Source organism: Rhinolophus ferrumequinum, chromosome 25 (genome assembly GCF_004115265.2).
Source record: "Rhinolophus ferrumequinum isolate MPI-CBG mRhiFer1 chromosome 25, mRhiFer1_v1.p, whole genome shotgun sequence".
NCBI classification, from domain to species: domain Eukaryota; kingdom Metazoa; phylum Chordata; class Mammalia; order Chiroptera; family Rhinolophidae; genus Rhinolophus; species Rhinolophus ferrumequinum.
The window spans coordinates 11539929-11828286 of NC_046308.1; the positions used below are offsets into that span (position 1 = coordinate 11539929).

The window sequence follows — 288358 nt, forward strand, 5'->3', positions numbered from 1 at the left end:
GACTCCAGCAGTTTTATAGACGCTGGGGCTTGGGAGTGGGGAGGGCTACAGAGGACAATGGAGAAAGTCTTGGAGTGGAGAAGTACTGGGTACTGAGTCAGAGTGGGGAAAAGTGTCTTCAAGTGTTTCCCCTCCTCCCCACATAAGGAAGCCTTGGCTGTGGCGCCTGGAGAGACCTCTGCCCAAGGCCTCAGATACACAGACCCAGGAATGAAGGAACCAGGGCCAGCAATGCAAACATGCAACAGAGCAGCACTGGTCAGAGGGGCTGAGTACTTGACTGCAACTTCCTCAGAGACCACCATGCACCGGTGTGGGGAGGGCAGCTCTCCCGGGAGGCCTCCCAGGTGAAGCCTTGCTCATCGCCTACGGTCAGGCCTGAGAAATCATACACAGGTTTTTAACCAGATGCCGAACAGCTCACTCACCTGAAGGCTTGACTGGGGAATGATCCGCTTCCAACCTCACTGGGTGGGGGTTGGCCGGTTTCAGTTCCTTGCAGAATACTGGACCAAGGACCTCAGATCCTCACTGGCTGTCGGCCAGAGGCCGCCCTCCGTTCCTTGCCACCTGGGCCTCTCCACGGGGCAGCTTCCTTCCTGAAAGCCTGCAAGCTAAGAAAGCAGTAGAGAGTGTGTGCCAGCAAGACACAATTCACAATCGTATGCGACCTAATCACAGCAGTGACGGCCCGTTACCATTGCCTTATGTTATTGGTTAGAAGTGTTTACTCCAGGGAAAGGGATTGCACCAGGCCATGAATACCAGGGCATGGGCATCCCTTGGGCCTCCTTAGAAGCTGCTGAGCACAATGGCTATCTGGCAACATAAGGGGATTGAAATCAGCCTAGAAGCAAACAAAGCTGAGAAACAAGAGAGAGAGAGATACACTGCTTACCCCCCTGGAACCAGACACTCCTGAAGCCAACATCCCAAGGCCCAAACTATAATTTTCTTCTCTAGAAATTCCAGTTTGCATTGGTTTTAGTCACTTGTAACTGAAAGTCCTGATTAATGTTAAATTAAAAAAAAATGGCTAGATTCTTTGGGTTTCAGGGGACCAAGATGTACTGAGGTCACCTGAAGAACAATATGCTTGCTGAAAGGATGCTGGTGGCCTGGCACCCACCTGGAGCCCTGCTGTGGAGCGGGTCAGAGGCTCTGTCTCTCCAGGTACCCGTTTCTCTCTGTGGATCTACTCTGTTTTCTCACTGCTAATGGGCCATTTCTCTTCCGTATTATATATCCTTTTACCCATACTCTTTGCCGTCTCTGATTTCCAGCCTGCACGAGACTCTTAATGGTCCCTCTGCCTCTTCTCCTTTCTGCATTAGCTCCTACCACTTACACCTGCCTTTTATAAATTAGTGCAGTTTCAAGAGGTCGAATCTGATTGGTCCCAGGCATCCTGTTGACGTAGGTCATTCAATAGGTGGTTTGACAAACTTGTGGACTAGCTGGCAGGTGGATCGGGGCTAGACCCATGAGGGCTTCCTAGGGGCTGTGGGCATGGCAGGCATTCTGCAGCTTGTCTTGCCTAAGACACAAGGCAAGCCGTAAAGATGGTAAACATTCTGATTCGAATAATCACTAATTTGATAGCAGTGATGTCTGAATGAATGAGGCTTCACTGAGTTTTAGCATGATTTGGGAGACCTGATTTCTATTTCCAGTTCCTTTTTAATAAGCAGGTCACCTGTATGAACCAAGGACTCTTTCTGTCACAAGTGAAGAACATCCAACTTAAACAGGCACAGGTCCAAAATGGAATTTGCTGGCTCAGGTATGTGAGAAGTCCAGGGGTAAAGCTTGCTTCATGCTTGGCTCCATCCAGAGGTCAAGTGGTGTCGATGGCATCATGTCATAAAGCCTCTCTCTCTCGCTTTCTCTCAGAGCTACTTTTCTCTGTTGGCTCCATTCTCAGGCAGCCTCTTCTCTTCTGGTACCAAGATGCTTACCAGCCGCTCCAGGCTGACTTCCTTTCTCCACGGCAACACTGGCTGGAAGTGAGATTGTCTCTTCCTGGTGGTTCCAACCAAGGTCCCAGAACTGACTCTCATTGGCCTGGCTTGGTTCCGCTGTGCATCCCTGAACCAATGGCTCGGCCAAAGGGAGGCAATGCATTGATTGGCCAGCCTTGGCTCACGTGATCATCCCTGGAGTCCCTACCTAAACAACATGAACGGAGGTCACATATAAACCACAGAGGGTGGTTCCCCAAAGAAAAAGTGGGGAGCTATTTATTGAAGAAAGAGAAATGCGACGCTGGGGTCTACCACCCATTAATCTGTCCATTTCTGTTTCCCAGTCTCTAAAAAGAATAATCCTGCAAATAACCTCTGAGCCTACACATACATCTGCCAGTGACTTCTAGAATTTGCTTTTTTTAAAAATTGAAGTGAAATTCACATAACATAAAATTAACCATTTTAAAGGGAAGAACCAACCATTTTAAAGGGAACAGTTCACTAGCAGCACTTAGTACATTCACAGTGTTGTGCAACCACCACCTCGGTCTAGTTCCAGAGAATCTTCATCACCTCAAAAGAAAACCCCGTGCCCGTTAAGCAGTTGCTCCTCGTTCCTTCCTCCTTTCGCTTCTGGTGATTACCAATCTGCATTCTGTACGATTTACTTCGGACATTTCATAGATATGGAGTCATAAAATATATGGCCTTTTGTGTCTGGCTTCTTTCACTTAGCATAATGTTTTCAAGGTTCATCTACGATGTAGCATGTGTCAGAACTTCATTCCTTTCGACAGGCTGAATAATATTCCATTGTGTGGATATACTAGAATATGCTTGGTTTTTTTTTTTTTTTAATGTTCAGTTGTGGTAGGACATACATAACATCACACTTACCATCTTAACCACTTTTAAGCGTATAGAGCTATGGCAATAAGTACATTCATATTGTACAACCTTCAGATCATTTTCATCTTGCAAAACTGAAACCCTATACCCATTAAACAATTCCCCATCCTTTCCTTTGCCCAGCCCCTGGCAACCACCATTCTACTTTCGGTCTTTAGAAATTGGACTACTTTAGATATCTCACCTATAAGTGGAATCATATGGTATTTGTCTTCTGATGACTGACGTATTCATGACCATAATGTCCTCAAGGTTCATCCATGTTACAGCATGTGACAGGATTTCCTTCTTTTTAAAGGCTGAAGAATGAATGCTCCATTATATGGATTTACCACATGTTATTTATTCATTCATCGCATTCATCCTTTGATGGACATTTGGGTTGTGTCCACCTCTTGGCTCTTGCGAATACTGCTGCTGTGACGTGCAAAGTCTCTTCAAGACTCAGTGTTAAATTCTTCTGGGGAGAAGTGGGATTGCTGGATCCTATTGCTACTTCTATTTTAAATTTTTGAGAAACTAGAATTTGCTTGTTTTTAAACTTAGTTTTCTAACTTTTTCCTAAAAATAGTTGATTCAAGACACCAATGAGAATGTAAAGGGTGTTTTAAAATGCTTTGAAATTCTCATAGAGGAAAAGCAAAAATCTCAAAGTGAAAAACCTGACAGTTGGAATCCTGGAGACCAGTTGGAGGTCCATCTCCAGAACTAGGTCTCAGTCCGACCCTTGGCCAACGGTAAGCACCTGTGTCCCCTGGAGGCACAATGACAAGTCACTGGCCTGGCCTCAACAACCGTTTCTGAACTGTGGCCACAGGACGGAGCTTTATTTTTGTGCAGCCCTCCCCTGTGAAACACTTTCTCTAGCAGAAGCACGAAGAGTAAAAGTGGAATGAAGCCATTCCACCGAATAACCACATCAGTGAATTTCCTCCCCTCAACAAACAAAAACATCCTGTGGTTTTACAGGCTCATTCATTCGAATCTACCCACTGCAGCACCTACAGAAGCTCCCCGCCTAGACGCACACATAAATTACATTCCAGAAGAGCAACTATTTAGTGGATGTGTATCAACAAATACAACATTTCTTTTCTTTCTTTTTAAAAATTGCTTTCCCACCTCCTTTAATACATGAGCGATGTTCTGAGTAATCAGTGAGCATTTGCTATATGCCAGGAGTCCCCTATGTTCCCCCCAGCGCTGGTTCTTTACCTGGATTTTTAGGGCACTTCTCGGTTTCTGGATAAAAATGAGGCTTTCCGTAGACATTTGGAGGAGCGTCTGGCTCCTTTGCTGTGGCTGGCAGAAGATCTCTCTCAGGCGCCCTGCCTCTGCCCAGACCTGCTCCCGACTCTGCAGAGAGCTTTCACCACAGACCAAACAGGTTCACTTCTCAGCTGGATGTCGGCCTTCCGGCAGGTAGGTCCCTAAGACTTCTCTGAACTTCAGTTTCCTCGACTATCAAATGAGAGGGTAAATGAGAAACAGTCTCAACTCTAACATCAAAGGCATGATTAAATAATTCATGATGCCATCGTATTGGGCAGTCATTTTTAAAAACCATTTTTTGGAACTGCACGTAATATCAGAAAATGTTCAAAATGGAATATTACATGAGAGATAATACAAAAGTATATATGTATTCTTGTGTGGCTCACATATTCTGTATCTATTGTCAGAAACATGAAAATAAAACTTTGTGGAGATAGAAATGTTTGAAAACAATTGAGAGGGGAAACCTGGTTGATCACTATGTTCCCTTTTGGCTTAAAAATTGATCAGCACAGAGGCCCCACCCAATGTGGAACTTGGTACCCCAACCTCGAAATGCAAATGTTCTTCCACCCAGTAACACCACCTATAGGATTCTATCCTAAAGAGAAAACAACCAACCAAGTAAGTGTATGAAGCTACATGAAAAAAGATATATATTACAGAGATATTTCTAGAGCATAATAGTGAAAACACCTTCAAAACACCTTAAATGTTCCCAAATGGGGGATTGTGTTTATAAACAAGTGACAATCCGTACACCAGAATCCTGTGACGCCATTAAGAATGTTTCTGTAGTAATTTATAGATATGACAGGAGGAAGTGAAGAAAGGCAAATTACACAACAGCAAGAAAAGACAATTTGACCCAATTTATATTGAAAACACACTTTCATATACGCATATTCACATTTACATGCATAGAAGGAAGTCTGGAAGGAAATACAGCAAGATGTTCATTGCTTATGGGTGGTAGGATTACTAAAGGTTTTTACTTGTTTTACTAATTTGATATTTGTTTGCTTATTTATGAGTTTTTATATAATGAACATATAATAACAGTAATAGCTCCCACTTGGGGGTGCCAGGCTGTGTATGAAGCACATCATATGTGCTTCCCAATGATCATCTCAGGGGTGTGGGTAAACCCATTTTAGAGAGGATGAAACTGAGGCTTAGGATAAGTCACGTGCTTTAATAAATTACCACAAATGTAGTGGCCTAAAACAACACAAATTTATTATCTTACAGTTCTGGAGCCCGAAGTTCTGAAGTAAGTCTCCACTGGGCTAAAATTAAGGTGTCAGAAGGCTTGTGAAAGCATGGCCTTGGCCTAAAAGCAGAGTACAGCAGCTGGGGCCCTGGCCAGTTGCTCTACCACGAGTCAGACCTGAAAGGCACATTCTCAGGGTTGCTATGTGGGGTTTTCCTGGTGACTAACCATAGGGGAAAGCTTTCTGGAGGGCAGAGACCATGCCTGCCGCACCTCTATTCCAAGCACTCCTGCCGGGGTGTGCTTAAGGACTTTGCATCTGGCCTTGGGAGCCAGCTGGGCTTTCATCCTCCTTTGCCACTTATACTTTTCTGAGCCTCAGTTTATTTATCTATAAAATGGGGATAATATGTAGCAATACCTCCCACATTGGGTTGGTGTGAGGATGAAACGAAACGCTGTGTCAAGGCCTTTGGTCAGGGCTTGGCACATGGCAGTGGTAATGGTCAGTAAATGCCAGCCTTCCTCATTGGAACACTCAATAGGTGCTCAGTATATGGTAATTGTTCTCATTGGAGCATATCTAGAGTAGGCGCTTGGTAGATGGTATGGTCTTTATTGGAATGCACGGAGCTGCATATAGCACGCACCTGGTAGTGGTTGTTATTGGAGTACTGTGGTCTGCACTCAGTAGGCACCCAGCAAATATGGTTTGGTTGGTTCCAACCATTGTTTTAGTGGAAGTGGATCCAGTTCTGTCTCCTCAGTGAAGACAGCAACCAATGGCTAATAGAGAGAGAGAAAGGTGGGGGAGATCCAGGTGGTCTCTCCCAATAACTCCGAGCCTCTATTACCTTGTCTGTAAAACAAGATTGCCACCACCTTGCCAGGACAGTTGAAGGAACTAAATAAAGCACATTAAGCACTTTGTATCCAATAGGCTCTGCATAAAGTCGTTCTACCTCTTAAACATCCAATGAGCTTCTGAGCTTAGTCCCAGAGAATAGCTTAAAGCAAGTTCTGAAAATCTCTTCTTCAGCATTTTCTATAAAGGTCCAACCATCTCTTCAGACCAAATAGTTGATTTCTTTTTTAACACATGGCTTGTGGGATGCCATCTATTATCTCATGAGCATTTAATGAGAGCTGTTTAATATAAACAGTGAGAGGAAAGGTACTCTACTTTCTCTACTTACTGCTAATGTCGGGTGCTATTGATGTCAGAATTATAGGTGCAATGGCCTGTCTTTCCTGAATGTGATATTTTATCAGAAAGTGAAAATTTAGTGATCTGAACCTAAAACCAATCAAATGGTTTTTTAAAAATTCACTGATTTTCTTACAATAATAATGATAATAATACTATCACGTACCAAGTGTGTCAGGTATTACTTTAAGTACTGGGGATAAGACCAGTAAACAAGAGAGATAATCCTCATGGAGTTTATATTCAAGTGGGTGGTGGTGTGGTTCAGATGATAAACTTGTAATCCTAAACGCTCTGAATATTAGGAAAGAGAAAATACAGAATAGACATGGGCACAGAGAGCGGAGCATTTTCCCAGACTTGATGAATGGGAGAACATGGAAGTGATCTTTGAGATGAGTAAAAGTGAGCTGGGATGATTACAATGAGGGTTGGGGGCAGGGGGCAGTGTCCCAGGAAAAGGGAACAACATGTGCAAAGGCCCGGAGGTAGAAAGGCAGGTTGGAACTGAAACAAATTAAGAGCGTTTGGAGAGAAGAATGCAAGGGAGGGGGGAGAAGTCTACAAGGCCCTATTAAGGGTCTGGATTTCATCCTGAGACAATGGGAAAACATAGAAGGCTTTAGGGAAAGTGGAGAGGTGAGCTATGGATTGACCTGATTGACATCTGAGAAAGATGAATGGGCTAGAAGGGAACCCTGGAGGCAGAGGTCAAGGAGAGCAGCACCAAAGTTGTTACTGGGAAAGGAGGCTGGCATGGAGAAGTGGACCCACTGGAGGGGCATTTAAGTAGAATTTATAGGCCGGATGATCGTTTGCTTGTTGGGGTTGGGAAGGGGCAAGAATGGTAGCCAGGAGCAGAAATATCTAGAATTTCTTTCCACCTTGCCCAAGAGGTTTTGCATCCATCACCTATCTTCTCAGGGCATTGTCCTTGCCCTGAGCCTGAGGGTGACTCCTGAGGTCACATGGGCCTGTCTTCTCTCTCCAGCACTTACCTCAGTTTGTAATTTTACTTTCACTAAATGTCATTTGATTAATGTCTCTCTCCACTGCTAGAATATATACTCCCACGAGGGTCGGGTTTGTTTATCCTTTTGCTCATGAGATTCTCAAAATGTGTTTATAGAATGAATGATGGAAAGAACCAATAATCATATCAGTGCTTTGTCTTGAAGGGGTTGCTTCCTATCCGTAAACTAGCTGTGATTCATCCCTATAAAGTACATATCCTTTAACCTAGCTAGCCCCCATCTAATAAAATTTTCCTAAACCTATCCACCAGACGTTTAAATGTCTATATATAAGGATGTTCATTTCAGTGATATTGGTAAAAGGAAAAATAACAGCACAGCATCAATGTCCAAATCAAGAAGTTTGTTGAATAAATTGTGGTGCATCCAGAGTAGAATAAGCCATTGAAATAATGAAAATCTATTTTTAATTTCAGTTTTGTGGAGATATAATTGACATATAAAATTGTAAGATTTAAAGTGTGCACAATGTAATTTATAGATGATGTGATACAGAATTGCACACCTGAAATCTATGTAATTTTACTAACAATTGTCACCCCAATAAATTTAAAAAATAATAATAAAAAAAATAAAGTGTGCATCGGTGATTTAATATTACGTATACGTTGTGAAAGGATTCTCCCCATTTTGATATTCTAAAATGGTAGAGTATAATGCAATCATTTTTGTGCATAAACAGAACAAAATTATCTATACTCATAGTTTCATAATTGGAAATATATACCTCAAATTGTTACTGATGTTTATATCCAAGTAGTGGAATACAAGTAATTTTTATTTACTTCTTCGGGCTTTTTCTCTGCATTTTCTACAATGAACTTGTATTACTTCCTAATAAGAAATGAAAACAACAGACAACTTTTTAATTCCTGGAGGTAGTTATCAATGTCAAAGGCTGTCCTAGGATCAAATCAGATAAGAACTATTAAATAGTACTCTTTATATTTAGCAAAAAGAAGGCATTTTGTGGCCACAGTGCGTTTTAGTAGAGGAAGAGCCTCGTGTTAGCAAAATAGGAATAATTATGGTTTAAAAAAAAATCACTTCTCAGGAATCTTGTTTGGACCACGAGGGTATGAGGGGGATCAATTATAGGTGCAAATATTTTCATCCGTTGAGAAAAATGCTGAAAAGTTCGCTCAGGCCCTCACCGGGCAATTACGAAAACAAGTGAGCATGCGCGAAATTACAGAGAGGCGGGGTTAATTGGGCTTGTTTTAGGAAGAGCAATAGAAAAGTGAGGCCTTACCATTTCTGAGTTTATAAAGTGGAGGTAAGAATCATGCAAAAAGGTTTTGAAAATCAAGGGTAGCTCAACTGCATTTCTTTAAACAACGGTTCTGCAAGCCGAGCCAGAGCTCCGGGGAACTCGGCGACGGCGGATTGCAGATTACCTCCCAGAAAAAAGAAAGGCAGAGCGGGCCGCAATGACCCCGCAGCGCGAGGCTCCGCGCGCTACCTGGTTTGACCAATCAGTGAGCAGAGGGGCCTGGGCGGTGGTTCCTGCGCGTGCGTTGCCCCTGCTGGTGGGTTTGTGGTGCCTTGGGCCTGTTTGCGGACTGCTCGCAGTCTGTGCTGCTGACCTGGGCCCGGTCTCCCCGGCTCTCCCGACTGTCCTGCCGCTTGGCCCCGCGAAGCCGATGGACCTCAGCAAGTGGTCTGGGCCCTTGAGCCTGCAGGAAGTGGACGAGCAGCCGCAGCACCCGCTGCAGGTCAAATACGCCGGGGCGGAGGTCGACGAACTGGGCAAAGTGCTGACACCCACCCAGGTACCCGAGGACCGAGGGGATGCGGCTGCTCGAGGCGGGCGGCCTGCAGGCTGGAGGCCCGGGGGGGGGTGGGGAGGACGTTGCAGCTTGTCTGCGCCCGACCCACCAATAGTAGGGGGTCGCGGTACCCACGCTGCAGGCCTGCGGTTACCATGGGGCACCCAGAATCCACCTGGCGGGTGAGCCGCGGCCCGCGGGAGAAATTAAGCCACTTTTCCGAGAATTCAAGGCACAGGCAGGGGTCTAGGCCCGGAGATAGCTCGGACCGCCCGGGGCAGGGGCGGGGAGGGGGCGGTGCCCAGGATGGAGTGGCCTTGGCCGGATCAGAGCCTCCCTGCCCCCTACCCCGGGTCTCGGATTTTAGGCCTCATTTTGGGGAGCAAGAGCCTCACCCGAGGACATATGACGCATTATGTAACCGGTGATCAGCAGTGCCCAGCGAGGCCTCCTTTGTTTTAGCGGTCAAGAGCGTGGTGTAGTGACTTCTGCAGCTGGAAGGCTCTAGGGCAACGGGCCTTGTTTTACCCTTTGGCCTCTGATACCCATGGTTGAGGCAGGAGCAGGTCCTGGCTGCTGAAAATGGAGAAACTAGAGTGCCCAACACTGTTGCGAGTTGTTGCTCTCGAAGTTCCAGGGCAGTGGTGTGAATAAACTGCTCTGACGAGAGTTTTTGGTTTTGGATGTTTAAATATGAGGTGCCTTGCAGCCAGCCTCCCTTTTCCGAGATTCATTGTCCACGTCTGGCCACCTCGGTGTTCTCATTTTCTGTGCACTTTTAAATGTCCAGTTAATTTAGATTTCAGTTTAGCGGGCCCTAGGTAACTGGTCACCAAATCGGGAGACCCTGTCCTTCCAGACAAGGGTAAGGTTGTAGTTAAGAGGACTCAGTCAGCACCAGGGTTGAAATCCTGACGCCACCTCTTTCTGTTAATAACATGCTCTGATACTAGTGTAGCTGGGACTAAAATAAATAGAGTATATAAAACTTCAGCTTCTGGCTCTTGGTAGAGTCAATACACTTTAGCTTTAATTAATAATCTGTTTTGCCTTTGAGGAACCTAAGGTCAATGAGTATTGGTTTCTTGAGCATTTCTGACATTTTAACTCTGACTTTTGAATTCTAAACTCTAAATTGGTTCCTTCCTTCAGGTTAAGAACCGGCCCACTAGTATTACATGGGATGGCCTTGATGCAGGTAAACTCTACACCTTGGTCTTGACAGACCCGGATGCTCCCAGCAGGAAAGACCCCAAATATAGGCAAGTTGGGGAGAGCTGGGGAACAGCAAGTCATTCAGATATGACTGGTGCTTCTTGCACTGTGTGAAGTCCCCCACTGAACATGCTCTGCTACTGGACTAGTTTGGAATGTTCACCTACGTTAACATTAAGTTAAGCCAGAGTGTGCTTTTCTGGCCTCTTTACTCCCTAGACCAGGAGACTAGAAACTGCATCTGAGAGCCAGATTTGCCTGAGGCCTGTTTTTTTGCAGTCCCAGGAGCTAAGAATGGTTTTTTACATTTCTAAATAATTGGGGGAAAATTGGAAGACGAATAATAATTATTTTTTGACATCTGAAAATTACGTGATATTCAAATTTCAGTGTCCAGAAAGTTTTATTGGGACACAGCCATGATAACTTATTTAAATCCCGTCTATGGCTGCTTTCATGCTACAGCCAGAAAGTTGAGTTATTGTGACAGAGAGGCTATGAACTTCAAAGCCTAAAACATTTACTGTCTGGCTCCTTACAAAACGTTTGCTGACCATTGCTCTAGACAATCTCGGAGGGAGGTACAGTCCTCTCTTCTGCAGACACATGAGGTTTGCAGTGGCCAAGAAAGCAGGCCTACTTCATTGCTGCACCCTGGCACGGAACGTCTACTTCATGCTTGTTTGTGGAGTGTGTACTAATTTCCAGTCGTGCTGATGGTCCTGTATTCTTTGTAGGGAATGGCATCATTTTCTGGTGGTCAATATGAAGGGCAACGACATCAGCAGTGGCACAGTCCTCTCCGATTACGTGGGCTCTGGGCCTCCCAAGGGCACAGGTCAGTAAAGGCTGCTGTTAGGGGGATGTGCAGGGGAGCCTGGGTGGACAATAGGATTGGCCTAAAATGCTGCAAATTTTAGTTTGGTTCTTAGAGCTTTCTTCTTTTATTTATGAGAGTCCTTCAGGCAGTGTAGTTCACCTCCAAGGCAGCAGTCCGGGGGCCAGCACCTTGGGTTCTGGGTAGGCGGACTTCTGTTAGCGTTAGGCCTTCGCTGCTAGGCTTTAGTAAGCAGGAAATTTGTGAGAAGATATTATACCAGGAAGCAATGTTGTAGAATGCTTGGAATGGCTTCTTGCACGGCTGTATTCAGCTTTTGCTCTGTGTGTTCGCTGAGCTCCTAGTTCCCATAAAAGCTCTCAGAAATGATCATAGTTTCCAAATTAATTATTAAAAATTAGATTCTTTATCACTTTATAGCTTCCCTTTTCTCTCAAATCAAGTGTGGTATGTTGAAAAGATTTGGAAAACTGAGAACTAAATTGAAGATACAAACGAACACGTATTTTATTAACATTTTATGTATATATACATATATATATGAGAGAGAGAGAGAGACAATGCGGTATCGAAACCCCAAGTTGGATAAGTGCTGCCTGAGCTAATGGTGGGAGATGCACTGTTACTGCCGGTTGTGCACTGCGGGATGTTTCCATTTTCTGCCACAAGGAAGTAGTGGTGGGTGGAGCCTGGCAACATACGAGCTCTTTACACACTGTCCAGCCATGAGTTAGTCTGAAGAGGTACAAGAACCGTTGGCTCTAGACTCATATGTTTTATCTGTAGACGCAGAAGTTTCAGATGGCTTCAGCCCTCTCACACATCCATAAAAGGAAGGTAAAGGTACATCTTTCCCAGGAATCTATTACGTTCTCTAGGGCAGTTATAAAATTAGGCAGTTCAATTACGAAAAGTACACACATGAGAATAAAGCAATTCTCTCAAGTAGGAGCTGTGTTCTCAACAACAAAAGCCTCAGTAGCTCACTTTTTAAAATATTTTTTTTAGTAAGGTGTAACTTACAAAATGCACGGATTGTAAGGGTTCAGTGAATGAATATTTACCGAGCACACACCCTTTAAGTAAAATTTTCCTGAGTTAACCATTTTCTGATACCTGTCTTCATAGATTACTTTTGCATTCATGCATATGACATGCAGTATGCATTTGTTTTTGGTGATTGGTCTCTTTCAGTCAAGGTAATGTCTGAGATTCATCCATGTTATTCTTTATATCAGTAATTCATTCCTTTTTATTGCCCAGTAGTTTTCCATTGTATGAATATACCTCAGTTCACAAAGCCATTCTCCTGGTCATGGCCATTTGGGTTTTTTCCAGTGTTTGGATATTATGAATATAGCTACTATACACATTTCTGTCATTTTGGGGGCATTTTTCTTGGGGAAATACCTAAGAGGAGGATTGTTGGGTCAGAAATTGCCCAAGACTTCTCCAAAATGGTTGAAAATGTTTACACTCTGGTCAGCAGTATGTGAAAATTTCATTAGATCCAGGTAAAGCACCCTTCCATGTAGGAGCACCCTACTAGTTGCTAGATGAGATGCTGCCGAATTCATGAATAGCTTAATAAAGCCAATTAGATCTTCAAATTAAAATGAAAAAAAATCCATGTAGATTCATACCAAAATTCATCCTTGTAGCAAGCGACAGCATTTCCTTCTTTTTTAATACTGAGTAATATATTTAATGCTGAATAATAGTATTACACACAAACATACACCACAGTTTGTTTATCCATTCATTTGTCAATGGATATTTGGGTGGCTTCCACCTCTTGGCTATTACAAATAATGCTGCAGTGAACATGGGTGTGCAAATATTTGACTAACTTTTCTTTAAATAACCTAAAAAAGACTCATGGCATCTATTTGTATCCAGTACTTAATTGCAACTTGTAGAAAGCTTGCTGGCTCGTTTTAAACATTCTTTGCTACTGCTTAGTTGGTTAAAATGAGTTGGGGTCATTTCTTTCCAAGCAGGTCTCTCTAGGGAAGTAAGTGTTGGAGGTAGAAAGATAATGTTCTTTAGTCTGTGTAGGCTTGATTGTGGTATGATGAGCACCTGGTCAGTGATTTGCCGTGTCCTTCATCCACTTCTCATATTTTTAGCACTTCCTATGTGCCAGGCACTAAGGTAGGTTCTAGAGTGATAATGGTCAACAAGACAAAAGCCATGGCTTTATGGATCTCTCTAGCAGGGAGATTAAATTGAAAAGTAAGAGTTTTAGATAGCATTGTGACTGTGACAGCAGTAAAATGGGCATTCTGATGGGAGTGGTGGGAAGTGACTGGAGAGGGGCAGGGCCTGGGGTCGGATGAATGAGGAGCAGAGCGGTAGGAGGGGTGAGCAGGCCAGATCCCGCAGGTCCTTAGAGGCTGTAATGCAGGGCGAGGACTTTATACCGTGTTTCCCCGAAAATAAGACCGGGTCTTATATTAATTTTTGCTCCAAAAAACGCATTAGGGCTTATGTTCAGGGGATGTCATCCTGAAAAATCATGCTAGGGCTTATTTTCCAGTTAAGTCTGATTTTTTGGGGGGAAACACGGTACCAGTTAACAGTGGAGAGACATTGGGTGATTTTCAGCAGGTGAGTGACCTGAGTCATTCTACCTCTCTGGGTTCTCGTGTCCTCCTCTGAAAAATGGGGTGCTCTGGGTCCCTCCGTGTTGGCAAAGCCTATGAAAATGGGTGATTTCTCCATCAGACGCCCAGCTGTGTATACATCTTCCCTCCTGCCTCTCCCTCCAGGCCTTCACCGCTATGTCTGGCTGGTTTATGAGCAGGACAAGCCGCTGAAGTGTGATGAGCCCATTCTCAGCAACCGATCTGGAGACCACCGTGGCAAATTCAAGGTGGCAGCTTTCCGCAAGAAGTACGAGCTTGGGACCCCCGTGGCCGGCACGTGTTACCAGGCGGAATGGGATGACTATGTGCCCAAACTCTATGAGCAGCTGTCTGGAAAGTAGAGGAAAACCAGGAGACAGAAGTCGCCCTGGAGGCCCCAAGCAGTGTTTTCAAGTTCAGTGATGCATGTAGATTTCTCTTCTACCCCGTTCCCATTCTCAGGCGAGACCTGAGCCGATAGTGGTTTAGGGTGACTTTTCTTTCTGCCTGTCCTTTATAATTGTACAGGGTCACAGACCCTGGTTTATGTTTTGGTCAAATTTGAACTCCATTTTGGGGGATATTTTGGTACTATGATGGGGTCATCAGTTTGTTAGTGTAAGATTAGCAACCCAGAATTTAAAGAAGAAAAAATTTAGGTAAGAAGAACGGTTTATAATAATAGAGCAGAGCATCGAAAAATCTTTAAGGGAGGTTATTAAAAAAAACAGATTGCCTCTCTTTGTGACCCTGAGAATTGTGCCTGATGGCATCTTCTGAGATGTGTTTTCCCAGCCCTGTTTCTCACTAGACAACCAGAGGCTGACATGTCTGCTAACCCCGGATATGGTTCGTCTTGCATTGGTTACTAGGTGTCGGTATCCTACTTTGGGTCCTTTAAAGAGCAGTACTGGAAAAAGCAATGGGGACAGTTGCTTTCCTGTTGAGGCATAGCTGTCTAGACGAGCTACAGGGCTGGGTGAGGTAATCAGAAATCTAAGTCTGTGCTTATTAAATTGGTCCTTCTTCACTGGTGTAAGAAAAAGCCGGTCTGGAGTTGCTGAATGTGTTCTGCTATTTGCTTAGAGTTGAATAAAATTAAAAACCTTGTGTGGACAAACTGGGCCTCCAGATACTTTGTACTTTTGTGTATGGGGTTTCATAAATGTGGGAAGTCAAGAGACAACCTCTAAGGGTGAATACCCCTTTCCCTGACACCAGCAGTAATGACTGGGACTTGATTCAGGGACCATACAGAGGGTCCACACTTACACACATGTCATTCAACTCGAACAGGAGCAGCTATGAATTTAAACTTGAGGTTTTTTAAAAAACATCACAAAGCCTTAGCCAAGTCTTGCCCCAAAAGCACCTTTGCTTTTTGTAAGTGATCCCTATGGTGTAGTTGTGTGCAGACACCATAGCAACGGCTCAGAAATAGCCTACACCTCTCCTTGTTCTGACTTATAATCCATATCGAATCAGTACCAAAGGGTGGGGGTGGGGACAGATCACTCACAACACTTGAACCAAAAGAAAGGAAAGGAGGTGCTTGAAGGTCTGAATCACTGACCTGGTCTGTGATGCAGACAGGATCCTGAATTAGGCCTGGCAGGTGCTAAGCAAGGCTGGGCCTTGCCCCCACCTTTCACTGCTGCCCTCTGAAAAGCTGCTGGAAATGTTGCCTCATGTCATCTCTGGGGGCAGATAAGGTAGAGTAATTGTAACTTTAGAGTTTTATGATTCATTTAAATATAAAACAAAGTTGTAAAGAAAACAACCACCCTGTTGCCCTTAAAAATAAATGAAAATTAATACATGCACATGGTTAGGGCAAACAGTACAGGAAGAAGATGTCTTTAATCTTCCCATCTCAATGGCAGTTACCAGTTTTCTTTCAGAAGAAAATGTAAATATCCGTATCCGTGTGTATCTACATATTTATCCTTAAGAAGTTATAATCTTGTTACACACACTGGTATATATTGTTCTGCTCTCTCTTTCCCTACTTAATATACTTTCGTACACTATTATCTTTGGTTACCAGGTCACCACAATTCACGTCAATATTTTGAAATATTCTCTTTTATGCATATTCCATAATTTAACCAGTCTAATTCCCTACTGCGGTAAGATTATTTCTGGTTATTTGCTATTATAAACTGCTTCAGCAAACTATATGTATAAAATGCTTTTGCAAGTAATTTAGTGGGATAAATTTCTAGGATTGAAATAATCAGTTGATATATGCATTTTCAATGCTGATACTGACAAACCACCCTCCAAAAAGATCACACTGATTATATTCATGTCAGTGGTATATGAAAGTAACTTTTTCCATACCCTTACCAGTTTTCTCAGACTTTTAAAGTATTTGACCATTTGTTATTTATATTTAAAATCATTTACTCTTTCTAAACTGTTCTTTGAGACTTTTATCTTGCTAACCATGGTACTTTTTAAATCAACTCTCAAGATTTATAAGGAATCATAGTAATCTGTTTCCTTGTTTAAAACAGGTGTAGACTCATAAATCATTCCAAAAAAGGTCAAAATAACCCAACCCAAAAAACTATTCACGGTTCACAAAAGAACAATACATACGAAAAAATAGTAACCTTAAAAACAATGGGATACCATGTTTCACCTATTAAATTGGAAGGTGAAGTGATCTTGTCCAGGGGCACCGCATTAGGAAGTGGGGACTCCAGGTTCTGAACCCAGCTCTGGCCTCAGCCCACTTCATCACCACCATGCCCGTTTACACACAGATTCCCTTAGAGGCTCAGCCTTGTGCCATGAAAAATGAGTGGGGGAATCATTAGTCTGCATTTACCTCACAGGGTTGTTGGAGAAGAAAATGATTTTTTGTTGAGATTAAATGAATTCATATATGTAAATGATTCACTTGATCTGATTGATATAGGAACAAAGTCTACAAACAGCCACTTTCCTCAAGGCAGTTTCCTGCCTGGCTACATGGTTACCAAAGTGTGTTTTTAAAAAGGTTTAGAATGAAGAGACACAGGAGTCTATACTCACCACGGTACAGCTTTAGCAGCCTTTCCAGAGCGCAGTGTTTCTAACACGACCCTGGGATGTTGGGAACTGCTCAGCATTCTGATTTCATGGGGGAACACAGGTCAAACAAGGCAATTTCTCTGGAACCCCTAAATTAAACCCTGATTTAGAGACAGGACCTCATCTCAGAAACAGGGTTGGTAGCTCTCTAATACTTTCACATCATAATACATGGCCTAAATCCTCTTCTGGATCAGGGAGCCAGGGACTTCTGTCCTTAAATTGTCTGCTTAAAGCTCTTCAGCAGTTTGCAGTTGCTCTGGGATACAGACCTGATCCTGAACTTGGCCTGTCGGACCCTATGTGATCTGACCCCCATTTGCCTCTCTAGCTTCTCACCATTTGTCTTACTGAACTTCAAATTTTTTGCCTGCCTCTCAGTTTCTTGAACATACCAGGCTGCAACCCTGTTTCCCCGAAAATAAGACCTAGCCGGACCATCAGCTCGAATGCATCTTTTGGAGCATAAATTAATATAAGACCCGGTATTATATATTATATTTATTATATTATAAAGACCAAGTCTTATATTAATTTTGCTCCAAAAGATTCATTAGAGCTGATGGTCTGGCGAGGTCTTATTTTGGGGGAAACACGGTAACAGATTTGGTTCTTTACTGATGCGGCCCGGAATCCTCTTCCCCTCGCACTTTCTTTGACAGCATCTCATTCACTCTTTTCTTGTCTCTTAACTGACCAGGGAATCCTTCCCAAACTGGGCTAGTATCCTGTACTATGCTATTGCAACATCACAATTGTCATTTAAAAATATGTATATGTAATTGTTAATGTTTATCTCCTCTATTAGACGCGACCCTTCATGAAGTCAAGGTCAACCAATCTCTGCCTTTAAACTGGACTGTTGACTTAATATTTAATGTAATTATTAATTGGTGGGATTTAGGTCTACCATTTTATATGTTTTCTGTTTGCCCCTCTGTTCTCTCTTTCCTGCCTTCTTTGGGATTATTTGAATATTTTGATCTGTTGGATTTTTAAGCTGTTACCTCTTTGGGTTTTCTTTTTTGTTTTTTAAGTAGTTACTCTAAGAGTTCAATATCCATAACTAATTTTTTAGTCTGCTTAAACTAAAAATTGTACCACTTTGTTTGAAATGTAGAAGCATGGCAACCAATAGGTCCTTTAACCCAACCTCTATGTTATAGTTGTCATATGGATTACAGTTTACATATATTGAAACCCTCACCAGACAATGTTATAATTTTTGCTTTCAACAACAAAACTATATACATATCTTTCAAAATAGTTCAAGACTATGAGGGAGAAGTCTTTTCTATTTATCTAGATATTTACCATTTGTTGCTTTTCCTTCATCCTTAGAGACCCAAGTTTCCTTCTGGTGTCATTTCCCTTCAGTATGAGCAATTCCTTTCTCATTTCTGGTAGAGTTAAGCCTGCTGACCATGAATTCTCAATTTTTCTTCATCTGAAAACGGTTTTCTTTTGCCTTCATTCCTCTGTCTAGGTTGCTTTTCCACAATCCATCTGCTTTTATTTTCCAGTGTCCTCTGATAGTTGCTTTTGCATTTTGTCTAGTTTTTCATTGTAATCAGCAGGAAAGATTTACACCGCTCTGCCAAACTGGGACAATAAAAATGTACTTTTTGTAGCTTACCATTTCTAGGGCAAAATATATTACGAAATTAAAATCAGAGCGGTATATGGAGTTCTTACATAAGCATGTTTCCAGTTGCCCAGGAATACCCTTCTTGAATAGATATATAAACAAATAAAAATGACAGATGATGGTAAATTCAAGAAATGCTTTAACTCAGACATCACTGGCACCCTGTGACTCTCATCGTCGGCAGTTCCTTCAAACTCCTGGTAGCACCCCGTTCTTGCACTGTCATGGCTCGTCTTAGCCCACCGTTGGTTAACCTAGTCTACTGCTGATTTACTTTTCAGTGGAGATTTAAACCATGTGGAGCTCCAGCAGAGTACTGACTCCATACATCTGATTTACTGTTACCCCCCCCAAGCACACAGTAGATGCTCAATAAATACTTCTTGAATGAATGAGTGAATGTATGCTGATCCTGGCACTTCTGATCCCCCTTCCCTACTCTTCCCTTGATCTATAGCACTTATTACCATGTAAGATAATTTATTATCATTTTTGTATTATCAGTTTCCTCCCACCCCTAGTGTACTCTCCATTAGGGCAAGGATCTTTACCTGTTTGAGATACACTGATGTATCTCGAGCCTCTGACATATAAGGTACTCAGTCAATATTCACTGAAGGAATAATTGCAAATCAAAGGTAACAGCCCTTACTAATATGTATAACAAACCTGTAATAATTCTTTTTAACTCAGGGAAGTGGAGTGTATGCTGGAATACAGGACACTGGCTCTCTGCTGCTGTCCCAGCACTTCTTTCCAGCTGTTCTCTGGCTGCCATTCTGGTCTTTGTCTATATTCTCACTGCCTCGTCGTGAAGGTATTAGGAGTTGGAAGTCTCAGTGTATACCAGGTGTTAGAAGCAGGGACCGCATTCCTTCTGGTCTTCCTTCTGGTAACACATCACTGACAAACTTGTGGAGAAGGACATTTCATAAAGATCAGCACCTATAATCTCACAGACATAAGGCTTTTTCACAGGCTAGCTAGACATTTTTCACTACAGAGAAATGGATATAATAGACCACATGAAGTTTTTCTGCCTTACTGATTTAATGTTCTGATTGGCAGTATGACCTACGCAGTATGAAATCAGATAGGTCTCGATACGGTCTCCACCACCACCACCCACCCTGATCTGAGCTTATTTCCTTATCTGAAAAATGTTTGGCGTGGAGTCCCATCACATGGTAAGCGTAAGCATGAAATACAGGTTATCTATTGTTTGGGGGGTAAGTATGAGTCTTCTTTCCAATATGATTTTCTGATGTACCTAACAGAGAAACTTCAATGAATTAAGGTGCTTAGGAAATCCGGTGATAATTATTAAAGGCTTTAAGGTTGGGGTTAACCCACGTTGATAATTATAATTTTTTGAGTATACCGCTCTGCTTTAGTTGATCATAGTGATCACGACTGGTCACATTTGTCTGTGATGACTGAATGTCCTGTAGGATATAGGAGTGACCTTCACGCTATCATGCTAAAGATTCAGGACTTAGAACTCTAAGAACATGAGATCTTACTGAGATGGTCTTGTTACATATTCTTACAAGTTACATATTTTGCCACCTCATTCTCATGCACATAAAATTATTCTCATACAAGAAGACCATGGGGGGTGGGGATCTATGACAGTGGGATCATTTCAAATATTTGGCTATAATGTCTTCTTCATAGCCTGCCTTTCTTTAAAGGTGCCCAAATTCTCTCCTCAGCAATACATACTCCTACACGCGAATGGTACACTGGGAGTCTGTGTGTGTGAGTGTATCCACACGATCCTTTTCTTAAGGGCAAAAAGGTGCAGTTGACCACTTCAGACAGTGTAACACTATCTTCAATCCTGTAGAACTTGGAAGACACAGCTTTACCTGAAAATCCTGAATGGCTCTTCTTGGAGCAACCGGGGCTCCGGAGAACGGTTTCTGGAGGGTGGTGGCTCTCCTCCCTCTGAATTATGAACTGGTAAACCTAGAAGGGAAACTTCCTGCTACAATAACACAGCAAGGCGATGTGATGAACACTTTTATTTACAAATATAATTAAAAGCTCTGACAGTTATCATGCTCTTCCTTGGAACCTGAAAAATGTTTTGTTTTGTTGTTTTTTAAAGTGCATGCAAAAGAAGTAAAGCCTTTTTTTTTTCATCATTTTTTATTGTAAGAAAATACACAGTTTGAAAGTGTGAATAATGCAATATTTATGACCAAGATATGGGACTTAGGGAGGGGAAGGGGACTAAAGAAAAAGATCAAGATGATCTGATTGAGAGACAGTGTTGAACTCCAAATACTGAATTGGAAGAGGAGGCAGGTGGGGAGGAATAGGAGGAGGAAGTAAAAAAATTTGATCAGAGAAACAGTTAAAATACAATATGAAAATAAGTAATACCTCTCCTTAAATTCCTTCTATACACAAAATACACGATTTGCCAAAGCCCAATTTGTGCTACTGGGATTCTGTGAGCTCCTTAAGTGTATTCACATTCTCTGCAACAGCAGAAAATGATTATGATACAATCAGAATATGCTGAAGACAAGTTAAACTCTTGCCAGCAGGTTCTTAAAAATCACAAGATCTCTTCACCCCACCCACCCACCCCATCCCCAAAAAAGTAATAATATGTCACCACTGATATGTACATCACAATTAGTTTCTGTAAAATGTATCAAATTTTCAATCTTTAATAAAACTTTGTTTTTTTTTTAATTCCTGATGAATAAATACCAAAAAAATAAAATAAAATAAAATAATGCAGCAGCTAGTTAAGGTGTAAGGCTGCGGATATTGTGTCTCTCTCCCCCTTGGCATTTATTATTATTTTTTTTTGCTTTACTTTCACAGATTGGTGGTAATGAGTGATTGCTTAAAGCAATATACATCCACTTTTTTGTTGTTGGTTTATTGGTTTTGTTAAAACTGTCTCCAAAGTTTTCACTGAAACATTTTGAATCACATCAATACTGTGACGTGTACTATGAATAGAAGAGATGGCCAGGTTTCGGCCAGCACTGAAAGTTGACACGGGGGGAGGAAGGGGGCCCCTGATGGAGTAAGAATAAACAGGCACTAGTCCGACACGATGTCAGTAAGAGTAAGAGAGAGAGAGAGTGAGAGCAACGCCCGTTAAAATGGGGAATGTGGTTTTGCGGGGTCTGAATTTTTTTCTGTTTTCTTTTTTTTTTGTAAATGGCAAAAAAATTTAATCTCATCTATAGTCCTCCTTAGGAAAATCTAATGTAACCAAATTCCCAAATCCCATTCTGAGGCTCTCCATGTCAAAAGTTTCAATCTCTCGCTCTTGCCTTTCCAATAGATACTTGATTCTCTCGCTGCGTTCCTTCTGAAGGGCAGCCAGCTCTTCTTCAATCTGAAATAAGCACAATGAGCACTTGTTAATGAAAGGATCTCCCAACAGGCATGCACACATGACACACGGGAAGTGAGAGGAAACTAGACTGGCGGGGGCGGGGGGCGCTGGGAGAGTCCTGTGATAAATGTCTTGTATCTAATCCATTATATTTAAAACTTGCTCACAAGAATAAAAATGTTTGCGGCCCACCTGGGGTTAGTGCTACCATTCTAGCAAGCCAAGCAGCTGGGCTGATCTAGGTCAGTGTCCTGTCTCAGCAAGAGATGGCTCAAGAGAAGCTAAAAGACACTCAAGCACAATTAGATTGTGCCACTGTCCCATAGAGAGCCAAACGCCCCCTGGGTCATTAGCAATTTAGCTCTAGAACAGGAGCTGGGAAAACAGTCTTCTACATTGGTCTCAGGGAACTACCGGAAGGAAGCACAAATTACTGGTTAAGCAAATAAATGCTTAACAGCTTTGAGATGCTTTATGAAATCTTTTCTACTTCATATTCCTCAGCAATACCTAAAGCAATGAATATTTCAATTCAGAGGACATTTATTATGCGTGGCAATACCAGCCTCTCTTCATTTTAATTTTTTAAAAGAGCCCTGCTGGTGATTTCTTTTCATTTAGAACTAGCTGAAAATAAAAGCCAGTACTGCATGTGGCTTCCTCGTGCCGTTCAGCAGCCATACTGTCAGCTCATCGAACCTTCCATGTCCCAACTACCCAGGAACCCATGTACTCCTCTGGCTGTGAAGGTGGAGGGTTTCCTAGCAGAGTGAGAGAGAGTTTAGGCTGTGGGATCAGACTTATGCAAGTAACGGAACCGTGTTGAGCCTTAGGGTCCTGCCTGTGGAACGAGATTACGCCCCCCTCTAGGAGTATAAAGGCCAATGATAAGTGAGCGGTGCCCGGTACACAGGCAGGGCTCACAGGTGGGGCTCGGTGAGGGGCAGTTCCTCAGGCTGTGCCCCTCCCCCACCCAGCTGTACGCGGCCCGTGGGAATACTGCCTTACCTTCTGCTCAAGATGTGCTCTGCGCAGAGACACCCTCTGCTCTAGCTTCTGGAGCTCACGTTCATGTTGTGCCTCTGTTTGCATCTTGATTTTGCTCTGGTAGGCGTTGAGAAGCTCCATTTCCTGCTGGAGCTGTAGCCTCAAGGCCTGGCATTCTGCTTCTTGAGCCTCATCTAGCCGTAACTGCGGGCACAGAAGACACACACTGTAATTCACTCCTGGCTTACAGCACTTGGGGATGACTGGAGGCTGTTTTGTTGTTTGGAGTGAAACAGGTCCCCACAGAAAAACAGACAGACGCCCTGGGTACATCCAGAGTTAGGAATCAAAAATAGTACACTCTGCCCAGTGGGCTACAAACTTCTCAAAACACATTCTCTTCTGAAAACATTCCTTCTTAAGAAAACAAAAACATTCTTAAGGAAACCACACTTAGCAGGAGTCAGGAACGCTACACAACCCAGTGACTGAACCTGTGTCTTTCGCAGGCAGACTCGTAAGCTTGAATTCAATCTCCACCATCCACTTAGGGGTGTCACCTGGCAAGTAACTTAACCTCTCCCAGTCGCATGTATTTTTTTTTTTTTTCATTTCAGGAAAATAACCAGGTCCTACTGTCTAAGATTGGTGTGAGGATTAAATAAAAGAATTCATATAAAATCCTAGGCACAGTTCTTGATATATACCAAGTGTTCAATAAACAGTAGCTGTTAACATTATTTTGGGTTTGACAAACCATTTCCATAGTTAGATATCTTTTAGCCCCACACCACCATACATCTAGATATCCTTAGCTCTATACAAAAACAAACAAACAAACAAATGAGTCCAATCTCCATAACACTTGAGGAATATACCACAATACTGTTGCTCTCCTAGCAGGTTGGTCCCTGCTGTTGGCTACAGAAGTTATCCTGCTGCCAGTCAATCTAAAACTGAAGCGGCTCAAAATCTCTCCCCCACAGACAGAAGGTAAGCTTGATAGTTGTAACGGGCATATTGTGGTTTGAAGCACAGAAGCCCGGATTATAAACCGGCCTGAGAGACTGCCTCTTGCTCCCTGAACTGGGCCAAGCCAGCAAGCAAAAGTGCCAACCTTGAAAGTGAGCAGAGTTGAAGATTTGGGGCCACAGGCAGGAAAAGGATGTTTAAGGGATGATGACCCTTCTGCCTAAGGCTTGGTTTTATCTAGATTTATGAGGCCCTCGATTTGGCTGGGAACGATGACATCAGAACCCTCGAACTAGACAGTTCTGTTTACCTTGAGTTTATCTGCGTGTTTTCATACAGACCTTTTTGTCAAGGTATTTAATCCTCGGCCTATGCTTCCTCCCCTATCTGTACAATTTGTGACAACTAATAATACATCTCAATACCTTGATTGAGAAATGACTTTTTGAAATGTCGTTGGAATAGTTTTAAAAGTTATTTACATAATGTCTTCTTTAGTTCTTTTGGAGATATATACTATATCAAATGAATACAAAACAATGTAATTATAGTATTTCCAAGGTCCTTTCCAATAATTAATCTTAACCAGCTTTCACTGAAACCCATTAAAGAGGACATCTCTGTTTTCATTTCCTCAATGAGTTATGAAGGGAGAAGAAATAGTAGACACAATCAACAGTCAATCTGCAGCAGGAACAGCCTAACAGATAAATACCAAAGTGTTTACTGGCTCCCAATGAGATTGTTATCGATTCCCTCTTGATACGGGAGATTCCTTACCAAGAAAGGGAATGAAAATCTGTTCTTTTCTAAGCATCTGCGTTAATTGCTGTAAGCCCTGGCCAAGGGGGTGAGTGGCTGAACCTATGGGCAGTTTAGACCACTCAAATACCTCCATCTCCTCTTATTTCTGGCATTCTACTATTAATGTCAGTAACTTTGTTATTCTGTACCAACTCTGACTCTACAACAAAGTGCCAGGTTAGAAATCAGAGGATATTCCAGTATTGGGTATTCATCACCCCAAAACTGAACATATGAAATCCATTAGAAACTTTTATAAAGTAAACATCATGTCTGTTTTCTCAAATGGATGAAACTGAAGATGAGGATGTGACAGAAGCAGCCTAATGCAGGAGTGGCCAAGCATACAGGCTTATAGGCTCCCCTGAAAACAGGTTCGAATCCTAGCTCCACCACTAATTAGCTAGGTGACACCGTAAGTAAGGAGTTGGCACAAATCTGGCCTGCTGCCTATTTTTGTAAGTTAAGTTTCACTGGAGCACAGACATGCTCGTTCATTTATGTATCGCCTATGGCTGCTTTTGTACTCCAAAAGCAGTTGTGACAGAGACCCCGTGGTCCACATGGCCTGAACTATGTACTACTATCTGCCCCTTTACAGAAAAAGCTTGCCAACTCCTGCCCAAAGCAAGTGGCTTTACCGCAATAAATCTTAGTTTCCTCACAGGTAAATTAGGGTTAAAACAGTAACTACTTCATATACTTAAAACAGTGCCAGGCACGTGGTGAGCAGTCAATTGAGGACAGCTGAAATTATCACACACACTTTTATCTCCTCCCTGCCTCAGAGCAAAGGGTGTTTGACTTTATTCGAGGGCAGTCATGAGCCTATATTCCTGACCAGCTCTCTCCCGTCTTATGTAACATGAGCCTATATTCCTGACCAGCTCTCTCCCATCTGCAAGCATTACTGAGCACTTGCTGCACGCCACTCATGGATGCAGATGCTGAGAATACAAAGTGAACGAGACAGAAATCCTGTCACCCATCATGTCCCTATCAACTCTCCCTCCCCTTCTCCTCACTTCCACCCCATCCTGCACCATGGTGATCCTGCCCCTCTACTCACTGGCTCACATCGAGGTCACTGAGGCCACCCAGAAGGGGTCAGCATCTCACCTGACCTCCCAAGCAGCACTGGGTATCATGGATTGCCCCTTCCTTCCTGGAATCTTTCTCCTGTCTTCTGAAATATCACACACTCTCTTGGTGTTTTCCTCCCTCACCTTTTCCAGCTACCGAGTTTCCCCGAAAATAAGACTGGGTCTTATATTAATTTTTGCTCCAAAAGACTCATTAGGGTTTATGTTCAGGGGACGTCATCCTGAAAAACCATGCTAGGGCTTATTTTCTGGTTAGGTCTTATTTTCAGGGAATCATGGTACTCTCTACCTCACTGGGCCATTAAACGTGGGTGTTCCTCAGGGCTTCGTCAACAGGGCTTTGTCGTGGGCAATCTCCTTCCTCTAATCCCTCTTCCAATGGCTTTCTAAAGGCCTTAATTACCACCTCTATGCAAATAAGCCCCCACATCTACACCTCTACATCAGATTGCTCTTCTGAGGTCCAGGCGAGCTTGTCCAGTCTACTGGAAACATCTGCAACTGGAAGTTTCCCAGGCCCTCAAGCTGAATATGACTAATATTAACTAATATCTATATCTATATAGTACATCTCTAATAACCATTCATCTTTCCCGTCTCACTTCCCCAATTGGCTACTTCCTTTCTCACCATGTAGGGATATGGCTCATCGCCTATCATTTTGTTCAAACTAGAGACTGGAAGTCCTTAACACCTCACTCTCCACATTCAAGCTGTTACTAAATGCTTTCGACTCTACCTCCTGCCTCTCTCTCCAATTCAGTCACTTTTCCGTCATCTCGACTGCCCCTGCTCCCTCACGGCCAAGTAAAAGCAGCAACTGTCTAAATGGCCTCCTTGTATCTGTTCTTGCCATCTCTCAGGAGATTTTCCACATGCCACCAGAGCGATTGCTCAAAAAGGCCAACCTGATGTCAGTCCCCTCCTTCATGATACTCTTCAATAGCTTCCCACTGCTTTTAGGATAAAGATCAAAATTCTTAAGAAAGTGTACGAGCCTCTGCATGATCTAGGACCTGTTTACCCTCCAGTCTTATTCTCATGTCAGTCTCCTCCTCGTTTTCTCTATTCCAAACATAATGGACGTCCACTGTCTTTCCCATCTTTCCAAATGCAGTTCCTCTTGCCTAGGACGTACTCCCCACACCTCAGCTTCAATACTCAGGGTGTCTGAGTGGCCTTTCCCGATCCTCCCGACCAGCCTGGCCCTCCTGGTTTACACTCTGTTAACACTGCACTTGCTCTGCCATTACACTGAGTCGACTTTTTCAATGTCTGTTTCTTCCATTCTATAAATTCCATGCAGATATGACTGATGACCGTCTTAGGCACCACAGTATCCCAGGATGCCCGGGACACAGTATAGACACTCAACAAATACGTACTTGGTGGACGAACAAATGAATGAACACTGGCTCCTATCCTCAGCCCAGGGCCATGTTTAAGGCTTTCCCAATTAGCATAAGTCCTCCTTTAACTGTCCCTATCTCTAGCTATAGTTCTCTTTCTTCCTTCACTGATGAGGCTCTGGAAGAAGCAATCTCACTTAATGATCACCTCGTCTGCACTACCACGCCTTCCATTCCCACTACTCCACTGACTGTCTGGGACACTCAGTGGACAAATCTACTGCTCGGTCCAGTTGGTCTCTGCAACATTTGAAGTCATCCACTAGAACATTAGTTCTGGCTTCTGAGATGTGCTCTCTGATCCCCCCCTCCCCTGGATTGCTGATTATTCTTTGGTCCTACTTCTACTCAGCCCTCTCACAATGGTGTCCACAAATCTGTCTTTGTCCACTCCCTGTCTAATGCTATCTCCTGTCCCTAGAGGATCTCGGGTATTCCCAACAGCTTCAAGTGCTGCCATATAACAATGAGGCCTAAAATTTTGTCTTTAATCTTGACTCCCTCTTGAACCACAGATTCCCATTTCTGTACCTCTGTACTTGGATACCCACATGGCTCGAATAACATGTCCACAGCTTAGCCAATTATCTTCCAGGCATCCACACTCACCCTTCCTTCTATTTTTCTGTCTTGGTAAAATGACGAGTCATTCCACTCTTATCAAGCCTACTTCTCACATCGGTCACTAAATTCTACCTATTCTACCTCCTAAATATTTCTCCCTCTTCACCATTCCATTGGCATGTTCTCTCTTAGTTCAGGTCCTCATTTCCTTTTTTCTCAGACTATTACAATAGCTTCCTAACTGGTCGCTTTACCTATATTTGCCATATTCCTGCCAGTATCTTTCTATAACTCAAATCTGATCCTGTCACTTTCCTTCTTAAAATAGGCACCAGCAGCTCTGCATTGTTTATACAATAACGTTGAAACTCCTGGCTTCTGAGGATCTGACCCGACTATCTACTGACTTCCTTCTGTTTACACTCCTGCTATATCTACTCATTGTTTCTCAGATGTGCCATCCTCTTTCAGGGTTTTGAGTCTTTGCAAAGCAATAGCCTCTGCCAGGAGTAACTTTTCCTCTTCTGCCTGTTTGGAATTATTGTCCTTTAAGACTCATTGTTTGAAACCTTCGCTGAATTACCAGGTGATTTCCCATCCCTGGCTTACCAAAACCTTTATGACCTCTCCCTGCTGGGCTCCCACAATGCTCCTCCTTGACCTTTGGGCTCAAGAACCAAAGTTCTTTCAATCCCCAAATGCACACTTTCTATCATTTGGACCTTTGCCTATGTAGGTCCCGTTTACTTCCATCAATTCCTTAAAGCTTCTCGGTTTTTGCTGGGAAGCTTTCCCTAGACCAGCTTAGTTGTTCCTACTTATCCTCCCACAGTCGGATACCTCCCACTTCAAAGCATTTATTATACTTTATTCTTATTGCTTAATTATCTGACCTCCTTACTTGACGGACATGTGTGAGAACAGGGACCCACTGCTGTCTCTCTAGCCTATCAGTCTATCTCTGAGCCCAGCAGAGTGCTGGACACAGATACTCGGTAAAGGTTTATTGAATGAATGTGTCTGTGTGTCTTATTTATGCCTGACATTAATTGAGCATCTCTGATGAATAAAAGTGGTATTATATGCGGTATCTATTGCATCTTGCCCTCAAAGTCCCTATGTGCCACAGGTCTGATGTAGCATGTTATTCCTTGAGTTCCAACTTATAAGATACACTCCAGCAAGTATCCACATTGGCTTGGCTTTCAGCGTCGTCCTTTCCTCATTTCCTCAGTTCTTTGGGCAGAAAAACACCAATATCCTAAATTTGTGCAAGAATCATCTTGGGAACAAAAGGCTGGATCTTGAGTTTTCTTGATTCCCAAAGCTCTTGAAGCCGTGGCACCAAACCTGACCACTTACCGCTTGAGAGGCCATCATTTCATTTATACTCTGTTCATACTGCTCTGCCAAAATGGCAAGTTTTCTCGTCTGCTCGTCTTTCAGTGTCTTTAAGATTGTTTTGTGCTCATTCTTTGGAGTAACTTCCAACTGGTGATTCTTGAGTGCTTTATACTGTTTGGTCTGTACTTTGCAAGTGTCCTGAAACTGTTTTTTAATTTGCATTTCCATGGCCTGTGTGGGAAAGTGATAAAAGGAAAATAAAAACACATCAGTAAATATAGAAAGTCTCCCATTCTAATGATACAATACAGGTCTGGGACCATCTGTCTTTTGCTGCAGTGACCCACACAACTAGTCAGTAATAATGAAAATACTACATATGGCACAGACAAGAGTCAACTCTACCAACACTTTTGGTTTTTATATTAAATAAATAGAAGTAATTTTGAATTTGTGAGTGAATTAAAAAAAATGAATTGTTACCGGGGATCACAACTCTAGGCAGATTGTGGAATACTACGAAGCTTAGTTTGTTAAAAGTTTGTTCATTATTGTAATTGTTTCCTGGTCAAAATCTTCAGTGTCTTCTATTGTTAGTTGTTTATCCCCATTTTTTATCACCTAGCCCTGCCCCTCATTTCCAAGTGAGAAAGGGGATGACAAGGTACAAGCCAGCTCTCACTGCTCTGTGCTTCCTTGACAATTCCACTAAGTTTCAGCATAAATAAAAGTGATTTTAGTTATTTTCCCCCATTAAGAGGTGACACGTGCATGTAGTAATATCAAGTATGCATTTTGGCAAGGAGAAGGTGTTCTGTAAGTCCGAAAGGCATTCCTTTATCTTGCCTCATGTGTGCATTTCACAAACACCGCGAGGGGCTGTGATTACAGGACCACTATTTAGACAGGTGAGGATTTGGCTAGAGAGGGGCATGGCCGGAGGGGTCGAGGTCGGACTCATACCTGTATCAACACTGACAACATCTCAACAACATTGATATATGGCAATCGCTTAATCCATAAAACTTGTCAATTAGCTAGAATTCTCTGAGGCAGGGAGGGCCAAAGGAGTTCCATATCTCTAGTGCAGGAGTAAAAAGTGCCTGGCACATGGAGATTCCCTCCTGAGTCCCATGCCATGACAGATATCACTAATACATCCTACTCTCTCCTAAAAGCTCAGATGTGGTTTTAGAGTCTTTCTCAGCACTGCAGCACTGAAGGTAGTGACTGCTCCCACCAATGATGTGACTGGTGTGATGGATGCGATTTATCTGCCCTGTACCTGCCAGGTAACTTTCTCATTTCCTGGTTTTAGAACCATGGGCTGCTTTGAGTCCATACGTTACAATTTTTAAAAGGGCAGATCATGAAGGGGTCAGAGAAATTACAAAGAAAAAGGGAGACATCATCCAGTACAATGGTTTCCAAACCAGCGTGCCCGGCGGCATCTCTTCAGGGGTTTGTTATATGCAGATTCTTGTGCTTCACATCTGGAGATTCTGATTCAGTAGGTGCGGGGCCCAGAAATTTGTAATTTGAGTTTTCTTGATTCCCAAAGCTCTTCCCACCATGCCCAGGTGACTCTGACAATCATCCAGGTTGTAGGAACCACTGATCCAGTCCAACTCTGTCCTGGAGCCCAAACGGGGAAATGCTGCAGTTTCCTCTCACCTTTAAGTTTTTTGGCTGTTGCCGAAGTTCCATGACATGCTTTCTGTGCAGTTCCCTTTCCCGCCTCTTATTGTACTCCAGCTGGTTTTCCAGTTCAGTCTGGTGCTGTAGCCGGATCAGATCCATGCGTAGCTTCTGTAACGTGTGCAGCTGCCTGTACTCTAGTTCTCGGGTGGACTCGTCGTGCCGGATTAGCATGGCATGCTCCATCTCCTTCTGGGTCCTCTTTTTATTTAGTTCCTGCATTTAAGAACAAAAGATAAATGGAGAGAGGTGAATGGAGAAGAACTGGAAGGGATGCAAGTAAGTGAGGGATGGCAAGGAAGGCACCAGCCTCTTTATTAAACCCACTAGTGTCTGGCAGCACGACCTAATGAGATTAGATTAACAATCCGTGGAGATTTAGGTTCTGGATGTGGGTCCACCCTTTACAAGATGGGCAACTTTGCAGCCATCACAACTATACTATTTGTAAAATGGGATTAATTCTATTTGAGCCCTTTTTACCTCACAGACCTGCTGAAACCCTCAATTAGGTAATGTTTATACACAGGTCTAAATAAACGTTTCTTCAGCTAAACCAGTGGTTCTCAACCGTGGCTACTCATTAAAATCATGGGAGGAAGCTTTTAAAACATAAGAAGCCTTAATCCCACAACCTGAAATTCTGAGAACTGTTTGGGGTGGGGTTGTGACATCAATATTTTTCAGAGTTCCGCAGGTGATTCTAACATGCAGACAATCACTGAATTAAACTGATAATGTCTACAATGTTCTTATGGGAAAGTACCCTACTTTTTGCATATGTCAGAAGTATGCCAATTACCTATTTTTTTAAAATCTCAGATTTCACAGCATGCTGGGGAAAAGCAGAAATCTCTCCCCTTTCATCTTTTCCATTATAGTCTGTTTGATCATTTCTAGTTCTAATCATTTTGTTCTTTCCAGTTCTACTCATGTCTTTCTTTTTTGTTGAAGGGGGCAAGAAAGGAAACTAGAGAAACAGTGGGGAGGGAGAAGTTGAGTGAAATTTTTTCATTCACCAGTTCAAGAATATTTCTGGAATGGAACTATGTCACAGATTTGCACCTCGTGCTCTGGGTACATAAAAATGTTTACTAGGCTGCGATTCTGTGTCCTCAACATGCTGACACTCTAGTAGGAAGCTGTAATAGATACGCACTGAAGTGTAAGCTCAGCGTCCAGCTGACTGAATCAATGTTTTCCCTCTGGGAAAACTGGATTTGGGGTTCAGAGACAGTTAATCTTTACGTGTGGCTAGAATTGAGGGGCCTTTAAAACTACATATGTGGTAGCCACCTGCTGCTATGAGTGCTAAGGATTAGAGAAAGCTGGGCTTCAGAGCGAGAAGAATGAAAAAGAGAGAAGAAAGAAGTATAGGGAATATATGCCCAAGTTCCTGACTGCTTCTACGCTGTCCTGTGGGTCCAGCTGTATTATTGCTATTGGGTTTTATGAAACACTCCTATATTTCTGTAGTAACTTCGCTGCTTTGGGCTTCAGCTACATCAAATAAATTTCAACAACATGCAAAGAAAGAAGCTTAATTAATACAGAGAAATGAGTTTTTTATTCCCTCCCCCCACCCCCGCCCCCCCCAACTCCAAGTCAAGCCATTGTTCTCAGTCTAGTTGTGAAGGACGCAGCTCACTGGCTCATGTTTTTTTATGTATACATTTTAAAAAGAGAGAGAGCAAGGTTGGAAGTGATTAGTGTTATAAAAGAAGTAAAGATTTAATGCTTTAAGATTTCTGAAAAGGGTGGTATTACGACTAGTTTAAAAGGCCAAATAAAGGGGAAAGCTTTGGAGCTGGACTTTAAATTAGAACAACAGGGTGCCTCTCTTCTCTAATGGCATCCACCATAGAAGAAAATTTTGTTTTCATAGGATGATCAATAACATTTATATTTTGGTGTGGATGAGAATATCCTGCAAACCTGGGACTTCTGTCTATGGAAGACAAGTCCTTTATACAGCACAGCATCTATTACCGGAGCAAAGTTGCTAATCATTCATTCATTTATTCAACGAGTATTTATTGATTGAGCACTCACTCTGTACCAGGCACTGTTGGGAGCCAGTAGGGACAGCAGTGAACAAGTACAACCTCCTTATGGAGTTTATTTTCTAGTGAGGAAATATCAGACGTGCAACTGACATTTGTTTTAAGGAATAAAAGATACTATCCCAGGGCATCTCCCCCCATCTCCTCTTGTATTTTTCTTTTCCTTGTTTTATTTTTCCTCTTTACCTGGGCCATCAAATGTCTTCTTTTAAAAATGACTTAACTCGCCCCTAGGTGGCACTAGCTGACAGTGAGCCCTTCCCAGAGACTAAAGCTGTTCTAGTCCAGTGACCCAAGAGAAAGCCAAGGAAAGACCTTGAAGTGGGTAAATATCCTGTTCCTAGGTCACTAAATCATTTTAAACCTTTGAGTACCAGGATTCCCAATATTGGGCATTTCCTCATTTTACCAATCGGAGAAGTCTAAACTGAGTCTGAGCTGCCCAGAGCCCTGAAACTCGGGGAAAAAAATAGAGGACACAAAGCAAACAACACTTTCAGAACAAATCAAATGCTTCGCTTTATGTTTAATGGAATGCTTCAGGATGTTGTCCACAGAATACCTGCACTGGAATTACCTGGGTTACAAGCCATCAGTCTTCAGAACAAACCACCCAGCTAATTCTGATATATACTTAAGTTTGAGAATCAATGGAAAAGTATTCAGGGTGTGCGTCAGTTTCAGCAATTCCACTGACTCATTATGTACGGCTTTGGGCATGTCTCTTCATCTGTTTTAGTTTCCACAGGTGTAAAGTGAGGATAACTTTTCCACCATGAACTACCATTCTTGTGAAGATGAAAGACCGGAAGAAAACACTTCAGAATAGATAAACACGTCATTGTTATTTTTCTGTATTCAGAAATGAGTATCTTAAAACTAGTTTTTATAAACTATTAGAAAGGTGAGAAAAACATGATACTGAAATGGCTTTTCTATTACAATTGTAAGTTGTTCCCTTTCCTTTCAATTCATATATCTAAATTGCTCAGATGTAAGTTAGTAAACTGCCCATAAGATTTTAAACCATGGGGGGTAAAAACATTATTCAGCTTATTATGAGCCCACTGTTGTGCCTACATAATAATGTGTAATGTGCTTTCAAGTTTTAAAAATGATTTCATATATTTTAACCCTAATTGCAACCCTCTGAGGTGGTAAGATTGTAAGGATTTAACCCTTTTATATATGACAGTAAGAAATTTGGAGATTGAGAGACTAATATAAGATCATACTGCTGCTATAAAGCAGAACTGAGGCTAAAACTCGGGTCTTTTGATTTTCGACATTTTCCATTAAAAGATTTCCCAATGAAGGCTTATATTTCCTGTTTTATGCTTTTTCAGTCTGTGATACAATACTCTGAAGAATTCCTCTCCTCTATCTGGACAAGGCGATGGTCGCGTCATCTGTACAAATGATACAATGTACAGTAGAGCCTCATCATGTGCACCTGTAGCTTATACAAATTCAACAAAATGAGCTGAGCAAAAGTACAAAACAAATGCAATGGTACAGGTGGTTCTGCCCGCCAGTGTACTCAGTGTACATGCGCCCCAAAGGCGTGTGAGATAGGACGCATGCAGCTCCCGCCGCCTCCCTCACATCACATACTGTGAGCATCTTGCCACGCTGAGTGTGAGCTGAGTACAGAAACACAGGTACTGACTGTTCATAGACCATGACGGCACCCGCGCTCATCACCAAACTTTGTGTGAACCTACCTCCTGCATAAGATGTGGATCCAGGGCGTGTCCCCCGAATAAGCCCATCCCAACGGTGACCCAACCATTCTATTTAAGTTTCAAAGGAAGTGTTGTTGACTTCTTTAAAAGCAGCTGATCTCACTCAAGTCAAAATTTTTTGTGCTCATGCCCACTGAGGTTGAGTAAGAACTAGAATTCAAACTTTTCAATAGAGATGTTGTTAGCCTGAGACATTTAATGCTTTTGTAGTTTCAGTTCTTACTTTTAAAAATCTGCTTAGAGAACAGTGAGCATCTGTGCAGTGATGATTGTTGAAGAGGCTCAACCTAGTCTGTGGTGATCTTTTAAAATGTTTTCATTAATTAAAAGGATTGCTAACACTCAGTTTTGGCAAAGATATAGGAAAACAGGTACTCTTTGTTGGTGAGTATATAAACCCTTTTAGAGGGCAATTTGGCAATATCTATTAAAAATTTAGATGTATACACTCTGACCCAGAAATTTCATTTGTGAGAATATATCCTACAAAATACTTGTATATGTGTAAAGAGATCTACATTCAAAGATGTCCTCTGTAGTATTGTTAGTGATATTGTAAAACTTCAACAAAATCTCCACTAAGAAGTACCTTGTTAAATACATAATCTTATAGCCATACTAAAAAATAAAAAATAAAAATAATAACAACATTATTATTAATGGTTAAAACAAGGCAGAGCTGTATGTCCTAGATAGTAAATGAAAAAGAAAAAGAGTTACAAAACAGTACAGTGGACATCTGGGGGTTTTTGTAGGTCCAGTATCCATTTCCCCTTCTTCTATGAACAGGCTCTTTTTTTTGCTTAAGAAACTACTCCACCCTATCTGGAATCAGAGAGTAAGAGAGTAAGCACATTACCCAATCAAGTGCTAAATCTCCTAGGAATTTGAATCTTAAGCAGCAGTGAAACAAAAATTAAATGCGGTTGGAAGAGATACGTTCAAATGCTGGTGCCTTGAGGAATAGCCATTATTAGCTCTTGCTGTCTAGGTCATGGAAGTTGCTTTTCCAGCTTGATTCTTCATCTTTTCCAGAGTGATTCTTCAGCTCTGTCATCTACCCCGTATCCTTCCAATAAATTCCTTTCCATGCTAAGTCAGCCAGAGTTTGTTTCTATTGCTTGCAAATCAAATAAACCCACTGATACTAATGTAATCTTCTTTTTCTAAAGTAAAAGTTATGTACAATATATAAACTGTATGTATGTATACAAATGTACAGAAAAAAATATCTGGAAATTATGTGCCAAATTAATGGTGACTGTCTCAGGGTAGAGATTGGGTGGGATGGGAATATCAAGAACTTTCCCTACTCAACTTTGCATTTTTCTATATTTGTCTCCTTTCAATGTTCTTTGATGACTTTTGTAAACAGAAAGAAAAACTTTGAACATTTTCATAAAGAAGGTTCTGGAATAAGACTAAACAAAAGAAAATCTAGACTCATAAAAAAATACCCTCATGGGGCTATTCTTTACTCGATTGGTTAGAACCTGATACTAATGGAGTCACAAATACAGTTTCTATCATTTTGGGGGGATAATTGTCTTCTATATCTCAGACTTCTAATTATCCCCTTAATCTCAGACTTCTTTGAAATATGTGCGATTAGAATAATAACAATTGCCAGATGAAAACAGTCCTATATATGTTATTTGCAACTGGCTATTGGACTTTTTTGACTTCTAATAAATTCAACATGTCTAGAATGAATCAATCAGTTTCTTACTAGCAACCCCTCTCTAAGCTTCTATTTCCATCCAAATGCATTTCCCCAAGTCTTAAACCCTAGAAATAACTTTGATCTTACCTTCATCTTTTCTCTCATATCCTATTGTATGCAAGTCCTGTTTATTTTATAGTTCAAACTATGTTTCAATCTGACCTCTCTTTTGACAGCTACCGTCACCACCTTTGTCTGTACCCCATTTCCTACCACCTATCCCTTTGCTTGTAGTTTCTTCCACCTAATCCATTGTTTCTCAACGTTTGTTTTTTTCATTATTGTCCCCATCGGGAGCTTTTTTAGACTCTGCCCACTCCCAACCATCCCCACTCCTGAAATGTTAATACCACAGATATACTGTATATCTATTAATGTACAGTGTTCAGAGGGCCACAAGCCATTGCAATAGCTAAGACCCCAACCCCACAGGAACCTACTCCTCTGGGGGCAACATCACCCCCAACGAGAATGCGTGCTCTAATCAATCTGCGTGTTGCCACCTAACTGGGCTGATCTCTCCAAAGTATAATTCGAGCCACATCACTCATTGCCTGGCTCAAAAATGTTCAGCATTTTCTCCCTCTTCCAATAAGATGAGATAACAGAAAAAGAGCCTGAGCCTGGCCCATAATTATATGTGGTCAATCAATTTGAGTTTTCTCCGCCCTTTTTTCTTCCTATTTGAATACTGCTCTCCAAAACGTTAGAGCAACTCACATTCCCATTAAATGTACCTGAAGTGCTCGTTGCCTTCGCACAGGTGAACACTGGGTTTTTATTAAACTTCGGTAGTTTTACAAATGTGCTAGCTCGTTTGTGAGGCTTTCTCTTTCTCTGATTATTCCAGGTCACAGTGATTTCCTATTGAACTTTGTATCTGTAACTGATTCATACTCTTCCCCTAATCTTACAGAATAACATCGTATTTATCCAATTTCCCAAATTAGCAACTTTGAAGTCACTTTTGACTCTTCCCTCTCCTGGAATCCTCACATCATTTAGTCCGAATTATTTTCAGTTCTGTCAGAAATGTCACTCAGATCTCATTTCCAAAAGCACATGTGAATCTTACAGCATTGGGCTAAAGAAGATGCTATTTGAAAAAAAAAGAAAGATCTAACCTCTCTTGATCCCCATTGCCTCTTCCAGGCAGAACTAGAGAAAGGGGGTCCTAGCTGAGCTCACTGTGTTTTGCTTCTCACCACTCTAGCCTACCCTCAGTCTGATGCACTCATTCTTCAAAATAGAGAAAACTCATCCCTCACTTCCCTGCTTAAAACCCTCTCGTGGCTGCGCAGCTGCCTTGAGGCTAAAGTCGAGCCGCCTTGGCTTAACAAACAAGGCCTTCTGTGTTCTGCCTCCAGCTACTCTTATTCTGACACTCCACTCCACACGCAGGGTACTCACGCCTCATCAATCACTGAATCCTCCAAGCCCTTTCATGACTGTATGTCCATGATACTTATTTATGTGTCTATTAATGTACCTAACATGTTATATTGTACTTAGTCTGTTACGCGTCTGTTTTTCCTCTTAGAGTTGGAACTACTTGAAGGCAAGTAGTACAGCTTCTCTAAAGTCCTGGCGTTACGAGCCCAGAGCCTGGCACAAAGAGGCACTTGGTGAGTGCTGGATGACTGACTGAATGAACTTAATTAGAGAGCAGCATGCTGTTATTTACATGTTTCATGTAGAGTCTCAGAAACACAAGTCTATGACAAGAGCTGAGAGCAAAAATTCTCTATTCTGTTTCTTTTGATTCTCCACTGCATGATATGGCTTCTCATAGCTGTTCAATACAGTTCCATTACATTTATTTGGGAAAAGTCGATTTCTTGTTCTGTAAATGGGCTTTCTTTCCTCCGTGGTAAATTCACTCCCTGCCTTTTTGTATACCTACTTTGTCTCAGGCATTGCGCTAAAGACTATAAAGGCTAAGGGTATAGGAATGGACAGAACAGTCATGATCCTCACCAAGGTCAATGTCTCACAAGTTAGTGACAATAGTTAGGAACATAATCCATACCTCCCGAATGTTCTGTTGCTCCACCTCGTGCCGCTTGATCATTATTTTCCGCTTGAAGAAGCGACAGTTTTTGTCGTAGTACAGTCTCTGCTGAGTGAGAAGGTGGGCTTCCTCTTCGGCCTGTGTGTGCTGCAGATTCTCTTTATGCTTGGATATCCGCTCTTGCTTTTCTTTCTTGGGTGTGCTATGGTCCTCATTCATTTCCTTCACACAAAAAGGAAAAAAACAAAACACAACCATGCCGGTCTCGTTAGTCAAAGGAACTATAATCGTTTATTGCAACGGTAGATTAAAACATTTGGAAAGCAAATGAGAATGTTTGGGGTTGCACACACTCCTCAACAATTCTTTTTTTTTTAATTGATTAATTGAATATTAAGTGAGAGGGAGACTTGTTAGTTTTCATGTGGCTTCTTGCTCTCAGAAATGATTTGTTCACTCATTTAGTCCATACACATTTACTGAGTTCCTATCATGTGACAGGCATTGTGCAAGACACCGATACAACAGTGAACAAAAGAACATGATATTTCCCATCATGGGGGTTTACAGTCCAGAATAAAGAATTAATCAAAGAATCACAGAACTGAACTGAAAATTACTGTGATAACTACTGTGAAGGTGAGAACTTGGATGTTTAATAGAAAATATTGGACTTTGGTAACAACTAAGCTGAAATTTGAAATATTGTAGGCGTTAACCAGTCAAAAAGGAGCGGGAAGAATATTCTGGGGAGAGGAATACTCTGGTGCAGTGTCACATGAGGTGAGGCCGGACAGACAGACAGGACCCTCTGTGGCCTTCTAGGCCAAGTTCAGGACACTGATCTTTAGGCAAAATGGATTTTATATGGGGTGGGGGAGAAGGTTAAAACAAGATGCATTTCAAAAAGATGACTCTGGCCTCCATGGGTAGAACGGAATGAAGAAGGCAAGAGTTTGTCCATGGAGACAGCTAGGCTAGTTGCAAAGGTTCAGGTGAGAGAAGGTAGTAGCTTAGACAAAGGAGGTGGTGAAAAGATTTCAAAGGTAGGAAGTAACTCTGCAAATGTTACTCATTTGAATTTCAGGAAAAACCATTCTTCAATTGGGATTAGAGGATAAATAAATCACCTAGATTTTCAAAAGGACAAAAGTCATAATTTTTCTAGCCCATGTGGGTAAAGGGAAGACAGCAGTGCATCAGAACAGTTAAGAAGATATTAGCCTATAGGGAAAGTACGGTGACCCCTTTTAGAGAAAGTACAGTATACTCTTCTTCATACTGTTGCCATGGACAAGCTTGACCTATCATGTTTGGTTAACTACTCATTCGGTTGAAATCTCCGTTAATTGCTAACGCCTATTTTATTTAATGTTTTGTGATGCAGCCATCACACACCATTTAGATTATTTTTGCACTTAGTTAAGAAGTCCTTGTAAATCAAATTTCAACTTTCTTGTTCCAGTGAAGTCTTAAGTGAAATACTGAACTCTACAAGAGCAAGAGCTGTTTCCAGCCTGGTGTAAGCTGGGATCACACCAGGAAGGCTGGGTGACTCATTTCTTGATGCTATGACTTCACTACTAGGTTTGACATTAACCACTACATTGCACACCCACGTTCAAATAGGATCACAAAAATTCACTCCAAAATGAAGACTAAATCATTTCTGGGCCATCCATCATTCGGTATTACCCTGTTGTTTATCAACAGTGGGGATGATGGAGACTGTTCTGTCATCCCAAAGACAACACCTTCAGGGATACCAGTATCTAAATATAGAAGCCACTTGAAACAGTCTGAACTAAGCTTTACTTCAGTAATGAGGAGTAATATTAGCTCTCCACGGAAAGACTTACTGAGGCTATTTCAAATTGGGTTTAGGCTTGTTTTTCCTCATGAGCTTATTGAAAGGTTAGGCCTGTGGTCTCTTGGACTCATAAATCTGAGTATGGTGAACCAAAAATAGCCTTATGCCTGAAGGCTGAGTGGGGACTCTTGGATGCTGTTCTGTGGTAGAATTTTCTAAAGGTGGAGTTCATGCAATCTCCAGTACCTTAGCTCAAAATGGTGGCTGCAGTCATAAAGTATGGCCTCCAGAGCATGAGTAAGCACATGGAGTTAGAAATAAGAATGTATCTGCAGCTGAGAAAATTTCAGAATTTCTTATGGGAAGAGCAAAGGTATCTCCGTGATCTAGCAACATCTTTCTATTGTGATATAATAATTAGGCTCAAGCAATAACTAAGAGAAAATGGAGAGAATGTGAACCTTCTTAGTTGGGCCATTGCTCTATACAGCCTGGTTTTCTAGATCTTATGGTGTTAGAGATTCTTCCCATTCAGGCAGTATGGATCAAATACAAATGTCTGTTAGGCCCAGCAATGACCAGTGGCTCTTCCGGGCAGGGCAAAAGATCCCACGGCCCACCCCAAAGCACTTGCTTTCACTTCTTAGTGAAAAAAAGAACTGGAGAGGAATCTTGCTAAGTCTCATATTATTAACTTAGAATATGGACTCAAATGAATGATTTCACATACTAGAACAATGCCCCATATTCAATTTTATTAAACCTTAATAAACTAGTAGTCTTATGGGAAGGAAATGCTGTGGAAATGTAGGCAATTCACCTGGAAGGACTGATAAAAGGAGAACTGAAGAAATCTGAGCTTTCAGATCAACTTGCAGTTCTGCAGGAGGACTTTCCAAGGCCACTAGTGGTCTTCAACCAAACATTCAAAAATCGATCATTCATTTATCAAATATTCGCATGTACCAGATACAAGAATACAGTCATGGGCAAAAAAAAAATAATAATAATGGTTTCTGCTTATGTCACTTACTTGGTAGTAGGGAAAGTAGCTCAAAGAATCCCTAAAGGATGTAAAATTGAAAACTAGTGTTATGAAACCAGAGGCTCCAGCCTTGGTTGAGGCAGTCAGGAAAGGCTTCCCTGGGGAAGTGACATTTAAGATAAAGTACTGATAAACAATCCTAAGTCTTACAAGGAGGAGGAGAAGGAATTAACAGCAGAATTGTGGCAGGGGAGGGGTTGGGGGAAGGGTGGGAAGAGCATCCTGGAGGAAGAATCTATATGAGCAAAGACCCTAGAAGGGCAGAGCTTGATACATTTGAGGAACCAAAAGGTGACCATTGTGGCAGGAGCAGCAAAGAGTTGGGGGTGACGGGTGGGGGGTAAGCAGGTGAGGGGAACACTGGTGTGAGGTGAGGCTGGCAGCAGACCATGTAGGGACTTCTACTCTGTTTCCCCGAAAATAAGACCTAACCAGACAATCAGCTCTCATGCATCTTTTGGAGCAAAATTAATATAAGACCCAGTCTTATATTATGTAAGACCCGGTCTTATATTACAGTAAAATAAGACCGGGTCTTATATTAATTTTTGCTCTAAAAGATGCATGAGAGCTGACTGTCTGGCTAGGTCTTATTTTGGGGGAAACGTGGTATTTTGATCTATCTTAAGCCACGGGAAGTCAACAAATGTTAAAAACATGAGGTGATAATATCAGACTTATAGTTTGAAAAGATCACTCTGGCTGAAGTGGAGAATAAACCAGAAATAGGCAAGAATGGTTTAGAATGTGACCAAATGGTTCCTGCAGTGTGGTACCTGGACCAGCAGCATCAGCATCACCTGGGAACTTGTTAGAAATGCATATTTCAAACTCCACCCCAGACCCATTGCATCAGAAAAGCTAGGGGTGGGTTAGCAATCTGTTTTAATAAGCATTTCAGGTGATTCTAATGTAAAGTTTGAGAGTCAATGGTTTACACTACGAATAGATTACTATGTAAGATGAATCAGTTTTAAGTTCCAACCATTCTAATGGCAACTTGGTGACTACAAATATTGGTGCTCTTACCTCTTTTATTTTTTCCTTACAAATCTTATACTGCTTCTTCTGACTTTCTAAGAAAGTTGTCAAATCTTTCTTCTGCTGGGCCAAGATCTGTTGTTGAAACTTCTTCTCATCTGCTGCAGCTACCTTTGCCTTATAAAACAAATATGATCTTGGATGAATTGTGCGTCACACAGAATTCAGCTATTTATATTCTCCAATGCATTAGAAAAATACATACATGCTGAATAATGTAATTTTTTGAACAAATAATTAATTAAAAACAAAATAAGGAAATGCTTGCTCTGATTTTCCTGTATCTTAAACAAACAAACAAATTAACAAACAAACTTACTATTGAAAAACATATTCCCAATTGTGGGAAAAATATGAAGATAAACCATAAACATGTTTTATTGAACACCCACACACACACAAATACATGGGATGAAAGGTAAACCGAGGATTATAATAAAGTATTTTTTATCATATTATTAGCAGCCCAAGGATTGTATTATAAAAATGGATAAACATAATTGGCCAGTTTTATTCCAAGAATCTAACTCTAATCCATTAATTATTCCAACTATCAGATTTCCTAGCGGGGTCATCTCCAGTATAATAGGCAAAGCTAATGACGGTTGATTTCTTAGTACCTGCTACAATCCACAACAGTCAGACACCAAGACATTTTGGGGACTCCTAAGTGGACAGAACATAGACCAAATAAAAGATAACCTAATAAATATTGGCTCCTGAAAGTGACCCAATCTAAGTTTCAGGGAACCATTAGATGAAGCCCATATGTAAGATGAGGTGCTTAGGGGATAGAGAGGGAATTATGCTTCATGGGTCTTTTTATATATCTTTTCACCTTTAGCTTCCACTGTCAACAATTTTCTTCTCATTATGAACAATTCTCTCCACATATTTACCATGTCAAATCCCCAAGAAAGAATCTGACTGGTTTATTTAATCAACATCCTCCCTGTTTGGGCAGAGGTTTTCATGCCACACTGCCTCATAGATTGATGGCTGTTGGGGAAATGCTTCTTCTACAATTCTGAGTTTTTTTTCCATGTGGAGAGAGAGCTTAATTACTGAAACACCCCTGGCACCCTGTCACTAGTCACTCCATCCCCAGGGAGCACATATTCACCCTGGCTTTTTCATACTATGAAAGTCTTATGGGGCGAGGGGGTGGCAGGAAAGGCAACTGGTTTAGCACTACTAGTGCCTGGGTAGGCAGGTCTGTTTAATTTTGTTCAATATTATTAGGCCCATTTTCCTTCAGACATAAATCACTTCTCCCATCTAACATTTATCAGTAATAAAGGTGATATTTTGACTCTCTACCTTACCCTCTTGTCTGTTTTTAAATTAGTTTAGAACCTGGGTGAGGAAGAGAGATGTTCCCTAGAAGACTCAAGCAATAGCCAGATGAATTACTTGCAGCCATTGGTCAGAAGGCCATCCCTAGGTCAATCAGCTGTGGGCAGGGATTATCACCACTAGAAGGGACGGTGTGTGGAGCCGTTTTCCTTGGAGGAGGACTGTGGGTGTGGCAGGTACAGGAACAGACCTGAACTGTGCACGTTTCCACAGGATAAGGGCATCTTGTTTCTTTTTATTTTACCTGGACCCCCACCAAGGGACCGATGCTCAGACTACATTTGAACGGACAAGAATGTGATCTATACCTTTAGTTACTATTTTAACTTTTAACGACAATTTTAAGTAGTCCCATAGCCCCCCACCCCCACCAAAGCAATACTATTCCTTTATCGCCCCCAATCACACCCCTCCTGCGTCCTGCTAACAGGATACCACTGATGGGCCAGCCTGGCTTGGCTGCGGCACGGAGGCCGGTGTGCACTTACTGACCTCCTTTTCTATGATAGCCACTTGCTTCTTGGCCAGCTTCTCCAGCTCGATGGACGAGTTGTTGGCATGTGTCTCCACCTCCTTCTGGAGCTTGAGGCGGTGCTCGTCCATCTCAGCCTTCAGCTTGTTCTCCAGGGCGATCAGCTGCTTCTGGTGCTGGCGCCGCATCCGCTTATAACCTGACATCTGTTCCCGCAACTCGTTCTCCTGCTCATGCTCATGGATCTGCCGTGTAACCTGATTGGGGTTGGGGAACAGAACTCAGGTAACCAGGTTCATGGAAGACAAACTTTCCGGTAAAGTGGGAGAACCCTCTGGCACCATTTTATTTGTCATTGTCACCATGACTTCACCTACTATGAGGTCTGACAATTAAGTTCGCAAACTTGTTGCAATGCTGTTGCTAACCTTTTTAGATATCAGAGGGATTATTCATTATGAATTTGTACCAACTGGACAAACAGTTAACCAAGTTTACTATTCGGCAGTGCTTAAAAGGCTGCGTGAAAAAGTTACACGACCTGAACTTTTCACCAACAATTCATGGCTTTTGCGTCATGACAATGAACCAGCTCACACGGCACTGTCTGTGAGGGAGTTTTTAGCCAGTGAACAAATAACTGTATTGGAACACCCTCCCTACTCACCTGATTTGGCCCCCAGTGACTTCTTTCTTTACCCAAAGGTAAAGGAAATATTGAAAGGAAGACATTTTTATGACATTCAGGACATCAAGGGTAATATGACGAGAGCTCTGCTGGCCATTCCAGAAACAGAGTTCCAAAATTGCTTTGAAAGGTGGACTAGGCGCTGGAGTCAGTGCATAGCTTCCCAAGGGGAGTACTTGGAAGGTGACCATAGTGACATTCAGCCATGAGGTATGTAGCACTTTTTCTAGGATGAGTTCGCGACCTTAACTGTCTGATCTCGTATTTCCTGAACACTCACCTGTACCAGGCACTGTGCTGGATGCTCTTTATATACTTTATCTCTAACCCTAAAAACCCCTGTCTCATTCAGTCATGTATTTATTCATTCATGAAGCAGGCGTTACCATTCCTATTTTATAGATGTAGAAATTGAGACTTGAGGGAATTAATTTATTAATTCAGCCAAAATGTATTTACATATTTTTGATACATCATTATATATATGCTCAAGGTCACGTAGCTAATAAGGGGTGGAGACAGGATTCAGACCCATTTCTGTCTGATTCCAGAGCCATGATATTCCCACTATACCAGGGTTTCTCAACCTTGGCACTATGACAATGAACCGGATAATTCTTTGTTTTGAAGGGCTGTGCTGTGCATTGTAGGATATTTGGCAGCATCCCTGACCTACCCACTAGATGCCAGTAGCACCTCCCAAGTCAAAACAATAAAAAATGTCTCCAGACATTACCAAATGTCCCCTGGGGGGCACAATCCCTCTGAGAACCACTGTGCTATATCATATTGCTTGTTTGTGTGTTAGGGATCGTTTTCTGTCACAGGAATTTTGAGTATCCTTTCAAAATAGTTTGAACAAGATTTATTTCCTATTCTTAATATGAATCGAGAGAAAGAAATTTCTCCTTTTAAATCATCTGTCTCTTCCTCCCTTCCTCTGCCAAAGAGATGTTAACAAATTATAATACATTTACTTCCTCTCAAATTATAATACATTTATTTCCTCTAAAGAGGAGAAAGCATTTCTATGATTTTTGGACAGCTACTTTTCTTAGTCATTTTTCTTTAACCCATTCTCAAGTGAGTAACCAACAAACTGAAGACTGCAAATGTAAATTATGCTATCTCGTTTCTACCTTTTCTGATTTTTCAGTGCTTCCTTCAATTTATCACCCCTCTTTATTTTCCTGTCAGGTTCTCTGGTCACTTCCTTTTCATCCTTCCTATCTTAGAAAAAAAAATTTAAGCACAAAATTATAACGTTGGTTTTGTTTTAAATAATTTAGTCACTCCTATAAGCCACTTCTCCTCAATCTAAACCTCAAAAAAGTTTTACTCGAAATCTTCATGCTGCTATTCATTCTCTCTACTATTTTCAGTTTATGGGTCAAAGTGCATTTTGTACAAAGAACTGTTTGTTTCTCTACTCTTTTTAGAAGGTGTCCCTGAATATTAGATTGAGTCCTTACTATCAAGAGAGTGCTGTTCTGTAACTGGATAGTATTATCAAAGTACACCATTAAACATTAGCCGAACTTTGAAACCTTTCCAGCTGAAACTAACGCTGGGTTTCATATTCATTTCTCTTTTCTAAAAGACAATCCTCCTTAAAGTATGAGGAATAAGAGCGGACAATATTTCCAGACCAAAAAAGGGATATCACCACCAAAGAGGCACCTAACATTCTAAAGAAAATAATCTATTTTGCCATCACAATAAATATATTTTAATGGACTTATTTCATGATAAAAAGAAGGAAAGAAAGAAGTAGCTTGAAGTATATGTGTATATTTCACTTCTTCGTGCTTGTGCCTTCCTGAAGTTCAACTGTACGGAAAAAAACACTCCAATTAACAGAAAGGATACCATTTATTCCTTTCTGAACTCAGAGAAATATGGGAGTGAAGTATCTGTTCAAGTGTAAAGTTTGCGGTATGTTTTATCTATGTACTTATTTTTTCTTATTTTAGCATTCCTTCTTTAATCATATTTCCAAAGCTGAAGCATGGAATACTCTAAAGCTATCGTGATACATTTAAAACTTGCCAGCAGAATGTTTGACTGATTTGTGGTCAATAAAATAAAGTACGGCTATTTCCCTAAACCAGGCAGCCTAAAGATAAAACAGAACCGAGTTGTGTTGGGAACATTTTCTATCCTAATTGGTGAGTCCCTGTGAAAAGGGTGATCCTACTGCATACCAGATCATACAAAAATGTGGCAAAAACAAATGACAAAGCTCAACATGCTATCATTGTAATAAATAAATTCCAGGAAAGACACTTTGCTTTTAAATGCTTCCTATAATTTGGATAATCACCTTCTTAACTTCCTAATATTAACTTCCATTTATACAGCTAAACTTTCTAAGTTTGAAAGTAATTGTCTTTTTAGATATGTATTGTGACAGTGAGTTTTTAAATTCCATGCTCAAGCTAGATAGATGAATTTAAATAAAAGTATAAACAGATGTTTCATTTGAAAGTTTAACATGAAACTTATAAAAAATATGTTACCTATAGTTATGTATGCCTATTTTAAGTTTAAACTTTGTGTCTTATGAATACACTCTTTGGTCAATAAAATTTAAAAAATAGCTCATAATTTTATTATGTTTTATGGTTTACATTATACTTTCACATGTAATTTACCTCTTCAATTTTTATAAAGCCTGGGATTTGAACTAAGGTCCTATGGTTCTTGAATTGTCTGAGGAAATTCATATCACTAAGGCAGAAAAAAATGAAACTTTCTGTTAAGAAGTAAAGGAGGGGTTCAACACCCAAACAGCCAAAACTGGAGAGAATGGTAAGTCTAAGTTACAAACTGAGTGAGTCAGAGAAAGTTATAGAAATGTAGGGACTGTAGCTTTCACAGTGGTAGTCTCAGAAATGTGATCAACTAAAAGTGAGCAGTTTTATCTTGCCACAACCAGTAGGTTCTTGGAGACATATCTCATCTCATCCCTGACCATATAACTGACCTTGGGCAAATTACTGAACCTCATGAAGTCTCTCCATTTTCTTCATATGTAAAAAGGAAGCACCACTAGGATGAGATTGCTGATAAGATAACACTTGTGCCTACCAAGGTGTCTGACACATAAGAAATGTTCAATACTGTTGGTTTCCTTCCTTTTCTGCCAGGCTCTGAGTAATATGTCTCTTTTTCCTTCCACTAAGCATTTCTGGTGATAGGGACATGGATCAGAAGAAGTGGACCTAAGAGAAAGGTCAAGTTTAACAATAAAACCGTACTTGTATCCAGGTTGTAGATTATCAGTATGTATAATTTCTGAATTTGAATTATTAACTATTTCATATACCTGGACTAATATATATATATATAAATAAAAAACCATAAAGGAAGACTGAGCTTTTTTCAGGAAGTTTTTATAGACATTCCATTCTACTGGATTTAATTCCAGCAAAATTTGGCCCTAAAACACATCACTTCACCCAAAGTGTACTATTTGCCTATCAAGAACAGAACACTGAGCTAGAAGACTAATAAGCAACTTACTGAACATAAAAGAGAAGCAAGGTGGCTGATAATGTTACCCTCTTACAAGATCAAAGCCAATTTACAAGATTAATTATATGTAAGAATCAAAATAATGCTTATGATAAAACTGGCCACCCTCAGCACTTAGAACAAATGAAATTTATAGCAAGTTCTTAAAAAGAATACAGTGACTCACACTTTGGCATTAGAAATTTGACATTCCACTCTTTAGAACACATAGGGAAAAAAACATTTTAAGTTTGTACTAAAAGTAATGACTGATAACAGGCAATTCTGCTTTATACAGAAAAACCGACATGAAGAACTTTGAAATACGTACTTATAAATCCAAATTCTCATGCGGTACCAGGGCTGGAATAGACGTCATTCATTCATTTGTTCATTCATTCAACACACATTTATTGAGTTTGGTCATGTGGGCGGGCATATAGATTGGCAACACAAGTGAAAAACAGCATCAGCAGTGCTCTTAGTGAGAAGAAGAGGTCAACAAAAAGGAAAGAGGAGATATGAAATATTTTGATAAGCATCCTCCGAAAACACCATCCAGGAAGAGAACACATTTTCAAGCATTTAGAAACAGAACAGTGGGGCTCCTGAGAGGTGAAACAGTAGCATTTACTGCTGAATCTCTAATTTTTTTTTTTTGAATCTCTAATATTTTTATGCCTGTCTATCAAACTCACTCAGGTACCCAATTTCACAATTAGCTGAATAATTAACTTGCATTTTTTAAAAATCCAAATGAAGATTCCATTTTCTATGAGCTTTTCTACTGAATCTGTAAAATCAAAATAAAAGAATCTATGTTTGCATAGATAGGACAATAATCATTTTCTCCTACATCCTTTCCTGGAGAGTTTTATGCCCCTCTCCCTAATGCATATTCTAATGTATATTCACCTATGTGAATGCAGTAAGACCACTGCATTCCAGTGAGAATTCCTTCATAAGACCCCAAAGTGAATTATCTGATAGATAGGTCTTGGTCTTTATATTAACTACTATGGGCAAATTACTTAACCTCTTGAAGTTTCTCAATTTTCTTTATACGTGATACCGGACATTATGAAATTTGGAGAAGAAATGACATCAGATGTAACATCAGCTGAAAACATTCTCGTGGGTCATTAATCTAACTAAAATATCAGTATCTCCATTCACCAACAATAAAAACTCAAAAGACACATCTCAAGGGCCCAAGAAATCAGATGAGCAATTCTGAAAAACATATAAACAACTCTTTTTTCCAGGTGACAAATCAGCCCAATGTGAACTTTTCTTACAGAAAAAGAAAAAGAAAGGATAAAATTAAAAAGGTTCCATGAAATTCCCTTTTCCTAATTTTTCAAAATAAGGTCAGTAATCTTGCCCTTAAATGATTACAATTTTAAAAATATATAATTCTAAAGTTTCCTCAGGGCTTCCTCTGGTATCACGGTTCGTTCCCAGTCCATGCTTTTCCTTTGTTACAAATGCATTGTGGGGCGATGCATAATAACCTGAAAATCTGAGTTTTAAGGTGCCACAACAATAAAAACACCTAACAGTAAAAGCCTATAGCCCATGGGCTTCATATACTTGTCAGTAACCCCATTCAAAAGTATAATGCAGAAAGAAATGCTAAGGGGAAAAGCCACAGAACTAGGCCTAATCTTTTAGGCTGTGTAGAAGAGGTAGACCGATAAAGCAAAAATGAGAAACCATTATATATATATATTTTCAGTTTGCAAGTCTATTTAAAACATATACTCATCACTTATTTATCTAGTAATTGAAAAACTATTTCTAAATTCCTCTTTTTCTTTTTGCTGTTCACGTTCGGATCACTCTGTGGCTTCGACGAGAAGATTATAGAGAAAGAGTAAAACCAAAATAAATAAATCAATATGTATTGCTACCAACTATGAGAAGTGACGAGAGGTTTCAACATGGATTTGATTATTTGTTATACTGGACCTTCACTTTGTCATGATCTTGCTCTTACTTTTGTGTCATTTAAGTAACTTTACTCCTTTTTCATTTGAGTCGGGATCCATGAAAAACAATAAGATTCATGATATATTTTTAAAAATTAGATACTTCTTTTTGATATCCCAGTGTCCTGACTTAAATATTCCTATTGAAATTAGCCTTTAAAATAATATAATAGGTAGTAGAACTGTAGTCGTTGGTAATATACATTAAAACATCCATACCAATAGTTAGACTGTCCAAAATAGGACGTGGAATCCTAAGACATCATACCACTTTTCCCTTCCATTATTTTTTTTTTCTCCCTAAAACCACTAGATACACATACTACTGATCTCTGATAAACTTCCATCAACCCCACCATGATTCCCAAAGCATTACGTTTGGAGAGGGTTTTCCAAAAAAAACAACTGATTTTGTGGCTACAGCAACAGCCTATCAGCTACTCTGTTTTTAACTTACTAGAGAGTCAGGGGCCTTTTAGCAAATAAAGAGTCCATCAGAGAGACCGATCCCCGCTGGGCACTATAAAGACTTAGGATTCAGAGGGGTTCCTGAGGACTTTGCCCAGAGCCCTGAGGGGGCCCAGTGGGGAAGCGGCTTTCATTATCCACAGAGAAGAAGACGGTGATGGGTGATGTGCACACAGAGGAGCTCTGGGTGAGTCCCCAAATATGAGCGTGAGATCACTCTGGCATGGCAGTAATATTATTATCTTACTGGGAGGAGGTTATGAATATATGATATGGGAATGAGGGTGTGGCAAGTGAGAAAAGAGGAGAACCTGTCCCAGAGGGAAAAACCCACTGGGTATAATGTCTGCTTCACATGCAAAATCTGCTTATGGTGCTCTGATTCTCAGTTGGTTGTTCATCATTTCTCCTCTCATTCCAACATGAACAGGTCTGGATAAAGGTTACAAGTCTCACAAGAGTCGGTGGTGAGTAGTAATATTCCATAAATACCATACTTCTTCTTTTGTCAGATATCATGGCATGAAGATAGTTATTTAATATTTCATGCTTTATTTAGATTCAAAAGCATGTTTTTTATAGGTGCCTAACAATCACTACCAAATACATAGTGGACATTTTAAGATCTCCATTACACAGCATTGTATTTGTTTAAAATGAAAAAATTGTCCATGAACGAGATGACAAGAAACTTCTATACAAAGGAACTTAAAGGCAGGCTTATTATTTATAAGCAGTCTACGTTAAATTGCTTGCTTTTAGACAGTAGCAGGCATAGAAATATGGAGGTGCTTTAACTTCCATTTTCCCTATATTTGGGTTTTTAAAGATTATCATCCATCATCAATTTCAAAGATAATCGAAGCCTTTAAAAGACCTGAGAAATAAAAGTGGAAATCAGGTTTAAAAAATAGGACAAGAAAAAAAGAATCATTTCTGGGTCGGCCTTGGATGATGTCATCACAGGTTCTAAATGGAATAGCCAAGCAGCGTACACTAACTCTTCCTGCACATGTAACCTCTAACATCAATTTGGGCAAAACAACTGATATTTCAATCATTTTCTGTCTGAGAAGTGAGATTGAGACGCAAAAGATTAAAGAGAGTTTAGAGTGCCAAGGATGAAACGATACGAGTGTGTGTGAGTGAGTGTGTGAGTGAGTGTGTGAGTGTGTGAGCGCGCACGCGCACGCGCTGGGGACCAAGGGGAGGAGGCATGAAAACTAACTCTTCCAGCACACACCCCTTTTGCTACTACAAGGGCATCCAGCAATCACATTTGCAATAGTAAAAATGCTGAAGGATCCTACAGTATCTTTTCTTCCACGACCATCCCTATCCTCTCCTACAAAGCCCTCCTTGCTTTACTGGTGCCAGGAAATTCTTCAGGGGTTAAACGGGGAAGTGCAGCCACTACCATTGTTGCAATAAATAAATGAATGAACCAGAACGAACCAGCAATCCATCGCTGGGAAGCAAGTATTCTGATTTTCTACAATTATATACAGTAGCCAGCAACCACATATTTTTTAAAAATTGTTTTATCTTTTGATGTGTGTGTATACATTATAGACACACATGAATCTATACAAAAAGAAGCATAGTGCCCTGCATACACACACAGCAAATACCTTTAAAATATTTTTAGCATTATTATTTTAATGAAAAGACAAACAGCTTTTAAAAACTGAACATGTTAGCAACTTCATTTTAAAGCCCTTTTTATCTTGCATATACAGCATATATAAATACACACCACACACACACACACACACACACACACACACACACACACACACAAACACACAAAGGCGTTTTTTTCCCCATGCCGTAGACAATGCTAAAATATCTGAGATCAGGTTGCTATGCCAACAGATTTTTTTCTAAAATGAATAAAATTATTAGGAGGGAGAAAACATTCTTGACTCCTTTCCTCCCATCCATGAAGCCGAGAGAGGCTCAGGGAGGTCGAGAGGCTGCCAGATGGGGAGGAGGGGAAGGAAGGGAAGGTGAGTAGAGGGGTGTTTGCTTACCAAAGATGCTGATTTGATCGTGGCAAAGCGCTCTCTGTTCCGGTAGTGGAGGGCCTGGCTCTGAACTGACTGGGTAGGCCGCGGCTCAGGCCTGGGATCGCCGTGGCCCGCCTCATCCCTTATGAATACATGATCCTGCAGAAATGGATAAAAACAAGGAGAAAGTCCAGCTGTGCTCTTTCCTCGCCGGCTGCCTCTCTCTCACCCCTCTTTCTGCACAAGCACTGCTGTTTGAAATGCATAGTTTAGCTCTCTGCTAGTCCCCGCAGCTCCCACGGTACAAAATGAATAAGCAACACATTGCAGCCTTCAGTTAGGAATGTCAGCTGATCGCTAGTGGGATGCCTTCTGAATCCCTGGCAGGCTTTTTCTTTACCTCCAGAATTACATATATGCAAAAGAAAAAAAGAATAGAAAAAACAATGCAATGTACAGACTCCTTAGAACAGTTTGTTTAAAACGCTGCAACCAAATAATTCCTTTAAAAATGTCATGTCCATGTCTAGCAAGGAGGATGCTGGTTGCTTTTAACATAAAAGCGAGCCTCCGCCTCATTCCCTTGAAAGATCTGCTTTCTCAATTTAATTTTATTTGAGATCTGTTCGGTAGGATCATCGTTCTGCCTAGAATCAGTGTACGCTTGTGCTGAACTGCCTCTCTATCTTGTGCTGGGAAGATTCGGCAGTCACTGAGGGATCCTGCTTTCCAGTCATGATCGTACACAGTTCTAGCACCTTCTCTCTACAGCTTCTGAAAGGATTTTTTTTTTTTTTTAGATTTAAAGAGACAGGCATACAATTTTAACCAAATGATACTTTCACAAATTCTTCCTCAACTCAGTCTCGGTATGGTCACCAGTGTGCGTAAAGCTGGAATTTAATGCCCTTGACTGATTTAATCAAGTCTTATGCTTCTTGATAGGCAAAGATGATTAATCTTATTGCAACGCCCAGTGAAAAATAACATTCCCTGGAAGGTAGTAATGGATGTTTCTTAAAAGCAACTGAAATGACTTTTAAAGGGGAAAATGCTTTCAAAGGGTGATGCGTCTCTCTATAAAAGATGAAGTGGTCAGTCAGTAAGTAGTCCTAACCCATCAGAAAAGATACTATAATAATTAATAGCTCAAAAACATGTACAACCATGGGGGATTTTAAAATAGTACATGTTCAGGACAGTGAAGGAGAAATTAATTCTCTTACTGCCCTAGTGTTTTAGGAGAAACCATTTGTGAGAAGTCAGTTTTGTATTTTGTCCATGACTATTCAAAATTTTTAAATAATTTCCTTCATCAGCCAACAAAATTAAAGGTTTAGAAAACACAAAATTTTACTATATAGACTGAAATTTTGAAAAGTCAAAACACCTATCTGCCTGGAGGGACATTAAATTTTACATCCAGGTTTTTACGTAAAAGCCAAGAGCAAAAATAAAATTTATCATCGGGCTGATTTTCTTTCTTCTTTCATAAATTTCGAATGCTTCAGTATGTTGGGAAGATATCTTACCATTACATCTATATTTAGAGATTTTTCCCCCCAATATATTGTATTGTGGTTTATTTTGTTTTCAAATAATGAAGGGACTTTAAATGCCATTGAGGGCACACATATCAAATGTAAGGGATGTTCTACCACTGTACTGTCCAATAAGATAGCCACTAGTCACATAGATATTTAAATTAAATAAAATGTAAAATTCAGTTCTTAAGTCCCATCAGCTATGTTTCAAGGTAGACACTAATTATGGCTACCTTACTGAACAGTGTAGATAGAGATAATTTTCATCACTGCAGAAAGTTCTATTTGAAAGTGCCACAGGTTAAAAATGTACCTCAACCCATATTTTTGAAATTTATTAAAAAAAAAAATAGTACTTGATAGGTCAATTAAAATTTTCTATACTATTTTCTGGGAAATCTAAACTCTTATTTCCCACGGCAGAAAAAGATTAGGTGTGGGGCTGAGATTTATGCACTAGGTTTAGGTTTTAGAGAGAAAGGCTCTGGGATCTGCTACCATTCACATTGCTGAATATTTGTTAATAAATTACATTTATCTCCAAATTTGATCTTACTTAATATTACAGTCCCCGGAAATCAAGAAGCTTTTAAATGCCAGCAATCAGAACAGAAGACTAGGAAGAGGCCTGTGGTTTTACAGGAGGCCTTGCTAAGTCAGTTTTGGTGAGGGTTAATTAGCTAACATTAAGTGCGTTGACTGAGAAGACCTGAAATGATGGCAGCCGCTAAGCTTCAAATTGTTATAATTTGATTTACAAAGATGACCCGTGACACTAGCATCCACATTGTTCACATAATAGAATAAAACAAAATATGTGCAAATACGCCTAATTTTAATATTCCTTTGTTTTCTGTCAGATAAAAATGAACACTTTTGGGTTAGGATCCTGATTATCAAATTAAAAGTCACATTATATTAGCTAAGTTTTTTAACTCAAGGATATTGCAGTACACTGGAAAAGTTAAAACTTGAAATTATAGCGATTTTAGTTGACACATAGCTAATAACCCAGTAAGGTTTATATGAAAAATAATGCTATATTAGTAGTCTAAAGAATAGGTCCAAAATTTTAATCTTCTTTAAGTATAATATAATGCTAACAGTATAATCTTTGCTTTATACGCTAAAAATATTTTTCCTTTTAGAAAAGAATTCTTGTTTTCCACAGCATCTTCATAACAGAGATCACCAATATTTGAGTGTCTTCAAATATTATGCAAGAGACCAGAAAACGGGGCAAAATTTTAGGCTAACAGTCAATATACATTTCAAGTACATAGGAAAATGATTTTTAAAACATTCAGCTCCTTTGCATCAAACAAATTCAAAACTCTGAAGACAACTTAAATAATGAAGCCATTTTAAAATGGGGGGATGTGACTTGAGAAGCAAGTACAAAAAAATTAAACTATTTACTTTACTGGATATATTGTCTGTTGGTTATATCACCCCTTCAAGTAGCAGTACCTTTGAAAATGATTAAACCTGGCTCCCGAAGTTTCTGATCTGAACACATTTTAAAATTAAGTGTTGAAAAGGTCAAATTGCTATTTTATGCAATTAGGGACCAATGCAGATTATTCACAAATGATGATGAGAGGGCCAACATCTTCTTTGATGTTGAAGAATGATTTTAGAATATTAAGAACAATTATTGTGTTCTACTTTACCAAGACAAAGTATACCACTTGGTTATAATTTATCTTTAAAACATTATTACCCAAGAATAAACAAACCAGTTTTTGCAATACCAATATGATCGGGGACCAGTTTTAAGTAAATTTATGTTAACCTGGTAAATTTATAACACTTTCATCATAAAAAATAAAACTTCTGCAGATTAAAAAAAAAAAGCTGTCACAACATTTGTTCAAAATCTTTAGTAAGAATTGAAATTTTAAAAAATATAGTGAAATATGTGAAGTATGAGGCACAAACTTTACTTTTATTCATTGGACAATGTATAATTATTTAGAAGTTTCTCCTTACGTGTCTGAATAGTTATGCTTCTAAAATGAAGACTTACGGTGTAGTCACTTGTTTGGAGTTTCTAGCTTAACTTGAAATTAACCATGGAAATCATTCATCTAGGCTTTGTCAAGTTTTGGGTATATCTTTATCACATTAATCATACTTGCCTGTCTGTGCATGAGATTATGGGCTTTTTGAAGGCAGAGTAAATGTGGTTTGAAAAATCTCAGTCACTCCAGCACCTAGCATAGTGCTTGATACTTAGTGGGCATTCAGTAAATGTTTGCTAAATAAATAAGCTCAAGAATATAGGTCTGACATGCTGGGGAAATGACATTTTCTCTTATATTATTTATCAGAATTCAAATCTGTATTTCACAAACACCTGCCACTCTGTACTCTAAGGAAGTTGTAAAATAGTGACACACACACACAGAGGAGCACACCTTGACATTGGGGTAAGGGCGGTGGGGAGAAGGGAATCTAAAAATGGCTTTTATCTGGTGATGAAAAATCTTCTAATAGATTCCAATACTACTCATGCTGTGGAGAAAGGATCAGCAAACCCATCGTTTCTCTTTTGTTTTATTTTGGAATTACTAAATTATTGCCCAAGCAGGTGTAGCTAGCAAAAGCGAAGGCTACAGGAAGGGGAGAAGATGGAAAAGGATACCTTAACCTGGAAGGATAGCTGTTGGGGAGAAAAAATGACTAGCAGGATCCTGATAAAGATGTTACTACAGGGAGGTGGCTTATATGGCTGCTCTGGTTAAGAAACATTACCTTCATATGTTCATTTACTTTTACTTTGCCAAATGTGAGTTGAAGAGTCAAAAAACCGGTCCTGCTCTTCAGCAAAAATAATCGGAATGGCCACTGAAGCAAGTGAAAATTAAACTAGACGTCCCCTCAAGGACGTCTTTTTTTTCTCCCACAAAAATGGTGAGAGCTGTTCTTTTTTAAAAGAAGAAATTGACTAAGAGGAAGGGCCAAGTAAAAGCTTTAGGAGTTAGGACAGAATGATTTTTAAAAAAATAATCTCTAAAAGGGGGCCATGATGACTCGAGTTCTTTAGGGATATGTAACAAATGAACGGACTAATACTTTTAATCTATTCGAGTCTAAGGATCTATATTAATAGAAGGCAGCAGCAGGCAAAGATAACGAATTTTACCCTTTAACAAAATAAATATACCTTTTAGTTGACAAATTAAGAAAATAGACTTTGTTATTTAGGAGGACATTAAGATCTGTTTGTACTGCTATATAGGCAATAATGTTAAAAGAGGAGGGTGGAGGCTCAGAAGCAGGCTCGGTGACAGCCAAAAACTAATCTGGATTAAAAGTTTGCACTGGAATCATTTGTGAATAAATAATCAACAATATGGGTGCAGCGTTGTTTCCTATAAAAGTTCACAAAACATTTATTGAGTGCTTCCTACGTGACTGACACTGTGCTTGGTGGTAGGTAAAGAGAGAGGTCCTTGAGGAACCACCAGTCCAGAGAGATCGTGAGATTCTTATTATTGGAAAAAGCAGTGTGGCAACACTAGCAAAGGGGAAATAAATAAGTCCCTCAAGTTTATTTTGTCAGAATATACTTTTACACTTAGTAAAGCATTCTTGTTTAAAAGGAAGATGAGATTAGGATCCCTTCTGGGCCCAGCAAAGACCAGAGTTGAGGCAAAGACTGGAGAGAAAAAAGTAACATGAAATTCTGATGTCAAAGGACATTTGTCAGTGGCCCACTTTATATTTTGGGGGCTTGATTGGTGATCGATCTGTTCTGCTAAAATCAGGGCATCTTTATCCTGGATGCAGAGCAGTTCATTGCAAGTCACGCTCTTACTAGTTACACATGGCCTTTAAAATTAAGTTTACTTCCTATATAAAATGGTAATGTTTCATATGCATGATTTGACTATTTCAGGGATGTCTGCTTGATTGTAACAATCTAGGGGACAAAAAAATTCCCCACCTTTATTCTTACATGTTGATATTTATTAAGAATGTTTTTCATTGTTTAGAGGGCTATTATTGGAGGAATGCTTCATTTAAGTCTTTCCAACCATAAAGATGATACCTAAAATTATTTAACCCTTTTAATCCACTATGTTCAATGAATCAACATAGCATGATGTTTAATATCTGGTAATTGATTCATTCCCCGTGTTTTGTCATGTTGTTGTTGTTGTTCATTCATTCATTCCACGATTATTTCCTGAGTGTCTACGCCATGCCAGGCATGTTATAGGCGTTGAGATACAGTGAAGAACAAAGCAGCCATAGTCTTTGCCCTAACGAAATATACATTCTACTCCTAAAATAATAAACAAGTTAATATATAATGTACTTTTAGATAGTGACAAATATTAAATAGAAAATAAAATAGGATAATGAGATAATGGGTAGAATATTGTTTATAATATGCCAATTAGTGATATACAGGCTTTTCTAAGATTCTGGACCTGAATCCATGCAAAACTGGTAAATGTTTTGTATAACCGTATTGATTGCTTTCTTTCAAAAGTAATCTTTGTGGTTACAAATGATGACAGACTCAGAAAGGCACACAACTCCCCCTTTTAAGGAAGGACATGCTGCTGGCAGTCTTTGGCTGTCAGCTCTTGCAGAGTCTGCCTCAGCTGCAGATGGCAGCCTGGCCCCTGCCCAAGTTCATACCCGTCCCAGGTTGCTCGCATTCAGTGACTGATCTGGGTGGGGGTATCAAGGCTTGGCCATTCTGGCCCAACTCTAAAGGGCCATTTTAGCTCCACAGCTCCGTGGGGTTTGGTTGAGGCTGCCACTGGGCTTACATCTCAGTTCAGCTTTGCCCTCTGACCAATGCTGCTTCCTTCTCTTCTCTTCCATGGTATTCATCTCAAAGGAAACTCCTTAAACAAACAAACAAACAAACAAACAAACAAAACCCTACCATGCTAAACAATCTCCGCTCTGCTTCCTGGAGAATCCAACCTGCAACATAAATGTTACCTGTAACTACATGTAATATATTGTACTTACTGTCCCATCTGCATGGAGAAGACGGGACTGATCAGGATAGTGGCTTTTAGGGGGAAAAAACCCCAAAACAAACCCTTTTGCAAGTGAAATTTTAAGTGGAATCCAAATACATAACGTAAGAGAGAAGAGCAGACCCTGTCCTGGGTGAGGGGTGGATGAAGCCTCCTTCTGAAGCACCTCTATCAAATGGCTTGATTTGCTTCTTTAAAGATTACAGGAATAGAAGCACAGAATTTTCGAGCTGGAAAGCATCTCTGAAATCATACAGAATAACTCCTAATTTTACAGATGGAGTAACTAAGGCTCAGAGAGGTTTGTGACTTGTCCAAAATAAAATAAAATTAAGAACGGCAGACAGAACTATGAACTAGTACCCTCATTCCTAGAGTCCATTATAAAAAATTTTCTATTGAGAGTTTAAGATCCTATTTTATTCACGTTTTCAAGTGGAAAACTTTTAGGAATTCAAGAAAATCAACAAATATAAACGACCTGAATAAAGATGATATATTTTAAAATGCAGGTATATCATATTTAACATTACATTTTCATATATAATATATTCTATTTTTATAGCCTGCTTATATTTTTTCCTTTTTTTATTGTGGTAAAATACATATAAATTTACCATATTAACCATTTTTAAGTGTATAGTTCAATGCTATTAAATGTATTTATAATGTTGGGCAACCATTACCACCATCCAGCTCATAACTCTCTTCATCTTGTAAAACCGAAACTCTACACCCATTAAACAACTCTCCATTTCTACCACCATTCTACTTCCTGTCTGTATGATTCTGACTACTCTAAGTACTTTATATAATGTAATCATACAGTACTTGTCGTTTTGTGACTGGCATATTTCATTTAGCAAAATGTCCTCATGGTTTACCCATGCTGTAGCATGTGTCAGAATTCCCTTCCTTTTTAAAGCTAAATAACATTCCATTGTATGTATATACATTTCGCTTATCCATTCATCCATTGATGCACCCTTGGGTTGCTTCCACATTTTAGTTACTGTGAATAATGCTATAATGAAGATGGGAGTACAAGTATTTCTTTGAGACCCTGTTTTTAATTCTTTTCGGTATACGAGTATACCCAGAAATGGAATTACTGGATCATATGATAATTCTATTTTTAATTTTTTTTAGGAACTGCCGTACTGTTTTTTCACAACAGCTGTATCATTTTACATTCCTACCAACAATGCACAAGGGTTCTAATTTTCCCACATCCTTGTCAACACTTATTGTTTTCTGTGTTTTGTTGTGTTTTTTTGATAGTAGACATCCTACTGGGTGTGAGGTGGTATCTCACTTCATGTTTTGATTTGCATTTCCCCAACGATTAATGATGTTGAGCATCTTTTCATGTGCTTATTGGTTATTTGTGTATCTTCTTTGGAGAAATGTCTAATCAAGTCCTTTGTTCATATTTGATTTGGGTTGCTTGTTTTTTGGTTGTTGAGTTTTAGGAGTTACCTATATAGTCTAGATATTAATCCCTTATTAGATATGCAAATATTACATATGCAAAATATTAGTGGTACAAATATGATTTACAAATTATTTTCTCCCATTCTGTGGGTTGCCTTTTCATTCGATAGTGTCTTTTGATTAGCCTGCTTATAGTTTAAAGTAAACTCATTCAAAGTTTTATTTGCAAAAATTTTTCAATTTTCTCCCATCACATTTCCTCTATATATCTCATAATAAAAAAGAAATACATTATGCAACTTAAATTCTTCCTGGCAAACATTTCTTGTGGACCAAATACAACTACCTTCTATTTCAAAATATAAATTAACACTTATTCTTCTTAAATGATTACACCAGGGAGAAAAAAATATTGAAAGTCACATATTACCACAAGAAAGTTCTATTCCAGCACACCAAAATTAAAATTAAACCCCCCAATGAGTGTGAGACCAGGATCTTCTTTCTTGTTGTTAATACGAGTAGTATCTTTCTTCTAATTCTGGGTGCCCATTTAAGAGGTACTAGAGTAAAAAGATCCAACAGAATTTCTCTTGTTTTGCTCTCTATACCCATCGAGCAGCCCCAAAGGGATTAGAAAGTAAAGAGCCAGATGTCAGATCCATGATAGCAACTTCTAAAAAGAGAACCTAGCAAAAGCTTCTTTTCTACCCTTCAAATATATGATCACTAGCCTGTGTTCAAAGAAGACCAGCTGGCAATGCTGAACTCTTAGCAGATTTCTGCATCTGTCTGGTATCACTCCTTTCCTCAAAATGCTTCCATGGCTTTCTGATAACCTGGGTCCTTGCTGTCTCTCTGGTCTCAATTGATTCTCCACATGGTTCACCATGCTTTGGCCTCTGACATTTCCCCTCTTCTTTAAACATACAAAGTTTGTCTCAGGTACTTTGCACTTGTTGCTTTCTGACTCACCCCCATCTCTCACCCCAAGTTAGATAACTTCCACTTGTCTTTAAAGTTTTAGTTTAAATGTCACTTCATTGGGTAGGCTTTGCACTTCTCCCTGCTAGATTAAATCCTCCTTTTACCTGGAACAAGTTTCATAATTATATGACACAGTTATTAGTATGATTACTTGCCTAATCTCCCCTACAGATAATAAGTTCCAAGAAAGCACCATGTTTGTTTTATATCCTTTGTATCCACAGTTCCTGGCACATAGTAGAGGTCTCCACCAATATTAGTTGAATAAATGAGTAAGTTAACCAGTTCAGAAAAATAAATGTGTATCCCTCCACTACTCACAACCAGGGACCAATATATTTTCTCCTGCCCTTCATCCTTACCTGTTCAATTTTCTTTTCCTCCCAAGAAAAATGCACAACCAATAGAAGTCTAAGTGAAAATAATTCTTAAACATGCTCTCTCACTGGAATTAGAATGTGATCGCTACCATTTATTAAAATAAGTACATACACACCTCAAATATACCTAATAAGGAAAAAAATTATACGGGATTTTTTTCTGTAATTCCATACTATGGATTTCTTACCGAAGGTCAGTCAAAACACTTGGGAATTCCTCCAAAGAATTATTGATAATTCTGTGAAACACTCACCTTAAAGAAATTGCTTTGAAAGAAGCTTAAAAATTTTTTTCCTATAAAATATTTTAACTTATTAACCATGATAGGCTTGTATAAAATGAGGATCTTCAATTGGAAAAGTAAAGTAAAAATAAATAAATAAATAGAATAATTCATTCAAAAGTCAGAATATCTAAGCTGAGAGAGCTAGTCTTAGAAGAACTAGAAACAATAAATCCAAGAAACAACAGAAAAGAGTAGAAAGTGTTTCTGAAACAAATAGTACCTTGGGAATATACATTAAGAAACGTATTCTGAAAGAGCACTCTTCTAAGAGGGGACACCCAAGGGGTTTGACTCAGGAAGCTTTTAAGGTCTACAGACTTTTTTTTTTTTTAAATCCAGATGCTCACTTAACATTAATAGTGTGCATTTTCACAAACTGCTAAATGTACTTTGAACACTTGCCTTTTAATGTTTGCAGAGTTCTAAATCTTAGTTAACCGATCCTCTCTTATTGGGCATTTAAATTACTTCCATTTAAAAACATTTTTTATTTCATTTTATTTATTTGTTTTTCCAGGATCCATCAGCTGCAAGTCAAGTAGTTGTTTCAATCTAGCTGTGGAGGGCGCAGCTCACTCTGGCCCATGCAGGGATTGAACCTGCAACCCTGGGGTTACGAGCATCGTGCTCTAACCAACTAGAGCTAACTGGCTGCCCCGAGGTCTACAGTCTTAAGGTTATTGGTTTAGAGAGGGACTTATTGGTTTCTTTGACTTGGAAATTTATGGATGGAAAATATTTTATTTATTGAGGTTGGTAGACATCAGAATAACAAGACAGGAAGATGAAGAAATAGGCACAGATATAGCTTGCACAGTCCTTCATTACCTTTTTGCCATAAGAAAACTATCTAGTGCTGGGTTTAGTCCCACATTTCCGTTGTAAAAAGGTGACGCCTATATCTGGATGCTAAGTGACCTAAGCTGGCTTCACTACGATGGAGAAAGCCTAGAGCTCTGAAGAAACCTACCTTCTTGTGCACAACAGAGGAAGTAGAATTTACTGTGCTTTCGTCATCATGCATCATGACAAGTTCGGAGCTGCTCTCATCCATGACCTCTTGCATGCTATTCACACTGCTGCTCTGGCTGCCTGTGCTCACAGACACGCTGGGGATGGAATGGTTGCTGCCCAGGCTGTCCATTTCCCTACTCAGGTTGGTTCCATGTTCACTGTCCTATAAAAATGGGGCACTCAGGTTAAAAAAAAAAAATGACTGGAGATAAAGTGCCAATCCATTGACTAAGCTATTAAACACACTCAATTTTACAGTGCCAAGTTGCTTTTCTGCCAAATCTGCAAAGATAAACTTTTTATGTAGTGGCTCCACTACTCCCCCATCATTTTCAGACAACTCAAATTTACTTCTGTGCCTTCCCCAGGGGCCATTCTGGACATGAGTCATAAGGCTCCAAATGCTTCTATCCCAGGGCTTTCCCCTGTCATGTGCAACTATCATATCGTGCTGCTATTCAGTAAGCAGAATCAGGCCAGGTTTGTAAGAGACCTTCAGGAACACTGAGGAGCTAGAGAAAGACTGCAGGTGATTGGGTAGGTGACCTCTAGGATATTTGCAAATACGGCAGTGGTCATTTGAAACTAAAACAGAGTGAAAGAGTTTTCAGAGATTTGACAAGCAATATACAATCGTTATTGAGTAACTTCATATCTAAGCAGGGATATTAATTTTACTGTCCTGGATAGGTAATTAAATTCTGCCTCCCTCAAGCAATTCTATCATGCTTACCTCTGTAATCTTATTAAGTGTATCTGTTAAATAATACTGGTATTCATCACTACTAGTCTAAAGACTACTATTTGAGAAGTGGTAAAATAATCAGAATATATAATTTATCCATCACGGTGGGATATCTTCTGATGTAAGATTAAACAATACAATTAAAGCAACTTAGTTACAAATAAACCCGATTTTCAAAGAAGCATATGTACATATATAACTTTAAAGAACTGTTACTTAGCAATATAAGGAATCACTGGCCTGGGTAATTGTGGTAATTTAAAATGGTGGATAATACGTTATTATTATTATTTATTTATTTATTTTAAGGAGAGTGCAGCTCACAGTGGCCCATGCGGGGATAGAACTGGCAACGCTGGTGTTATTAGCACCAGGCTCTAACCAACTGAGCTAACTGGCCACCCCAATACATTATCTTTTTCATAGATTTATTTTCCCAATTAACGGGGATCATTTATATACATGCAACCAAGAGATTTTATAGTTCAATTCAGCTTTCTGAATTTCACTTTTATAATTATTGATAAAATAATTTTATTTTCTTTTATATTAAAAAGCTAAAATAAAATTCATCATTCCTTTCCTCCTTTTTATCTTGTTTTAGATAAATTAAGCCATGCTCTAATACTCTTGCTCTATCCTATGCATTTCCTGAGATCCTACTTCTTTAACCTCTATCTTCAGTACCTGTGTCTTGGCCCCTTTCCTTCCGCATATAAATATGAAGAGGCCTGCCCCATATTTATACACCTCTCTACATACTGCCCTTTGCCACCTTTCCTTCTTAGCCAGATTTATGAATCTTAAAATAACCAACTTTTGCTGTCTCTATTTTGTCACTTCCCATTTATTTTACAACCCACAGTAATCTTACAATTCATCCTAACTATTGCTGTAAAACTGCATTTACTAAGGTCATTGAGAATGCCCTACTTGTAAAACCCGGTTAACATTTTCTTCTGGCCCTTGTCTAACTTGACCTCTCTGTGGCATCTGATGGAACTGGCTGCTCCTTCCTTGGGGGCAGTGCCTTTTCTTACATGGCATGGGCCCTCTTTTCATTCTACATTCAACTCTTTGTTTCACAATCATTTTAGTGCTCTTAACTCCCAACTAACTATCCTTTACTCAGACCTCTTTCCTATGTTCTGGAATTTTTTCCCCAACCAGCTGCTAGACATCACTGTTCAGGTATCCCGATTGCCATTACGCTTAGATCAACCGATCCTTCTTAAGACATTTGAATGAAAAACCAGGAAGTCATCTCTCCTTTGAAAACTCCATCTGTAATACTATGTCTGTAGCATAAGATGCCAGGACCTTAAACTCCATAGGCACCAAACTGAAATCATCCTAAACTTACTCTTTCTCTCCTTGGTTCTTTTTCTGTTCTTAGTACTGACATACTCTAGTTACTCAGGCTCAAATGTTCAGTCACCTTAAAGTCTATCTCCTCTGTCATTGTCACTTTCAATGAGAAGCATTGTAATATCAAGTCTGCCTCTACAGTGTTTCTCAAAAGCGTTCTTTTTTCTTGTGTTCCCATTGACATTGCCCTCCTTATCTCTTGCATGGACTATTATCCAGAACGTCGCCCATTCGAATCCACCTTACATTCTGTTGCTAGGATAAACAACCTAAAGTACAGCACTTTCCTGAGTCTAAAATGCCCTAAGCCCTCCTGCCAAAAGTCATGCACATCATGACCTCCAGACAACCTTCACTAATCCCCACCAGCAGACACATCTTCTCCCCACCATGGGCCCCTGCATAGTGGTATCATTTTATAGCTTTTCTCATATTTTGTTTTATAAAAATTATTTTATGAATGTTTCTCTGGCAATTCTGTGTGTCTCTTAAGGCAGAGAGCATCAATTACATTTTTATCCCCAAAAGTGTCTTTTATAGTGCCCAGTCCAGAACTTTTTCACATAGTAGGCACTCTCTTTAAGTGCCGGCTAAAATGAATTGCACCTACTTCTTCATCCTCCTGTGACTCATTCAGGGGTCCATTTCGTGTCTCTTGGAAAAGGATTTTTTTCATTTTTCGGTACTGTAGGTTATCTAGTTCCCGAACAGCGTCTTTTGTCCTCTGGATGAGGTCAATTAGGACACGTAGTGGCCGGTCTCGTCGAACAAAGTCATGCTAATTGAGGCAAGAGAAAATAACAAAAACTGATCATGAGAAAACATATTTTTAGGTGCAAGATGTAGATATAGGAGTAAAGGGACATAAAACAGTTCTATGGATTTGTAGAAATAACAAGATATGATTTTCATTTCATGTAGCCTCTGCTAGTATATGAAGCTCATAACAAGATAACTATATGCTTTTCTCTTTTCTCAATCCCCATTTTTGTGGACTGTCCTAGGGTTTACATGAGAATTCTTGAGTTTCACTTTATCATACAAGTAATAACAATGACTAGAACTTTAAAGAGTAGCTGAGTGGCTTATAACTTTCAAATCTGAAATTATATAACAAGCAAAAGCCATGCAGAAGTATAGCATATTCTTGTTATAACCTGCCTCAATCCGCCTCCCCACCCTATTCTACCCTTTTAAAAACAGACTTGCGTATGTTTTGTTTTCTGTTTCTGTGGTCATATGAGTATATAGTGTATGCTTGAAAATATGACAGCTGTTCAACTTCTTCAGAATTTGGCAACTTCATCTTCTCTTTACAGAGTTGTACCACCAGAAAGAAGGGAAAAGGGCCTCGGAGGGGTGAAAAGAACTGCCCCTGAATCCATAAACTTTTCTTGGTATAAATGGCCCCTACTTTCAATATGATCAATGATCTTTAACTCATATCCTGGTTTCTTGGTTTTCAGCCTATAGCAGGTTCAAAAGAGGGCATAAAAGTGAGAGAAAAAGAATTGGGAACTATTAGAGGTAGGGTTATTTGTTGTAAAAAGAAGTACACTTTGAAAGTTCTCTGACGGCCTGACAGAAGAAAAATTCCATGATGAACACACTGACCAACCAACCAAATAAAAATGAACAAATGTTTGTTGGCTATTTTGTAAAGGGGCAAGCACCCCTCATATATTCCTTTTATACTTCAAGAGTTCACTAAACACTACTGTTTCTGAGCTATTAAGATGTGAAATTATGTTCGTTGTACTTTCTTTAGAAGGCAGGGAAGCACATCACATATTTTGACAAGATTACCACAGAAAATGATCCAAAGTAGGAGGATAAAGTTTTGTTTTTTTTAAACGAAAAGGTTCAATTATGTGGAAAATTCACTTAAGTGAAATTATAATTTGAAGATATTGGGGAAATGAGATATAATGTGGTAAGCCTTAGATGATGGAATGGATTTAATTTCTTTGTAAGTAAAACAGATATAAAGAGGAACAGAACCATTGTGAGAAAAAGAAAAAAAAATCTACATGTCTTGTTGTTCTTCACCCTGACTTTGCCGTCAGGGATGTTGTGGCTTTTGCTCCTGCTTTTATAAAATATCTCTTCCTCTGCAAAGAGTCCTTTCTGAAGATGCAGCACCATTTCCGGAAATAAGTGTAGCCTGCATATTTCAAGATGAGCACGAAAGGGAGAAAGGAAATTATTTTGCTACTCTAGTGCTTGCAATTATACAAGAACAAATCGGTTTTTAGTAAACTTCAAGCTATAATTTTAGGATTACTGAATTTTAGAGCAGGAATCACTCTTAGAAATTCTTTTATTTTCAAGGTGAGGAACTTAGGCTCAGAGAGGTTATGTGATTTACACAGCTAAATAGTGGAAGAGCTAGGGCTGCAACCCAGGTTTCTTTATTTTGGGGTTTGTTTTCTGGTAGCCCATTATCTTTCTAAAACATAGATTTGATCATGTCATTCATTGTGACAGATACTGTGTCCCATCTCCCCCCTATTCCAACCTCTTTTCCTTGCTTTCCTTAATGTAAGCATGAGAAAATAAAAGGGTTGAACTCCAGCCTTCTTTGCAGTTACAGATAACAATGTGACTGAGGTCTGGCCAATGAGCTATAGGCAGAAGTCCCTGGGGAAGGCTTTGTTTTCTAGAACAAAAAGGTAAGGCACATGAAGAGAAGGCAGTTTGCCTTTTGCCCTTCCTCCTTTTTCCTGCCTGGAATGAAAACTTGAGTCCTGGAGATGCAGGAGCCATTTTGTGACCAAGATAAAAGCCACATGCTAACCATGGTAAAGCAGGAAGACAGAAGGAGCTTGAATCAGTGACCACACTTTGAGCTGCTTATATAGCTCTGGACTGCTTATAACAACACCTCCTTTCCCAGTGTAATGGATTTCTAAGTGTATGAGATAATCAAACCCTTACCTGTTTTAGCCTTTTAAAACTGATATACTAAGTATCTTAAAACCATCTCACTGTTTCCAGGTCTTCTACAGCCTGTACAGATTCCTGCCTATATTTCTAGGCTCAAATCTAGTCATGCCTACTCCTCATTCCCAACCGATGCATACTGTATTTTAGATAATTCTTGCCCCATGCCATGTGTTTCACACCTACATGCTTTTGCTCATGTTCTCTTTGTCTACAACCCCATCTTCTGTTCTCTGAACTCCTACAATAAAAGGTTCTCCGATTCTTTTAAAAGAATTATTTGATTGTTCTTGGAAATAGGTTTACTTTAAACATCTAAATAATACAGAAAAAGGCATAAAATAAAATCACCCAAAAGATATAAATATCATTAAATTATGGAATATCATTGTAGACATTCTCTTTCTCTCAGAATGATGAATATCTAGAAATAATTTTACATGAGAATCTTATTAGACATGCTAATTTTAACATTAATCTATTAAATTAAGGTATACTTAAATTTAACAGAATTACAAGAGACTGAAGTTATAAAATAATCGCTTAACTCTAGTTATAATTTCTTCACCAAGAATTACTAGTTCCTAAAAGATTCTCTAAAGTAAAGGGGAAAAAAAAGATTATGTAAAGCTTTAAGAGACTGGAGTTATTTTTGTGTTTTAAAAAAACAATGTATTTTACGAACTATTACTAACCATCTACTCTGAAAAATAAGAAAATTAGCACACTTACATTTCTTTCCTATCCCGAGTTTTTTTCTAGTCTCATTGTTTTTTTTACATTGTCAATGTTTACAACATTTACATTCTGCTCTGTAACCATATCAGTGATTTTACCTTAGTTCTATATTTAAATGGATTCAATGCGAAGCTGACATTTTAACGTCAGAAAGAAAATGTGAAGAAAAAAACAGATTATTTAAAAATATTTAGGAACAACTAGATAGCTAACTGGGGAAAGAAAAAAATTGAATTCCTTATTCTAAATTTCTGCATGACCTTCCCAAAAAATCCAGAATAAAGAATGTCCACAGAGAAATACGAATAAAAAAAAATATTTGCAAGATCTACTACAAATTAATAAGGAAAGAAACCCAACAGACAAATGAGCAAAGATCATAGTGTGTTCACAGAAAAGGAAATAGAAATGGCTTTTCAAATATGAAAGATGCTCAGCCTAACTCACAATAAGAAACACAAATTAAAACTACCATGAAAAAAAGTTTCTCACTGATCTGACTAGCAAAGTTTGGTACTCGTACTTTGTTAGTGTAAATTGGTACAACGTCTTTGGAGGACAATTTGGCAATACCTGTTTAAATTTAAAATCCACATACTCTGATTACCAATTCTACCTCTAGGAATCTATTCTTTAGATATCTGTATACAGGTTCAAAATGACACATGGACGTGGATATTTACTGTAGTGCAGTTTGTAATAGCAAAAGATTACAAACACCATAAAGGAGTTGGTTAAAAAGGTTATGGTCATTCTGAGAATATTATGGAGCCATTAAAAAGAATGAGGTAGATAGATATGTAATAATACAGAACAATACCCAAAACACACTATAAAGTTAAAAAATCAAGGTAAAAGTGTTTATAGTTTGTATCACTGGTGCAAAAACTAAAAAGAAATTACTTCCACATGCAAAAATTATCTCTAGAAGGACATGCACAAAATTGGTGACAGTGGTTGCTAACTCTAGAGAGGGACCTAGAATGATAAAGGAGTTTTACTTCTCACACTCTACCTTCCACTGTATTTTTACCATCTGAAATTTGTATTACCTATTCAAAATGAAGAATGTAGTCTCTTTACCCATGCAAAATAAATAATAAAAAAATTTTTTTTTGCCAATCTGACTTCAGTATTCACCACCAGTCCTTTTACCAGTTTCTCTTCTAATTCATTCTTTCTTCCTTCTTCCCTCCCTCTCTCTTTCTCTCTTTTTCTTTCTCTCTTTTTTGTTTCATCTCTAGATTGGATTTTGCTACTGAGTAATTTTTTTTTCCTTTTAAGAAAATAAAATTGCCTCAAGTTGTGAGGCTTGAAAATGTCATCCATCTTTATAATTGAAGGGCATCTTAGCTGGGTCACAAATCATTGGCTTACATTTTTGTTTCCTGAGAACTCTGTAAACATTGTTCTATTGTTTTCTGGCTTTGAGTGTTCCTGAAGTGCTAAATCTGAAGCCAACTGGGTTTTCCACACCAAAATATTTTTTTTAGTCTCTTTGTATGAAACTTCCTTTATTCTTAGAATTCAGAAATTCATCATAATATGATTTGTTGATCACTGAAGATCAGTTTTATGGTCTCTCTCCCCAGGGCTCTGCTTAAATGTCACCTTCCTAGAAAGGCCTTCCCTAACTCCTTATCTAAAACAGTAGTTCCTGTCACTCTTTAACTGTGTGTGTAGCTTTGCTTGATTTTTCTGTAAAGAATTTACCATCACCTGAAATATTATCAGGTATTTTATTTGTTTGTTTTTATACTCCTTCATTAAAATGTAGGTTCCATGAGTTCAGGAACTATCTTTTTTGTGTGTACTATTATATTACTTTTAGTGCTTAAAACAGTGCTCAGCACACAGCAGACATACAGTAGATATTTGTTGAATAAATGGTGGGATCATTTTATTTGGCCCACCAAATTAAATAAAGCCTATATCAAATCAAATCCAATCCAATTCCAAATATTTATTTCCAAAAAGTTTTCTTCAGATATATCTTTAAATATTCCTGTTCTGTGTGTTTTGCATTCGTCTTCAGAAATAATAGGTTGGCATGTAGCTCTCCTTTGTTTTTCATATATATCATCTTCTCTATAATCATCTTTAGAATTTTTTCTTTTGCATTTAATTTTGTTTTATTTCCCTAAGTCTATCTACCATTGGAAATACCCTAGAAGGACTGGTTTGTTATATTAGTTTGTTACTTTTGATTTTAATCATTCATGTTTTGATTTTTCTCTTTTATGTCTTTCTTTACTTCTGCCCACTTGCTTTTTATATCATTTTGTTGTCTACTGCCCTAAAAGTCATCTTTCAATCCTTGTAGTATCTTGAAGTCCCTCCCCCCTTAATTTTAATACAGCCCAAATTTATCGTTTTTCCTTTATGGTAATGTTTTTTGTGTCCTTTTAAAAAAAAATCTTTGCCTACTTCAAAGTAATAAAGATGTTACTTTACCTTGTATTACCTGGTGTTTGTTCTGGTTGCCATGTTTCCCTCTAGAAATGTGGAGCTATTTGCTAAGGCATATAGAATAGTGACCGAGCCAAAGTACTCTTTAATTATAAAGATAGCTGGTATTTTTAAGCTTCACAAATTTAGTCAATGCAATCCTTCTGTTTTCTTAAATTAAACAAAGAGTTGAAAAATATACGTAGAGAAAAAGGTTGAAGAAATCTGGACTATTTTGTGCCCAAGAAAAGATATTTATATTGTAAGAGATTCCCACATATTTGACTGATATGGATGGAACACATTGGCTATGTATAAAGTCTACAATAAGTTGTTACATGAAAAGAGATACTCAAAAATGAGATGTTTAAGTCAAATGAATGCTGTAACATGATACTCTCAACACCAATATGTGCGATGTAATGCTATGTAAATGTCTGCTTTATATATTTATCATATATCCTCATTGCCTGATGATTTGGCAACAACCTAAGTGAAAATCTCAGAGCTGTCATTTGAACCATTGGCAGGCTCTGTCCTGAAAACACTGTATTAAATTTCATGCAGATATTAGCCATTGGGACATCACAATAATGATCAGAGCAAGGAGAAATATTCTTTGTCATAAGTCAAAAACAGGGGTGGGGGCAAAAAAAACAAGAAAAAGGCAGAGAAAAAAACAATCCACAAGGAATATATAGCATATACATTGCTATAATCTTGCTATTTCTATGCCTAGCTACTATCTTGGATAAATGACCTCGCAGCACGTTCTAATCCAGTTTGTCATGATTAGCTGCCACAGGAATGATTTACTATATTCCACTACAACATGACTTTAAACCCCCCTCCTCAAATATAAATTTGAAAAATTACCCGTAATAGTTCCACTGACGTTGGCCTTTCCTGAGGTATTTTCTGCAAGCAGTAATCAACAAAACTCCTAAAAGAGTCTGTCCTGTATGTACAAATACATCAAAAGAAAATGAAATCAGGGTCTATAGAACACAGGAATTACATAAAATAATTTTCATTCAAGGGAAAATTTTACAGTTATGGAGATTTTTATTAAAATATTTTTGGACTATCAGGAGAGCTGGATGATTTTCAAATTTATGGTATCTAAAATTAATTCGTTTGGCTAATGAATGTGGACACTTCAAATTAGTCAACACATAAACATGTCATATATAAGCAAGGTCAAATCGTAATACACATCACAAAGTGAAAATACTATATTTACATATAATAGTTTTGTATACATTTTTCTCTCCAAAGACGATAACTCTCATGCCTATATTCTTCATGACTCGTGGGTGACTCTTCCATCAACCACAACCTATAACCAATACTAAAATTTGAAGCATAAAAGTCAGAGAACCTAGGAATATGCTTCCTGGATAAAAATACTTCCTGTTGCGAAAATTCCATTTTGTCCACTTTCTTTAAAATTCCCCCTTTTCTATAACTGTTGTGGCCCAAATGGTTATCAAAATATCATAATGTTCAGCAAGGAACATTACATCTTTTGAATAGATAGTACATGTTCTGTCTCAAAACATTTAAATATAAACAGAGTAAAAAAAAAAATTGATACCTGCAAAAATAATGACATCAACGAGGGTTGATGTCTTCTCTGCTTAGAAGTGGTAAGAGCTGAGATGATCAATACAAGACTGTCATGACTTTAGAGACTAGAGTTGTTAGAAAGGTAGCAGAGCGTATTCCCTGTAGAATTTCAGTTACTACATACATGAAGAACACAGTACAAGCCATAGAGAGGGCAGAAATCAAAATGTGTGTGTGTGTGTGTGTCCCGTTAATGCCAACATCACCTTTCATAACCTACAATGAAGAAATAAATGCTTTCCAGGTCAGATATTTAAAATGAAATTTAATGCAAGTCCAAATACATACGGCGATTTACTTAGAGATTTGAAATGATAGCAGAGTCTTACCATTCATTAGACTGTAACGTTGGAGAGTCATTCTGGGCAATGTGATATAAGGCACTCATTGCATTCATGTTGAAAAGGGGCGGCTTCCGTTCCGCTGAAAGAAGAAGAAACACAATAAAGCAGTTCTTGAAAGAAATCAGCAGATAAATAATGAACTATGTGCAAAGCTTTGCTGCTAACTCAACAGCTCGTTACTGTCATGCCACATAATCCACTTATTTTAATCTCTAAGGATGGCCCAGGATAGCCATTCAGAAGAAGCTGCTGGTCACCTTACTATACACTGACAAAGCTCCTAACAGACCCATTTCAAGAGAGTAAAAGAAAAATTTCTCATCTTTTTCATATGTCTTCAAAAGGCTAGCCTTTGTCTATCTTCTCACAATAGGTAGGAACATTGTGAACGAAAAAGGGGCTATGTAGAAAACCTGACACGCTCATTGGGGGCTACTTGGCAGGCCTGACAAGCTCACTGACCAAAACTAACCACATGTGATGCTCTGATCATAAATTCCTAAGCGGGCAGGTCATGGTGGGTAGTCACGCCCCAGGCTTTAGCGTCCTTTTTCTTTGCTTTAAGCCAGCCCTGTCCATTGTGCTTGTGCATCTAGGTTAACATATCTTTGAAATGCCAGAGGAATCTTCTTTTCCAGACCCCTTGGAGGCTTAAATACCCTCACAAGAGCAGGTTCACCAAAATTCGTCATTGTTATCTGTTGTCCCCATGCCATCTTTATTTACTGTAAATGTTAAATGTTAATCATCCTGTATCCACAAATGTAAAAGAAGAATGTGTCTCTCCATTTTGCTTTTTATCCAATTCCAGAGATTTCCCTGCTTTGCCTTCTCTCGCCTCCTTAATCTAGCACCAGTGGATTTCATGTAACTGTCCTTATGTTTTCTTCTTTGATTCTAAATGTATAAAAAGAAATGTCAAACTGCCATTCTTCGGACCTTTTTCTCAGTCCATTCAGATCTTGTTCCAAGCATGTCCTCTGTTTGGCTCAAATAAACTCTTACAAAAATTTTCTTTAGGTTTGGATCATCTTATGTTGACATCTTCCTGTATATGTGTTTTAATTCAAAAATGTGTATTCATGGAATAATTCAGAAAGCACAGAAAAGTGGAATGAAAAACATTATTATGGAATGGAACATGTTAAACATCACTAACAGAGTATGGGAGACAAAATACTTCACTTTAATAAACACTGAAGGTTCATCCAAGCTAGAGAACTGGTATGGGTGGAGGTAGAGGGAAAATGGGAGAGAAGATAAATAATAAAAAAGGATTGGTTCATCCCATTCGAAAGAGAAACTCAGTGAATCAAGTATTTCTTCATTAACTCCATCCCAGTCTCCCATGAGCTCTTCTTTGGAATTTGTGAAGCTCTTGTTTACTTTACTGCTCATTTGGCATGTCCTCACACCTACCGCATTTACATAAATATATAAATCTGTCCTTTCAAAGAAAGTCATACGCTCTCAGAGCAAGATCTTATCACCCAAATACTCTTATTCTTGTATCTATTCCTCGAGAACGTGTAATAAGATGCTATTCACATGTTAGGTGCTCCATTTGTTGACCAAAGGAAAGAAACAACGTTCTAGTTCTGAATACAGTAAATTTTATGCTATTTATTAGTTATGTGTCATAGGAGGTAAATCACTATCTCATTCCTATCCTAATGGATTCTTCATATAGTCCCAGTTTGTAATTCATAATCTGATCTCTGGTTTCACCAGAGCATCTCAATTTTTAAGTAAAGATTCTTCTATTAACCACTTTTAAAATGGTAAATTTTATTCTATGCAATTCTAAGAAACAGAATAAATACTAAGGACAGAAGTGATGGGGGAGAGATTTTTACTCATGGGAGGAAGAACTTGTGAAAAGCTAGAGTGGTCCAAATCAACACCCACTGCCCTAACCCCAATGAACAATGTTGAGAGCGGTGAACTTTAAATCACTGGCAGCACTCAGGCAGAAGGCAACTACACTTACTCATCTGGGATACGTTAGAGGAGCCTCTTCTAGGCTTGACTAAATGATCTCTGATACCTTTGAACTGTGTCTGCAATTCTGCAAATATTTATTAATCTCTCACCAGCCTACTTCATACTCACCAAATAGCTACCAGTATTATGGGGACATGAACAGCTAACAAGTGGAAGTTTGTAAGTTGCAGTGTGGACAAATCGATTTGTATCTGTTTCTAATGCAGAAGAGAAATAAGTGGTTCAGGTGGGTTTTATTTTTCAGGAAGTAGACTCTAGAAAGTTTCTAGAGCTTGGCCTTCTGACAACTTCAAAGCCATGGGGAACTAGAAACGCATTATGTAACCAACAAGGGCTTCCCATCATTCTTAGGACAAAGTCCAGATCCTCAAACATAGCCTACTGGCCTTTCCTGACCTAACCTGGGCTAGCTCCAGCACCTCATTCCGAGAAGCAACCTCCTCCCCTTTACCCTTTGCGTGTCATCTTCTGCTTCACTGAGAGAACCAAACTCAGAGCCTTTCACACATGCTGCTTTCTCTGTTTGGACTCCCCTCTCACTTTTGTTCCCTCAACTTTTTATCTGGTGAATTCTTGCCAATCTCTCAGGTTTTATCTTAAATATAATTTCATTTCTGCACTAATTTAATAAATACTTACTCAAGGCTTATTATGCTTATAACCACTTCCTCAGACCAGGTCTCCCACTAGATTTTTGTCATCGCAAATTAGATTTTTCCTTTCTATCACCTATGACAACCCAAATTAATTATTTGTGTAATCCTTTATTTAATGTGTGTCCTCTTTGCTAGACTTCATGAGGGCAGGGGCCATGGCTTATTATATTCATCTTTGTATTTCCAGTGCTGTGCGCAGCACCTGGTATTTCTTTTTAGTGGCCAAAACAACCTATAAAAAGAAATAAATGAAAGTAAAGCAAACTAACGCAAAAAATAAACTTTGTCAGCCAAGAATCTTTGTGCAGCATGAAGCCACAAAGTGACTGAGACGAGACGAAGTCATGGGGCTTATGTCAGATACTACGTGATGGCTTCATTCACTATCAGAAGGATAGGAACCCTTTCACTCACTGGCAGAAAGTATAAAATTCAAGCTGCTCAGAAGAACACTGAATTGTTCCAGAGAAACAGCAGGGAAGGGGGACTAAAGAAAGAAGAAAATCGAAATTTAGAAAGAGGAGGATGAAAGAACAAAAACAACAAAACCCAACTCAACAGGGACAAGATGGGCGGTCGCTCAGATCTCAAGCAGGAATGGGGAGCGCAACCAAACTGTGGGCACCCTCTCTGTGAACAAGACAAGATAGCCGGTCACGCAATGGTAGAAGAGCTCTAGTGTAGAGAAGCACGTGACTAAAGGTATTCCAAACACAGCACAGCTCTATGGCCTGGGAAGCTTTCGCTAAATATTACTTTCAGATGGTCTCACACATGTTCAAGTCCTTTGCCAGATGCAGTACATAAATCCTCTGAGTCATGGTGACAGGACTCACAGCTAATCCAGAATATACTATAGAGCAAGGTTTGGCAAACAGTGGGCCAAACTCAGCCAGCAGCCCGTTTCAGTAAAGTTTTATTGGAACACAGCCACACCCAGTCGTTAATGTAGTGTCTGTGGCTGCTTTAGTGCTCCAATCGCAGAGTTGAGTCGTTCTGACAGAGAATGTGTGGCCTACAAAGGCTAAAGAACTGATCTGGTCCTTTACAGAAAGTTTGTCAACCTTTACTATATAATAGTAATATAAAATACGGATAAGCTTTTACATAGGCTAGTACTGAGAGTGGTTTTGAAGTTATCCTGTGATATGTAAGCCACATTTTTCAAAAGAAAGAAAAAGCGTGGAAGCATTAAAAGCTGAATTAAGTTAATTTAAAAAAATTGTGATTTCTACTTAATTTAAAGACAACAATCAAGTTTTTGTGTTTTATGAAGTCAAGTTCAGGAAGGTCAGTTCCATGAAGCTTCGGGACTCTGCTCTATTTGGCAAAGCCCACGTTAAACCGGAGCCCCTAGATTGAGCTTTCTTTTAATGAGGAAGGTCAAAGAGTGCCCTTTCTTTAGATAAATACTTCACGAAAAGGCAGCAGATTTCTTAGGAGCCAATGCCATTGACAACCATAATAATTAATGCTAATAATAACTGCCACCATTTGTTGGGTTCCTATTACATGTCAGGCATTCACTTTAGGTAGGTTACGTATTTTATTCATAATTCTCACAATCACTTGGCAATAGAAGCACTGTTATTCAAATTTCCCAACTGAAGAAACATTGGGTCAGCTAGCCTGAGTAATGAAACCAACTCATGCAGTAAGTAGCCAAACTGGGAGTTCCACCCAGTCTTGGAAGACTCCAAGGCCCATGTTTTTTTCACGAGGCCTCAGTGCCTCTTCAGTAACCCTGTGCATTTTGTAACGGATAGTTGTAGTATTTCAAAATGAAAAAAAAAAATTAGAAGAAGGAGCTTTAAACGACTGAATAACACAACAGCCATCACAACATTCATTTAGGAACAGATAAACAATGAGTGGCTAACTTGGTAGAAGGGAATTCTTGGCAAAGAAGGGAGGTAACAACATTTACATTTTTGTGCTTTTTTTCTTCCCCTGGAGACTTCATTTCTGAACGCAGTCAGTTCCCTATCAGTGCTGATGGACCCTTTGCCAGCTTCTACCATGATCTTCGCTGGTGAACTAAGTGTAGTTTAAACAAAAGAGCATCATATTGACTTCTCCTGAAATAATCTTGAAAAATAAAATATCTGGTGACTGGACGATTTCATTGTCCAAGAGTTTTCCAAGGATTCATGCATTTAAGTAGTTCTTTCAGTGGAAGATCAATTTAGCAAAAAATAATTTGTAAAACAGGCTTAACCACTTAGAAACACTAGGGCTTGCTGCAGAGAGACAGTGCCAGAAACATTTTCCTGCTCTATGATGTTACCTCAGCAATTCAACTTACAGATGAGGGGTTTTTTAAAAATATACACTATTAAAGAAGAGATATCATAAGCAAAAGGAATAACACATTATTCAGGTACTATCCACAACTTTCAATGTAATTTCAATATTAAAAGTTCAATTTAAAATATACCGTTTATACCTGGAATTTCATTAAACCTCAAACATACAGAAAACGTAGAAAAATCATTGCTTAGGGTTATACATGCAACAGTTTAATATTCTTTTATATAAAAACACCCTTCTTTTAAATGCCAAGGAGATAGCGATATATGGTAAAGTTGTTAAAAAGGTACTTATATATTACCAATATAAGTTTTGAATAATTGCTGAGAAGTCAAATGTCCTTGGTAACAATTTTGTTTTATGAATATTAACTGAGCACGTACTATCTCTCATCTGTCTCTGAACATAAGATGCCATTGACTGTAAGATGTGCCACTATTTTATGTGTAAGTTAGGAAAAAAAAATAACAAAAACAGGAATTAATCCTGTGTGTCAGTGCAATCAACTATAATTGAACATTTGCTGTGTGTACTACATTAAACACTTCCCATACGTTATCTTATTGAAGTCTGACAATACTTAGGATATATGTGGTGTTATCTTAGGTAAGAAAACTGAGGCTTAGGGAAATTAAGAAAATTGTCCAAAGTCTCATAGTCTGAACCAGCTTGTTATACAACTCCAGGACGTGTCATTCAAGCCCTAAACTATGTGAATGGTCCCACCAGCTAAGTATTGGTAAAACCAAGATTTAAATCCAGGGTACCTAATTTTAAAACTTACTCTGTACTGCTAATTCTGCTACACAGAGAGTAGTGTCTTTGTGGTTTTTTTCTTTAATCAAAAGAATATACATTTATTTCTAATTTTAAAAAAGTTCAATTATTCGATATTTCAAATACATAAAAATTTGCATAATATTAAAGCAGGCACCTACCACTTAGATTTATCATTATTTTGTCATATTTCTTTCAGATCTCTTTTCTTCTAAAAAAATAAGAAAGCTAATATAACTTTATTCATCTTCCTCCCTCCAGAGAATTTACTATTCTGAAATTTTATCTTTTACATTTATGTTCTTATGTTTTATTAGTGTATATATATATGCTGATAAATAAATAAAGCTCTTTATAAAATTTTCATAATTGGCATCATAATGTATTTATACTTGTGCAACTTTCTTTGTTCACTAAATACTCAATGTTATGGGTTCTGAGATTTACCCATGATGATAAATGTAGATCCAGGTTATCCCTAACCCCAATGTAGTATGCCATAATTAATTTATCCATTCTTCCTTGGTAAGGATTTAGGTTGTTTCCACCTTTTCTGGCTTCTACAAACAAGACTGCAGCTTTTCCAGTGCACACGCATAAAGAACTGAAATGTTGGGTCACTGACACTGCCCTTCATCAGCTTTACTCAAAGTTGCCAATTTGCACTCCAAAGTAGTTACACCAACTACATTCCTGCCAATACTGTGTAAGAGTCCCTGTTTCCTTAGCAGCTTCCCCAAATCTATTATCCTCAGACATTAAAACCTTGCCAATCTGATAAGTGTGAAATGGTTTTAACTTGCATTTCCCTGATTACTAATAGGCTGAGTATCTTTTGTTGTCTATTAAGGTTTCCTTTTCAATGAACTGCTTGATCATATACTTTGCTCATTTTTCTGCTGGCTGTTTGTCTCTTTCTTTTTGATAAAGAAATTTAATTAAAAAATTGTAAAAGTTCTTTAGAAATTCTGGACCAACACTGTTGGTTAGCTATTTTTCAACTACTTTCTATTAGTCAATGGCTTGTCTTTTATTTTTTGTGTTTTGCACAGCTTTATATTTTAAAGTAGTAAACGTTACCATATTTGTCATTACGTTTTCAATATTATTCAGAAAAATTCCTCCTTATATCCATAAAGGTATACTCCTAGAGTAATAATAACAATAATTATACTTACATAGTGCTTATTATGTGCCAGGCCATGTTTTAAGTGCTTTATTAATTCATTAATGTTCATAACAACCCCATGAAGTAGGTGCTATTATTATCTCGATTATACAGATGAGGAAAAGGAAGCATAAGGGGGCTTCTCCTAAAAAGTTTTACTTTTTGCTTTTGGATAGTTAACCAATCTGAAACCTGTTTTTGTGTATGGCATAAACTAGGAATCTAATTTTAAGTTTTTACCCTACATTAACAAATCATCTGTAATGTCCTTTTTGTTTTATACCCAAATCCGACTTTTACTTGAGCCTGTTTCTAGGTTTTCTAGTCTGTTCTATTGGATGTTAGTCTTTCCCTGCACCAATACCATACTGGTTTAATTATGGTATGGATTTTGGTACAGTGATTCTTCCATCCAAATTCTATTTTCTTCAAAATTGTCTTGGCTAGTTTGGGCCCTTTTAATTTTAGATAAACCTTGTTAAGTTCTACATAGTATTACTGGAAGTTCATTATAAGTCATTATTAAAGTATTCAAATATTTCTGCTGAGTGCCACCAGAAAACCAGTGTGGAGAAATGAGATGAATTTCCTTTGCAGTAAAAGAGAGAATAATACAATATTAGAACCTAAAAAAAAGGAAAAGTAACACATCAATATCTATTAATAGAGGGTCACTTAAATAAATTATAGTATATCCATATAATGGAATAACAAGATACCATTTAAAAAATGAAAAAGATGTCCAAGTTACTAATATACAACAGATCTCCAACATGTTGCTAGGTAAAAAAATCAAAGTACAGAACCACTTGTATATGTTAGCTTGGATGTGAATACGAATATAATAAGTGTATATTCATCTTTGTTTGTATATTCATAAAGAAAATCTAGAAAGATACACAAGAAATTAGTAACAGTTGTTCCCTATGTGTGTTGGCAGAGGTGGGGTAGGCATTAGTTCAATAGGGCCGGGGTGGAAGAAGTCCTTTCACTGCATGTCTTTTTATATTTTTGATTTATAATGTAAATGTTACTTAGTGAAAAAAATAATAAGTAAATATTCTAACTTTCCTCCCTGAATTGTTTTGTTTTCATTGACATATACTTTAATGTAAAAAAAGGAGACAAACTATAATATCTTTACCATATGTTTCTTTGTTGGAAGGGGTCAATGAAGCAATTGGAAATGCAGTACAAAGTATCCCAGCTGTCTTTGTAGGGAGAGGAAACATTGTAGGGAAAGAGAAAACCACAGTCTGAGAACCAAACTGGATCTCAGAAATTCTTACAGGATCAATTTGGATACCAGGATAGAAGAAATTAAACAAAAAATTTAAATCTAAATAAATAAAAAAAAAACTAGACAAAAAATGTTTTTAAACTGATTTTTAAAAACTAAATATTTTTTATTTAAAATTTATACAAATATCTAGATAAAGGCAGTGTTGTGCTGGAGCCAGCTCAATGGCTTTGGAAGGTCAACTATGCATACCCTTCCCCAACTCTACATTTAGAGACTCAAACTGGTAGACTGAAATTGGCTATGGTGGGAATATTTACATTGTGGAAATTGGCAACTGCTAGAAATTTGGGCTTTCTGTATACCCCACCACCACCACCAACAGAGTCACTGGTTAAATTTACCAGTATACCACTGGATAAAAGATAACTTTAAGATATATTAAAGTTCAAAATATGCAACCAGAGAATAGAGACTCCTTGGTGTTTTAGATAACAGCAACAATACTTGGGGAACAACTTGAAAGCTGGGGGTATCTTCTTATGTGAAGTGTTCTTTGGGGTTGCCCTCTATAAGGGTCAAATACAGTTTTTAGTGTCAGGTCTTTGATCAGCTATTACTTTTTCAAATTTCCCTTAAACCAGTTGGAATGTAAATTAAGTAACAAACAGTACATGAAGGAAGGACACACATTACTACTCACAGTATGGAGAATGGCTATTTTTCAAATAGTAATACTTACTATCGTGTATTCCCACATTTGTTAACTACCGTATCTGCTTAAACTTTTACTTAAATTAACAACATGACAATGTGGCAGAGAGAAAGCAATCTTCTGAAGTTATGTAAGAGGATGGAAGAAAAAGAATAAATTCATATTACCTGGCACACTTATACCAGTAACTCATTAAGTAATGGCTGGATGAATCAATTAACAATCATGAGAAGAAGCGATTCTCAACAGTACAATGAAAACAACTCTTTACTCACCCAGTTCGATACAGGTGATCCCAAGCGACCAAATATCAACTTTCCCATCATACTGTCCTTCGTCCATAGCTAAGATCACCTCTGGAGCCATCCTGCCAAACATAATGTGCAAAACTCAGGTTGTAAATTAAAAACTAAATTCGCCTAATATACTGACTCAATGAAATAGCTGTTTTTGAGGGTATTCAAAAAATCTTATTTGATGAAAATATTATTTTCTTACATAAATCATTCAGAAAACACTATTTAAAATGCAAATAATGTACTTAGTGATTTACATGAACAATACATTATTTTCAATAAATTCTGGTTCCACCATTACCTATCAGGTTGATCTTAGGTAAGTTACTTAACCTTTCTGTGTATCAGTTTCTTCATCTGTCAAATGGAGAATTCTAGTAGCTACTTCCAAGAGATTTATAAAGGATTAATATGTATGAAACACTTAAACAAATAAATTACTGTAAGCAACACGAAAAACAGTATGAAATTATATAAAGCAATATAATCAGATATTTCAAGGATATTACAACTTAAAAATAAACAAACAAACATGCTATGGTAATGGATGTTACTTTGTCCTTAATGGATTTTCATTAGGAGGGCAGGAGCCATGTCAGTTTAATATGCTTTGTTCTCTATTAGTGTGTGTAAGTAGTTGCTTAGTAAATGCTATTTGATGATGATGGAAAAAAAATTCAGATAGCTGATTTTTTTAGTAGGTAAGTAATTTTCCAGGGATATGAGTCATTCTCCAAGGTACAATGAAATTCCAATGTATCTATGAAAGCAAGGAAAGGCATCTTGAATAGAATAGGGTGAAACTAAGACAAAATTACAAGCTAAAGTATCAGAGAACCCAACAAAGACAAAAACCTGGATTTCTTTCATTGAAACGTAATATTTAAGCTCAATGGCTAGAGAAGGTTAAAGAAGCTACTGTCTTTGCCTGGAGACTCTGCCTCAAGAGAAAAGTTCAAAAGCAACTTTCAATGAAATCTAAAACTTGAACTTGGACGGTGAGTTGATAATCCTGCTCAGTTTACACACAGTGACATCAACCTTATTTGAACAATTTGAAGTCATTGGAAATTTTATACCTAGTCAAGAGTGTTTCTTTTTGCTAGTGAGTTTTCTATCCTTCTCTAATGAAATCTCATTTTGAGACACTGACAAAAAAACTAAACCAAACCAAACCAATGCTATGAGTCCATCCTATTTGTATATGCATAGTCTTAAAACTATGTCATGTTCTCTAATTCTACATACCAGTAAGGTGTGCCCACAAAGGAGTTGGCAGGAGAAGCCATGGAGGCAGATCCAAAATCAGCTAGTTTCACCTGACCTGGCTCTGTCAGGAGAATATTTCCTGCTTTAATATCCCTGTAGGAAAAAAAGTAAGAGGGTTAGAAAATTACTTTTCAGTTTTGATTATGGAATAAGGTCAGAGCATGCAATTAATAAGACAAAAAGTTTATTTTAAAAAACCTTGCTCAGATAGCCAGAAGGGGATTTAGTAATTATTGCATGTTGTAAGGGGGCCCAGATTCCTGGATGTACTTGTAGGTAGGTCATAGTAATTACACCAAATGGTAGAGCTTTCTTCAGAGGGAGGGAATGCAGTGAGAAAAAAGGCAGACATAGGGGGAACGAAACCTATTCAGTGGCTACACTTACAAAACCATATTCTTAGATGCTAAATCCAGTCACCAACAGTATTCCTTGTGCTGGGAAAATTGGTGCTGTTTGTAACTGCCTTTTTTTTTTCCTTTTCCAAATTACATGACATCTTTGGAGCCTCAACAAACCTTCAATGACTCTGTATTGACTACCTATCAATAAACCTCCACTACACACATACCTTTTCTTTCTTGCCTGTGACCCTTTCTCTCTGCCTTTAATTGTAACTGCAACTCTAAGGCATTTGAGGGTACATGTTATATAGAAGGTGTTATTTTAAAAATAACACGGTAAATAACACGGTACAGTAAAAAGAAGACCCTGAAAGATCAAAACAAACAAGGATTAGGGATTAGGAAATTGCATTTCTATCGTATTACTGCAAAGAATCGCAAGTGGTTACTACCAAAGCCATTAGATATTTTATGCAGCAAAAATATTTTAAAATATGATTTAAAAAAAAATCTTTCTTCAGTGTTATAATTTAGAATGAGAAAATCTGGATGTACTCCTTATTCTCTTTAAAAAATGGCATGAGGTATAATGGGAACTTAGAAGTTGATGGGCAGTGAAAAGATAAAGCAGAGTGAATGAGGTAAACGTATGTCAAATTGAAAATGATAATGTTCAAATACTTCTAAAATAACGTTTCCAAAAATCTTCCCTTGAAAATTCAGTTTCCTTCCTCATGATGACATTAGAGAGAACTAAAAAAAAGCATTATTTATTTCTCTTAAAACAGAAAAATATCTTTTCTCTATTATCTTCAATTACAACACTGACTTGCCTCTTAAATCAAAATAATAAAACCGGAGACATAGTATTTATTATTAAACAAAGAGCATTCTTTAAAAGTTTTTTTTTGGCTTTTTAAGTTCTTTTACATATTAAAGTATAATATAGAATAAAACATTAATGCGCAGATTAAGATAACAAAGACATAAAAAACTGAACTGCGGCTTTAACAGGAGTAGGCAAAATCATGACAAACAAGTTGGTACTCTGTAATGATATCTTGGTACTAAAAAGATATATACATATATTTTTAAAAGGTGTCAAATTCATAAAAATTATAGTTACATTTATTTCATCAATGTTAGACAGGGTTAGGTTCATTCATTCTTAGTGCTTGTAAATAAGCCAAATTCATGGCAGGAATTTTGGTCTGCCTATCTTGAGGAAGTTCTGCTTTTTTAGTACCAGTAACTTGTGACGGCTCCTCTAATGTGATTAAAACAGAAGTAAAAGGGGAACCTATGACCTAATAGTTTCATTTCTTCTTAGCTAAGGCCTAAGTGTTTTCTTTTGTTTTTGAGCCATCTCAGATCCTTTCTACCTAACTCATATCCCACTACTTCTACCACTGTTCATTAAAGTAACTGTACTAGAAGTTCTTTACTGATTAAGGGAAAGATGGGAAACATCTTTGTTTAGAAGTTAGTGGTGGGAAGCAGGTTGGAGGGAGACGAGTGGGGTTGTGGAAGAGAAAATGTAAGGTAGAGGGAAGCCTTGGATTAGGAGTTAGGAAATTTGTGTTTTAATCTTTAATGTATAAATGCTGTGAAACTACGGGCAAGTTACTTAATTCTTTCTGAGTCCCAGTTGCTTTATCTGCCAAAATAAAGACCTTCCTAAATACCTATATGAATTACAGAAACATAAAATATTTTAAAGTGATAAAACAGCATATATTTATATAAGATTAACTTGTTATTTGCAATAGGATAGGGAGAAGGAACTCAGGTAAGAAATAAATATATGAAAGGAAGGCTAATTTTCTTTCCCTTTCTTCTTGGTACAGTATCAAAAGGTTGCTGGACCCTTCTTCAAATTTCCCTGCAACACCCTGTCTGGAAAATAGTTACCTACACAATGGAGATAACATAAGTCTTTGTGGATATATGGGAGAGACCAAGAGATAGGAACTAAATTCTGGCAGCTTTACTCCTTATATTCAGAAGCAGCAACAGTCTATTTGCTTCCCGTAAATCCTTAGGCATCCTACACATCGGAGCATGCACTAATTTTCAAGGTTCCTTGAATAGACAGCCCTGTAGCTGAAATGAAAATGTAACAGGTGTCTAATCTTACCTGTGAATCAATGCATGAGAATGCAGGTACGCCAGCCCCTGCAAGGCGCCGTGAGTAATGGCAGCAATCTCCACTTCCTGAAGTGGCTTCTTGTGAACTACGGAAGGAAAAAAAATTTCGGAGTAGATGATCAGTTTCATTCCTCTTTTTGCCTTATACAGCTATATCACACTGAATTACAGACTTTCTCAAACGACAATTTGGGAATACATTCATCTAAATATGCAGGATATATATTTTCTATAGAATAGCAATAAATAATCAGATAATAGAAAACCCAAGTATAAAGCAAACAAACCCCTCCAAGCAAAATAAAACAAAGCCTGATATTCATTGTAATGAATATTAATTTACTTGTCAGTTGCAAGTCAATTGACCAGGCCCAAATTTACCAGTCCCTTCTGACATTTTAAATGCCTAGAGTGTTTTAGGTTATATTATTCTCCTCTGCCACAAAGCCATCTATAATTACCCCTCTAACTACAGGTTTTCATTATTTGTGAAAGCAGCTAATAAGCAATTTCTATTCAGAGATCAAGAATGATGTAAGAAAGTTTCTTTTAATGTAAAATTTTAACCCAGTCTCAGGTTATAACAGTGTCTGCAGGGAGAACTGGGTCAGTCAAGATATTTGAAAGGATTCAATATCAATATAATTTGATGCCATCTACCTCTCTTTCATATATACACATACATTTGATGTTTTGGGCTACACATACTACATCATATTAGCCAAACATTTTTGTAGTACCTCATCAGGACGGGCCACGAACTAAAACGAAACAGCAGGAAGCTGCTAATCATTACTCAGATACTTTTAGGGAACTACAGAGATCAAGTGTGCATGGCTTATCCACACAACTCTTAAGTCTAAGTCATTATGCATTTAGTTGGCCCAAACGGCACTTGAATATAGGAGTAGATAACATTCTGGTCAGGGTAAAACAGAAAAGAGGGGACAGTGCTGTGATGCTTACCTTCTAACAAATCTGAAGCTGAGCCTAAGCAATACTCCATCACCAACTGTAATAGATTAAAATAATAACCAGAACAATGAAGGTTAATAAGAAACTGCTAAAACCCACCAACTAAGAAACTATGGAACTAACATTAGTAGACGAATAAATATTCTGACCTACCTGAACCTGGATTACATTTTGGTCACTGGCACTAGTTGATTTTTATAATTTTGATCATTTGTTTTTGTTATCTCCTACTTGGAAATGGAATTGGTTTAAGACCATGAATATGGAAATATTCACTGCAAATGGTCAAGCTGAGATTGCCAAATAATTTATTTACTACTAATTTCCACACCGTCTTGCTTCAAAAGGATTTAAGGTAGCTTAGGTTGAGCTACAATTTGTAAAATGGCAACCAAATACATGAGCCAGTAAAATCTATACTGGGAAATACAAGTTAAATAAACCAGTAAATAGTAAATTCCTTATTTTCACATTTAAAAAGTCCTAAACAAGAGAATATTGTTTAGAACTCAATCTAAAGATGCAGCGTGCTATGTCTCATTATGTTAGCTTGAATCCCTGAGAAATATTGGATATTTAAATTTTAGCTTAAAATAATTCTAAAATAAAATACTATACAATACTATTTATTGGGTTTGCAAGCTTGGGAGGTTTTTTTAAAAGGAAAAATGAAAAAATTTTTCTTTACTTTCATCTTAGATTTTTTAGGTGTCCTGGACTACTGATTTGTAGCCAAGGTCAGAACCATAATGCTCAGTGACCAGTCTCCACATACACACACAAACACACATTCCTACAAATTATTTTATTCCTCTAAAAAACACCATATCCTTATATATCCTCATTATAAAATACAAATTTCCTATAATCACAGAGACATAATTAGTATTAATACATTGATCGCTTTCATTAAAAAATTAATATGAAACTATATTTATATATTAATGCCATGAATTACCAGAATAATTTCAGAGAATTATGAGATATATAATATTAATATTTTGCACAATATAATTATATATAACATAATTGTACATTCAACATTAATACAATATCATATAGCATATATAATCACATGATATGTAATTATATATAACATTATTATATATTCAAAATATCTCATATTCTTCTAAATTATTCCAGCAATCATGTTACGCATGGTGCATAATACATATGATAATATATATCACATATAATACATTGCATAATCAAGTTATATATTTACAAATCTAAATTATTAAATATATTTATATATAATATTAAATATATAAAAATTATTCTATTACTGGAATAATTTATAACAATATGAGAAGCTGCAATATTTAAAGTTTAGAAACTTTATTATAGTTTTCTGCTTAACATTAAAAGTAAGCAGATCTATAAACATTAATCTTATTTCTTATTGTGAAATGAAAAATTCTAAGTAACTAATTATTATAATGAACAGTAGCCTTTTATGTGCACTATTTTTTCAGCTTTATTGAGATACAATTGACAAATAAATAGTTTTTTCTTTAATCAATTTTGATGGAAACATTTCTCAATTGTATCACATATTTTTCTAATTTCTTAAGCTGAGTAACTGAACATACATACACAAATTCCTTACACCGAGTACGAGTATATGGAATATGAACACAGAACTTTAAAATCAAATGGCGTGAAAGTTGTTATAGTTATGTTTATATTTTTTTAATTATATATTAACTCCTTATTTTTGTCACAAATATGCTTTCCCCTATTATTCCATACCACAAGGGTACCTGAGCTGTGGCTGGTTGTTTGCTCTGGACTGAAATAGCTCTAGTTGCTCTGCTTTTAAATTGTTAGGTCTGCTTCTAGCTTCCTCAGCTTCTTCCTTATGGTTAAATTACTCTTGTGGCTGTTTGTATGCATGTCTGCAGCAGCTCAATTCCTAGAAGCTTCTTATAATAATTAGCCTATCAAATCTGTTAGACAGAGACCAGGTGACCAAACTTATTAGCACTCTATGTAATCTAAGAGTAAACAGGCTTCAAGTAAGAGCTTAGAGGATTTTCTGAAGACTTGAAACACATGAGATTGAGCACTTGATTTTGTAACATTTATTCTGCCTGTTCAAAATTCCTTTTTTGACTCTTTCAAGACAGCTGAGATTGCCAGATAACTGATTTCCACATAATGAGATAATTTCTCCTTAGAACAGAAACAATGGCTTTAGATATCTTACAAGTTGCTTGAACAGAAATGTTTATGTTTAAGTATACTGTCTGATAGTCTATTTGGGAACAAAACTTCCATTCCCTAATTGGAGATCATGTACAGGAAAGGACTTGGTATGTGGTAAGCACTCAATAAATGACAGTTTAATTGGACTTTAAGTTGGAATGTGCAATCTGATAAAGTACAAAGTATAACATTTTCATGTCCCAAACAGTGCCGAATGTGCCAACCTAAAAACAGAAACACAATCATGTAAAAATATACTAAGAAGATAGAGTGGAACAAAAGACTGTTTCATTTTAATTATTGCTGGGCCCTGTTTGGTGCAACTTAGACAGGGATGGAAATACCAAGCACAATTCCGAACTGTGGGGGAACTGGAGTGGGGAAGGAAAAACATCAAAGATAAAAATGCTAGGATGAGAAGACCCTGCCCTTTACTTTTATAAATAAATCACTATAAAATGATGTTAACTTTTCCCTATTTATTCACTGAATATTTACAGAATGGAATTTCCCATAGGCTAGATATATCATTCTTATGGAATGTATACTGTATGGCAACTCTGAGGTATTAACAAATGTTAAATACTGACACCAAAAGTCAAATGGACAGAAATGGGACTGATAATTTTATAGATCAAAGAGATAATAGAAAAACTAGAAAAAGAAAAAAATATAATAGAAAAAAATAATTGACTTACCCAAGCAGTGTGCTCTTTCAAGTAACAACCTTTGTACTCGATGGTATTAGGATGCTTCAACTGTCGTAAAAATTTGACTTCCTTAAGAATATCTTGCCATTTCTATTGAGGTCAGAAAGAAATGTTATTTTTAAACTGAAAATAGTATTTTATTTTATTATCAAGTACACATACATAATGTTTTCATTTTTTAAATGACAAAGTAAATGTTTAATGAATGAAGAAACTACTTAATCTTGTGTTATTTCTTTGAGTACATGTAAATGTGAATCTATCACCAAACATATTATAATATATTCACAATATTAACCCAATGTTTTAGTTCACAAAATAGTTGATTGAGCTAGAATCTTAGGAATGTTTATTGTATGCTCCACAAGAAGGAAAAAAAAAGAATTGTGATAAAGAAATGTTTAAAGAACTTTGTTTCTCTTGTCAATTTCATATTCACTTGCTTGTCAGTTTAAGTATACAATTGTCTTTAACTTACCTCATGTGTCTGCTTCCCACTATAGGACATTTTCTTAACTGCCACCACCTCATTGGTGTGAGCATTTGTGGCCTGTGTTAAGAGAGTAGGATAAAAAGAATGAAGAAGAATGAATGAATGTTTCCGCCAGTGTAACTTAAATATTTGACCAGAGACTTTAAATAACATTCTCACACTTCATTATTACAATTTAAAGATATTTCAACTTTTGATAGGCTCAAAAGACATTTCCATGCCACTTTAAGGAACAGCTTCTCTTTATCCCTTTCTATATACCTGCAAAGATTGTACTATTAAAGAAAAATAGTGTTTGGGGCGGCCGGATAGCTCAGTTGGTTAGAGCTTGGTGCTCTTAACAACAAAGTTGCCAATTTGATCCCCACGTGGGCCAGTGTAAGCTGCGCCCTCCACAACTATTAGATTGAAACTACTTGACTTGAAGCTGATGGGTTCTGGAAAAACACACTTAAATAAATTTTAAAAAGTTAAAAAAAAAATAGGGTTTAACAAATACATCCAATCAAACAAAAACAAGTCATGCTTCTAAGACATCCAAACTGGCTTCACGATGTAGAATGTCCATCAATAGAGAACCAATTAAATAAATATGGTATAGTCATCTAATGAAATAACTATTAAAAGAATGAGGTAATCTATATATATTAATATATATAGTAATATGGAAAGATGTCAAAAATATGACAAAAAACAAGCAGTATGGCATGATCTTATTTTTGCAAAATAATAATGTGAGTACGAGTATATGTATAGAAAGACATACATTTAAAGATATTTCAGAATATAAGAAAGAATTTATTCCAGAATATATGTCAGTTGTAATCCCTAGAGCAGTACTGTCTGATTGAACTTTCTGTGAAGATGGATATGTTCTATATCTATGCCATATTTGGTAGCATGTGAAATGTGGCTCATGTGATTGAGGAAATTAATTTTAAATTTTATTTAATTTTAATTAACTTTAAATAGTGGCTATTGTATGGAACAGTGCAGCAAAAGTCATGATTAATCTTACGGATTTTCACTTTCAAAGTTACTTATATTTTATAAGAATGTATTACATATATATACACACACACATTTGTGTATGAGTGTAGTCATCTATAATATATGCCTTGTTTCATAATTATCTCTATGTATTTTCTCCAAACCTAAAATATAACAGTTCATTGAAAGCACACTTGAAAACCACAAATAACTCAAATAATATTCATTTCTCCCAATTTATTATGATATTTAAAACTAGATAATTTTCTAAAAATTTTCAGAAAAATAAATATAAGATATTATAAGATGATCTAATTCTGGCTTTCTTTTAATAATGGGGCTCTGCATCATACCCCTGATGTAAGTAAGTTATTTCAGTTCCAGAATATTATTATTATTGTGGACCAATGAAGCCATAGCAGTGATTCTGAGGTAAAAGACTGGGTGCTCACCGATAAAATCAGGTCACCAATGTTAGAGAAAGATATATAATCATTTCCTTAAATACATCGCATTAAAGAAGCTCCTCAGATATTAACAATGGTTTCTTTTTTATTTAAAAAATTGTAAATTCAAACAATAAACAACTTACTAATGTAAAATGAATTCAACTCCAGATTCCTACTGAATGCGAAAATGCAGAGAAAATGAACACATACTAAAAAAAATTTATCTTTACATGCACTTAGACAAAAGTACCTATTATAAAAATGCGATATCCACTAGTTATAGTTTTCAAATAGGGACGGACTCCACAAAGGCATTTTTTAGATATTTTATTCATTTAGAAGGTATAGACTGACTTGTGAAAAACGAAAATCTCTCACATTTTGCTGGCTTTCAAAATTTAGCATTAAGACTGTGCTATATGACCAGTTTATATCAACAAAGAAAAGCTGATGTAAATTCAGTAGCACAATAAAGGTCAGAAGGACTATATTTAAAAAGTGGATATTTTGGGCATGAATCTATGTACTGTGCAGTTTAAGGAGCCTGGGAAAGGTTTAGGAAATGCTCAAACAATGAAGAATTGTAACTTATAGTTGGGTTTTTAAAAAACAAACCCTTAATCTTTATATATATATAAAAGGGCCACACAAATGGAATCAGATAGCATTATCTAATTGCTTCTTAGGGTTACTTATAATCAGTGCTACTTGGAACCAGAGACAGAAAAAAAGAACCATCCTCAAATTAAAAGATATTTCTTTACATTTACAGAGTAATCATTACTTAGAACTTGGTAAGTATACTTGCTTAAAGAGCCTATCTACTGCAGTAGAGAATTGAAATTTGAAAAATATTTTCCATGTTGATTTTTTTCAGATGTGAAATTTTTAATGCAATTTTGTACCAGTTAAAATTCAGAACTGAAACTGAAACTTAAAAAAAAAAAAATCAATGTTTTAGGACAGAGAAAAGAAACTGTGAATGGGGTCTCAGCCTCCCAGTGCTTCATACTCTATTATGAATGATGATAACCTCTAAACATTTCAAGTTTTATTCTTAAAACTTACATTCATACTTAGTACTCCTAATAGTCTTAATGGTCTCATTAACTTTAAGCAAGATTATTGATTAAAAAAATATTTATTGAGAATTTACGATGTGTTCTGATATTTATTAACTACCCTGTTTCCCTGAAAATAAGACCTAGCCAGACAATCAGCTCTAATGCACCTTTTGGAGCAAAAATTAATATAAGACTGGTCTTATTTTACTATAAGACCGGGTTGATTTAAATTTTTTTTTTTTAAAGTTTAGTGGGGTGACAATTGTTAGTAAAATTACATAGATTTCAGGTGTACAATTCTGTATTACATCATCTATAAATCCCATTATGTGTTCACTGTTTAGTTTAATATAATATAACATAACATAACATAATATAATATAATAATGGGGCTTATATTAAGTTTTGCTCCAAAAGACGCAGTACAGCTGATTGTCTGGCTAAGTCTTATTTTCAGGGAAACGGTATTTTCCAGCTACTATATTTAGATTACTATCAACTTTTTGCTACTTTATAAAGACGTGTAGCAATTAAACATAAGCTTTTCTTTTTGCCCTAGTTATTAAGCCTCAATTAAAACTACAAGGTAATTATATCAGAAGAACAGAACTAAATTATTTGCTTTACGTGGATTATAGATTATATGCTGAGTTCAACCAGGCAACACTGGAATCCTAGAAACATTATAGTTGTGTTGAAGTGACTACAAAAATAAACACGCTCAGCTCGTTTTTATTTTTCTTTAACACAGTTTCTTACTATCTCATTTGTTAATGCTATTAATTTCTGAATTACTTATATAAATCCAAACACAGATATTTCAACAAGTTAGTAGTTTCAATTTTGTCTGAATATAATATATATTCTCAGTAGATTGATTCTACAAGAACTGTGCAGTCTTACAATTCACTTTAAACATATTTTCTGGCATCATTCGGTATAAAAGCTATAAACTACAAAGAGGCTAACAGAATTATAGTGTTTAGGTATAAAACTGTGGGTTGGTAGACGGCTCGCTAGCATGACTATGACTCATGAAAATTACTAATCAGCAGACCAAGTTCTCTGAGTTCTTCATAATTGATTCATTCAACAAATATTTATTAGGTGTTCAAAATTTGTCAGGTATTTGGCTAAGTGCTAAGGATAGAATTGTGAGTAAGTATGACCAGTACCTATCTCTCTTCTAGTAGGATAGACAGTAACAAAAATAAAATCATAACAACCTAATGTAAAACTACAACTGTGCTCTAAAGAAGGGTATGTGTTGCTTTGAAAAGTCAAAAAATGGGAGGATGTGACTCAGGCAGGTCAGGTGAGGCTGCCCTGATGAAATGAGGCTTCAGCTGAGAGCTAACGGATGAATAGGAGTTCAGAAGGTGGAGATGGAAGGGGAAAACATTCCCGAGAGAACAGTTATACACAAGGTTGCCGGTTCAATTCCCGCATGGAATGGTGGGCTGTGCCTCACTGCAACTAAAGATTGAAAATGGCGACTGGACTCAACTGCGCCCTCCACAACTAGATTGAAGGACAACAACTTGACTTGGAGCTGATGGGTCCTGGAACAACACACTGTTCCCCAATATTCCCCAACAACAACAACAAAAAGTATCTCTGGGGGTGGTCAGTTAGCTCAGTTGGTTAGAGCGTGGGCTAATAACACCAAGGTTGCCAGCTCGATCCCTGCATGGGCCACTGTGAGCTGCGCCCTCCTTAAAAAAAAAAAAAAAAAAGTATCTCTGTGGAACGAAAGACAGGTCTTCAATTGGGCCTTAAGTAGTAGTCCAAGCCCAAACTAATATGGGAGTGTTAAATAGAAAACTAGCACCCTCTTCAGCCATGGAAGGTCACTTAATGATAAAATGTACATGAGTGGGAGCCAAGTATTAGATGGGGACAAGGGAGGCATGGCGGTAGTGCTGAGCATAGACATGAAGGGATGAGAAAGACTTGAGAGAAACCCCAGGCTGAAGTCTTGGCTAGAAACAAAAGGATGAGCTAAAGATGCAATTAGTAAAATCTCATTTGGAAGGACAATTAAGATAAGCCCTACCCAGATGGCCGAACATAAAGGACCACTTAAAAGGAAAAGTCAAATATTGTTTAAGAAAAAAAAAATTATTTGATAACAGATTTGGAGGAGAAATAGGTAATAATTAGTTCTTAAGTATTACTTGCTTTAATGGAGTCTTAAGGAAGTGTTACTTTGATAAAGAAAACTTTGAAGGTTATCTAAATAATTTTAAAAACTATATTTTATGTAATGAATTTCAGGTGAATGAGCTATGTTAATATTTCAGTCATTTCTCATTCTTCTTACCAGAAGATAATCACATACTTGGAATTCAAACTGACTCTAGATGGCTAAGCCTTGCCCGTTAACCAAAAATAATAACTTGATGTGATTGTTACTAAAAATCTTTGTAGGTCCATCTGTCTGAGTAGCCATCCATTTGTCCATCCATCCACGTATCTGCCTATCCATCCATCATTTATTGAGTTCCTACTATTGTCAGACATTGTACTAGTTACGGAGGATACAGCAATTAACACAGACATAACCCCTGTCCTCATGGAGCTTTAGTATTTAGGGGGAGGGATACAGATGAATCAAAAAATCTCACACATAATTAGTTAATTACAACCGTGATAAATGCAACAAAATATAAACACAGGGTGTTATGAGATCAGAAACTCTTAATTTACTGCTGGAGGATTGAACACAAAAGGCTACCTTGTGGATGTAACACTTAAGCTGAAATCCAGAGTATAAACAAGAATTGGACGGGATGGGGATGCGATGTGCAGTTTTCTAGGTAGGAGGAATAGCAATATACAAAGGGTGACAAGAAAATGTACACACATTTTAAGAAAGGAAAATTGTATTAAAATTGTAATACTCAATATATACCAATAACAAAAGATGAATACAAGTCATATTTGACTTCTGCAATGACAAGAGGTGCTCAAAGTGGTACCATCAATGTCCAGACACTTCTGATTACGGTGAACAACTGCTTGGACACCAAAGTGTCCAGTTGCATATATTTTTTTGGCACCCCTGGTATAAAGTCTGTGAGGCAGGAAAAAGCTTGGCATACAGTGGAAGTGCATAGGGCTCAATGTCAAGTTTGTAACTTTTTTGTAATTATCTTGATAGCAGAGTCAGTTGATGTAGATACCATTACCTGAATAATGCCTAGAACCCTGCCTTTTCAGCAACGACTATTTGCCTCTACTGTAGATATCATGTAATTTGTAGAATCAGCATGAAAGCCAAGTGTATTGTACAGAAATAGAATGTGCAGAAGTTAAGCTTTCTTAATTTGATCTATCCAAACAATTCTTTTCAATTACTTACAAAATAAACTGCTCCAAAACTTCCATGTCCAATTTCATGCAAACCAATAAAAAGTTCTTCAGGGTCATCTTTGTAGAACAGATCAGCAACCTCTGGGTCCTTTGGCACCCCTTTAGGCATGGTGACTGACCACTGTTTGCAAAGGGTTTGCTTTTGATATCCCACTCAGCTTTCTCTCTCATTGACAAAGTTTTCTTTTGCGGTAGACTTTTAGTACCTGTAGAAAAATCAGATTTGACATTAATTTATTTCTAACACATTTTGTTTGGTGGCAATATAAATTGTTATTAAAAAGCATCTTGGTCTTACAACTCTATAACCACAACAAAAATGACCCAAAAGAAAAATGGGCAAAGGATTTGAATAGACATTTCTTCAAAGATATGCAAGTGACCATTATCACATGAAAAAATGCTCCACATTATTAGTTGTTAGAGAAATAAAATTAAAACCACAATGAGATACCATTTCATACCCACTAGGATGGCTATTATCAAAAAGTCAGGTAATAGTATTGGTAAGGATGTGGAGAAATCAAAACTCACCAATACTGATAATGGGAATGTAAAATAGTGCAGCCATTTTGGGAAACAGATTGGCAGTTCATCAAAAACTTAAAACACAGAGTTACCATTTGATCTACAAATTCCACTCTTTGGAGAAATAAATACCAAGAGAAATAAAAGCATATGTTCACACAAAAACTTGTGCATGGATATTGATAGCAACATTGTTCATTATAGCCGGAAGATAGAAACACCCAAATGTCCATTTGGTGAATGAATAGACAAAATGTGGTCCATCCATGCAATGGAGTATTATTCAGCCACAAAAACAAATGAAGTACTGATACATGCTAGCACATGGATGAACCCTGTAAACATTATGCTAAGTGAAAAAAGCCAGTCACACAAGACTACATATTGTATGATTCCATTTATAAAACACATCCAGAATAAGTAAATCTAGAGACAGAAAGTAAATTATTAGTTGCCTAGGGCTGGAGAGTAGGAGGAGAGTAGGAGAGTAGGTGGGTGACAGCTAAAGGGTATGGGCTTTCTTTATAGCGTGATGAAAATGTTCTAAAATTGATTGTGGTGATGGTAGCACAACTGTTAATGTAATAAAAACCATTGCATTGTACAATTTAAATAGGTAAATTGTATGGTATGAAAATTATATCTCAATAAACATGTTTTTTAAAAGTATTTTGGTCTAATTAATATTGAAATAAGAACAGCTAACATTTACTAATCACTACTATGTGTTAGGTAACACTAAATACTATATATATACATATAGTATTTGGTATATGATATATGATATATATATATATATATATATATATATATATATATATTTATTCTCCTTTAATTCCCACAACAGATCATAATGTATGACTTTATTATTTTGATTTTACAGTGGAAACTAAGACTGAGAGGCAAAACTTCTTCCTTATGGTCAGGAAGCAAGTAATTGTCAGAACTGGAACTCAACCCAGAATTAACTGCAAAGCCCAATTAATATGCTCTTAATTGATATGCAATATATACATAGGGTGAAATAAGTAATTACATAGCTCTTTATGAAACACTGGAACAAAGTGCTGTAATTTAGAGACTATGCTAAATGATTACTTAAAGAAGCATGTTATTCTGCTGGTATCTAAAATATTCTGAGTTCAAAGTTTCTATTTAAAAGGGCATAATTTTGACATGTTTATGACATGATTGTCAAGTTATATTTATTTAGTATAGACGCTTTTTTCTTTAGTTTTTGAAAATATTGACATTTTAACTTTTATCTATATTTAAAAAATAGAAATTTATAATATAAAAATTACAGTTATAATTTTATGATAATTTTAATTATAAAATTAAAAAATATAAAAATTATAAATTCCACCCCCCATTCCTGAGAATCATTCATTCCAATATTTGAACTTATCACAGGACAGTTTGTGTTTCTTCCTCGACCAACCAAATAACTATGCTAGAAATTTGGTTATTGACCAATAAAACTGTATTTTTTAAAACATGAGCCAATGGGCATCACTCCATGAGAAGAGAAAAAGAGGGTCATTAATTAAAGAAGTAAAACTGTGCTAAGAGGCATTTATCTCTTGTGACATGGCAGCCGTAGGTGACAATGTACATTACTTCACATGGTTAGTCTAGTTAAACCTTTAGCATATGTAGGTCATCAATCTAACTATCTATCCACTCAACTCTTTCCTTGATTCACCAAATATTTATTGTGTGCCTAGTATTTGCCAGGCATCGTACTGGGTGTTAGAGATCAAATGAGATGTGGTCCTTAAAGTCCTTAAAGGGCTTAGAGTCAAATGGGGTGATAGGCATTAAACATATAATGACACAAATGACAAAATAGTAATGATATAATAGTTACAATTGTTGTTATGTGGAACATCATGTAACAATAATAGGGTGACTCAGTCTATGTTTCACTTGGATATGAAAAAGCATGCCCTTTAGGGAAAATAAAAGTGGTTTATTCACTATGACTGTATGGGAGAGTTGGAAAGAGAAAATATAAAGCTGGTGTTAAGCCAAAGGAAATCACAATAGGACTTTTAGACCATATTAAGAAATTTAGACTTTATCTACGGTAATGGGAAGCACTGAAGGTTTTAAAAAGGAAAAAGGATTCCCTTTGCAACACTGCACAGCTGTCATCCTGGGCAGTCGTCCTGTCTATCCAAGAATGCCAATAATTAAACATAAAGTCAATCTCTCAATGCAATTGAAAAAGTAAATTAAATCTAGTTGCTGATCAGGTAACTAAAAGTACACAATTAAAGTTCAGAAAGTGCTATTGCCTCCATTGCTTATGTTTGCAAACAGAAAAAAGAAACAATGGATTAAATCAAAGACATACCTCTTGGAGACTATGCCAAAAAAGAAAGGGGAAAAAAAAAACCAAAAAGACAAAAAAAACTATTGAGACTTCCTTTAGGAAAAACAGAAAGATCTGTGATCTAAGTTTATGAGAACTAAAATCTTTTCAATGGCTAAAATGTATTTTAAACTTTTGAATATTTTTGGCTTCAATGTGAATAAAGCTACCGTTTCCCCGAAAATAAGACCAAGCCCGGATAATCAGCTCTAATGCGTCTTTTGGATGAAAAATTAATATAAGACCTGGTATTATATTATATTATATTATATTATATTACATTATGTCATATAAGACCCGGCCTTATATTATATTATATAAGACTAGGTCTTATATAATATATAATTATACTATGTTATATTATATTATATATTATATTACATTATATATATTATATTATATATTTTATTATATTATATAAGACCCGGTCTTATAGTAAAATAAGACCGGGTCTTATATTAACTTTGCTCCAAAAGATGCATTAGAGCTGATTGTCCAGCTAGGTCTTATTTTTGGGGAAACACGGTAAGTACTATGAATAAGCATTTGAGAAAAACACATAGATCACTACTCGGATGTCATACTATATAGACTAAAATGATTTTGAAAAGAAATGAATATTTAAATGTAAAAATTGCATTAAAACTTCTAGAATAAATTGCAGGTAAATATTTAATTACTAAGCAAGATACCAAGGCAAAAGCCATAAACCAAATTCAATAAGCTTGACTACATACAATTAATAACTTCTTTATCTTAAAATATACAATAAATGGACTTCTGCTTCCAGCCAAGATGGAGTAACAGAGACTGGATTTATTATCTGCCACCAGAAACAACTAAAACACTGAAAAAAACATGTGAAATGATGGTATTTCAAGACAATGGATAACATTGTCAGAGAAGGACAGTGATCCCTGACAGAAGAGCAGCAAATAAAGTGAGTCATAACTGCCCAGCCTAATGCCCTGGCAGAATTTCCAGGTCACAGCACAGAGACGGGGAAACCTCGTTAGAGTCTGGTGAACTTCCTGGGTTGACAACAGAGATCAGAGTCAGGATGACCAAAGTGGCTAGAGTTCTCAGCGCCTACTACTGAATAGAAGAGAGCAACGTAGAAAGAAGATATGGAGATCTGCAGAGGGTTCCCTCAAGTCTTCAGCTGAGTATAGTGCATGTATGTGAGAAAACTACCCCAGGCCAGAAAAAGAACTATCCGAAAAAATTAAAGAAAAGAGTACCTAGAGCTTACAAAGGGCTATAAATAGTGCCTGTTCTCACTAGCTGGAATAGGAAATCTCAGAATTCATGGGGGACGTTTAGAGTACTCAGAAGAGTCTTGCCTTAGTAGCAGAGAATAATTCACCTTAGACTAAGTGCTGCTCCATGATACCTAACAAATTTTAAAAGCAAGATCTATAAGGATTAAATTATTTCCAAGTAGCTTAACTGTGTCTCAGAAAAAAGCTCACAAATACTTAGAAGAATACAAAAATATTCAGTATCCAAAACAATAGCATTCACATTGTCTAACATCCAATAAAATGTTACCAAGCATCCAAAAAATCAGAAAAATATGACACATAATGGGGAGAAAAATCAATTGAAACCAATCTAGAACTGACATAAATGACAGATGTTAAAATTAGTGGACAAGGACATTAAAGCATTTATTATAACTATATTCCATACATTGAAAAAGTTAGGAAATATTGAATATATAAAGTAGAGACAGGAAAAACATAGAAACCTAAACCGAACTTCTCGAGGTGAAAGCTACAACGTCTGAGATGAAAAATATAATGCATGGGACAAATAGCAGATGAAACTCCAGGGGAAAAAAATACAATGAACTTGAAGACATAGCAATAGAAACTATCCAAAATGAAATACAGAGAATAAAGACTAACAAAAACAAAAACAAAAGCAAAACCAACCAAAAAAGGGGGCACCAGAGAGCTGTGCAATTTCATGTGGCCTCGTATGTGTCTAACTGAAGTTTCTGAAGAGATGAAAATGATAAACCCACAGGTCCAAGAAGGTCTATGGCTCTCAAGAACAAAAAATACAAAGAAAATTACACTCAGGCACATCATAATAAATTTCTTAAAACTGTGTTAAAGAGAAAATCATGAAAACAGTCAAAGAAAGACGACATGCTATGTGTAAAGAAACAAGAACAACAATGACAGCAGATTCTTCATTGGAACTAATACAAGTGAAAAGATAGTAGATAATCATTTTTAAAATGCTAAAAGAAAAAACAACCTATCAAACTAGAATTCTGTATCTAGTAAAAATATAGTTGAAAAATGAAGGCATAATAAAGGCTTTTAGACATAAAAAAACAAAAACTGAAAGAATTCATGACCTGACCACCTGCAGTACAGGAAATGCTAAAGAAATACTTTAAACATAAGGAAAATCATACCAGGTGGAAATATAGATCACACAAAACAATGACAAGCACCGAAAGTGGAAACTATTTGGTTAAATATGTAAGATTTTTTCCCCCATTATTTAAATTTCTTTAAAATAGAATTGATTGTTCAAACAAAAATAACAACATAGTATGAGGTTTAAAACATATGTAGAAATAAAATGTATGACAACATAAAGTCTGGGAGGAGAGAAATTGAAGCACAGTGTGGTAAAGTTGTTATGCTATAAGTGAAGTGGTATAATATCACTTGAACATGGACTGTATATAATACATAAATATATATGCACACATAAATACATATGGGTGTATATAAAGACAAATAAGTTAATAAGTAAGTAAGTTAAAAAGATGGAAAAGGACATAACATTAATCAAAAGAAAGCTGGGCTGGCTATATTAATATCAGATAAAGTAGATTTCAAAGCAAAGAATAATTTCATAATGATAAAGGGACTGATCTATTCAAGAGAACAAAATAATCCTAAATGTTTATGCACCTAGTAACAAAGCTTTAAAATAATAATTAAAAAAACGATTTAACTTCAAGGAGAAATAGACAAATCCACAAATACAGCTGGAAGTTTCAATATTCTTTTCTCAATAACTGATAGAACAAGCGGATGAAAATCAGTAAGGATACAGAAGACTTGAACAGGATTACCAACCTACTTGAATACTGACAGTTACCAAACACTCTACCCTAAAACCTCATAATGCATATTCTTTCTAGTGCATACACAGACCATTTATCAAGACAGACTACATTTGGGGCCAAAAAACAAAACTCAATAAACAAAAAGGATTTAAGTCATACTAAGTATATTCTCTGAGCACAAAGGAATTGAATTAAAGGCACTGAGATGCTGGAGACAGACACATTCAAACTGTACTGTTTCCAGACAGACAGGGATCAAGTCTGTGGTGCTGGCAGATCCTAGGCAAGCTGGAATAAACAAATTCTCTTCTCTGAATGATTTATGAGATGTCCTCAGACTTTGCCCTCAAGAATCCATTCTTACTCTCTGGAAACGCTCATCAGGTGTGAACTGTTTGACCAGAACCTGAAGTTAGCCCTGGAAGTGGCAAAAAAGGCTGGAACTTTTGGACCTGGGTCATAGGCTGAACCTGCAACAGAATCCCCAAATTCTGAGAGATCCTGAAACAGGGGTCCTGCCGTTTCTACTCTGATGGAGATCGCATCATTCTCGTTAGTGTACTTGAAAATGGTAGGATTCTGAACCATATGACACATACTGATCCATGAGCCTTAATACCATGCTCTCTTCCCTTCTATATCTAACATAGTCCTACTTTCCAACTCAATAGAGATTTATTTATGGAAAAGGTAGGCCCATAATTGCTGTAATGAACATTCCTTTGATTTCCTATGTGTCAACAGCAGACAGATATCTGAAAAATCCCCAAATATATGGAAACTAAATAACGTACTTTTAAATTAATCCATGTATCACAAAATAAATTAAGCAGAAACTAGAACATACTTTTATCTTAATTAAAATGAAAACACAACACATCAAAATGTATGGGATGCTGCTAAAGTACTACTCACAGGGAATCTATACCATTAAAATCCTGTTTTAGGAAAGAAGAAAGATTTCAAACCAATGACCTCAGCTTCTACTATTAAAAAACTAGAAAAAAAAGGAGCAAATTAAGCCCAAAGTAAGCAGAGAAAGGAAATAATACAGAGTAAGGCAGAAATCAATGAAACAGAAAACAGAAAAACAAAAGAAAAAGAAATCAATGAAAACAAAGCTGATTTCATTGAAACATAATCAAATTTATAAACCTCTTACCAAAACAATCAAGGAAAAAAAGCCAGAAGACAATTACCAATTGCAGGAATGAGAGAGATGACATTAATACAGGTTTTATAGATATCAGATGGATAATCAGGGATTATTATGAACAACATTATGGAAATAAATTCAACAACTGAGATCAAATAGACAAATTCTTTGAAAGCCACAAACCACCAAGGTTTACTCCAGAAGAAATAGATAACCGAAATACCTCTATATATTTATTAAAATAATCAAATATGAAAGTTAAAATCTTCCTACAAAGAAAATTGCAGGCTCAAACGGTTTCACTGGTAAATTCTACCAAACATCTAAGCAAGATACAATACTAACTATACACATGTCTTCCAGAAAATGGAAAAGGAGAAAGATTAACTGAGACTCATTCTATAAGGCCTGCATTACCCTGATATCAAAGTCATACAAAAATATTACAAGAAAGAAAACAGACCAGAATACTTCATGAGTATCGATGCAAAAATTTATTATAAAATTTTAGCAAATAAAACATAATGCTATATAAATGGATAATGTATCATGACTAAGTGGGGTTTATCCCAGGAATGCAAGGTTGCTTTAACACTCAAAAATCAATCTATGTAATTCACCATATCAGCCATCTAAACAAAAGCCAAACAATCATCTTTAAAGATGCAGAAAAATCATTTGACACAATCCAAAATTCATTCCGGATAAAAACTGTGGACCAACTAGGAATAGAAGGTAACATCCCCAACCTGATAAAATGGATGCATGAAATATCTACAGCTAATATCAAATGTAACAGTGAAAGACAAAATGCTTCCTTCCTAAGATCAAGAGGAATAAGGCAAGGATGTCTACTCTCAACACTTCTATTCAACATTCTACTGGATGTTCTATACGTGCAATAAGGCAAGAAAAAAGAAATAAAATGCCATCAAGAATAGAAAAAAGAAGTAAAACTTATAGAGAAATAACATAATCACCCACCGTGTTTCCCTGAAAATAAGATCTAACCGGAAAATAAGCCCTAGCAAGATTTTTCAGGACATCCCCTGAACATAAGCCCTAATGCGTCTTTTGGAGCAAATATTAATATAAGACCCAGTCTTATTTTTGGGAAAACCTGTAGGTAGAAAATTCAATGGAATCTACAAAAAGCTACTAGAATTACTAAGTGAGTTATCAAAATTGCAGAACACAAGATCAATATATAAAATTCAATTATATTTCTATATGAGAACAAATGGAAATCAAAAAAATTTAAATACAACAACATAAAAAATGAAATACCAGTGGTGCCAAAAAAATGTATACATACTTTAAGAGATGTTATCTATGTACTACTTTTCAAAGTTGAATTGAATTACGGTAGCAATGTGTAGTAAGACGTTCATTCAAAAAATGGCATTAATCAAATGAATACTAGCATTACCATGTGACAGGCAGGACAAAGAAAATGGCAGAAGCACGACTATCATTAAGGAGTGCAAGACCATTTTGAAGTGGTATTTGAAATTTGAGAATGTTCTCCTGAGTTAACACCCCCTGACTTCTACTTATGGGGGACCTTATAGAATGTGGTGTAGCGTAGAAAACCGGCTACACTGGAGGTACTTCAGCAAGAAATTGAAACAGCATGTGCAGCAATACAAGTGGACACTTTGGTCAGCGTTGCTCAAGCAGTAGTTCGCCCTCATCAAAAGTGCAGGGACGCTGATGGACGACTTTGAGCACCTCTTGTCATTACAGAAGTCAAACATGACTTGTATTCATCTTTTGTTATTGGTATATATTGAGTATTAGAATTTTAATAGTTTTTTCCTTTCTTAACATGTGTACACATTTTTTGGCACCCTCTGTATTTAGGCATAAATGTGATAAAGGATACGAAAGACCTGTACAATTAAAGCTACCAAATAATGGTAAAAAAGAAAAAAATTAAAGACATAATGAAGAGATATACTGTAGTTATAGGTCAGAAGAGTCAATAATGAGTTCTCTTTGGAAATAGAAATTGAGAAGCTGATTCTAAAATTCATATAAAAATGCAAAGGACCTAGAATAACCAGAACAACTTTGAAAAAGGAAGACAAATTTGGAGGGCTAACATAACCTAATTGTAAGATTTGTCACAGCTTTAGCTATCAAGGCATTGTGATACTGTTGCACAGAGAGACAAATGCAACACAATAGGAAGTCCAGAAACAGATCCACACATTTATGGACAAATGAATTTTGATAAAGTGCAAACACAATTTAGTAGAGAAAGCCTTCAACAAATGGTGCTAGAACAATTGCATACACATATGCAAAAAAAAAAGTTCTTTGATCTATACTGACACCAATACAAAAATGAGTTCCAAATGGATTATAGAACTAAATGTGAAACCTACAACTGAAAAAATTCTTGAAGAAAAACACAGGAGAAAAATTTTTGTGAACTTGGGTTAGGCAAAGAGTTCTTAGATATAAAAACAAAAGTACAATCCATAAAAGAAAAAATTGATACATTAGACTTCATCAAATTTAAAAATGTACACTTTCTGAAAGACTATTAAGAGAATCAAAAACAAGCCACAGATTAAGAGAAAATCTTTACAAAACATACCTCATAATGGACTTACATCCAGAAAATACAAACAATCTTCAAAACTGAATCAAATGAACAACCCAGTTTTAAAAATGGGGAAAAGATTAGACCAGACACTTCACGGAGGAAGATAACGTGAATGGCAAATAAACAAAGGAAAAAATGCTTCGTAATGTCACTGTTCATCAGGACGACACAAATTAGAACCCCAATGAGACACTATTCTATACATATTAGAACGGCTAACATTAAAAAGACTGACCACACCAGGTGCTGGCAAGGATGTGAAGGAACTGGGTCTCTCCTACAGGGCTGGAGGGAATGTAAAAATGGTACCAACACTTTGGAAAACAGTTTGGCAGTTTCTTAAATAAACATGTATCTACTATATGATTTAGCCATTCCTTTCCTATGTCTTTACCCAAGAAAAATGAAAGCATAAGTCCAAACGAGACCCCGTACACAAATGTATATAGCAGCTTTATTTTAAATAGCCCAAACTGGAAAAAACCCAAATGTCTGTCAACAGACAAATGGACGAACAATCTGTGGTAAATGCAGACCATGGAATGCAATTCGTTAATAAAATGAACTATTGATACATGGTACAACAAGGATGAGCCTCAAAATAATTATGCTGAGTGAAAGAAGCCAGACCAAAACCAAAAAAAAGGTACATACTTTTTTATTTCATTTATATAAAATTCTAGAAAATGCAAGTTAACCTAACATGGCAAAAAGCACATCAGTGGTTGCCTGGGGATAGGATTGGGGTAAGAAGAGAAAGGAGAGAGCGAGGGATTAAAAAGGGGCGTGAGCAAGCTTTTGGGAGTGATGGATATGTTTACTGTCTTCACCATGATGATGGCTCCATGCGTGTGTGTGTGAAAACACTAAGGTTTTTAAATATGTTTTGATTATCATATGTCAATTATACATCAATGAGGTTGTTTTAAAAAAATGCAATTTGAAAAAATGAAAGGCAAATAAGTGGAAATGGTCCTTGCAAAATATTTGCCAGTTATTCTTAATATCAGGGAGGTGAACACATACATATACGTACACCCACCCACACAGTCAAAGGATATAAACAGGAAATTTACAAAAGAAATCGCAGTGGCCATTAATGATATGAAACATATAATTTCACTAGTGATGAAAGAAGTAAAAACAAATAACGCATTTCACACACCAAATTGACAAAGTAATAGAGAAAAGATACATTTTTTTGGTGAGGGCATGAGGATACGTAGCTGGAAGAACAGAAAGGGTACACTCTGACTCAGTGATATCCTTCTAGGAATTTACACAAGGCAGTTTCTGTTTTGCTTTGTTTTAGTAAAAGAGGTGGCGTGTGAGGTAGAGCATAGGACTGATGCTACAGCGATGTGGAAAACAGGGCTTCTTTCACCTGCAAGTTTGCATTTCTTTGCAGGCTTGTGTTTTATCTAAGGTCGGTGTTGGAATTTCTGGTAAATTTTTAATTTCCTTCTTTTTGCTTATCTGCATTACCACAACAAAAAATGGCAATACATATTTCCAGAAAATAATTTGATAATAGGAATCAAGAAACTTTAGCTCATTTCTTTTAACCAAGTAATTCTCTATATTATAAGCTACAACTGAGAATAAAAAATCTATAAGGAATAACCTGAAAGTAAAAAATTTTATAAAAGAATATTTTATCCCAATTTTACAAATATTTTTACTTTCCTTTTTAATGTTTCTTACAAATATAACAAAAATTAATCATAGAAAAACCAGAACTACAAATTTGTTCTAATTTTATAGGAGAAAGCTAAGTCATGGATCTATTGACAATACCTTTTTGTGTATGGCACAAAATAGACAGTGTTTCTCAAATTCATTTTAGCAGCAATCTTTTTCCTCTTTTGGAACTTCGATCTTTTGTATTTATGGTGCACCTATGGAAAGATAAGAATAAAATATATAATTATAGGGGTAAAATTAAAGAAGCAATAATTGATAACATCGTCGTTTTAAACATTTACAAATGTATTATTACAAAGCTAAAATTTGATCTTCATCTGTTTGTGGAAGGCAAATGTAAAAGGGAAAATTTTTCACAGTATAGACACAGGCTACTCTTTCCCAAGCAATACCAGGGAAACAAATGTGTCTTTAGATTTCAGAATCTATATTGAGACTTCCATTGGTTTGCTTGAGTCCCAGGAAACTCAATAGAGGCTACCAGTTGACAGGGCTAATCTGACAGCACACTGTGATGCTACTGATTGTCTGTCAGTAAGACTTATATTTTGAATCGCTTTTCCAATAGTCACGATGACTTCCATTGACTCATCTATCTTGCCTTTCCCAGGCTCTACTATAACCGATCTCCCACATTTTGAGAGCAATGATTATTCTTTATTATCTATTAAAGAAGTACATGCCCAATGTAGAAAATCTGGGAAATATATACTACTATGAAAAAAACTCCATTATCCTACCCAGGACAAACTCCATTAATAATGTGATGTACTTTTCTCCATGCACATATTTTTTTCTTCATGCCCGTATTTATTTTGTTATACAGCTGAGATCACATTTATACACATAATTTCATAGTCCATCTCTTTTAGCAAACTTTATATTACAAGCATTTTGCCATGTCATCCAACACTATTCACAAAGATCATTTAATGACTATTCAATGTGCATCTTACGGAAGAGCCACAATTCATTCATAACTGTTCCTCCACAATTTGAAAGTAGGACTACTCAACCTTTTGTTGAATTATTAAAAATTATTTTGTTTTAAAGAACGTTGTGTGTATTATCCATCTACGATTTGGGGCTTTCTTTAGAATGTACTTCTAGAAGGAAAGTTGTTGGATCAAAGGATATAACAATTAAATACTTATAATATGAATATTGAAATAATTGTTAGAAACCCTAATTGCATAGGAAATGAAGCTTTGGAAATGAAGGCCTTACAGGGGTAGAGGGGGGACCTAGAAAAAAAGTATCAACCTCCATTTTCACATTTTTCCTGCAGAGGATATCCCAATCTCCATTCATGTCTACACTTATAAACTAATCTTTTTCATTACTTTTGTTATTCTCTCTGATTCTATGGCTGTGAAATGCTTTAATTGGTACCTAAAACTTGCCTGAATTCAGCATCACATTTTACTAAATCACCAAATAATTAGTAACTGGAATGTTTGCATGTCTACCCTGCTAATCTAATCTAACTAGAGCTTCAATGAACTAAAATATTCCTCATGATATGATGTGAATGCTAGTTGTTCTAAGACGGTAGTTTTACAATAGGCATTTACTAACATTCTGATTTCCTGACTTACTTCAAATGTGGGAGACGTTCGCTCCTAGAAAATATTCTCATGTTATGAACATGCATGCTTAGTATTTGGCTTTTCTCAAAATGCCTGTTTTTACATTATTTTCTTAAAATATGTACTCTCTCAATCTTCAGTTGTATGGCTGTATAAATGTTCTAAAGCTCTTTAAGACTTCTAGGCATTAAACTTTCTCAGCTTTACCATTTTTTTCCTGTTAGAATACTGCACATGCTATTGAAGCTGAAAACTATACTCTGAAGTTTATCCATTACACCTAGAGATGTTCTCAGTTTCCTTCCATTTCAGAACCTCCCTTCTTTATAAATGTCTCTTGGGTCCATGAAACTGTCTTTTCTTGTTTTTTTTAAATCATTCCTCCTATAGTTCTTCTTTTCTCTGATTTCTAAATAAATGTGTTCCTCTAAATATTTGCCTGAAGCCCTCTGCGTGACTGCAAGGTGCTATCGTTATTTCAGCCCATTTAATGGTTTCATGTAACACTTATGTCACCAGACAATGTTAACCTCCATTCTAAGCCCCAGCCCTACATTTTCAAATGTCTGTTTGGCTTCTCCCCTAAATGGCTCACATACACCTCACATTCACGTTGACTCTTCCCTTCCCCTTGTTCCAATTAATTCACAATTCTGCTTCATGTATTTCTTTTTATGTGTTCTTCACTTTCCATTTCTGTTAGCACTCATTATGTGTGTTTCCTCTGTTTCTGCTCTTTCAGCCTCTCGTCTGTCTTTTCTGGAATTCATCTTAGATTTCTGGAATTCATCTTAAAAACACTATTACCATAATCATCTTCCCGAAGCACAGTTCAGATAACATCATATCTCTGCTCAAAACCCTTCCATGTCTCCCTATTGCCTACTTTACCTAACTAACATTCAAAGCTGGCTGCAAACCGCTACTCTTACCTAAATTCTAAACTCTATAATCAGCACAAAATGAATTACTTATTATACAGTTACATTTCCATCCCTTTGTTTTTGCTTATGTGTTGCCACTTCCCAACTAACTGCCTTCACAGTCCAGCTAAATGTCACCTCTTCTATAAGACCTACCATTTTGTCCTTAGGCTTCAGTTTTTAATACATATAGATTAGAACTCTAACTGGATGACAAGTGCTTCTTCAGAGTAGGATATACGTCTAAACCTGTGTTTTGATTAATCATCTTATCCCCATGGCATGTTTTTTAAAAACCAGTTTTTATTGAGATATAATTCACATACCATATAATGCACCCATGTAAAGTATACAATTCAATGAATGGTTTTTAGTGTATTCACAGATACGTGCAACCATCATCATAGCTAGTTTTAGAATATTTTCATCACCACAAAAAGAAGTCCCATACTCTTTAGCTGTCACCTCACCTCTTTACCTCCATTCCTAAGCAACCACTCGTCTACTTTCTGTCTCTATGGATTCCTCTGTTCTGGAAATTTCATGTGAATGGACTTACATAATAATGCTGTTGTTGTCACTTGTGTACAAGGTTTTGTGTGACCATACATTTTCATACCTACAAATAGAACTGCCAGGACCTGTGCCATCTTTAAATAGCTGAAACTCTATAAAAATCTGCTGGAAAATTCTTCTCTCTTCCATCCCAATTTTACACTAAGACTTATCTTTAAATTCATTCTTCCCTCAAAACATGAACGTGGACATTTTTCCTTCCAAGAGGATAGCATTTTAAGAATTAACTGAAGATGAAATAATATGCATGAAATTATTTTTTCCCTCTTTCTTGACCTCCTGCAAACTCAGGCATTGCATTTATAGTGAGAACTTAGAACTGTGCCAAGAATGTAGTATTTCAGGTCTTAGGCCCTTGGGCAAATTGAACAATCCAGCTAGCTTAGGGTAGATTTCATCAGGGATGTGCATCTGAGATAATTTTCTTCCTTCTTTATTCTAAGAAAGGGAACTCTTCCAACAACGATAATCAAGTAAATTATTTTTCACAGACATTCTGACTTAATAGAAGAAAGAACACCTGATAGAGTAGAAATAAATATTTTTTATAATTTCCTTTTGCCCAGAATCTTTCAAGAAAAATGATTCATGGAATCTCTTAGTTGCCTTAAAATGTGGTAATCACACTTCTTCAACAATAAACCTGGAGCCAACTAGTTTGAAAAACCCACAATATTTCAGCATTAGGGAATAAGAATCCGTGTGTTTCATATGGGAAAGAATTTTAAAGATCACACATTTCAACTCTTTCTTTTTTAAAGAAAATAAAACACTGAATCTCAGAAAAGTTAAGTGTCAAATCACACCTATGTAGTAGCATTACTCCAAACTGAAATCCAGGTCTTCTGATTTCCCACGCCAGAGAACTTTCTTCTGAATCAAGCTGCATAAGTCAGACTTCAAAATAGTAAAAAATTGTCCTATTCTGCTATATATTGGAGGGTAATCAAGAAAAGTTTAATTTAATATAAGATTGGACTTCTGTGTCAGTATTTCTCTGAAGGATCTCATGAACATAGTCATAGATTCAATTCTTATGGGGACTGAAAAGTAAACAAATTTGGGGATCTGTTAAGAAAAAAATTTTTTACAAAATTCCCACACAAAAATAGGTAGAGGGCCTTAGAAGGGGCTGAGGTAACTAAGGGGCACTTAAGCTGAAGCTTCGCAGTAAATTAGCCTGTATAAATTCCTGTTATTTCATTCATTCCTTTGTTCCCCGAAGTTATACACAGGCAGGTAAAAATCTTCATTTTACAGCAGTGAAAAATAAAGTACAAATAGGTGACAGGACTCTTTCAAAGTCAAGAGCAGTCCCGTGTCTTCTCTCCCCTAATCCTATAACACAACCTCCCAGAAACAGAGAACCGTTTTGGTTAGTTGTTGCTACCGTCTGCCACTAATATTTACCAGTTATTCTGAGCTAAGAAATCTTGCTTATGGTACTTTCACGTTGAAAATGAAACTAGATGACAGATGCTTTTTACGCCACTGATCATATTGCTCATTGTGATCCTCTCTCACAGCTCGTGAGGACTGGAAAGGGACTGCAATGATTATCTACTTAGCAAAGGATACAGAAGTGGCTGGGGTGGGTCTACTGATCATCACAATAATAATGACCATCAGACCACTCCTGTCTTAACGGACATTAAATATTATAAAGAAGACTATTCCAAGCACCTTTTTAAGACTATGCGTGCTTAAAAGTAAAAATATCAATTATTTTGGTTTCTTAAAGAGATTTATTTCCTCCCTCCTTTAAAAAAAACAAAACAAAGCAAAACTTTTATTTATTTTAAGTGTGTTTTTCCAGGACCCATCAGCTCCAAGTCACAGAGTGGTTTCAAATCTAGTTGTTGAGGCGCAGCTCACACTGGCCCATGTGGGGATGGAATAGGCAACCTTGTTAAGAGCACCCCGCTCTAACCAACTGAGCTAACTAGCTGCCCCTTCTTCCCTCCTTACCAAAAAAAAAAAGCAAAAAAAAAGCAGGGAGGATGTTTAGGTTGAGAGACAGAAGGGAAAGGAAAAGCTCCTTTGGATTTCTTAACTTTAACACTGAAAGTTTTTGTGCTTTCTGATACTCTGATGTGAGGCTAGCAATTTGGTATCAATTATGCATCAATTTGGGGAAAATGGTACCTCACATGAGTAAAAACCAGTACAAAAATGGTTCTGATTTGTCTATGGAAATTCCAAACTATTCTAATAGATTTGACCAAGCTTTTGAAAACTTCACTTTTCGCTGTAACTTAGTCATATGTATATATGAAAACTTTAAATAACTGTAATACATAATGATGATTTACTTTTTAAAACAGGGTTTCTTAAGCTTGATTAATATTCAAATCCCTTACAAAAAATACTCACGGATCCCTAATTTTTCTTAAATTTTGTAGTCACTCTATTTATTCATCCATATCATATATTCATTCATTCACCAAATATTTATTAAGTGCCTAATATGTGCCTAGTAAAGCAGTGTCAGTGGTCACGATACATCTCTGAGAAGTTAACAGTGGAGCAGAGTCCTGAAGGCTAAAGGAAGTGAAAGCAAAGCCCTGAAAATACCTATCAAGGAAGAGTGGTCCAGGCAGAAGAAGGACCAAGAGTGGTGGATTCCAGGAAGAGCCAGGCCAGGCCAGTGTGGCTAGAAGAGAGTGAGCAAAGAGGAGTGCGGCTGGAGAGGAGATAGGACCTTCCAGAGCACTACTAAGACTCCGGATTTTATTGTAAGTGAGCTGGGATGCTATTGAAGCATTTTGGGAGAGAAGTGACTTATGTATTAAAAAAAAAAAGAAGAAGGAAAGAAAAGAAAACCACTCTGACTACTCTGTGGAAAACAGATTGTATGGACGTTAAAAACAGGGAGACCTGGAAGAAAGCCATCCCAAAAGATCAGGCAAGAAAGGATGGCAGCGAGTGCCAAGTGATGGTGGAGGTAGCGAGAAGTGGTTAAACTCTGGAATAGCTGAAAAGGAATACCCATGGGCTTTGCTGCTTTGCCTGAATATGACAGGAAGAGAGAAGTCAAGAATGGCTCGAAAGTTTGTGAGCTGAACTACTAAAAGATGAAATTGCTCCTTCATAAAACTGTAATCAACTTCTGATAGCTTTTACTTGTGTACAACTTAGATAAGACAGATTCACAACCCCTCCTCAAATCAAAGTTAACAACACTGATTTAATAACAGATGTTAGAATTTTGTTGATACAATCACTCCCCAAACAAACATGGTCCCATTCACCATGTGTCAGGTTTTGTAGTCCGGCTGCTTACTCAGCTTGTGATGGCTTAATTCTCCCACCACGTTACTCTGCCCGCATTCCAAGGGAAACGTCATTTATACAGCCTGATTTGACAATCATCTGGACTTCAAAAAGTGAGAGTCCAACAACTGTGCATTAATTCCACTTCCATAATTTCCTTATTATTTTGAGACAATTAAAGTGGTACCACTTGGCATTGGGCTACGGCAAACACAAACTCTGGCTCTGCAGTAACGGCAAACCACAGCACTGTTTGGTGACAAGGTGGTCATCCAGAGAATCCGCTATGTATTATTCTGTTAGGAGAGAATCAGCAAAATAAGAACACAGCATTAAAAAAATCTCATCCAGAATGTTTAGACCTATTTTCATATTCCCAAGAGTCTGTGGATCTACTTGAAAACACTCTTAACTGGAGTCATACCTTACGCAATGTGGGTGGGTTACAAAGGTTGACACTTAAGGCTGAACCTGCATGCAGTTCAAATTATCATTGAAAATCGCAGTCAGTATGCATAGTTTTGTTCATAAAACCCTTTAAAGTAATTCTCATATACAGTTACGGTTGGGAACCACTGAGTTAGTCCAAAGGAAAAAAAAGTCACTCCATAAAAGGAATTCTTAACCTTATTTTTGTAGCACTGACCTCTTTGGCAGTGTGGTGAAACCTGTGGACACATTCTCAGAATAATGTTTTAAATGAAAAAAATTAATCACATAAAATTACAAAACACACCAATTATATGGAAGTAAAGTTATCAAAATAGTAAACAAATTTGTGATATGGCGGCATATGTACTTCTTTATTAATTCCTTTAGTAATGAGAGCTAGTAGGGAGTCTGATAAGTACAACAATTTCAAAGAGCAATGAACATAAAGAGTATTTTGAGATTCCTATAACTGTAATATGTTATAAAATATCTGTGATTATTGAAAAAGTCTCAGGTATTGCTAATACTTGTGTGGTTTGTTGTCAATGTTTACAAATTATAGAAAATGCTGCATTTCAGTTAGAGGTTACTAAACAAAACCAATAGTTTCTAACATATTCCTTGATCTACAGAAATATGGGCATTCATACCACTCTCTCCTCTGGACAATCAGTATAAATGGGTAAGGAATTCTAAAGCGTTCCTTCCTATATGCAGAGTTTACCCCATTCTGTTTTCTATCAAGCCTTTATAACCTCTCTTAATAGAAATAGAAATGTTGTGAGGATTAAATGAGATAATATATGTCATGTATGTAGCAGGTACAGAACAAAAGTTTGGTAGATGTGGTTCTAATTCTTATTTGATCACATCCATATGATATGCATCATTATTTGAAAAACTGTAGAGAATAACTTGGCATTTCCCACTGAGGTTCCACTGCACAGCTTTTACTCCTATGCCTTGTGGCATTGGTGGTCTCCTTACCGTAGAATTTTACCTGACATGGTGGGAGTTTTTTGAAATGCATGACGCTGCTCCATCATAAGTACGAAAGAGAACAGTCACTATCAAATTTTGTGCTTATTTGTTTGTTTTTGTGGCAAATAATAGAAAATAACTCTGGCTAACTTAGATGACTTTTAATAAGAAAATATACCTATTTGGTCTTATTCTGATTCTGGTACAGAGCTCCTAAACCTCTCAGAACTTCAGCAAAGCCTCTAAGAAGGGGAGGCTGGTTGCCAGGGGGAACCAACCCAGATTAGGAGGTTGGGATTTTCAGGCCCATCCCCTGACCTCTGGGTAGGAAGGAGGATCTAGAGATAGAGTTCAATCGCCAATGGCCAGTGATTTAATCAATGACGCCTATGTAGTGAAGCCTCCATAAAAAACCCAAAAGGAGAGGGTTCAGAGAGCTTCCAGGTTGGTGAACATCCACTTGCCGGGAGGGTGGTGCACTCCAATTCCATGGGGACAGACGCTCCTGTGCTCAGGACACTTCTGGAGCTCACGCTATACACCTCTCCAGCTGTCTGTTCATCTGTTTCCTTTATTCAATATCCTTTAAAATAAACTGGTAAACATAAGTCAATGTTTCTCTGAGTTCTGTGTGCTGCTCTAGCAAATGAATCAAACCCGAGGAGGGGGTTTGGGGAACCTCCGATCTATACAGCTGGTAAGTCAGAAGCATAGGGAATAGCTTGGACTTGGAGCGCAGCCCTGCGGGATTGAGCCCTTAGACTGTGGGAGCTGATGCCGTCTCCAGGAAGGCAATGTCAGAATCCGGTTAATTGTCTGGTGGTGGTAGACAACAATCTCAGTAGGCTATCTCACAGAATGGACCAGGAAGTTCAGAAATGAGCAGGCCCCTAGAAGGGCAAAGGTACAATCAAGATCTTGCCACAGTAACTGTCTACTGATGAGCTTGCCATTTGTTTTTGCTCTGCTAGACTCTTAGCACCTTCACAACTGCCACAAACCATCTCTGTTGTGTCCTGAGCTCTCCAGATTCAAAGTCCTGGAGGGAAGCATCTGATTGACCAAAGTCATAGGCCAACTGCCAGGCAACTGAGAAAGAAATACCTACCTGCACTTCTTCGTGCCCATAGCAGGCAGAGAAAGACTGTCACCCTCCTCTGCAAAGCAGGATAATGTTCAAGCAACCAGTGACCCACACTGTTAGTATCTGCTCATTAATGATCCAGACCCACATCTCAAAACAGAAGATAAGGGCAAACTTGGATTTGAAGTGTCCTGGTTTCTAATTCTACTTCCTTAATCAATGACCCTGTAACCTGAGTTAAGTGTTATTTGTTTAAGTTTCTTCAATATATACAAAATCTTACCCTTCTCGTGAGTTTAGTAAGAGGTATAGTGACCCTGAAGCAGGACTCAACCATTCATTTCTTCATTCAACATTTACTGGATCCCCGCTATGCTTAAGACATCATGCTAGGTGCTGGACAAATGACATGTGTCCACCAGAAACTTGTTATCTAGAATCAGTGAGTGTTGCAAGTACTATACAAGTTCAAAAGAGGGAGAACTTCTAATTCTCTAAGGAGTGGGGGATGAGAATGGACAGGTGATTGATGGATCACGGAAGAGATGGCATTTGGATGGCTCCATACAGAACATGCTGAATCTTTATAGGAAAAGGTGGGAGCGAACGATCGAAGGTTGCAGCATGTGTGGAAATGGCAAGTAACTTAAGTGGTTCTGCAGATTAGGGACAGGATCCTTTTGAAACAAAACAGGAAGAGTGTATTGGGTCCAGATTGTCAAAGAGCTTGAATACCACGCACAGCATTTAAAGCTTTTTTTCTGTAAATGATGAAATAAATTAAATTAGAATCAGGCTTCAAGAATAATACTCTAACCAAGAATAATATTCTAACCACAATGAGATATCACCTCACACCTGTTTGAATGGCTATTATCAAAAAGACAGGAAATCAGTGTTGGCGAGGATGCAGAGAAAGGGAACCCTGGTGAACTATTGAGAGAAATGTAAATTGGTGCAGCAGTTATGGAAAACAGTATGGAGGTTCCTCGGAAAATAACAAATTAAAAACAGAACTACCAGATGATCCAGCAATTCCACTTCTGGGGATTTATCTGAAGGAAATGAAAACACAAACTCGAAAAGATATATGCACCCCCATGTTCACGCAGCATTATTTACAATATCCAAGACATGAGAGCAACCTAAGTGTCCATCACTGGATGAATGAATCAAGAAAATGTGGTCTATGTGTATACAATGAAATATTTTTCAGCTATAAAAAGGAAGGAAATCTTGCCATTTACAACAACATGGATGGACCTGAGGGCATTATTACGCGAAGTGAGTAAGTCAGAAAGAGAAAGACAAATACCTATGATCTCACTTAGAAGTGGAATCTAAGACAAAACAAAACAAAGAAACAAAAACCCCTCCAAACTCATATATACAGAAAATAGATTAGCGGTTGCCAGATGCAGGGGTAGGGGTGAAGGGGTGGGGATGCGGGGTAGGGTGAAGGTGGTCAAAAGGTACAAACTCCCAGTTATATAATAAGTAAGTCATGGGGATTATGTAATGTACAGCAGGGTGACTATAGGTAACACTGTATTACATATTATGTACATAAGTTGCTAAGAGAGTAAATCTTAAAAGTCATCATAAGAAAAAAATTTGTAACTATGTGGTGATGGACATTAATTAGACTTATTGTGATTATCTTTCAGTAATATATACAAATATTGAATTATTATGTTGAACACCTGAAACTAATATAATGTTATATGTTAATCATATCTCAACAACAACAACAAAGGAATAATACTCTAGCTGTCTGGCAGTAATACACAGGCTTGGCTGGAAACATTTTGTTTCAGAACGTTGTATACACATCATAGAAAAAGAATTAGAAGAATATAGACCAATGTGTTAAAAGTGATTATCTTTGGGTATTGGGAACATTGTCATTTCCTGTTTTCTTTTTATCTTTCTGTATTTTCTCTACTGAACATACATAACTTTGTAATGAAAAAAGTAAGTTAAAATATTTTTAAAAGACTGAATTGGAATAGAAGGCAACTAGAGCCGGGAGGTAAGGTTAGGGATACCGAACAAAAATGGCAGTCTTATTCTAGAATGTCGGCAATGAAGTTGAAAGCAGAAGGCAGGTACCATGCTGTGGCTTCCTGAATCTGGATGCAAGAACAACACTGTAATCGTGAGGCACAGAGCCAGCAATTAACTGGCTGTATAGCCTGGAAAAGACACAGGAGTCAAAGCTAGCTCTGAGGCTCTAAGAACAAGTGACACGGAAGACAATTATTCTATGAACAAAAATAGGGACTTTAGTGGAAGGAATCAGTTCAGTGGGAGAAAGATGATGAATGCTTTCTAGCCAAATTAACTTTTAACTGTTAGATGGGCATTCAGGTAGAGATGTACAGGAAGTAGAAAGAAATGGAGGTTAGAATTCAGGGAAAATGACATAACTAGAGATTTAGATCTATAATTATTTGTAAAGGTAGATAAGAAACTCAGGAAGGAACTATGGTAACTCAGGCAAAGAATGCAAGGAGAAGATAAAGTTGAGGATAAGATCCTGGGGAAATATTCCAAAGTTGAATTCTTAGTGAATGTCAGTGCTACGTACAATATAATATTTCTAGAATTAAGCATTCACTTCATTTTATATATCATCAAAAGGTTAAAATGACTTCCCTAACAAATTGCTATGAATAGTCAGAAGAATATTATCAGAAATAAAACTCATATTTTTATATGACTCTGGTTTTTTGCTTCATGTCAATTATTAAACAAGAAAAATCTCTTGTCTTTCTGTCTTTGGAAATGTATTTTCAAAAATTATGTGCACTACAGTAATAAAATGAACCAACTGACTTTTTTTTCCTGGTCTTGGGGCTAGTCAAGACAATTTCTAAGTTCCATTTCTATCCTAAAAGTCTATGATTTTAGCATGCAGCTCAGCTTTAAAATATTTTATTTAGATTCACACACACAAAAATGCTGAGTTCAATATAACTAAAATTCCCAGCAATTTTCACTTTAATTGTCCCAAAGTCAAGTAAAAGAAAAAACCAAGATATAAACACCTTTAGCCTAGGCAAATTTGACCTGCCACTGATAACCAAATACATGAAGGTACTGTGAAAGCCCTATATTTTATAACTTTTAATACCCCGCTACAGGATTACAATGTCAAGCACTGCCATTAATAGAACATACAGAAATCAGAGCTTTGAAAATAAACCTTCTTATAGCTAATAAAGGGTAATCTGGCATGCATTGTTTTCCTAAAATGTCACAGCTGTTAGTGAATTCTTTTTTTGTTGTTGTTTCTTTAAGACTATTTCTCTCTGGTCTTCACTTTGTTGCCCTAAAAATAAAAGTTTTAATGAAGCACAATCAGATTTAGGAACCTCAAATCTTCCAAATTAAATTGCATATACTTAAATTTATATTTACGTCTTTGGAAAAAGGTCCTCTTTACCTCCGTTGTGATCTGATTGTCTCCCCAAAATTCAGATTTTGACAGTTTAACCCCCCAATGTGACTGTATATGGAGACAGGGAAGTTAATTAAGGTTAAATGAGGTCATTAAGAGTGGAGCTCTAATTCAACAGAATTAGTGACTTTACAAGAAAAGAAAAAAAGAAAAGATCTCTCTCTCTCTTCCTCACCTGACACATGGAAGGAGGAAAGGCCCTGAGAGCACAACTCCAGAAGACAGCCATTCTGCAAGCCAGGAAGAGATCTCACCAGAAACCTAACAGGGTGGTATCTTGATCTTGGACTTCCCACGCTACAGAACTGTGAGAAAATACATTAAGAAATGTTTGGATTGAGGTTCGGACTATTTTCAAATGGTTACAAATTAGTAGCCAAAATGAATTCTTTTTCAGGTAGCTAGCAAAGCTGATTCTTTGATAATCCTTTTTCTTTGAAAAATATATCTTGATGATTCAAAGAACTGAGTAGAAATAGAATTCTATGAAATAGAAGAGAAAGGTTATAATTATTTCATTAATCTCCATCCAATAACTTAAAAAAAATCATAAATAAATAAGGTAGCTAGAGTACACATACTTAAGTGTAAAATCTTGACCTAAAAATCTGTTTCCAAAGACTCTACATTTATTTGATCTTTCAACAATACTGCCTCTGAATATGAACCTGAAATGTGTAAATTCCACAAGATATAAGTGATTACAAGTACTTTCTTGTTTAGGTATTTAAAGCAATTTCTTCATCCTGGAGTAGTTTACTTTAAATTTGGAAGCTGAATAAACGCTATCAGCTCTCTATAATACTACCAGATTTTAAAAACCCTTTAAAACTGTTCACGAATGGAATCCAGCCTCTATACTACTGCCAGCATTATCAACCTAAAAGTACAGTCTGACCATGGCCATTGTCCAGCTTAAAGCCCTTTAATCCCATCAGGTACAGGATGTAACATCTGAACTTCTTGTAGCTAGACGGCAAAGGAAACTCTCTGTGATCTGCTTCTTGCCTGTTCTTAAACCCTGTCCTTAGGAACTCTCAGGCCTCAGATGGGGGGACCCAGCGACCTCAAACTACTTCCCTGGGACATCACGAAGCACCTGGTGGCAACCCTTTCTTCTCCTTCCTAGATAACTAGAATTTGTTCAAGAATCTGCTTACATAAGTACCACTTCAGGGGAACTTTCCTGACTCTTAAGCTCTTAAGCTGGGTAGGTCTTTTCCTTTATGTCCCGTAGAAGGATGCTGTAAAAAGTTGTTGTTTTTTTCTTTTTAGTTGGAAACATGCATCTTGTAATTAGATTGTCACTCATGGGGTGTAAACATTTCTTATGTGCACTGTACAAGCACAAGATTTAGGTTGCTTTGGTAAACGTCTCCCTGTCAGCACCACGTGCTGCTAGAGGACCGGGGTCATATTTATATCACTGGTGCCTAATACACCGGCTGCACACTGCAAGTGGCCAAGAAATGCTGTTGAATTAAACTAATTCAGATATCAAATGTATTAAGACATTTATAATTTAGGGAACGCCATGGTAAATATTTTTGTTAAGCAAAACACTCCGTGCTTTTTTCCTACAGGTTGCTTTACTTAAAATGGATTTGACCGCTATTTTAGAAATGTACTATTTTATTGAACAATATGGTACTCAAATGTCAATAACTTCAGAATTACCAGCACTCCCAACTTACTTAAGAACCTATTTCTTTTAACAAATGTCTTAAAGAAGTGGCATCTGACATCATCCTATATAAATGTCCAGAAACGCCTTTGGAGTCTGAGTTGACCTGGATTGGTTTATAAAAATTGAAATAAAAGCTATATAACATATTCAACAAAAATTTAATCCCGGTTATACAATACTTTTTCCATGTGGGTAGTCATAATACATGGTATTCTTGCATTAAGTAGCTTAGAATCCATTACTTAGGCCTGCCTTCAGTCAGTAAGTCTAAAATATCACCTATTTGGTTTATAGGAGTTCATGCAGTCTTCGATTAGGATATTTTGAATACTCATTCATTGTTGCCTTTGACAAATGAAGTAATCTTAGAACAAACATAATAGAAAAGAGAAAATCAAGAAGCATTTATTTTATACTATTACAGACACTAAAGATAGAAAGAACGAAGAGTAACTTTCATTAGTAGGACCCAGTTTAATGCAATCAAATCATCATCACCATACTAACATTTATTCAATGCGCACTATGTGCCAGGCAGTGTGTATTATTTCATTTAACCCTTAACACAACACTGTGAAAGAGTGAGTATTATTGATTTCATTTTACAGATAAAAATCTGAGGCCCAACTTCACAGAGCTCGTGCATAGTAGAGCTGGGATTCAAATCTAGACTGTCTAACCTCAAGCCTAGTCTCTTAACCACTACGGTATAGTTTTCAGTTAAGTCACTGTATGAAAGATATCAGAAATTAATGACTTGATAAATTATAAAGGATTCCATCTAGCCTGCAACATTCCTGAATACTAACCATTTAATTATTTGGATTTGCTTTACCCAAGGCCAAACCAGAAGGTCAAGCTCCTCCCATGTAAAACTTTCTTTTTACTTTGTGATTAAAAAAAAAAAAAAAAAAGGCAATATCATCACTGAGACTTTCTGATCAGTGAAAAGTAGTGTGTCAATTTAAGACAAGGGAGGCCTAAGTATTCCAAAATCTGAGGTTATCCTGTCCTGGGATTTTCAGATATAACTTCATACCCCAGAAAGGTAGCATTTAAAATTTGAAACTCTTGCCCAATTTCTAATGTTGAAAGGATAACTCAGCATTCTTAGTTAGCTTTAATTTTGCTTTGCCACTGGCAGATAGGGCAAGCATCCATACATGTTGACAGAATACATGTTAGAGCAGTTTATTCCCGTTCAAAGTTGCCTAACTCTCTTTCAGCAATTCTCCCATAGGAACAGCCTTTTACAAAAGTATATGAATCTATATCTATTCTAGCTAATACACAAATAAACACAAGAAATCAATATTAAAGTGCTTTAAAAAAGTAAACAGTCCTATAACAACCGACTTGGGATATTTCCAAATTCTTTAATTAACTTTGGGGGTAGAGAAAGTGTAAAAGAAACTGAACTTAATTAGTATCCAGAAGGATGTTAGCAATACATAGTAAAGTTTTATCCTTAAGGTGTTTAAAATATAGAAGGAGAGATGACCTACATAAGCCAATAATGATACCTACAGTAAATTCAATCACCTCCTAAATCTTGCTTCCAACCTCTCCCATACCTGGCCCAAATTGTCATTTGGTACTTCATTTGTACTCTTATTACAACATACGAGTATACTGCATATATTCTCTTGGTATCCGGCTTTTTGTCACTCTATATTATAATTTTGAGATTCATCCCTGTTGTTGTATGACAGATACTCGATTTGCTGATGGACTGGATTGAGGATAAAAGAGAAAAAGAGTAATTGAGGATGATTTCAAGTTTTTTTGTCAGAGCAAACTGGAAAAATGGAGGTGTCATCAATTGAGAAGGAAAGTGGTCAGGAGGACAGGCTAGGGAAAGATGATCAGGAGTTAGGCTTTTCACATCTTGATCACCCAAGTAGAGATACGAGTCATATTCTGTATGTAGATCTGGAGTTCAGAAGTGAGGCATGAAACGGAGATTTAAATTTGGGACTTGTCAGCATATTGGTAAAGGTATTAAAGCCATAGTACTAGATGGGATCACCAAGGATACGAGATGGATAAAAAGGAAAGGGGCCCGCGGTCCAAGCTCTGGGACATCCCAACTTTAAGAGACTGGGGAGAAAAGGAAGAACCAACAAAGGAAACTGAGAAGGAACATCCAGGAAGACAAAAGGAAAAGGAAGAGTGTGGTACTCTGAAAGTCAAATGTAAAGTTTCAAAATGGCAGGAGTGATAACTGTGTCAAAAGCTGCTGAACGATCAAATAAGAGATTAAAATTGGCCATCAGACTACTCTTGGGGAGTTTCCCTGAGAAGGGGAGCAAAGAAATGGAGAGGAAGCTGGGAGGCAAAGTGGAATGAAGAGCAGTTTTTTCGTCTGTCTTTAAGACGGGAGAAATAAGAACATGTATATGAAAAAAAAACAGAACATGTATGTGTTGGTTGATGGTAATGAGCCAGGAGGAGGAGAAACTGGTGTTGGTGGAGAGAAGGGCGAATTGCTGAAGTTTATCCTTGAGTGGACCAGAGAAGGTGCGATCTAGTATATCAGTACAGAAATCAGTTTTAGATAGGAGCCTGGAGAGTAATCTATGTGGCAATTTACTTGCTTTGTAACTTTCGGCAAGTTACTTAATCCTTTTAAACTTCAGTTTCCTTATCTGACCATAAAGATAAAAGAACACAGAGAGTCTGGACTTATTCTATTCAGGATTTCTCAATGAAAATGATTTGCATTTAGTAGAAACCATATTTCAAATTTTGAATTTTGATCTTTTCCCAGGCTTGTGGTATGTGGTAAGACACTCTTTCATAATGCTGGGCACTGGCAGTGAGCCACAGCTCCCAGGGGCCAATCACCTGGCACCCCCGTCAGCCACGTGATTATGAGGGTCCACCACCACGACTCTATAGTGTATTCATTATGTTCCACGGTTTTGTCCAATGGTAGGCTAATGTAAGTGTTCTGAGCACATTCAAGGCTAAGCTGTCATAGTCAGTAGATGAGGCGTATTAAATACATTTTCAACTTACAGTATTTCCAATTTAGGATGGGTTTATCAGGCCGTAACCCCATGGTAAGTCAAGGTGCCTCTGTGTCTGTTTTAGAGTTGTCCTGAGGGTTAAATAAGAAAGCATATGTCTGGCCCTTGGTAAACAGGATAATATGTGTGAGCTATGTCCTCTTCCCTCTCTTTATTTATAACTTAAAAAAAACAAAACTAACCACATTTTATCTTGTGTAATAATTTTTTAAAGCAGTACATTTTTCTTCCCTTTTCAGTAAGAAACTTCTTGAAGGCGGGAATGGTCTTTTGGCTTTGTACGCCCGAGCATAAAGGTCTTGACTGAAACAGCTTCTCAGTAAATATTCTCTAACTTTCTTTCAACAATTTAGGAAGCAAACTCTATGGCATATACAAGTTGCCAACAATGTAAGTAAATTTGTTTAGTCCTCTAATTTTCAGTCTGGTTAGTCAATTGTTTAAAAAAATCTTTGCCCACTTTTGATGAACGTACAAATCTCATGTTCTTTTTTTAAAGGATTTAAAATTTCAAAGTATCACCTGCACCCATTCTGAGGACCACACTGCATCTCCAGAGTCACTTTCTAGTATAAAAATGGGAGGAATGAGCATAATGTGATTAGAGTAGGCAGCAGCTAACTCATAATCTTCATGTTCCAATTGATTCAGGCTCCCTAGAACGCCCTGGTGTAATACACTCGTATGACATACTGGCAAATGACCAGGTCACATACGTGTGTGTGTGTGTGTGTTAGATGCTGCAGAGGAATGAGAAAGAGAAAAATGACAAAGCAAAACATGGCAAAAGCTTAAAATTTGGTGAATCGAGGTAAAAAGTATATGGGTCTTTTTGAATTCTTGTAACTTTTCTGTATGTTTGAGGGGGAAAAAAGACATGAAATGGGATGCACAGCAATTAGCTCTCTTTAATTAAATAGCAATTTGATTTTGACTTTGACAACATCTAGGCCAGCATTTAACCTCTAACCTCAGTTTATTTTCCTGTAGAATGGGTGACAATTTTACTGTCTTCACAGTTAAAGAATACGTTTAATTGTTCTATATGCATTTTAAAACTTTTGAAAATGCCAAAGTCCACCCCACCACCCCATTTTGCTTTCTTCTGCCTTAAGCTACCACCAATGGATTTCATGTAAGCTCCCTTACATTTTCTCCTTTGATTCTAAATGTAAAAAAGGAATGCCAACTAGAGCGTCTATAGGTTTAGAGGCTCTTTAGTCAACAACACCTAAACATTGAAAAGAATGAATATTTTAAACCACATTTAGCATACAGCATACTACATCTAGAGTAGCTATTATAAACTTAATGTAGATAGGCAGGCAGAACTGGGTCATTATATATGAATATGGATTTTTAAACAACTGTAATACAGGAAGCAGATTTGACCAATGAAGAAAGCCACTGTTCTTTGGCTAGCACACTGTCTCGGAAAATAGACAAAAACCACCTATTTGACTACCTTTAAAGAGCACATGCACTGTTTCCTACACACAGTTTTTACGACTTCTGTGGTCTTACACTCTCAGGCTTTACACATTTACCTTATCTCTCTGGTCTTGATTTTGCTACCCTTGTAAAGATTTGTCTTTCCTGTGATTTGTGAGAATTTTTTAAATGGTTGATATTGGCCTCAGTTGTGGCAGAAGTGAACAAGGTAAAAAGTTGCCCTGAGAACTGGAATGGAAGGTGAAGGGCTTCAAAGAATGTGTTTTTAAAACCTCAGATACCAGTCACTAGCTAAATAAAGAGAAACTACACTATGATAACTATTACTCAGGTGTCATGAAGCTAAACCCTCTGTGATCTGGCCCTTCCTTAATTTCCTCACTGCGTTCCGTATCCTTCTCTGCTGCCTTTTCGCCATACTTCAGCCACCCTGGCTTTCTTTTCATTCCTCAGAGCTTCACAGGGCTGGTTCCTTCTTGATTTTGAGATCTTTGCGCCAACGTCACCACCTAGGGAGATCCTCCCAAGCTGCCGCTATTAAAGTACTTTTTCTCTCTCTCAGTGACTGTCATCACTCTGTTTACTTTACATCGTAGAACTTGACTTTATCTAAAATTATTTTATTGTATTTGTATTTTATTGTTTGTTTGTATTTTTATTGTTTCTTTCCTATCTGTCCTGTTCACTGCTATTAGTCTCTCAGCAAATATTTGTTAAAAGAATAAAAGGAGATACCCAAATTATGTTCTTATACTGGAATCAATCACATGGTAAAAAGTGATCTTCAAAATCCTACTAAGAACCCAAAAGAATGTCATAATAGTCAGGAATGTAGATAACACAGTTGGTAATGTCAGATTAGATGACTATATATAAGGTGCTTTTTATTTTAACCTAAACTATTTCTCAGAAACAGTTCACTCTATATCTCAAACCTTCCTAACAAAGTCTCTCAAATTCCAAGGTGTTCTCACAATTTCTTTTGAACAATAGATTATTAATTGGTGAAGACATATTAGTCTGAAATGACCCCCATTACTGCTACTTTGGATGCTTACAGAGGTCACTAAAAATAAAAGGGAAGTTTAGCAACTATTCTTGAATGTATCATCTCCACATTTTTAAGTACTACATTGGGAATTCTCAAACTTTGATGTGCATCCATCACCTGAGTATCTTGGAGATTCTGAGTGTCAGAAGGTCTGGGAACTGAGACCCTGTATTTCTAATAAGCTCCCATGTCACTGTTAATGGTCCATGGACTGTTATGGCTAGCAGGCAGGCACACGATGAAGTGTTGTAAACAGCTCTGTTGCCACTATATTTTTATGATTTTAAAATGTACATTTACATACATAGGAAAGGACAAGAGCATGCTGGGCAGCTGAAAGCTCAGAGTTGGGAGCTTTTCATAAAGCTATTACTACTGATTTACCCTTGTCCCCCATAAATTCAAGTCTGTTTATAAAACCAGGTTTTTTCCAAGGCAACAACTTTAATCAGAATTAACTATTATACTTAAATAAAAAAGGAAAAGCAAATTAATTTAAAACTCCATTCTCTATCTCCCAATGCTCCAAATAATTTCATTTTAATCAGTATACATAGAAGCGTTAAAGTTAGAAAGGGTGCACTAGTTTTGGCAGTAAAATTTGGGCGATTTTACTACTTAAAATGTTTTATCATCTTCTAAAATCTTGTCAGTTCTCAATAGGTCATTAACCTATACTATAATTTTTAAATAGGTTATACTAGTCCTAGTTTTCTTAAGACCAAGTAGTTAAAGATTACATAAGATTAAATTGAAAGGATAATTATACAAAAAAAGTTAAAGTAAACCAAAAATAGGATCCCTCAAGTATGTAAAACATTAAAATCTTCCCAAACCTCTGAAAAACATTCACTTGTTTCAGCACTTTTTACTCCCTTCATACAGGGAACTCCTTAATATAGTAAACTTAATACAAAATATAGACTCAAAACCTTTTGCATTTCACAGCTATATTGAGATGAGAATATAGTACCCATTTAATAAAAAGATAATAGCTCATAATGGCAAATCAAAACAAGTTCAAAATATGTTCTGAGATGCCTTTTTATAGGTCTAAGGTAATTAAGGTTTCTCACAGTTTTGTGAACTATTATTAACAGAGGTCTATTTGTGTTTAGTTTAAATTAGTAAAGGTTATTTTTTTATTTTAAGTGTTTATTCTTTGTGCCTGATAACTAGAAAACAAACAAACAAAAAAAACCGAAAACAAAACAATTACAATATAAATGTATTCCTGCGGTCTCCGTTGAGGGAGTCAAGCTGTTTTGATAGAGCTCAATTTGGGGGCAGTGGGTATTTCTGCTTTCTTTTCCACCCACCCCTTAACCCTGTAATTAAAGCCTAATAAGTACAAATCAAGCAGGATTACTGGGCAAGAGCCATTTCATGGGGGTATGAATTGCTTCAGTGCTAGTTCTAGAATATCAGTTGAGAAACATCATCAAAGGAAATCAAGGCGATTCCTTAGCTGATAAGAAAATTGTAAAGAATCTCTTTAGAACTAGAAACAGCAAGCTCAGTAATGCAAATGCCCGTGTCCATCGGAAGGACAACAATCTCCCCATTTACTATTTAGCAAAGACTGAAAGAGCAGGACCAAAGGCTCTAAAGATGGAAGGTGTAAGAGAAGTCTCTCTTCTGCTCAGCACGATCCTGAATTTGCATCCGTCCGAGTGGTAACTTCCAAAACTCCGGGGAAGCAAATGTGAGCTGAATATCAAGCGATACAGAGATAATTCTGAGACTGTGAGCTTGTGTGTGTGAGGGTGGGGGTGGAGCACCAAAGAGGAGAGGATTAAGCACAGTGAACAAAAAACTCACAAACCGAAGGCTCACCTAAGTAAAGATGAATTCAGAGCAAGTTTTCTAAACAATCTCACCACGTCAAATATACATACACTGAAAAACCTTTAGTATATTGAAGGATGTTTTGCAAATTGTTCTTTTGTTCCTGAATTGTGCTATTTCTGTTCCTCAGCAATTATATGTGTCTGTGGTCTAATCATTTCCTCATTCTCTGCTCATCTTTGTCCTTTTTTAGGACCCTCCCTTCCTCTTTTTTTACCTCCCTCCTCCCTCGTACAACCAGAAATGACCAAAGCCAGGTCTCCTTCAAGTATTGATGTTTTAGTCCGGTTTACATTTTGGTGCCCTCTCCCCTACTACTACACCTGGGTTTCCTTGGTGCTTGATAAATGTTAGATACTATAATGCCACAAGTAGCTGCAAATGTCACCATTAGGAAGGCTTGATTACAGTGGCAAAGAGGTATAAACATCAAAGCAAAACAGCTGATGGAAGCAAAAAAAAAAAATCCTAGCACTTAGCAGAGTCCCTGGTACAAAGAAAACTCAATAATGAAAGTTTGCTTAAGTGTTTTGTTGAAATTTTAAGGACCTTTGTCACTACAAGCAACATACAGTGTTTCTCTGAAAATAAGATCTAACCAGAAAATAAGCCCTAACATGATTTTTCAGGATGACATTCCCTAAACATAAGCCCTAATGTGTCTTTTGGAGCAAAAATTAATATAAGACCCAGTCTTATTTTCGGGGAAACATGGTAGTACTTTGTAGCTAGACTGCTTCTCAAAGCTAGGAGAATTCATGAATGGTGATTCAGCAAAGACACTTTTCTTTTTTTTTTTCATTTAAATTTGCATTTATTAAAGCCTGAAGTTGTGGTCAGAATACGTCAGAGTTCAAAGAACAAGAATGAGTGCATTAAAAGAAAGGCTGGAGGTGATCATGTTTTTTTCTTCTCAGACTATACCCCTTTAACTTACACATTCCTTATGAACAAAATGTAAATTCAAAGTGCCTCGTTTAGAATATTTGTGTGCTTTCAGATATTTTTCTGGTGGCTGTCTTTGTCATACTTCTTTCCTATTCACTCATCTCTAAGTGGGGAAAATAAAACAAAGCATGCCTTTTTGCGCAGATCAAGGAAGGAAATTAGAGTGACCTGTGCTATCCTCAATGTACTGATCATAACCACACTCCGTTGGAGGGGACAGGAGGCAGGAGGAAAATGTTAGCCAAGAGAAAAAAATAGGTCGAGCGCCCAGGTCTCATAAAGAATGATGGTGCAGCTTTTGTCACTCCTTATCTCTATTGCCAACTGCAGAAGGCAGTTTAAGCATGCTAGTTACAAACATTAACTCTGAAGCAAGATTACCTGTGTTTAATGGTGCTTCTACCTCTGACTCACAGTATTGGTCCAGAAACGGAACTTCTCCATGCCTCCATTTTCCCATTGAGTAAATAGGGAGACTACAAATGCCCACACTTCATAGGCAGGTGTAAGAATTACATGAGATATTTTAAGTAGAAGGCTCACTGTCCCATGTTAAATCACATTTAAGAAATCTGTTAGCTATTATTGCTAATACAAATAAATGGCAGTTCCTGTTTTCTCTGTCTACTGATACTCCTATAAATGGCATGTTCTTAAAGAAACAGGAATAATACCTTTCTAATCCTCAAAGTATCTTACATTAAATATTCCATACGTTGTCACAATATTTACTTGCAGATGGCTTGCCAAGCTGCAGATGCTTTCCCTTGGATAAATCCCAAATGAAAAAAGAATGCGGTGACAGACCCTGCCTCTTGGTTCCTTACCTACCTACCCACCCAACAGTCATTTCTTCCCATTACTCTGCCGACAGAACCATTTTCTGCCCTGTGATACAGGAAGAGCCTTACCTGGTATAAGTTAGTTACGGTCATCTGAATCGTCATTGCCAGTGACTGACCTAGGGGTAAGCATGTGACACAGTTCTGCCCAATGGAACCGGCGGGGATATCAGCTGGGGGCTTCTGAATAAGTACCTAGCAAAAACAAAACCTTCCCTGTAAAATCTTTTCTATCTGTAGGAAGAATTGGTAAGTTAGCAGTACTTGTCCTTTATCCAGTATGTAAGATTCTGGAAAATAGTTTCAAGGAAGCAACATGACACTTCCCAGACTGACTTTTCCACCTGTGGCAGACACGTGTAAGGATTAGTCATGTAGTTGTGTATCCCTTGGGAGTAATACTGTATCAGTTGATGTGAGTTAGGATAAGGACATGGGAAAGAGAAAGAAGTGAAAGATGGTTTGAAGTCGGAGTGATTGGGACGACAGCCTGTCACTGGCTAATCACGAAAAGCGAGTACAGTTTGAGGCAATCCTGATGAGGTCTGTGTTACACAGGTTGAGGTCAACACGACAGCAAGACAGCCAGTGCAGGCAGTTGGAGAAATGGGACAGAGTGTCGATTTTTAAAGGCGTTGATTTCAACACCGCTAGCATACAACTGCCGACTGACATCAGGAGAATGGACAGACTCTAATAAGGGAGAGAAGTGTGCAAAGAAAGAGCAGAGAGTGAATATCTGAGTCCTCTAGAACAATCTCAGTCAGGGTGGCTTCACCACATACTCGCTGACTGTGTGAGCTTGATAAGTCACTTAAGAGTTTCTAAGTCTCATTTTCCTCATCTGTAAAAGAGAAATAAGAATAACTACCATATCAACTGGTTGTGAGAAATAAATTATATAATGAATATAAAGCCGTTAGCACAGGGACTAATATATAAGTTCTTAAGCATATATTTGAGGTTAGAAAGAAGAAGAGCCATGAAAGGAGACAGGGAAGTGACAGGTACATGCATTTATTCACACATGGAACAAATCAAAGTACACTAAGTACGCATTCAGCTGGAATAGAAACAACAGAGTACAAAGTCATATTCAGTTCAAATTCAGCCAACATTTGTTGAGTACTTTCTTGGGTCAGGCATTATAATATGCTTCCATTTATCTCCTTAAGGGATATAATGCAGGGTGGGAGATTGTCCAAAAAGATCAAGTGGGCAAGTTAAATAAGGATTTAGAAAAGACCACTAAAATTGGCAAAATGGAAATAACGTGATCTTTGAGAAAAATGTTTTAGTTTGCAGTAATGGGGTTGGGTTGGGAAAGGGGAACGATATGAAAGCAGGGCGAAGTTCTATACCCGTCTGCACACCAGAGTAAAACAAAAAAGAGTAGCAGGGTCAAGTACAGGTTTTTGTAGATAAACAGAGATCTGTGCTTGCCTGAAGGAAAGAGGGGAGTTGTCAGTGGAAGGCAAGAGACGAGGACAGCTAATACTTAGTCATTCTGTTTAAATTGTGCCAAAGCAAGACATACTTAAGATACACATGAAAAAGAAAACATCGTTTACACATATTGGTCACTCAACGGATGAACAACTATTCAATGCCAATATCTTAATAGATTTGGTTTTATAAAGACATGGGAACAGAGAAACAGATTTTTTTTTTAACTATGGTGACTTCTCAAGATTTTATGAGGCCAGAGCAAAATTTTTTCTATAAGTGAAAATCCCATTATTACAAACACTATTTCATAAAAGTATTCTTCATAACTGCATACAGTCCATGCTGAGATCTCGGGAATATTAAGTGGAACTGTGCTCCACTATCAGTGATAATATCTTCAATACCCCATTTTATCTCAAGGGTCCAATGACCCTACCAGAAAGACCACCATACTTCTAACACACCTACCCAAACCAATAAAACATCCAGGTCCAAGAAAGAGATAAACAAAGTACCTGACACCCTGTTCAACCTGTACGGGATTCCTTTCACTTATTCCTTCATTAGAGAAAAGAGCTTGACCTTGTTTCAACTTCAGGTTCTACACACTAACAGGATTTTAATTTTAAAAAAAAATGTATTATAAACTCTACCCACCCTTCTTAAAATTGCAACCTCCAGCCACTCCCTGTCCAGCCTCTCTGCTTTTTTACTCCATACTATTTATCACCTTCTAATACACTATGTACTCTTAATTTGTGTCTTTTGTCTTCCCTTTCTAGAATGTAAAGTCTATATAAGGGCAAGTTTTTAGTGTTCACTGTTGCATCTCCAATGTCTGAAACAATGTTTCACAGACAGAACCCAGGAAAAAATAGTTGATGAAAGACTGGATAAATCAATTCCAGTACAACAAAAAATGTAAAAAAAAAGTTTTGTTTGCATTGACTTTTTAATCTATGTACCACATTTTTCCTGTGTTAATGTTACTTTGCAAATCTCATACTATTTCATATGAATTGACTTGTCTCAATTAGATTGTAACTTTCCGGAAGATGGCTTCAAATATTATTTCTTATTTCCTTATTGCTCTCATATTTTACATGTTAGTTAAAGTACAGTTAACTCTTCTTGATGATCATGGCCCCACCCTTCCCTTATGCTTCCTCATACCAACTCCACTTTGCTGAAGAGAGTTTGGCACCGTTTCAGCAAAGTCATTCTCCACACTAGTTTGTTATGAAGCGATTGAATAGCTATGGCTTTAAGTTGTTGAAATGGCAAGCAGTGTTTTTTAAATGAAATTCTTTTATGATTTCCAATGCAATAAAATAGTTCAGTGATTCAACTGGCTGAATTACATTTCATTCACTTAGAGGGAAATTCCACTAAAGAAATCTTCTATTTTTTCTCTCCAGAAATTTCATATTTGGTTATATTTCTCATACTCAGCACCCTCAAAGGTCTCAGGCAACAGACATAGGTTGTCTGGAGGAAGCTAACTACAAAATATATTAACCAAAAAGAGGCCTTCACTAGTTGGTCTTGAATTAATTCCCTCTTCATAGACTTCTCGTATGATACTTGATTATTTCTTCATAAACCAGTTTAGGAAAATTACTGTAATTTATGTTTCCAAGTAAGGAACTCCCTCAAAATTGTTTAACAAGTTTGCATAGTTGCAATGTTTTCTAAAATTGAATGTAATTGGAAATTAAGACAATGTTAAAATAATCCTCTGATAAATATCATCTCCAGGGGGAGGCTGGTTAGCTCAGTTGATTAGAGCACGGTGCGAATAACACCGAGGTTGCAGGTTCCATCCCCACACGGGCCACTGTGTACCCTCCTTGAATTAAAAAAAAAAATCATCTCCATTGCTTTAAGGCTTTTGAGTTTTGAAAAGTCATATGAATACAACCTGTATTTCAGTTTGTTTTAATTCGTGGCGTTTTAAACACCTGGTTCAGACAATGTTCTCAAATCTTGCTGTGTAATAAATTTAGGAAAACTGTGCATACACGGATTTTAAGAATTTCCATGAAATATTATGTTACAGCAATTTCCTCATTTTCAGTAGATTGAGAGGCATATGGCAAACCAGAAAGAACATGACACCTGGAGTTAGAAACGCACATGTTTAAATGCGATTTTGCTGTTTACTAGTATTGTTTTCAGCCAACTACTTGGAAAAGGCAACCAGTTAAGAGCATGGGGTTTTGATTAAAACAGAACTGTGTTCCAACCCCAGGTATAGTTATGTGATCATGGTCAAGTTCCTTGTTTTTAAAATGAACATAATAAACATACCCAATTCAAAGAAGGGTTTATTGTGAGGCTTTAATAAGATAGTGCATGTGAAGTGCTAAACAAGGTGGCTGGCACAGAATAAGCATTCCATAAACTTCATTACTACTAATAAATAAAGTAAATGTGATAGTCTGTGTAGAGCATATATATAAAGCATGAAGAATTTAACTGTTAAATTTTTACTTTTCTATATATGTCAAAAAATGGGCTCAATTTCCCATAATCAAATTATTCTCCCCTCTCCCCCTTGCTCTGGATACAGGAATAACATTCATTACTGTATTAGAACTAAGGATGAGATCAGTCTTTGAGGGATGTTTAAATTTTGTTATAAGAATTACTTTTAAGTGATTTTTATCCTCTTTTTGTTCAAGAGGACATCACGTTTTCAAAAAATAATAAAGAATGTATAAAGGATCCTGTGCCATTGTTTAAATTATGTTTTTCATGTTCTATCCTTTATCAATATCAATATTTTGTCTAATTTTGTTTATCTTAACTTACTTTATCATTAAGGATTATGAATGGAGTAAAAGTTTTTATTTAAGAAAAATCCATACATCTTTTCCTCAAGTCTTTGAGTCTAAAATTAACATGAAACTGCCCTTTTATTTAGTGGAGACTAATGTTCATTTTAGAAGTAGGATTATTTATGCCTAGAATAACCAAGCTATCATGGTAGGTTCCATCTTTAAAAGGTAATTTTAAATACTGTACTTTAATCATTTGATTGTAAGCTAGATATGCTTAAATTAAACTTTTTACTCTTAAGAGTTTGTTCTAGATCAGTGCTTTCAAAAAGAAAGCTTCGTGATGATGGAAATAGTCTGTATTTGCACTGTCCCATGTAATAGCCACTAACCACATGTGGCTATTTAGCACTTGAAATGTGGTTGGTGTGAGTGAGGAACTGAATTTCTAATTCTGTTAAATTTTAATTGAATTTTAATTGAAATAGCTACATGGCTAGCAGCTACTAGTATGTTGGATAGCACAGTTCTAGCTAGTTCAAAAACATTAGGAATTATGTTGAAAATGAACATTAATGATTCTCATAACTTAACTATAAGGGTTGTATCACTGCCTCAGGACCTGCTGACACAACTCCTGACTAACTGTACAAGAACATTGAGGTTTTCAGCACTGTTTTACCACTTTATGAATCAACCTTCCACCAGCCACCCCCTCCCCCAGCAATGGTGGCCTCATACTCTCTTTGAAATCATTTATAAAGCAAAAAGCTAAGATCTGAAAATCTAACTAGTAGTCTAACTCTGACCTGAGGCTCCTATGGGAATTCAGTTGTTTTTGTTGGCCTACCCTGTGAGGGAGGAAGGTACTGACACCAGTGTCATTCATCTCTCTCTCTCATACCTTCTTCTCAGACTAGTCATATTTAGTTAGCTCCTTGACCAGCTTTCTTTGTTTTCAAAAGGAATGAAAGAGAACCACAATAGGAAACAGGAACTGCTGCATTTAGTTATCACAAAGCAATGGGAAGGATGAGAGTGTGTGTGATTATGTGTGTTTTGACAGGGCCTAGGGGAGAGTTACAGCTACCCCTTCCTGTCTCCTACTATTAAGACAAATTTCCAAGCACTCAATTGGACTCCCACCCCTAGTTAGAGGTGATGGTTTTCTTCCTGAACTGTTAATGAAGTTCAGGGAGTTCTTTCCTTAAATAATTTCTAAATGCTGAACTCTCTACCCAAGGAAATGGTATCTTATTACTCAGACACTACAAATGTCAGGCTGCATACCGCTTCAATGAGTGGTTCTAAGATGCATTACCATCTTCACCAGACCTGGTAAAAAAGGGTGTGGCACTCAAGTACATGGCGGTACTTGTTCTCAATAACTGCTTAAAAGAGGCTGCTGGAATCAAGTCTGATCTCCTTTTATTAGGTTGGTCAAAAGCAATTGCAGTTTAAAGGTTAAAAATAATTGCAAAAACCACAATTACTTTTGCACCAACCTAATACATTTTAACAAATGACAATATTAAAGCTTACATTTGTTTATAGTGCTTTCACATACCAACTCACATTCAATTATTTTAACATGCTGGTAAGAGAGGAAGATCAGTTATTATTCTGACTTTTTATGAGTGCCATCTGGTTTCCAGTTTCTCATGTTTTCCAATTGATCGATACTTTTTACATGACAAAGGGTGCTACCCCAAAATGACTCTGAGAAAAAGTGGACACTGTAGAAAAAGTCGATAATCCACCTCTTTATGATATTTGGATGTTCTTGACTGAGCTCTCAAATTTAGTCCCTGAAACTTTTTATTTCCCTTCTTTGTATTATATTGTTTTAAAATGGAAATATAAAAATTATCTATAGTTGTCCTTGGGCAGATTTCTATCATTTGTCTATTTAATATATAATATCTATCTATAAGATATGTTAAAAGTTTATAACAGGCCTTCTATTTACTGTTACTAGTCAAACAAATAGGTTTACCACATTTGCTTGGTGATCTTTGTAGTTCTTACTTCTTATTATAGGACAGAGTACGAAGAAAAGATTTAAAGTAAGAGACAGAATGGAGCCAAAAATGTGTAAAGCATATAGTGAAGATAACCTTAATATGTTCTGATTTTGGAGTTTTAGGGCAGTAGGAAAACTAATCACATTCATAGGACATTTACAACTAAGTTATTTCCTCAGTCCATCCATAAATAATAGCTATTGGTTATATCTACAAAATTTATATTCACAATTTGTCTATAGCCTTACTTTTTCTTATATTTTTCGTAGATATTCATGCAGGAACTTTTGCTGTTGTTGTTTATTCTGTTCTTTAGATTCCACATATAAGTGAGATCATATGGTATTTTTCTTTCTCAGGCTGCCTTATTTCTGCCCCCCCACCCTCCGTCTTCTGCCTCCTCCCCAACCCCCCGCCACTCTGGTTCAAGCCATTGTTTCTCAGTCTAGTTATGTAGGACACAGCTCCTGGCCACTCACGGCGGCACACGATAGCCCGTGGCAGCACTCAGCAGCTCACGCCAACCTCTGGCTGCTCGCAGCAGCCCAGCTCTAGGGAGAGCTGTTGTTCACAATCTTAGCTGTAGAGGGCACAGCTCACTGGCCCGTGGGGGATCGAACTGGTGACCTCGGCGTTAGGAGCATGGCGCTCCAACCATTTGAGCCAATGGGCTGGCCCCAGGAACTTTTTAAGTACAATTCATTAACTGTGTCCAGAAAAGGTTTGTATTGGCCTTTCCTTCAAAATTAAGCCAATAAAAATGAAATCCGTTGTCTCAGTAAAAATAAAGGGTAAAAGAACTCAAGAAAAAAGTTTGTTGTAAGGATTTTCATCATTAAATAGGGAAAACTCTTTTTAGCTTAAAAGATAGCCTTGGACCCTTCCCCCATAGGTATCCACAAGACCAAGGAAAATTCATCTCATTTAGAGATGAATAATTATAAAAAAAGGAAACAGATCAGAGCTAAGTAAAGACATTGTAAAAACAAAGAAACAGGGAGAGAAAATAGCAGGTGAAGTTGTCAGAACATATTGTCAGTGAATTAAAAAAAAAAAAAAAGAACTCAATGAAGTTTGGTCTTGCCACTTTATGAATAACCTCCCGCCAGCCTACCCCCACACCTAGCCCCCAGGCCAGCAATGGTGGTCTCATACTCTCTTTGAAGTCATTTATAAAACAAAAAGCTAAGATCTGAAAATCTAACTAGTAGTCTAACTCTGTCCTTAGGCTTCTGTGGGTGGGAATTCAATAGTTTTTGTTGGCCTAACCTGCGAGGGAGGAAGGGACTGACACTAGTGTCATTCATCTCTCTCTCTCTAATATCTTCTTCTCAGGCTAGTCACATTTAGTTAGCTTCTTAACTAGCTGTCTTTGTTTTAAACAGGAATGAAAGAGAAATACATAGAAAACAGGAACTGTTGCATTTAGTTATCACATAGCAATGGGAAGATAAGAAAACAATTAATTAACTGCAATATAACACAGGAGTTCATAGAAGGGATAAAAGAGTGAATGGAAGATAAGATGAGCCAAAAAGGGAATAAAACATGAGTTGGAAGAAGTCAAGAGAGATGTGGGAAAAAAATAAAACTACTACCGACCGAATTGAAGCCTGCACTGGAAACAGGACAAAGAGAAATCTGTAATGTTGAAGAAAGCAGGATAAGGGATATGGAGTGTACAAATGACAAAAGTAACAAAAGTAAAAGCCCCGAACAAAGTTAAAAAAAAATTAGAGAAAATTATAGATATGAAAGATGAACATATTCATAATCAGTACCCTTGAAGAATGGAAATATAAGACAAAAATTTTAATTAATGTAATTTTAAAAAACTTTCTAGGATTTAGACAAGACTTGAAGCTACAGATTAAAAGGGACATAGTATCCCAGGGAAAATGGTAAGACAATAATTAAACATTGAAACATGTCCTAATTAAGCTACAAAATTTCAAAGATTAAAAAACGAATTCTTCAGACATTCAGGAAAAAAAGCCTCAAGAACAAGTCTGAGAATTTTGCAACCTAAAAACTAACATAAATCCAATTATTCTTATACTTGAATTACTGGTTTAAAAATTAATATTCATCATCAAAATAGTTTTTCATGTATGTATTACTTATTTCCTATAAGAAACATTAGACAAAAATTATAGCTATAGATAATTAAAACAGATGAATTGAATAAAACGGTAACACTTAAGTGATTCCCCAGTATTAAGGTTTAAAAATTTTAAGAAAACCTCGTACCTTAATTTATAATTTAACATTTATTAATACTTCTTAAAAGTCCATAGAAGAAATAGTTAAATTACATAAGCAATTGTGATTTTTAAAATAAGTAATGATGCCATAATTATGGATAATAGTTACCCATGTTTCTATAATCTACAACTAATCTTTCCTTGAACAATTACAATGAAGTAAGATATTTTTCTTGGGGTAGGTAAGTGAAGAGTAGTGAGGGAAAAACTCCTTAAAATAATTTATTTATGAAAGATTTACTACTAATATCCAACTCAACAGGCATCACAGCTTACAAATGGTTTATAATCCAGTTATTCACAAAATCCACGCGACAGCTTCTGTAAGCTTCATTTTACAAATGAAGAAATGAAAGCAAAGCTAAAGGAAACCAATTGCCCAAAGTTGCATATTGAATCAACAGAAAAAGAAGAGTATCACTTCTAGTATGAATTTTTTGTTTGTCTCTTAACAGCTTTTGTCATAACTTTGCACTCTTACAGTATTTTTGGCTACTGAGTAACACTGATCTTAACCAAAGACCTGTAGTATCATGATCTAGCATAACAAAATCATAATGAGAGTGTTGAAAGACTGTGCAGGAAAAAATACATTTGGGGAAACACAACAGATGTGAATTCCATCAATCAAAAGTGCTTATCTGCTGAGGCTCTATTCTGCTGAGCCTTGTATCAAAAACGAGTGAAAATGAAACTGACAAAAAAAAAATCCCTATCATTAAAGAGGGGGGAAAATGCAGAAAAGAGGCTAAACAGCTATTAAAAAGAGTTAAAAGCAAACAAAATGAAATCTTAAAAAAAAGACATTTAAAAACTCATTTAAAGATAGCCAACCCACGAGGGGTAACGCTGGATCCCAGTAGAAGCATTACAGAAGGAAGGTGTTTTCAGCTGTACTACAAAGAAAGAAAGGTCTTCTCTTCTAACTTCACCTAAGACTGGGACACTGTAACATTTTAAAGATTATTGTCAATAACAACCCCATTATAAGGTTGTATCAGATACTTCAACAGTAAATTTTTACACAATAGAAATGACTAAACTGTCCAGTAATCTTAAGTCCAAAAATTTAGAGAAGTGAAACCAAGCCTTTTGCATTAAAGGAAAACTAGGACAACTTCTCACGAAGAACTCAAACTTGAATAAGTTATTATGGCTCTATCTTATTTGGTGACTCAGGTAAAGAAGTTATTTACCATCATTATCCTTGAAGTTGTCTTTGCCCTTTTGTAAAGTATTTGTTAAAACTTCGCCTCGCCATGTCTTTAATCTTGCCTGCCTTTTTCCAGAAGCAGTAAAATGACACTGTTAGTGAAGAAAACGAAGCCTAAGAAGGAAGTTCTAGGCCTTTCCAAGCCCACAAAAATGCAAATCTTTTAGCAGTGACATTTTAATTTCCACCACAGTACACACCATCTATATATCTTGTAGAGTAGTAACTGTAGATTTGCTTAGGATTTCCTGAAATTAACGTTACAGGAAGTCTCCAACTTGCAAAAGGGTTGCGTTCCAAATGTTCACTTCCAAGTTAGGTGTCTGTAACTAAATATGTTTTTAATCCACAAATCAATATTTCATATGGAATTTAGGTTTTTAGGTTAGTCCACAGCTTAGTAACCATAATGCAAATCTAATACCTTATTTTACATTTTAAAATATCTTTTAAAAGTACTGTTGAAAAACAACTAATTATGCAAATCAGAAAACATTTCATTGAGAAATAATTTTAACACTACATCTTGAATTAAGGTAAAGTGCATAAAAATGAAATAGTAAATGGAGACTTGACTTTAGGGACTGCTGACATTAGTTCTTTATTAAATCTAGTTTCCTTTAAAAATGTATGGCTCTTCTGTCTCTTGACATACAATATATCATTGGCACTAACACCATAGAACCCCAAGGTTGGAAAAGACTTCCGAGGTCATATTCAGATCATATTCAATGTGACCTTAATTTGGAGATGGAGAAACTGAGACTCAGAGAGATGGACTCACTTAATACAAGTTGTCCAATTAGTTTAGGAGCTGAAAGCCCATCTTAATTTTTACCGAGTGTCTTTTCCATTATGACAATGTTACCAGTTATGATCAACACCATATTTTTTCTCAGAAATAAATTAACAAGGAAACATTACTACTATAACTATTTTGTCTGTGTAATTTAACAATATCTAGTCAAGTTGAGGATGTTCACTCCCCATGACTGCCATATGATAACACGAACATTCATTAGGGCATCCTTTGTAACTGTAAAACATGAGAAGCAACTTCAACTTCCATCAATAAGGAAAAGGATAATTGTGGTATAATCATCCGGTGTAAAAGCCATACCATAGTTTAAATCAATGAACTTGATCTAAATTTATCAATATAGGTAAATCCCAAAAACACAGTGAAGGAAAAACCAACTTGCAGAATCATATGTGGAATATATGTAATTTTATGCAAATGTTGACACAAAAAAACTATGTATCATTTGTAGAAGCACACATTTAATGAGATACACACCAACTTCAGAATAGTAGATGGATCTGGGATGGATGGAAAGGAATGGGATTGGGAAAAGGTACAAAGAAGACTTCAATTATATAATGTATTTCTCTTAAAAATTAATTCTGAGAGATAGGTTCATAGATGTTAGTTACATTCTGCACATTTAAAATACTTTGTTAACTTTTTTAAAAAAGAAAATAATCTTTCTCCCCAAAAGAGCACGATCTAAAAAGAGACTAGATTGAATAATTATTTGAGGTAACATAAGGGTCTATATGCACATGTGAGAAAAATTTGTTTGGGATATAATTAACTACCTTGTAATTGTAAATGACAAAGGAAAATTGATGGAAGAAATAGTAAATAAAGGAGAGTGTGAATTTTGGGTTGGGTAGTTTTCCACGCTCACCATGAGCTGGTGGTATGGATGAAGACAGTTTGGTTGCTGCTTGGATATGTTTAGAATGGTGCGAGGAGGAGGGGCATGATTATGAGGTACTGATGCTGACAAGGGCACTGGCAGACTGCAAGGGGGATCGATGGGATGCTACATATACGTGACTTAGAGGTTGTTTCTATTGCATTTCTCTCTTCAGTTTATTCCTAATGCTAATGGGTAACTGCCTTCTCCCCCACCCCACCCCTGCCCAGCTTTATTGAGAGATAATTGACATATAACATTGTATAAGCTTAAGATGTACAATGTGATGATTTGATGTATGTACATGTTGCAAAATGATTACCAAAATAAGGTTAACACACGTCCACCACCTCACTTAATTACAATTCTTGTGTGTGCGTGATGAGAATGTTTAAGATTTACTTTCTTAGCAATTTTCAAGTATTCAATACTGTATTGTTAACTATAGTTACCGTGTTGAATAGTAGATTCCCAGAACTTATTCATCTTATAACTAGAAGATAGTAAGTACCCTTTGACCAACATCTCCCCATTTCCCTCACCCCCAACCCCTGGTAACCACCATTCTACTCTATTTCTATGAGTTTGGCTTTTTTGTAGATTCCACATATAAGTGAGATCATATGCATACAGTATTTGTCTTTCTCTGAGTTATTTCACTACGTACGCATAATACCCTCAGTGTCCGTCCATGTTGATGCAAATGGTTACGGCTGAATAATATTCCATTGCGCACGTGTCACATTTTCTTTATCCGTTACCCAACAATGAACACTAAGGCTGTTTCCAAGTCTTGGCTACTGTGAATAATGCTGCAATAAACATGGGGGTGCAGATGACTCTGCCTTCTTAATACATTTGCAGACATTGTCAGGTTTTAAAGAATTCAATTGAAGAAATCTAAAAAAAGGCATACTGATCATAGATTTGTTCATATAAATCTTAACTTTTAACTGCTCTTTTAATCTTCCCTTTAACTACAGCGTACACACTATTCAAAAGAGTCTTGTTAAATGCACGAGTAGTTTACTTGTCATTCAGAAATTTTATTGTATTAATTACAATAAATTGAAAATAGAAAAAAAAATGGTTCCACATCCAAAACACAAACCTGAAAAGCTCCTACTCATTTAGCATAAATTATGTTCTTTGGTCTTATTCAGAAAATATATGATGGTAGAAAAAATATTCTGCCTTGATGACATGATCTTTTATCTAGAAAACCCTAAAGAATTCATAAAAATACTTTTAGGTCTAATGAACAGACGCAAAGTTGTAGGATACAAAAAAAATCAACACACAAAGCCAGCTGCATTTCTACATACTAGCAATGAAAAATATGAACACGTGTAAGAAAGGTCAATTCTCATCTTTTATCTAAAGTGGAACTATTGAAATGGCAGTATAAATATGTTCTTCAGAAATATGAAGGAAAAGTTCAGAGAAAACATCTATAAAATTTTAAAGTAGTTGCTTCTTGGAAGCAAAAACTGGGAGTGGGAGTGGCAATGTAAGGCATGAGACAACTGTTTTTCATTATAAGCTTTGAAAACAACTTTTAAAACTATATAAACGTATAGTTTTGATAAAAATAAAATCACATAAAAATTAATGCTTCTTTCGCACAAAACACTATTAAATGAGAAGGAAAACAAATGGGGGAAATATTTGTTTCATGTACTTCAAAGATAACCTTATCTGAAGTATATAAAAAGTAACTACAAATCAAAAAGGAAAAGTGAAAAGAAGGTATAAAAAGAGACATAAGGAAATAAATAGCCTATTTATAGAATCATAAATAGCTAATGAACATGTGAAAAGGTTTTTCAACCACAGTAACAATCAAAGAAATACAAATGCAATGTTATCAACGTCTTCATACCAGAGCAGCAAAGTGTTAACAGGTACTGTATCAGACCTTGTGGGTGGGTGGTATACAAGTCGCCGTAATAACAGAACTGCATTGGTGGGCAAGCTGGCAATGTCTATCCAATTTTAGAATGGATATACCTTGTCATATACTAGCAATTCGACTTCTAGGCATTTGTTCTACTGAAATGCACAAGTGGAACGAACAGGCAAGTTCAATGTACCAAGCTAATGCAAACTACTTTAGCTTTTCTTAATAACAACGATCAGATAAATTGTGGTACAACAGGTTGGTGGTTAAAAAGAACACGTATTTATGTATTGATCTTATGTAAATATTGTAAGAGAAAAAAGCATGTTGCAGAACAGTTCATATAATAAAATCCCATTTTTATTTAGGAAATATATATATGTAATTGTATGTAGTTTACGCATGCCCATAGGAAACATTCCAGAAAACTATACACCAAATCACTAGCCATAAACTTCAGTGATGGTGTTATCATAGAGGAATTTCACTTTTAACTTTTCTGTGTTGTTCGCGTTTTTTACAGAAAAGAAATGCCTCTGAACTAAATCTATCAACGATACATCTTTAAGGTATCCAGCACTGTTTCAGGCATTTTGCATTAACTAACTGTAGTTTTTAACAGCAACTTCTGTGCATCATTTCATTTTTAAATCATAGATGTAATTGTGCTAAAGTAATGAGTTATGATAAAAAATAACTTACTCTGAGATTTTACCAGCTCTTTAGGCAGTTCATTAGTTCTGCTGACAGTCTTCACTCTACCAATTGTGGCCAAAACATTCAATGGTCCTTATTTTTTTATCATAAAAGTAATACAAGCTCAACTTTCTAGCGGTACAAAGTGGGGGAGAGAGAAAAGGTTTCCCTCTCCACTTGGCCCCCCTTTCTCACTCTTCAAAGGCTAATTAATCCTAAGAAATTATTGTGAATGCTTCAAACATTTTTCCATAAATACGTATAACGATCATCCCTCTTTTATTACACAAATGGAGTCATACTATAATACTGACCTGCAACTTGCTGACTTAAGTCTTCGCACATCAGCCTAAACAGATTACTAGCCGATTGCTGAGAAATATTCCTTATGGTGCTTCTTATTTAAAAAAAACACACCTGGGCATTAGCCATAGGGACCATAGCTATCAAAAACAAACAAGCAAGCAACACACCTAATTCAATCCCTGAATCCGGCTTTAGTAATAAAAACTATTGATTCTACCTTATCCTCGTCTATCTACGACATACTACTCACTTTGTGCTGGAGGTTTTATGTATATATGTTATGTTAATTAATTCCCACAAGAATCCTAAGAGGTAGGCACTACTATCCTAATTTTACAGATGAGGAAGCTGAGCTTCTGAAAAGGTTAAGAACAAAGACTAGGGAAAGTTCATTTTAACTTAATAATCATAGCATTAAAGCTAAAGTTTAAACAAGTTTGAACCACTTGTTTATATAATGTTAACATATATTACTTTGAAGGAAAAGCACTTACATATACTGAGAAATAATAATAGTGAAGGAAAATGTTCCAAACATTCATAGAAATGCTATGTCTAAGCTATTTGATCTTGTGCCAAGAATAATGAAATCAATCTGTGTTAGACAAAGAGTTAAGTTCATTCAATATCAACTCCTTGGAGACTCTTTTTCAAACTCAAGTTTCCTTTCTGGCAGAAGAGGAACTTTTACAAAAATCCTAAAATAAAATGTTCACAAATATGTCTCAGGATTACTGGCATTTAGAGTTTCCATCTTATGTCTTCCTGAATAAAGCTTTACTGAGGACACAAATACCACCCTTCTCAATTTCTATTGCTAGATAAAATTTGAAAAGTCTTTTTGCTCTTTATGGGTTAATTTTAGACTCACTTTGCCTGAAAGTGAGTCTTTATATTATTATATAAATATATATATTTATTTTATATTATTATATAAAACCAACCCCAAAGTTGTGATTTTTCCTAATCCCAATAGGACCTTTTTGCTTATTTCAGAAAGTGTATTGTATTTAGATAGTAACTTCTACTTTTCAAATCGGCAATATATGCATTCTACAACACAGAGTTCCCACAGAAAACTTAAGATCTCCTCTGTAATACATTCATGAATGTATACAACAAATTCTTATTGAGTTCCTGAAACGACCGGCCTGTGCTAGGTACCAGACAAATATGGCAGACACAAACACTACTTTCAGGGAGCTTGCAGTCTATAAAAGAAGCATTTAATAAATTTAATGCACCACCACTCACTTATATGGGGATGGAGAACCTGACCCTACTCCCCATTCAAGCTCAGAGCTGTACACTAGGATACAGCAAAAACTCTGGAGCTTGCTATTAAAAACAAACAAGCAAACACAAAAAACCCAAAGACCACAGCTATTTCAGAGACTCGCATTAAAGGGTAACCTGTTACACGAATTATTTCCTCTGGTGGGAATACAGGTGAGATACATTTTTTTTCTTCCAGGGAAACTGGTGATCTCTTACTAAAAAATCCATTTCTCCAGTTCCCAATTTAAAATGTAACAACATAATTGAAACCTTCTACTTGTATAAAGAAGTGTAGTGTGACCCAAGATAACACATATCTTGGTATAGGGGATTTATAATGGCTTTTCAATTTGACAGAAATATGAAATGAAGTAATTACTTTCCTGTAATTTTATTCATTTATCCAGCCATTACTTACTTAATATCTATTATGTGTCAGGCTTCACTCCAGGTAGTCAAGATCGAATCAGGAACATGTTAAGGTCCTTGCCCTCATGTAGATTATATTTAACAAAAAAGTAAGCGTGAGGCACAGGCAAAACATGACAGTGCAGCACACACAAAGGGTATAACCCAGTCTCTCGCAGAAAGGGGGTAAGGGAGTCCCAAAGCAACCAAAACATGAGACGGGATAGTTAACAAAAAGGCCTGGAGGCAAAAGAGCATACGTAACAGAGCTCATCGCTAATAAACACAACCAACAGACTGGATAACAGAATATAGATATTTGGATTTTGAAACAGTCCAAAGTGTGACAAGAAAAACCAATTCTAAGATGTTCTAAATTCAATGACGGTGGGCTGGAGAGTGCGAGGAAGACAGAGCAGTTAGACTGTTAGTAGCTGGAGGCCAGCTAACGAGACCGCCCACATTCCTGCTGTGTTGGAACTTTGAATTAACTTCCAGGTGGCTATTTCCGCGATTATCAGAAAGAGAGAGTAGACAGGTGCCATGGAACCCCAGGAACCTCCGCTGCTTGTTTACACACGAACTTTCCGGACTGTGGCCCCCAGCCAATGCAAAGGAGCAGACACTTCTCCCCTAGGGACTCTGCGCCTCGCCCAGCTACGGATTCACCTTCTCCTACCCCCTTTATCTACAGCCAATGTAAATTCTTTCAAAACAACCTACACCATTCTCTCTACTGCTTGATGTATTTAAAAAAAAAAAAAAATGCTCGCCAACTCCAGGATGGCGAACAGGGTGCTTTTTCCACCTGTCACTGCTAAAATAAAATAGACTTTCAACCATTAAAGTAAAAATTATTGTTGTTTAACACTTGCTTTAAACACTACGTGATGTTTCCTGAAAGAAATGGTGTGGTAGCCCCTTCTACTAGGAATGGTAATTTGTTTCCTGGAATTTGGATTATTTTCTCTGAATTAACATGGGAACACACCAGGATTCTGAGCTCTTGAAAGACTTAAATTCCAAAGCAATTCAAACTGATTCTTCACCTCTTCAAACCCAGCAAAATATAAAGAAATACTATGTCATTTATTTCAGAGTCTAATTAGAAAAAGTAACACAGAGAAAAGGAAGATAATGTATTAAGAGTAATGTAAAACATTTGCCAGAACTATAGCAAAATAACTATATTCTACCATGAGTCATTTTGTATCCATTCCATACTTATAGCGGTTGGAGGAGCACGAATTGTATATGAAGACATAAACCTAACTATATTCTATGACTTTTGCTTACACAAGGGAGGTCATTCTCTCTGCCCTTTTAAATAGGAGTAGCATTCAGTTAGTTAACTACCGAGGAGCTAAATAAAAACCAAAGGACGTGGAAACACAAATATCTCCTCAATTCCGACATTTCCCATATGATCCGAGATGACTTCTCTGACATGATTGGTCAAAACTTAATTAGGATTTGCATAAAGTGGCTATATAAAGCCACTTCTGCTATCAATTAAAAATGGAACTCTGGTATGTGGCTGACCAGAAACATAAGGCTGAGCAATAGGTTATGTGCATTTGAATTCTCATAAATAATGACAATACACTATCCGTTTTTGCCGATAAACTATAAATCTGTGTCAACAATAACACAATAATATTTGGATATCTTCAATATTAAAGGGGGAAAATACATTAGGCATTCACTGATATGTGCTTTCTAGAAAATGACAGAAGTCCTAAAATAAAATCGTAACGCTCATTTCCTGCGTTTTTCCCCCCCAATTATTTCTATCTAGAGATGTCAGGATGGAAAACAAAATAAAACAAAACCCTCACTATAAAGAGTCAAAATGAAAGTTGAGAAAATAAATGCAAAGATTGTATTCAAGTCTATGAATGAAATTGTTTGTGGTTTGTTTAATTTATATTAGAATAGTGAGATCTGATAAGTCTTTATCCACTTTTGTCTGCAAAGAATAGCTGTATGTATTTTTGTATATGCCAATATAAATCTATCTATGGGTGGTAGAAAGAAAAAGTGTCCCATTTCTAAATTAATTTTAAAATATGCCAAAGCAACTTTGTGTATTTTTAGGCAGTGTTCAGATTCTTGACCCAAACTCCATTATCACTGCTCAGGCCTCCTCAGGCACTCTCCAGATAGTGAAGATACCATATCTCTGGATACTATCTTGTCCAGATTGATAGCAGGGCAAAGGGGAAACTATCACGAAGAGGAAGTACACTACATTGCAGCTCCTCTGGATTACAAAACAAGGGAGTCGTTAATTAAACTTTGTTAGCTCATAATTAGAAGGAAAAAAAGAAGAATAAAAAGGGAAAGAGGAAAGAAAAATAGAAAAAGGAAAAAGAAAAAAAGGAAAGAAGGGAAAAGGGAGGAAGAAAGAACTACATATGGGTAGAAAGGTGCAGAAGGCAATCTTGGTAAACAACGATTCTTTGGTTTGACAGTACTCATTTATCTTTATGAGGCTCGTAAGTCTGAAACTGCCATAAACCTTGTGAAAATGTGAGACATCTGTTTCCTTTGGTGTGAAGAACAAGAATATGGAATTTATCTCATCTATGCCTAACTGCCATCTATGAAAAAAAATCAAAAGACAAACGAGCAATTCAAACCTCTGTATATGATACACACAGGTCTGTAGTCTCACCTTATAGTGGGGAGCGGGATTTCTTAAAACATATATGTGTATATAATTAGTGTGTTTTAAGAGAGAGTAATTACTTGAGAATATAAATGTAAGTTTGAATTCAATTCGATTTCCTTTACAAAGAAGTCTATAAGGTTTTAGCCTTTCATTACTAAATTGATGTAGAGAGGGAATGAATATGAGATAGACAACATGGAATCCTAGAAAATGATTCTACCGTGCTAAATTAGAAACCAAAGAGCTCTCTTTCGTTCACAAAATTTGAAACTTAGAATGAATGGACTAACTTCTCAAAAAACCACAAACCACCAAAAATCAACCAACATTAAATAGATAACTAAAATAGTTCTATAACCATGGGAAAAAATGAACTTGTAATGTAAAGGCTCCAGAAAAATTAATTTCTAGGCCTAGATGGCTTCACTGGAAAATTTTACCAAATATTTAAAGAAGAATTAATACTGGTTTTACATAATCTCTTCCAGAAAATAAAACAGGGAATATTTCCCAACTCATTTTATGAGGTCAGTATCACCATGACACCAAAATCAGACAAAGGCAGTACAAAAAAATAAAACTCTCTCTCATGAACTTAGACACAAAAACCCTCAACAAAATATTAGCAAATTGAGTCTAACAATGTGTAAAAAGCACTATACACCATGACCCAGAGGGATTTATTTAAAGTATGCAAGGTTGGTTTAACATTTGAATATAATCTACCTCATCAACAGGGTAAAGAAGAAAAATCATATGATCATACGATCATATCAATTGATGCAGAAAAAGCTTCTGACAAAATCCAACATTGATTTATGACAGAAACTCCTAGCAAGTTAGGAATAGAGGAGAACTACCTTATTTGATAAAGAGCATCTACAATAAAAACAAACAAACAAACAAACAAAAAACCAGCAAACATCACAGTTAAAAGTGAAAGACTGCATATTTTCTCCCTAAGATCAGAAACAAGACAAGGATATCCATCTGTCCTTGCCAGTTCTATTCAGTATTGTACTGAAGGTTCAACCAGGGCAATTAGGTAAGAAAAAGAAAGAAAAGGCAGCTAAATTAAAAAGAAAAAAACCAAAACTGTCACTATTTGCAGAAAAATTGTCTATAAAGAAAATCCCAAGGACTCTACAAAAACACTAGAACTAATAAGTGAGTTGAACAACATCACAAAAATATGAGATCAGTCCATAAAAATCAATTTCATTTCTAAATACTAACAAGCATGTAGAAACTGACATTAAAAACAATATCATTTACAATCATTTCAAAGAAAATCAAATGCTGAAGTATAAACTTAACAAAACACACACATAATATGCATGCTGATAATTACAAAATGTTGATGGAAGAAATCAAAGATTTAAGTAAATGAAGAGACCATGTTCAAGGATTAGAGGACTCACCATAGAAATGTTGTCAATTCTCTCCAAATTGATATACTTATATAGTTTTAATGTAATTCCTCTCTCAAAAATCTCAAAAAGGTTTTTTGTAGACATAGGCAAACTTATTCTAAAATTTATACAGAAAGGCAAAAGAACTAGAATAGCTAAACAATCTTGAAAAGGAGTAAATATCAGCAATCACTTTACCTCATATTAAGGCTTAGTATATAGCTATAGAAATCAAGATAGTTTAGTAGTGGTAGAGAGATAGACACATAAATCAATTGAACAGAATAGAGAACGCAGAAATAGACACACACAAACATGCCCAACTGATTTTTGACAAAGTTGCAAAAGTAATTCAATGGAGGAAGGATACCTTTTCAAAAAATGATGTTGGAGCACTTAGACATCCATAGACTAAAAAATAAACCTTGACCCAAACTTCATACCCTATACAAAAATTAACTCAAAATAGATTACAGATTTAAATGTAAAATAAAACTATAAAATATTTAGGAAGAAAGTGTGGGAGGAATTCTTCAGGATCTAGCGATAGGCAAAGAGGTCTTAGACTTGACTCCAAAAGCATAACCCACAAAAGGAAGAATTGATAAACTTTACCTAAACAAAATTTAAAGCCTTTGCTCTGCCAAAGTCTCCATTAAAAGGATGAAAAGACAAGCTACAGAGAGAAAATATTTGCAAACCATATACCCAACAAAAGAGTAAGTAGTATGCAGAATATATCAAGAACTCTCAAAATTCAACAGTAAAAAAAATTCAATTAGAAATTGGGCAAAAGACAAACAGAGGATATACAAATGGAAGATAAGCACATGAAAAGATGTTTGACTTAATGCAAATTAAAACCACAATGAGATAATCACTATGCGTCTGTCAGAATGGCTAGAATAAAAAAAGTGACATAACCAAATGCTGGTGAGGATACAAAGAAACTGGATCTCTCCTACATTGCTTTTTTACATATAAAACGGTACAATTTTCTGGAAAATAGTGTGGCACTTTCTTATAAAACTAAACACACAGGGCCGGCACAGTGGCTCAGGTGGTTGGAGTGCCGTGCTCCTAACGCCGAGGTCACAGGTTCAATTCCCACATGGGCCAGTGAGCTGCGCCCTCTACAGCTAAGATTGTGAACAACAGCTGTCCCTGGCCCACGGAGCAGCCGGCAGCCATCCGTGAGGGGCCAGCAGCCGGCAGACAACCGCGACTGACTTCCTCAGCCCAGTGAGAGCGCAAGGCTCATCACACCAGCATGGGCCAGGGAGCTGTGTCCTACACACCTAGACTGAGAGACAACAGCTTGAACCGGAGTGTGTGTGTGTGTGTGTGGGGGGGGGGGAGGCAGAAGAAGGGGAAAAAACAAAAAACGAAACACACAATTACCATACAACCGAGCAACTGCATTCCTGGGCATTTATCCCAGAAAAATGAAAATTTATGTTCACATAAAAACCTTTACATGAATGTTCATAGCAGCATTATTCCTAATAGCCCCAAACTGGAAACCAACCAGATGTCCTCCACAAGAAAAATGATTAAACCAACTCTAAAACATGCATGCTATGGAATACTATTTAGCAATAAAAAGGAATGAACTATTCGACATATGCAACAACTCAGAAGAATCCCCAGAGAATTTATACTGAGTGAAAAAAAGCCAATCCCCAAAGTTTACATACTGTATGATTCCATTTGTATGACTTTCTTGAAATGACAAAATTACAGAAAATTGGAACAGATTAGTGGTTGCCAGGGGTTAAGGATGGAGACTGGGGAGAAGGGGATGGGAGTAGGTGTGGTGATAGAACTGTTTTTTTAATCTTGACTGTAGTGGTAGATATACAAACCTACACGAGAAAATTTGCATACATCTAAACACACACACACACACACACACACACACACACACACACACACACCCCAGCACCAGTAAAACCAACTGGGGGAAATCTGAACACTATCAATGTTACAGTTGTGATATTGTACTATAGTTCTGTAAGATGTTATCATTGGGGGAAACTAGGTGAAGGGTATGTGAGGTATCTCTATATTATATCTTACAACTGTGTGTGAACCTACAAAATCACAAAAAACAAAGTTTAATTTAAAAAAGCCATGGAACTCATGTTTAGTTATATATTTATCATTTACTTCTTTAAGCACTTACTGAGTTGCTCCTAGGTGTAAGGCATTTGTTTATGTGCTGGTGGGGTGGAGGTGGGAAGATATAGGGTGGGCAATTTAGAAAGGGGTACTGAATAGAGACCCTACCTTCACCGATGTAACAAATGTAATTATATAGATGTCTTTGTGATTTAAAAAAAAATATACATGTCCTCCACTAGGAGAGGGCAGAGGCTGACTGTTTTAATTACCACTCTATCTTCAGTGCCGAAACAGTATCTGGAACACACTAAGTATTCAATTAATAACTGATTAATGGATAAATGACTGAATGAATGAAATAATCAATCAATAGAAAGGGTGATAAACACCACCAAAAAGAATACAGTACAAAAAATAGTGACATAATGAAAAGTGCGTATGAAAACAGAGAAGAGATTAACTAGCGTTGTCTGGGGGGGTTGGGGGAAGGCTTCAAAGATGTGACCTTTCAGCTGGGTCTTATAAGAGGAGATGGGGGAAGAGGAGAAAAACCATGCCAAGCAGAGGGAATAGAGCATGCAAAAGCACAGCGGTGTAAGAAGGCATAGGATTCCCTGGGACCAGCAAAGAGTTTGTTGCACTTCAGCCTATAATTCTCTATAGAACTACAGTTCTCTACAGAGTGACAAAAAAAAAAAAAAAAAAAGAAAAGAAAAGAAAGAAAGAAAGAAAAAAAAGAAGGCTAAAGCTAGGAGTCTGACTGTGGATGCCTCGCTAAGGGAATTTGGGCTTTCACATCAACAATGTGGTGACACCAGAGTATTTGAAGCCAGTGAATGATGATCAGATTTACTTTTTAGAAAGTTAACTCTGAAGGCATTGGGGAGGGTGAACAGCAGGGAGGAGAAAGAGAAGGTGAGGAACCGAGAGAAGGGCTTAAAGTGAGCGAAAGTTCTCAGTTCTTCATACTATTCAATTTACCAGAAAACTCAATTCCCAAATGTACTGAGTTCGTGGAAGTTACGTCTTCATAACCAATGGCTTAAATGGTTCAAAACACTGTTATCTTTAAATCTGTGTGATGAATCATATCAGAGGGCTGTGAAGCAGAGACATTTATTGATTTCATTGCTCTTTTCTGCAGATTATTCTAATGCAAGCATGCTCTATTAAATCAGTTTTAAATTTGAAATTCTTCTTTTCCCAATTTTTAAAATTTTGAAATAATAACTATTCTTTATACTTCACAAAATCTTGCATGTTGCGGTCAATTTATTAATATTTTGACCATCCAAAATGATCATTTCCACATGCTATTTATGCTATTCAGAAATTGTACACATTTCTCTTAAAACACAAAATGACTATTTTAGCAACAAGTTAGAGCTTCCGTACCTAAAATATCGATTTTTGGAGAGACTAAATTATAAATCTGAATTATGGAGAATAACTATAAGTACTTTCCATACATTTCTGTGCACATATACATGTATTTGGTTGTGATAAACTGTCAATACAATTGAATGGTATCTCTCTAACGTAATGTTAATTTGGCTAAATCTCGCCCCCTCTACTCTCCCTAAAAAAGAGAAAATTCTCCGCCAGGCTGGAGAGGGAAGAAGAGCAAAGAAGTTAAATATAACTCTTTCTGGGAACAATGAAGTGACTTTCCTCCCCTTGTTTTCTTTTCCACCAGGTGAGGATTTTAACAACTCTTTTCTAACACCAAAAAGAGGATCAGGAATCTGCATTATGAGAAGAGATGGACAAGGTGTGGAAGTTATTGCCGGTAATGATTTTCTTTCATTTTGCAAGGAATAAACACATTTAACGTTTTCTACATGAAACCTCATAGATGGGTATTAAGTGTACTTTTTTGAAAGTTTTTTAATGGAACATGTCAAACATAAAGAAAAATTGATGGAAGAATATAATAAACTGCCTTTATAATTTAAATGCCCAGCTTTAAATTATCAACTCATGGTCCACCCACTTCCCTATTCCACTCTCCATGATTTTGAAACAAATCCTAGATATACCATTTTATCCATAAATGTTTCAGACTCAAAAAATTATTTTAAAAAACAATAACTATACCATAAGTATACCTAAAATGTAACAAAAAACTTAATGCCATCAAATATAAGGTCAAATTTTCAAATATCACAGACTGTCTCATAAACTCTTTTTTTTTTTTTTTATTCTATATGAGTCCAAGTTGGGTCCAAATATTGTGGTTAGTTGATCTGTCTAAATTTTATTCTAATGGCAATAAGTCAATACATTTAAAAATTAAACTTAAATTTCTGATGAATTTAAATAATTAAATATAATATAAAAGGAGTGAATAACCCGATTAGGTCACCCTAGCAGGGTGTTGGTGATATGTATACTACAAATGTATCGGGACATGGTCAAATTAAGTAAACTTAGGGAAAAAACTGGGGAAGAAGGGTTGATTTCATTTTTGTCTGTTTTCAAAACACTTCCTTCTTTGCTCAGTTTTAACTACAAAACTGCCCATAATCATGGTTTTATACTAAGATTTTTATCAAGGAAGTCCACCAAGTCATGCTAACAAAACTCATCTGTAATCTCTCACTTGCTTGTTTTAACATTTTCACTGTTTTACTTTGGCCAAATACTTCCTCCTTCATTTGAAATGAGCTTGAAATCATAGGATTTCAGAATTAGGAGGGATCATGTGGCTGCCTCATCTCAAAGACTAGGCAGATTTGCTATTATAAAATTGGTGTTTCCAGTAAGAAAGCAAGCATGAGGAACCTGCTGACAGTTACAGACTATGTTCTAATTTGTTAACTACTATGTACATATGATCAGTAAAAGTTTCATTAGCACAACATAAAATAACTTTGAATATTATCCTTTTATAAAGCTCAGTAAAGTTAATATTTTCTTTCATGTGTTGAAAAGATCTTGTAAGAAGCACATTTAGTTCAAGATTTGAAATAATAAAGGTTAGAAATTTATCATGCACAGAAGACTGCAGAAATCAACACAGCAATTGCCAGACTCTTTAATCAGATATTATAACAAAGAGTTATAAACTTAGGTACTATCAATAAATAAAATATGCAATATAAAATATCTGATGGTACTCTGTTCTGAGACATTGTAAACCCTCATTAGAAATTATTAGGTATTCTGAAATTTGAGCATTAAGTTCTAATAGCATTTCTTAGGATATATATATATATATATGTATGTATGGATATATACACACACACATATGCATATCCCTTCCACAGCCATTACAGTAAAGTCTAGATAGCACTTCACTGTGGAGCAAATTCATTAATCAAGAGCAAAAATTAGTTATGGAAATTCAGGACTCTCAGTGCCCTCCATATATGTGACATTTTACATTAACCTAGGACTTAGAATCCCCAATAGAATAATTATAAATACTTATTAAGGTTTGATATGTTCAGGGAACTGCATTAGCTAACAGTAGAATAAAGTGTTGGAATACCAAATTAAACCATTAATACATTTAATGTAAAAGAAGTACTTAAAGACAATAATTTAGAGATGGGAATTTTTGAGATTTAATGATTTCTTTTAAACTCCGTGTCTTATATAAAAATTCCCTAGAACTTAATTGTTCCAAGTTCTACATAAGGAACCCTGTATGGACTTTTCAAATTTAGAACATTGACAATGGACTTACACTCTAATCCTGTTTATTTTCATTGTTTATATTTACTTCACTCATTTCCCCTCAGAATCCCTAATGTACCTATTGCCCTTTATCCTGTGTACATTCCAAATTTTTTCCCTGATTTACCAAAAAAAAAATTCAAGCTCTTGATTCTTTTAAAACAAAGTAAAAGCAGGTGTCATAGTAAATATAATCCACTAGACTCAGGTAAGGCAATTATAGAGTTGATTTGTTCAGTTAGTAGGTAAAAGTACAAGTGTAAATCTCTGTTAATACACAGAAGAGACAGAATACCTCATTCAGCACAGCCATCTGTCTTACGTGGCTCACGAGGGAGAAGTGGCGTTCGCATCAACAATACCTATTCATATGTTGACAATGATGGAAATCCCAGCTAAGAAATGTGGTATCAGCACTATCACTTCACAAAATGTTCAATAGCACGAAAGATATGTGGCAATTCGAACTTTTTGATCTTACAGGCCTTTTTTGTTTTGTTTTAATCACTTGCGTATGTCTCTCCTCCTCTCTCAATACATATCAGAAACTAATGGAAAGAATTTAGCTAAAAAAATAAAAATAAATAAGGCTCCTTTTAACTGCAAAATGAACCATGATCAACTGATATTATGATTAATACTATTAATAGTATTATAGCTTTTAAAATGATAATAGTTTACTTTTCCATTTCTCTTTGTCATGCTTTTTTCAAGTCGTGAGCCCCCTATTATATTTACTTTTTTTCTTTTCTTTTAGTTCTTCAATGCATCACTCAGTATATGTCCCCTAGTCAACCTCCTCTTGTTAATACCCATGCACCCCTTCACCTTGTCAAGGATAATGAGAATTTTAATTTGTTGTTCAAAGACGCTAGCCAGTTAAGGATTACTTAGCAAATTTTGTAAGCTTAGCTTACTTAATCACCTAGTCATTAAATAAAATGTTAAAAACCAAGCTGACTGAACCCTATCTACTTTTTGAAAGCAGCTTCTAAATTTGTATTCATATTTACTGTAGGCATAAATTTGAAGTTAAATTTTTAGTAAGAAGAGAATGAAAATATGTATTTTTTAGGGTCAGATCAGGATAAAAATTTTTTAAATAATACAAAGTAGAAGAGATGAATTCAGTTAGTTAAAGGAGGCCAAAATATAGCCTTTTCAATTATGGATAAGAAATATTCATTACTTGATTGCAGTAATTGGTCACCTTGGACAACTCCAAAGTCTCTCCGGTCTTAAAGACGATCTTAAAGGGCTCATCACCAAGAAGTTGACATGCAAAGCTTGAACCAAAAACATGCTGAACAGATAGGAATATAAGAGGAAGGAAGGCTGGTGATGGTCTCAGGGCAGAAGGGGAGCTAGAGTTGCTCCGGAGCAGATGAAGGCCAAGGAAAAGAGCCATGTGTTTAGGGAGATAAGGACGCGTCCTTTATAGCCCTTGTTGGTGGGGAGAATTGTCAGACATTACTAGCTTGTGTTTCTGGTTGATGGGGAACAAGGGGATATAGTCTTAAGCAATGGAAGCCTTTGTTGGGACATACAGTATAATAAAGCTATTCACCTACCCTATGAAAAAAAATCATTAAACCATGTTCTTGGAAACCAAGTTCTTATGGTCTATCTGCTATAGAATCTCCTATGACTGGAAAGAAACCTAGAGAAAGAGAGAATAAATAAGGAGCTATTTAGAATAATTTCTAAGAATAAAAACTAAGAGTAACAATGCCTTGAGTAACAATGCTGGCTTGAAAACAATGCGGTATATTTAGACATAGAAATATGAATATTTGCTAATATGGTATAATGATATATTGTTAAAGTTAAAAAAATACATTATAAAACAACACATTCAATATGACCTTCCTATACTATTTTTTAAAAATATCTTTAAAAAGTTTGGGAGGTTATATGTCAGAATATATTGCTTACAGAAGATAGCTTATTTTCTTCTAATTACTCATCTGTATTTTCTATTTATTAAAACAAAAAGCATGTATTACTTACACAGTTGTTAAAATTATATAAGAAGAGCTATCTTAGATCAAGGACTTCCTACCACTTTGTGGGGGAGAGGAGAAAACTTTAAAAGGAATGAAGAGAGATCTTAGCTTCCATAACTACTCATTTACTAACATGTCTTCTTGCTAGGAACTCACAACTTCAGGATTAATAAAGAACTGATTTTGCAACATCTTCTAACAGGGAATTTAATTTCAAAGTCACATTATTACTTTTAACTAAATAAATATTGTGCAGATTAAAATGTCTCCACAGTGCCTGCCATACTACAAAACGGATCACTAACAAATTTCTGTTCTATAGAAAACACAACAATATTAGTTTTGGGTATTTTTTAGATAGAATAAAACACTTATATAAAAAAATCAAACTGAGGATTATGAATTAATTTTTAAACAAAATACTGTACTTGAGTTTCCACTATTATTAGCACTCAAAATAACACAGCTTGAATAATTAGCAGAAAAATGGACTCAAAAGGCCTAACTGGTAGACTATATATTGCATCATGTAGCTATGCTTTGAGGAGGAAAATACACTTAAAAGCATAGGCAAAGATATGCCCAGTACATAGCTAAAAGAATGACATTTATATAGGATAGAAAGGTAGAACTCAATCTTTCTATATATGCCTGAAATAATTCGAGGCATTTTCTATTTCTAACTAGTCCATCTACTAGTAAACAACTAATAAACTAGTACTACTAATAAACAACAATACTATAAATCCTACATTGAGGTCACTCAATGTAAGCTTCCTCCATTTTTTTCTCCAGTCCACCTTCAAATTTCTCTGTATACGCAATTGTCTCCATCCTTCAGTCTTCCTTTGTTAGGTTAACCACTTCCCCCAACACCACCAAAAAAAATGGCCTCTAATTCTGTGTCCTACTACTTTCTCATCTCGTCAATTCACTTCTCAATATCAAATTGAGATATTTGTTATATAAAGCACATATTGCAATATCTAGTACCTAGCAAGCACTCAATAATCAGTAATTATTATTTCCATCCTGTGGAGTAGCAAGTTTAAATCACCAGTCTAAGTTTACAAGATAAATCTGAAGCATAACCAAGAATAAAGAACAGGTATTTTGTATACTAGTTTAGGTAATTAGATTAGGGGATGATTCAGTGACCTTCCGGTGTGCTTTTCTAGCATCATATGGATCTGTAAAGCATTGCATTAGCCAAATAGCTTAACTTGCTGCTTATTAGTTTAAATAAGACATAGTCCTATTCAGCACTAGTACAAGGCCTGACACAAGTAGATACTCAGTAAATATCTACTGAATAAATAAATGAATAAAGGATATGGTACTACTGACTGCACATATAACCAGTATCAACACAAAATCCAAAGCATTAACGAGACATTTCCAAATATCCATACTTTTACATACATAAAAATTTTGCATTTTAAAAGTTTTCATTTGGGTGTCCTATATACTCTTTGGCATCAATACAAATGAAGGCATGTACAAAAAAGGGTGGGGGATGTAAATTGGTGTAGGCACTACGGAGAACAGTATGGAGGCTCCTTAAAAATTAAAAATAGAGCTACCATATGATCCAGCAATTCCATGTCTGGGTATATGTCCAAAGGAAATGAAATCACTATCTTGAAATGATATCTGCACTCCCATGTTCATTGCAGAATTATTTATAATAGCCAAGACATGGCAACAATCTAAGTGTCTAGTAGCGGATGAATGGATAAAGAAAATACCATTTATGGATATATATATATATATATATATTCCTTCTTTTTTATGGATATATATGTATGTATACATATATATATATCCGTATATAAGAAGGAAATCCTGCCATTTGCAACAATTTGGATGGACCCTGAGAGCATTATGCTAAGTGAAATAAATCACAGAAAGACAAATAATGTATGATATCACTTATATGTGGAATCTAAAGAAACTGAACTCATACATACAGAGAACAGATTGGTGGTTGCCAGAGGCAGGCAGTGGGTGAAGATGGTCAAGGTAAAAACTTAGAGTTATAAGATAACTAAGTTCTGCAGATTATTACGAAAAAAAATGTCTGTAATAATATATGGTGATGGATGTTAACTAAATTTATTATGGTAATCATGTCACAATATATACATATATCAAATCATGTTGTACACCTTGGACTAATACAATGTTTTATGTCAATTATACTTCAATAAAACTGGAAATAAAATAAAGAAGGGGGAAACATAAAAAAAGTTTTCATTTGGGTGGCTTCAATACAAAGGAAGGCATGTATTATTTCAAAAGACAAGAGACTGACTGAGAATTAAAGCAATAGACACCTAAGTGAAGTATCAAGTATTCTTATGTTTAAGCTTTTGAGTACATACTTTGTCTTCCCTAATAGAATTCCTAACAGTTTTTTGTGGACAGGAATCATATATAATTAACTTCAGTATCCTCTCACAGAGTCTAATCTTATACATAGTAGGAACTTAATTACGCTTAAACTACTTAAATAATTGGGTAAGAATACTTCTTGGTTATATAAAATGTATTAATCACGTTTGATTTCACAGTGATAGGATAGAAAGTTGTTAATATCAAACTAAACCTCTCTAAGTGAAGTTGGCTATATCATTTTAAGAAAGGAAATAAAATCATATGTAGATTTTGATATACAACATATAAATATACACACAGTTTCTCATAAAGCAATCATATTTAATCTATAACCAGTTACAAAATTGTCCTCATTTGCCTCCTGAGAAGACAGACCTCACCCAAATTGGAAAAATATTCAGATCCCTTCAACATTACTGGGGTGACTGACTTTATTTTTTGATAGGTATAATGAAATATTTACTTTCTTTTCTTTTCCTTCACATCAAAGTCTGGTACCTCAGCATTATGCTAAGAACTGTCAAAAATGTAATCATAAGATATGCTCTTTGTATTGAAAATGTTTCCATCATTAGTGAAGATAAAACAGTAAATGATGTAAGATACAGTGCACACTGCTTTGCTAAATTCAAAGTCACCTGGGAGTTTGCAGCAAAACAGTAACTGAAATCGTTAGGAAAAGTTGCAGACAGGAAGCCAACTTTACACAGGATCTTGAAAAAAAGGTAAAATCTGAGTAGGCAGAGAGAAGCGAGGAGGGTTTTTTGAGTGAAGTAAATAACACTACCAGAGGAGAAGACTTGAATGAATGTGGTGTGTCTGAGAGACAGACTGACTTCAATAGAGCAGAAAGAATGGGCCAAAGAACATAGGAAATGAAGCTAGATAAGTCGTGTGGGACAGTTTAGACAGGGCGGTGAAAGTCAAGCAGAAGAGGTTAGATTCAGCATGGTGGATAACAGGGAACCAACGAAGCTTTTTGAAAGGGGAGTGACAGGCTGCAAGCAGTAGCCTTTAAAGAAAGTTAATCAGATGAGTTGGAAAAAACAGGGGGAAATAAAGGAAGGCAACTGTGGTAATCCAGGAATGGGGTGATAAGGGGCTGAGAAGGATTGGTGCAGAGACACTATGTATTTCGGAGGTAACATGATGAGCCTTGAGACTGTGAAATTAGGGGCTCCCAGAAACAAGGACGAGACATAGACTAATCCAGAGGCTGCCTACAAGGTCAAGAGGTTGTACTATAGATTAATAAGACTTGGAAATTTCAAACACTAGACATATATTCACGGAACCCAAATGTTTTTCAAGTACGCTTTAACTAGTTTCATTGTTTTGTTTAGTAAATTTAATGCAGGTGCCCCCAAATTTCACATCTGCTTTGCTAACACAGCCCGGAAAATACGCTTATGTAAAAATTAGTTGTTTTCCAATACATAAACAAAGCTAACTGACCCATTACAGGATATGAACCCTCATTGAGTAAGGTAGTGAAAACAGAAAAATCTTCTTTATACTCAAATGTATATTCTTTATTGTCTGGTTCCACAAAACAAACAAAAAACAACTTTTTTTTCTAGCTTATCTAAAATCTTGAGACATAGTCCTGACTATATCTGATGGTGATCCAGTCAGAAGAAAACAAAAAATTCTATGGAGAAAATGAACTAAGAAATAAATCAGCACTTTGCCATGTTGCTTTACTGAGATGTGCTATCAAATTGGGAGGAAATTCTCTGAAGTGAAAAACAAACAGAAAATGTTACTAAAGCTACATTTGGCAGATTAATTTTTTGTAGTAATAATTATTTAAATCTATAGTCAACTTTTCTGCTGCTTCCCCTCTCCCTTTAGAATGGATAGTAGGTAATGTGGAAAGAGGAGTGCTCCCGTGGTACTTTCTAAATAATTCTATTATTGTAACACTGACTCTATTATCAACACATGATTGCATGTATTGTTTTGTATCTCTTCCTATGGTCACTTTCTGGTGGAGCTGTGAATAAAAATTGAAATGTCCAAAAATAGGAAAAATAAATCTATCTACTATTACTCACTGAGCTCTTCCTTTACAATGTGTGGCCAAACTTGTGCTTTTTATACCTGATCTCATTTAGTCCTCATCACAACCTGTGAGGTAGACAGGTACTATGATTATGCCCATTTTACAGCTGAAGAATCCGAGGCTATAGGAGGTAAGGGACTTGTACAAGGTCACAAAGCCAGTAAGCTAGCAAGTGCAGACAGATTCATCTGACATGCTCTTGTTAATCATTAGATTATACTGCCAACCCCAAACAGATGTGACCGAAATAAAAAGAGAGATAAGGGACCTGGACATGCTACTAATTGTGTAAAAAAATTAGGTGAGAGCATCAATTCTAAGAACTTTGTCAGTAATACAAAAGGATAGATTCCTTGACTCACTTCTAACCTTCCCTTATAGTACTGAAAACACTGCACTCTATTCCTGAAGAGTGGGACACTGCAATGAAATGAGAGTTAACTGCCCCCTTATACATCTGGACATTACGATTTGATGGTTTTGACAGGATCTCAATTTGGTCACATTTTTTACAATGCTCCTACTTTGTAGATCAGCCAGGTCAAGACTAACTTGGCTGGCTGGTGACATCAAAAAGCTTTAAAAAGTATTTTGTTAGTAGAATATCCGTGCAACCTATGTAACTCTTACCAGTGACCCTGAAATGGAAACCAACCTTTTAAAGCTATTTCTCAGTACATAAAATACATTCATAAGACACTTCTAAAAATAACTCTCCACTGTAATTCCATCCTTATGCATCTGGACAGAGATGTCATATTTCCTCCACAAAGCTTCCTTTTATGTTGCAACAGTAAGAATCTCAATTTCAAAATGAACCAGAACAATCGAGAACTACAAACTCCTTCACAAGACATGATTATTTTTATTAGTATTTTATATAAATTGCCTAAATGGGACATGTTACATTCTAATTCTGCAAGCAATACTTTTAACTAGAAAGTAAACCATTACAGTTTAAAGTTCTGTCTTCCCTCACTCCTCTTTTTTCTGCTAACACATGGTCTTCTACAAAAGGGTCAGTGTGATCTTTGCAGACTACAGATAAGGAGTACGACCATGGTAAACTAAAGACTAGAACATTAAGCACATGTCAAGTAATACAGAAGTTTAAAATCTGTCATCTGTGTATGAAACAAGCAAACAGTGGGTTACAACTGGTTGTAACTGTCTTAGTTATAACTGTTTAAATAATCGTGTACAAATTCATAGGATGCAGTTAGTAACTTCCACTTTTCCCTCCAACTAGTGGTGTTTTGGAAGGCAGCCATTTAATCTGCAATAATCTGTCATTACTGTAAAGCCCGACCCACTTCCTCTGCCCCACCCCCATTCAAAATATGACTGGGATACATCTGGAGTGCTAATATAACATTCACACATAGAAATCCTCCCTATCTATAAAGACTAAAATTTGCATAATTTGTACTTTAAGTATTTAACATTCATAAATTTTAAGAAAACACACATTCTATGACATCACATTTCAAAGATTACTTGAAAGTTTTAATTTTCTTTTTTATATGTTAGAAAGAATAGAGGCCCCAAATCAGTAATATCAACTGCAATGCTTCATGAATGAAAATGCATCCTATGTACAATTATGTGACTTTAATTTACACATCTAACGTACAGTATTAGGGGTTTGGAAGTCAGGGTTATACACATTTCACTTCAACCCTGTTCCAAGAGCCTAGTGAAGATGGTAAAGAAACTATTAAGGTCATTTTCCTGGTTTATAAAATATTTTGCATAACATACAAACTATGAGATGTTAAATAAAAAATGACCTACTTTCCTACTTCATCTAATTCCATTTTATGGACTAGTGTAATCCCTTAAATTATTACCCAATGGTTATTTTATTTTTATACTTTAATAAGTAACTAACTTTATGTATTAAAAAAAATTATAAAACTAAATAAATATGATCAAATCTTCTGACTTTTGTGTCTCCAAATTTGGTATTACATTCAAGAAATTACTCTGCTTCCTATCCTATTTTCCCCTTCTGTAAAAGAAGAAAAATAGGATGTGGCCTTTTAATTTTTTTAAGATTTCTAAGATGAATAGTATGCCATTTTGAGTAGCTTAATTTTGAAGTACTGTTTTACAGTAATAATATCATCATTAGCATAAACTGCATCATTTAATTTACATGGCCTTTAGCATATTTAAATTTTTTATTTAAAGGACTCTTCTGACAAGATTTTGATATCTTATTTGCAGCTCGGTATTTACCTTCCCCAGGAGAAAGGAAAATATTCAAAAAATTTTGAAAAAATTTCCCACTAATATTTATTTGTAGAATATCAAACTACAAATTAAAATAAATAGAGCATATGAATCCAGTGACTTTTGAGGCTGATTACTCTCATCTGGACTTTGAGCTAAGGCAATAAATATTCACATGAATTTCAAGAGTTTATTAGAAATGTTTAGACACAACCCATGTTTATAATAAAACACTAAATATGAAAGAAAACACCAAGCTTACTCACCGGAGATCTTCTCAAATGCATTTCCTACATTTCCAATCCAACATAGTAAAGACATTAAAAATTCTTTATTTATCTACAGCAATAAGATTGCCTCAGAAATGGCTTTCTTTAAAAAGCTGCCTCTTCATCACTTAGGAAAGACAAAACTGAACTCAACTTAAGTTGTAAGAACACCACCGTGCTATCAGCTCCTTCATCTCCAGAAAGGAAGTTATTATAGACAGTTTTATAAATGAGGCTGAAAGAGAGTACTTCCTGGTCAGACACTTAACGTCAACAGCATTTTTCATACAGCTTTACATTTCTACATTTTGAAAAGCCCTTCCTAAAAATTTTCCTGAATTTTTCCACAGTCCCTACAAAAGAGGAAAAACTTGCTCAAGGTAATCATATGTAAAAATCTACAAAATTCTATCAATGCCTTCCTACCGTTATGGTATCATCTAAATATCAGAACTGGTTATTATTATTGATAAGAATATCTGCTTAAGTTTTCATTTTACATTTATGCACTGTCCATGTCCCCCCACCCTGCATGCTAGCATGAGGTTTCCTGAGACACATTAGAAGGTAAAGGAAGAACTTAAAGACAACTCACCAGTTCCTTGACAATGAAGAAGCAAATAACCATTCACGTTTTAATTTTCAAATTTAAAGTTAATTATCTTTTACATATATATATTTAAATATATATGTATATACTCCTGATATATACATATATTTCTGATATATATAGAAACCTTGTAGAATCCTACTAAGGAACTGCAGACAAAAACAGCGTGACCCCGACGCTGCACATTACTATCGGTATTGCAAGCTTAAGTATTTCCTGTCACAACGCCCATTGGTTCCCACAGGTGCAAGGGCTTATGGGTGTTGCCAATTTACTCTTCCTTTTGTAAGTGAATCACTAAAGGAGATTTCAGATTGGCATAATCAATGCTAAGAACTATTAAAGCAGAATTACCTTGAGCTAATACCAAGAGCCTCCCAAACTAGGTTGATTGTGAATTTGTGAATTGATGATTACCTAATTCAATAGGGCTGGAGAAAATTTATTTTGATCGACTTTCATTACTTTTCTAAAATGCATTATTACTAAGAATATGTGACTTCATTCACCAAATAGTATTAGTTGCTTTCTCTGTACAAAGCACTGTTCTAGGCACTAGGAATATAGTCATGAACAAAACAAATTCCTTATACTCATATACTAACTATCATGATTTCATATGTAATGAGAAAACTTCCAGAAATGCAGAGAATAAAGGAATTTGTATGGAAATTTGGAAAGTCAATTGTAGTGCTCACTACTAAAAAACATTCTAATTAAGGCTACCACCAGAACCTAGTACATAAAAGAACTTTTCCAGAACCTAGTACATAAAAAGGGGAGTCTTTATGTTTTTAGTGTTTCAAACACGCCATGTTGGAGGCAATGGCATATGTTCCAGCAGGGAAAAGGAAAAACTTCTCACCATGAGTCACCAGTGACTAAGTTCTTTTAATTCAGGCTTAAAACTGATTTCAAACCCAATTACTTGTACATGCAGAAAACTGATAACCCCAAATTAACATCAGAAGCTTGATCTGACCAATTTTCAGGGTTAATATCAACATTTAAGACAAACAAGTGAAGTACTTTTAACAAGATAACACTCCTGTACTAAGTTTTATTATAATTTTGGTTTTATTAGTCTTTAAGGCCTAAGGGTCATGTCAGCAAGCTTTCATTAAATTTTGTTACAATGAACAGTTTTCTTAGATTTTAGCCTAAGTGAGACACAATCATTCTTGGATATGTGGTGGGGCGGTAGGAATGGCTTTTATTTGCATTCAATAAAACACATATATAGTAAATCTAAGGCTGCTCAAAGAAAAATATGAAATCCACAGAGTAAAATGTACAGATAAAGTCTATTCTTCCAAGCTATACTTTACTTCTTAAGATTTTACTTCCTTATGTTTAAAATAACAAAACCTTCTTTTGAGCCAACAAATTGGAGAAATTCCAAAAGCCAAATTTATCTATTTAGTCATTCAAAAAATATTTATTGAGCACCTACTACATGTTAGGCATTGTTCTATGAGTTGGGGATACAGCAGAGAATAAAATAAAAATCTCTGCTTTCATAGAACCTACATTCTAGTGTAGAGATATAAGAAAAACAAATAAGTAAAATATTTGGTATGTCAGAAGGTAGTAAGCACTATGGAGAATACAATATGAAAGGTAGGGATAACAGTTTGTGTATTTGTTCACAGTTGCAAGTTGCTTATATCACAAAGTAAGAAAGACCAGTGTATTAGAGCTCTCCCAGACTCTACCTCGGACTCAAGGCAACAACCCACCTTCTGTTGCAAATGAAAGAGAGTCTTATTTCATTTGTTGCTAACACCTGGAGATAGGAGAACAAACTTGCAAAGACTTGAGGTTAGAATCCACTCCTTACTGATAAAACCATCATATAAGGAAACAAAACTAATCCCAAACACATCAGAGTCAACGGTCACTTTAGGAAATAGTACCATGCTGAATACGAGCATATAAGTTTCCACATCCTTGCTACCACTGGCATCGAATTTACCAATTGTCAAGTTCAGAAGTGAATTCTTCACTTTAGAATTATACCCTATTGTCTGCACGTTTTAATTTGTAAATAAAGGAATTTGTATGGAAATTTGTACCAGGAATTTGTACCAGCAATAATTATATTGAAATATTATCTTTGAACTTAAAATAAGTATTTCAATTTAATACGATTCAATAAATATTTATTGAGCAGAAATGAGTTGCAAAACACTTGGTTAGATATGTAAGACACTGTCCTTTTAAAATCAAGAAGATGGACATCTAGGAAGGATAAGACAAGTACAAGGCCTATAGTGTAATACCAGAGAGAATACTAGTGTAATAAGAAAACATACAAAGCAAGTACTTAAGGAATTCAAAGGAGAAAGTTCAAGGAGGATGATCAGAAAAGGCCTCTTGAAAGATGGCTTTGGAGGTAGGTCTGAAAAATGAGGAACAGAAGGCGTTCTAGGGAAAAGAAATGGCAGGAACAAAGATATAGGTGGCAAATCAGGAAGTGCTTGGTGAGTAAGCAGGCCAGTCTGGTTGGGCACAGGAAAAACATACATACATACATACATACATGGATTGTGGGGCAATAGGAACCTAAAACCAGGTTGATAAAGCTACTGAATTAAATAGGCCTTGGAGAATTTATTAAAGGTTTTGAACATGTGAATGAGAAATTCAGAGCCATACTTTAGGGAGAATAAGAGAGCAGCCACATATGTACGAAAGACGAAAAGAAAAGGAGATTGGAAAATTGTCACAGTGCTTCCTCATTAGCTCCTTCTTGGACCATTGAAAGATAAAAAGTGGAAAGTATACTGAATTGAAAAACCGGATCTAGATCACAGTGGTCAAGTCTATGGATTGTCTGCATGACCTTGGGAAGTCACTTACTCTCACTCAATCTCAATTTCCCTAGGTATGAATCTATTAATTATTGTTTTGGAGTCAGGAGCCATGAATTTCAGCAAGTGATTAGATACTGAGAGTAGAGCAAAAAGAGCAATAAAAAAATTGTTTCGGGCCGGCCCGGTGGCTCAGGCGGTTAGACCTCCGTGCTCCTAACTCCGAAGGCTGCCGGTTCGATTCCCACATGGGCCAGTGGGCTCTCAACCACAAGGTTGCCAGTTCAATTCCTCGAGTCCCGCAAGGGATGGTAGGCTCTGCCCCCTGCAACTAAGATTGAACAGGGCACCTTGAGCTGAGCTGCTGCTGAGCTCCTGGATGGCTCAGTTGGTTGGAGCGCGTCCTCTCAACCACAAGGTTGCCGGTTAGACTCCCGCAAGAGATGGTGGGCTGCGCCCCCTGCAACTAGCAATGGCAACTGGACCTGGAGCTGAGCTGCGCCCTCCACAACTAAGACTGAAGGGACAACAACTTGAAGCTGAACGTCACCCTCCACAACTAAGATTGAAAGGACAACAACTTGACTTGGAAGAAAGTCCTGGAAGTACACACTGTTCCCCAATAAAGTCCTGTTCCCCTTCCCCAATTAAAAATATATATATATATATATATATATATATTAAAAAAAAATTGTTTCAAGTGATTAAAATAATAAGCAGCTACTATTTATTAAACACTTCCTATGAGTTCGTCACTGTGCTTGGCACTTTATATAAATGGCATCATTTATTCCTTAGAAGAATCCCATGAGGTATGTATTCTTATTTATAGATGAGAGAATTGAGAACTTTAAAACTAAAGTCACTTACCCAGGACCAGCCAGCTGGCATAGTGACAAAGCCAAAATAGGTGCCTACATGTCTTTGAGGCTTAGGCCCTTTCTCCTTCCAATATATCATGCCGTTTCTTTTATGGTAGATAAATAATGCTAACATTTGTTCTTGTGTTCCAAACGAATCACTGTCTCTTTTACTACCCTTTTGATATTCTAAAAGGTCTAAATGAGGATAAGAAACAAAGTATGGACATAAATATAACCTACTTATTTGCTGATTATTAATTCATTCATTCCAATTCACACTTATCGAACATTCTTCATACTTTGTGCCTGGTCCTATAGTTGGCATGAGGATGCAAAGATAAACGAGACCCATCTCTGCCCTCAAAGTGTTCACAAGCTAGTAAAAGACAAACATATAAACAAGGAACTGGTATACAATGACAGAAGAGGATTTTGCACAAGAGACAATGGAAGCATAAAGGTACATGAAGCAAAATATTATAATTTTGTATCTCAGCTATTACATCTTGACCTAGATCATTTAAAAACTATATTCATGTGATTTTTGGAAATAATTGTGTATTAACACATACATCCTTCAAAAAGTAAAGGCTAATGTTCACAACAGAAGGAAAATTAGCCATGAACTGTGATTCTGTTTTGTGTGTCTACTGCCGAGACTAATTAAGTGCTTAATTTGTTTAAGAATGCATTCTGGGGCTGGCCCGGTGGCTCAGGCGGTGCTCGTAACTCCGAAGGCTGCCAGTTCGATTCCCACATGGGCCAGTGGGCTCTCAACCACAAAGTTGCCAGTTCGATGCCTTGAGTCCCGCAAGGGATGGTGGGCTCCGCCCCCTGCAACTAAGATTGAACATGGCACTTTGAGCTGAGCTGCCGCTGAGCTCCCGGATGGCTCAGTTGGTTGGAGCGTGTCCTCTCAACCACAAGGTTGCCCCTGCAAGGGATGGTGGGCTGTGCCCCCTGCAACTAGCAATGGCAACTGGACCTGGAGCTGAGCTGCGCCCTCCACAACTAAGACTGAAAGGACAACAACTTGAAGCTGAATGGCACCCTCCACAACTAAAATTGAAATGACAACAACTTGACTTGGAAAAAAGTCCTGGAAGTACACACTGTTCCCCAATAAAGTCGTGTTCCCCTTCCCCAATAAATAATAATAATAATAATAAAAAAGAACGCATTCTGCCTTGATTAGTGCCATCTATTGTAATGGATAAATAAAATGTATTTGAACTGTCATAAGCCTTGATTACTACAGACATAAGCCAGTCTCATTAGATAGAAAGTAAAACAAAAAAATAAATATACACCACACGAGTCCTGACTTGATCTGGAAATAAAAAGTTATCCCATTGTCTATCAAAAATAGTGGAAGAAAATAAAATTGAACTCTTTCAATGAGTACTTTGATAACTGACTAATTAAATATTAAGCATAATAAAACATATAAAGGGGGGTTGATTTTGCTACACATCATGTCACTGAAGCTAGAGGTGAAGTGAAAAGGCTCAAACTAGACTCCAGCATGTCAATTCCCTGTTTGGAGCTAAAGCAACATGAACCACACCTCTGTGTTTAATGGAAGTAGGTTTTCCTGAGCATAAAACGTTTATTCCGAGGCATCTTCATTTTCTCACTTACTCTGGGGATGAAAAACGTGTATTTGAGAGTTAGCTGACAAATGGTTAGGAGACTGTTCAGTGTTAACAAATCAAGAAACTGACCCTTACGTCATTCTGTTGTACTATAAAAATAATTTAGAAAGACTTTAAATATACTTCAACGTCTCTATCAAATCTCGTCAGAAAAAATACATTAGGTTGATGTATAAAGCATTTAGGTAACTTTAACAATATATACCTGGAATGATAAAATGTATCAATTTAATTCCTCCTGGTATCATAAAAATTCTAAATAACTGTTTTTACTTTGGTGCCCATAGCTTAACAATGACTGAGATCACATTTTGGCCCATAAATAAACATATCTAATCTATAATTATAGTTAGGTGGATATCACTTATTATTATTTTACTAAGCTGAGTCTAAATTTAAGAAACAGTACCAAAATTTTAATATATCCTTGCAAATAACAAAGCAACTAGTTAAATAGATAAATGTAAGTAATTATAAACTAAACTCCCTATGGTGAAATGCAACTAATTGTACAGTATCCCACAACTCAAAACTACTAATTCGAAACTATTCTCTCTGAGCGACAGGAATCTCTCATTGAAGAATCAAAAAAAATCTGAAAATGTCTTAGGAGAGTCTCAAAACACTTTTAGATGGAAACTTTCTGCCTGTCTGTTTTCTTTTGGTGGGGAGGGAAGAAACAAAGACTGGAGGAAAAGATTATAAAGGAAAGAGGCTTTTCAACAAAGACTCTAAAATAAAAGTACCAATAGTTAGTTTTCATTCATTCTCCTATACTACTGAAACCAACAAATCTGAACACTGGCAAGCAATGAGAACTTTTATTCAAGTTGGGTTAAAGATTAAACCAAATTAGATATCAAGGTAGACTCTGAGATTACAATGGTTTGACTGTATAGGACTAAAGAGGTAAAGAAAGTGTAAAATGGGTTATTGTATTTACTGGGCAGTACTTACATCCTGCTAAACTAAGACTAAGGAGTTTAAGAACTACAAACCAAAAAGAACTTGCAGTCTGTTTTATGCTATAACCATTCATATGGAAGTGTAAGTTTCCTTCTTAATCTCTACTATCGGTTATATTTTTTAATTGAAAAGAAACAGTTTAAAGGAGCATAGGTGTAATAACTGCACATATTTATGGTTCTAGCGTTTTATTTTGTGAAACAAATGAAAATAAATTCTCACAGAATTCCTATCCCCCCCAATAAACAGTTATTGTAGGCCCTTCCTATCACTAAAAATTCTATTCATCTCTGGATCAATATCATAACGTAACATGGTTGCAATGACTGCTGTAGTAATCAATCACTCAGGGGAGTATCAGAACACTTTCTTTTCTTATACGGAAATATACTTAATGTTTTACTTTAAGAAACTACCATTTGTATCAGTCAGAAATGAGCTAACAAGGATGACGAAAGAGCTTATCTGCTCAGTTTTATTACTTTGTGGAATTATTGGTACTGAGATTCCCAATCCTTCTAACACACCATTTCATGTTACACGCACTACATAGTGAATATACTCGTAAGCCCCTTGTAAATAACCTCCTCAGTTAACTGACCCTGTTTTTACTTGAATGCTACCTAGGGTTCTGGAAAAATAAATTCAATGTAAAAAAAATTATACTTAATACATCTTCAATTAATTACAAAGTCTCATAATCAAAATTTGCTATTGTAGCTATTGTATTTGCTATTGTAGTTCCTCTTATCTCCATAACTTCTATTTCTTATGGGAGGACTTCTGGTTGGCAGAATTTTCATAACCACATCAAGTTCCAGTCTCTGAAGCCAAATAAGAAATGTTCTGTATCAGGTAATACCAAATAAAATCCCCAAATGACACATGTCCTCTACTTATTATCATCCTGATGAAGATGACTTCGGTAATTTTTGTCTCAGATTTAAACAAGCAGTTCTATGTAAGCCTTCTACATTATGTCTCTGAGAAATAATGCAGTATTTCTCTCTTCCTCTTAGTTGAAGCTGCTCATTACTAAACATGGGCAAAGGCTTCTGATACGACATATTCTAAACCCGAAACAAAGAAGATATGTAAATAACTGTGAAATGATATAGTTATTACATTCACCATTATTTCCCCAATACCATCATTTTCCAAGTCTGCTTCTATGACAAAGAAACGAGTCACAAAGAGGAGTTAGGAGAAGCAACACACAGAGAAAAAGAGGTTAAAAATTTCCCATGCAAAACTACAACCTGTAACAAAGCATGTGCATTCAAGAGAACATTTGAAAGGTAGTCAGGGCAGTGTTAACATATGCTAAGAACTGTGAAAAACTAGCCTGGTCGTCGGTTTACTTTTCACATCCCTCAAAATAGGAGGCTGCCCACCAATTCCCACTCTCTGTTGCTTTCTTTTATTTGTTTCAGAATTTTAATAGACACACACTTGCCTCCCACCAGGGCATACATACAGTGTCTGGTTTAAACAGGCTTCTCTCTCTCCTTTGCTTGTCCTGGAATTATGCCTAAAGCTTGGTCCTAGTAGCTTCTAGGATGAGAAATCTACTTGCAAAGTGCTGTTCATTTAGCGACTCCAGTATCTCTTCTCAAAATTTAGTTTGACCTTCCAACTGTCTCCAACATATCAAAGTTCAACAGTCAAACTTAGTATGTATTTCTTTAACTCTGCATTGTAAACATTGATACTGATGTGCTGCCAAATCTGAACAAGTTTCTTAGCTGCTTGTTGACCTAAAATGAAAAATATAGTCTATCAAAATAAACATCCTCAGTAAGCCAAAACTGGGTCTCTAAAAGGATTCCTTTCCCTTTCCACGTCTTTGTGATGGGTTGAAGAAGAAGCCCTCGCCAATTTTTCAGGTTCTGATTAAGCTATTAGGCCAGGAAGCCCCTCACTTTCCAGCCATCCACGCCAAACTCTAAGAAATGAATGGGAACCCCTGACGGTCCGGCCGTCTGCCTCTCTTGATCTTTCAAGATCTCGGTGCTTCTGCCCGACCCTCCAGTCCGTGCGTTGTACTTAGGAGACGTTTCATTACATAATCCCTGGTCCACAGAGTAACCCCACGGAGTCACGGGGGCTCAGAATGTCCCACGCCTCACACGCTACCCTTAGGAAGATCGGCTGACGGCGGACCCTGCGAGCAGCACGGTCCCCTCTTCTCTGCGCTGCGGGCTGTGCTAACTCGCCCCGCGCAGCGACCAGGACCCAGGCTCCCTCTCCTCTCTCACGCAGGGCCGGGCACGATCAGAAGCCCCTCTCGCCGGCCCCCCGTTGTCCCGGCCCCTGTCGGGAACCTCCCCCGCAAGATCTGCTGTCCCAGCCCCTCTCGAGGTCCCCTTCCCCTTCAGACCCGCTGTCCCAACCCCATCAGACCGGCCGTCCCAGCCGCTCTCGGGGACCCCCACCCTCAGACCTGCTTTCCAGGCCCCTCTCGGGGACGCCCCTCAAACTCGCTGTCCCAGTTCCTCTCGGGGAACCACCCCTCCTCAGACCTGTTGTCCCGGCTCCTCTGGCGAACTCCCCTCAGACCGGCTGTCCTGGCCCCTCTCAGGGTCCCCTCTCCTCAGACCCGCTGTCCCGGCCCCTCCTGGGGTCCCCTCTCTTCAGACCCGCTGTCCCGGCCCCTCTCAGGGTCCCGCTTCAGACTCACTTTCCCCTGCCCCTCTCGGGGTCCCCCCTCAGACCCTCTACCCCAGCCCCTCTCGGGGATTTTCTCTCGATAGTCCGGACTGTCAAACCCGCTCCTGGAACTCCCCTCACGCGGGTCCTCGCCGACCTCATTCCGCCCGTGATCTCCTCTCCTGGGCTCACGCTGTCACCGCCCCGCGCCCCGGTGCTCTCACCTCAGACCTGCTGTCACCACCCGGGCCCGGCGTCGCCGCCGCCGCTTCCTCTCCCACACTTGTTCCCGAGTCCCTCTTCTGCCGCTTGTCCCCTGGCAGATCCCTTGGTCCGGTCGCTGAGTGCTGGGTCTGGCCGCGCGGAGCCTCCGCCCGCAGTCTCTGCGTCGCGTCCCACTCTCTCACGCAGAACCCCGCCGCCGCCGGGCGCCACACGGACCCTCCCGCGGCCGCCGCCGCTGCTGCTGTCCGAGGTGCGGCTCTTGCCAGGGGTGGCCAATCGCACCCGACTGCGCCGAGCGCGCTCCGCCCCACGGTCTCAGTCTGCCCGCCCCCGGCCCTCGACCACGCCCCCATCTCGTCTCCGATAGGCTCTCTACTGACCTTCCTTGATCGTCGGGCACGGCCTGGGGCCGCATATAGGTACTTGATTGAAGGTGCCTGGGAAGCCGAGCGGTCGATGGCTCCTGAGGATTGGCGGAGTTGACGGTGGGCGGGACGGGGCGGGGCGGGGTTTTTTCGGAGACGGAAGACCTTGCAACTTCAGTTACCCCCTGGCCGGTCTGGGGTGCGGTCACCGTTGTTTGTACTGCGCTGGGTCAAAGTTCGGGCACTCCTCCCTGAACCTTTACTTTTCTTGGGAGACTACCAGAGGTCAAGACCTTCTGGGACTCTCTGGACCACCATGTTAGAGTCTTTGAGGAGGTCCCCATTCTTCTGCTAGACCTCGCACAGCTTCCTCAGTAATTCTGCCAAAAATTAATGTAACATTTATTCACCGAGGACTTGTAAATATTTCCTGGATTTAAACTCTTTTATATCTTTGTCAAGGGAGTTTCACTTCCTTTATTGCGTTCAGCAGACGTCAGTTTAGTGCTCTTGAAAAAAGAAATCTATATACTAGATGCAGACTCTGCACAACTAAACATTCAACACTGATGGGACACATTTTGATAAGTATAAGGACAAAGCTTTAGAAATAATCAGTTTGTGGGTTTTGATCATCATGACAGGCGGAACAAGAACTGTGTGGCAGTTTTAGCAATGTTTTAGCAAGCCTATACAACATTTTTCTGTGCGAACTAATGGGCAAAGTATAATGAACTTTGAAGTGTACACCCTTTGATAACCAGAGACCCATCTTGATCCAAACTGAAAGATGGGGCCTGCTAGGGGTGAAAGTGCATCATGTGACTCAGAACCATTCTTTATATTTTTGTGAAACTGGATATTTTGATTAAATAATATCAGAAACTGAAAACAGCTACCCTCACCCCTAAACCCCAAAGTTTATGGGCTGGAAAATTTAGCGTTTTATGAAGAAATTGTTTCATTTCAAGGACACAATTTGATCTTAAGCCCTGTCAGATGTATATAGGACTTAATTCTCAGAAAACTCCGTCATTAACTCTTTTTTGTGTTAATTCCCACTGACAAAATTTGTGTTCTAAACATTACACATATTTTCCTTAGTGTTTTAAAATCCTACCCCATTCCAATTAAGATACTCCTCTTTGAGTGTTAGGGTATGCAAAAAGGGCCTAGGAAAATGGGGCTGGCAGGACTTGAAGACTAGTTTTGAAGTAGATGTGGCCTGAGCAGTGTGCTGAATGCCATTTTGGGAAGGGATGCAGAGAGATTTCAAGGTGGTAAAACTTAGTTTTGAGGGAACTTGATTTTTACAGGCTTAGAGAGGCTGTCGAAAACCATTATATTAAAACAACTATCAAGGTTGGGTAAGAGAGAATTTTTTTGACTATGTCCTTCTCTAAAGAGTATTTATTAATTAAGAGCTCATTCTACCAATTCTAAAGTTGGCAATATGGAAAAGAAGAAATGGGGTAAGTTCCCACTACTCAAATGTTCAACTGTGTCTATTCATATAAAAAAGAAATGCATGACCATTACAGATGCTATTCGCAATAAAAAAAACAGAAATAAAACATAAGCAAGACAAAAATCCCAGTGTCTTGAAACCAATTAGTAACGAAATCAACTTTTAAAAAATTCGTTATATCATTGAACTCTAATTTCTAAAATGGTGCTTTCTCTGGTCTATGATTATTGCTACCAACAGGAACTCAAGTTGCTCAATATACTTGATTACAAATAATTTTGATGTGATCTAAGAGCATTAAAAAAAAGAAAATGATGTCATCCTTTGGACAAGAGACAGTTCTCTAATCCTAGTTTATATATAGACAGTAGACCTACAGTGAGCTCTGAGAATGAGTCTTATTTAGAAGGAGCTTCAGAAAAATCTCTGAAGTCCTGGAAAGACATCACAGCATTCTATTCTGGAAATTCTTGAGTTCTGTTGGGAGGAAAAATCCCTCACAAACAGAGCCAAGATTTTAATTGACAAGGTAGAAAATAAGAAATGTTAAAATAAATGGGATGAGAATAGGTTTTTTTCACTTTGAGAAGACTCTATGGGGACCTATTCAGAGATAAACATGGTCACAAAGGATCTGAGAAGCGTAATATTGGATTCCACCCCGTCTTTTACACCGTGATCAACTTTACTACTTGTTACTTTTTCTATGGAGACTTGGTGCAACATAAATAGTAGTGTTTCTTTGGACAATCCATTAAACATCTATGGGCCCTTTTCCTTATCTTTTCTTGCTACACACAACTAGACAAGGGACATCTAAATTTGTTCATTAAGCAAAGCTTGTAACACTGTGTCCCCTTCTACTGAGAGGGAATCACATAAATTAATTCATGCAGATATTCAGCTAAGTTCCCACATAACACCTTCCCTAAGTTAGCTTAATAAGTAACTTCCGGTAGGCTAATGTGCCATTTGAACAGTTGAGAGTTGGTTAGCAAGTTACTGAATTGGGGAAAATCACCTTAAAAAAACTAATATTCTAAGAAATATGAGGCAACTGTATTATAGAGGGCCTGGCTCAGAGTCTAAACAAGGCAGGCTGGATGCAACCATTTTTTGTTTTTTTTTTTGGGCAAATGACAGCTCTTTTCTCATCTGTAAAATCGAGAGAACATCATATTGAGTAAACCTATACAAACAGAAATGACTCCCACAGACTGCGGAAATACCATTTTGCTGACCCCAGGATGGAATATCAGCATCCTTGTCTTTATTTCAGTTCTCAATAAAGCTTCATTTAGTCAGGGGAGGAGCCAGGCTCCTTTTCTTCGGGATGATCACGCAAACTCTAGGCGTCTAGGCGTCCCAATCTATAAAGGCATGGATTAATGTCGTTCACCTGCTTAGAGACCACCTCCAACCGCCAAGAGCCCTTCAAACCCTCTACCTCTCAGGTCGCTAACGATTCTCACTTTAGCACTGGTCCCAGGCGCCTCCTGGCGGCTGTTTCCGGAAGTAGCCTCTGAGTTTCGGGGTCCTGGCCGGGGCCAGGTCTGTCTAAGGATTTACCTAAGTGTAGAGACCTCGTCTCCGCCTTTCCCCACTACCCGTTGAGGATTTGACGACGGCGATGAAGGGGCTGGGGTTAATGCGAAGGAGGTGTCTGGCGGCCTCTCCACTCCCTGAAGGATGGCGGAGTCAGGCGGTCCTCGGGCAGCTCGCGACCCGGAAGTCGCCGCCGGCGCGAGGCCCCCGTTGCCGAGCGCGGGCGCGAGGGGCGGAGCTTGGCGGAGACTGGGAAGGGGGTCGCCGCGGCTCCCGCTCGTCAAGTTGGCGGCTCCCTGAGGCGCTGCTAGGCGGGCGTTGAGTGTGCAGGGCGGGTGGCCGCGGTCCCCGGGTGGCGCTCTCGGCTGTTGTCAGAAGCGACATGAGTGCCGCCGGGCTGTTGGCTCCGGCTCCGGCCCCGGCTGGAGCGCCGCCGGCTCCGGAGTATTATCCGGAGGAGGATGAAGAGCTGGAGAGCGCCGAGGACGACGAGCGCAGCTGCCGGGGCCGCGAGTCTGACGAAGGCGCGTCCTTTCGCTCTCCAGGCAGCCCGGAGTGGGGGTGGGACCGCTGCGGGAGGGGCTGAGGCTTTGCAAGGAAGAGGGGCGGGGCGACGTGCGGGACTCGGGGCAGCCCGGAGGGACAGCTGGTCGGAGCGGGGCTCCAGCATGGTACCCCTACCTGTACAGGGCAAGGGGAAGCTCTGGGTACGTTGTACCCTCCAGTTATGGGAAGAAGGCACTTAGGAAGCCGTTGTCACAGCTGCCCCTCTACTCCCCGCCGTCTCTGCTTGTACCTCAGGTCTTCACTGGTTGGAATGAGAAAGCCTTCCATTGCGCAGCCCTGCCTTTTGAGTTCCTGAGAGGGTTAGAGCAAAGCCCACTTTGGCTTCTTGGTTCCCCCGTTGTTCCCCGTCTCCGCTCCCCCACCCTCTACCCCGGGGAAATGCTTCAGTCCGTCAGCCCTACTTTGGGCGGTGCAGTACAGGTTGGTTACAGGAATGGGACCTGGAATCAGGTTTAGGTCTACATGTGGCTCCCTTAACCCAGCTTTTGACTTTAGACAACTTCCTTAAGCCTACGAAGCCTCAGTTTTCCCAACTGTAACGGGGCTTCCGAGCGTAGGAATGAGAACTAAATGAGTTGTGCACGTACAGTAGTGTACTGGTACTTGAAAGCCTGGGACTCAGGACTAACTCAGTAGATGTTTTCACGGGGGAAATAGGCACAACGGAAGGTAGGGATTTGCTTAATGGTGCCCCGGGGTTATGTTAAGTTTCACGCTCTTTGCATCATCATCACTGCCTCTCTGCCTTGCTTTTCAAACTGGGCTTTAGTTTGGCAAGTGTGAGGAAGACTTTTGGAGGGATTGAGGAAGGAGCTGGCTGGAGGAGGAGAAAGGTGAAGAAACATAAAGAACAAGGGAGAAGAAAGAGGAGCTAGAGACCAGTGTATGGGTGGCATGTTCTGGCACAAAATAGGGCTGTGGAACAAAAGCCTAGAGCAGCGAGGCTGTACTGTGGAGTATGTTGTATTCATCTCAGTTCTAAGTGCTGAGTACTGTGGCTGGCACATGACAGGAACTCCGTGAAGGTCTCTTGACTGAAGGAGGGGAGATGGGTTTGTGGAGAATTGGACCTTTAACCGCCTTTAAAAAGGTATCTGTATATGCAGATATAAAGTGGAAGGAACTAACTGCATTTGTTTAAAGTACATTTGAAGACAAGGCTTACCCAGGTATTTTGAATGTGAATCACTTGTCACTTGTACTGTTTCTAATGCCCGCAAGGGGGAGCGATGAAGCCAAAATGGATTTTTTTCCCCCTCTTAGGTAGGGCTGTTGAAATTATGTAGACACTCTAGCCGTTTGCTTATTCTGAGAACAATGTTTAAAGTGTTCTGAAACAGTTTCCGTTTGATCATCTTGTCTCCTTTTAGTTGTAACTTTCAAAATATTTCAGTTCTTAAGAGTTCAGTTCATTGATTCAGATTCTCCTTTGCTTACAGTTGATGTAAAATCTCTTAAGGATTCTAACTGGGCATCTACCAGAAGAGAATATACATATTAGGTTATTTTGGAGTAGTGATCGAGGTTTGCCTGCCTGTAGTTCTCCTCTCTTATGTCTCTTTTTCCTGAACTGCCTGTTCTGCAGAAGTAACAGCCTTGAATGACCGCATGTGTTCAATGCACCGTTTTCTGGCTGTACTTCAGATAACGGCAAGCTCTTTGCATAAAGCTGGTTGTGTATAAGTTGGAAATGGTATTTTCTTTCCTGAAGTAACTGTATGTAACAATTTTCGTTGACTCTTCCCACAGGCCTGCATTGAGTAGAACTTCATTTTACAGAAGACTGTAGTGTGACAGAAGTGTCACTGTGTCAGGTGATACCAACTCTATGAATTATGATTTTAACAAACTCTTCTTCCCTGATTTTATTTAGATACTGAGGATGCTAGCGAAACTGACCTGGCAAAGCATGATGAAGAGGACTATGTAGAAATGAAGGAACAGTGAGTATGAGTTTCAGATTTCTTTTTTTGGAATACAGAATTGACAAGGAAATCTTTGTGATTTGCTTGTGTATATGGCTTTGACCATGGTGCTTCTAAAGACCATGTATTGGTATGTAATTTCCCCCCATTAAATTTGTCACATTTTAATCATTCTTCCTGTTATAACAATCTTTTGAGGGTAAGCTAGAAAGGACATTGAAATGATGTCAGGGGAATAAGGCCATATAACAGGAGAGAACCATTTCTCACTTTATGAGGTATGATAAAAAAAATACAGTACATGTTTAAATTAAAAAAAAAAAACTTATTACAGTAGAAGACACATTGCCATTAATCCCCCTCAAAATACCCCCCTCTCTTCGAACACACTTATCCCATCATTTTTGCTATTTTCTGAAGCAGTACTGGAAGTCCTCTTTCGTGAGTGTCTTTAGTTGCGCTGTCATGGCTGCCTCGATGTCCTGAATCATTTTGACTTTGGGGAAGAGCCAGAAGTCGCACAGTGCCAGATCCGGTGAATAAGGTGGATGAGGACAGGCTGTAATGTTTTTATTTGACAGAAATTGCCATATACCAGAAGCCATGTGTGACACAGAGTGTTGTCATGATGGAGGATAATTTACTGCACATTTTAAAGCCTACCTTCTCTCAACTGTAGCTCACACTTAACTGACTGCACCAAATAAGTTGAAAGTTGTCACACACTGTTTCTAAGGTTTGCTGTGCTGCTTCCTGTATTGAAGATCCCTGCGTTTTGGTTAGATGGCACGCGGCAGCAGCATTCACTGTATTTTTTTTTTAATCATACCTCGTGTGTTTTAGATGTGAAAACCATTGGCCGGAGAGGGTAAATGGTGTTTCACAGCTACGTGGTTCTCAAATGGGTGTGACTCCACCGAGCGCTGACTACTTGCTAAATGGTGAGCTAGTTTCCTAGAAAGCTCAAGGAAACCAGGATGGAGAACAGGACTCCTGCTCCAGTGCCCTTGCCACTTATCACACATCCGTACTCACGCCTTCTTATTGTCTTCAACTACATATGCCCAGAGAAACGAAAACCACTCACTTTTATCATAAGCACAGATGCAAGACAATTTAAAAATATATATCCGATAAGTATTTGTTGAATGTATTTTGAGGATCTTGATTTGACTTTTAAAATTCTATAAACTAGGCAGTCCACATTCCTTTCCTTATAAGTCTTATTTGCAAATGTTTTGTAACCATCTTTTGGATTCTTTCATCCTTTTCAAGCTTTGGAACCCAAAGGGGTAATTCAGCTAAATATGACCAGTGCTGAATAAAGAAGGATTACTTTAATAATTCATGTAATTTTTCTCATAACTTCATCCTTGAAACAGTGCTTGCTTTTTAAAAAAAGAATTCATTTCTCTTAAAGCTTTTTATTGATTTATCTTGACCCATTTGAAATGTATTTTCACATACCTAGTCTTTTCCTGAATCTGAATTTTTTGTTGTTATTTACTTCTTCAACCTGTTAATATTCCCTTTTAAAACAGACTCAGAATTCAAAGGCATTGTCTGGTACACTCAATGTGGTGGAAGATCTAATACACTGGGTTCCAAATACTGACTTCTTGTGTGCAGTTTACACACCATTCCTTCTTGTACTTGAAATATTTAAGCATTCTTTAGGGACAATCTTCCAATTGAATATGCCTGTTAATATTTGATGATATAGAAAATAATTTTGATTGAATACCTTTTTTGATTCAAGGTGAGCATTGAGAGTACATCAGAATTTTCCTTAAAAGAACCAGACCTGAGTAATTCTCAGATTCTGCCTACTTCTTCTTCTACCTATAGATAGTTGGGTTGTATTTGTAGCCTTTATTTGACCAATCAAAAGGATATTTATTGTGCCTGTTATCTGTTAGACAATGGTTTTATTTCAGGTTGCAATTCTTGTTTTTATCCCTGTGAAATTGGGGGTGTTTTTCAGATAGAAGCAAAAAATATTGCTGAAATATGATTTACGCGTGGAATCTACCATTCAAACAGACTTACCAGAGTATATAATTGTCTATAATCCATTTGTTGTGAGGGAGTAAAAAAATAACATGCCAGGTTCTTTTGTTTGTGTTGTGTGTTCTTATCCAGCTGTGGCTACAAATAAATCAGGTATTTTAACGTTTGTTACTGAATTATTATTATTTCTCTGATCCTAAAAGAGTAGTGTTTTAAAAATGACGGTTTATTAGTTTATTAGTGGTTTATTCATTTTTTATTAAAAATGAAGGTTTATTAGTGCTTACACAGTTATGCTCTCTATATAGAAAAAAATGCGCTGAATGCATAATCTTCTTTGGAATTTATAATCTAATCGTAGAGTTGATATAAGAGCTGTATTTAATGCCTTTTCTACATTTGTGTGTGTTACTTATGCTTCTAAACTCAGAAGAAAATAGCATCACACTTTCAATTTTGTTTGTATGTTCTTGCCTAAGTGTTTATCATTGTCACTTATTTATTAAAATCTGTGTGTCCTCATATTTGTAGATTTTAGACTGATTCTCTAAAGGTGGGATAACACAGGAGAATCTACAAAATTGTAATATGATTCAAAAGCACAGAATCCCTGTCCCTTTTTGATCCCTTTAGCTGTTACTACATTTTAAACGACCTAGCCAACTTCAGTTTTCTCTCCTAAAGGACATGGCTGCCATTCCCATAACAACCCGGGTACTTTCTGTGTGTAGATATTTTTGGAATTGAGTGTTGAATAAAATCTTTGAGTGTGTCTTTACTTTTTTAATAGGATGTATCAGGATAAACTGGCTTCTCTCAAGAGACAGTTGCAACAGCTGCAGGAAGGTTGGTGTATGATTTAATCCATCATTTCTAAATATACTTCTTAATATTACAAACCTTTGTAATCTGTGTGTTTCACTTCTCTGCGAGAGTGATTTAAAATTTGGTGGGGCTGATTTTGGCTGTTCTAGTATACATTTTGCGATCTTCTGCTATCAGTAAAATGGTGATTTTCAAACTGTTTTGAAATCTCAGGGCCTTCTGTAGAGCGTGAACTGAAAACCACTCTGCCTAAAGCTAGACATTTTTAGAAGAGATGTTACCAAAAACCAAATAAAATTGTACTATTCCTTCTAAACTAAATGCTAATGAACCGTGGATTATCCTTACTGTATTTTCTCTTTTTAGCTTGGTAAATTAAAAGTGGGTTGTATCTTGTCGGGTGCTGTTTTGCGCTAATTGCAGTTCAGCATGGGGGTTAAGAGCACGGACTCTCAAGTTCCATCATGGGTTTACAGCCCAACTTCACTACTGTCTAGAAGTTTGACGTTGGGCACATCACATTCTCTTGCTTAATTTGTTTTCTGATCTGTGAAATGAAGAAAAGGAAAGTAGATGAGATTATACACAAAGAGTGATTAGCTCTGTTGGGCGCACTGAGAACTCGGGCAGTTGGCTGCTTCCATTAGCTCTTCAGCTTCATTCTTGCGGAGTCCCTCGTCAGTGAAACTGCTTTTCCACCAGGTTCTGTTACTGCTGGGACTAGCCCATCCTGTATTGCTTTCTGGTTAATAGCGAAAAAATGTTCCCATGAGTTGCAGTCACACACCTTTGTTTTGTTTTCATTTTTTCTTTCCATGATAATGGAAGGATTGCCAGAGAAAGAAATACATTCCAGTCTAGCAAGTCTGTAAAGCATGACTGAGTGAGGGATTTTGAAAAAGATGCCATTAATTTATCTTACTAAAGCATGATCAGGAAACACTTTCCACACTAACTGGGACCCTCAGAATTAGCAGTTTTGGGGAAGAGCAATGAAATTAGAGATTCGGTAAGAACCTGAGATGTCCAGTATTGTCAGTATTTAAATTTCATTAAATAAAATTAATAATTCAGTTTCTCTTTTTTTTAAATATATGTATATTTTTATTTTTCAACATTTGACGTACAATATTATATTAGTTGCAGGTGTACAAGCTAGTGATTAGACATTACTATATCTTACAAAGTGATCACCCCAATAAATCTAGTACCCTTCTGACACCATACATAGTTACAATATTATGGACTATACTTCTTACACTGTACTTTATATCCACCAGCCACATTGCAAGTGCTCAGGAACCACATGTGACTAGTGGCTACCACATTGGAAGGTGCACTATAGAGCATTTCCAGCAGTGCAGAGAAAGTTCTGTTGGAGAGCATTGATCTAGACCTTACTGAAGGAGAATGAGGTTTTTCTAGGAAAGGGAAACCCGTTCACTCAAACTGTAGCAGCTAGTGGTCAGAATCATGTAAGGATGCCTGCACCTTTTACTCCCCCTCACTTGCTAGAGTCTCAGCCCACTAGGCTGAGAACCGTGTCTTGGTTGAGAACCGTGCTCCAGTCAGCTCTGTTTGTGTGTGCCTTTCTTTGGTTCATGTTTCATCTTGATGTTCTAAGTCATTCCAAGACAGTCACTGTTGGTTGCTAGAAAGTCATTTTAGGAACCAAAGTGGAGAGCAGATCTTCAAAGTAACTTTTTATTTTGTAAATCTCAAAATCAGGTACATTACAAGAATATCAGAAGAGGATGAAAAAACTAGATCAGCAGTATAAAGAGAGGATACGAAATGCAGGTAAGGCTATATCTTAAATGGAAATAAGTCTTCCTCAGATTTTCTTCCTTTTGCTGATCATCGATGTTATGTGGCCATGAGAGCTGTTCTCCAAAATGTAGTAGTATCTCAACTATCCCACTGTGGGGAGAGTGTTAGGAAAGAGAGGCCTCCAAGGCGCAGTTATGTAAAACTGGCTCATCTTTTCTCCAGTGGCCAATGAACATTCAGTAGTCAAAGCTTAGTGGTGGCTCCTTGCAGTTGGGTTGTCCTGCCTGTCCAAGGGTCATCTTGCGTATTCTGTCTTGTGTCTGCAAGGCTGGCTTCATGGACGATCAGAGGAGCTGACATGGAAAAGGGTTGCAGGTGGTTTTGCTCCTGTTTTTAGTTTTCTGCTTCTGGTATTCTGTGCTCTGGGAGGAAGGGGTTTCCTCCTGTTTATCCCTTCTAGCGTTGTATTATACGCATTTAGAGAAAAAGAGTATGCTTTTTGGTCTGTTGTACACAGTAAATATACTCATTTAACAAAAATTTGTTGAGCACCTGCTACCTCTGAGCTCTGAGCAGTACAGAGTGGTATAACACCTCGTCCTTGACGTAAGGGAACTTGCTGTTTCATTGACAGAACACACCCAAATGTGTAAATTAGGGGATGTTATGAGTAAAATAAAGAATCATGCAAAAAGTAAGATGGGATGACTGTTTAACGTGTGTAAACACAGATGCCTGTGCTTACTGGAAATCTTTTGTAAGTGTTCAATTTTGAAGCTCCTTGTCAGCCAGCACGTCGCATGCCAGCCAGCATGGTGTTTGTTCCTACGGTGGTAAAAGTCATGTTGGGGTTTAAAATGAGGTCTGGGTGCCCCTCCTCAGGCTGCTGTCCTCTTGCTTTCCGATCCATTGACTTTCCAACTTTCTGTCGATGGAACACTTCCTTCTCTCCCCAGTGAGCGGATGTCCAGTGTATATAAGTACCAACAGGTAGAAAAGGAGCTGAAGGGTGTAAGCGATGCTGGGAAAACGGAACTGGAGGCATTAGCCTTCTGCCCATCCACATCCGCGCCTGCCCCTGTGGTTACCCCCCCACTTCCCTTTGAGTTCCTGATGCATCTCCTTGGGACATCTTTAAAATCCTCATCCCTCTTCTTGGGGAAAGGAGGTAGAAGATGAGATCCTAGGTCTAGGTCTTATATCACTTTAGGTCTTATGCCTTTCAGCAGGAATTTGCTCTTAGAGCCTCAGTTTCCCCATCTGTAGTGGGGAACCAACCTCACAGAATTGGTTTAAGATGTAAGGAAAGAAAATTGATGCAAGCCATTTTTCTTCAACTAGAACTGCAGGGTGAGCATTGTTTTTCTTAATTCTGCTCTCAGTCCTGTCCCGGGATCTTTCATAAACAGCTGACCCCACTAACGATGCAGAAGAGTTCCTAAATCAGTCACTGTCTTGAGTTTTAAAAAGGAAGTTCCATGCAGAGGTAATCCACTTGCTTTAGTTGTGTCTTTCGTGTGAACCACCACCACCGACTCTAAATGCTTATTGCCAGTTTGACTTGTTGGTGCAGGTGTGATTGCTCAGAGTGGCACAAACGTCAGATGTCCGGCCGTTCGTGCAAGGTGCAAGTCTGAAGCAGTCATAGCCGTGAGCGTGTTGGGGTGGGTGTGCCTGCGCTGAAGTGCCCAGAGATTCCCAGTACTACACTTAGACAATAATGAGTAGCTTGTCCCTTTCCTCAATTAGTTTTCTCGTGCAACAACTGGTATTTGACATATGGGTTCTTAATCTGGAGTCCCTGAAACTCGGAATCTTATAAAGTATGTGTGAATGTGCGTATGTGCTTTTTTATGGGGGAAGGGACCCATAGGTTCCATCAGGTTTGCAAAGGAGACCATGGTGAAAGGTGAACAGCACTCCCTGGAGTTGTTGGTCCACCCGCAATCTTTGCAGACTGTATGCAGCAGCCCCACTGTCACCAGGAAAGATTAGAAGCCTCAGACCTATTTTGTTCCAAGTCTTAGGTTTACAGAGAGGGTTGCAGTCTAGTGGTGGGGGACGCTGACGGGTGAACAGTTGCTAACCCCTGGCACACAGTGGGTGCTCAGGAAGGGGTGGATACTTGTAGGTTTCTGAGATGGGCGTGGTGAGTGAAGGGTCCACAGGAAAGGCCTTGCAGAGGAGGCTGCATTAGATCGGAAACTTGGAAGTGCATTCAGAGAGACCAGAGGGCAGTGCTGGTGGAGACACATGAGCAGAGGCTGGGGGCCTGACAGGAAAGCCCAGGAGGGCTTGGAACCTCTGCTGTCTACATTTTCAGGGAGCGTGTCCTTCCTCACCATGCAGAGCCCTTCACATATGTTTTAAAGACATCAGTGTTGACTCTGCTTCTTGAGTTAGTGCACTGTTATTTCCTGACCCATCCTGCCCTGCAGAACTGGTGGAGGGTATGTACTGAGTGAAAGAAGGGATAACTTTTGTCAAGGTAATTTGGTTCCTGCTGCTTGTTTTTGCCCTTGGGTAGAACTGCCAGAGCTGATTATGTTCAGGGTCAACTTTTAACTAGACATGAGTGCTTCTTGTATCCTTCCCCTTCATGTATATCAGCATTTCCCCGATGAAAACGTTTGCTCTGGGTAACCGTGCTTTCAGAAAGCAATTACTGCTTCTAAATGAATCCTAACATATTGTTGAGAAAGGTGACACAGCCTAGCGAATCTAATTGCACGTTTTATCTCTTTCAGAACTCTTCCTCCAGCTAGAAGTAAGTACCATGGATCTTCTGGGTTTGCAGGCTCTTTCTGAAACTGGAATCTCGCTTTCCCAATCGGTGGCCTTTCCTTCTATCGCCAAACAGTTAGTTGGGAAACCCCCAGCTGGAAGCCTTCCATCACTGTTCTGTTTGACTAAAGGACTTTGGTCTCAGTTCAGAAATTCCATCTATTCACTTGTTTGTCAGGCAGCCTCTGCTTATCACAGGGTATTAGGGGACACTCACCCCTCACTGCTTTCTTGTTGGCTTTGATCTCATATTATTGCCATTTGGGAATATGTCTGAATTATTATGGCCTAATAATTTGTTATATTGGTCCTCGGAACAGCCCAATTTTTGAATTGGCTCAACAATTTACTTTTACAGTTGAAACTCTCTGGGTCAGTAGGAAAGATGGATTAAAAATTTCTCCTTTCATTCGGCAGACATCTGAATGCTGGTTCTGTGTGAGGTATAGTGCTTTGGTACAGAGATGAGGGCCTGGATCTTGAATGATATACTACTACTCCTGGGGTGTTCAGCGTGCGCGCGTGTGTGTGTGGCTGGGGACGGGGGTGGGGGATGAGTTTCTCAGAGCCACACAGCAATGTGAGGACATCACAGCCAGAGCCCACCATAAGCCCCCTGCGTCTTCACTTCATGCCATGGTGAGATTTAGAAAATGGGTGCTTATGCAATTTTTATTTAGTATAATTTCAGTGTTTGAGTACTTTGGGGTTCAGATACCTAATAAATGGTCTTGTACCCTTTATTGTAAGTGTCAAAAAATACAGTAACTCATACCATCGTGACTCAGTGTCTTGTAGTTAATTTTGAATATAGATATTTCATCTGGAACGGACTACTTTCCTGCGAAATTGTGTCTTTAAGAAAGAGTTTATTTACTGTGTCTGAGAAACTTATGTTCTATTTTAACATACAAGCCATAAAGTATAAGATGTGGAAGAGAGAAAATAACCTGAGTAGCCGGTGAAATATACTCAGAAATATAAGCAGGAGTGTGGTTTGATTTTATGCGTTCATTGGAAAACCGGCTCCCAGATACCCTGTTACTTCAAGTGTGAGTGCAGCTATTTCTCATATTTCCAGTAAAGATATTTTCTTTGTTCCTGAGTGCTGAGCCAGACTTCAGGTTGGAGCCCTGGCTGCCAGGGCCATGTACCCTTAGCCTGTGTTTCTCTTTTGCTCAGACTGAACAAGTGGAAAGAAATTACATTAAAGAAAAGAAGGCAGCAGTGAAAGAGTTTGAGGACAAGAAGGTGGAGCTGAAGGAAAACCTGATTGCTGAGTTGGAAGAAAAGAAGAAAATGATTGAAAATGAAAAGCTAACTATGGAACTGACTGGAGGTATGAAAGCAGCAGCAGGGTTTTTGGAGCCCTGAGGGGGACCTGGTGGGGGGGCATTCCAATTCCTCCTTCTGTCTTCTGGGTTCCTCATCAGAGCAAAGCAAGCTGAAAGGAGAGTGGGCTTTGACATGACAGGTCAGAGTTCTAGTTATGTCTTGTATTGGCTGTGTGACTTTAGTCAAGCTGCTTAACCTCTCTGAGCCTGTTTCCCCCTCAATAAAATGAGGCTGATTATACCCTATCTCAGAGGATTGTGGTTAGAAATATGAGTGCCTAGTGCAGTGCTCTATAACAGGTATTCAATAAATGGTAGACCTTGAATAATAACTGCAACCTTTGGCTTATGCTTTATTTGATTCTTGGGTCAGCTGCCATTCGTGTCTTGGTTATGTTCACAAATTACTTACCTATGTCCTTCTACTTTGTTTTTTCCCATCTGCCTTCATTACAGAAAAGACCTTGTCTTCCTTTTACCTAGATGTGAGAACAAAGGCTTTTGCCTGAATCGTCTATTAGATCCCTTCTCCCAGGTGTTACTGTGAACATTTCAGAAAGAGTTGATACGATTTTAGCAGGGGTAAACTGAACTCTTTTCCTGTAAAGGTAGTAAAGTTACATTTACTTAGACCCTGTCCCTCCTTTGCCTTCTAGAATTTAGTAACATGCATATGGGAACTCAGCAGGTTGTAGGCAGGTTTAAGGGAGAAGCAATATGGGGTGATTCTTCTGTTGCCATATGTAGACTGATAAGCCCTAGAAGGATACAGGGCGGGAATTGGCTTGAACCAGCTATTTTGGAATTTGGCAAAATTTCCATCAGCAAAAACTGCAGGGAAAATCAGTGGTGAGTTGGTCACTTGGATTTGTAAGGGGCATTCCTTCTGTACACCCCAAATTTAACTTATATTTTGAAGGTACTGGCCCTCTGGCAGGCCTGATTTTAGTAGGGGTCCAGAGCAAATGAATTGTTTTTATGTTAAGTCCTTGGGGTCGACTTTGAAACCAAAAGTAACAAGAGCTGTGTTTCCCCATCTGCATTTTTGGTGCTGTGAACAAATGTGGCCTTCCAGTTGATATAACTTGAGCTCCAATCACCCTGATACACTGATAAGAATGTGGTTGTGTCTAAAAAGTAGGAGTCTGACTCTTGAAAAATCTCATAGCTTCCTCATTGGGAGACTTGGCAAAAGGAATTCATTCTTTGAAGACCTCTGAAAGCAGCTCAGAAATGTTTTTTGGGTGAGAATGGATGTTAAAAGAGCATCTTCAGACATCACCATCTTGTTCTTGTTGACATGTGTTTTTAATTAGGCCGTGAGCACTGCAAGTACCTGTTCGGTACTAGTCTGCCTAGCTGTTTTCTGACCTGCATACCATTTTCTCTGACGGTGACTGTGGCTGGCACTGCTGCCTCATCGCTCTCTGCTAGAGCCACCAGATGTTCAGGAGCCTTCATTAGGCTTGTGGGAAATATTGTCCGTTTATAGCTGCTCCCTTTCCATCTGCAGGGAAGGATATCACCACCTTACCTGTGATTTGGCATCCTAACTCCTGACAAGTGGTAGACGTTGTTTGGCCAGCAGTTTTACAGCCAGAATTTTAAATGGGACAGGAGGCATCCTCAGTGACTTGACGGCGAGCCTGCCAGGGTAGAAAAGACAAATAAATACGGGGAATCGTTTGTAACACAATAAACTAGATTCCAGAAGTGCTCAAAGCTAGCCAGGGGCATTAGAGGTACCGATGTCCTTGCTCAAGCCATTTGGTCCCATGGTGTGGAGAGCACTGCCAAGGTAATGATGGAGTGTCGAAAGAAGAGGCACTGGAGCTGGAAGGGTAATTAGCATTTCCACAGATGGTGCTGCTGTGGTGTTGGAGTAAGGGCCTGATTTCATTCCTTTCACCGAGGGACTTAGTTCACCTCTTACTTCACCTTTGTGGATTGATGCCCAACATCAGTGTTGCCCAGCTCTGCCCGGACAAGAGATTTCTTAAAATCTCCCTTTCTGGTTCAACATGAAGATCTCTTGAAAACAAAGTGGAATAAGAGACTAACGAGAAGCTTACTGCAAATAACCCATTGGAAATGGGTGTATTCGGTGACCTGCTCTGTCCGAACAGGACTTAGAGTGTTTACAGACCTCCGTGGGGATTGGTGGGAGGTTCTCTTCACCGCCCAAACCTCTTGTGGAGAACTGAGGACACCTGGGTTGTGGAGGCGGAAAGGTGTGCTGTCAGTGAACATTTCGGCTGAGTTCTGGGTCAGTGCTCCCCCAACTGGAATGTGTGTGAGTCACCTGGAGGTCTGGATAAAATGCAGATTCTGCTTCAGGGCGCCTGGAGTGCAGCTCAATAGCCTGCATCTCTAAGCACCTCCCAGGGGCTGCTGGTCGGACCACATTTTGAGCAGGGAGATTATAGGTAGAGTTACCTGAGAGGGAGTTTTCTCTGCAGTGGAGGTCAAGATTATAAGAAACTCAAATAATTAATGAGAATTTAATGAGCTTTAAAATGTGGGGATCTTTATCATTTTTAATTCATTTTTCCTCTTCCTGTCTTTAGGACAGCTGCCTTTTCTCCTTTCTTCCAACAGCCCACTAATTGCCACTTCATTTTCTTTTGTAAGTTCTTGCCTCACCAGGGGCATCATCCAACCCTCAGTCCCCTGTTGAAGCTAGTCATGACATCAGCAAAACCTGTGAGATTCCTTTAGAATATACTAGATTCATAGCTGGAGCCATTGAATAATTACATCAGAATAGGAACTCCGATTCCTGAGTACTTACATTGAGCCAGGTGGTACATGAACACATTAGAGCTGCCTCTACATGCTGACAGACGGGAATGAATCCTGGTCTTGTCATGAACTTGGTTGGTGGGGTTTTCTCACTTGGCAAGGAGATGGTGGAACCTACCCTGCAGGGTTGGTGCAAAGATTAGATGAGATAATGCCTGGGAGGTGCTTTCAAGAGTGGCTGGAGGACGGAGTAAGCACTTAGGGATTGGGAGGTGGTGACATAATTCAGTTCCTGCAGCTCCTTGTGACTTGCCTTGGCAAAGCAAGCGCAGAGAAACAGGTATTTACTCAAATGGCCCCCAATGAGATAGTGATTAAGCTAGAGCTTATCTGACTGTAAACCTGCCGTGTTGCCCTGAAAATAAGACCTAGCCGGACAATCAGCTCTAATGCGTCTTTTGGAGCAAAAATTAATATAAGACCCGGTCATATTTTACTATAATATGAGATTGGGTCTTATATAATATAATATAATATAATATAATATAATATAATATAATATAATACCTGGTCTTATTTTACTATAAGACTGGGTCTAATATAATACATGATATGATATGTGATATGATATAATATTGAGTCTTATATTAATTTTTGCTCCAAAAGACGCATTAGAGCTGATTGTCGGCGAGCTCTTATTTTCAGGGAAACACGGTGTTTTCTTAACTACCTCATTAAACGGACTCCCTATATACTGTGGATTCAGGTGGTACTAAGTGACTCACAAAATGAGGCTAATACCTAAGGTTTGTGTCCTCAAGGAGCATGTGTTCTGATAATTATGAGACTGACAGTTTCCAGGTCTTCCCTAGCGTACAGCAAATGAAGGTGAAGATTTGACAGGCAGTTTGTACTGATTGTAAAACCTTTAAGGTATATGTGGTTGTATTGCTGTAGGAGTGATAAGTTTCACCCAGTATGTGACAGATACCAGTGAGCAGGGAACCTTAGACGTCAAGTTCAGAAGAGGTCCCACACAAATACCTGGCAAGGGAGAATGGAGGAGAGCACTTGGATTTTGGGTGGAGTGGGCTTGTCCCCAGGATGTTCTTTCCTGATGCTGCCATGTGGAATCCAGGCTGTTTTGTTTAGTGTCGCTGAGGGTGCAGAGGAGGGCTTGATCGGTTTCCTCTTTAAATGGCATCCCTGAATTATGGGTAACCTTGGCCTAATGGAGATTGGTCCCTTCCTTCTCAGCCTGGTTTGGCCTCCAAACACCTGGCCTTGATGCATCGCCCGCCACCTACCCACCTCCTACAGGACCACCCGTTTGTGGTCCCCACTGTAGTAGTGATTTGTGATGGTGGTGAGCCTGCCGGCCCACTAGAGAGGGGCACGGGTGGTAGGGGTTTGTTCTGGGCCTCTAGTCTAGCCCCATGTAGCACTGCCCCTTGTTTGGGCTTAATTGCCTGTCTGCTACTGTGTTTATTCTGTGGTAGCTTTTCTTCCACTTTCATCCTTTTTCTTAAGGCTGTTCCTTTGAGTACGGCAACAAATTTTTTAAAATAGCGAAACAGGTATGAATTTAATGGTTGAAGTATGTTAGAATGAAGCTTTTACTACAGTGGTTGGTACACTGTAGGCAGGTGAGCTGTTGGAGTGAATCAATTGGCCTAGAGAAGTGCAAAACGAAAGGCCAGCCAGTAAGTGGTAATTGTATGTGAATCGCTGGTAATTGTTATCAGGAGGGTCTCTCCCTGGGGACTAGCTGTAAAGTCTCGTCCTGGTTCACCCTGAGCTGCCATTCCTCAGCTGGCATCCTCATGCTACCGGGGGTGCTTGTGTCTGTCCGGTTTGGCCATTCACACACTCCTGGGGAGGAGAGCGTTAGGATTGTACTGTTAAGGATCGTATATACGAGATGGTCTGGAGGGAGCTGTGCACCTAGTCTGGTTGCTTATTGGGTGTTTTTTGTCACATATACTCCCTGGTTTAATTGTTTGATGTTCAGTTAGATTCTGCAAATGTGTCCCCACTGAAGTAAACCTACGAGGGGTCCCCTGGATCAGGGAGGCCTTCTGATTTAAGCCGGTTAAGAGATGTTTTGTGTCGTTGCACCATGTGTGAGAGGAAGACTGATTTTCTTCTCAAGTGCCTTCTCCAGGGTTGCCACACTCCCAAGGTCTGCGTTTCAGTTCCGGAAGTTTGATGTTTTTTGCGGGGCAGGGAGGGAGAAGTTTGATTTTTTTTTTTTTTTTAACTTTTATTTATTTAAGTGTGTCTTTCCAGGACCCTTCAGCTCCAAGGCACGTAGTTGTTTCAATCTAATTGTGGAGGGTACAGCTCACAGTGGCCCATGTTGGGATCGAACTGGCAACCTTGTCGTTAAGAGCACTGTGTTCTAATCAACTGAGCTAACTGACCGTGCCCGGAAGAATTTTTGTCAGTGCACCCAGATTGAGCCCTTGGGACTCTTACTGGCCAAATTCACAGGATACTGATGTCACGAACACCAGCCTGTTGCTTCTAGTGAATAATGAGAACATCCGGCAGACTCAGACCCAGGTGGTCAGCATATCCCATTCTCTGAAAATCTGCCTTAGAAGTCAACTAGGCAAACCTGGGATTGTGCAGTGTGTTAAGTAGATCATCTTACCATGCAGTTTGGGGGCTGTGATACTTACATGTTGATTTTCCCCTCAAAATTACATCTTCCACCTGGACCACTGGCTGGGACTGCTGCCTGCTTGACCCTCTCTCCTGGATGGTGGTGGGGACATACATGCTAATACATTTTAGAGGCTTCTTCCTTCTTCTGAAGTAGTCTTTCAGATGTAATTGGTTAGGTTATTCCTGTGACTAGACTGATAAAATGGATTGATTTTCATCATTGCATAAGAATTTAGTTATATTTTTGGGTTTGTGAGTGATGCATTGATGATCTTCTGAGTTTATTGGCCACGATCAGACTGCATATTACCAGATCTTCAACTATAACTTTGCTTCGCTTACTTTTATCGTGTATTGCCCACCCTCCCTGGCCCCCAGACTTGGCAGCCCAAAGGGTAGGTGTCATGCAGGGGCTCAGCTCCCGTTCCCCGCACAAGAACGCAGAATATGGTGAGGCCAAAAAGGAACATCCATGGAGCTATGGATAGGAGGTTCATACCACTATATTCTCGCTGGTGGCTGGGTTGGAGACACAGGAAGCAGGAGCCACACGATCCGCAATCTGCTGTCCACTTCTCTGCCAACCAACCCACCCCACTTGCTAGCTGCAGTTCGCCATCCGCTTCTCTGCCAACCAACCAAGCCCCTAGCGTAGCCACGGCAGTTATATTAGTGGCCGATGGCTAACCGATAACAGCTGATGGCCACCCACCCACAGCGGATGGCCATCTGATTACAGCTGATGGCCATCTAATAACCAAGCCAGCACCTTTCCACGTGAGGCTGAGAGCCTGGAAATTGCTCTCCTGGCTCTGTCCCCACACTCCACCCCTCCAGGGTCTCGTCTCACAATCTACGCGACAAGCGTCTTCCGTGAGGGGCCCTGTGTGAGGAGCCTGGAGGTGAATGCAATATCCTGGGCACAGCCAGGCTTTCTGGGCACCACCAGCCTTTCTCAGGGTACTGCCAGTCTTTCTGGGCATAGCCAGTCTTTCTTGGTACCGCCAGTCTTTCTGGGCACAGCCAAACTTCCTGGGCACAGCCAGGGTTTCTCAGGGTATCACCAGTCTTTCTGGGCATAGCCAGACCTCCTGGGCACAGACAGGGTTCTCAGGATACCATGCTGTAACAACAGTGGCTCACAGCCAAGGTGCTTACATATTCTCGACGGCGGCTGGTTTAGATGCAGGAAGTAAACATCCGCCTGTACCTCAACAAGGGGTCTTCCTGCACCACAGTCTCGCTGGCGACTGGGCGAGACACAGGAAGTAAACATCCGCCAGTTCCACTACATGGTGGTACGTTCCCAAGCAAACAGTCAAGCGGTCCCTCAAATCAGGGATGGAAGGCAGTTCCCCATAGTCCACAGTCATTCACCAGGCCTGTGCGTTGGCCTCACAGTCTGTGCCCTCTCCGCAGGGCGAGGGCTCCAAGTCCTCCCCAACCTGGGGGTGAGGGACAACCTTGACCTCACCTGCATTTTCCACTGAGGACTCAGCAAGCGTTTCCTCCTGGGACTACAAGTCCCGCATCTGGGCCACCTCAGCATAGACTTCCCAGCTCGCACATCCACAACCACCTTCGCTTTCTCCGGCCTGTGCTGATTGGAGAACCGTCCACGTCATTTCTACCCCTCTATGGGGGTCCAGCTTTCCAGCAGCTGCTCCTCACGGGCTTCCTGAGACTGAATGTTCATATGCATAAATTGCTCCACCACCTTTCGGAAAGCTTTGGGCAGCACCATCCCCTGCTCGCTGCGCTATGTGTCATACAGGGACTCTGGTGTCACTCCCCGCACAGTAATGCAGGTTGTGGTGAGGCCAAAAAGGAACACCCACGGAGCCATAGATAGCGGAGTCATACCACTGTATTCTCGCTGACGGATGGGTTGGAGACACAGGAAGCAGGAGCCACACGATCCGCAATCCGCTGTCCGCTTCTCTGCCAACTAACCAACCCCCTAGCGTAGCCACGGCAGTTATATTAGTGGCTAATGGCTAACTGGTAACAGCTAATGGCCACCCAGCCACACCGGATAGCCATCTGATTACAGCTGATGGCCATCTAATAACCGAGCCAGCACCTTTTCACTTGAGGCCGAGAGCCTGGAAACTGCTCTCCTGGCTCTGTCCCCACAGTAGGGCACACCCAGCCCCTGTCTTTGGTGGAGAGAACATTCTATGGTATTCATGTGCTAGATGCTTTTTCTTTGGTGCCCCCTAGGGAGGGTAAGCTTCCTTCACACTGTTTCCCACATCAGGTCTGTATGTTGCAAAGCCTCACAGTTGACATCAGTTGTCTTCAATATGTAACTTCTATTACAGTTGTTTGCACCTTGACTTTTTAAAAAGATCTTTGTACTTTTTAAAAAAGGTTTTTCTGGCTGAAAATATGATAATAAGAACTAGCATTGATTGAACTTTTGTTACGGCAGGTACTGTGCTGAGGGCTTTATATTTACTAGCTCATGTAATCCTCACAACACCGTGAGGAAAGAATTATTGATATTTCCAGTTCATAGATGAGCAAACCTAAGACATAGAGTACTTGTGTAGCCTGCCTCAGGTCACATAGCCGCAGCAGGGATTCAGACCCACTGGCCAGTAAGTAGCTGGAGAAGGCTGGCATTTCAGCATAGGGTGAGAGGTTTCTTTTAGGAAGAAGGCTCCCTTCACCCGACCTTATCCCCAAAAGTGTATGTGTGCTTACCCTTCCTTTTACCCCCATTTGCAAGTACACTTATGAATATTCATTAGTTCTGTGGTTCTGATCGCTTTACCTCCATTTATTTGTAGGGGGGAAAAGTCTGTATTGCCCATTTCTGTTCTTCAGAGCAACATGCAAAACCGTCTTGACTTTGTACGCATGTGTATTGTATGCTGTCACATCCTGCAGTTTGCCGTAGTGGAAGGTCCGCATTTGAATTCTGTAAGGCTGTCCTGTCAGCTGTGCTGACGTATACATGGTCACAAGTTAACTATTTCAGCATCAGGCCGGACCTCATCTAGTCGTTCTGCTGGAAACCGTGATGTCCCTACTGTGTGCCAGAACTATCGCTAGTGCTGGCGTGGGGGCTGACTCCATGCAGGGGTGGAGTCCCAGCGTCTGCTGGGGGAAATGTCCCATATTGTGTGGCGCTTGGCAGCAGACGTTTGTACAAATGCTCTGGTCCCTGTCTGTGGAAGCCTTTGCAGAAAGGGGAGTGTTGCGCTGGCTCTCACTGGATGTTGTGTAGGAGTTTGTGGGGCCAGAAAGAGGAGGCTAGGCAGAGAGGGCAGTGTGCAAGGGCTTGAGGCATAACAAGTGCGGTGCTTTTGGGCATTAAAGTCGCTAAAAGCTCACACGTGGTACCTGTGGATGAAGGAGAAGTGAGGAAGACCGGAAACGTGGCTTGGTCTTTATTCTGTAGGGAGTGGCGAGCCATTGAAATGCTTGAGCCATGTGCAGAATGATCTGATTTGTGTCTTGGGAAGATCACTTTGAGGGAGGTGAGATTATGACGAGGGGCAGTTAAAAGGCAAAACCGCCATTATCTGGGTGAAGGAAGACAAGTCGCAGGTGACAGATTGTATTCTAGCTCAGAAGGATTGGATAGATGTGATGCCCCTGAGACGCTGGAGAGGAGGCAGCTTTGGGAGGTGAGACAGTGACTGTGTGTGGAACCTGAAGAGTGTATGGTTGTCATTCAGAAGGGTGGGTGGGGCTGGAGCTGATGATCAGAGATTCAGTGGGATACGGGCTGAGGCTGACTGGGCTCCAGAGATGACTAGTTTTTAAGGGGCGGGGCAGCAAAAAGGACCCCAAGGAGGCAAATCAGAAGAGAAGGAGAAGTTTGTGGCAGTGGCTGGGGGAGGAGAGGTTGTAAGGCGAGGGGAGTCAGCAGCCAGTGTCAGATTGCAGCGAGAAGTCAAGAAGAATGCAAAGAGGCCTTCATTACGAACCTTCATGATGGCATTCTTGGTAGTCGAGTAGCTGCAAAAGGTTATTAAATAAAGAGTTTGTGTTTGTCAATGAAGATCTCATATAAAAATGTTGGCACTGAGGCCACTGGCCTTTAAAAGAGCCTTTATGCCAGGAGGCTCCAGTTCACCGCCCCCTGTGGGAACAGCAGGAATTAGTCAACTGAGATGACCCAAAAGTTCCTTCCAATCCTTCCAAGAGCCTATGACTCTGTAGCCTCTTTAAATTTGAGAGAAAAGGAGGACAATCCCAGGTTTGAAGGGCGAGAGAGATGCCTGCCACAGTTAGAATGGAAGATGGCAGGGCCGGGCTGCTTTTCTGAGACGGATGCACTTAGTCGCCTGGTCTGAATCTCCTCACCACTGGCTCGCTCTCTACAGTCCGATATCCGTGTCTGGCTCGGGCCAGGGGTCCCCAGTAAAACCGTTCTGATTGGGTAGCTGTGGGGCAGGTATTCTTACACTCTGGGAATTCTCAATGAGTTCCATGGGGGTTCGATAGATTCACTCATTCCATTCTTGCCACAGATTCTATGGAAGTGAAGCCCATCATGACCAGAAAGTTGCGGAGGCGACCGAATGATCCTGTCCCCATTCCAGACAAGAGGAGAAAGCCTGCTCCTGATATCCGTTTGCATCAAGCCTTGGTCACTTTTTCTTCCTTAAGACGATTGAATCCTTTGCTTTTCCATTTGGTATAGTATACATGGTTCTTGTCCTATAGCAATTCATCATATTTGATTGGAATTCAGGGGTCAGCCATTTTATTATTGGAGTCCTCAATTGCTACTGCTTTTAGTGGGGGGGTTTTCTAGAGAGCAGTTATTTGGGAGGGTACTTTGTGTTGGAAGTTCAACCTGGTCTTAATATTCACTTGGAGATTCAGGGCAACTGAAAATTTCAGGTGCCTTAATTTTTTCACCTGTAAAATGAGGAGAGTAATAGCTGCTTTTTGTACTTTGGTTATGTATGTCCCTAAATCTGGATTGCACACTGTTGTTAAATGAAAACAAATGAGATTTCAGTCAGATATAAAGAAGCCCCTCATAAAAATGGTAATGGGAAGAGGACATATGAGGAAGTATTGTTTCTATCCTCTTGAGGAGATAATAAATAGCCATTTGCACAGAATGGTTCAGTTATTTGTCTGCCACCAAGAGAGGGCATAACTTCATCTCCCTTTATCTTCACAACTGAGAATTTAAGTTGCTAGGGAAGATTAAGTCCATGGTATGTATGTGGAAGTATTCAGATCTTTGGAACAAAAGCACTTCATCAATTCAGGATGAAGTTCTTCTTTTATTATGTGCTGTGCTCTCCCTATTTTAGTTTCCTAGTGAATCTCCTTCCGCCTTCCCATAGAAGTCTGTAAGATGGCGGTGTGAATTCTCTTGTATGCCTGGCACCACATGACACTTAGGAGAGTCAAAAACTTCCACAGGGCAAACTATTACAAAAGTTTCATGTAGCATAACCATACATTGCAAATTCTAAAATAGTAGTGCCATTTTGCTGATCTCTGCTTGGGAGCCATGCTTGTCAGACACATTCCTTTAACTCTCAGCACCCCAGCTTAACTACTTGTTAACAGATGAACAGATCATGGAGGATCTGAGAACCTTAAATAAGGTACAGTTTGATTTTTTTGGTTTATTTGAAAGCTTAGGCTTGCTGTGGTTTTCTGCTTTAGTTTGTTCACATGGTACTTATTAAATCAATTTGATACCTTTGACACCTTACCTTGTGTCTGAAATGATTTTCTCTAAGGTTTTTTGTTCTTCTTCTTACAGCTTAAGTCACCCAAGAGACCAGGTAAGTGAAGGACGTTATTGACATTTGTGCAATCTTTTATCATGTCATCGGAGAAGCATGCAAATACCTGATGGAGGATTGTTAACCATTTCCACAAATAAAATGTCCATCATTTGCCTGAAAGTAGTCATCATGAAAGTGGAAGGGAACCTGAAGTGTACCCTCGCCTGTTTTTTTTTTGTTTTGTTTTGTTTTAACCCTGCTATGTTCAAGTTATTTTTGTCTTTTCCTTAGGATTTATTGTAAAAGAGACATTTGATTGCTTGGCTGGTAAAGGTTTCCTTCTATGTTGACAGCCATAAGATTTAAGTACACATCCATTTCTGAAAATGAAACCAGAAGGATTTTTCTGTATTACTCGCTTTGTGGAGTTTAGTACTAGACACTGCTGTTCCAGGCTTTTCATGGCCTGGCTCTGGTAAGGGACGCGCAGGCTGCTAGCAGTCCCAGCTTACAGAAGCAGCTGGCCTCATGTTCATGGTGGTTCCTTCCAGAACAACACTCAATAGCACTCAAATGCTAGGCAGTAAGATAGAGTTCTGAACTGGCAAGGCATTTTTGTTTTGTTTTAAACACTGTGATTACTCACATATCCCTCTACTCACTGAGTTTTAGAGAAGAAAACAAGATTCCTTAAACAATTTCCTCCTGAGGGCCACTGTGGTCCACAGAGGGGTCCTGGGTTTCTGACGGCATGATGGGGAAGGGGATATTTGAGTGTGTGAATTTAGGTCATTCGGACCCACTGTAGTTACTAGCACTGTATTAGCTTGACTCTGTGCATACCCAAATAGCCTGCTCAATCTAGTAATAAATATTTCTAGAAATGATTTCATGTTTTATAAATTTAAAGAGATTTACCTAATTCTTGTCCTTTGGGCTTCTGATGGTTACTGGGATTTTAGTCCTACTCTAAGTGACCTTGGGCCAATCCCGTCATCTGCCTGAGCCTCAGGTTTCTCCTCTGTGCAGTGAGGTTAATCTTCCCCTTGCTTACCTCACAGGTGTGCTTTGAGGATCAAGTTAGATGTAATATCCAAGAATTTTATTGGAATCCCATTGATTACAACTGTAAGGACTCGATGATCATGATTATTACCACCTTTTAATATCATTTCAATTAAAGCATGTTAGCTGGTGGACCCACATGTTTGTTACATGCTTAGTCATCGAAAGAACTCTCTGGTTCCTCCAGCATCCCCGTCCTCTCCCGAACACTTGCCTGCCACACCTGCAGAGTCTCCAGCCCAGAGATTTGAAGCCCGGATAGAAGATGGAAAGTTGTACTATGATAAAAGATGGTATGTTATGGAAAAACACAGGTTACTTGTAAGAGTCTCAAAAAAAAAAAAAAACCACTGAGGGCTGGGTCTGTCTAGCGTTGTTATTTCAGGGCATGGCTACTGCTTAACTTAAATAGTATCAAAAGTTGAATAACCTTTAAAATGTATCGGGAGTCATATGATTGATACTACTTGTTAGGTCTCTGAAGGCAGTGTTTCCCAAAAATATGTTCTTTGGATGGTGGCCCCCTTTCTCTCTCCTTGCTGCTGCTACCAAGAATTTGTAGGCTTATATTTCTTGTGGTGCCCCTGTAGACTGGGGCCAGGGTTTATGTCTACCTCCGCCTCCTCTTAACTCTGCCCCTGTGTGCTAAAATTGATAGGTGTTCTGTGGAAAAAAGGATTTTGTAGTCAGATGAGTTTGGGGGATGACCATCATATTGAGATACATGGGGTTCTTCTTTGTAGCACTCTGTGGGTCCTCTGATACGCTAATATGCACTGTGAATTTCTAAGGTGTTATTATAAGGTGTTACTTATCTGCTGAGGTATCCTTTTCACATGTGTCATGCTGCTGCATGAGTGTTCCAGGAAACATACTTGGGGGAATTATATCCTAAAACGCACTAGTTAAAATTGAAGACAGATGGAAACCTTCAGACCACCAGTGTTTTCATTGGGAAGGATATGGCAAAACAATATGGAAGAACCTTAAAAGCGCATACATTTACTCGTATTCATTCAACAAACATTTACTGTCTGCTCTGTAACCAGGCATTCTGCTAGGTATTAAGTTATCCCGGGTCCTGCCACCTTTTCACAGCTTTTTTAATTCTGATTTATTCCTTTATTTATTGTCCATTTGCAGGCCTACTCTTACTCAGTTTAAGTCATGGTAGACACATGGGGGTTCTGCCGTTCCACTTGGTCATATGCAGAAGGTTTTTCCGGGTAATTGTGTGGTATCTCTAATTATTTATATGGCTACGTAATGGTCTTTTGAGTGTCAATATATTTAACCCTAATTTCCAAAATTAGGGTAATGGTTATTGTGAATTTTTTGAGCTTTCTTAAAGAAAAACTCCAACATTGAGTTAGTTGGTTGCCCTATAATATTGTGCTCCTGAAGTTGGCAAAATTGCTTAGATCTAGTCATGCCTGAAATAAATCAGTTCCACCTATTAGGTTCCAGTGAGTTGATTACCTAGTGGATGATGAAGGCTTGTTCTATCTGTAAGTCTGATCTTGGTGACTTCATTTGGCTATTCTTTGGCATTCTTCAAAATAGCCAGTTATACTGTATCTTAAAATTGCTTATCAGAACATATCACCAGGAGGTGGCAGGCTCTAACAGCTCAACACACCGAGGGGCAAAATAAGATGAAAAATGTTTCAAATAATGAAAACCAAATAACCTTTAAAGATCAAGCCCACACATAAGAACCGTCTTCAAAAATGATGAGATTTATCACTAACATTTTTACGGATCTATGAGTCCTAAAGCCATGTGATATTTCAAATAACGTTTATTTTGTAATTGCGTTGTTTTGGATCTTCCTCTTTCTAAGGCTTAGTCCTTAGACTTTATGAGACGTGCCTTGTGGGTGAAAATGCTGTAAAATAAAATTTTTATTTTTCTAAAGAAAGAATCCATAGTGACTTGTGTTTCATAATGTAAAGAAAATGATCAGGTTGACCTCTTAAGCATTTTGAAGGAATTTCACTGTCTTTCTCACAATGGCAGCAGAAATTTTAAAAATAAGGTCTCTGGGAGCATTTTCCTTTTTCAGTGAATTTGAAGCTGCTTTTATTCTATTGTTAACATTGAGACTGTTGTTTTCTTCTGTGTTTCTGTGTGTTTCTCTCCTTTGGCCTTGGCAGTCAGATTTCATGACACATTTGTTGAAAGGTGGGTCCCTCCCTCCCTGCTGTATTTGGAAGGTGTTCATGGGAGTCCTGGCGGGTCGGTTTACCAGTGCAGCACCAGCCTCTCACGTCTTACCAGGCTCTGGTGTTTGCCTTTTGTGTCCTTGTCAGTTTGGAGGCTGTCATTTTTCCTCCTTTTTTAGTATTCATGGCCTGTGGCTGAGAGATCAACTGAATGGCTTTATGTTCTTTTCAGTGGTGTGGAGTATTTTGGTGAAACAGTATTTCTGGCAAAACATGTTTCATTGAGTTCTAAATGGCTTCAGCAAAATGAGTATGACTCAGGCTTCCCATCTTGGCATGAACACTTAGCAAGCTACATTTCATTTTGAAAGATAAGCATCTTCTCTTTGCCTTGGTCGTATCCTGCTTTGAAGGCATTTTATATCCTGCTGTAAGTTTTCCTCACATTCCGATTTGGACTAATGACCCTGCTTAGAAAGTACTGTGAAGGTAGCTGATCCTTTAAAATAACTAACTGGTGGTGGTGGTAGACTGTTTTTTTCCTCCTCACATTAAATCTGGGGCTGCAAATGTGAATCAGAAAAGAAGTCACCCACTTGCTTGAGTGGATTTAACCCTCTAGCCTTCAACTGACAAAAAAGACTGTTAACTCAAAACGGTGAATATTTGCAATTAGAATTGGGACTCCTTTGAGGTACTATAGCTGTGACATGGTCTTCCTTTATTTTGGGGGGGGGACAGGTGCAGAATGAAACAGTATCGGGATTCCCAATACGATACAAAATTAAATTAATTCTGCCCCGTCTCTGTCCCACTTTTTGACTCACCTTCTAAAGAAATTGCTTTCTTCCATAATAGTGGTTCTAGTGCATTGGGTATAATAGTAGAGGCAAAGCTTTGAGAGCTTAATTGTAGGATTCCCAGATCAGAGTTTCCATTACTTACAAGGTAAGCTTGACATTTGGGGCTTGTCCTCTGAGGCTGTTTATTTTTTTCAGTAGAGATAAGTTGTATCTTGTAAAATGGGTTAGTTCGCAAAAAAGTGATAATGTACTTTTTTTTTTTACTAATCTAGGTCTATTGATGTTGCTTTGTAACATGTTTTATGTCTAAATGCATTTTGGATTGTTTCCTGTTCTGTTATTAATCTTTAGAAATTGGAAAGTAAATTTGTATGTTAAGGTTGTCATGTACTTTTTGGTTTCATCTTGAAAACCTCCCTTATATGAGCACTTTTAATTTCTGAGGACTTATTTTTTTTTAATAGAATTCAGATAATTTAATAGATTTGCTATCCAAGGATAATGGTTCCCCAAGACCATTGTGTGGCGCATGAGAATCTCCTGAAGTCCCAGAGATGGCTTCACGAGGACCTGGGAATTAGTTGGGTTGGAAGTGGGCTGCTTTGGGAAACACGCTGGCCAGCTCTCCTTTCGAGCAAATGGTGACCAATGGGGGACATTCAAGCCACCACCTTTTGGTGATTCCAGAGCAGACAGACTGGGGAGGTGGCTAGATGCTTAAATCCGAGACCACTTCTCAAGGGTAATAGACCAGATTGCATTGTTTACTCCTGATGTTCTCTTTTAAGCCAGTCAGGTGTTTGGGCTCTCAGCACATGTGAAAAAAAATGCAGCACATCTTACGAGAATTGTTTGAATAGTCCCAGAGTTAACAGTTTGTCTTTAGACATTAATTTGTGACATTAGGTTTTCTTTTTATCCCATCTTTTTTAGGTATTTTCTAGAAAATATTTACATTCTATTAGGTTGGTGCAAAAGTAATTGCGGTTTTTGTAATTTTTAACCTTTTAAACTGCAATTACTTTTGCACCAACCTAATAATATAAGTAATACCTGTTTATTCTGGGAAAAAGAAAGCTGTGCAATAAAAGGAATACCACTCTTAATTTACATTTTATATTTTTATAAAATTTCAATATACATTTTAGTATATAAATTTACCCATTTTTGTGTGTGTGTATGATACACCTAACATGCATATGTCTTATTACAAACACGGGAATATAATGGACATAGTTGTTTTTCTCTATTTAGTATATTGAGCATGTTTCCGCCCAGTAATATATTTCTACACCATATCCGTGACCTTCCTTTATTAAAGTATTTAGAAAGTAGTGTCAGAATGACTTGAGGCTAGTTGCCTTTTGTTTTGTTTTTTAATCTCTTTCATAAATCACAGTCCCCGTAGAATAACTGTGAATGTTCTCCCCTCTATATTTTTATTCTAACCATTACTCAAGACATTAGTATTAGATGTGGAAGGGAAACGCTAGTTTGAGTTTTGCTGTGAACTAATTCAGCCTTCATGCATTGTGCATTTCAAATCTTGTGATATTACATATTTAGCATAATGAAGGTCCCCTAACCCAGTTTACCAACTAATCTCTGGCCAAAAGCAACTTTGAAGCTGGAACTAAACCAATCTCGCTATTCTAATTGCATCTATGATTCGATTTCTTTGAACGGTGTTTTCAGGAAGTAAATTGACTTGGAAAGCTGAGTTGTTAGCTCCTAAGTAGCAGGTTAAAGAGTGCTTAGGACCCAGATTGGAAAAGCTCATTGTCCGAGTGAAGTACACCCTTTACTGTGATTTCTTGGCAGTAGATTATTTCATTATATCAGCAAAATGGAGTCTGCTTTCTTCCCCCACAGAAATAATGGTCAGATGCAGTGCTTTGCTGGGAGATCCATTTCGGTTGTGGTGGAATTTACGAGTTAGTGGGTCTGTTTAGCCAAATCTGTGCAGCCAGAATGAACCAAAGGTTATGTTCTTGACTGAATAGAGGCTGGCCCAGGCTGGGGCTGCCAGCGGAAGCTCAGCTGGTTTCCAACTCTTATAATCGAGCAGCTGCTTTTTCATCCTGTGGCAGCTGTTGTGCCATTAGGGCTTCGGCCCTGGCTCCCTCACTTTCATCCTTGGCTTTGTCCCTGAACTTGAAGAAACGGAGGTGGGCCTGCACTACAGGACAAGAGAATCGCTGCAGGGCTGAAAGGGGAGTGTCCGTCTTGTTGTTCCTTCTAAGCGGCTCTCCTGACTGACCAGGCCACACTGGATATTCTGGTGCATGTCACAACACCCAGAACTTCACCTCATTAGTGGTTGCCAGGTGTGATTATTTAATCTCCTTCACTGTGACTTTTGGAAGTTCCGTGACAGCAGGGGCCTTGTGGCCTTGCTCACTGTCTGCCTCCAACCTGCAGTGTAGTCAATGGTACACAGTAAGTGATTAATGAGTGTGTGTGTGTTTGTTGAATGAGTGAACAAAGTAAGGGCTGAATTTGGCCTTCCCTCTTGTTGATGACTTATTTGGACAAATAGAAAATAAAAACTAGTAGGACAGTTGTTTAAACCCATCTATTCGTTTTGTCTCCCCCACCTTCTTCAGTGTTTTGGGGTGAAAACAGAGTTTTACTTGAAAAATTATAATTTACTTTTTGAGCTGGATCATACAGTCCAAATAAAGTAAATAGAGAGTTAATTTCTTAGCCCTGTCTTTGACTTCCTTTTTCCCCTCTGTAGAGGGACCAAGAAATATGTTTTAGATTTAGAAGAAGATTAGGAGGTCATCTAATCTAATCTAAGGATGGAAGACTTTAAATTAAACCTGAAATTCAGACTTTTCCTCAAATATAAATTAGGACTCTTTTAATTATGTTTTTTTTTGTTGTGGTGATGATTTCTTTTTTTCTTCCTTCTTTTCCTCCCTTCTTAAAAAAAATGTGTTTAACATTATTGTGTTATATACTTAATATTCGTTAAGAAGATAGAAGTGGTTAAGAAAATAAACTTGTGACCTGTTTTTGGCAGGTACCACAAGAGCCAAGCCATCTATTTGGAGTCCAAGGACAACCAGAAACTGAGCTGTGTGATCAGCTCTGTTGGAGCCAATGAGGTAGGGAAGGCAAAATGTGACAAACCTGCAGTGTGAGTGTCACCACAAAAGTATGGTGGAATAACGTGTTATATGTGGGTTAGAGTCTAAAGTCAGTGCTTTCAGGCAGCAATTGCACATAGGCAAAACACCCTTGAAAAGCCTTTTCTTTGTTGACTACAATATACGTGGATTTGTGTTTTCCTTGTGGTATCCGTGTACAGTGATTGACTTGGGAACCACTAGCTGGACAACGGGAAAGAACAAAAGGCAAGTCTGTGTGATACCTGCATTCAGATCCTGTTGTAAGGTAACCATCTATTGAGAATGGAACCTGCTTGGGGAGCATATTCCATCTACGTTTTGTTATTTCTCTAGAACTTTCATGTGTACTACTAGATTGTGCTGTGAGGAGGTAAGGAGCCCCCCGGCACAGGGTCTGGCAGTAAGTGGTTAACAAACGGGTGCTGGCCTGATCTGATCCACACACTACGCCTTGCTGCTGTCTTTCCAATTTGACACGTCCTGTTGCGCCTCTGCACAAGCAGCCGCCAGGCTCATGCCATGAGGTGTTGGTCTCCTCCGGTCACTGATACAGGAAGGGGACTGGTTCTGAAGTCAGCGCAGAGGGTCACGCTTACGGATGATGTGACTGGCCTGTGAGTTCGCTGACCCTTCATTAGGGGGTGGCAGCAGTGTGTAGCTTGTATTGTTAGTAGTCAGAAAAGTTTAAACCTTGATTGGCTGGATCTCCTATCAGTCCACAAATGTCTCAAAGAAGTTGATTTTTGTGTGTCTACGCTCTGTAACTTATTTGTGCCAGTGCACCGCAAATCTAATGAAACTGGATTCTGAAATAACTTAAGCCTCTTCTATTCCCCCAGCTTCCTGAATTGAAAGTGCCCGCAAATGTGACTAGTTTGCAAAATGATTTTTTACTTAGAAATTAGGGAGAGCCTTCCAGATAAATGTACCCATTCTTCTTTGGGCTCAGGATGTGTGTGTCACCTCAAGCCAGTCAGAACCAGAACAGGGGATCTAATAGACCTGCTATTCTTCAGCAAGAGGCCTTGTGATTTCACAGCAGAGCTTTTGCGCCTGGCTGCGTGGTCTGCTGTACGAAGCACGTGTAACCTCCTAGTTCCTTAACTGAAATAGTGCAGTGTTCTTCTCTGTGACACCTCAAGATTTTTCAGGACAATAGAAATGCAAATTAGATTTTTTTTCTGTCTATGCTGAAGATTGTCACCCTTTGGCATAATAGAGTGTCAGTGAGGTCTGACAAGGAAACAGTGACACTGTGACATGTCTCCTCAGTGAGACAGAAGCATGCAACTCCAGTAATAGGAAAACATTTCTCACTTGTTGGAAGTATTCCAGCTCATTTTTCAGGTCACATCCTAAATGACACTGGAGCTACTTGGCCTTTGCATAACTTGACTCTGGGCAGATTTTGTGGGTGTGTCTGAGCATATTGGGGACTCCCCAGTTCAGCCCTCCTTGGGGTCTGTTTTCAATTTAAAATGGTTCTGCAAGGTTCTTTAGAGGTTCAGCTTCATGTGAGGTCTTTAACTTTATTTTTAAACCTGTGTGTTTGACTTTAAAATCTCTCTGTTGCTAAATAATCAAAATGAAGAAATTGAGATGAAACTGACAGTAAGCTTTTTTAAAATCTGAAAACTGAGTGGGGAGACCGAAGATATATCCGTAAACTCATACTTGCACGTATGAGTGTGATGCAGATTTTTAAAAAAAATTATGCTTTTGGCTCCGTCTAATAGCATGTTAATTAAACATGTGAGAGAAGTGGTGAGAAGAGTCAGGGGCTGGTCTGGTGGAGAAGAGCAAGGGGCTTTGATTTCAGGTACCAGGATTCACACCCGGCATGCACCTCAGCCTTGCTCTTCTGTATAAGGGGGGCAGTGGTGGTACTTACTTTACTTCATGGGGGCAGTTGTAGTGATGAGAAGGCTGAGCTTGGTCAGCAGTGTCTGGCACACAGTAAGAGCTCAGCTGCCCCTCGCTCGGGTGTGCCAGCTTTCCTTCCCATCCCTGGCTCCACGGATGCCACTTACTGAGAGCACTTGTCAGGTCTGGCAGTCCCCTGCTGCCAGAGTTCATTCTCAATTCTACAGAAGAATGCGTCTGCCTGTAAAATGTAAGACATTTGATACCCTCTGGGGGAGAATGATATGGTCAGGACGGAAGGACTGTCTTAAGCTAATTTAACCTCCTCTTGATCCTAATTGGGCCTTAGCTCACTCATGGGCATCTTTAAACATTTTTTCCTTCTTTTCCTTTCACAACCATTAGCCTTAATTACCAGGAAACGGAGTATTGAAAGGCTATAATGTGGAAGTCCCTTGGGGTAAGGAAAATATTTCCAAATTTGATTGAAAGTTTAAGTTCATGAATATATGTATCTTGAATGTTGATAGTGCTATAATCAAACCAAATCAAAATCCTTAAGATCAAGGCCAGATGGAACACAATGCCATTGGGCTTTCCATTTTCTTAATCGAAGTTGTGAGAGAGATGGCTGGCAGAGAGGAGTCCAAGGGCTGATGCCAGCTGGCTCCGGCCACTAGAGGCTCCCTGTAGGAAGGCCAGTGGTCCAGGCGGCCTGGGGAAGACCTCCCAAGTAGACAGGAGGAGGTTGTCAGTTTCTGCCCACCCCGACTACATGCAAGTGTTTCCATGCTCTGGAAGTTGTACTCCTCAGTTCTAGCCTCTCTCTTCTTGTTTCCTTTCCTTCTCCCCTGCAGATCTGGGTGAGGAAGACAAGTGACAGCACCAAGATGAGGATTTACCTGGGCCAGCTTCAGCGCGGGCTCTTTGTGATCCGGCGGAGGTCCGCGGCTTGACTTTCTCCAGTACTCTGCTTCCCCCGACCCTTTTTCAGGAGTGGTGTTTTGTTTCGTTTTCTTCTTACTGGAAAGTGTTTAACTTGGGAATTGCTCCTTGGCCTTGGAAAATGGAGAACACGGTGGTGGATTCTGAAAGGCACTTTTGTGGCCAGCCACTTCCATCTTTGTTTTATTCTTTCCTGCCTCGACTTCTTCCAGCCATCAGTCGCCATGAGACTGTACAGGAGTATTGGGAGTTTGATTGACTTATTTCTTTATTTTTTGCCTTGTGTGTGTGCGTTTTAAAGCCTTATTTGAGTTCGAAGGGACTTCTCTTTTTATTAATTATCTTAAGTTCTTTCTACCATGAAGAGGAACGGAAAGGGATACACTCTACGAGGCATTTCATGTTTTAAATCAGATTAGTGGAGCACATCGCTCCTTCTCTTGTTGAGCCCAATTCAGTGTTCCCCCAGAAGCCTGGGGCAGAGGGCCTAGAAGAAGGAGATGGATTCTCCTGGCTCGCAGCCTTCTCAGAGAAATAAATGCCTTGTGTAACATCTGGCGTAGGCCATCCATTCCACTGGCTGAACAGACAGAAATATTTGCCCGGGGGGACTACGTGCACCGAAGCAATTAGGGCTCGGGGAGGGGGCGTTTCATATTCATCATGTGCCGAAGATACCGTATTTTAAATTATTTAATGCAAGTGGTTTATTCAAACACATTTGTTCTAGCTCAAGCTGGAACATGAAGTGGTCATTTCAGACGTTTTCATTTGTAATTCACTTCTCTCCCCTGTTCGTGGGTAAGTGAAGTGGTACCTGCCACAGGCTGATTATCTGGGTTGTCTGTTGAAGGTGGGGAGGTGAGATTGGTGGTACAGTAATCAGTGGTCTGCAGACTCTCACTCATAATTCAAATTGCACTCTGGTCACCAATGCCATTATTGCACATTGGCCGTTCCAAACCCATTGAATCTTCTTGTTGACCCTCCTAGCCTCCCAGGAGGTCTGGCCCAGGTCAAAGACAAAGAAAGCTCTGCCGTGGCTGCCACTAAACCTACCCTCTTCCTAATGAATCCTTGTGAAACAGCCTCCCCCACACTCCCCGCTCCCTCCCCCTCATTCCTGTAACTAGAGAAATGATTCATTGGGTGGTGGGGTTTTTAATATTGTAGTTGCCACCTGATGATGTTTATAAAGTATTTGGGGTTAGAGCCAGTGTTAGCATCTCTGTGGGCAACCAGTAGACTTTCCGCATCCTAGGAAATCTCTGTAAGTAATTCCTTTGGTCTCCAGGATTCCCGTTGTTGTGTCTCTTGATGAACACACCCCAAAGCAAGTCAGGGGCTGTGATGACAAATAAGTCACCTTCTCCAAAGTCCTGACTTCAACAGAGACCAAACCTTACTCAGAGTCAAGACTTGTACAGATAGATTTTTGTTTTAATTTATAATCTATTTTTTCTCTCAGTTTTTTTCCTGGTGTTGGAATCTCATTTAGAAAACAGGATAAAGGATGCTGTTTATCAAAAGTTGCCTGGGCCTTCTGTGTTTCTTCTCTCTCCTGAGTCCCCCATTATTAGGATATTTACTCCAGGGAACCAAGTCCACAGTAAACGCGGGTTTCACCTTTTGTTTCTTCTTGGTGGCCTTGGCTGTAAGGGAGGCTCTCTTTTGCTTGAATTGTCACTGTGGTGTGTGAAACATCCCATAATACCAGGTAGCTCTTGGTTATCTTCCAGTGCCCGGTGATGGAAATTATCGCGATTTATTTAGTGTGTGTTTCCATCGAAGGTTTTTGCTTTTGTGTTCATGTTTGTCTTAACTTGTCTTCCTAACAGTACACCAAAGTTTGTTTTTTTCTGGAAAGGATTGTATTGCTAACTGTTGGGGGTTCAGCATCGAAGCAGCAACAAGTTGCCTTTTTCCCTCGCATTGTCTAGTGGCACCTTTGTGCTTTTGTGAAGTGAACTATTTGAAGACCAGGGATGGGGCACATTGGCCTTTTCTGTAAATTTGAGGGTGTTTGAGGCCATGCTTAGGCCTGGTCTCGCCCCGTCACTGCCTCCTGCGCCTCAGGAATCTCACAACCGTTAAAATCGTGATCTGGTGAAAATGGAGGAAAAGGCGAAGTGGACTTGAGAACACAGCACAGTAAATTATATTCTTGATATCAGATTTAATTTTTTATTTAGTGACTCTAGAGATGAAAAAATCAGCATTTCAACACTCAGGTGTTGACCAGGGTGGAAGGGTCCCCCTTGTTAGGAGGTAGAGGAGCGTTTGTGATGGGCAAAGCTAACTATAAGGGAAGAACAGCCTTTGTGATTCCTGGAGTAAGAGGGGGCTGGCTTTTAGCCCAGGTGGCCATTCTTATTCCAAAAGGTCTTTGTGTCTCACTAGACCCCAGGGCACCAGATGAATTCCCAGGTTCAAACTATTTCCTGCCAGTGATACTTCCCATAAAGGTTGGTCCAGACAGTTCTGACCAAGAACCTGTACATGTGTGATTCTGAGAAAGAACCTCTTACGCGAGGCATTTGCCTCAAGGATTATATACAGTGTTTGCTGAGGATGTGTCCCAATATTTATTTTACCTCCTCTTGGGAGTTTTGTGTGTCTCCTCCTCCCTCCTCCCTCTGTCCCTAAGCCAGTGTCCTCTTGAACAATTTCCCTATTTCTGTAGTCATACCAAAGCCAGGATGTTTGTATTCATTTGGATACCAGTATTGATGGATGTCTCACTACCTAACATAGCTTAATTTTTTTTAGAAAAACTTCTAACTGGGGCCAGTGTAAGAAACCAGAGGTAGATCTGCAAATCAAACTACTTGTATTTGTTTGCGAGACCCTGTGTGCAGGATTGGGTGACTTTTCTAAGAGAAATATTGGGGGGGATGGGGGCTGGTTGCATTTTTTTAACCTAACTTGGGGGAAAATCCTATTTTTTACAGTGTTCTTGTTTTTGTTTTTCTATTAACATTTCCTTTTAGCCTTGAATTTTTACTAAATTTCCTCCTGGTTTAAAAATCTTGTTTCTAATCTGGGAATTTGAAATCTCGGTGTTTAATGTTACCCCAATTTTTTCCAAAGAGTTCAAACCACTTTAATACTAGAACATGGTAAAAAATGTGCAGCCATTTCAAGTAACTGGTGGGCCTTTTATACAATAACATCATTAACTGGTACCATTAAATGTCCTGAAAGGTGAATGTAAAATGTAAAAAGTATAGGGGTCTTTTTTTTTTTAATAAATAACAATAAACTTTCAAAGAGAAAACCAGCACGGATTCTGTGTTATATTCATTGACTTGATAAATGATTGAAATTTAGGTTTCCCTCCAGTGAATGTGGGGGGAGGAAGCTGGGGAGGCGGAAGGGGTGGCCTAGACATTTGCTCGTAATAAAGAGTAAGATGCGGAATGATGTCAAAGACTAACTTTCAGTTTTGTAAAGAGCAGTCTAAGGCTGTTGACCCTTAAATGAAGTGGATTCTCTTCTTGTTGGAGAGGAGAAAAAATTCCGATTAAAAATTGAGTAAATAAAATTAACCTTAGATAGGGAACCTTGTATTCCTAATTATTCACGTATGGTTGCAAAAGCTGGACAGTGAAGACAGCTGATAGGAATCAAACGGAGTCATTTGACATACGCTGTTGAAGGAAAGCTCTACACATACCTGGACCGCCAGACAGACGAACAACTGGATCCTAGAGCAGTTAGCCTGAAACATCGATGGAGGTACCAATGACAAAACTGAAGCTGTCCTACTTGGGGCGCAGTCATGTGAAGGCAGGTTCTGTGGGAAAGACAGCAATGCTGGGAACCATAGAAGGCAGCAGGAAAACAGGAAGCCCAAATAGGAGATGGGCTGACTCCATCCAAGAAGCCACAGGGGCGAATCTGCAGGAGCTGAGCCCGGCTGTTGAGGGCAGGACGGTGTGGACGTCACTCATGCAGGGGGTCGCCAGGAGGCGGAGCCAACGGCACATAGCACAAGAAGAACCTTAAGGTAAAGCTGTGCGATTGAGGAGCTCGTTTGGTGCTCTCCAGCAGTACCTCCCATCTTACCCCCAAAATCCTAGCATTTCCACGGCTCCCGTGGGGTAAACTGATGAGGCTCCTTGCTGCCACCGGTTACTGGCCTGTTGCACTTATAACCCTTCCTAGGAGGCATTTTCTCACTTAATCTTTGTAATAATCTGTGAAGTTTAATTAACTCCCAAGTTTAAGGCTGACTCATTAATATAATCAACCAAGACTTGCTTCTATGAAACCCAGAGCCCAGCACTGTGCCTAGTCATAGTGAGTGCTCTAAATATTAGGTGTCAAATAGTGTTACTGTAAAATGATGGGCAAAAAAAAGCAGACTGGTTAATAATAATAGCGCCTGTTCCAGGTGCTGGGCTCCTCTCTTGCATTATCTCCTTTAAGCCTCATAAGAACCCTGGAGACAATACACTGTTGTTATTACCCGTTTTCAGAGAAAGCAACAGACTCCTTTAGACACCGAAGGTGGTTCAGTAACTTCTCCGAGGTCACACTAAGTGGCCGAGTCCAGGGCTTTCAGATTCTAAGCCAGGTTTCCTACCCACTACCCTCTCTAGTCCTTTCCCCAAACCCTTTTTGTTCAAATTACACTCAACATTTTCATCGTTCTCCTTCAGCGCTTCCCTGGGAATTTGTTTTTATCTGCTCTCACCTTGTATACACACATACAGAGCAAATTTTAAAGGTGAAAACACTATTATTTTCTAGGACCCTTTCCCCTGCTGGATAACTCTGGATTTCTCCGTTGGCAGAGAATGCGGTGAGAGAGGCACAGTTACAGGCCAAGAAGAGGTTGCTTTCCTTTGAAAAGGCATGAGTACAACAGTTCTAAAAAGAAAGGAGCCATTTAGAATACAAAGAGTAATTGGTTTTCATGAAACCTACTTTATCTAATAAGCACGTGAGAGCCTTCTGGAGGGAAACACATTATCTGTTATTTTCCAGATCACTTTCTTCTTTCTTACCAGCTGTGAAGTAAGGAGGGGATGTAGGCGCCATTGAACTGGTTTCTAAAAACGTAATTGGAGAGCTGGACATCCTACCTCTTTCTGCTGTCTGGATGTTGGTGGACCTTTTCAGGTCGTGCCTTACTGTGGAGTCACTGGAAGAACACACCGGTTCTGTGTCACCTGTTTCCAGCTGCCTGCTCAGTTCCCGCCTGTGTCTAGTTTCTGGGCAGAGGCAGGAATGGAATCAATTTCTGGTCTCTTCCACTAGTGTTAGAGACACCCAAGCCCCATCTTTGGTAAAGCTATTATAAGCACCTTTCCTGCTTTTAAAAAGAAGGCACTAGATGGAATGAACTAGCAACATGGGCACCGGCTCACTGTGAACATAATAGCATGATGAGAAGTATATTAGCTTTAGGAACTTATGTTAACCAGAAGAGAGATTTTAACTGATAATAACTGATTATTAAGACAAAAAGATACATAGAGCATGTTTAGGAGGATCCCTAAGGAAGTAAGGTAGATAAGATAGAGCCTAGATACCTACATGCTTACTCCCTCCCCCCGTTTTCTCTAATCTGTGTTTGCTCAATTCCCTAAAAGATACAGATCTAGAAAATAACGAAATTTACTTTACCGATAGGGGAAGACCAATAATCAGAATCTTAACGGTTTCTCCCGTGTCTCAGAAGTGGAGACTCAGCAGTGTGTCCTGGTTTTCTGTAGGCTGATGCTCAAATCTGTTGCCATCACTTCTCTAAATGCTAAGGGTGAGGATGGGCAAGGAGTTAAAGTAGGTGACATTGCAGAGCCAGCTAGGAGAGCAGTGCCAGTAGGGAATAGGCAAGTACCAAAGGTAACAGCGGCCCCGGCTTGGCAAGCCCCTGCAGATAATCAAGAATCACTTATTTCACCATCGATTCTTCTGTTAAGCATTTGAGTGTTTGCTGAGATGCACTGTGGCAAAGCAAACGCTTTGGAATTAGTATGTGAATCCAGCTTTGCTGCTTATGTAGCTGTGTGACTTTGGGCAATGTGATTTCTGAACCTCAGTTTCTTCATCTGTTAAATAATAATATCTACCTCAGAGGGTAGTTTTGAGGGTTGTAATATTAGCACATGTAGCTGGTAGGAGTTCTACACGTATTAACTCACTGTATCCTTGTAGTAACCCTATGACGTAGGTACTATTCTCATTTTGTAGTTAAGGAGATTGAGAGGCAGAGGTCAAGTAACTTGTCCAAGGTCACACCGCTAGTACATGGCGAGCCAGGATTCTGAGTCGAGGTGGTCTTCAGAGCCCATGCTCTCATGCACCATGCTGTCCTGTGAGGTGTCCATAGCACAGGACCGGACCATGTGCAGTCTGTAGAGACTGTCCCTTCCACTGCTGCTGCCATCTGTTTCCTGTCTTTGGATTGTTAGTCTGAGTGCCAAATCTGGAGACCAGAACAATTTCAGGAAGCTAGTTTAGTGCCAACAGACTATGAAGGTAAAGCTGCTGGCTTTAGAGCTCATGCTAAGCATCACCTCCTACAAATGGGTTGTGAATACCCAGTGTGCTGGGTTAAGAAGGATTCTGAGGCCCAATTTCAGATAAAGTGGGAAGGAGTGGCTTAATCAATCACTTCTGTCTGCCATGGAAAAGGAAACCCCCCCCTTTTCTTTTTAAGTTTTACCCCTTCATTTTGAAGATGAAAATATCTGAGGCCCAGAGATGTTCAATGACTTTCCCAAGGTCATGCTGTTAGTAACAGGTGAGCATGTCTAGAACATGTTATGACAATCATTTGGGTACTGACTTGTGTCAGACTGTGCTGGAAAGCGTGGTGGACAGCCCACTTTATGACCTGGCTAATTCGTCATCTCAGTGGGTTCATCTTTGCCTCTCTGTGTCTGCAGTAGAGGTGATGGCTGTCCTGGGTTCATAATCCTGGTTCAGCCACTCATTAACCTTGGGACATTTACTTTATATCTGCTTGCTTCAGTGTAAGAGGGCACTCATTTCAGTGTGCCTGGGACTTCTCTGGTTTGGGCGTTGAAAGTCTCCTTTTCCAGGAGCCCCTTTCAGACTCAGGCAAACTTGATCAGCCTACTCAGTTTCTTCCTCTAACATGGGGATGAGAATTGCCCCTTTTCCAAGGAATTGCTTTGAGGATTTAACTGATTTATTGTGGGTAAAGCACTGAGAAGTAGTGTTTGGGACATAGTGAGTCCTCAACACATGTTAGTTGTTTATTGTCCTTATTTTCATTATTACTAGAGCAAAAGAGTCCCTACCACAGAATGGTTTCCCGGAGAGCTTCACTCTCCTCCCTAACAAGACAGGGAGCCTTCCCGTGATCATCTGGTCACCTGTAGCCAATTGTTGGGGGTGTTTTTTCCTTCTACTTGAAATAGTCAATAATTAATGAGCTTGAGAATGTGATAGTCACTACATTTGATTCAAATGACATTTATTGAACATCTGTTGCATGTTAGGTAGTGTTCTAGGCTCTTTTCGGGGATTCAGAGATAAATGAAAGCATGGTTCCTTCCCTCTGGGACAATGGGGATGGGAGTCATGGTTGTCAGTAATTCTAGTTCAGTATAAAAGGAGCTCCACCCCAGGCATGGAGAAAGTGGGACTGGAATGCCGGCGAGAGAGAATAATAGCAGCTGGTATTTATTGAGAAGATGGTTAAGTATTGCATGTGTCTTATCTCATTATTTATTGTAACCCCGGAGGTGGTTATTTCGTATCTGGTGAACTAAGGGTTAGAGAAGTTAAGAAACTTGTCGCAAGTTCAGCCAACTTGATTCCAAAGCAGGTCCTGCAGACCCAAAGTCCATATTCTTATTAACCAGGAATGCTTTACTGGTTCTTCTGAAAGAAAATAAAATTCAGGCTTGGCCTGAAAGCTGGGCAGGCCTTGGGCAGTGTCTATAGCTAGGAATGAGAATTTCACACAGAGGAAATGGCTTGAGCTGCAATAAAGGTGTAGTGCAGGGGATCCTGCCGACTTCGCCAAGTGTCATGCGGGGTGTCAGGCGGGGTCTCCGCTCCCGCTCCCCACATAAAAACGCAGGACATGGTGAGGCCAAAAAGGAACACCCACGGAGCCATAGGTAGGGGAGTCATACCACTATACTCTCGCTGGCGGCTGGGTTGGAGAAACAGGAAACAGGAGCCACACAATTCTCAACCCTCACTGTGCCGCTTGCAGGCTCAGCCACCATCTTCTTGCTAGCTCCCCCTTTTTTCTTTTTTGCTACTAGCCTAGCCACGGCAGTTATATTCATGGCTAATGGCTCACTGGTTACAGCTGACGGCCAACTAGCCACAGCTGCTGGCCATTTGATCACAGTCGATGGCCATTTACTACCTGAGCCAGCACCTTTCTATGTGAGGCCGAGAGCCTGGAAACTGCTTTTTGGGGCTCTGTCCCCACAAAAGGACAGAGGTGGGAGAGCAGAGGGCATGTTTAAAAAGTCAAATAAGGGTGTGTGTTCAACCATAAAACTGGATGAATGAGCTCTGCGCTTTAAAATCAGCATGTTCCCCAGCCCACTGTCTTTTGTTCTTCCACACCTTGGGCTCACCTTCCTTTTTCCTTTCCGTCTTCCTCCTTTCTTCTCCCTTTCCCCTGGCTCACTCTGTTCCCTCCGTCTCCCCCTTTTATAGCGCCAGTGCGGTGGCTCGTGGCAGTCCTGCAGTGACGCTTTTCAATTTCACACTTACATGCTCCTGAAAGTATTCGTAAACTAACTCGTATGTAAAACCAATAAAGGGCAACAACACACATTTCTGTTGGATAGTAATTTTGTTGGACTCCCTTCTGCTTTGATCATTCTTCCTGCAAACTTGGTGCTCTGACCTTACCAGGGATCCCGGCATGATGGGGCTCTGTGGACATCTCAGGAATGAACCTGGGCTCCCATTTGTTGAGCACTTATTGTGTGCCTGGGTGAGTGCTAACTACTTTTTATACATTATTCAAGACACTCAACAACCATATGATGTGCGTCTTAATGATTCCCATTTTACAGATGAGGAAATTGAGGCTCGCAGGAGATAAGAGTGTTCACCTCTGACCACATTATACGCTTCCTTTTGCCATTGGCTTCCGCCATCCTAACATAGACGGCCAGAGTATAAAGGGTGCTTAGTTGTCATCCCCTTCCATTTTTCACATATGAAACAGACACTGAGAAGGGAAGGGACATCCACATCTGTTTAACAGTAGAGCAGGAGCTAGCATCCAGGTCTTGGCAACTCTGAATCCAATGATGGAGAAGAATTCCAGCTGAAGGGCATGCGTTTGAAGTTCAATCCTATAGGCAAGTCACATAGCCTCTCTGGGCTCCAGTTTCCTCATCTAGAAATGGGGGATAATGATAGTAGCTACCTCAGAGGTTTATTGTGAGGATTAAATGAGGTAATGCAAGCAAAGCAGCCAGAACGATGACCCTCCTTGCTTGAAACAGGCCTTAGGTCACTCTAGTTCTTTCCCCACATTGCCGGCCGCCCTTGTTAGAGGCCATTGTTATTTCAGGAGTTGTCTGCCCCACCTGCTCAGGTCCCATCATGCCTTGAGGCTATGCCCAGAGCAACCTTCCAAGGGTACCTAGGCCCAAGGGCAAGCCAACCGAAGCCACTAGCCACACACCTTGAAACCGAGGACAGGCACCTGTACAGGCTCTGTCTTAATTGATACCGCACTAGAGAAGAGTTTCAATTGCTGCCCCCTGGCAGTGTTGAGAAAGCTACTGGACTGAGCCGGGGAGGGCAGGGACTGGATCCCTCAAATCCCCCAAATCCCTCAAATCCCCAGGGATTAGTAATACTGTAGGCACACATTAAATGCCTATGGAATGAATAAATGGGTGGCTGTTGCCTCATCATTGCTCATTGCGGCAGCAAAATCTCTTTCTAAGATCAAAGTAATACATGTGCAGTTTAGAAAGTCAAAGGATTCTACAAAGTTGGGTACAAAATACAGTAATTCCCTGCTTTCTCTCTCATTTCCCCTCCCAGAAACAACTATTTCACCTCTTTTAGCTGATTATTTTGATATTTAACTTCTGTCTATATCTAATGTAGATATCTATGCTAATGCTAGATATTCCAATTCTGGGCATTGTCTATTAAATTCCCACTATGGAAATCATCCCCTACTCCCCCAATGTAGTTATTTCCTAATTTTGATTACATCAGTATTCAGTGTTTATTAGACTATGATAAACACTAATCACAGCTGGAGCACATTGTAAACTATGATTGCATTTCCTTTCCTTGACAGTGTTCCCCCCAGGGGTTAATAATTGTCTTGTGTTTTTTTCTCATTTTTGTTGTTTGCTTGGTTTTCTGGAATTCGACCTCACACCCTTCACCAAGTGACTAAATTCACCCCAAGACATTCAGATACACCAGGCATTCCATTGATGTCAGCAGTCTGAGAAAGCCTCCTCCCTGGGGACCCCTGACTTGCTCCCTTCTGGACTGGTTTGCCCCCGCCACCCCGGCCTGGCACACAGCTGTCCCTCTGGGGTTTCCCTTCACCACCATACTGGAGCTCTTCTTTACCCCTCCTTGGGTTTGGATCCCCCAGTTTTTGTTTCTCTTGTCTTTGTGTTTCTCCCCCATTTTGGTAAAACACATTTTGCAGTAATTTACCAAGCAGGATTGAAAATACTTTTATACCATTCACTTCCTTCATTGATAGTTTGGCTGATAAAACTATATTTTTAATTCCCAGAATTTAGGCCCATATGTTTCCAGAATTGAAAAGGCTCCCTTAGCGGACTGTATTTCAACCAGCCCCTCCCTCCCTGTACCTCCACTTCCAGAGTTTCCTCATCCTGCTACTTCATTATTCTCAGCTTTCTCCACTGTCAGTTTTAAGATTCAGGTTTTTAAAAAATTTTACTTTCCGACTTCTGAAATTTGGTTGTTTCCTCCTCCAATGGTCTCTTCCTTATGATGGGTTTAATTCTAGCTTGGAAATAATTTTCCTTCAAGATTTTGAAGGCATCGTCTATTGCTTTCTAGCTTCCAACACTGCCCTTGAGAAGTCTGAAGCCATTCTGATGATTGATTCTTTAATCTGACTTAAAAACAATTTCCCCTGCTTTGTTGGGATATAATTAACAGGTAATATTGTGTAAGTTTCAGTGTACAGCGTGTTGGATATGTGTATATATTGTGATGCGATTACCACAATAAGGTTAGTTAACATCCATTGCCTCAGTAGATACCGTTTTGTGTGTGTGTGGTGAGAACTTTTAAGATCTACTCTTCAGCAACTTTCTAGTATACACTACTGTATTGTTAACTCGAGTCACCTTGCTGTCCATTACATCTCGAGCATTTATTTATCTTACAACTGGAAGTTTGTACTCGCTGACCGTCTTTCCCCATTTCCCTCTCTTCTCTGCCCCTGACGACCACTAATCTCTTTGTTTCTGAGTTCATTTTTTTTTCAGATTCCACATATAATTAAGAAGATCATATAGTATTTGTCTTTCTCTGACTTACGTCACTTAGCCTAATGCCCCCAAGGTTCATTAATATTGTTGCAAATAGTGGGATTGTATGCTTTTTTATGACTGAATAATATTCCATTGTGTATATAGGTACCGCATTTTCTTTATCCATTCATCCGTCAACAGATGCTAAGGTTTTTTCCCCATGTCTTGGCTATTGAATAATGCTGCTATGAACATGGGGTGCAGATATCTCTTCGAGATGGTGATTTCATCTCCTTTGGATATATACCCAGAACTGGGAATGCTAGGTTATATGGTAGTTCTATTTTTAGTTTTTTGAGGAACCTCCATACTGTTTTCCATAGCGGCTATACCGATTTATATTCCCACCAACACTGCACGAGTGTTCCGCTTTCTTCACATTCTCTCCAACGCTTGTTGTATCTTGTATTTTTGATAATAGCCATTCTAACAGGTGTGAGGTGATTATCTCATTGTGGTTTTGGCTTTCCTGATAATTAGTGATCTTGAAAACCTTTTCATGTACTTGTTGGCCAGTTTTACATCTTCTTTGGTGATCTGACTTTTAACATCTCTGGAAACTTTAGGATTCCTGGTATTCTGAAAGTTAATGGTGATAAACCTTGGTGTGGGCCCATTGTGCTAAGCAGTTAGTGGGCTTTTTCAGTTCTGGAAACGTATGTCCTTACATTCTGAGAATTACAACACACACACGCGCACACACACACGTATGCTACATGGATGTGTGGCTGGCCTCCAAGATGGCCCCAATCATCCTGGCCTCCTGACAGTCATACCCTTATGCAGTCTGCTTTCAAACTTGGACCAGGGTTGGGCTCTGACCAGTAGCATATGGGATCTGACAGTTAAGTTCACGAACTTGTTGCTAACCATTTTTGATATCAGAGGGATTCCTTATGAATTTGTACCAACTGGACAAACAGTTAGCCAAGTTTACTATCTGGAAGTGCTGAAAGGGCTACATGAAAAAAGATGAAAATGACCTGAAGATGAAATTGTGTTCACCAACAATTCATGGCTCTTGCATCACGACAATGCACCAGCTCACACGGCACTGTCTGTGAGGGAGTTTTCAGCCAGTAAACAAATAACTACATTGGAACACCCTCCCCACTCACCTGATCTGGCCCCCCAGGACTTCTTTCTTTACCCAAAGATAAAGGAAATATTGAAAGGAAGACACTTGGATGACATTCAGGACATCAAGGGTAATACTACGGGAGCTCTGATGGCCATTCCAGAAAAAGACTTTCAAAATTGCTTGGAAGGGTGGAATAGGCTCTGGTGTCAGTGCATAGCTTCCCAAGGGGAGTACATCAAAGGTGACCAGAGTGATATTCAGCAATGAGGTATGTAGCACTTTTTCTAAGATGGGTTTGCAAACTTAATTGTTAGACCTTGTACAGTAAAAGTCATGGTAGATTTGCTTCTGAGATTGAGTGTAAAAGACATAGTGGCTTCTGTTTTGGTCTCTCTCTTTTTCTCTTGGATCACTTGCTTTGGGGGAAGCCAGCTACCGCGTAAAGGAGTCCTGTGGGGAGGCCCTTGTGTCAAGGAACTGAGACCTCCTGCCAGCAGCTGGCAAGGAACTGAGGCTTCTGCTGATAAACATGAAGAAAATCCTCCAGCCCAGTTTAGCCTTCAGATGAGACTGTAGCCCTGCTGACAGCTTAACTGCAACCTTGTGGAATATCCTATACCAGAACTGGCCTACTTAGCTGCTCTCAGATTGCTGACCCTCAGAAACTGGGGAAGAGAATAAATGTTTGTAATTACTCGTGCAAGCTGCTGAGTAAGTGGGACAATTGGTTATGTAGTAATAGGTTAACTAACGTAATAGATGATCTCCCCTCCATTTTCTCTGTTCTTTCAGTCAGAGATCTTTGTTACTTGGATAGTAGACTTTAACAGTCTTCAAATTTTCTTTGATGTCCTATTTTCTATTTCTATCTTTTTACTTTCTGTTTGGGAAGATTTCCTTACCTTTATTTTCTGAAGTTGCTATTGAGTTTCACTTTTCCTCTTTCATTTTAAAAAATTTGTTTTTCTAAGAGCTATGTTCATGTTTTACGTTTTCATCCCCTCTTAAAAAAGTGGCATCTTGTTCTGGAGCCCTTTAGTACAGAGACCTCTTGTGTTACCTTCTCTGGAGAAGACATCTCCAGTCTTTTGCCAGGTTGGGATTGGGGCAATCTTGCTGCATGATGTGGGGAAGCAGATCTGGGGAACTGACAGCTGCTTAAACGGAATTTCAGCCAGTTCCACTGCATTCACCTTCTTTTCTAGAGCCACCCTTATTATGTGCTGCTAATTTATGATTCTCAGCTTGGCTGAAGATTTTGTTGTTTTTTCCATCTACATTCAGCTTCTACAATTTGGTTTTTCCTCACCTGGTCTCTCCATTTTGCTAGGTTTAAGTCATATAATAATAACCCCCCCCCCCCAGATACTTTTATAGTTGTTTTAGTGGGATTTCATGGAACAGAGAAAAACAGGGGTGTCCATTTTAATCTCAACCTTTTATGCTTCACCTGCCCCCACCTCTCTCTGGGACTTTCTGTGACTCCATCCAGTCTCTTGCTCATTGAGACCCTGAAGGGGACATCGGCTTTCTCACAGTCACTGTGGTTCCGAGGTCGCCGTCTGTGAGTAACTGTAGTGGGAACATGAGTAGATCGTCGTCAAATAGTCATCCTGTCCTTACTTATTGCGAAGCTACCGGTTTGTGCCTGAAGACAGGCCAGTGGCCTCCATTTACCTGCAGACTTGGGCTTCAGAGCTGAGTGTCAAGACGTAAGAGCAGGAATTTCCATACACGCTCCTTGAAGGGCCCAACATGTGTATGACACAGTGCCTGTGGGGTCACGTGCATATATGTGCACATACTCACATCTTCAAGATGAACCTTCTTGCCAAAAAAAACCCACCTTTGGACGGTGGGTGAATTGAGAAGCATGAAAAATGTTTAGCCTAAAGTATGTTAAATATTCATGATGTCTTCAAAGCAAAACTGTTGGGAAGACTAAGCCACCTGGAACACAGCTGTGGTAGTACCGTGAGGCATCTTGAAAAATCAGACTCTCATGCGGGGCTGGGAAGAAAACTCAGAGTTGACCTAGCCCCGCCCCCTGCTGCCCACCGTACGTAATAAATGTCAGTTCCATTATTAGCAAGATCAGAGTACACCACACACATTATTAGCAAGATCAGATTAATATTTGGAGAGGATAGTACTATCTTACCCGCTTGACGATAATTATGTTTTGGGCTATACAACTTTTTTTGAGGTAATGCACTCCATGTATTTACTATCTATCCATCTTCACGAGATAGGGTTTTAGAAATGGCGATCGTGTGGCACATTCATCACTCCTCTCCCCGCTTGTACCTATGGCAGACATTACTAATCAGTCATGGCGCTCATTTTCTCTAGGTCCACATGTGAGATCTCAGAATCCTTTTCCACACAGTGCTCCTTGCAGCCACTAGCAATTGGTATGGTGGGGTGGCGGACACACCAGATGAAACATAAGCCGTTTCTGGCTGAGTCGTTTATCACCAATCTTACTTGAACATGGTCCAGTTCCCATTAATTTACCCAGAAATGACCTAAGCATGGTCCATCCAGGGCAGACTGGGGTAGAATTTTGGCTTTTGTAGCCTAAAATCACTAGTGATTTTGTTTTTCTGTGTCACTTCCCATGATTGTCCTGAGATGTGTTTTAAATTCCAAGGGTTTAAATGCGTGTGCAGTTGGTTTCTTGAACTGAATAGCCCGCTGTATCCCATTGCATGTCGTCATCTTTTCATTCTAAACTAGGGGTCAGCAAACCATGTACCACAGGCCAAATTCAGGCTGCCACCTGTTTTTATCAATACAATTTTATTGGAACACAGCTACACCCATAAGTTTATTGTCCAGGACTGCTGTCACACTAAACGGGCAGAGTTGAGTGGTTGCAACAGAGACTGGCCCAAAAAGCTGAAAATATTTACTGTTTGCCTTTTACAGAGAAAGTTTCCTGACCTGGTTCTGAATGACCATTCAAGCCTCTTTTGGCTCTGAGCTATTATCCCATATTTATCTCCATGGTATATTCAACTCTTTTACTAACCCACTTAGTTATACTTTTCTCCATTATACTCAGGGTTCTCCTGAGCAAAAGTGACCCGTTGCCATTCAGATGGGCCGATAATAACACTCCCTACTATTTGTTGAGCATTTACTATAGTCCAGGCAGTGCTAAACTGTCTACGTAAATTACGTGAACAAAAGTAAGCAAATGGCTTGGCCTAGTGCCTGGCATAGGGTACATTCTCTATTATTTTTAATTTTTACAATAGCCCTGTGAAGAAGTAGGTATTATTAAAGAGTTTAACTTATTCAGGGTAGCCAAGCTGGTAAGTGGTAGAACTAGATTGCAACTCACTTAGGACTGAATCTAAACTTGTGATCTTTCCATTAAACTTTGTTATCTGTTTCTACTAAATTTTCCTGATTTACTAGTCTGGTAATTTGTCATGTAATTAGAATAATGGAATACACACACACACACAGAGCTCTACTATATATATACACACATATATGTATTTTTAATGTGTATATGTTTGTATGTGTGTGATGTAGTGTATTATCTCAGATCCTCCTAATAAATATAGGTTAGATATTGTTCCCATTTTACAAATGAAGAAACTAAGGCTGAGAGTACAGATAGGAAGCTGTTTGTTAGCACACTTCTAAGTTGGTATGATTAAAAAAACTTTATACTGCAATGCTACGATACACAACCATGTATGTGGGTGAGCTGATTCACCAGTTTCTACAATACACATTTATGGAGCACCCACGCTGTACAGGGTACTATGCTCAATCCGTGATATATTTTTGTCTGTGGTGAATTCCTTTTCTAAGTGCTCACAAACTGTCGAATTGTCTAATGTTTGCTTTTAATTTAAGGTACTTGGTAACAGATGTTTGGGGTTGCATGCTCAACTCTTCCCCCCCCAAAAAAAAATCTAAGATATTGTTTTGTACCTCAATTTCCCCATCTATAAAATGGGAAAGAAAATATCTGTGTGTACGTCTTTCAATTTTCTATGCTTATGAGACTTCAAACGGAGTTGACATTGAATGGAGATTTAAGGTGGAAGTCTGTGGGTAGGACTCAATCCACAGATGTTCTTTTTGGCTTACACAGTGAATTGTAAGAAATTGAATAAATTAAAATACTTTAAAATTGAGAGATTTTTGAGCTTCTCCTGAGTTATCCGATAACTTTGCCAGACTGACTTTGTTGTCCTGCGTGGACAGAAGGGCTGCAGTACAAGCTTCTCCCTTTAGACAGAGCACATGCTCTCCTGGTAATCAGTCCCCATCATGTCCCTAGTATCTCCCCAGCACTGACGCCCTGTCACTTCCTGTTTCAAATGTCCCGTTGTAGTCATTTCCTTTGCCCTCTGACTTGCAGCTTCCACATTCAAGCAGGAGAGATTTCAGCTGGGTATAAGAACGAACACTATCTACGAGGTGAATTGTGCTTTGCAACCATTTGAACTGAATTGGTAGAAAACCTTAGCGCTCTGATTCTATGTATTTTAAAGGAACTCATCTTTCAATCAGAACAGGACATTTAAAATAAGAATAAATGAAAGAAAACCTATTTTTAATACATGCATATGTAATAATAGACTGTGACACCCACCTACTTATTGAGGGCAAAGTGTTACCTCTGTAAAGTTATGGGGGAATCATAATTATGCTCAAAGCCCAGCTTAGGCTCACTGAGAAGCAAACTGGTACCTTAGACAGCACCACGTCTTTGGCGTGGGTTTGTTCTGCAGGGGAAATACTGTATTTAGTGCACTCTTACATTCAAACTCACTCTGGACTCATTTTTTAAATGGATGTCACCCCTATAAAGGGGAACAGTAAATAAGGGAATGGGTAACTACCGAAACGTTTATTCTTCAGGACATTTTAATTATTTCCTTTATGTGCTTTTTTTGGTTTATTTACTGCTTATTTTAAAGGACTGAATGGTGGCAGTGGGTTATTCTTCCTGAAAGCTGCAAAACATTTGCTCTTTGCTTTCTGCACTGCTGTTTCAGTAATGCCTGGTACCTAGTGAGTGGTCAGTAATGCTCATAGAATGAATGCTTGCCCCTCCTGTGGTGACATTTACAGTGGCTCATCTCAGTCACAAAAAGCATGGTCCTAATGGGAACGGGGTAGAGCGTTTGATCCTTTTCTGGAAAGTGTTTTGTTTGGGCTTTCCGAAATAGGCTGCGTTACCTCCCCCTGCCAGCTTTGTTCACAAGGGGAAATGAGGACGTAAGAGAACCAGATCTACCATTGTGCCTCACTACACACACACACACACACACACACACACACACACACACACACACACCCCACAATGCAATAATGCAATGCAAAGTGTACTCCCCACAAAATACACAGCACATATCATCAGCGCCAAAATCATGCCTTGCGTCCAGGTCTTTGCTCAGACTTCACATTTTGCAAGCCCTTCTTTGGCAGCAAATTGGACAGCGACTAGGTCTCAGGGGGCTGAGCAGAAATCTCCTTCCTCAACCACACTTCTCTGTATTAATATCATTTCTCCTTCAGGCTCTTAGCACTTACTCTCTGTACTACTCACTTGGCAAGTAATCAGGCACTTCTCTCGTTCTGTTATTTAAAGCTGGTATTTACACTTGCCTGTGTTGGTTTCTTTCTCTCTCCAGTGGATCATATGCAAATTGAGCGTTAAGCAATAAGGAAAGGTCCTTATTAGCATGGTTCCCTGGACAGTGAGTCTTGGTTTACCCCCAAAGCTTGCTTGGAGGCGAGATTTGGGCCTAGTTAGTTTATTTGGGAGGTGATCCCATGGAACTCGGTGAGGGAGTAGGAAAGTGAGACAGCAAAGGAAGAGAGAAAAGGGTGTGACAGACAGTGGGTTACCACTGTGGGCAAATGGGCACACACCTGCTGGGGACCTTTTAAGATACTATGGTCAACAGAAATGTCATACAAGCCACATGTAATTTACAATTTTCTGGTAGCCACATGAAAGAAGCAAAGAGAAACAGATGCAATTCACACTGTATTTCATTTAACTCAGTAGATCCAAAATAGCATTTCAGTATATAATCAACATAAAAAGTATGTGTTAGTTGATTGAAGATCTCTGGGTTCCTGCCATGACAGCCTTTTCACCTGAGTTTTGGTCTGAGCATGAAGGACTGCTGTACGTGGTTGTACAGATCGAGCATGTCACTCTAGAGGGCCCCACGTCCCTAAGCTTTCATAGACTAATAGGTGTGACATCCCTAAAGTTGTGCAGTGCCCAACCTGCACAACTCTTCCTGCGACGGCTGTCAGCCTCCTACTTCTTGATTATTACTGTGCTCATCCCTTTGGGGAAGAAATAAAGGATTGGTAGAGCAGACATATTTGCTTGGGCTTACGTAGCTACAACATTCTGTCCTTTAAGGATAGAATTGTGAGCACCTGACACCATTTCCTTGGAAGCCAGCATCATGAGTAATCAGGCAAAGCCAGCACCTCCAGGGCCCTGCAATCACTCTGAAGGAGTCAGCTTCTAATTTTAGCTTGCAATCTGCAGAGAGTACCAGTGAGTTTTTGCCAAGCACCCTTGCGGACATGACTTAAAAGTGGCTCGCCCAGGTTGGGGCTGGGAGCTGGGAAAGAGCCATGTCTGTGGCCCAGAGCTTCGTCCCCAGGGATAGGCTTCCCGCTCCCCCTTACCTAGGCCCTTCTTTCTCCACTGGTCTTCCTCACCTCAGTCACCCACAAGGTATGTGTCTGACTGCAGGAGTCAGTGAACTCCAGATGCCGAAATTCAGTTGCTCAGTCTGCATTATTTCATTCCTTTTCCATTTGTTCCTCTGTGGTGGGCAACTAACCATGCAAGTAGAATCAAATTGGTCTGATTGGTAGCCTCTAGAAAAAAATAATCACAGCAGTTTGCAGGAAGGAAGTCACGGAAAGAATTGAATACAGAATTGCAAAGCAACTCAGAAATCAAGTGCTCCTGCCATTTCCTGTTACAGATGGTGAGCAGGAGAATCTTGAGAGGTTGAGGAGCTCATTCAGGGTCACACAGCACATTAGCGGCGGAGGATTTCGGTTCCTTCGTGGAAGAAATTGTCTTATCTACTTCCTCCGCTGCATTGTGTCTGGCACACAGTTTGCATTCAGCAAATGTTTGTGGAACGAACTGAGGCATTTTTATAATGTCCACATTACCAAGAGGCCAAAAATACATATTTTTTCATGTATCCGGGTAGTGTGTCTTTGTTGATTTTGTGAACCCAGCATCCATTACCCTTCCCGCTTAGAGTACATCCCTCCCCCAGGATGGGGAAGCCTTGTGATCCATGGATGGCTAATCAGAGCATTCCATTCTCCTAGCCACAGTGATTTCTTCAACAACTGACATGTGACCCAAGTCAGACCCATCATGAGAACTCAGCTTCGGGCCTTTCTTTTGGCCATGCCCTCACCAACAGGAGAATGAAGCCAATAAAGAGGAAAGCAGAACTGAGAGCAGAAGAAGGCAAGGCCAAGTTTTGGTGATGGCATTTGACCACCAATATCTGTGTATATCTAAATTCTTAAAAAAAAAAAATACAGTTAGATTTTTATCATTTGCATCTGAAACCAAATGACAAGTAAATTCACTTTGAAGCACCGGTCAACAACCTGCAGATTGGTTCGTACCCTCAGCATCTCCTATTGTCCGGATGTTCACCCTCCCATGAGCTCACGGAAGGTGGTCCCTCTCTAGCCTTAGGGGGCAAACTTGAACCATCTTAGACTTAACATAGTGATTTTATTGTCTGTGCCAGTGATTGCTGTTGGCATGAGCAGGTGATGGATGCGACCTTGATGAATGAGGCTCCCAGGGAAGTTTGCTGCCTGGATTCTGGAATAGGTTTTCCTCTTGGGTACAGAGAGGTCAATTGCCCTTTCCTGCCTTTGTACATGGCTGTGCGAGGATGTGATGACCAGATCTGCAGCAATCAGCTTAAGACCATGAGGCGACAAGTCTGAGGATAGGAGCCAGCATGCCAAGGGTGGTAAAGCAGAGAGATGGAAAAAGCCCGTGCCCGTGTGTCATTGAATTCTATACCTCACTATTTCCAGACTTTTAAAAATTGGAGATGTCATGATTTCTTTAAGCCACTTTTCATTTGGCATCCTGTTATTTACAGCCCAAAGCATCTTGATTAAAATAACTACTTTTTTAAAAATTTGAAATACAACTTTATTCTGATTCCAAACGAAAAGGAATGGGAATGTTTTTAAAATAACTATTTAAAAAAAAATGTTTTCAGCACAGAAGTGAGAACTTTGAATGAAATAATTACAATTTATAAAATAATTAAATGAGGGGTTGCCTTAGCAGAAGGGGGATGTGCTAAAACCTCGCCCACTTGGACCCCGATATTTTCCCCTGTGAGAGGCCCCAAGTTTCCTTGGCAATCCTGTGACTCTCCAGAACCTAGTCTGAAGACTGGCCCATAGGCTTACTTTTTCACTAGAACAAGGCTTCGCAGTCTTGGCATTATTGATATTTGGGGACATAATTTTCTGTGTGGGGACCGTCCTGTGCATGTAGGAGGCTGACCAGCATCTCTGGCCTCTGCCCACTAGAGGCCAGTAGCAGCCTGTCTCCAGTCATGACAACTGAAAATGTTTCCAGACACTGTCAAATGTTCCTTAGATGGGTAAAATCGTCTCCAGTTGAGAACCACTAAATCAGAATTACTCACTTCTCAACTATTTCAGAGCCATAAGTTTGCTACATTGTTGGGACAGTGTCGAGATATCACTGAAAACAAATGAGTGACAGAAAACAAGAGATGGAGAGGATGTGGAGAAATTGGAATTCTTGTACGTTGCTGCTGGGCATGTAAAATGGTGCCGCCTCTGTGGAAAGCAATTCGATGTTTCTTTAAAAAGTTAATCATGGAATTACCATGTAATCCAGCAATTCTCTTCCTCGGTATGTGCCCCAAAGAATGGAAAGCCGGGCCTCCAAACAGATATTTGCCCGTTAGTGTTCATAGCAGCCTTATTCACAATACCCAAAGGCGGAAGCAACGCACGTGTCTGTCCGTTGACAGATGAATGGATAAGTAAAATGTCATCTCTACATCTGTACCATGGAATGAGCTTCAGCTATAAAAAGGAATAGAGCCCCAATACATGCTACCAGATGGGTGGACCTTGAAAACACGCTGCTAAGTGAACTAAGGCAGACACACAAGGACAAATACTATATGATTCCACTTACATGAGGGACCTAGAATAGGAAAATTCACAGAGGCAGGAAACAGCGTAGAGGTGATCACGGGCTGGAGGAAGGGAGAACTGGGAATCACTGTTTAATGTGTACAGAGTTTCAATTTGGGGTGATGGAAAATTTTGGAACCAGATAGTGGTTATGGTTGCACAACATTGTGAGTCTAATTAATGCCATCAAATTGTATGCTTAAATCTGGTTAAAATAGCAAATTTTATGGTTTTTTTTTTTATACCACGTTAAAAAATAAAAACCTCTAAATGAGTTAACTTCAGAAACTTTTGCCAAGGCCGGCAGCGTTTGGTGTGATGCATTACCACGATGCTGGAGCATATGATAGAACATCTGAAGGAGTAGGTGGGGCTTGCAGACTCTGTGTTCTGGTCACTGAGATTCGAGTCTGCAGAGTTCTAAGACATCCATTATAGGTTCTGTCAAGTACTTGCCATGTACCAAGCTCTCTCTATACAAAGGTCTTTGCAGAAATAATCCCATTTAACTCTCACAACCAGCCTACAAAGTGGCTTCTCAGATCGCCGCATAATCTATGTGAATAAACTGAGACTCAGAGAAAGGGGTAGAGCCAGTATTCAACCAAACCCAGGGAGCCAGATTCCATATGGAGCCCAGGCTTTTAACCATTTTGCTAAGGTTTGGAGCCAAAATGCTTCACTTTGGGTTAAAAAACCCATTTTGAGTATTTACTTAAACAGTAATAAAGGAGAAATGAAGTAGTTCGTGGCTACCAAGCAGCTCTGGTCTTTCTTACTACACAGTAAAAGAAAAGAAAACAAACCTCAGCTTCTACAGAGAATGTGTTTTTCTCTGAACGATGTCAAGTAGATCAGAGGAGCCCTTTTCCTAAGAGGAAGGCTTAAGCACCTGGGCTTTTCAGTGGGTCAGGGTGCTCCTGAGATGTGAATTTTGTTTCCTGCTCCGCTTAGATGACTATATTCAAATTTTCTTGTCTATCTTTCTGCCTTATGGGGAGGTGGATTGTGGCACTTGATGATTTAATCTGTGTGATCTCTAGACAAAACATGTCTCTACTTTGCTGCCAGGAAAATGTTAATTTATTCTGCTTCTGGATCTAGAGGGTAAATGAAGTGATTGGCGATGCTGTGTGTGTGTGTGTGTGTGTGTGTGTGTGTGTGCATACGCGCGTGCACATGTGTCGACTCACAGGGATCTGTGTGAAGAGATGCAAATGGACCTTCAATTTAGGGATTTTAGGGAAGTGGAAGGTTCTTGAGTATCCTTCAATGGATTGCGACTCCCCTCCCAGAAATTGTATGCAAAACTTGTGTCTAGGGCATGATTTATTTTTTTGGAGGGAACACGAAAAAGCGTTCATCAGAATCTCAAAGGGGTTTTAGAGAATGGCAGTCTGTGTGATGCCTGTTTCCTGGCACGTCTTTCTCTTTGAAGTGCCACAATTGTCTTAGGGAGGAGAGGTCCTTGATATTTAAGAAGCACCTTTATGTAGGGAAGGGACTGGGCACAGAGAGCAGCCATGGGAATTGTTATAATTTCGAGCTTGTTAAGTTTGAAGCTTGAGGAAAACCCAGCCAGACTGAATAAGCTTTGGCAAAAGGAGTCTGAACATGTCAGTCTGCTCCTTCAGCCGTCTCCCTCTCCTTCCAGTTCCTTCCCCTCCTTCTGTTCTGCTGTTTCAGCCCCTGCCCACCTTCTGTGCTGTGGGCCTGGAACCAGCTTGGGGACAATAAAGACCAGAAACTTTCACTTTATTTAACTTGTGCCTGGCACATAGTAGGAGTCAATAAATGGTAGCTTAAAAAAAGCACACCCACCCAGCCCTCTGTGAAATGGCAATTTGCACCAGACATAGAATAAGGGGAGATTCCTGTTTTTCTCTTGTAATCTACGTAAAACCCATAGACAAGCTCAGAGATTACATATTCATGGCAAAAAAAAAATTACATATTCAGGGAAAACTCACGTGAGTTTCTTAAAAAACAAACAAGTTTCATTTGCTGGGTATTCACCATGCCATGCTTTTTCTGTGATCCTCAACGTGTATTGTCTCCATCAGTCCTCATAGCAACTGGAGAGGTTGATACGGTCAGACCCATGTTAGAGACGACGAAACGGTTTCCGTGATGCGATACCTTTCACGTGACCCTCGCATTTTCTCATTTGATCAGAAAAGACTTCCTGTGTGGGTGAGAAGGACCATGAACTGAATGTTAACAAGTGTTATGGGATGTTCAGTGGATGTGTCTGTCTGTAATTCACTTGGAATTGAGCACTCCTTGTCAAAATTTACTGTGTATGCAAATCACCTGGGAATCCTATTAAAATGCAGATTCTGATTCAGGAGGTGGGTAGAGACTAGAGTGGAGCCTGAGATCCAAACTTCTAACCAGCTCCTAGGTGCTGCTGCTGGTGATCTGTGGACATTCTGAGTGGCCAGGGGTACAGGGTCAAGCTGATAGAGGACTTGCACGTATGTGGTGTCATTTACTCTTCACTCCTGTGAGTTATCCATTACTATTTCTACCTTAGCGATGGTGAAATTGAGAGCCTAATTAGAAACAGCTGCCATTCTCAAGTGCCAGGCGTTTCTAGGGGACACAATAGTAAACAAGACAGATATGAATTTTTATTTTCTTATTTTATTTTTTTAAGGAGGGCGTTTTTTCAAGGAGGGCGCAGCTCACAGGGGCCCATGAGGGGATCAAACCGGCAACCTTGGTGTTAATCAGCACCACGCTCTAACCAACTGAGCTAACCGGCCACCCCCAACAGATGTGATTTTTATTTAAAGAAACTGACAATCCAGGAAGGAAGACTGAATAATTAAATTTGAAAAGTTCTGAGTGCCCCAACGAATGTTTGTAAAATGGATGAGTGGCTTGGGCTCTGGGTGTTGCCATTCATCGTAGGAGGAAGAGAAACAGGCTTGGGGCAGAGGAAGACGATGTATTCGGCCTCGGGCATCGTGGTGGCATCCTGGTGTAGCTGTCTGGTTGGCAGGTCTGAGGCTGGAGTTTGGGAGAGAGAACTCCAGGGGGATGAGAGTTGAGAGTTTCAGAGCTTTCAGGGCAAAGGTGGTAATTGAAGTTACAGAAGATTAGATTCAGGATACAGAACATGGAGGTGCCTAGGAGAGTTTAAAGTGTGAAGAGCGTAGGATAAGCTTCTAGAATAGGAATCTGCCTAGCCAGCCATTATGAGCTGGTAGAGGAAGAGGAGCCCATGAAAAAGACCAGAAAACACCTGCCAGGGAGGTAGGAGGAAAGCCACAGAAGCCAAGGGAAGAGAGAGCTTCAAGGAAGGAGTGGTTCATCGGTGATGGCGGGAGCAGTCAGTGTCACACGCCTGCCGGTGCCGTGCACGGAGGAGGACACGGCATCTCTTCTGTGATATTCCTGCCAAAATATGCATATTTAGACTCTAATCATGAGAAAACATCAGACAAATCCAGATCGAGGGATATTCTGCAGAACAGCGGGGCTGTACTTTTCAAAAATATTTACATCTTGAAAGACTAAGGAACTGTTTCAGATCCAAGGAGACTAAAGAGACATGACGACTAAATGCAATGTGTGGTGCTAGATTTGATCTTAGATCAGAAAAAAATTGCTATAAGAGACATTATAGGAACAATGTACAAAATTTTTAAATGGTTATCTATTAGATAAGTGTTGCCATAGACTGAATATTTATGTCCCGTCCACCCTCCACCCCCCAGAGTCACATGTTAAAGCCTGATACCTAAGGTGACCATATTTGGTGGTGGGGCCTTTGGGAGGTGATTAGGTCATGAAGGAGGAGGCCTCAGGAATGGGATTAGTGCCCCTTATAAGAAGAGACCCCAGAGAGCTTCCTTGCCTCTTCCATCATGTGAGGAAAGACCGAGAAGACAGTGGTCTATGAACCAGGAAGTGACTTCTCATCAGATACTGAATTTGTGCCTTGATCTCAGACTTCCCAGCCTCCAGCACTGGGAGGAATAAATTTCTGTTTATTAGCCATCCAGTCTATGGGATTCTGTTCTAGCAGCCCGAGCAGACTAAGATCATAGTGTTGCATGAATGTTATTTTTCTGGAATTTGATAATTGTGCTGTGATGATGTAATAGAAAGATCTTTGTTCTTAGGAAACATGCTGAAGTATTTAGGAGAAAAGGGTTGTGATGGCTGCAGCTTACCCTCCCATGGTCTAGGTAAAAAACAAGGCTGAACACATAAGGCAAAAAAATATTAAGTGGTGAATCTGGGTGAAGAAGTACTCACTGTACTATTCTTAAAACTAGTTTTCTATAGAAATATTTCCAAGTAAAATGTTAGAGAGAGAGAGAGATTGAGAGAGAGAAAGGAGCAGTATACACATTATCAGATTCTGTGGAGAGGTCAGGAAAGAGAAAGGTCAAAAGTCCATTGGTTTTCGCCTTGACTTCACGGCACTTAAATTCTAGAAGGAAACCCATGAATGAATGTATAACTACAAATTGGGATAAGGATTGGAGAAAAAGAACAGGGTGCTACATGAGCGAGTAACATGGATGTGGGTAATTAGTACTTTGATCAGACCAGGTCTAGTGGAGTGGAAGGAGGCCAAAGCCAGACTGCAATGAGCAGGGAAGAGGGGACGTGGAAATGCTCAGGGAAAGAGCAGGGAGCTGTAAGGAACAGCCGCTCCAGGGAGAGATGGGGTTCAGGTGGAAACGGGGGAGTCAGGGAAGATTTGGAAGAGGTTACACAGGATATGGAATGATGCGCCGGGTAGAACATGCATGTTCTGTACAGGGGCTGGGGAGGGGGCGGAGGGCAAGGATGGGCTCTGAGAAATCTGGTGTGCCTCAAACATGGAATGTGCGAGTGAGGGTGATGAGGAGGCAGGTCAGGGTAGATTGAGAAGAACCTGTTTTCCAGGCTGATCACCTTGACTTTCACCTGAAGAGGTTACACCTCTCGTCTGATGTCTCAGCCAGAAGATGTCTTCCAAAACTCCTCTCATGTAGGAAAATGTGTTATGAAGTGCTTCCCGGTACTCAAGCCGGGAGCCATTGTACCATCCTGGCCAACCCCCTCTCCTTCAGCCGCCACACCTACAGGTCAGCGAAGCCTGTCGGTTCTACCTCCTAAATACCTATCTGTTCACGGTTTTCTACCTCTGCTGGTCCAAACACTATCTTTGCTCTCCTAACTGAGCCCCCTGATACCACCCCCTCTCCGCTCACCGGACAACACAACATTTACCCTTGTAAACTGAACCATGTCACCCCACCCCCTTCTCCTTCAAAATTACTCAACAACTTTATAATTCAGGAGAAAATATCAAGATCTTTAACATGGCCCGTCAGCTTCTACATGTTCGGGCTTCTGCCTCTCTCCCCACTGGTACCTCGTCCCAGTGTTCCTTTTTACTCAGCTGCAAACACGTAAGTTTAGTGAGTTTTCAATTCTTTGGTGGGGTAAAGCTCTTTTCTGAATCTGGGTCTTTGCTCCTCTTGCTCTTCCCTCTGCCGGGACCTCTCTCACAGATCCTTCACCTGGTAACACCTGTATCAGTTTGCTAGGGCTGCTTTAACGAAGTACCACAGACTGGCTTAAACAACAGAAATTAGTTTTCTTACAGTTCTGGAGGCCGGAAGCCTGAGTGTTCACAGATTGGTTTCTTCTAAGGCCTCTTTCCTTGACTTCTCTGGGGCCATCTTCTCCGTGCGCTCACATGGTTTTCCCTGTGTGTGTCTGTGTCTACATTCCCTCTTATTAGGACACCACTCATATTGGATTACGACCCACCCACATGACCTCATTTGAACCGAATTCCCTCTTTAAAGACCTTATCTCCAAACACAGTCACATTCCGAGGTCCTGGGGGTTAGGGCTTCTACAAGTGAATTTTGGAGGCGCATAATGCAGCCCATAACTACTCTTTCCAATGCGTAGGTTGGAGCCCACATGTCACTTCCGCAGGAAGGCGTCCTCTTGCTCCTCTCAGCCCAGTCCAGATTAGACAGATACACTGTTACTCCTGTGTCTAGCACCCTGTTTTCCTGCCCCTTCTAATCCCGATTCCATTTTGTAATTCTGTATTCATGTATAGGTCTCACCTAGAATTTAAGCGCCATAAATTCAAGGACCCTATCCTTTTCTGGTCACTGCTGTCTCCCCAGCCTCTAGCACAGTTCCTGGCCCACAGTAAGCAGTCAATGCAAAATTTGTTGAATGAATGGATTAATGAAAAGTCCAGAGACTGCATAGGATCTAGCAGGTTTGCATCTAGTTAAACTGGGACCAAAACCATTGAAAGGAGAGATGATTCTTACCTCTGTTTAAAGATCTACAGCACAAGTGATTTCACACTAACCCCTCAGACCCCCGCTGCCGCCTTTTGGCATGAAATGTGCAAACTGTGACTGGAAATCGATTCAAGCTCAGAGGTAGGCAGCTGGGGAGAACAACACATTTATAAAATTATTGCTGATGTGTGCTGTGACATAGCCCAGTGTGACACCACAGGCCAGTGTGTGACCAAAACTAATGACATTGGGCTTTTTGCTTAAAAGATAAGAAAATTTAACTTTAAGCGGGGACTCAGGAACAAATTTCATTCTTGTTCAATTGTTTCAGATGTTTGAATTTAGACTTGATTTGAACTGGTTTGCTAGGCGGATCCATTTTCAAAATTTAATATTTGGGTTTGGGGAAGGTTTAGCACTAATGTGCTGATGTGCTGTTTTACTCTAACTTCTGGTTCACAGTCAGTCTCCGGAAGACCACTGTGAGCTTCAGCCATTCTCAGGCAAGATCATAAAGTCCAAGAATCCTCTTGCTACAAGATTCTGGAGAGTTAATTTTGTCCAGTCCCCTGCCTGCAAAAGTGTCTTTTGATTTGTCCAGGGCAGATCATTCATATAGTTTTACTTATTTAGCAAACACTTATTGAGTGTTTACTCTCTGCCAAGCACCATGGGGCAACAACGAAGAAGGAGATATAATATCCACTCCCTAAGTTGCTCCTGGAGGGCAAAGGCCAAATCTTGGTCTCGTTGGTTCTTCTGCAGTGCCTGGCCCAATTGCTGTGGCAGGAACAACTGCGTGGTGACATTTGCCAATTTTTGGTGCCTAATGTCAGAATTTCCATCCTGTCTTTGGAAATTTCCCATTATATGAGTCTTGGGGGGATTCAGGGCCTTCCTCCCCACCATAGGAGCTCTGAAGAGGAGGTAATCGCCTTTCCATGGTCTTTTGCAGTTCAGCTTTCCAAGGTCTTTTGCAGTGATCATGTGACCTAGACGTGGCCAATCAGATGCACATGTGCGAGACTTTGAAATGGGAGTGGTGTTACGGAGAAATAGGGGCAGTGGAGGATCTAGTTTGGAGGTGGCAGGAGCAGCAGTCGCTTTCTAGAGGCCATTGATGGTGCCCGTGGAAGCATTCAGTACCCAGGGCCAGCAGGGGCTGAGATCGGAGCTGCAGTACCCTGGGTTCAGGGGCTGCTGTCGTCCTGCCCTCTCTGAACTGCTCTTGTCATCTCCGTTTGTCGGTGGTTGTGGCTGCCGGCCAGCCCCCTTCTGTGCCTGTGCACTTGCCAGGCACAGCCCTCCAGCTGTCCTGGTGATTCTGTGAGCGCCCCACCATCCTAGAACGCTCACAGGAGCCAGAGTCGGTTTCTGTTGCTGACCACTAAGAAACCTGACTTGTGTAAACTCCTGGCTCACTAATTCAGGAATAAGAGGAACTTTCTCTCTTTTCCATAATCCAATTTATTTTTTTATTCTGAACTCCCATTTTGCTGGGTGGTTGATACTTAATCTCAGTCAATTCAGAGATCTCTTCTTCCTGCCCATCTTTTTTTTAAGGTAACATCTAAACGTAATTTTTAATAGTGTAAAAGCACAGAGGGAAATGCCACAGAGGATCCCACCATTCAAATTCAACAACTATTACTTGCACCTGCTTCATCTTTTTCACGTGTGAATTTTTACAAATTTATGAATATATTTAATGTAAACCATTCTTTATGCTTCTTAAAACATTTTAAGTTGATATTATTGGATCCACATTTTTCCTTGTGACTTTTATGAATTTTATTATTAAAATCTTAAAAGTTTATATTATTTAAAAAATTAAAATCTATAGACGAGTTGAAACAATAGCACAGTGAACACCCATTTACCACCCTCTAGATCAGTCATGAGCTTTTTTGCTGAATTTGCTTTCTCACTCTCTTAGGTACCTGTATGTTTTCTCCTCTGAATTATTTGAAAATAAGTTGCAGAAATTATGGCATTTTACCTCTTAATAGTTCAGACTGCATTTTCCTCAGTAAAAGGACTTTCTCCTACATAATTGCAATTCCATTATCACAGTTAAGAATAACAATATCTAAAATCTAGTCCATATTCAAAATTCCCCAATTGTCCCAAGAATTCTCTCTTACGGGTGGGTTCTGAGAGCTGGACTCTCTCTTTAAGTTCCAGGAGGCTTAAATAATATTAGTGCTGGGGGTGGGGGATGGGTGAGGCATGCAGTCCTGGCGGGGTTGGGGGAGGACAGGGGGGAGATCTGTAAGACTGCTGCATGTGTCTGGACCCTAGATGTTTCCCCTTTGGGGTTCTTGTCACCTTCTTGGGTGACCCACTCAGAGCACAGATTCCCAACTGGGGTTTCTGTTGATAGCGCCTCCTCGTGGGGTGGGGGTGGGGCAGGTACTCCCCAATGCCCGAGCTCTCCCCTCTTCCCCTCCTCTTTTGTCTCATCTTGAAAGCAAAAAACCTGAGTCTGCCTCTTTGTGTTTATTTTCCTCTGGCTCAAGTCCCTTCAAGGTTCAAGCTTTTGAAACTTAAAAGTCTTTTTTCTGCTTTCATGGTCTGAACATGGTCTGACCCCTTAAATGGAGAATGGTCATGGGAGAACAGGACATCAGTTAATCTTTCAAAATATTATCCTGGCTTATTTGCTCTGTGCAGACATTAGCACATGTATTTAACTGTTAGGCCCCAGGACGGCCATACTGGTTGTTAAAACATTAAAATACTTCTGAACTAGACCACTAATCCTGTTATCCTAAAAGACAACTTTTGCTGGTATATCTTTTCTTCATCTTTCATAAATATATGGTATTTATGAGTATAGTTAATGCAGTGGCAAATTAATACTATGCAGTGATAAAAAGCCACTGTCCTGAGCCTCCTTCCCCCAGATAGCACCAGCCTCTTCCCTGGGACCCTTCATACCTCCAGCAGCCCGTGGGGAACCGCCTGGAAGGGGAGGGTGGCTCCAGGACTCTGTAAATCCATTTTGGTGGGGCAGTGCCAAGGCTTCCAGCCTTTTGAGTGTTTTGAATATTCCTATGGAGCAAATGTAAATTGGATCATATCACCTTCCTGCTTACAACCCTTCACTGGCTGCCCATTTCACTCCGAATTAAGTTCCAACTGTTTTAGACGTACTACGGTTTGGCTCGGCATATGGCTGGATTTAGGAACAAGGGAGAGAGAGGAGGTAAAAAAGGATGGTAAGATCCAAGATGGGGATTGGGTCGTGGGTGAATATGGGCAAAAAATACAGCAACTGAGACAAATTAAAAATGTGTTTTTTTAGAGTAAAAGCAATGTAGCGTGATTTTTGAACATGATGGAGTAAAATTCTCTAATCCCAACCACCAGAAGTAACCCACTTTTATCTATGGTATAAAAATAAGCTTTTTACAAAAACTCTGTGTGTGTGTGTGAATCTTGGATTACATTGTTATGCAGCTTTTCTCCACAATATGTGATGTGTATTTTTCCAAACCAATTCATGCATATTTACGACATTATTATTAATAGCTGCATAACATTTCGCTATACAGATGTATTAAGATTCATTTAGCCAGCTAACTATTGTTGGGAATTTGGGTTAATTCCAGTTTTGTGGGGGTTTTTTGTTGTTATTACCAACAAAGCAACTTTGGGGTCTCTTTGGATTTTTGTACCAGTCAATTTAAAAGATAAATTTTTCAGGGTAGAATTGCTGGGCCAAAGGTTAAGCACATTTACAATTTTGATAAATTATTCTAAATTTCCAGAAAGCCGAGTTTTTAGGAGAGGTTAATGACTTCTGCTTTGGTCAAGTTAAGGTCAAGGTGCCAAAGGTCACTTGTGAATACCCCAAAATCAATTAGTAACACAGGTTAGGACTGTGAAGAAAAGTGACAGCTAGAGATGTGCCTTAAGCAGAGCTGTGAGTATTCTGAGCCTTCATAATGATTTCAAATAATCAACTATGCTTCAAATCTAAATAAAGAAACACTCGACACATTAATTATAAAAGATTCTCAATGTACTGTGAAAGTGTATATACAGCACATAAAAGCACAATTCCATCTTAAACTTACCATAAAACTAATACATTAGCTATGATAAATATTAATTAAACATCCAAACAATAATCTTCCTCGCCTCTTTAAATTTAGAAGTGCTTTTGGAGGATGGTTTGGATTCCTTGGATCTTTTATTCTATTTTATTTATTTTTATTTTTTTAAGGAGGGCACAGCTCACAGTGGCCCACGTGGGATCAAACTGGCAACCTTGGTGTTAGTAGCAGCTCACTCTAACCAACTGAGCTAACCGGCCACCTTTGGAATCCTCAGATCTTTTAAAAGCTTTTACCAGGTATCCGTGCCCTTCAGCTAAAGACCACCAGGAACACACTTGCTGTTGAACAAGTTGGAATTGTTATTCATTGCAGTGAGAGGGGAAACACAGCACGAACTGTGGGACATCTTAGTAAGAGGGTGTTAGAAAGGACTTAACATAGGATTTGGAGTTAGAGTCGGGGACTTGGGGGAGGGTTTAAGGAACTGGGGCTTTGCTCTGGATTGGATACCCTGGCAGGAAGGGGGAGCACTCCTATGATTGGGCATCTTCATCAATCTTACCTGACAAGAGAAAAGACTAGAGAGAGGCTCAAGCTGTACTTGGTAAAGAAGCAGCAGCCCCTCATATTGGACAGGGCAGAGGAGTTCCGGGTCATTTTTGTTGTTTGGACAGTGTGCGTGATTTATCTGTGTTCAGACAATGCTTGCTTTTGTCTTGCTCCATTATGGGCTCAGAGTAATCTGTCTGATGTGGTTGTTCCGTGCAGTTGTTTCTTTTCAGCCACTGAGCCCCAAGCCCGAGGTGTGAGTGCCAGCGGATCAGCTCATGGCCACGCGAAGGCCAAGCTGACGGGAAGTACCTGGCCAGCTAGCTCATGAATGTCAGGGCAGCTTCCAGTGTTTCTCAGAAGGAAGTTGACACTGTCTTTGCCTAGTAATTCCTGCTGATCCTTCAGATCTTAGCTTAAACCTCATTTTCTAAGGATAGTCTTTCCTAATTCACTTCCCCCAAATAAATGGATCAGGTGTTTCTGTTATATAGTCCTTAACAACTTCTGCTACTCCTTTCCTGCGCTGTCACAACTGTCATTGCTTAATTGTGCCCCGAGTTAAGCAATACGTGTCTTAACAGCTCCCTGTAAATTCCCTGAGGGCAGGGACCATGTCTATCTTACGCATCTCAGTATCCTCGGGAGTCACACAGCCGTGAACAATCAGTAAATACTCAAAATTAGTATTTGATGAGTGACTATTGAATGAACATGAGACAGTGAGCTTTTTGGGTATGTGGGTGGTGCCTCAAGCATGTCTATGCTTGGCGCATAGTATGTCCTTGAGAAATATTTGCATAATGGGTTATGATGGTTAATTTTATGTGTCAACTTGACTGGACTGTGGGATGCTGGTGAAATATTATTTCTGGGTGTGTATGAGGGTGTTTTGGGAAGAGATTGGCATTTGCATTGGTGAGCAGAGCAAAGCAGGTCACCCTCACCAATGTGGGCAGGTGTTATCCAAAGTGTTGAGGGCCTGAGTAGAACACAAAGGTGGAGGAAGGCTGAATGAGCTCTCTGACCATTTGAGCTGGGTCATTGATCTCCTCCTGCCCTTGACACTCCTAGTTTTGAGGCCTTGGGACCTGGACTAGACTCTATTACATATCATCAGCTCTCGGCTCTGGGGCCTCTGAATACACCACTGGCTCTCCTGGGTCTCCACCGGGCAGATGACAGATGATGGGACGTCTCAGCCTCCATCCTCATGGGAGCCAATACCTACAAATAAATCTATCTAGCTAGCTGGCTATCTCCTATTGGTTCTATTTGTCTGGAGAACCCTGCCTAATACATGAGTCAATGGCCTAATTCTTTTCCATTCGTTTTAATCTGTCCAAGAAATCATTCCAGTAGCTTCAGAGTTATCCCACATAATTGAGTATGTTCAATGCAAATGGAGCTGGTGGCTCAAATGTGTAGAGTGGTTAGCTGAAAACCAGTTTGAAAGTATTTGACCCAGATTTTCTCCTTTTTGCCTCACACACCTTTTTAAAATCTATCAGAAGCTCTGCACAGGCTCAGATCAAATAAAGGCCCTCAAGAAACTACTGATGGCTATCAGAGCTCTGCACACTTCATTGGAAAGCCATAAACACAATTACTAGATCATTAAGGACTGTAAAACAGAAGCTTTGAAGCAACACACACAGAATTGCCTAGTTGGGCGTGAACGGTGTCTTGCACGTAGTACCAATACCTCCCTGTTGGAAGCCACCTAGGAAAAAACAAAGGATTGTAAACTGAAATGTCTTAGGGGCAGGTAGGAGGAAATCTGATTAAAAAAGACCCATGTTCCACTCACAGCTCTGATGCCTGTTTTGTAATACATTAACTGGACTCCAGGAGCCTCAGTTTCCCCACTGTAAAGTAAGGTATTGAGGATTGATTGCATTAATGCTTAATTCTTTAGCCCTTGTAGTAGTTTGCTGTGGTTGCCTTAACAGTGTCATAAACGAGGTAGCTTAAACAACAAAAGTGTATTAGTCTTACCGTTGTGGAGGCTGAAATTCCAAGATGAAGGTGTCTGCAGGGTTGGTTCCTTCTGGGGGCTGTGAGGGAGAAACGGTTCCATGCCCCTGTCTCCCTGGCTTGTATATTGCAGTCTTTTCCCTCTGTCTTCACACAACTGTCCTCTGTGCATGTCTGTCCAAATGTCCCCTTCTACCAGGACACTAGTCATACTGGATTAAGACCCACCCCAATGACCTCGTTTTGACTTCATTACCTCTAAATAAGGTCACATTCGGAGATACTAAGGGTTAGGATTTCAACGTATGGATTTTGAGGAGACACAGTTCCACTCATAACATCCCTCCTGGACCCACAGCCTTTGCAGTTCCTCTCGTGAAAGAGAGGGGTTGGTTTTACCCATCCTTTGACTCGATGCTGGCCTCGTGACTTGCTTTGGCCAAGTTGATACTAGTGGAGGTGATGCAAGCTGAGGTCTGCAAAAGTGTTTGAGCATTCCTACTCTCACTCTAATTTCTTGGTAGTCGCCATGGGAAAGTTCCCAGGCTGGCCTGCTGGAGGATGAGAGGTCCATGTTTTAGAGCTACATCATCCCAGGAATCCCAGCTGAGGTCCTCCCAGGAATCCCAGCCAACAGCCAGCCAAATCGCAGACATGTCAGTGAGTCTAGCCACAATCAGCAGAACTGCCGAGATAACCTGCAGTTAACCAGGGACGTGTGAGTAAGGCGGCGAAATCAGACGAGCCTAATCCAAGTCAGCAGAACCCCACCTAAATGTTTATTGCGATATGTCCTGGGGTTTTTGTGGTAATTTGTTCCACAGCTTTGTGGGGGGAACATATGACTGATACAGGTTAGTAATATAGACTCACTGAATTGTGAGGACCCATGAGGGAGTGCATATGCGTTCAGTGAATTGTAGCCCTGGTGTTACAATGTTTTACAAACTCTTGAGTATTATATAGAAGTAAAGAGTCATCAAAATACAATAACATGCTATGTAATAATAATGATAAGAAGAGATTGGACTGAACAAAACTAATAAATTGGGCACTGGCTATATTGTATAAATACGAACCTACACTCATGCACATAAACCATTTGTAGTATTATATCTGCTTTGTGTGGCTTCTTAGGGACCACTTATGAGAAAAATGAGGCTCAGGGGATCAAATTGATTTATTCTGGGTCACAGAGGTAGTAAGTGGCAGAACTTCCACCAGAATTTGAGATATTTATGATTTGTCTAATATAGGAAACATGGTATTTTCAAAACTCCTCCTAAGGAAGCTATTGACTTTAAAAGATGAACAGAGATATCACTTCATTTCTGGAAATCTTCTATCTTGATTTGATGTTTGAAATGGGGGCAGAAAAGGAGATTAGGCATCCATCCATCTGTATAGTCATTCAGTTATCCATATATTCATTCACTTCATCCACATATTCCTTCATCCACTCATTCAACAAAAAAACGATTGAGGGCCTACTATGCCTCAGGCATTGTACGAGGCATTCTGCTTCTATCTGCTTTCCTTTCTCCTGTTATCTCATTCCTTTTCTCATCAAACCCTCCTCTTTCATTGTGCTCTGTCAATGTTGACAAGATGGGTAAAAAAAACCCCTTACTTGTCAGGGCAAGTCTGTGTAAAATTGATGCTGATGGTTTTAGTCCATTCAGAATGTTAACTGCTGTGAACACAACTCGACACACTTCAGTTTTGTTTTGTCTGCATTTTTGAAAAACCATACAGTATAGTGGTTGAGAGCATGTTGATAAGCATAAATACTCCATTGCAGCTTTCCAGATGCCCCAATTTGAAGCTGAAAATTACATTTCCAAAGTTCACAGTTATTTCCAACCACTGTCCATCCATTCGTCCATTCCGTAGGTCACTTTTTATCATCCTGTATGGGTCAGGCTCTGTGTGACCACTGAACCTATGCGTGGACACCAACTATTCTCTCAATAATAATGATAATAGCACCCAGTTAGATAGAACTTATTATATGCCAACACTGTCCTAAATGCTTTATATATATTAATTCATTTAGTCTTCACAATAACTCTGTGAGGTAGGTACTAGTATTGCCCTCCTTTTACAGATGAGGAAATGAAAGCAAAGGGAGTTAAGAAATTGACCCAAAGTCACATGGACGCATAACTGGTGACACAGAGCTGGGATTTGAACTCTGGCATCTGGATCCAGAATTTGTCTCCATACTGCCTGGCTAAAGCCTCCGCTGGCATCACCACTGAAGGCCATATCCTCCTCTGGGCCACTGTCGGGTGAGTCTGCACTGCCACCACTCCTGAGCGTGCTAAGTGGTGGCCCTGATGGCGATGTGGGAGAAGGTGCTTTCTTCAGAGTAAAATGACCTACATATCCCAGCCTAGAATTTAATCCAGATCCCCTCCCACTCATTGGCTTACCTGTCAATCACACAACCTTTCCATTCTCACCTTTCTTCTGAAGCTGACCCTGAACAGAACAGCATTATTGCCCATCGTCAGATTAGAAGACAGCAGGGAGAGGAGGAGAAAAGACACCCAGAGGTATCTCATTCAAGCCTGTCTCCTGATCTGTGAAATGGGAATACGTTAGACAAACAGTGCAACATTAGGTGCTGACTTTTATGGAGCACTTCGTGTGTCCAAGCATTGTGTTAAATTCTCTTTTAATCTTTAAGGCAACATTATGAGTAAGGCAGGCTCAGAGCAGTTCAGTAACTTTTCTAAAGTCACACAGCTAAGTAGGAGGAAGAGCCTGGAGTCAGAGTCAGGCTGTATAGAACATCAAAGATTGACTCTAATACAACACCAGTGGTTTTCACAGGGTCATTTCTCCCCCCTAGGGTGCCTTCCAGAAATCTGTGGGGACAATTTTGGTAGTTACACTGACGGGGAGTTACAAAATCATGACCTTGGCAAGGTTTCCTTTAGGGGACTAGGTGAGTTCAATGCTCAGAAATGTGTGGGGAAGAACTGTCCTGTGTCCTGCTTGACATTCCATGGTCCTGCCAGACTTTCAGGTGAAAACCATTTATTATCATCTGAGCCTGTTTTACATATAAACAGAGTACATTTTACGTGGTTTTAGCATCCTCTGATTTTTCTAGGAGTGCAGCTTACATGGGGCATCAAGGGATGGTTGGGGGTGGCCGGTTAGCTCAGTTGGTTGGAGCGTGGTGCTGATAACACCAAAGTTGCCAGTTCGATCCCTGCATGGGTCACTGTGAGCTGTGTCCTCCTTAAAAAAAAGTGGGGGGATGGTTATAGTTTATTTTGCTCAAAATCTTCTCTGTACTTGCACACCATTTCAGAAGAATCATATCACCAGTGTCACTATTGTTCAAGGTATTCGTAGGCCAACACCTCACCCTGGAATCAGCTTCATTTGCAGCTGTTATGAACACAGTGGTTCTTTGTTTATGTGCCAGCATCCAACTACCTCACTATGTCTTCTCGCATTTACATGTGAAATGGCTTTTTGAAAATTATATATGTTTCTGGGTTACATTATTTCTGAATTTCATTTCAGGATTGTAAAGGGCATGTTACAACATATTTGTTATTCAGGGATGGGTAGACTGGATCATTGCTCCCAATTTTTCATTCTCCCCCTTAATAGAATTACACTCCTTTTTCATGTGACTTTGCAGTCCCTCCCACTAGAGTGGGTGGAGAATATTTCTATACCTCATTGGTTTGGGGCGTGGCTATGACACTTGTTTTGGCCAATGAAATATCAACAGAAGTGGAAATGTGCCAGTTCTGAACCTGGCCCTCAGAAGGCAGTGTTCTCACTAGTTCTCTCGTGCTTCTGCCATTTGCAATGACAAAAATATGCCTCAGGTGGCTGTTGGTCTGAGGAGGATAGTGAGACTCTTGGAACAGATCTGAACTCAGGCTGAAGCTCAGAACCAAGCGAATGGCGTCCCAGATGAGCTCAGCAGAACCACAGCCATCAGCACTCCTGAGTTAAAAAAAAATTATTATTTTTTCTTGTAAATCATTGTGATTTTTGAGATTGTTTGTTATGCACCAGAAACTGACTGATACAAGGAGGTGTTGTGTTTGATAAGCACTGCATTCTACTGTTCCTCCTGTAAACAAAGCAATGCTTTTTAAATAGGGATTCTATTAGCATTGAAGAATGGCTAAGTGCTATGCTGATACCATGTTAAAGGGGATTATAGATAAACAGGTTTCAATTCCTTAGGTTTAGGGACTCTGCCATTACTATTGAACTCTCCCACCAGCAGGGTAAGTGCTGGTACTTTGGGAGGGTGGAAATTGACAGAGCAAGCAGGTCGAAGATAATTGATGAGTTTTCTTCTTTAAAAGGGGATCTGGCACCATGGAAACAACAAGCATGATCAGATTTGTGACTGTGGATTATAATTACTGGGTTATTAACTGGAGCGTTATGTGAAAGATTGATGGTTCTTGCTCAATGTAATGTGTCCTTTAAATGCTAAATAATTAGTTAAATGCAAGGAATACATAAGTTCGAGGGCTTATTTATGAAGTAATTATGGGATATTTTCAGCCCATAAACTAGAGCATCTATAGAAACCCAATGCTGTGGAGAAGAGCGAGCCCTGAATTAGAAATCGGGAGACCTGGATTCTCTGCTACCTGCCAGCTAGTGACCTTGAACAGCTTAGGTCATTGCTCGGCATCCCAGTTTCTTCATTTGGAAAATCGGAGTGGGGGGGCATAAATATACCCATCTCATAGAGTGTTTGAGAGGAGTCAGTGTCAATGACACGATTATATAAAGTGCTTGAGCGCAGTACCTGACACATAATAAGTGGTTACAAAATGTTAGCTATCATTATACCATCATATTTGAAATACGAGATTTGGCCCTTCTAGGAAGAGATGTCCTACTTTATATTTTTAATTAATAAGTTTAATTCTTCACTGCTTAAAAGATAATTAGAAACTTGGGTAAATACAGGTAAGAATAAGGAAGAAAATAAAAATCACCCATCTAACCCACCATCTAAATACAACCACTGTTAAAAAAAAAAAAAAGAAAAAAATAAATAAATACAACCACTGTTAACATTTTAATGTAAACTCCCAGTCTTTTTTTTTTTTTACCCTGTATAGAATTTCTTTTTTAAAATCTGAAATTGGAATGATGCTGTACATGCTGATTTGCCACCTGCTCTTGAGATGTTTCCAATATCATTAAATATTCTTCTAAAACACACTTTTTAATGGCTGCAGAGTAGGGCTTTCTTGAAGAATATTGTCTAAGTGGAAGAGTTGTTCACGGAAGCCTACTTAGCCCATTCACTTAAATTATACTTTCAGACTTTCTGAAACCTTCATTTCAAATTGGTCTTAAATGGGCCGGGGCTTGGCTTTAAGATTCCTCTCCACTTCCTCCTTCCTCTCCCAGCTGCCCCCAGGTTCTCTGTCAAGTAGTTAATGATTGTACTAGGCACTTATTCTGTAGGGGAGTTCTCAGTTTAAAGAGTCTCCGGGGTGAGCCATTTTGTAAAGGAGAAGAATGTCATTCAAATAATCACCCTCTAATTTCTCTGCCAGCCAAGGTTTTTCTTAATTGGGTTCTCTCTTAAAGTAAGGTCCATCTACAGGCAAAAACTTCCCTGTTACCAAGTCGCACTTCTACTCCGAATAACAAGGAGAAATACTTTCTCTGTCCCCGTGCCACCCAGTCCTGGTCTATTGTCTCCTACTGGTAGTATTTGAGTTGCGTTTCAGTGATTTGTACAGAACCAGTGAAAAAGTAATAGTTATATACTTATTCTAATGTGATTAGAAATATATATGACATGATACGTAATATATGTGTGATATGTAATCTCTGCGATGTATTTATTATCTATCTATCTTACAAATCAACCTCAAGATTTCCTGCATGTTATTGCGTAGGGTGAGGCAGAATTTATTTATGCACAAAATCCGTTTAGGTATAAAACATGGCAACAAGTCCGAGATGGAATGGAAATTGCGGTAAATTTGGTGATTACCATTTTGGAACTGATATTCGGTCGCTGACGTTGGGTAAATGTCATGGTTCAAGTTACGGTCATCTGCCTGGACTTCTAAAGCCCCCTTCTAACAGATCTCTGCTTTCACTCATGTCTTCCTCCAACCCCATTCTCTATACAACAGCCAAAGAGATTTTTTCAAAGCAAATTGAAGAACTCTCCCCATTAATGCCTGTCAAGAGCTTCCCATTGTTCTTAGAAATCAAAATTCTTAACATTTGATTCCCACAAGAAGGCTGTGAGATAGGTGTTAATATCCTTTTGATGGAGAGGAAACTGAAGTTCAGAAAGAGTGAGTGACTAGCTCAAGGTTACATAGCTAATAAATAGGAGAGGAATGATTCAAAACCCAGGTTTGTTTGTTTTTCCCCCCTTCTTCCGCGCCCAAACCCCCACCCACTCCGCTTCAAGCCATTGTTTCTCAGTCAAGTTGTGTAGGACACAGGTCCCTGACCCATGCTGGTATATCATGAGCTTTGTGTTCCCCCCAGCTGAGGCATTCCATGGCTGCTCACAGCAGCTCTCGCTGGCTGGCTGCCTGCTGGCCATACTGGCCACTGGCTGCTCATGGCGCCCAGCTCCAGGGAGAGCTGTTGTTCACGATCTTAGCTCTAGAGGGCGCAGCTCACTGGCCCATGTGGGAATCGAACCAGTGACCTCGGCGTTAGGAGCAAGGTGCTCCAACCGCCTGAGCCACCTGGCCCCAAACCCAGGTTTCTGATTCTAGGTTTTGTTTAAGCCATCTCCCAATGCACATGACTGCAAGCTGTCCTTTGTTCTTACAAATAGAAACAGCCAGATATGCCAATTGGTAGTATGTCAGAGAAAAAACACAACTCAAACTGCCTTAAGCAAAGAAGGGACTTTACTGGCATATGTAACTGAAAAGTCCAGTGGCATTAGGTTCAGGCATGGCTGGATCCAGGAGCCTACAAGATATCATCAGGGTGCATCATTTCTCCCATTCCGTCTCTGTGTTCTGCTTTCTTTGAGGTGATCACATTCACAAACAAGTTTTCTTTTTATGGTCTTAAAATGACCGTCAGCAGTTCCCAGGTATGCATCTTTTTAGGTCCATACACAACAGGAAAAGGAAGACAATCTTTGTCCCAGCATTCCCAGTGAAAGTCTCATTGCATTTCACAGGCTCTCATTGGCTCACATGATCATCCCTGAACCAATTACATTGACCAGAGGGATTTCATGTTTAATGTGCTGCTGGTTGGATTGAACCTGGGTCAGATGTTCTGACCTGGGCTGGAGCCCCACCTGTAGCACATTGGATGAGAATGGAAAGACGGTATTCCCCAGAGATAATTCAGGCTCCTTTGCCAGGAGAAGAGTGAATGGATGAAGGTTGGCAAAAACTGCAGCTGTCCAACACCTTCGTCTTACCTAAGGACATGATCCTGACAGAGCATTAGTGTAGAAAGGTCACGGACTAGTGCAGAAAAAAGAACTAGGAAAGAAAAGGAGAGAAGAAGTGAGTGGGTTGTGTCATTTGGAGGATGGCCACATGGGGTGATGGTGGTTTGGTCTGGGGCAGAAGCAAAACTTAGCTCCCCATCTTGGTCCCTGTTTCCTGTAAGGCTCCTGTAGTGGTCACGTCTCGTGTGTACATGCTCAGGTTACGTGCAAATAACAGTTCAGATTCAGGGGAGTGGGAGGAAACTGTATTCTATTTCATTTCCAGAGATCCTTTTTTATTCCCTTAAAAAATTAACATTTATAGTTCTTCTCTAATTACAAAAATAAAACACATTCATAAAGGGGAAATATAGAAAATACTTGGTAGGTACACAATAATTATGAGGTGACTGAAGGCATACAAATTAAAATTACCCATAATTTTGTAAGTCAGAGGTAATCATTTTAACATTTTTTCTGACCTTTTTCTATGCACGTGTATCTAATGCACATGCATACACACTAGTATTATAAACAAAATTTGGATCTTATATATAACATTCTTTAGAATTTGTTTTTTTCACTTAGCAATATATCATAGACATTTTCTTATTCATTAAATGGTTTTGGAAAATATGAGTTTTTTTTCTTTTAAAGATTTTATTGGGGCAGGGGAACAGGAATTTATTGGGGAACAGTGTGTACTTCCAGGCCTTTTTTTTTTTTTCCAAGTCAAGTTGTTGTCCTTTCAATCTTAGTTGTGGAGGGTGCCGTTCAGCTTCAAGTTGTTGTCCTTTCAGTCTTAGTTGTGGAGGGCGCAGCTCAGCTCCAGGTCCAGTTGCCGTTGCTAGTTGCAGGGGGCGCAGCCCACCATCCCTTGCGGGAGTCAAACTTGCAACCTTGTGGTTGAGAGCCCACTGGCCCATGTGGGAATTGAACTGGCAGACTTCGGAGTTAGGAGCACAGAGCTCCAACCGCCACCCTATTATCGGACATATTGGTAGCTTGAAAATTTTCCATATTATAAAAAACATTGAGACAAACATCCATATGCATGAATAGCTCTATTATTTTGTCTCAATCACAGTTTTAAAATTACTAATACATATCACCAATTTGCTTGAGGGCTTTTATTTTAAAATGTATTTTTATTATAAAGTCCTTATATACTCTTTAAAATATCTAAAATTACAAAATGGCATTAAAGTAAATAGTGAAAGATCCTAGCCTCTTCCCTGTTGACTCCCTAAAGGCACTTGCTATTAGTAATCTTAACATATTCTTGCAGACTTTTTTTTCCATGTGCACCCACATCAAACATGTACCCAGGTTCATTCATTTCTTTTCCCTGTCCGCTCCCTCCCCCACTTCCACAAATATTTCCCCAGTGCCAGTCTTGTGCTGACTGTTTCTAGGAATTTTCAGTAGACAGAACTAGTATGTACTAAAAAAAAACAAATAAAAACCCAGAAAACACATGATAAATTCATATTGATGCTTCCCATTCAAGTCATGGCTATAGGTTGTTTTTTTCTAATTTTTAAATTATTTTTTTCAGTTACAGTTGACATTCAATATTATTTTTTGTTAGTTTCGGGTGTACAGCATAGTGCTCAGACATTTATATAATTTATGTAGTGATCCCCCCAATTAGTCTAGTACCCACCTGGTACTACAGATAATTGTTGCAACATTATTTACTATATTCTCTATGCTGTACTTTACACTCTCGTTATAGGTTTTATTTTTAATATTTTTAGAGTAATTTTAGGTTTATAACAAAATTGAGAGGAAATTCAGTTTTGTAAGTAATAAGGTTTTCATTTAACCTCAGCACTCTGCATCTGTATTTCCTTTCCCCAATGCAGAGAATCTTGGTTCCCAACGATACCAATACACTTATTCTTTTGCTTCATTTCACAATATCCCACAATACACATGCAACAGTCTGGAAATAGCAATATTATCACTTACACCATCAATATGATTAATGAAAATAGTTTACGGTGTTTTTCTTTATTGAAGTGAAATTCACATAACATAAAAATCACCTTTTTAACCATTTTAAAGTGCATAATTCAGTGGACTTAAGTACATTCGTGATGTTGTGCAACCACCACCACTGTTCCGAAACATTTTTATCACCCCGAGAAAAAAATTCAGTACCCATGAAGCAGTGCCTCCGTTTTCTTCCTCTCCCCCCTGCTCCTGACCACCACTAATCTACTTTCTGTCTCTATGGTGTTGCCTGTTCTGGACATTTCATGTAAATGGAATCATACAATGCATGACCTTTTCCCCTTAGCATAGTGTTTTCAAGTTCATCTATGTTGTAGCACGTGTCAGTACTTCATTCCTTTTTATGGTTGAATAATATCCATTTTATGGATAGACCACATTTTGTTTATCCATTCATCGGTCGGTGGACACAGGTTGTTTCCACATTTTAGTCGTTATGAATAATGCTGCTATGAACATGTACAAATTTATTTGAACATTTTGTTTTCAATTCTTGTGGGTATATATTTTTTTCTATGTTGTTTTTTTTTTTTCAGTCCTTTTTTATTCTCGGGGGATATCCCTGAGGTGTAGCTGGTCAAATTTTGTATTTTAAAGTTACTTGGAAGAAGTCTTTTCTGTGTAATTATAATAGTAATTGAGTACGTATTTAGATGATTTTATTTTACTTTGAATTTTTAGGAAATTATTTTAAAATTGAATTTTGTTTGAAACTCAGTGTAGTATAGAAATCCTTGGCCCACATTTTCTTTCCTTGAGAATCCTAAGTATGATTCTTCATTTCTTCTAGCATAAAGTGGTGCTGTTGAAAAGCCTAATGACAATCTGATTTTATTTACCTTATAAGTGACTTGATCTTTTTGGCCTGTTGCCCAAAGTATACTTTTTTCCCCCCTTTTAAGTCCAGTAATTTTTTTGGGACATGTTCAGTGTTGGTTATTTTGTGTTAATTTTCTTGAATTATGGTTCTTAATATTTTTTCTATTTTATTGCTTTGGAGTTCTTTTTTTGGGACCTATATGAATATTCTGTAGCTATAACTTTCTTAATTTCTTTTAGACTATTTGTAATATTAAATTGTATATTTTTGTCTTTTCTTCCATTTTGGTGGGCATATATTTCTGGCATGCTTTCATGGTGAATTCTGTGTCTTCTTGTAATTTTGAAAAGGACTTGCCAATGATACCTTTTTGTTACTTGCTTTTGAAGTGAAATGAATTTTCTTATGTTTTTATGTGGAAAAATCAGGCGAGGATAGCTTTTCAAGCTTCCTGTTTCTAGCGGCTCATCTTTAGTTGTTTCTTACTATGTGATAAAAAAAATATGGCCTCATACTTTTAAAATCCAGTGACATAGAGAAGAAGTATCGGGACCTTGAGATAAAATCAAGTTTAGGAAATGTGAGTGGAGGCTGATGACTCCTGCTCATTATGAAGCTGCTAAAATTTCCTCTGGAATTTAAAACACAGAGTCAAGCAGATACTTACTTGCACACCAGTGTTTTTAGTAGCATTATTCACAGAAGCCAAAAGGTACCCAAGTACCCCTCAACAGATGAATGACTAAACAAACGTGGGATAGTCATACAGTGGAATATTATTCAGCCTTAAAACTGTATGAGATTATGATACATGCTGCAACATGGGGCCATAGCTAAGTGACCCAGTACTGCCAGGCGTGCTGTGACATTCCGTTTTCTCCCTGGGATGTCACAGAACAACACCCACCCCACTGAACAACAGCGCCCCTCCCCCAAATTGAGATGTGGATGTTGGACAGGATGCTTCCTTGGATTTCTTAATGTCCCTGGGTGTTATGGGCTGAATTATGTCCACCCCCCGCCCCCAATTCATATGTCGAAGTTGTCACCCCCAATACCTCATTATGTAAGCATATTTGGAATAAGGTCTTTAAGGAAATAATTGAAATTAAACGAGGTCATTGGCTCTAATCCAATATGACTGATGTCTTTATAAGAAGAAATTAGGACACAGACAGGTGCAAAGGGAAGACCTTGCGTTTGGCCTTCCAGCCTCCAGAACTGGGAGAAAACACATTTCTGTTGTTTCAGCGTCCCAGTCTTTGTTATGGCAGCCCTAGCCAACTCATACACTGGGTAATTTGAATAATTACGGGCGAGGAGAAGTTCCTGTAGGGACGTATGGACTCCTGCTAGTCCAGCCGGTGGAATTCTTGAGTGTTATTTCAAAAGAGATCAGATCACAGGAGGGTAATGCTTGTCACAAAAGAATGTCTTGCTCAGGGGGGAATTTCAAGGAAAGATCGGGAAGGTGCTATCTTGGGGTGGGGCTTTCCCTTAAATTATATTAATGTATGTCATGTACTCTAGCCCTGAACATGAGAGTGTGTGCGTGCGTGTGTGTGTTTGTGTGTGTTCAAGACACAGAGAAAAGGTGGGAAGGAGGGGCTGAAGAAAAAGAAAGAACAGATCAAACTCCCTTCTGTCTATGTGTTGCGTTTAATAAGGAAGAGTGACCCTCTTGAGATTTCTGTGACTGGATGTCTGTTGAAACTTGACTGAACAGGAGTCATCCTTCAAAGCCATTCTGAGTTGCCTTTAACGCTCTCCCTGGAATAGCAGCAGCATCAGCAGGAGCTTTTGCAGGTCAGGCCAACTCTGTTTCCCTGACAATAAGTTCATCCTATCTGGACCCAGGTACTGCTTAACCAATTTAGGTATAGAATCATTTAAAGCCTCGGCGCTCTGAATTTGGACATCAGCTGAAGGCATGACAGGTAAGGGCTGATTTATGCCTTATTTGTCTTGCAGGGGTAAGGGAAAGAATAATTGAGCCCATGAGTCTTGGACAAAATTGGTATGAAGGCATATCGGAGAGGATTGTCATATTCTCTGAATCTCATATAGACTCTGCCCTCATCATCTGGACAATATTTTGATATCCATTCTGGTTACTGTTAGTAAAAATTTTTATTCTATGTGTAAAATGCCTCATGCAAGGGCATCAGGGACCACTGAAGATCTGTTCCTTCCCCCCTCCAGAACCAACCCATCCATGTATCCATCCAGCCATCACTCACAAGTCCACTCATCCACCTACCCATCCACCCACCTACTCACCCACCTTCATATCTCTCTGATCTGGTAACTTCTCTCTCATCCCAAAGGGAAGAAAACCCTTTGCTAGTTTTCTTCCTTGCATGTCAGCAGTAACCCTTCATGGGCCTTCTGGCCTCCAGCCCTTCCCATCTTGCATCTTTTGTCCACGTGGCAGCCTGACCAGTCTTTCTACACTTCAGTTTCCTCGCTTGCAGAATCAAGTTAATATGTGTTTCTCTGGACTGTTCTAAATGGGATCATCATTTATTCATCCAACAACGGTTCACTGAGCTCCTACTTTATGTGTCAGTCTCCAGTGGGGATACAGCAGCAAACAAGACAGACAGGTTCCTGCCCTTGTGAAGCTTTTGTTCTAACGCAAGGGCTAGGCAGTAACTGCCTAATTCAATACATATGTGATGCAGTTTCAGGTAGTGACAAATGCTTAGAAGTGAAAGAGTGATGTATGTGAAGTGTACAGGTGCACTTCATTAATTAAACATAGATGTTTGATTAATGGTAGTTGTCCTATTAACAGTAATTAGTATTATAATATCAGTGTCTAAAACTTTTCAATAGTAATCATAATTATTGAGCACTTACTATGCACCAACCATTATGCTAAGCACTTTAATCTCACAAACAAACCTACGAGCTAGACATGATTATTTCCCATTTGAGTTGTGGAAACTGAGGCACAATCTGTCATTGTCTTCCGGGAAATGTCTGAGCTCTTTACTTGGGTACTCCAGGCCTTTTGTGATCTGGCCCTGCCTACCCCCAGCCTCATGTGCTGCTGATGTTCTGTCTCCTTCCTGCCTTTTACTCTCATTCTTCAAGACTCAGTTGAGGCATCACTTCCTCCAGGAAGTTTTCCTTCACCACTACCCTCTCCATTCCCTGGCAGGGTCATGTGCTTTGCCCCTGGGTCGCCACAGTTTCCCTAGCCTGGGTCTCCTCACACACGGGACCATAATTGTACTCTGTCTGCTGCCTTTGAGAGAATGTGAGCTCTCTGAACGTGGGGAGCTTGGCTTTTTTGTCTTTAACCCCAGCCTCTGGGCACAAAATAGGTGCTCAATAAATGAATGCCTGAACATGTTCTGTTTTCATCCTTTGTCTTTCTGGGGAAAAGGCCCCTTCTCTGCATAGATCAGAGAGGAATTTCCTTGGGACCAGTGTGGATTAGGGGTTCTAATTCTGACCTGTCTTGGGCTGTGTGACCCTTTGCTAATTGCTCAACCTCCCTGTGCTCCTTCTAGATGGTACAAACAGATACAAGGTTGGTAGGGAAGTATTTTGCAGACAAACAAGGGCCAAACAGAGAGTCAGTTTGTAATACTGATAAAAGCATATTTGGTTAGGTCTGAAATGACTGTCCTGGTTTGACATATTTGCCACAGAAAAAACCCCCACATTTTTCAGAATCTGAATTTAGAAGCCAGAAAAAGATAAAAAGATGAACGTAAAGATGGGTTTTGCTTTGAAAGGGACCCACCTACCTGACCTTTCTAAATAACAACGTCTTTACAACAATCAGGGAATCATTTGGTTTAAACTTCCCTTATGCCACTTGCCAGTGTGCGACCCTGAGCACAGTTTTAACGCCTCTGGTCCTCAGTGTTACCATCTGTAAAATGAGGAAATGAAAGCTTTTGGTTCATATGCTTATTGTGAGGATTAAACTAGAAAAGAATATATTTGAAGTGCTTGGCGGTACCTATTTCTCTGTACTTACTTGAATGCAGCTACTAGAAACGTTCAAATTACAAGAGTGGCTTGTGGAACGTTGATACTGGACAGCGTTGTTCAAGACTGGCTTCTTTGAGGGTGTGGCCTGTACTTCCCTCATCTCCGTCTGCAGAATCCAGCCCTTAGTCAGGGTGCATAACCTGAATATGCTTACATGAAGTGCTTGGGTTCCCTGTAATCTTGCTGAGAAGAAATCAGCAGAATCATCATTCGATTGATTTTGCCTTGGTTGTGTTTCCAATGGAGGGGCCCCATTTCCAAAGCCTCAGTCTGAGGAGGGTGGGTTGGAAACAGGGAGGCAAAAAGCTCAGCACCACCGTCCTCCACCCCATAAGGGCTTCCCGGAAACCCAGATGGTGGCCCCCAGAGGGAGAGCTGCAAGGACAGATTTGCCTCCAGGAGGCAAATGGTTCTGGCTTCAGAACAGAGAATCTATTCCAGAGGAAGTAAGAGAGTAGGTTTTGTTCCAGGGGGGAAGTGTTGCCCCAGGTGCTCCCAGAAAAAACTGGAGAAGCAGCAGATGGGGAATGAATGTTGGCCAGGAAATGATGGTTCTCATTCAATTAAAATATCAAATAGTGAAGGAATAGGAACAGGGTATTTAGTGGTGGGCGGGCTTCTGCTAAAGACCAGGTTGTATGAGCGGGAAGATCACAGCAACATTATTGTCACATGGTTGTTGTTTTTTTCCACTTAAAAAAGGTACTTTCCCTTATTAGTCCTTTTTAAGAGTTGATACTGACTTACGTGGCCATTTATAGTTGCTATAAAAGAAACCTTTAAAATAACTATGAAAAGTCAGGTACCATTTTCCCTCCTGGGTTTCTTAGTTTTTAAGGCTAATGCCTCTGAGCTTGCCCGAATTCCTGCCAAGGATTGAAGGAGAGAGGAGAAGCCAGTCAGCCCCTTGGGCAAATATTTACTCTGCCCCTGAGGCAATGAGGGAAGGTTCTGGAAAGGGTGTCCAGTGACTCGGGGGGTTCTCGTCTTCTTCAGGAGTGTTTTGGTTCCAAGGACCAGAAACCCTCTTCAGCTTGTTGAGGGAAAAGGACTTATGGAACAGACCATTGTGAAATCTCATAGGACTCCAGGCGTTGTGGGTCAGGCAGCCATTTCTTCTGGAGGTGCTCTGTCATGTGTCCCATGATTCTCTCTGCTGAGGACTATCCTCTCCTAGGAGTGCTCTAAAAATACTCCTGTATTTTCCTCTCCCTTGATTTCAGTGTGGCTTCAGCCTGCTACAGAACCCATAGTTGGCCTGACTCTGAGATCTTGTGGGCTTAGAACTCACATCTCTGTGATGGTTATTTCTGTCTCTTTGTGGTGGGAACTAAATGGGGGAAAATCTTGATTTTTTTTCTTTGGTGGTGGTGAGTTGGATGCTTCATACCTCCCACCAACTTAAAAATTATGTAAGGTCTAAGTCTCTAGTTTTCATAATAAGTCCTTTAGGTGGAAGTAAATTTTCACCAGGAACGCCCCTACTGAGAGCTACGCCCTATAGTGTGACCTCCAGAAATAGACTTATCTTACTAGCGGTTGCTGTTTATTACTTCCCACCATCAATTTTACTCCTCCTTCCTAACAGAACCCTAAATTTGTGTATATATTCTCCCATCCCCAGCGTTAAGGGTAGATTTAGATTAGGAATCAGCAAGCTTTTTTCACTAAAAGGTCAAAGTAAACATTTTAAGTGTTAAGGGGCGTATGGTCTCTGTCACAACTAGCCATGTGACAGCTCTCTGTTGTAGCAGGAAAGCAGCCATACACAATATGTCAATAAATGAATGAGGCTGTGTTTCCAGTAAAACTTTATAAACTCAGGCAGTGGGCTAAATCTAGCCCACGAGTTGTAGTTTGCCAACCCTAATCTAGATTAATCTAAGTCAGGGTTTCTTGATCTCAGCACTATTGACATTTTGGACCAGATAATTCTGTGTTGTCGGGGGTTGTCTGTGCCTTATAATATGTTTATCAGCATCCTTCACCTCTACCCACTAGATGCCAGTAGCATCCCATCCCAGTGTGATAACTGAAAATGTTTCCAGACATTGCCAAATGTCCCAGGGGCGGGGGGCGAGGGGCGGGGTGCATTTCTCTGGTGACTGTTATTGGTCCTGTGGCTTGAGCCGGTCCTAGTAGACTAATGGGAGTGCCTATAGTCCATGATTTGAGAGAAATTCTGTCTCTCTCCTCTTAAATTTAAGCAAGAAAACATTAACACCAAGTGCCACCCACAGCCATCTTACAACCATGACAGGAATCAGACTTGGGAGAAAATCTGCACCGTGAATGGCAGAGCAAAGGGCCAGCGAGGATCCGGGACCTCGGTGATTAGCTGAATCAGCCGGACCTGCAGCCCTCCTTACATATGGGCTTCTAGTTGGATGAGATGACAACTTTCCTTCCTGTTTTAGAAGGCGTTTCTCAGGGGCATTTAGGGAGATCATTTATCAAAGTGCACAGAAGGATTTCAACATTTTAACCTCCATCTTGCCTATTTGTTTGTAAATGGCTGGATCTCATGAGGCAACTGGGCAGCCGGGGCTGTGATTGGGGGCAGATTCTTTTAGCCAGGGTGTGGGTAAGGAAGGCGGTATTTCAGTACCTGTATATTTCCATTGGCTCCACAAAAGCCTTTGTGAATTTATCTTATTACCTGATCCCTGGCAAATGTGGTGGTTTATGGTGCTTTTCTGGCTGTATTGGGGTTGGAGTCCTCTGTGAACACTTTCAGTGATATGGGTCTTTTAGAGGAGCTTAAATTGTCTGATGGGTTACAGAGAACTTTTTAATGGTGTCTTCCTGGGAAGGAGATTTGATCAGAAAACAGTGGCAGCGTTTGTCCTGATACGTGGGCATTAGGTCCCGACCCTGGAACGTAGTGGCTACAAAGATAACAGGAAACAAATTTCTACTCAATTCCAATCACAGTTGCTCTTAGGATCATGCCTTTGTTGTTTTCAAGCCTCCCCTGTTCCCCCTTTTAAGCCCCCCCCTCCAGTTCTTGGCTGATGCTGAGTTGGTAAAAATACATAGAGAACAAAATCGATAAAAAGCAAACTTCTAAGGTTTTTCCCAGCAAGCCACTGAGTGGTGTTGGAAAAGCTACTGGCCTGAGGTCGGCTGGGGTCAGCTTGTGAAGGTCCTTATGAACTGTTGTGGAAGATTAGAGACTCTATCCTTCGGGGAGCCACTGTCGGATCTTAAGCTGAAGTGAGACAATCAGACCTGCAAGGTAGAAAGATGGCTGTGGTCACGGGGGAGGGTGAACTGTCGTGGCCAGAGGGCAAAGCTAGAGAGAGAATGTGGGAGGCAGTCGCAGCTCTCCAGGCAAGAGATGATGGTGGTTTAGAGCATGTGGGGTGGGGGTGGAGAGCAAGCTGCAGAAGGTTTAGGAGACAGCACAGATCGGATTTAGTGAGAGTCTGCTCTGCGTCTGTGGAAGGTGGCAGCCCTTTTCCGTAATATCTTCCTTATGCTAAATTAGATGCAGGTGTCTCTGAGCCTTGGCAAGTGGGGCTGTCATTTTCCCATGCTCCCCCCTCCACCCGCCACCCCTTACCTGATAAAGCTCTGTCATCTGCTGTGGTCTCACTGCCCACTTTTCACAGTACTTTCCAGGCTGCTGGGACCAGCATAAAATAAATTGCCCCTACTTCCCACCTTGCCAGCTTTCCTTCTGCCTTGCCCACCCTGCTGTGCCTAGCGAGGGCTGGCTCCAGTGCCAGCTTCTGAACCAGCATTATTGTCAAGGAATGTGGAGGCAGCCGGGCCAGGGAGCGCGGGGCGGGGATGAACATTCCATTTGCCATCTGCAGCTCAAGCAAGAGCTGTGCTCACGAGAGCCAGGATCAGCTCTGCGTGATCGGGAGAAACGTGTTTCAGCTGAGCTGGCAATGGGACGTCATCTGTAGGCTCCTGCGGGGGTCCTGTGGGCTCAGTATCTTCTCTGAGAGTGGAATGGGGGGCCAAGTCTTGGGATGAGGTCTAGTGATGGGGAATATAGAGGTCTGTTTTACCCCCAAACCAAATGCCTCTGCCGGGCGGGCCCTGTCGGACACAGAATGTTGTCATGCTGTTCTTGCAGCTCAAGGATGGTGCCAGCCCTTGGCCAAACCTATGGTTGTTGTTAAAAATCACCCTATTAGCCGTTTTAACCCATAACACTTTATCCGACATTTAGATCTGAAGATTTCCAACATTTAAAGCGCTCTTAAGGCTCATTCATTTAACAAATATTTATTTCTGGAAAGTTCCTCGTTTCTTCTAAGTAAAGCCCAGTCTCACCCCCAATTCAGTGCTCTAATCACAAGGCCACTAAGATTGCTGTTGTTACTACGAGACTCACACTTTGGCCTTAGATGATTGATTGGTCCAGGTATACACTCCAGACCCAAGCTGGGCCCGTGAGAATGCTTTCCTGGGACCCTGGCAACCGCGAATCTACTTTCTGCAGCTGTCGATTTGCCTGCTCTGGACGTTTCATATAAATGGACTCATATATGTACGATGTGGCCTTTTGGGTCTGGCTTCTTCTCACTTAGCATCATGTACTCAGATTTCATCCATGTTGTAGCGTGTGTCCATACTTTCTTGCTCTTTATGGCCAAATCACATTCCACTGACTGGATAGACCACATTTTGTTTATCCATTCATCGGCTGATAGATATCTGGGTTGTTTCCACTTTTTGGTTATTGTGATTCGTACTGCTGAGGGCATTTAAAATAGAAGATCCAAGCTTGTCGCTCCTGCGCTCACATTCTCCCATGGCGTCCAAGCTCGGAATAAGATCACAAGCTCTTGCCATGGCCCAGGGTGCCCTGTCCGACCTGGCACCTGCCTGCCCCTCTCTGACTCCCCTCTTCTCCTTGTTCTTCTTTGGACACACCAAGCTTGGAATGTTCTTTCTCCAGGTATTCCCAGGCCTCCCTCCTTTTTACTTCACTAACATCTCTGAGCAAACGTCTCTTTCTCAGCAATGCTTCCTCCTTCGTTACTGCCGACTCTGCTGTATGCTTGTTCTTCATAAGATTTTTTCCATAAATGATGGGTATTACTTATGTGTTTGTCCTTTTGCTTTTCTTCCTAGAAGGTGAATTCTGTGATAGGTAGGACGTTTCCACGGATGTACCCCCTTGTGCCTGGCACGTATTAGAAACTCAACACGTATTTGTTGCATGAATGAATGAATGAACGAATGAATGAATGAATGCATGCATGCATGAAAGATAAAACAGGACTTTGTAGAGCATCATGTCAATTCCTTTATATGATAGATGAGAAAATGAGACCCAGGGAGGGAAGGGGCCCGCTCAACATGGCTAATTAGATCTCCCAATTCCAGTCCTGTGTTTGGGTACTGGATAGCTTATATTAATTCTCATCATCCTTACTGGAGACTACTTCCTGCTAAACCAACAAGCAAATCAAAATCTCATGTAACTTCAGATTGAGCACCTCTCATATTTTTCTTACCTTTCCAGCCACCTCTCCCATCATTTCCCAGCATACCCTCCTTTCCACCCTCCTGAAGGACGGCTTGCAGTTCTTTGAGCACTGGATGTTCCCTCATGCCCCTGTACCTTTGCCCATGCTGTTCCCTCTGTGTGAGACACTCTTCCCATAACCACTTTCTATAGATGGTCAACGTGGACTCATTTTCATGACCCGGGCGGCCTTCTCTTCCTTTGGGCATCCTTCCCTGCCATGCCCTTCCATCCAGTCTAAGTGAGATGCCTCTCCATTGTGTTCTCAAAGCCCCTTTTATAACCACATCACTCTATTGGGATTGACTGAGTCTCCTCTAGATTGTAGACTCCTGGAGGCTACAGTGATAGGGCCACACTTGTCATGCTCAAAGCTTTCTCTCCAGCCTCTCGGCACGGTGTCTGGCATAGGTAAGGTACTCGACAACTGGGGCTTGTGGGAGTTTCTTTGCTTTGATTGAAGGAGATAAAGTAGGTGCAATAGACACCCACAGCCTCCCTACCTTTCACTGTGCTCTGGCCATCTTCCAATTGCCAGTATCCGTGTCTGTGCCAGAACTGCCAGAATTCAAACCGCCCATGAGTAGCAGGCCAGAGTATCAAGGAATCAACACTCCCTCTTTCAGGAGCCCTTGGCGAATGACGCCAGGGAGCAGATGTATAAATAAATACTCCAGCTTCTTGCTCCTTGGGTGAGTTATGTCAGCTGAGACCTAAGGGGAGGAAGAAGTGTGCTTCCTACCTTTCCCCAGAGTTTCCTCCTGGGATTAAGCCCTTATGGCCCTCTGTGGTAGCTTGCTGAATAGCACACCCATTACTTGCTGTATCTTCCTCGCTTCCATACTGGTGTTTCCGCCACTCCTTAAATATGCCACTTTCACTCGGTTCCTTGTCCAATCCAGTGGAAGTGTCAGGATGCCAACACTACAGCCAACGGCCTCAGCCAGCATGGGTTCCTTTATTCTTCAAGACTATGACGACACCAGCCTGACTGTGTCAGCCAACCAAACACACTCATAAATGCCACTGAGTTATATTGATAAGCAATGTTTATAGGTTCCCGCAGATCAATTCATAAATATTATAAATTGCAACAATTTCTAAATAATGCCCTGTGACTAATGGCTTTGGTTGTAGTGGATTTTATCACTTTGTTGAGTACCTAGTTGTCCTCAGACTCACTGGGTGTTTTTGTGGCCTGCAACAACATGACAATGACTCAGAGCCAAGCAGCTTCAAGGTCAAAGAACCTGCGTTTCTAGCTGGGTGACAGGGATGCTGGGATTTCACTTTTGGAACTAACTAATGGCCCAGTAGAGGGCCGTTGCTTTTTTGGTAGTGGAGAGCTGTCCTTTTCCACTGACTTAGGAAATATCATGCATTCTGACTTCTACCTGTTGTTGTTGCAGAGGCTCATCTAGCCATCCATCCACCCATCCATCCAACACATATTTATGGAGCACTTTCTATGTGCCCAACACTATGTGAATGGTGGGAATAGAGTGGTGTATTGGTCGGAATAGGCTTGGTTGTGCTGCAGTAACAAGTTAACTTTGAAATCCTAGACGCTTAATACAGCAAAGGTTGTTTTTCTCATCCATTCTGTACAGCCAGTGTGGATCAACAGAGGTCACTCTTCCATATAGTCACTCAGGGACCAGGCTGGTGGAACAACCAATCACTGCAGTAAGGGAATTAAACTGGAGAAGTACTGTACCCGCTTTTCTATGCTTCAGCCCAGAGTGACATATATCACTTCTGTACCTAAGCCCATGAGTGAGAATTAGTCTCAAGGCCCCAGTTAACTTCAGAGGAGGCTGAGAAATGTGGGAGGAGCACATGGAATATTTAGTATGTTTAACTGTCCTTAGAGAGCTTGTATTGTAGCTGGCATGGTAGAACGTAGGGTTCAAACAAATTATTGCATAAATAATTGTTTAACTATATGAGATGAAAGCTGCAAAAGAGACTTCGGGAAGCTGTGAGAACGTAAAACAGGAGAGCTTCTAGGTGGTCTGGGATGGCTTCCCTAGGGAAGGGTTATTTTAGATGCATCCTGAGGAGTGAATATGAGCTGGGAAGAGAGGGAGTGAGGCACCCAGCTGTCTCTCAAAGACAGATCCCCTCAGGATCCACTCTTAAAGAACTTACAGTGTAGCTTAACAGATAAGAAATTGATAGAAATCGTGGTAGTACCAGTTAGCCAACAATGACAGCCTACATGGTAGAGCGTGTGCTGTGTTAAGTGCTTTCTGTCCATTATCTCACTCACTCCAATCTAGCAGCAGGTTTGGAAACACACTGCCCAGCCAGTGTCTGGGCAAGACTAGAACTCTGAAGTTCATGTTCTTTACACCTATGTGCTAATTCCCTTTGGGGGTGACTGCTCAGTGACTGACTGGTTTAGCTCAGAGCTCAGTGACTGCCAGGGTGTAAGAGAAAGAGCTCTCACTTCTAGGCCGACCTTCCCCTGCCTCCCTGATGTGTCCATGAATATCCCAGGACCTCACTTCATCATTCAATCAAGAGCATTTGGCTAGATCAGAGCTTTCTAGAAATGTTTTAACGCAGCAGAATATTTTTTAAAATGCAAACCAGTGAGAGAATGAGAATATGAATGAGAATCCAATGGTTCTTGCCAGGAGAAGGGATTGGCTTTCTTTGGGTCATGTGTCCAGGTCTGGTCCAGGTCATGTGTCCAGGTCTAGCTGTGACTATGGAAGGCAGGGTCACTTGAATCAAATATGGCTGCCTAGACCCGCCCTCACAAATTATCTTTCTCAGATGAGGGATGTGTGGCAAGAGAGGGGCCCTAAAACATGCCTGCTACTCCTGACCCTTAGGTAGTTAAGCATAGTTAGTGAACATGAGTAGAGACAACAGAGGGCTAAGAAGAGGCAAAGTGGGGATGTGGGATCGACTAGAGAGAGTCTTAGAACCATTCTTTAGTCAGGAATGTCACACTTGGAAGAAACCTTCGCAATTACTCAGGCCAACCCACTTCCCGGTGGGCAAATAGACCCAGTCAAGAAATCGTTTGGTGACAGATCTTGGAGTAGAAAGCAGGAGCCCCTGGCTATTGAGTTACCACATATTACTTCTCTTTTGTAGTTCAGGCTGCCCTTGCTGACTCCTTTAATAAAAAGTGGGCCCTTGAAGAAATTCCCCTGAGGTTAACTTCTGCTTTTTGGGACTCCAGGAAGATTCGGGCCATTTTCCATACGGCACTTTGAGATGCCAGGTTCAAACCACATTGCTTCTTTATCAGCTTCCTCTTCTGCCTTCCCTTCTTTCCCTTCCTCCCCTTCCTCTTCCTGCCCTTCTTTCCAATGGAAGCCTACTGTACCCACTGACTTTTTTGTTGAAGAATACATTAGCTATGTCATTATATGCCAACAAATAGAATTGTATATTATAACATTATTTTAGATGATTATATTCCCTGGCATGTCAGAGCATGATTTATATAACAAATCCCCTTCAGGTAGATAACTTAGGTTGTTTCCAGTCCTTCACGATTATTTTAAAACAGTACTTTCATGAACATCATGCAGCTAATTCATCATCAGGATACATTTTTAGAATAGGAATTGCTGGTCAAAAGGTTAATGCTTATGCACAGGTGTACGAGGTCGGACAATTAAATTCGAGAACTCATCCTAGAAAAGTGCTCCATACCTCATGGCTGAATATCACTATGGTCACCTTCCAAGTACTCCCCTTGGGAAGCTAGTCCACCCTTCAAAGCAATTTTGGAACTCTTTTTCTGGAATGGCCATCAGAGCTGTTGTCGTATTACTCTTGATGTCCTGAATGTCATCAAAATGTCTTCCTTTCAATATTTCCTTTATCTTCAGGTAAAGAAAGAAGTCATTGGGGGCCAGATCAGGTGAGCAGGGAGGGTGTTCCAATAGAGTTATTTGTTTACTGGCTAAAAACTCCCTCACAGACAGTGCCGTGTGAGCTGGTGCATTGTCGTGATGCAAGGGCCATGGGTTGTTGGCAAAAAGCTCAGGTCGTCTAACTTTTTCATGCAGCCGCTTCAGCACTTCCAAATAGTAAACTTGGTGAACTGTTTGTCCAGTTGGTCCAAATTCATAATGAACAATCCCTCTGATATCAAAACAGGTTAGCAACATCGTTGCAAAAAGTTCACGAACTTAATTGTCAGACCTGTACTTTCTAAAAGAAGACACTCAACGTCATGACTTCATTGCCCAGAGCCAGGAAATTCTTTAGGATTTGGACATAGCTGTTGGCCGCTGATCCCACTATGGCTGACCTGCTGTGGCCTTATCCCAGGCAGATGTTGCAAAGGTCAGGCAGGGACTGGTGGAGCCAAATCCTTCTCAACAGGCAGGAACCAAAATATAGTCAGTTCCTAACCTTGGACAATTAATCATATACAGAAAGACGTAGGTCCAGGGAAAATGGTTTATTTACCGCTCAATACTTCTTTCGGCCTCCGGTGCGTTTCGCAATCGCATTTCATCTCCTGGGTCCACACCTGGACTCTCTGCTAAATACCGTCTGAATCATGAGACCAGGTCAAGTGCGATGCCGATTTTATTTCTCCTGGCTTGAGATGCTCACACATGAGGTTGGCTCCTGCTTTTGTAGCCTTGAGTTTGTGGCTGGAAGGAAGGTGAAAAGCTCGTGAAAGGTGAACTGGGAAATACTTTCTCCACACCCAGGCCGCTGGGAGCAACTGCTCAGCAGCGCTGTGCCCAGACTTCACATGGCAGAGAGCTACTGCTAACAGGTGGACGGGGGACATGGCTCCACGTCACTGGTAGCTCCCACAGAGAGCTCCCCTACCTCCTAATTCATGAACTAATCAGAAAGTAATTCATGCAAGAAGTACGTATCGAGTGTGTATGAGGCAGGCAGTGTCTACGCACAGAGAGTGCAGTGGTCTGGAAATGCTGCAGAGAAATTTCCCTGGTAAACTGACTCTGAGGCCGAGCGGACCATGTGGCAGGTTGACTCGGGAGTACTCTGGGGTCATCATCTGTCGGGGGAAGAGACTGAGGCAGGAATGGGCAGAGGGGGGTGTTGAGGTCTGCCGCAGTCTAAATGGAGGCTTCAGCTGTTCCACGGGGGAGCTCTGCAACGGGGTGATCCTCGCGGGCTGTCCCAGGTTGGGGCCGGGAGGACCATCAGTCATTAGACAGGGGCCGTCCTGCAAAGTGACCTAAAGGAAACAGCTCTTTTTAGCTGAGGCAATCCCTGTGGACGCAGCAGTTGGGGGTGTCATTGTGTTCATCCTGAGGACCTGGGTGGGGTGACAGATCAATACAGCCCCCGTGGAGCTCACGGTGTAGGGAACGGCGAGCGTCTTGGTTGGGGTTCACTACAAAGCAGGGCCTGAGACAAGGGTGTGGATGCAGGCAGTTCATTCAGGAGCTGACCTCAGGAAGCAAGAAAGAGAGGATGATACAGAGAAGGACAAAGAAATTCCGAAGGGTGTACTTTTGAGCAGGTGAACCTTGCAGGCAACGCTTCGCAGAACCGTGGAGAATGCTTCAGAGCTGTCCTCCTGCAGGACAGGGCACGTGCCCTCTGCCCTCCAGCACCCACCGGCCCAGCGTTGCCCCTGGAGGTGTGTGTTTCTACAGTGGACCTGGGATGGCTGTCCCTGTGGTTTTGAGGCAGAAAACCAGAGAGTCAAGGGGGCGTTTGATGTGTGATGTTGCCCGTGGATATGGGCTTGTCCCTAACAAGTGCAGCTGAGCTCTGAGGTGGGACAGGGCTTGGGGCCCAGGCCTGCATTTCTTGAGAAAAGGTAGAGTCTGCAACAGAACTAATGCGGAAACGAATCTGCATGTGGTAAGAGCTCTTGAAAGGGCATCTAATCCTCCCCCCTCGCTCTAGAACGCTTTCATGAAGACACTCACTTTAGAAACTTACATCGTCTCCTTTTAAAACCAGCTAACTAACTAACTAACTAACTAACTAACTAACTAACTAACTAACTAACTATATGTGTATTGAGCTCTACCTTGTGCCAGGTATTGTGCTATGGCCTATCAAAGTTCTTCTAAGACTTCTTCCTCTCTTTTCCTACTTTCTTCCAGCCCCTAAATCCCATCTTCTGTCTTCTAGTCTTGCTTCTCAGGTCCCAGCAGGAGACCTCAGCTTCCTTTATGTTTCAGAGATTGGGGCCATCACAGCTGAACTTCTGCAGGTGACCTCTCCACCTTTAAGTATGTTCTCACCACCATTTTCTGTCCGTCTAGCCATGGAGGTAGGAGAATTCTTTCTTTCTTTTTTTTTCTATAAGCAAATGCTCCCCAGTTCTTCATCACTTCTCTGGGCACTGCCTTTCAAGTTCTCACCTCAAGAATTTTTCCCTTTCTCTAGCACCTTTGATCTCTGCCTCTTCATAGATTCTTTCCTCGTCTACAATCTCGCTTGTATATATACACACGTGTGTGTATATACTTGTATATACGCTCTTTAACAAATAAAAGAGAGGAAATAGAACGAAGGAAGGAAGGAGGGAAGGAAGGAAGGAAAAGAAAGAAAGAAGAGAAAGAGAAAGAAAGGAAGGAAGAAAGAAAAGAAAAGAAGAAGAAAGAAAGATCCTTTCCTTGAACTTGCTCTCCTGTTTGGTTACCTTATTCCCATTCTTCTTCTTCAGAAATATTTGCAGCCTCCATTTCACCACCCATGCAAATCAATCCCCTTCAAGTTTGCTTCCACCTGCAGACTCTCTTGAATCTGAACTTTCAAAGGCCACCAAAGATCTTGTCCATACACGTCTACACTGTCCTTCTCCTTGTTTCTCAGTTTTCTTCACTCCTCTTCCATCTTCTCCTTTTTAAAATTTGTCCTTTCCCCATTCTCATGACACTGTTCTGTTATTTCCATAACCACTCTTTACTCATTTTTTTCTCTCAAAACTCACTTCTTCTTCTCTTCCAAGAGCAAGTGCTCTTGAAGGTTTAAAACTTGTCACTCTCTTCTTGCCGGTTACCGCAGTGGTTCTCAAGCCTGGCCATACCTTAGAATTACCTGGGAGTTAAAAAAAAAAAAAATACTGATGTCCACAGAGGAGTTCTAGGGCAGAAAAACTCTTCTGGATAAAACTGACGGTGGATACGTGTCATTATACATTTGTCAAACCCCACAGAACGTACAACACCAAGAGTGAACCCTAATGTAAACTGTGGACTCTGGGTAGTAATGGGCTGTCTGTCAATGTAGGTCCATCAGCTGTGACAAACGTCCACTCTGGGGGCATGTGGATGGTGCAGAAGGCTGTGGGGAGGGCCTACAGGGGAGCCCTGTACTTTCTGCTCAATTTTGCTGTGAACCTCAAACTGCTCTTAAAAATAAAGTCTATTAATTAACAAACAAACAAACTGAGACCCAGGCCCCATGACGTGAAATTCTGACTTATTTGGCACAGTTGATTCTAAAGTGCAACAGGGCTGAGAAATACTGGGCAAGACTCTCTTCCTGCGGATCTTTCTCTCTGTCAAGCTTCACTGATCGCCTTTAAGGCAGAAATTCCCGAATTTCTTTCCAACTTTGCCCTTTTCCGTGATTCCCGGGTTTACAGCTTCCCCTTGTATGGACGTGCGTGAGAGCATATTAAATGCCCCATCTTTTTCATTTTCCAGATTCCTCTTCTGTCGTCCCAGTTTTTGATCCGGGCACCCATCATGGGCTTGGCTTTCCAGTGTTTTTAAACTTCCGAATCCCAGCCTCAGGGATTCTTTGAGTTCATATCTCTGACCTCTCCCCGAAGCTGGACACCCCATTCCCTGCCTCGGCTTGAACCTTTCGAGTCGTGGAAGCTCAGTCGTTGGCAAGGATCATCTCCTTTTCAAAAACACCTTTATTTTTTCTTATCGCACAGCTGGGACATGTGAATTGTAGGGAAAAAAATAAATATCGGAAAGCACACATGAGAAAACAAAACCCCCATAACACTCTGACCCACCAGCTTCTATTAGTGTGTAGGTATAGACAAACAAATATAAAGCAAAAAGGTTTCATTGTGAAGCGTTTTTGTATGTCAGATCTCATGAATAGTCCCCCCATTATACATAGTCTTTCAAACCATTTAAAATATTTGTTATATTATTTTGTCTGCAAAAGTAGAACACATTCATTGTTCAAAAGTAAAACAGCAGAGAAGTCTGTTGTTCATATCTCCCCATTCTCTCCTGCTGGAGTATACAGAGCAGAGTAAGGTGGAGGCCCCACCCTCACATTTTCTTGTTAGGACAAAGAATTTGATATTTCAAAGAAAGAATTTGTTGGCATTCCTTATGCTTACTTTCTGGATTAAAAAAAAAAATTGTATTATATAATCTTCACAGAGCCTGCTCTTTGGGACTGTTCCACCCCGCTCCACCACCACCTCCCTGGAGCTAAGCACACTTAATAATTTCCACGTGCTTTTAAGGCAATCTTTCTTTTTAAGGGCAGTTCTGATGGTTAGGAGGCTTTTCTGTATGTTGTGTGGAAAACTGCTTCTTTGACTCTTGGCCCCAGACTTTCTTTATGGAGCTAGTAAAAACGAAACAATAAAAATAAAATAAACAAACAATAAAGCAAAGCAGAACAAACACAAACTCAACCCCAGACAAACCTCGTGCCTTTCTGACTTTCATCCTTGCCTTCCTCTCCACTGAGGACTGATCTTTGGCTCCCTTTGGAGGCAGGGTAAAGTTAAGAGAAGGGCTGTGGAGCCAGACCCTCTGGGTTCCTTGGACACATTTCTTAATTCTCTGTAAGCCTCAGTAGCCTCCTCTGTGAAATGGGTTTAGTCACAGTACCCACCTTATCTGGTAGCTGTGGGCGTTATGTGTGGAGTAATGAGGAATATGTATGAAGCCTTTAGACCAGGCCTGGCAGGTGATGTCATCGGATCTCCGCAGGGTCTCCACAGAGAAGAGGAAGGTGGCAAGATGCTCAGGCTCTGAGACTCTCTGGGCAACTCGCGTGGGTGCAAGGACCCTGTTTTTGTTTATGTCTTTGACTCAGAACTCATTTCGATGATTAGCGTTGCATGTCTGCCTGTGGCTGCAGGGCCTAGAAACTGAAATCACGAGAAGGGTGTTAAGAACACAGGGACAGACAGAGGACCAGGGAGAGGGAAGGCATGCCGCCAGGGTGTGGAACACGGCGAGCCGGTGACAGAAGCAAGTGGTTTCTGACCTGACAGCTGCTGGCCCCAATACTTAGTAGCTGGGTGAACTTGGACAAGCTGTTTAAGCTTCAATTCCCTCATCTTCAAAACGGGTTCAAAGAGAGCTGGGATTATTCAGTTCTTACTCAGTGCTAGCTACCTTCACTCCTTAATTCTCATACAAACCCCATGAAGCTGATATGAACACCCTATTGTACAGAGGAGGACCCTGAGGCACCAAGAGGTGAGTTGCTTTCTCACATCCATAAACTTAGGAAGTGGCAGGGCCGGGACTGGACTCCAGGCAGGCTCCCGAGTCTGGGCTCTTCCACACCTCATCATGCTGCTTAAATGAATAATAATTAGCCTAACCCCTCATGGAGCTTCTTGTTCTGTGATGCCTTCTCGCCTTTAATCCTCATAACAGCCTTGGTTACATCACTGGCTCCCAAAAGGCACCCAGTAGGTGTGCAAGGACTCTCTCCCTTGGGTGGAGCCTGCTTTGCTGCGCAGCAGCGGTCCTCAGCCTTGCCTGCACATTAGGTTCCTGGAGGGAACTCGCACTGCCACGCCCCACGTCAGAGCTTCCGATCCCACTAGGCCCGGGACTGGCGGCGGGGGCCGCATGGGGAGTTTTAAGAAGCACCCTGGGTGATCCCAGTCTATAGGCAGGATTGGCAGTGGAGGTGTACAGGGGTTTTACACCCCCGCACCCGCCCCAGGCGTGGTTCTCAGCCGTGGCTGCAAGTTAGAATCCTACGGGAGCATCTAGATTCTGCACTCGTTGTGTTGGGCATTTTCCATCCCGAGAACCCCCTCAGGTCACATATGGATAAACTACTTAACCCTCCCCTAATCCTGTTTCTTACTGGCCTCATTCACTTATTTCACAACAAATCTCTGAGGAAGGTTCTACTGGTAAACCCATGCCACAGATGAAGAAACTGAGGTACCCTGTTCCGTTCTCTTCAAAATGAAGAATGATTCTTCCCACCATTCTCATCACTTCAGTTTCTAGGGCCTGCCGCCACAGGCAGAGTATTGGTTGCGCAGTAAACAGTGGTAACGCAATACGGCCACAACCATGATTTCACTTCCTCTCAGGGCCTCCAGTAAAATTGTGTGGGCGATGAAGCTTGTCCCCTTGAAGAGGCTTGAGGTGCATTGGCTCTGGCACTGTATCCTTCAGCAGAAATTGGACCTCCTAGAGTCCCCTCCGGCAGGAGCTGAGAGTCTCACTGTGGACTCCTTTTCCTGGGGGCTGTGGGGGCTGTGAATTAGAAAAGACCAAGGATGACCAGCTGTCCGGTGCTGTGCCTTTAGGACATGTGCCCACGGAACCCCAAGGCCAGCTCCATCAGAGGACATGCACCTGTGCCAGGCACTGCCAGACTCTGAAAACAGCCTCATGCCCTCTAGAGAGGGATCTGGAGACGGCTGGCCAGGCTGCTGAAATGCCATCTGAGGGGTGGAGCAATGGGGACACGCAGGCAGAGGCAAGCGTGTACAAAGGATTAGTTTAGTAGAGTCTGGTATTTTGGGGAGCGGTGGGGAGAGAAGTGTGAGATAGGGATGGCCTGGTTTCTCAACTCAGTGCTCTGGAGCCGGTCAGCAGCCTGTTTTGCTGGAAGATTTGCATATTTGCAACATCAGTGCAGGGGTGCTCATAGTACATGAGCTGATCTTAAGAGGTACAAGGACATGCTCGAAAATGTTATGTAGTTATATTAATATAGTTAGAAAAACTGTACTATAACTAACTAAAATGGACGTTCACGAGTGCAGGGACTTTTGTTGGTTTTGTTCATGGCTGTGGACTCAGCACCGAGGACAGCTCCTGGCACCTACTAGGTGCCCCGTGAATGAAGGAATCTCCCAGCGCATGTGTGGTTTTTCCAGAAAATGGAATTTGAACTTAAGTTAAGGATAGATAGGATTTAATTAGAAAGAAATAAGTGAGATTGTGGGGAGGGGATGAACCATAAGTGAAAGTGAAGAGGTCGGGTAAACAGGGCCCACAGCTATATAAGCTCACAGCTATTGCAAGCTTACTGTACACCAGGCACTCTGTGAAGTGCTTTCATGTATTAACTAATTAAATCCTCATAACAACTCTCGTAATATCACCACTTTAAAGGTGGGGAAACTGAGGCTGAGAACAGTGAAGTAGCTTGCCCTGGCTGGGCGGATGCAGGAGTCCTGTACGGTCACGGGGTCTCAGGCCCACGTGGAGGTCTGTGGCAGGTGGAGCGTGTGTCCCAGTCCACACGAGGCCTGGGGCTGCCTCAACCTGGGTGGCAAAGGCCTGGCATCCTTTCTGCTCTCTGGCCGGCAGGAGCCCATTCGCACACACCAGGCCTGCTCCTTTTTTAACCCAGCTGCTGTTTTCACAGGTTTCCATTTTTAGCTCCCCGGACTGGAGTGCAGTGTTCAATGCGCTGTAAACGTCAATGTCAGTTTGATTATAAGAGAGGCGTGTGTGGGCTGCCGCTCCCTCGTTTCCATGTCTAATAATAACCCTCTGGATTCTCTCGCCCCTTTTCTTCTGAGGCCCTCAAAGCATTTCATGTGCAATGTCCCATTTAAGCCTCCAGTTCCCAGGGAGGCAGCTGGTGGCTGTCATGTGAAAAGGCTTCAGCAACTATTCAGTTCTCTTCAAATGGAAAGGCTTACAGCATCTGTCTTAAATGTGGGGGAACTGAGTCACGGGAGAGTAAAGGGACCTGGTGTTTAATGAATGCCTGCTACTTGCATCTTATCTTATCCACCCTGGGAGGGACATCTGTAAATTTTCCTTTTTCATGGATGAGAAAAATGGCTCAGAGAGATCAAGTGTTTTTTTCAAGGTCACACAGCCAACACCTGGTAGACTATGTATTTGACCCTCAATTTACCTCCAAGGCCTTTGATTTCTCCACTATATCATTAAATGGAATGTTGTAGAAATAAGGGCACAGTCAGATCTTAGTTCACTTGGCTCCCAGACCAAGCTAGCTCTCTGTCCCTTTCCTTAGAGCTTCATGTGAAGAAACTATAGATTGGAAGGATTATTTCTCATCAGTCATGACCATCTCTCACCTTCTAGAAAAATATTGAAAGTAGGAAACTCCTTGTTTGCTTTTCCATCCATCCCCGTCATTCATTCACTCATTCACTCATTCATTCACTCATTCATTCATGTTTGCATTAGCAAGCATTTACTCCTCTCTTTCCACTGATCATGAATGGGATGAAGACACAGTCCCATTGAGTCTCTTTTCTCCAGGTCTGGATTTCGGCTATCTCTCTGTGTGGTATGGGATAAGTGACGTCACGTCCCTAAGTGTCCGTGTGCTCATCTGAAGAATAGGGATAATAATGGTTCCTATTTCACAGGGGTGATGTGGGGAGCAAAAAACATTTGAGAGTCAAGGGGTGGCTCAACCTCTAGGCCAGACGTGTAGGCCCTGTGAGGAGTGTTTGGGGAGATGTCGTGGGGCAGAAGGGCATGCCTGGGTCAGTGTGCTGCATGCTTCTGTGAAGATGGCAGCCTCCACTCTTACTCTTAAACCTTACTGTACTCATGTCCCACATGTAGGCTGTTTTGGGGAGGTTGGAAAGTTGAGTTACTTAACTCAAAAACTTGATAGAACACTTACTTAGTAGGGAGGCTGTGGGGAGCTGAATTCAAGTCTCAGTTTTGCAACATGCCAGCTGTGTGACTTAGGGACAGTTGATGCACCTCTCTGGACCTCAGTTTTCACTTCTGTAAATGGGAAGTGATAATGTTTGCAGTGTTCTTGTGATGATTAAAGGTGATGTGTAGAAAGTACTTAGCACAGTGTCTGATATCTTTTGGTGCCAGCAAATGGAAGTTATTACTAATTCAGACAGGCGCTGATTGAGATTCTACAGCATCAAAGAACTTAACTTAAAATTCATGGCTTAGATCTTCAGGTACAGCTGGATTCAGGTGCCCTCATGGTGTCACGACCTGCTCCCTCTTCATACTCCACCCAGCTCTGCTTTCATTCGTGTTGGCTTTGCTCCCAGGAAGGCCCTCTCCTGCTGGTGGCAAGATTGTCCCCAGTAGCTCAAGACATATACTACCCACGAACCCAGTGGAACAAGATCTTTTTCCCTGTAGTTACGGCAAAATCCATGGCCTTGAATCCCATTGGACCAATATGGGTCACGTCCCATCCTTGAACCAATCACTGATTGTCCCGGTCTGGGGCATGTCCCTCCCTCATGCTGGAGGGAAGGATCATCAGCTTTAAACAAACTGCGGGGACTAAGAGTGGGAGAGAGCAGTTTCTCCAAAGGAAAATCTCGGTTTGACTAGAAGAAGGGCAATAGGTGCTGGACAGGTGTGTTTAGTCTGGGTTCTCCAAGGAACAGACAAGAAATAAGGATTTGTGTGCAGGTGATTTATTAGAAAATGCTTATGGGAGACACTGGTAAGGGAGTGGGGGAAGCAGGATAAGGAAAGGGGAGCAAGCCAAGTAAGTGTGTGATTTCAGGGGAAGTCCCCGCCTTAGCCTGCTCGTGTGGGGAGCTCCAGAGTGTAAATTAACCTCAGAGGATGTCCTACCTCCAGGCAAGGGAACCAGGCGTTTGTACCCATGAACCAGTCGTTGGCAGTAGGCTTCCCTGGGTGTATGAATTCCTAGGGCCTCTGGGTCTCCAGGTGGGACATGGCCACAGAGGCTCAAGGACAGTGCCCTGAGAAGATCACGGGGGTGAGGCCCTGTGGCAGCAAAGCACACAGAAGCTCACAGGTGTCAACGGGACACAAGGGGATGCGGTGCCCACTATTTGGGGGGAAATCACAGCTTTCTGAAAGAAAAGGAGATGAAGGAGGAGTGGAGGAGAGGAGGCAGGGAAAGGGAACGAACGGGCACGAGTGAGAAGATGGGACAGATGAGATGGTCAGGTTTGGAGGAGAAGCCAAGAAACAGCCTCTCTTTTTCTGCCACCCTCACCACCACTGACAATAGCCATTGTCACAGTGTCCTTTACTGTCCTAGCAACATGCTGAGACCTCACTGTGCAGAGACAAGCGGGGAGGTGATCGGCAAAGGGCACGGGCAGCACAGAAACCCTCCACTAGATGAATGAGACTGGCATGAGGTCGCTGGGCCCAGGGAGCCCTGGGTACTTGCCCAAGCCAGGGCTGACTCTCTAGCAGCTGGAGGTCTGGAGATTCAGAACTCCCTTGAGCTCATTTAGTCTCTAATTGCCTCCTCCCGTCCCACCTCTCACCCCTCCAATGGCCCCTCTATCCATCAGGCGCACCTACCACCTTCGCTGCACCAGCTTTCCATCTGTCACCATCTTCCCCAAGCCATCTGGCGTTGGAGCTTTCTGCAGAGGGAGCTGAGAGGCAGTGAAGAAGAAGTAAGTGAATGTGCCAGGCCAGGTCTGCAGCTCTGTCCACAGGGCCGTGGCCGCTGCTCTGTTAATTATTTTGAGGGTGATGAGGTGGTTCAGGCCAGAGATGATAAAATAATGAGTCATTTATTGAGCACTTGTTATGTGCCAGGTGCAGTGCTAAGTGCGTCCCCCGTGTACTGTCTCATGTCATCACGTCCAACAGTCATAGGAACTGGCATACTGGGACTTTTTTGGTTACAAGTAATAGAAACGCAAGCCAGAGTGGCTCGAGGAGAAAAGGACTTTTAGGCCCATGAGACGGCAAAGTCTAGGAGAGTTAAGGCACAGCTGGATCTAGGAGTGTAAATAACGTCACCAGTCTCTTTCCATCTTTCTGCCCTGCTTTCTTTTGTGTTGGCTTCCCTCTCAGGCAGCTTCTCTATTCCCCTGCCTTCCATGATGGTAACTTGGCCTGTAGCAGTTAAAGGGGTGCCAGTAACCAGCTCAGCAAACCCATTGGAAAAAGAAGTTCTCTTTCCCAGTGGTTCATACTATAATGATGTTTCATTGGACCAACTTGCGTCTTAGGTTAATTTCTGAACCAGCCACTGTGGCCAGGGGTGGAATACTCTGATTGGCCAGGCCTTGGTCATGTGCCCACATTTGGAGCTGGGGGTGTGGTTAGCTTCCTCTGAAACACATGGCATGAGAGTGAAAGGAATGGGGGTTCTTTAAAGGGAAAATCTGCATATTCTTACCAGAAGAGGGGGACTGAATCCTGGGAAGGAGAGATAAAAGATGAGAGGTCCACTTGGGGTGTGTGTTATTATTATCCTTACTTACAGTGTAGATGTAAAAAAACTGACTTCAGACGATAAAGTTGTTATCCCAAGGCCATTCATCTAGTAAGTGACAGGGTGGTGATTGGAAACCAGTCTGATTCCAAGGTCTGAGCCCTTGACCACAGCCTCAGGGTGCTGCTTTGATGAGAGAAGGCTCCATTCTTGGAATCTCTAAAGGGCTATGGCATTGCCTGTATCAATAAATATTGACTAATTTATTAGGAACGTGCCTTGGATTAGAAGTCAGGAAGCTTGAGTTCTATTTCCAGGCTGCCAGTTGTTGGATATGTGACCTTGGGCCAGAATTGCAGCTCTGAACCTCGGTTTCCTCATCTGTGTGCAGAGCAGAATGGCATACCCTCTGCCTATTTCATTGGGTAGATCATTGGATGTGAAAATACCTCTGTGTCTGGTGTTCCTTCTGCTTACTGGGATTTTTCCTTCAGGCCGTTAAGTGCCCCCTCCTCTGTGCTACTGCAATGATATATTTATGCATCCATTTTCTCCTAGGGCATGGACAGACTTCCTTCTTTCCTCCCTCCCTCTCTCCCTTCCTCCCTCCCTCCTTCCCTCCCTCCTTTCTTTCCTCCCTCCCTCCCATTCCTGCTTTCCTTCCTTGTTTCAATAAGGATTTTTGAATCCCTACTATGTGCTAGACATTGTGTTACATACTGGTTTATTCATCTGGCGCCTGGCCCGTAGTAGGTCCTGGCTAAATTTCGGTTAACCTGAACCTTTCTGTCATCCTCCCACTTGAGCAGCGAGTGACGCCTGCAGTGACCTCCAGCCTCCACTCCTGGTTACTGTTAACCAAGCCACTAGGAATGTGTCCCAACCTTCACAGTCCAACTGAAAAAAGTCACCGTGTGGATTTGGGGGAAAATGTATTAAAAACCTCAGCAATGAGAGACAAGAGAATCAAAGCCATCAAAAAAAGACCGCTTGGGCAGGAAGGTAATCTCGCTGATGGGCATCCTGTGGGACTTGCAGCCGCGGGCAACTTTCTGGGAGCCCCAGTCGAGCCCACAATCCTGGCTGGGCACATCCCCGGAAGTCGGACTGAACCCTCAACAAGGTACCGGCAACATATGACATCTGACAATTAAGCTCGTGAACTCATCCTAGAAAAAGTGCTGCAGACCTCATTGCTGAATATCACTACGGTCACCTGCCAGGTACTCCCCTTGGGAAGCTATGCAATGATGCCAGCGCCTAGTCCACCCTTCAAAGCAATTCTGGAACTCTTTCTGGAATGGCTGTCAGAGCTGTCGTCGTATTACACTTGATGTCCTGAATGTCATCCAAATGTCTTCCTTTCAATATTTCCTTTATCTTCGGGTAAAGAGAGAAGTCATTGGGGGCCAGATCAGGTGAGTAGGGAGGGTGTTCCAGTCCAGTTATTTGTGCACTGGCTAAAAACTCCCTCACAGACAGTGCCGTGTGAGCTGGTGCATTGTCATGATGCAAGGGCCATGAATTGTTGGTGAAAAGTTCAGGTCGTCTAACTTTTTCACGCAGCCTTTTCAGCACTTCCAAATAGTAAACTTGGTGAACTGTTTGTCCAGTTGGTACAAATTCATAATGAATAATCCCTCTGATAGCAAGAAAGGTTAGCAACATCATTGCAAAAAGTTCTTGAACTTAATTGTCAGACCTCCGTGTGCCCAATGGGGTTTCAGAATTGCAATGAATCATTGGGTGCCTCTCACTTGCCTGCTTTTTAATGGGATGTCAGTAACAGCATGCTTGTCTCACTGCTGTACGTGGGGTCTGTTGAGGGAAGGTAGCTGTCTTTTCAGTCCTCAGGTCTTTAGATCTCGAGAAACTGTGTTCATGGAGCTGTACTTCTGGAATGTCATTTGACAAGCGTGACCCATATTTAGACCTGATTTAGACAACGGGATCCTGAGCTGAGCTTGATGCTTCTAGAGGAGGAAAATCTTTCCTCGGGAGGGAGTAAGTGTGTGCTGCCTGTGTATAATCTGTGCCATGAGGCAGACTGTAGTGGTTTTAAAACATGTCCACACATTCTTTGACATGCCTTCAATCAAGAGGTGGAGTCTGTGCTTTCTTCAATCCGGATGGGCCTTTGTGGCCACCTGGCTGAGTAGAGTGCAGTGAAGGTGACACTGTGTGACTTCCAAGGCTAGCTTAGCAGAGAAAGGCATGCAGCCTCTGCTCGTTCCTCTTGGGACACTCCCTCTGGGAGCCTTCAGCCACCATGTAAAAGTATAGTTGCCCTGCAGACCACATAAAGAAGAGGAGATGTCCAAAGAGCCCCAGCTGCCCGAGTCTTCCCAGCCCAAGTGCCAGACATGTGAACGAAGAAAGCTTTGGGGTGACCCAGGCCCCAGCCACAGTGATTGCAAGACCCCAAGTGAAAGCGGCCTGGCTGAGCCCAGCCAGCCCACAGGTTCAGGAGCAAAATGAATGACTGCTATTGTTGTAAGCACTGTTTCGGGAGCTTTGTTGTGCAGCAGTAAATAACCAGATCCCGCTATTAAGAGCAATGGTGATGCAGTGATTCTTAGGAGAGCCCCACCCCCACCCCATGGATGCCAGGGTTTTCATCAGGCCTCTGACACCCATTCTGCAAGTTTTACTGCTGGTATTTGCTTGATCTTAGAGGAAGATTCTCCAACAACAACGAGGGCTCGTGGTCCTTGCTCGTGTGGTCCTAACATGACTTGCTGACCGCAGTGTAGAGAAGGTGCAGTTGTCTGCTCTGGCCAGGCATGAAGACAGTCAACCAAGTTCGCCCATCTGCAGGGGCTGTCCATCAAAAATCACACCACAACTGCCATCTGGTCACAGGGCAATGAGAGGCCATTGGTTCCAGGACCCACTCCCATTTCATCAATGTGACGATGGGTATCTTGGAATGATGATCTCAGCCATCAAATGGGGATAATTGCGTCCGTCTGGGGTGGGGGGAGAGTCCCCACACAGCTCCAGGCCCATGGTGCACTCTCAGTAAGTGGTGGCTGTCCGTGCAGGGGTATATATTACAGCAACTCTGCATATGAAGTGGGTGCAGGTACTGAAACCCCAGGAAAAGGAAGTACAAACCAGATCAGAGAGGGGAGGCCTGAGGAAATGGCCCAGTTGATGCAGTGCCAGGACCTCATGAAAAGCAATGCGTCAGGAATGCTTTGGTTACTCGAGTGAAAAAATCAAATTAAACTTTGCATCTGGGATTTGGGCTGCTCTAGCCAGGAAACAACGTCAGCTTCACTGAAAAGGGCGGTGGCATTCCCTTTAGCCCCGGGAAAGCCAGGAACTGCTGCGGGAGGCCTGTTATGTTCTCCTGGAGCTGGTCTCTCCCCAGGATGTGGTATTTAAACCTCCCAGGTGGTTCCATGTGATAGCAGCTGTCTTTCTCTCTATCTCTGGGTGAAGCCCTGCTCTCCCAGAAGGGGGCCTTGTTTGTAGCATGTTTTCCTCATGCCTCAGAGAAAGCCAGGGAGGGATGGAGAATGAGGAAGCTGCAGGAAAGCAGCAAAGAAGAACTGAATTTGTAGCTACAGAGTGCTTTGAGCAAATGAAATCTTAACATGGAAAGCAGATCTTTAAAGGAGTTTCTTGGTATAAACACTTTGGGTAGCATTTTTGCAATATCTGGTAAAGCTTAATAAACATTCTGTGACCCAGCAATTCCACTTGTTGGTGTCCCTAAGTGAACCACTTCTCAAACTTCAGTGGGCAGATGAAACTGGGGATCTTCTTAAAATGCAGATTCTGGCTCAGTAGATCCTGAATGGAGCCTGAGATTTTGTATTTCTGGCCAGCTCCCAGATTCTGATGCTCAGACCACAGGCCCGAGGGAACTGTTTTCTAAGCTTTCTTTTGGCTCTGACTGCCAGTAAGAAATACATTCTAGATTGAAACTCAGTGTACACTTATCTATAATTGAAACAAAAGTTTTATGAAGCAATACTTACCCTTGCTATATGATGCACTCTAATAGTTTCTCTTCTCTTTTGGGGAAAAAAAGAAAAAGAAAGAAAAAAAGGAGTGTTGACCACAAAGCCACTGAAATGATTTCATTATTCACCAGTGGGTCTCAAGCCACACTTTGAGAAACAGAACCCCAGAGAAATTCTTATACACGCAGACCAGGAAACAGGAAGGCTCACTGATGTATTGTTTGTAATAACAAAAAAAATTGGAAAAAAGAAAAATTAAAGAAACAACAACAACCCAAAAGGTCTATCCACAGGAGAATGTATCAGTACATTTGTGAGCGTACACACTGTGGAACAGTGAAAATAAATGAATTTGAACCACGTGACTCAGCACATGTCTGAAAAACAACATTAAAAATACAAGTTGAGGAAAGATACATGTTATAGGATACCATTTGTGTACAGTTTAGGCAAAAAAAATCTATTTTTTATTTAGGAATTCATATATACAAAGTAAAGATACAAAAGCTCACGAGGGAATGATTAACATCAAATTTATGGAAGTGATTGCCTCTTGGAGGAGAGAGTAGACTGGCATAGGGGTGGCTTTGGGGCTTCATTACTTTACGTAAAGCTTCATTTCCCAAGATGGGTGATGAGTCCTTGGTGCTCGTTATATTAGTCTCTGTCCTTTCTTTATAGGCTTGAGGCACTTTGTAATAACTACAACTTTAAAAAGAAAGAAAGAAAAAGAAAAAAGGAGGAGTTTCTTGGGTCGAAATTTGTCAGGGGTTGTGTCAATTTCCTAGGGATGCCATAGCAAATTACTAAAAACTTGGTGGCTTACAAACCACAGAAATTTATCCTTGCACCATTCTGAAGGCTGCAAGTCTGAAATCAAGGTGTCATAGGATTTGTTCTCTCTGGAGGCTCTCAGGGAGACCCTGTTCCCTGCCCCTCGCCTAGCTTCTGACGACTGCTAGCCACCGTTGACCTTTCTTTGGTGTGGTGCTTCATCACTCCAATCTCTGCCTCTGTCTTCACACAGCCTTCTCTCTGTGTCTCAAATCTCCTTTCCTTTCTCGTATAAGGACACCAGTCATTGGACTTAGGGCCTACCCTAAACCCAGGATGATCTCATCTGGAGATACTTAACTTGATTCCTTCTGCAAAGACCCTATTTCCAAATAAATTAACATTCACAGGGATGGGGGTTCGGACTTGGACATATCTTTTGGGGGGTCAAAATTCAACCCACTATCGGGATGTAAAACCCTGGCATTAAACCCTTCCCCCTCAATATTATTAGGATTGTATTGCTTATTTCTCAACCTCAGCACTATTCACGTCTGTGGTTAGATAATTCTTTGTCATGGCATCCTTTCCTATGCCTTGAAGGGTGTTTAATAGCATCCCTGGCCTCTGACCACTAGATGCTGGTAGCACCCCCACCAGTCGTAGCAACCAAAAATATCTCCAGGCATTACCAAATGTCTCCTTGGGACAGGGTTGCAAGACAAAACACAGGACCCCCCCTTAAATATGAATTTCAACTAACTTTTTTTAGTATAAGTATGTCTCAAATATTGCATGGGATATACATATATTAAAACATTCTTTGTTTATACTAGGCATCCTAGTCCCTTCTCCCCCCACCAAATCTGGCAGTCCTACCTAGGGGGCAAAATTACTCCTGGTTTAGGACAACTAGTTGAGAACCATCATTACAAATTCAGATTCATCAAGTGCTTACTCTGTGCCTACCACCGTTCAAAGCCCTGTTCATGATTTATTGCATGTACTCCTTGAAACAACCCTGAGAAATAGGTGCTATAATCTCCTCAAACCCAGGTCCATGTTTCCATAGATACTATGAGTTGGGGGGTGGGGTGGCTACTCGGCAGATTGGGAACACCTCACGTGCTTCGGGGAAAATGGTGCTGTCATCTAGACCATCATGGTGAGAAGTGGATTAGAGAGAATGAGAACTGCAGAAGGGGGATTGCTAGAGGAGAAAGTAGGAGAGTCTAAGAGGAGCTGCTTGTTGAAGATGGGATATTATGGGACCATTTGCTAAGGAGAGAAGCAGCTGAGTTGTGAGCTGTGGTGGGGATTGCAGTAGTTAGCAGACCTGGGTTTGAATGTTGGTTTCACCACCTGGCTCGGCCTTGGCGAGATGGCATAGTGACGATATCTGACATTGATTGTGCACTTGGTGTGTGCTGAGTAGTGCCCTGAGTGCCAACCCCACGTGATCCTATTTAATCCTCAAATGACCTTCTCAGGGTGGGTCATTGTGCAGATGAGCATGTGGCGGCCTAAGAGAGGTTGAGAAACTCACCCCATATCAGGAGCCTAGTGAGGGGCAGAGCTGGGACTCCCACCAGGCACTGCCGGACTCCAGAGTCCACGTTTGGAAATCCCTGTTCTCAGTGTCTTCCGTCAATACCTCTGTACGTCTCAGTTTCCTCCCTCCCATGGGAATAACATTCCCAGCCTTTAAGGTTATTCTTAGGATTAAATGAGTTAGTGTGCCTAAAACACTCAGCAGAGGGCCTGGCACAGATTATCTCGC

At 39.7% G+C, this 288358-nt stretch overlaps 3 protein-coding genes and 1 long non-coding RNA gene across 6 annotated transcripts; 2 read left to right on the plus strand and 2 right to left on the minus strand.

The window, feature by feature from the left end:
• Positions 1-8809: 8809 nt before the first annotated feature.
• Positions 8810-15174, plus strand: PEBP1 (phosphatidylethanolamine binding protein 1). The gene is made up of 4 exons (XM_033098193.1): positions 8810-9377; positions 10527-10636; positions 11327-11427; positions 14199-15174. The coding sequence occupies exons 1-4, from the start codon at positions 9036-9038 to the stop codon at positions 14414-14416; spliced, it is 771 nt and encodes a 256-aa protein (XP_032954084.1). The 5' UTR covers positions 8810-9035; the 3' UTR covers positions 14417-15174.
• Positions 15175-21442: 6268 nt separating this feature from the next.
• On the minus strand, positions 21443-167300 carry TAOK3 (TAO kinase 3). 2 transcript variants are annotated; one of them, XM_033097872.1, is made up of 21 exons: positions 167170-167300; positions 108603-108703; positions 97023-97239; positions 91141-91212; positions 90651-90752; positions 87736-87781; positions 86759-86855; positions 84257-84370; positions 82988-83079; positions 73828-73921; positions 72746-72827; positions 66351-66518; positions 63584-63790; positions 52997-53131; positions 44321-44557; positions 42461-42589; positions 38595-38798; positions 31011-31250; positions 29355-29567; positions 23162-23344; positions 21443-22153 (listed from the first exon to the last, which is right to left on the minus strand). In XM_033097872.1, the coding sequence occupies exons 3-21, from the start codon at positions 97140-97142 to the stop codon at positions 21992-21994; spliced, it is 2697 nt and encodes an 898-aa protein (XP_032953763.1). In that variant the 5' UTR covers positions 97143-97239; positions 108603-108703; positions 167170-167300; the 3' UTR covers positions 21443-21991. The 2 variants fall into 2 exon arrangements, with proteins under 2 accessions (XP_032953763.1, XP_032953764.1); XM_033097873.1 differs by lacking the exon at positions 167170-167300 and adding an exon at positions 131760-131779.
• A 12114-nt stretch (positions 167301-179414) lies between these two features.
• On the minus strand, positions 179415-179750 carry LOC117017439 (uncharacterized). The gene is made up of 2 exons (XR_004422083.1): positions 179636-179750; positions 179415-179558 (listed from the first exon to the last, which is right to left on the minus strand). It is a non-coding gene; the product is annotated as an uncharacterized LOC117017439 (long non-coding RNA).
• On the plus strand, positions 179557-215330 carry SUDS3 (SDS3 homolog, SIN3A corepressor complex component). 2 transcript variants are annotated; one of them, XM_033097633.1, is made up of 12 exons: positions 179557-180257; positions 182174-182243; positions 185026-185081; positions 186789-186860; positions 189578-189597; positions 190797-190953; positions 200848-200943; positions 201887-201948; positions 202110-202131; positions 203327-203432; positions 209136-209220; positions 211965-215330. In XM_033097633.1, exons 1-12 carry the CDS (start codon positions 180116-180118, stop codon positions 212061-212063), a joined length of 987 nt encoding a protein of 328 aa, XP_032953524.1. In that variant the 5' UTR covers positions 179557-180115; the 3' UTR covers positions 212064-215330. The 2 variants fall into 2 exon arrangements, with proteins under 2 accessions (XP_032953524.1, XP_032953525.1); XM_033097634.1 differs by lacking the exon at positions 179557-180257 and adding an exon at positions 180356-180440.
• Positions 215331-288358: the final 73028 nt, after the last annotated feature.

Coding starts and splice junctions, on each gene's coding strand:
- TAOK3 (XM_033097872.1), bottom strand. CDS start 97,142: ATGCCTAAAGGGGTGCCAAAGGACCCAGAGGTTGCTGATCTGTTCTAC. Junction 72,828..73,827: donor ACGTTACAGTCTAATGAATG/GTAAGACTCTGC, acceptor TTGTACATACAG/GACAGACTCTTTTAGGAGTT. Junction 66,519..72,745: donor CGTCAGTGGAACTATTACGG/GTAATTTTTCAA, acceptor TGCCTCAATTAG/CATGACTTTGTTCGACGAGA.
- PEBP1 (XM_033098193.1), top strand. CDS start 9,036: ATGACCCCGCAGCGCGAGGCTCCGCGCGCTACCTGGTTTGACCAATCA. Junction 10,637..11,326: donor AGGAAAGACCCCAAATATAG/GCAAGTTGGGGA, acceptor TATTCTTTGTAG/GGAATGGCATCATTTTCTGG. Junction 11,428..14,198: donor TGGGCCTCCCAAGGGCACAG/GTCAGTAAAGGC, acceptor CTCTCCCTCCAG/GCCTTCACCGCTATGTCTGG.
- SUDS3 (XM_033097633.1), top strand. CDS start 180,116: ATGAGTGCCGCCGGGCTGTTGGCTCCGGCTCCGGCCCCGGCTGGAGCG. Junction 190,954..200,847: donor AACTATGGAACTGACTGGAG/GTATGAAAGCAG, acceptor TTCTTGCCACAG/ATTCTATGGAAGTGAAGCCC. Junction 200,944..201,886: donor GAGGAGAAAGCCTGCTCCTG/ATATCCGTTTGC, acceptor AACTCTCAGCAC/CCCAGCTTAACTACTTGTTA.